Source organism: Elephas maximus, chromosome 4 (assembly GCF_024166365.1).
Source record: "Elephas maximus indicus isolate mEleMax1 chromosome 4, mEleMax1 primary haplotype, whole genome shotgun sequence".
In the NCBI taxonomy this organism is placed as follows: Eukaryota; Metazoa; Chordata; class Mammalia; order Proboscidea; family Elephantidae; genus Elephas; species Elephas maximus.
In genome coordinates, this window is record NC_064822.1 from 67,621,638 (window position 1) to 67,865,430 (window position 243,793).

The following is a 243,793-nucleotide window of genomic DNA, read 5'->3' on the forward strand; positions in this document are numbered from 1 at the left end:
TTCTGAGCAGTTATTCTATATACATATAGAAAGGCAATTTTGATTCCAGAAAAGGCAAATGACTCGAAGAAGCTACACACAAAGAGAAGAGAAAGAAGAAATATAGATCAACTATTAAAACCCCAGTAACCCAGTGCCATCGCAACCGTTAGCTAACCTTAAAATGATTGTTTGAACCCTGCTTTCCCCCTTTTACTGAGGTCAATGAATATCAGGTCACAAGATAGTTTCTGCCCTTCCTCCCAGTCATATCTTTTGAGATTCGAATTTAGTGAAAAACCCTGGTGGCTTAGTGGTTAAGTGCTACAGCTGCTAACCAGAAGGCTGGCAGTTTGAATCCACCAGGAGCTCCTTGGAAACTCTATGGAACAGTCCTATTCTGTCCTATAGGATCACTGAGTCAAAATCAACTCCATGGCAATGGGTTTTTTAGCTTCGCTTTGAACAGGAAAGAAAGGATTTACAACCTTTCAAAGGTGAAAGGAAAGAGGCTGATGAGTGATTTTGGTCAGGGATTTCTTTAAAGCAAATATTTGGTTTTGTGGGTAAGAAAATCAAAGCAAGCTATCTGTTATCAATGTCTTTCTTTGACAGCATAGATAGGCCTATAATGAAAATCAAAACTTTTCTGTCTCAACTGTTCTATCATCCTGTTTTCCTCCCATGAGGCTTTTTTTTTTTTCCTATTATCATTTTGTTCTTTTTATTGGCTTTCCCTGTAATAAGCCAAGGATGAACTATTTTCATAGTTATTGCCTAGTGTGACTCTCAAATTATTTTTATTTAGCCACATCCACGTGTAGATTAAAAGTTGTTACTTTGAACATTGTCGCCTTATCAGGTGTCAAGACCCCACCTGCCCGTTTCTGAGAACACAGGGACATTCATTACAATAGAAAGAGAAGGAAGAAACAAAAGGTGTTAAATATGACAGTCGATGTCCATGCAAAAAAATTATCTCCACTGGGAGAAGAAAATTCCTGTTGCCTCCCATTATATATATTTGTTTCTCAGCTGTCATATCACTTCAGGGCATTAAAGAAAAAAAGGTACTGGCTTGAATGGAGAATATTAGTCAGCCAGTGTAGAGTGTCTTTTGGTCCCTGTGGTGCAAAGGATTGCTTTTATATGGCCTTCCTAGCCACGGTCTTGTAACTCTTACCAAAGATTGGGTGGGACTATATAAATAAGATTCTTGTGGCCCACCAAGGGCAGCTTGCTAATAGTGCAAATAAGGTATATGGCACCTTGTGGGAGTGGGACTATGCAAATAAACCATATGGAATGCTAACAAAGGGATTGGTCAGTTTTACCATCCTGCTAGTCTTAAAATGTGCCACCCTCGAGATGGAAAGGGGGGGGGATCTCACTACCAGCAGGAAGAAGAGATGGGAGTGGATCTCTTCCTTTAGATCTAGGTTCCCTGTGCTGAGAAGCGTCTAGACAGAGGCGACAGAGAAAGACAGCAGTAACATCAGAGACAGCGCCAGATAGAGAGAAGCAGTGGCAGAGAAAACAGCGGCAGAGAATTGGCAGCAGCAGAACCAGGAGATAGGTGCGAGATGGTGCAGTGGGCTTCCTGGCCTACAGAGAAGGTGGTTACAGTGGGTGTCAGTGGCATCACTAAGGGGGAGTGGGGGGTGAGGATTGCACCCCATGCCACTGTCAGAGGGAGTGACACCAAAATTACCCCAGGATCCATGGTGATGGAGGCAGTGCCAGTTTGGTGGGTGAGCCAGCACTGCAGGAGGAGGGGAAGGGTTGCTGGGGGTGGGTTTCACTGGCTGGCACCACCCACCCAGGGCAGGGGGGTAACATCATGAGCTACTGCACTGGGTGACACCAACCTTAGTGGTAGCTGGTGGATGTGCTGACTCAAGGAGCTAGAAAGCTGAAAGCCTTCGGAGGAGGCTTCCTAGTGGAATGAGGTGCCTCTGGGCACTTATTACCAAAGTTAAGGAGTTTTATAACTCAGCAGAGGCTGAGCTGGCACAAGGGGCCAAGGAGCCAAAGGCTGAGAGGCCAATGACCATGGAGACATCTACCTGTGGGCATGGCTGAGAAACTTTCCTGACTGAAGAACTGTATCATGAGTTGTTCCTGATGCTAAATTGTAACCTGTTACTTCCCTAATAAATCCCATAATCTTTTTTTTATAATTTTTATTGTGCTTTAAGTGAAAGTTTACAAATTAATTCAGTCTCTCACACAAAAATCCATATACGCCTTGCTACACACTCCCAATTACTCTCCCCCAATGAGACAGCCAGCTGTCTCCCTCCACTCTTTTCGTGTCCATTTCACTAGCTTCTAACCCCCTCCACCCTCTCATCTCCCCTCCAGGCAGGAGATGCCAACATAGTCTCAAATGTCCACCTGATCCAAGAAGCTCACTCCTCACCAGCATCCCTCTCCAACCCATTGTCCAGTCCAATCCATGTCTGAAGAGTTGGCTTCAGGAATGGTTTCTGTCCTGGGCCAACTGAAGGTCTGGGGACCATGACCATCAGGGTCCTTCTAATCTCAGTCAGACCATTAAGTCTAGTCATATGAGAATTTAGGGTCTGCATCCCACTGCTCTCCTGCTCCCTCAGGGGTTCTCTGTTGTGTTCCCTGTCAGGGCAGTCATCTATTGTAGCCGGGCACCATCTAGTTCTTCTGGTTTCAGGATGATGTAGTCTCTGGTTCATGTGGCCTTTTCTGTCTCTTGGGCTTGTAATCGCCTTGTGTTCTTGGTGTTCTTCATTCTCCTTTGATCCAGGTGGGTCGAGACCAATTGATGCATCTTAGATGGCTGCTTGCTAGTGTTTAAGACCCCAGGCGCCACTCTTCAAAGTGGGATCCAGAATGTTTTCTTAATAGATTTTATTATGCCAATTGACTTTGATGTCCCCTGAAACCATGGTCCCCAGACCCCTGCCCCTGCTACACTGGCCTTCGATGCATTCAGTTTATTCAGGAAACTTCTTTGCTTTTGGTTTAGTCCAATTGTGCTGACCTCCCCTGTATTGTGTGCTGTCTTTCCCTTCACCTAAAGTAGTTCTTATCTACTATCTAGTTAGTGAATACCCCTCTCCCACTCTCCCTCACTCCACCCTCTTGTAACCACAAAAGAATGTTTTCTTCTCAGTTTAAACTGTTTCTCAAGTTCTTATAATAGTGGTCTTATATTATACAATATTTGTCCTTTTGGAACTGACTAATTCACTCAGCATAATGCCTTCCAGGTTCCTCCTTGTTATGAAATGTTTCACAGATTCCTCACTGTTCTTTATCAATGCCTAGTATTCCATTGTGTGAATATACCATAATTTATTTATCCATTCATCTGTTGATGGGCACCTTGGTTGCTTCCATCTTTTTGCTATTGTAAACAGTGCTGCAATAAACATGGGTATGCATATATCTGTTCGTGTAAAGGCTCTTATTTCTCTAGGATATATTCCAAGGAGTGGGATTGCTGGATCGTATGGTAGTTCTATTTCTAGCTTTTTAAGGAAGCGCCAAATTGATTTCCAAAGTGGTTGTACCATTTGACATTCCCACCAGCAGTGTAGAAGTGTTTCAGTCTCTCCACAACCTCTCCAACATTTATTATTTTGTGTTTTTTGGATTAATGCCAGCCTTGTTGGAGCAAGATAAAATCTCATTGTAGTTTTGATTTGCATTTCTCTAATGGCTAATGATCGTGAACATTTCCTCATATATCTGTTAGCTACCTGAATGTCTTCTTTAGTGAAGTGTCTATTCATATCTTTTGCTCATTTTTTAATTGGGTTATTTGTCTTTTTATAGTTGAGTTTTTGCAGTATCATGTATATTTTAGAGATCAGGCACTGATCAGAAATGTCATAGCTAAAAACTTTTTCCCAGTCTGTAGGTAGTCTTTTTACTCTTTTGGTGAAGTCTTTGGATGAGCATAGGTGTTTGATTTTTAGGAGCTCCCAGTTATCTAGTTTTTCTTCTGCATTCTTTATAATGTTTTGTATACTGTTTATGCCATGTATTAAGGCTCCTAACATTGTCCCTGTTTTTTCTTCCATGATCTTTATCACTTTAGATTTTATATTTATGTCTTTGATCCATTTTGAGTTAGTTTTTTTGCATGGAGTGAGGTATGGGTCTTGTTTCATTTTTTTTGCAGATGGATATCCAGTTATGCCAGCCCCATGTGTTATAAAGACTGTCTTTTCCCCATTTAACTGTTTTGGGGCCTTTGCAAAATATCAACTGCTCATATGTGGATGGAATTATGTCTGGATTCTCAATTTTGTTCCATTGGTCCATGTATCTGTTGTTGTATCAGTGCCAGGCTGTTTTGACCACTGTGGCGGTATAATAGGCTCTAATATCAGGTAAAGTAAGCCCTCCCAAATGGAAATTTTATTGTGTAAATTTTACATGTTTTATAAATTTCATTTATTTTCAATTATTCAAATTGACCTGCTACAGTAGAAACAAATTTAAAAAGTGGCATAATTTTATATCCAGGTAAAACGAAATGGCAACAACTAAGCAGAGTGTAAAAACAAAATCTCGTGGAAGATTAAAAAAAAAGGATTTGTGAATCCCTAAAAATAATTCCAAAATTCCTTTCCTTTTTAAAACATAATGAATCAGAAGAGACTTCTTCCAATGAATACTTGAATTTAATGAGTGAAAATCATTGTACTAGTACTGCTAGTGCTGAAATTCGTAAAAACAATACAAATATAACAGAATTTCCTTCAAATTCTGCATCCATCCTTTGTTGTAGTAAAAAAAAAATAATACTGGGTAGAAAGTAAAACTATTTTAGAATCTGAAATTGTCACATTTGCAGACCCCATAAATTACAGAAATACAGATCTTGCTTTGCGGAATAATTATTCTTCTAACGATGAAAGTAGTAGATCAAAAGAGGGCCATGTGATTGTCAACATCATAGTGAACCATTTGAAAATTTGTGTTCAAAATTTCTGAACCGTAAACAAAGAAGATTCTGTAGCCAGAATATATTTATAGGGTGCAAAGCTAGTGGTGAAAATTATATTTCACTGTATTCTCCATCAGTTGGCTCTGTACATTGTTTTGTTTGCAAACTATTTAGCCCTAAATCATTTAATTCTCAATTTGCTACTAATGGACTTATCGATTGGTGCAACTCAAATATTATTGATAAACATGAAAACAGTTCAATTCACAGAGATTATATATTATCATATTTAAACCAAAAGGATGGTTTTGGCTTAACTCAAAAATTGGAAACACAAATTAATGAAGAATGCCATTCTTGGAAAGCCATTTTGCAACATTTGGTTGCTGTCTTTATTATAATTGCTGAATGTGGACTATCTTTTTGAGGAAGAAATGAAGCATTTCAGTGTCCACAAAATGGAAATTTATTTGGCTTAATTGAACTTTCTGTTCAGCTTGATCCATTTTTAGCATGTCACATCTCAAAATATGGTAATACAGGAAAAAGCAACCCATCGTATTTGTCCAAAACAATGTGTGAAAATTAATAAACTTAACAAGTGATAAAGTTTGATCAACTGTTTTCAGTGAAATAATTATAGCTTGATATTTTGGTTTGTCTTTGGATTCCACTCCTGATCTTTCTCATACAGATCAGCTAAGTATAGTTTTAAGCTACATATCTCCAACAGATGGAAAACCTGTTGAGCAATTTATCACATTTACTAGCTTAACAAGTCATACTTGTGAAGAAATTGCAAATCAAGTACTTCACTTTTTATGTGAAGTTTGCAAAACTGATTTTTCTAAGTGCAGAGGCTGGTCCTATGACAATGCTGCCAATATGTCAGGGCATTATAAAGGCACGCAACAGAACATTTTAGAATGTAATGAATGTGCCGTTTCATACCATGTGCTGCCCCTTCACTTAATTTTGTAGGACATAGCACAGTAGACTGTTGTCCAGAAGCAGTTGATTTTTTTTTTCTACTGTTCAGCTACTCTACAGTTTTTGGCCATCTCCACCCACTGATGGGCAGTTCTTTAAACATAGTTAGGCAACTATCAATTATTAAAATATCTTTCTAATACATGTTGGGCAGTGCATGCTGTAGCAATGAGGGGAACCCTGGAATTGTACACTCAGATTCTAGATACCTTAGGAAATATAGCTGAAGACCAGACACAAAAAAGAGAAACCAAAAGAGAAGCTGAAAACATCACTGTCAAAATGCAAACACTAGAGTATGTATTTATGTTTATTATGTGGAATAATATATTGTAGCATTTTCATCAGACAAGTCAAGCTCTCCAAGATTCAGAAGTAAAATTAAAGACATGCACAGATCTGTACCAGTCATTAACAGGTTATTTACATAATTTAAGAGATTTTGAAAACACAACAAAACAAATCCTGCCAAATATCGATTATCAAGCAGTTCACTGTTGCAGAAGCACTAGAAAGAAACAGGTAAATAACAGAAGTGCTTCAGAAGTATTGAGTGCTGGAGATCCATTTTGCACAACCACATACTATGCCATTATTGACATGAATCTTGCATGAAAAGAAGGGCAAAAGTGTATGAAGTTCTTTCAAAAAGTTTTCCTTCTTAAACAATGTGGGTATACCTAATGAAGAATGCATGAAGGCATCCAAGAAATTAGGGCACGCTTATCCCGATGACGTAAATACAAACCTTTATGGAGAAGAGTGACGATTTCATTCTTACATGAGAACTATGTTTACAGATTCAGGAAAAATAAATGTTACTCATGTAGTCATGCATGATTCCACAACAGAAGATAAAATACAATGTGTATTTCCCAAAGTTGAAATTGTTTTATGCATTTTCCCAACTTTATCACAAACTGCACAACTTAACTCTCATTTTCGTTTTCATCCTTAAAGAGACTCAAAAGCCCTCAGCATATAACAGTGATTCAAGAAAGACTAGATTTTTTACCCTTGTTGTGTGTGGAAGTAGATATTGTTTGGCAGCTTCATTGTGGCAAAATCACTGAAGAATTTGTAAGAGCAAAGAATAGAAAGAAATGTTTTTAATTATAACATGTTAGAGATAGAATATTTATCTAAGCATAAAATATAGTAATTCATTGTAATATTTGTTTTCTGGTCACTAAGTTTTCTTTTATGACATGGTTTCATTTGTTTATTTGTAACTGTAGCATTTATTATGAAATAAGCATCGAAACTGAAGTATGAATGGTTTAAAGCAAAACTGATGAAAATCAATTTTTCCTTTTGGGAGAGCACCAGAATTTTACAATAATTCTTGAAACAACTAAGTTCACTGACTAATTTTTTTTGCTGTAGAATATGTGGAATATTCTTTTTGTAGAAAATATGATATAGAGTAAAAATTTTAGTACCTAGTTCTCTTTGTTAAAGCCATCCACTGTGGTATTTCTGTTACAGCAGTACTAGATGACTAAGACAGAATTTGGCACCAGGAGTAGAGTGCTTCTCTAACAGATACCTAAAGTATGGAAGCAGTTTTGGAACTGTGAATGGATAGAGAACTCAGGGGAAAAGGAAGAGAACTGTTAAACTGGAGATAGTACAGATGGTGAGAAGCAGCAGCAGAGAACCAGCAGCAGTAGAGAACTGGCAGCGGCAGAATAGGAGACCAGAGCGAGATGGTGGTGGAGCTGACCTACAGCAAAAGAGCTGAATGCCTTTGTGCAGGAGACTTCCTGCCAGGGTTGATAGAGCTAGCCTTGCTGAGTTGTGGTGCAAGAGTTGAGTGTCTTCCAGCTAAAGTTTACTGGCAGAGTTGGGTGCCTCCAGTCACTTATTGGTGGAGCTACAGAGCTTTGGAACACTTGCCCCAGCAGGGTAGATGTGGGCTTCCAGGAGGCCAAGGAACCTGGAAGCAGAAGCTGAAGAGGCAAGGAACACAGGAAGCAGAGCTACCTCAGTCTCAAAGGGTATGGCCACAACTTCTGGGGTTCCAAAATATGGAGCCCTGGCCTCTGGCGTTTTGAAGTATGGAGTCAACACTCAGATGAACTAGGAAAATGGTGTGCCTAAAGCCGAGGGAGCAAAGTTGCCATTTCAGCAAGCCTGGAAGGCAGAGCTGAAGCCCAGAGCTAAGAGCCTCCACTCTGAATCTGGAAGAGTGCAGCCAATACCCAGAGTCTGGAGGACAGGGCTATTCTGCCAATGGTCTCAGAACAGAGGATTATTTTCAAGACCTTGAGCACTAATGTAATGGGTTCTACTGACTTTCATGGTGCCTGTTAGTCCTTCTTTCCCTCCAATTTTTCCCATTTGTAATTGAAATATCTAGCTTGTTCCTGTTCCACCATTGTATTTTGGAAGCAGATAACTTGTATTCTAGATGGAGAAGAACTTTTGGATTTGGACTTGGAGTTAAATTAAGAATTTTGCTATGATGTGATGGGGTGAATATATTTTACATGTGGCAAGGGCATGAATTTTGGGATGCCAAAGGTTAGAATGTCATGGATTGAATTGCATCCCCAAAAAATATGTGTATCAGTTTGGCTTGGCCATGATTCCCAGTATTGTATAATTGTCCACCATGTTGTCATCTGATGTGATTTTCCTATGTGTTGTTAAATCTTATCACTATGATGTGATGAGATGTATTAGCGGCAGTTATGTTGATGAGATCTACAAGACTATATTGTCTCTTAATCCAATCTCTTTTGAGATATAAAATAACCTCATACCACCAAAAAAGTAGTGCCAGGAGCAGAGCTCATCCTTTGGACCCAGGATTCCTGTGTGGAGAAGCGCCTAGTCTGGGGAAAGATTGGCAAGGCACTTCCTCCAGAACCAACAGAGAAAGCTTTCCCCTGGAACTGATGCCCTGAATTTGGACTCGTAGCCTCATAGGCTGTGAGAGAATAAATTTCTCTTTGTTGAAGCCATCCACTTGTGGTATTTCTGTTATAGCAGCACTAGATGACTAATACACCTGTATCTACTAAAAATTTTATAATCCAGTTCATCTCATTCCACGAAAATGGCATATACCACTTATACATTTAATGGCTAATAATATAGTCGCATTTAAAAAAGAAGTTACATCATGGGTAGCTAAGACACACACACACGTAAAACTCACATATCCCATTCAAATGCATTAGTAAACTAATGTTTAGGGCCCTCACATGCCTTAATTTAGCCACGGTCCTGAGTCCTGTAGACCAAGTGAAGGTCTTTGGCCACTTCCTTTAAAACTAAGGTTCACACAGAGATTGCTTCCAGATTTTGCCAAAAGAAAAATAACCTGTGTCTTGGTCTCTTCAATTCAGTGTGTTTTATTTTACCTACAGATTATTTTTTGCTTCTGCTTCTTTATAAATAAAGGAGTCACTTACCTGTCTTTTTTTCTATGTAAATCCAGAAACACTTTTACTAATTATCATGTGTCAAACATTTTCACTGTTGAATAAAGTGAGAATTATGGAAAATAAATTTAATTTTTTTGGTGAGAGAAGCAAATTAGAAAACACCATTTAAAAACGTATGTACACAAATTAAGATAAATTATATACTTCTTGGAGATTTAAATTTCCTTTTTTTTTTTTTAATCAAAGCAAAACATAAGTAAACCAGAACGCATAGCCATTGAGTCCATTCCGACTCATTGTGACCCTATAGGACAAAGTAGAACTGCCTCATCATGTTTCCAAGGAGTGGCTAGTGGATTTAAACTGCTGACCTTTTGGTTAGCAGCCTGGGCTCTTTACCACTGTGCCACAAGGGCCCCAAAATCCATACTAGAGAAAGAGGTGACGACTACTCAACAGTTCTCTCTCCCACCTCTCCTCACTCTGATCCTGCCCCAAGGGTCAAATGATTCTTGCACTGTTTTTTCTACTTTCATCAGCGTTCTATTTAAAGAGGTGTTGTTGTTGTTGTTAGGTGCCATTGAGTTGGTACAGATTTGGTCATTCTTTTCGCTGTCCATGGTATATTTAATATTCTTCTATAACACACAATTCAAAGGTGTCAATTCTTCTTAGGTCTTCCTTATTCATTGCCCAGCTTTGGCATGCACATGAAGTGATTGAAAACACCATTGCTTAGGTCAGGTGCACCTTAGTCCTCAAGGTGACATCTTTGTTTTTTAACACTTTAAAGAGATCTCTTGCAGCCGATTTGCCCAATGCAATGCTTCTTTTGATTTCTTGACTGCTGCTTCCATGGGTACTGACCGTGGATTCAAATAAAATGAAATTCTTGACAACTTCAATGTTTTCTCTGTTTATCATGATGTGGCTTATTGGTCCAGTTGTGAGGATTTTTGTTTTCTTTCTGTTGAGATGTAATCCATACTGAAAGCTGTGGTCTTAGATCTTCATCAGTAAGCATTTCAAGTCATCTTCACTTTCAGCAAGCAGGTTGTGTTATCTGCATAACACAGGTTATTAAGGAGTCTTCCTCCAATTCCGATGCCTCATTCTTCTTCATATAATCCAGCTTCTTGGATTATTTGCTCAGCATACAGATTGAATAGGTATGGTGAAAGAATGCAGTTCTGATGCACACCTTTCTTCACTTTAAATCATGCAGTACCCCTTGTTCTGTTCGAATGACTGCCTCTTGATCCATGTACAAATTTCTGATGAGCACAACTAATTGTTTCAAAATTCCCATTCTCTGCAATGTTTTCCATAATTTGTCACGATCCACACAGTTGAATGCCTTAGCATAGTCAATAAAAACGCAGGTAAACATCCTTCTGGTATTCTCTGCTTTCAACCAGGATCCATCTGACATCAGCAATGATATCCATGGTTCCACATCCTCTTCTAAATCCAGCTTGAACTTCTGGCAGTTCTCTGTAGATATACTGCTGAAGCTGCTTTTGAATGATCTTTAGCAAAAGTTTGCTTACATGTGATATTAATTGTACTGTTCGATAATTTCTGTGTTCAGTTGGATCACCTTTCTTGGGAATAGGCATAAATATGGATCTCTTCCAGTCAGTTGGCTGGATAGCTGTCTTCCAAATTTCTTGGCATAGACAAGTGAGCACTAACAGTGCTGCATCCGTTTGTTGAAACATCTCAATTAGTATTCCATCAATTCCTGGAGCCTTGTTTTTCACCAATGTCTTCAGTGCAGCTTGGACGTCTTCCTTCAGTACCGTCAGCTCCTGATTATATGTCACCTTCTGAAATGGTTGAAGGTTAACCAATTCTTTTTGGTACAGTGCCTCTGTGTATTCCTTCCATCTTTTTTTTGATGCTTTCTGTATCATTTAATATTTTCCCCATAGAATTCTTCAGTATTGTAACTAGAGGGTTGATTTTTTTCTTCAGTTCTTTCAGCTTGAGAAATGCTGAGTGTGTTCTTCCCCTTTGGTTTTCTATCTCCAGGCACATGGCATCATAATACTTTATCTCTATCTCCAGGCACATGGCATCATAATACCTATTTGTCTTCTCGAGCTGCCCTTTGAAGTCTTCTGTTCAGCTCTTTTACTTCACCATTTTTTCCTTTTGCTTTAGCTACTCAACCTTCAAGAGCAAGTTTCAGAATCTCTTCTGACATCAGTTTAGGTCTTTTCTTTCTCTCCTGTCTTTTTAATGACCTTTTGCTTTTTTCATGTATGATATCATATACATGTACGTTTACACTTCCAACATTGAATAAATCTCATACTTCTTTTGTTTAACCAAGCAAAGGTTCAGAGATAATCTTTTCCACCATAAAATTAAGATTCTGTGCTGCTTTTTTACTAAGGGCTTACAAGAATTTTCAAATGTTGCCAAGGACAGGGCTGTCTAGATAGTATTAAATGGGATAAATATTATTTGCTTTCAAAGGGAAATTGTCTCCAAGCACTGATAAAAATAACAGCTAGAATATCACCTGAGTGCAGGAAATTCATAATGCCCACCTATCAGAGGGTGAGTTGTCTTCAAATGTTTACTCAACTCCCATGTTGATTCAAGGCATTGATGAAGGAAAATGCCTGTTTCAAGGCATGAAAAGTATAACTTGGTGTAGCCTCTCTTCTCATGGTATGGTTCCTTCATATCAATAGAACTCAGTTTCTGTCTTTCTAAGTTCTCTCTCTTATCTCCCCACCCTCTTCCACCATTATACTTATTCACCTTTCTCTCATAGCAGGGGATTTTATTCCTAGTTTCTGGGATAAGAAACACATTTTTCATGCATTTCTTTTTTTTCAAACATGCATTCCTAAATAGCCACTGCTTCTTAGAGAAGCAAAAGGAACTGGGGTATTTACATGTGAAATCCTGAAATTTACGCAAGCGAGGGTATGAGGCTTCCTGCAGTTCTAGGAGAAAAGGACTCCAGACATGCAGCTGCAGGAGCCTGCCAAAGTTTGTCAAAATTTATAGGTATAAGAGTGGGACAATAACAACCTTTGCTACACGTAGAGATGAATGGTAAGTGGTGTGTAATATATACATATTTCTCATTATCTATATGTCTATGTGGTTCTACTCTGTCCTATAGGGTAGCTATGAGTCAGAATCGACTCGATGGCACTGGTTTTTTTTTTGGGGGTGGGTCTGGGTATCTGGCTAAAACTTAATTCCTCTGTATTATGGATTTGAATCCTGTCTCACCCAAAATATGTGTTGGATCCTATTGGAAGTAACCTTGTTTGTAAATTGTTTTTCTTTTTTATGTTAATAAGGCCACTTCAGTGTAGGGTATGTCCTAAACCTAATCACTTCTGACTTATAAAAAGAACAAATTAGACACAGATGCGAGCACAAACTGGGGAGGACAAATACCATGTATAGATCCTCAAGGACCCAAGGGACACTTGGGATACCTACAAGAAAGGAAACGACATGGCTGAGACTCTGATTGGAACTTTCAGCTTCCAGAATTGTGAAAAAACAAACTTGTTTTTAAAGCCACCCACTAGGAAAATAAGATGCTAAAAGAGGTAGCAAAAAGGATTGCATTGCAAATCAAACTCACAAGTATCAGACATTTTACTCAGTGTCAGGCTTTACTAGTAATTCCAATGATGCAATATCTGTGAGTCACAAAGCAGTGAGAAGTCTGTGCTTGCTACTTGCCAGTCTTTTCTTTCCCCCTTAGGGCATATTCTGGGCCAGATAAACAGATTAATATATGAGGTCTCTAAATGAAGTTTGCAACTATAAAAAGAGATGCCTCAGTTATGGGGATCTTTATTTTATACTTAGATGGTTATGTAATTTTCATGACACTTTCCAGAGTGCCACGCCCTAAATATCCATAGATTCCAATATTTCTCCCCGGTAAACAGTTGTAGACAAAGGTTGGGTACATATTAAAAACATTTCATACATGAGGACTCTGGCTGGCAAACTTAACCAGTATTTGCTGGTAGATCTGTTACTGGCATGTGTACAAAGACCCTTAACCGGGTCACAGCCCTTTACTTCCTTCCTGGAGGTCCCTTCCTTAGCCTAAAAGGAGAGAATAATTTTATGCCCAGTACAGACAATTTCCTTTTCACTCTGAGCATGCAAAAATTTCACAAACACTTAGATTAAAATAAATTTCTCATTTGAGGCTATTGGAATATGTACCATTACTGTGCTCTAAAGCATGTTGTGTTAAACATCCAGGCAGCAAAAAGACATCAGATCTCACTGTGCATGTCTTAAGTGGACCTCAGTTTCCTTTCCTCAGGTTTTTGCTCAGGTTTGAATGACACTTTAGTTATTGGAGTCACCATTTGCCTTGAACAAGTGCACTGGGTAAGCAGTAAATTACAGGAAAGAGAGCACGGTGACCTGTGGTGGACACTAGGGAAGGAGAGGACTTGCAAGGAGTGGTGAAGGTGTCCATCTGCATCTTTAGGAAGGATACATGACTTTTCAAAACAAGTTTATGTAAGTGAAGTTGAATGTTTTGGCAGGATTTCAATCTGAATTCTTTCCACCTCCCACCCTGAAAAAGGTTCTAGTGCAACCAGTTTATTCAGGAAGTGTACGGTATAAACAGGGAAGGGATGTTAACTCTAGGAAATGGGGCAAAACACAAGGTTCGGAACTGTCTCATCACGGGGCCAAGATTGCTGGGCTACTCCACATCCTGAGCGTCATTGGTTGAGGCCTCATCCTTTTTTTTTTTTCTTTTTCTAGTGGTGACAGTAATTCCTCAGCATCTCTGGACTGCTGTTTGTGAGAGCATCAAGGCTTTCAGCAGTTCTGGGAGAAAAAATGGCCCAGACACAGAGACGCAGACACTCACTTGCCAGAACTCACCAAGAGTTTCAGTGGGTATGGGTGATGCAATGGCAACCTCTGCGACAGGAGGGGATGAGTGGCAGAGATTCTGTGGCACAACTGCCTATGCACAAAAAGGGATAAACCTGAGCATGCAGTTTGGAAAGAATTAAGGGAGAAGTTAAAAATACACTGTATACACACACACACACACACACACACACACACTTATATAGAAGCCCTGGTGGCACAGTGGTTAAGAGCTCAGCTGGTTCTTGGAAACCCTATGGGGCAGTTCTACTCTGTGTTATAGAGTTGCTGTGAGTGGGAATCCATGTCATATACATGTACATATATACACACACACATATAATGTGTATGTAGAGTCAGAATTCCAAACTGACTCAATGGCACACAACAATGACATGTGTGTATATACATATATATATACATACATATAACACATACATATGGTGTCTATTTATAGATGTACATAAGTGTGCGTTTATATATGGTGTTAGGTGCCATGGAGTCAGTTCTAACTCATTCTGACCCTACGTACACAGAATGAATCACTGCCCAGTCCTGTGCCATCCTCACAATTATTGCTATCTTTGAGCCCATTGTTGCAGACACTGTGTCAATCCATCTCACTGAGAGTCTTGCTCTTTTGCACTGACCCACTACTTTACCAAGGAAGGTGTCCCTCTCCAGGGACTGGTCCTTCCTGATAACATGTCTAATGTAAGTCTTGCTATCCTTGCTTCTAAGGAACATTCTGGCTGTACTTCTTCCAAGGTAGATTGGTTCGTTCTTCTGGCAGTGCATGGTATATTTAATATTCTTCACTGCAGTGCAGTGAATTACTTAGTATGACCCTTACAGGAATAGTCTTTGTAACTCCTGCCAAATGACTAGGTGGAACTATGCAAATTAAGTGCTTGTGGCCTACCAAGGGGTTTGGATAGCTTGCTACCAATGTAAATAAGGTGTTGCATGGCACCCTCATGGGTGTGGGACCATGCAAATTAGGTATATGGAACCCTAATGAGGGGATTGGTTAGTTTTGCCATTCCACTAGACTTAAAATGAGCCACCCCAGAGGCTGAAATGGGACCTTCATGACCACCAAGAAAGGAGTGGAGCACGTCCTTTGGATTTGGGATACCTGCACTGAAAACCTCCTAGACTGTGGAGACAGGGAGAGAGCTGTTACATCGGAGATGGTTAGAGATGGTGAGGAGCAGTGGCAGAAAAATGACAGCAGCAGAAGCTGCAGAACCAGAAGCCTTGCAGGAGATGGCATGGTGGGTTTGCCGGCCCCCAGAGCAATACTGCAGGAGGCTTCCTGGTGGAGTAGGGTGCCTCTGGGCACATGCAGTGGAGCTAGACTTACCAACCCACAGAGCTAGAGAGCTAAGTGCTTTTAGGCAGAGGCTTACTAGAAAATTAGGGTGGTTCTGGGCACTTATTGGCAGAGCTAAAAAGAGCTTTGTAACACTTGCCTGAGCAGGGCAGAAGGCAAGGGCCCAAAAAGAGACATGCCTGTGGCCTCAGCTGAGCAGAGGCTATCCTGATTGAAGAACTGTATCTTCAGTGTCCCTGAACCTGACTTCTAACCTGTTACTTCCCTAATAAACTTCATAATCATGAGAATTGTCTTTGAGTTCTGTGTGGAAGCTTTTTGACCTGCGAGTATGTGTATGTGCGTGTATGTGTTTGTGTGTATGGGCGTGAACACACAACAGTAATGGGAAGATATTCTGGTTCTACTTTTTTGGCCTTTGCCTCTCCTGGCTGATCTAAATGAGGCAGAGATGGGAAACATAGAAATGAGAGGGGGTTAGACCAACCACTTTGTGCAAAAGAAAAGAAATAAAAATCTACAGGAAATATAGACACAAAGTGTTGGGCTTGATTTGAAATGTATTGCATGTATGCTCTGGAGCAAGACTGCCTGGGTTTCAAATTTAAGCAATCTTGGACAATTTACTTGGCTTCACCCTACTGGACCTCAGTTTTTTCACCTATCAAGGATCGTTATAGTGTATTCCTTACCAAGCCATTTTTATACTCATGAGTTTATATGTGTAAAATGTTTTAAATTGTTTTATACAAAGTGAATATTTATTGTGATTAAAATAGAAGTCTGTGTAGAATTTATATTATACTAAATTTTTTTTTTAAATAGATTTACCTTTGTCTATTTTTTGATATTTTCCAAATATAGACTGTGATGTTCAAACATATAAAAAAAGACTCCCTGTCACTTCTCTGGTGCTAATCATAGGGTTCGTCTTATAAAAGTACAGTGAGAATTTCCTGTTTTGTGATATCCGGAACATTTTAATGCTGGTCATTTTTCAGCTCCTTGCTTGTACTACACATAATGTGGCTTACAAAGAGGTGATTTAAGAACATTATCGAAATATGCAATTTTTCTTTTAAATTTCCTCATATGCACCTTTGAATTCCATAGCCTCCAGCTCAACTCTCTAACCCACCAGCACTCTTCTCCAGACAGCACTCGTTTGTGCCTTCCCTGCATCCGCCTTGGAACATCATGTGTTTCCCCAAGAAGATTATACAGATATTACGTATCCGAGACAGATATCTCATGGACATGGCTAATATCAGGCAGAGCTTTAAGAGAAATAGGTATAAATGCTGTGGACATTTTTAGGCTAGCCATGTGACTGTACTTTCCACACTGATTTGAATTTTCTGATTATAAATTCTCTAATCTAGAAAACATTTTGTGATGCTCTTTTAACAGGTTTTAAGAGTGGTTTCTGATAGAGGTACTCTAAAATCTGAAAAAGAACAAAATTTATGTGGTTAAGTCGAGATCAACATAATTCTGTCACAGAAATAGATAATCCCAAATATTAATTACACAATGTTTCAAAGTATTTTATTAAAAAATTGGCCATTTGTGCTGTGACATCCAAAGATCACCCCGATTTAGAATTTGACTCATTATACTGTTGTTAACTAAAACAACACTCTTCGGGGGTGTGCTGACGGTAATGCAGAATCACCTAAGATTGATTCTGTATTAACATTTGATGATTTGTTCTAGGGGGAAAGTCCATACGCAAATAATTTTGGGTATGAGAAAATGTAATCTTCTTGTAATAAAGGGTGTTTATGTGTCATAATTCAATGTAGTGGAATACAAATCCAGCTCTCTGAGGTATAAGCATGTATTGGTTGTGGAACGTCTCCAACCAGGTCCAGGGTGCTCCTGTCTCATCTCTTCACTGTAATATCTCCACAGAGCTATGAGCAGGAGGACACTTCTCAGAGCAGAGCCTGCATTAAGATTAGCAGAAGGACACTCTCCAGGTAGTGTTATTGTCCGTGACAATGACAGAAAATGTTAAAGGAAAGACTCTGGGCCTAAACACCCTTTAATTTGATGTCCTACTCAAGAAATGGATACTTACCCACTTTGACACTGTGAGAAAAATAATGTTATTCTTGCACCCTCAGTTTTCTCATCTACCTAATGGCAATCATACTTTTCACTTTTTTATTTTGTTGACAGAATAAAAGTAATGTCTGTTATGTAAGTGCATAAAACAGAATCTGAGCCTATTGATCCCTTCTTATTCTAGAAGCTTCTTTACCAATTAAAAAGATAATGGTAATTTTGCTTTACTGTCTTCTAGAGATGGAGAGGATAGCACAGAAAATGTATGGATAGTCTCACTGAAGAATAAAGTACACCACATAAAAGCCTTGGCATTGGGTTGAGTCCTGAGTTGAATGTCTGTCTTTCAATATTTCATTGACAAAACAACTGTTTTATAAAATCAAAAAAATTTTTGGAATCTTTCTAATTGGCTTCTGTTTTTAAAAACTTTAGTCCCTTTGTTTGTTCTTTAAGTCTTTGCCTATCTCTCTTTTTCTAGTTTTTCAGACCACTCCATGGAGGTTGATTTCTGGAATCTTAGGAGTAATATGTCTTTTGTCGATGGCTATCTTGGGAATTTTCTTGAATAATTGGCAAGTTTCTCTAGACAAGTGTTTATAAAGGTCAAAACCATTATAAAACCATTTAGCAATGAAGATTTTATCTTACTAGTTTGTAATATTTTTTGTTATTTCATAGCTTCACTTAAATCTGCACCAAATTAAGTAAATTTCTCATTGTTTCTTACAGTATTCTCTCCAGGACTCATCATAGAACTCCAAGGAGGTAGGCTCCATACTGCACTCATAGCAACTTTATAGCACAAGGTAGAACTGCCCCATAGGGTGTCCAAGACTATAATCTTTATGGGAAAAGACTGCCACATCTTTCTCTGGCCAATCAGCAGGTGGATTCAAATGACCAACATTTTACGTTTCAGTTAGCAGCTGAGAACTTTAACCGCTGAGCCACCAGAACATTTTCAATGTACTTTATTCTTTTTTGCCTCAGGAAACATGTTAAAATGCTTTCTCCATTAAAGACTCTCTTTGATCTAGTTACCCTGTTTATACTGCAGAGCTCAGCTTTGGGATCTCTTCTGAAAAAACTTAAAAAAAAAAAAAAAAACTTTTCTAGCTTTCTCCCATCCCATGTCCTGCTACGTGCTCTCTTAATATGATGAATATATTTTGTATACTTACCAAAGGTATCATTAAATGTAATTAATAAATGATTGGAAATTATATAATTCTGACTCCAGCTCTAGAACATAACTCTAGGGAAAAAGAGATCATTTCTGACTTGGTCGCATTAACATTCTCTGAACACAGCATGCTGTGGAGTAAAAATATATAGTAGATTCTCAGAGAATATTTGTGGAAAATATTCATAAAAAACAAGTGATTTATGAATGATTAAATAGCATTGAAATTTTTAAATGTTCAGAGCCTTCAATCATGTTTTGTTTTGTTTTTTCTTAGACTCTGACTGCTGTTCTTGTCCAGAAAAGTGGATTGGGTACCGATGCAGCTGTTACCTCATTTTGAATGCAGAAAAAACTTGGGCAGAAAGTAGAAATTTCTGTGCTTCTCAGAATTCCAGTCTACTTCAGCTGAAAAGCAGAGATGAATTGGCATGTACTTTATTTTTGTCTCCCACATTTTTTTTAACTTAGAAAAATATAGCATTAAAATAAGCTGAGCTCTTTGACTCAAGTCTAATCATAAAGTCCATGGATGGTTACATTTTGTCAAAAATAAACAACCCAGAACACCATGAACAGATTACTATGTAGGTTTAATCGTAAATTTGCAAATTGGGACGATACACAACTTACCATGGAAATGAGTGCTCCAATTAATACAAATTTCAAAGTGCTTATCTACAATTTTATTAGTAACTTTGAGCAAAAGACCTCTGATAGGCTGATGAGTGTGCCAGAGTACATCAATCCTGTAAGAGGGCAGTATGTGCTGCAACATCATCAAAGCTGAAATAGAAGCCTTGCTAAGACAGTCACAGAATCAGTGAGCCAGAGTCACAAGTCCTGAGGACTCTTGGAAACAGGACGTGTTCATTCACCTTTCTGTGTTTCAGTGAGCCTGATCACCTAGATGCAATTATGTGAAACAAGGCAAGCTACTTCTAAAGGTTAGTTACAGTTTAAGATATACAAAACTATATATATATTTATGATTATACAGCACATAGATTTCTAACATTTAATAAGATGACCTTTTGTCTTGTGGGTAAGAGAACTCTCTCTGTTCCCATAACGTACAATTTATAATTTTCTTTCGCAATTTGAAAAATGATCTATTAATTCCCTGTACCTTGAAACAACCATTATAAACCTCATAAAAATCCTCAAAGATTTATATCATGGGGATAAAATTCAAGATGTTAGATAAAGTGCAATAAACTTTCCAGTGAGTAGTCAAAGAAGAAATGTGAGATCACTACTTTTACTCATTCAAGGAACCAACCTAATGACTGTACTCTTTAGTTCTTTTAATTGAGTTCAATTTCTTTTGTAATTACCTGCCTTTAGTCATATCTCTGGGATATATTGTGGAACCAGTATATTGGATATTGAATGGCACAAAAGGTTTGCACTCAACTGCTAATCTAAATGTTGGTGGTTCAAAACCAACCAGTGTGTGGGGGGGGTGGCCAAGATGGCTGACTAGGTAGACGCTACCTCGGATCCCTCCTGCAACAAAGACTCGGAAAAACAAGTGAATTGATCACATACATGACAATCTACGAACCCTGAACAACAAACACAGATTTAAAGAGTTGACCTGAGTGACAGAGATGGAGAATGAACAACTACGGGGAAGCAGTGACTGTTTTCGGAGCCTGGAGCCAGCGTCCCAGCCAGGTAACCTTGGCTCCGGGCTTAGGACTGGGCACAGGGAAGCTGAACACAACATCTTGTGATGGTGCAAACACAGGGCGCAGTCCTAACCCCCTGAACTGACACCGGGAGGGGGCCCAGCTGGTCCGCATGGGCAGCTTGGCGACGTGGCTGGTGGGAGAAGTCCCCGGGAGGCAGTGACTGATTTTGGAGCCGGGAGTGCAGCGTCCCAGCAGGGGAACCTTGACGCTGGGCTTTGGACTGGCAGTGGAGGATCTGACCGCGGCTTCAGCGGGCCAGACCCTCGGGGGCAATCTCCACACAGCCAGCACACATAGGTGACATGCCCCTCGGGAATCTCAGGTAAAATAGTCATCCCAAGCAAGATAAGTAACTTTGTCTATATTCCGGGGTGCTACTCTCTCCTGTTTTGCTGAATCCTCCCCTCCCCTTCCCAGGTGGCTTCATTAACATTGGAATTTCCTGAGCCAGAGGGAGAATGGCTCCGGCTCCGCGGCTTTGCTTCCCCCCCCCCTTTTTTTTTTTTTTTTGGTCTTTTCCTAACCCACTCTTCCGGCCTGAGAGAAGCAACCACAAAAAATGCAGGGACCAAAAATCCTTCCCTAATTGGAGTAAAAACACAGAACCAGCTCCAGCCAAGCATATATGATCCAAATCTTGGGCTTTCATCCTTACAGGGAACAAGGTGGCTGTTATAATGCAAAGGCAGTTCTGATAGGGATCTGACTGCATTTTTTTTTAGCGGATTTACTGGAAAAACAAGTTTCCCAGGTCTGATATCTCTGCTTATTCAACAGAGCCCTAACTGACCCACAACAGGGAACTGAGGGCTGAAGCTCCCCCCAGACCACATAGCTTCTTGCCTTAGGGGTCTAAGGAGGGTGACACCTACCAATCTGTAGAGGTACTTGCATTGGGGGCCTAAGGTACAGCTGCAGAGCCCTCCCACCAAGGTGCTTTAGGAATAGAGACACACCTACCTCACTGACACTTGGGGGAAGCCTGTCAGCATCCTTCCCCCCAATGGAGTGTGAACCCCAGCTGCCAATAGAATCTGGTGCACATAACTATCACCACTACTTCTTGAGGTGGATAGGTGACAGTGTGCATCACACACTTGATGATCAAAAATCAGATTCTACTCAAGAATAGTGAATAGACTCAGACATATATATCTGGCAACAGCACAAACCAGCTGGTAATAGGTCATAAGTAAGTCAATGGCTACAACAAACAAGACACCACAATCTAGTAGCCCATCCACATATAGTGATAGAAAACAAAACAAGATAAGACTCAGAGAGCAAATGTAGAACAAATCACTACTATATCTTAGTAATGGCTTGGAGACAGCAGTCGATATCAAACCACATAAAGAAGCAGACCATGACAGCTTCTACAACCCCCCAAACAAAAGAATCAAAATGTTTCCCAAATGAAGATACAATCCTGGAATTTCAGATACAGAATATAAAAAACTAATTTACAGAATGCTTCAAGACATCAGGGATGACCTCAGAAATGAAATAAGGCAAACTGCAGAAAAAGCCAAGGAACACACCAATAAAACAGTTGAAGAATGCAAAAAGATTATTCAAGAACATAGTGGAACAATTAATAAGTTGCAAAAATCCATAGAGAGACAGCATTCAGAAATCCAAAAGATTAACAATAAAATTACAGAATTAGACAACTCAATAGGAAGACAGAGGAACAGACTCAAGCAATTAGAATGCAGAGTGGGAAATCTGGAGGACCAGGGAATTAACACCAACATAGCTGAAAAAAAATCAGACAAAAGAATTAAAAAAAACAAAGAAACCCTAAGAATCATGTGGGACTCTATCAAGAAGGATAACTTGCATGTGATTGGAGTCCCAGAACAGAGAGGGAGGACAGAAAACACAGAGAAAATAGTTGAAGATCTGCTGACAGAAAACTTCCCTGACATCATGAAAGACGAAAGGATATCTATCCAAGATGCTCATCGAACCCCATTTAAGATTGATCCAAAAAGAAAATCACCAAGACATATTATCATCAAACTTGCCAAAACCAAAGATAAAGAGAAAATTTTAAAAGCAGCCAGGGATAAAAGAAAGGTCTCCTACAAGGGAGAATCAATAAGAATAAGTTCAGACTACTCAGCAGAAACCACGCAGGCAAGAAGGCAATGGGATGACATATACAGAGCACTGAAGGAGAAAAACTGCCAGCCAAAGATCATATATCCAGCAAAACTCTCTGAAATATGAAGGCGAAATTAAGATATTTACAGATAAACACAAGTTTAGAGAATTTGCAAAAACCAAACCAAAGCTACAAGAAATACTAAAGGAAATTGGTCAGAAAACCAATAACATCAGATACCAGCAAAACACAAGGTAACAGAAGAGAACATCCTGATATCAACTCAAATAGGGAAATCACAAAAACAAATTAAGATTAATTAAAAAAAACGCTCAAAACAGGGAATCATTGAAGTCAATATGTAAAAGATCACAATAATCAAAAAGGGACTAACTACAGGTGGCATAGAACTGCCCTATGGAGAGGGATACAAGGCGATATAGGACAATATAAGTTAGGTTTTTACTTAGAAAAATAGGGGTAAATATTAAGGTAACCACAAAGAGGTATAACAACTCCATAACTCAGAATAAAAGCCAAGAAAAACGTAACGACTCAACAAACATAAAGTCAAATACTATAAAAATGAGGATCTCACAATTTACAAACAAAAACGTCTCAGCACAAAAAAGTAAGTGGAAAAATGAAATTGTCAACAACACACATAAAAAGGCATCAAAATGACAACACTAAACACTTATTTATCTATAATTGCGCTGAATGTAAATGGACTAAATGCACCAATAAAGAGACAGAGAGTCTCGGACTGGATAAAGAAACACGATCCGTCTATATGCTGCCTAAAAGAGACACACCTTAGACTTAGAGACACAAACAAACTAAAACTCGAAGGATGGAAAAAAAATATATCAAGCAAACAATAAGCAAAAAAGGAGTAGCAATATTAATTTCTGAGAAAATAGACTTTAGACTTAAATTCACCACAAAGGATAAAGAAGGACACTACATAATGATAAAAGGGACAATTGATCAGGAAGATACAACCATATTAAATATTTATGCACCCAATGACAGGGCTGCAAGACACATAAATCAAATTTTAACAGAACTGAAAAGTGAGATAGACACCTCCACAATTATAGTAGGAGACTTCAACACACCACTTTCGGAGAAGGACAGGGCATCCAGTAAGAAGCTCAATAGAGACACGGAAGACCTAATTACAACAATCAACCAACTTGACCTCATTGACTTATACAGAACTCTCCACCCAACTGCTGCAAAGTATACTTTTTTTTCTAGCGCACATGGAACATTCTCTAGAATAGACCACATATTAGGTCATAAAACAAACCTTTGCAGAATCCAAAACATCGAAATATTACAAAGCATCTTCTCAGACCACAGGGCCATAAAAGTAGAAATCAATAACAGAAAAACTAGGGAAAAGAAATCAAATACTTGGAAACTGAACAATACCTCCTGAAAAAAAACTGGGTTATAGAAGACATTAAGGAGGGAATAAGGAAATTCATAGAATGCAACGAGAATGAAAATAATTCCTATCAAAACCTCCAGGACACAGCAAAAGCAGTGCTCAGAGGCCAATTTATACTGATAAATGCACACATACAAAACGAAGAAAGAGCCAAAAACAGAGAAGTGTCTCTACAACTTGAACAAATAGAAAGTGAGCAACAAAAGAATCCATCAGGCACCAGAAGAAAAGAAATAACATAAATTAGAGCTGAACTAAATGAATTAGAGAACAGAAAAACAATTGAAAGAATTAACAAAGCCAAAAGCTGGTTCTTTGAAAAAAATAACAAAATTGATAAACCATTGGCCAGACTGACTAAAGAAATACAGGAAAGGAAACAAATAACCTGAATAAGAAACGAGAAGGGCCACATCACAACAGATCCAACTGAAATTAAAAGAATTATATCAGATTATTACGAAAAATTGTACTCTAACAAATTTGAAAACCTAGAAGAAATGGATGAATTCCTGGAAAAACACTACCTACCTAAACTAACACAATCAGAAGTAGAACAACTAAATAGACCCATAACAAAAAAAGAGATTGAAACAGTAATCAAAAAACTCCCAACAAAAAAAAGCCCTGGCCCGTATGGCTATACTGCAGAGTTCTACCAAACTTTCAGAGAAGAGTTAACACCACTACTACTAAAGGTATTTCAAAGCATAGAAAAGGACAGAACACTACCTAACTCATTCTATGAAGCCACCATCTCCCTGATACCAAAACCAGGTAAAGGCATTACAAAAAAAGAAAATTATAGACCTATATCCCTCATGAACATAGATGCAAAAATCCTCAACAAAATTCTAGCCAATAGAATTCAACAACATATCAAAAAAATAATTCACCATGACCAAGTGGGATTTATACCAGGTATGCAAGGCTGGTTTAATATTAGAAAAACCATTAATGTAATCCACCATATAAACAAAACAAAAGACAAAAAAGACATGATCTTATCAAATGATGCAGAAAAGGCATTTGACAAAGTCCAACACCCATTTATGATAAAAACTCTCACCAAAATAGGAACTGAAGGCAAATTCCTCAATATAATAAAGGGCATCTACGCAAAGCCAACAGCCAATATCACTCTAAATGGAGAGAACCTGAAAGCATTTCCCTTGAGAACGGGAACCAGACAAGGATGCCCTCTATCACTGCTCTTGTTCAACATTGTGCTAGAAGTCCTAGCCAGAGCAATTAGGCTAGACAAAAAAATAAAGGGCATCCGGATTGGCAAAGAGGAAGTAAAATTATCTCCATTTGCAGATGACATGATCTTATACACAGAAAACCCTAAGGAATCCTCCAGAAAACTACTGAAACTAATAGAAGAGTTTGGCAGAGTCTCAGGTTATAAGATAAACATACAAAAATCACTTGCATTCCTCTACATCAACAAAAAGAACATCGAAGAGGAAATCACCAAATCAATACCATTCACAGTAGTCCCCAAGAAGATAAAATACTTAGGAATAAATCTTACCAGGGATGTAAAAGACCTATACAAAGAAAACTACAAAGCTCTACCACAAGAAATTGAAAAGGACATACTTAAGTGGAAAAACATACCTTGCTCATGGATAGGAAGACTTAACATAGTAAAAATGTCTATTCTACCAAAAGCCATCTATACATACAATGTACTTCCGATCCAAATTCCAATGACATTTTTTAAGGTGAAGGAGAAACAAATCACCAACTTCATATGGAAGGGAAAGAAGCCTCGGATAAGCTAAGCATTACTGAAAAAGAAGAAGAAAGTGGGAGGCCTCACTCTACCTGATTTCAGAACCTATTATACAGCCACAGTAGTCAAAACAGCCTGGTACTGGTACAACAACAGACACATAGACCAATGGAACAGAATTGAGAACCTAGATATAAATCCATCCACATATGAGCAGCTGATATTTGACAAAGGCCCAGTGTCAGTTAATTGGGGAAAAGATAGTCTTTTTAACAAATGGTGCTGGCGTAACTGGATATCCATTTGCAAAAAAATGAAACAGGACCCATACCTCACACCATGCACAAAAACTAACTCCAAGTGGATCAAAGACCTAAACATAAAGACTAAAACGATAAAGATCATGGAAGAAAAAATAGGGACAACGTTAGGAGCCCTAATACAAGGCATAAACAGAATACAAAACATTATCAAGAATGATGAAGAGAAACCAGATAACTGGGAGCTCCTCAAAATCAAACACCTATGCTCATGTAAAGGCTTCACCAAAAGAGTAAAAAGACCACCTACAGACTGGGAAAGAATTTTCAGCTATGACATCTCCGACCAGTGCCTGATCTCTAAAATCTATATGATTCTGTCAAAATTCAACCACAAGAAGACAAACAACCCAATCAAGAAGTGGGCAAAAGATATGAACACACTCTTCACTAAAGAAGATATTCAGGCAGCTAACAGATACATGAGAAAATGCTCTCGATCATTAGCCATTAGAGAAATGCAAATTAAAACTACGATGAGATTCCATCTCACTCCAACAAGGCTGGCATTAATCCAAAAACCACAAAATAATAAATGTTGGAGAGGCTGCGGAGAGATTGGGACTCTTATACACTACTGGTGGGAATGTAAAATGGTACAACCACTTTGGAAATCTATCTGGCATTTTCTTAAAAAGTTAGAAATAGAACTACCATACAACCCAGAAATCCCACTCCTCGGAATATACCCTAGAGAAATAAGAGCTTTCACAAGAACAGATATATGCACACCCATGTTTATTGCAGCTCTGTTTACAATAGCAAAAAGCTGGAAGCAACCAAGGTGTCCATCAACGGATGAATGGGTAAATAAATTGTGGTATATTCACACAATGGAATACTACGCATCGATAAGGAACAGTGACGAATCTGTGAAACATTTCATAACATGGAGGAACCTGGAAGGCATTATGCTCAGTGAAATTAGTCAGAGGCAAAAGGACAAATATTGTATAAGACCACTATTATAAGATCTTGCGAAATAGTATAAACTGAGAAGAACACATACTTTTGTGGTTACGAGGGGGAGAGGGAGGGAGGGTGGGAGAGGGTTTTTTACTGATTAATTAGTAGATAAGAACTGCTTTAGGTGAAGGGAAGGACAATACTCAATACATGGAAGGTCAGCTCAACTGGACTGGACCAAAAGCAAAGAAGTTTCCGGGATAAACTGAATGCTTCAAAGGTCAGCGGAGCAAGGGCGGGGGTTTGGGGACTATGGTTTAAGGGGACTTCTAAGTCAATTGGCAAAATAATTCTATTATGAAAACATTCTGCATCCCACTTTGAAATGTGGCGTCTGGAGTCTTAAATGCTAACAAGCGGCCATCTAAGATGCATCAATTGGTCTCAACCCACCTGGATCAAAGGAGAATGAAGAACACCAAGGTCACACGATAACTATGAGCCCAAGAAAGAGAAAGGGCCACATGAACCAGAGACCTACATCATCTTGAGACCAGAAGAACTAGTTAGTGCCTGGCCACAATCGATAACTGCCCTGACAGGGAGCACAACAGAGAACCCCTGAGGGAGCAGGAGATCAGTGGGATGCAGACCCCAAATTCTCATAAAAAGACCAAACTTAATGGTCTGACTGAGACTAGAGGAATCCCGGTGGTCATGGTCCCCAAACCTTCTGTTAGCCCAGGACAAGAACCATTCCCGAAGACATCTCATCAAACATGGAAGGGACTGGACAGAGGGTAGGAGAGAGATGCTGATGAAGAGTGAGCTAATTATATCAGGTGGACACTTGAGACTGTGTTGGCATCTCCTGTCTGGAGGGGGGATGGGAGGATAGAGAGAGTTGGAAGCTGGCAAAATTGTCACGAGAGACTGGAAGGGCTGACTCATTAGGGGGAGAGCAAGTGGGAGTACGGAGTAAGGTATATATAAACTTATATGTGACAGTCTGACTTGATTTGTAAACGTTCACTTGAAGCTCAATAAAAGTTAATAAAACAAACAAACAAAAAAACCAACCAGTGTGGAAGAAAGCCTTGGCAATTTTCTGCCATAACGATTACAACCAAGGAAATTCTATGGAGTAGTTCTACTCTGTAACACGTGGGGTTGCCATCAGTCAAAATTGACTCAATAGCAACTAGCAGGAAAAACAGCATCATAAAAATTGTCCCCTTCTTAACAAAAAGTGGAAGTTTCTCTAGCTGTGTGCAGAAACTGTGTGGAGTATAGGTTTAGTAGATTACATCCATATCTACTTCTTAAGATACTTTTGATTTGCTATCAAACTTCAGTGGTGATCCTCTATGAAGAAAGTGTTCCATGAAAACTCTGACTCCCATTATAGCATATTGCACTCCACAGCAAAGTGAGATTTTGTGGTATTGTTTTTTTCTTCATAAATGAATGTGTCTGGTAAAAGAAATATGAACCCTGTGACTGCCCCTTCTAAATTAGAAGTTAAAAATGAATTTGGTTTGTGTGATTGATAGGCCAACTCTGATGCATATTAATCCCAGGGTAGGTTCAAGTTAGCTTAATATGTCTGTCTGTGTTTTCAAGCAGGATTTTTTGAACTACCGTCGACAGTTTTACTGGCCTGGGATCTCTTATAATGAAACACATGGCACCTGGTTGTGGGAGGATGGCTCTGCTCCCTCCCAGGATCTGTAAGTTTCTGGTAATCAGATACCTTTCCTGTTCTTTGTGGGTTAATATTTAGATCTCATCAGCACAGGTACCACCTAGGAGCGCTACGAGAAAGGTAAACTGTCTAGGGCACGCCATGACTGAAAGGAGAATGGTGCAACTATATACAATTTTAGCCCAACTCAGAAAATCCAAGTCTTTCCTCAGGTGACATGAAAACTGGTGTACTTATGTCAATGAAAAACTTTTAATATATGATTTTTTTTTCCTTTGGTACAAACACATGGTATGTGCATGCACACAAGCTCTCATACATAAAGGAAGCCCATTAAAGTGGTATATTTCTTATTCTGATGGAGTCCAATATTCTCAGCATCCTCTGGTGTTTCAAATATCCTGGCCATGTTGTTACTGTTGTTGTTAGGTGCCACCGAGTTGGTTCTGACTCATAGCGATCCTGTATACAACAGAAGAAAACACTCCCTGGTCCTGTGCCATGCTCACAATCATTGTTATGCTTTAGCCCATTGATGTAGCCACTGTGTCAACCCATCTCATTCTTGAGTGCCTTCCAACCTGAGGGGCTCATCTTCTAGCACTATATCAGGCAATGTTCCACTGCTATTCATAAGATTCTCACTCTCCAATTTTTTTAGAAGTAAATTTCCAGGTCCTCCTTCATATTCTGTCTTAGTCTAGAAGCTCCCTTGAAACCAGTTCACCATGGGTGACCCTGCTGGTATTTGAAATACGTGTGGCATAGCTTCCAGCATCACAGCAACATGCAAGCCATCACAGTATGACAAAATGACAGATGAGTAGTGGATTCTGGGCTTATTTTCTATATTCATGTAAACTTTGAATGTCATTGTTACTTCTAAACATGGGACTTGCAACATCATGCAGTGACAAATTGTATGCTTTGATTTGTCCCCCTAGACTGTATGAGCTGATATGTGGGTAAAATATACATCAAAACCATTAACAGCAACAGGAATTGCAAAGAATTAAAAAAATTCTTGGCCTCAATGCTTACTGATTATTGAGGAAATGACTCATTTTATGTAACTTTGTACTCTGAAACCATGAAATTTGTGGCTATTAAATGAAAAACATAATAAATGAATGCCTTATCTCATTCAAATGCTTAAAAAATTCTATTGTTTAATAAAAAACAACATTATCATAAATATTCTCATTTCCTTTTGTTACGTGGCATCATTTTCTTCATTGCAGATTTTCATTCTCAGACTTTGAACCCAAGGAACTGTATAGCGTATAGTCCAAACAAAGACATTTTGGATGAACCCTGTGGGGAAAAGAATCCTTATATCTGTAAGCAACAGTTTATTTAGTGTTTCTTGGGACATGGCAGGGCAAGGGGAGCAGGGAGGTGTAATGCAAGCCCGGGATTAATAAAATGAGCATCTTCATCTCTGATGTAGTTATAAGTTATCTACTTCTGAGGTCTGCAAAACATTGGCATTTATGTCTTTTCATATACTTTACATGTATTTGAAGCCACATGCTTTAACATTGTTAAAATTTCTGTGCCTACACCTGAAATTATAATGCATCAAGGAAAAGAATTTTGTGAATATTTTTACATTATCGTATGGGTTTTTAATACTAAATTTTGTGTAGTTTTATGTACACATTCCTGCAAATTCTCTGTAAAAATTTAAATAAATTTGACTTTATATTGAATAATATATGTCAATCTCGTTTTAGTTCTTTGTATAACATACCATATTGGGAAGTCTCATTCTCACCTTACTTTCCTGAAAGTTAGCTTTTTCTGAACATGTACATACATAAATATACAAACACACACACATACACATATATGTATATATCCCTATATATATATCCAGATATAATATATATGTATATATACACACAAATATATGGAAACCCTGGTGGGGTAGTGGTTAAGAGCTAAAGCTACTTAACCAAAAGTTAGGTAGTTTGAATCCAACAGGCACTCCTTGGAAACCCTATGAGGCAGTTCTACCCTGTCCTATAGGGTCACTATGAGTCAAAATCGACTCAATGGCAATAACTGATCTTGGTAGTTTTAAAAGTATAATAATGTCATGGATTCCCCCTCGTGTCTGTCAGTTTATTGTACTGTGGGGGCTTGCGTGCTGCTGTGATGCTAGAAGCTATGCCACCAGTATTCAGATACCAGCAGGGTCTCCCATGGAGGACAGGTTTCAGATGAGCTTCCAGACTAAGACAGACTAGGAAGAAGGACCCAGCAGTCTACTTCTGAAAAGCATTAGCTAGTGAAAACCTTATGAATAGCAGCATAATATAGTGCTGGAAGATGAGTCCTCCAGGTTGGAAGGCACTCAAAAGATGACTGGGGAAGAGCTGCCTCCTCAAAGTAGAGTTGACCTTAATGACATGGATGGACTAAGGTTTTCGGGACCTTCATTTGCTGATGTGGCACGACTCAAAATGAGGAGAAACAGCTGCAAACATCCATTAATAATAGGAACCTGGAATGTATGAATATGAATCTAGGAAAATTGGAAATCATCAAAAATGAAACGGAACACATAAACATCGATATCCTAGGCATTACTGAGCTGAAATGGGCTGGTATTGGCCATTTTGAATCAGACAATCATATAGTCTATTATGCTGGCAATGACAACTCGAAGAGGAATGGTGTTGCATTCGTTGTCAAAAAGAACGTTTCAAGATCTATCCTGAAGTACAACGCTGTCAGTGATAGCATAATACCCATCCATACGCCTACAAGGAAGACCAGTTAATATGACTATTATTCAAATTTATGCACCAACCGCTAGGGCCACAGATGAAGAAATAGAAGATTTTTATCAGCTGCTGCAGTCTGAAATTGATCGAACATGCAATCAAGATGCATTGATAATTACTGGTGACTGGAATGCGAAAGAAACAAAGAACGATTGGTAGTTGGAAAATATGGCCTTGGTGATAGAAGCAATGCCGGAGATCGGATGATAGAATTTTGCAAGACGAACAACTTCTTCATTGCAAATACCTTCTTTCACTAACATAAACGGCGAATATACACATGGACCTCGTCAGATGGAACACACAGAAATCAAATTGAGTGCATTTGTGGAAAGGGATGATGGAAAAGCTCAATATCATGTCAGAAAAGGCTGGGGCCGACTATGGAACGGACCATCAATTGCTCATATGCAAGTTCAAGCTGAAGCTGAAGAAAATCGGAGCAAATCCACAAGAGCCAAAATATGACCTTGAGTATATCCCACTGGAATTTGAGACCATCTGAAGGATAGATTTGATGCTTTGAACACTAATGACCAAAGACTAGATGAGTTGTGGAATGATAGCAAGGACTTCATCCGTGAAGAAAGGAAGAGGTCATTGAAAAGACAGGAAAGAAAGAAAGACCAAGAAGGATGTCAGAGGAGACTCTGAAACTTACTCTTGGACGTCGAGCAGCTAAACAAAACAAAGAATTGATGAGGTAAAAAAACTGAACAGAAGATTTCAAAGGGCCTCTCGAGAAGACAAAGTAAAGTATTATAATGACGTGCAAAGAGCTGGAGATAGAAAACCAAAAGGAAAGAACACTCTCAGTGTTTCTCAAGCTGAAAGAACTGAAGAAAAAATTCAAGCCTTGAGTTGCAATAGTGAAGGATTCCATGGGGAAAATACTAAATGACACAGGAAGCATCAAAAGAAGATGGAAGGAATACCCAGAGTCATTATACCAAAAAGAATTAGGCAATGTTCAACCATGTCAAGAGGTGGCATATGATCAGGAACTGCTGGTACTGAAGGAAGAAGTCCAAGCTTCTCTGAAGGCATTAGCGAAAAACAAGGCTCCAGGAATATCAATTGAGATGTTTCAACAAACAGATGCAGTGCTGGATGTACTCACTCATCTATGCCAAGAAATATGGAAGACAGCTTCCTGGCCAACCGACTGGAAGAGATCCATATTTATATCTACTCCCAAGAAAGGTGATCCAAACGAATGTGCAAATTATACAACAATATCATTAATATCATATGCAAGCAAAATTTTGCTGAAGATCATTCAAAAATGGCTGCAGCTGTATACTGACAGAGAACTGCCAGAAATTCAGGTCAGTTTCAGAAGAGGACGTGGAACCAGGAATATCACTGCTGATATCAGATGGACCCTGGCTGAAAGCAGAGAATACCAGAAGGATGTTTACCTGTGTTTTATTGACTATGCAAAGGCATTCGACTGTGTGGATCATAACAAACTATGGATAACATTGCCAAGAATGGGGACTCCAGAACACTTAATTGTGTTCATGAGGAACCTTTACATAGATCAAGAGGCAGTTGTTTGCACAGAACAAGGGGATACTGATTGGTTTAAAGTCAGGAAAGTTGTGCCTCAGGGTTGTATTCTTTCACCATACCTATTCAATTTGAATGCTGAGCAAATAATATGAGAAACTGGACTATATGAAGAAGAACCAGGCATCAGCATTGGAAGAAGACTCATTAACAACCTGTGTTATGCAGATGAAACAAGCTTGCTTGCTGAAAGTGGAGAGGACTTGAAGCACTTACTAACAAAGATCAAAGACCACAGCCTTCAGTATGGATTGTACCTCAACATAAAGAAAACAAAAATCCTCACAAGTGGACCAATGAGCAACATCATGATGAATGGAGAAAAGATTGAAGTTGTCAAGGATTTCATTTTACTTGGTCCACAATCAACATCCATGGAAGCAGCAGTCAAGAAATCAAAAGATGCATTGCATTGGGTAAACCTGCTGCAAAGGGCCTCTTTAAAGTGTTGAACAGCAGAGGTGTCACCTTGAAGACTAAGGTGCACTTGACCCAAACCCTGGTATTTTCAATTGCATCATAGGCATGTGAAAGCTGGACAATGAATAAGGAAAACCGAAGAAGAATTGACTCCTTTGACTTGTGGCGTTGGTGAAGAATATTGAATATGCCATGGATTGCCAAAAGAAAAAACAAATCTGTCTTAGAAGAAGTGTGACCAGAATGCTCCTTTGAAGCAAGGATGGCGAGACTGCATCTTACATACTTTGGACATGTTGTCAGGAGGGATCAGTCCCTGGAGAAGGACATCATGCCTGTCAGAGTACCGGGTCAGTGGAAAAGAGGAAAACCCTCAACGAGGTGGTTTGACACAGTGACTGCAACAATGAGCTCAAGCATAACAAAGCTTGTGAGGATGGCTCAGTACCGGGCAGTGTTTGTTTCTGTTCTGCATAGGGTCGCCATGAGTCGGAACTGACTCGACGGCACCTAACAACAACAACATCATGGATTGAATTATGTCCCCTCCAAAATTATGTGTATTGACTTGGTTAAACCATGATTCTCAGTATTGTGTCGTTGTCCTCCATTATGTGATTGAAATTTTATGTTGAGAGGATTAAGCTGGGATTGTAACAGTACCTTTACTCAGGTTAACTCCCTGATCCAAGGTAAAGGGAATTTCCCTGGGGGTGTGGACTGAACCACCTTTTATCTCTCAAGAGATAAAAGAGAAGTGAAGCAAGCAGAGAGTGGGGATCTCAAACCACCTAGGAAGCAGCACACGGAGAGAGTGCATCCTTGAGACACCGGGTCCCTGTACCTGAGAATCTCCTCGACCAGGGAAGGATTGAGGACAAGGATCTTACTCCAGAGCTGACAGAGAGAGAAAGCCTTCCCCTGGAGCTGATGCCTTGAATCTGGACTTTTAGCCTACTTTACTGTGAGGAAATAAATTTCTCTCTGTTAAAGCCATCCACTTGTGGTATTTCTGTTAGGGCAGCGCTAGATGACTGAGACAATAGTCCCTTTTTGTGCCTATTTTGTCACAGTTCTTACAAATTTGTTCATCCAAATACAAAAGCTGTAGGCAAAATCTTAACCTTCTACCATTTAAGACATTTTTATATTTGATAAAAAATGATCATAATTAAGCAGCTTTCTGCTGTTTTGCTGATGTCCAACACTAAAACCAAGAAAGGGTAGATTTTCTGGTATACACATACAAAGAAATAGCATGCAATGATAAAGCACAATGACTAGCCTGCGGAAGATAACATGGGTGAATCTGGAGGACGTTATGCTGAGTGAAATAAATCAAGCGCAAAGGAGCAAATGTTGCACAGTACCACTTTATAAAAATTCAAGAATAGGTTTGCACACAGAAAGCAGCATTCTTTGATGGCTATCAGCGATGGGAGGGGAGGAAGGGCGAATCACTTACTAAATAGTAAAACGTAGACAGATGTTAATTCTGGTAAAGGCAACAGAAAATATTGGAGAAGTCAGCACAATGTGATCAAGGTAAATGAAGACACTGAGGGATAGATATCTACAAGTAAAGGACAACTATGGTAGATGCTATAACATACACAATTCTGCAACAGCAGTAATGACAACCAACAATTTGTGAGTGGTTATACAGGTAGATATGTATGCTACGTAGGTGTGGAGGGTGTATGGGGGTGCAGTGTGCATGCATAAATAGGTATAGTTGTGAGCCTTTGTATATACATATTTGTATGTGCTGCATATATATTCATACATATAATAGAACACATAGGAGGGACAGTAATGGAAACTTCTTAGGCATATATTCAAACACTTGGTGGGACTGAGTTAATAGGCTTGAAGGCTAAGGTCCATAGTGCTGGGGGACAATCAGGTCAATTGACATAACGTAGTTCATAAAGATAATGTTCTACATACTTGTTTGGTGAGGAGTGTCTGGGATCTTAAAAGCTTGCGAGTGATCTTCTGTGATACAACTATGGGTCCCTTTCCATCTGGAGCAAAGGAGAGTGAAGGAAACCAAAGGCTCAAGGAAGCAAATAGTCTATAGGACTAATGGTCCACATGAACCACAGCCTCCTGCAGCCTGAGACCAGAATGTCATGGAAAAATTGTGTATAAATTGTTGAACGGGAAACTAATTTGCTGTGTAAATTTTCACCTAAAGCACAATAAAGTCTTCAGAAAAAAAAGGGTGATGGATTTCAAATTAGGTAAAGAATCATTTTTATAAACATCACGCCTTTCAACTTGGATTTGCATAAAAGCTATGAAGGAAATTTCATATTCACATTCTTCAGTGAGGATCTAGATTTTAGCAATTATGGTGGTTGAGTAAAGGCAGCTTTATAAACACAATGTACACAAGTTAAAAAGATGGAAAACTTTTGAATTCATGGAAGCTGAGAAATCCAGTCACGAATCCTGCTTTTTTTTTGTTGTTGTTGTTTTTGATGTAAAGCTCATCTTTACAAAAAGGTTCATCTATAGGAATAGCAAAAAAAAAAAAAATTAGCTTATTGTCCGAGCCCTAGTGGCGAAGCGCTTAAGAGCTACGGCTGTTAACCAAAAGGTCAGCAGTTTGAATCCACCAGCTGCTTCTTGGAAAACCTATAGGGCAGTTCTACTCTTTCCTATTGGGTCACTATGAGTCAGAATCAACTTGACATTAGTGAGTTCGGTTTTTAGTTTTCGTTAGTTGTGGCCAAGTTGATTCTCACTCACAACAACCCTATGTGTGCCAGGGTAAAACTATGCTCCATAGGGTTTTCAGTGTCTGATTTTTTGGAGTAGATTGCCAGGACTTTCTTCAAAGATGCATCTGGGCAGACTTGAACTTCCAACCTTTCAGTGAACAGCCAATTATGTTAACATTTTGCACTCCCTAGGAATATTATGATGGTTAAAAAACAAAAGACAAAGAAGCAAAAAACCCATGAAACTTATTTTTGAATGGAGTTTGCTTTTATATGAGAATGAATGATAAATTGTATGTCCAGAGACATTATAAATCAAGGTTTCTGCTCTCAAAACGCACAGTCTATCTATCTTACATTTGAAATTCTCACTAATGTCCTCTTTTGAAGACATATGGGTGTTAATGGAAATAACAGAATATTATCTGAATGAGATAGCACAATAAACAATTAAATACTTGACATACTAGTAAAAATAAGGTTTATTAGAACAGCTACAGTCATGTTCAAAGGATCTTAAGGGACTGGAACACTGGAGAGTAAGTGCTGAAAGATTTCAAGGCAAAATGAGTGAAGCGTTGACATTTGGCTTAAGCCAGGTGTTTTAGGCTGAGTTCTCTACAGAGGCAAAACCAATGAAGTGTGTATACACATACATACACATATATATGGAGCCCTGGTGGTGTACTGGTTAAGTGCTACGGCTGCTAACCAAAAGGTTCACAGTTTGAATCCACCAGCTGCTGCTTGGAAACTCTGTGGGGCAGTTCTACCCTGTCCTATAGAGTCACTATGAATCAGAATTGACTTGATTTTTTTTGTTTGTTTTTATATAGAGAGAGAGAGATAGAGAAAGAGATTTATATCAGGGAAATGGTACACATGGTTGTAGAGACCAGAAAGTCCCAAGTCCATGGGTCAGGCTGGAGGCTTCTCCTGACTCATGTAGCTGAGATCAGCAGGTCAGACAACAGGCTTCTGGCTCACAGGCTGTGGATGCTGACAAATCCCAAGATTGGTGGGTATGTTGCTAGCTCAAGTCCCAGGAACTGGAGGTCAGATGAACAGAACAGGAGGCAGCTGCAGGATTCAGAGTGAGGAAAAGTCAGCGAGCTTTGCCAGAAAGTTCACATATATCGAATGCAGGCCACCGCTTCAAGGAAATTTCCTTTCAGCTCCTTGGCTGCTCATAGCAGATCTCACCACGGAGGTGATTACATCATTACATAGCTGTCGAACTGCCTCATAACTGCCAAACCACCGAGAATCATGGCCCAGCCAGTTGATACACACACTTTAACCATCACATCAGGTGAGGGAGCTTTAGGGCACAGATGTATATGTGTGTGTGTGTGTACATATCACAGTAATGAGAGGTCTGAGGTTTAATTGTATGTGTCAACTTGGCTAAGCCATGATTACCAGTGGTTTGGCCAAATACTAGTTGCTGTTCTATAACGTAATGTAATATAATGTAACAATCTTGTGTAATGTAATCTAATATAATCAATCAAGCAGTTGAAAGTGGTCTTTCCTTAGGTTATTGTCTGCCTTCAGACTATGAATAGATACCTTGTCAGAACTCTCTCCCTCTTTCTCTCTCAACTCTGTAATTTTCCCTCTTCTGACCTACAGATCTTGGGATGCAAGCCTGCGGGAGTTTCCATCCAGTGCCTGACCTATAGATTTTGGACCTGCCAGCCCCTACAATCCTGTGAGCCAGCATAAGTCTCCAGCCTGTCACCTGACCTATGAATTTTGAACTTTCGAGCCCCACAATTGTGTGAGCCAGTCCCTTGAAGTAAATCTCTCTCATATATTGCTCATGTGCCCTGGAGCAAGATTGCTTAAGTTTTAAACTTAAGTAACCTTGGACAAGCCACTTAGCCCTTCTAGGCCTCATTTTTCTCACTGGTGAAATAGGATATTTATAATATCTTCCTTATCGAGTCATTTTTATAAACATATGAGTTAATACATGTAAAAAGATTTAAACTGTGTTTTGTGCAAAGTGAATTTTTATTATTTTTAAAATAGGAAAATTATATGTAGAATTTTATTGCAGTGAGTACATTTAACTTTTGTTTGTCCATTTTTTGGATATTTTCCAAATATATTTTGAAGATGACTTTGATGTTGAAACACTAAAAGTAAAAACAAAACACAAACTCCCTCTCATCTTCTTTTCTGCTAATCAAAGGGTTTCTATTGCAAAAATACAGTGAGAATTTCCTGTATTGTGATATCCGGAACATTTTAGAAGCTGGTAGTTTTACTGCTTCTTGGTCAGTACTACACATATGTGGCTCACCAATAGATGATTCAGGAACATCCTGTAAATACACATTTGTTTCTTTTAAATTACTTCGCACACAGCTTTCGGATTCCTTTGCTTCCAGCCCAGCTCTGTGATCGAGCACCACTCTTCCCCAACAAGCATTCCTCGGGCCTTCCCTGCATCCACCTGGGACATCATCTCTCATGGCAGGTACGTGTGCCTCCAGTCAGAAAATCAACAGATAAAGGGACCCAAAACAGGCAATCCATGGACATGGCTAATTTTAGGGCAGAGCTTTAAGAAAAAGAGGCATAAGTGACAGTGGATTTTTTAGGCCTTCCCTATGTCAGTAACTTCTACATTTATTCGAATTTCTTGATTCATCATTCTGTAATTTATAAGTAGCCTGGAAAGCTTTTTCAACAGAGCGGGTTCCAATATGGAGAGGTCTTAATTCTGAATGAGAAATGAATTCCCCTGGTTATATTATGATCAATATAATTCTAGCATAGGAATAAAAAGATAACGCTAGCTATAAATGACACGGTGTTTAAAGCGTTTAATTTTTTTCTTAGCACTTGTCTTGGGACTCCTAAATCTCGCCCAGACTGACGGTTTAAACACTGTACTATTGTCACTGACATTACTCTTTGGGAGTGTGCTCAAGTCCATGCACTATCTACCAAGGTTGAATTTTTTCGGGAAAAAACATATAACCAAGTAATTTTGGGTAACAGCAAAAAAAAAAAAAAAAAAGTTCTTTATGTATCATAATTCAGTGTGCTGGGAAGTGAACTCAGCTCACCAGAGAATTACTCTTTACATTGGTTTTAGAATCTCTCATCCCCAGGTCCAAAGTTCTCCTCTCTCTTTGTGTTCTTATACTACGTCTACAGAGCTATGGGCAGCAAAACATTTCTCAAAGCAGAACCTGTATTGAGATTAGCAGGAAGACATACTACCAAATGGTATTATTGTCAGGGACCATGGTGGAATACGTTGCAGGAAAGACACTAGGCTTAGACAGGATTGAATTTTATGTCTGACTTGCACACTTGCTAGCTTTGGTACCTTGAGAAAATGATGTTAGTCTTGGACCCTCAATTTTCTCATCTACCTACTGGGAACCAGGCTATTTACCTTGTGATTTTTCCTGAGAGAATGAAAGTAAATGCCTGTAATGTAAGCACATAAAACAGAAGTTGGGGCCCCTTGATCACTTTTTCCAATAGATCTGTAAGCCTCTCTGCCAGTTAAAAAACAAAAACAAACAAAAAAACTAATGCTAAATATACTTACAGAGTTGGTAGAGATGAAAATGTGTGGATAATCTCACTGAGGAATAATGTACCCCACCGCCCACCCCCCAAAATATGTTGATATTGGTTGAAGTTTTAAATGGACTGTCTTCCTTTTCCAGTTGTTCACCGGCAGGCTGATTGTGTTAGCACATAAAAGACCTAAAGACTCAAATATTTCTCTGTATATCTGTGTGTGGATCCTGACACTTCTGGATTTTCTCTCACTGGTTTTGCATTTAAGAGCTACAGCTACTACACCTTTCCTCTTTAAATCTTTGCCTTTTCTATCTTTTTCTGCAGCTTTTCAGAACAATTTATGGAGCCTGATTTCTGGAACCTTGGCAGTAGTGTGCCTTTCGTTGATGGCTACTTTGGGAATTTTACTGAAAAATCGTAAGTTTTTCTAGGCATCTTGTAAAGATCAATGCTATGATAAAACTATTTAATAATATAGTGATATACAACGCATTTTGCTAGTGTGTAATATTATATCATAGATACACTTAAACCTGTACTTAATTATATAAATTTCTTATTGCATTTACCACAGAAAGTACTCAGCCAACACCCTCTCCAGGATCCACTATAGAACCCCAGAGAGGTAGGTTCCAGTGTTTGAAAATATTTGGTTTCGGTAGAATATAAAAATAGAAAATTTCTTTTTTTTTTTTTTTCCAGAGAGGAGCATGATGGTATATCACACATAGTAATATGTTTACTTCCCTAATTTTAGAACAGTCTCATTCTAGGAATGATTAGATTACATTGAGAGCACATCATTTTTGTGTTACAGGCATAAGAATAATATTAGCATGAAATAACAGATTTCTGTCCTCTATGAATGCACGTTATTTACTAACAAATTACAAATAAACTTCAGTAAGTATTACAGTTAATCCTAATTGCCTGCCTGTGTCTGCTCATAGCCCATACTTTCCTATCTCCATTATAGAAAATGCTTCCTCCAATATATTTCCATTAGTGCTTATGCCTCAGAGCTTAGTGCCCAGATTTCTGAAGTTATAAAATCTACTTACCCAGTAAGAGCCAGCTTAAAGTACAATTTCTGATGAATATATTTTCCCCCAATGCACTCCAAATTATCTCTCCTTCTGTGACCACATGGCATTTAATTTATCTCTTATGCAATTTCATCACCATTTATTTTGCTCACATTCAAGTTAACTACCATGTGTCATGTCTTCTGTTACTGAGGATGAGGAGTGTTGAAGACATTAGCACTGCTAAACTCTATTATCAGACTTCAAATTAATTGTTTTATTTATCTTCATTTTTGAAAAAAATTCAAAACGTCAGATTCTCCTCAATGCACGGTATTTTTATTGACTCAGAAAATATGATAAAATGCTTTCCTCTTTTAAATCACCTCTCTTTGATCTGGGTAACTCCTATTTGTTCTGCAGAGCTCACCTTTGGGTCACTTCTGCCAAACAGATTCTTCTAATCTCCCTCCATCTCATATCTTGCAATGTGTTCCTTTATTATACTAAATTCCTTTGTATACTTACCAAAATTAACATGAAATATGATTGACAAATGATTAGTAACTATGCGCCTTACTCTATCTGTAGAATATAATCTCCATGAGGAAAACAATCATGTTTGACTTGTTCACAAGTCTAATCCTGAGCGTAGCACACCACAGTGCACGTAGTAATGCATGCATGCTCAAAGACTAGTTGTAGAGAAAAATATAAATAGGAAATAATCTTTGAATGAATAAACAGCAATACAAATATTTGAAATCTCCAATGTCATCAATCATATTTTATTTTTTATCTTAGGCTCTGGCTGCTGTCCTTGCCAAGAGAAGTGGATTGGGTACCGATGCAATTGTTACTTCTTTTCCAGTGAACAAAAAACTTGGGCAGAAAGTAGGGATTTCTGTGCTTCTTACAATTCCAGTCTACTTCGGCTCGAAAGCAAAGATGAATTTGTATGTACTCATGTTTCCACATTTTCTTTGGTCCAGAAAACATAATATTTAAGTAAGCTGAAAATTTTGAGTCAAGTCTTAATCAGAGAGTAAATGGGTGGTCATATTTGAACAATGATTATTACCTTTGTACTTTGAAGCAATCACTATAAAACTTACATAAAATTTCTCAAAGAATTATATCTAGGAATAAAATCAATTTGCCAGATGAAGTGAAAGGAATTTTCTGGATGGCTTCAAAGTAATTAGATCATTATTTAACTCATTTTATTCAAAGATCCAACTAAATGACTTTGGCATATTTAGTTCTATTAATTGAATTTATAAATTGAGGGCCAATATAGAGGGTATGCTCATAAAAATTACCAGTTCCTAAGAAAATCCCTAAGGTCCCATTCCTAAGAAAAGCAATCCAACAGAATGGAAAAATTGTCTAACAATATCATTAATATCACATGCAACTAAAATTTTGCCAAAGATCACTCAAAAACGGTTTCAGCAGTACATCAACAGAGAACTTCCAGAAATTGAAGCCCAATTCAGAAGAAGATGTGGGATGAGGAATATCATTCCTGATATCAGATGGATTTTGTCTTAAAACAGAGAATACCAGAAAGATCTTTACCTGTGGGTTTTTTTTTTTTTTTGACTCTGCAAAGGTATTCGACTATGTGGATCATAACAAATTGTGAATAACATTATGAAGAATGAGAATTCTAGAACACTGACTTGTGCTCATGAGGAACCTGCACATAGACCAAGAAGCAGCCATTCAAACAGAGCGAAGGGGATACAGCATGGCTTAAAGTCAGGAAAGGTGTGTTATGGTTGTATCCTTTCACCATACTTATCCAACTGCATGTGGAACAAATAACCTGAGAAGGTGGAATATATGAAGAAGAATGTAACACTAGGATTGGAGTAAGACTCTTTAACAACCTGTTATACACAGGTGACACAAACTTCCTAGTTGAAAACAAAGAGGACTTGAAGAACTTACTGATGAAGATGAAAGACCACAGCTTTCAGTATGGATTATACCTCAACATAAAGAAACCAAAAATCCTCACAACTAGACCAATAAACACATTATAATAAACAGAGAAAATATTCAGATTGTTAAGGATTTCATTTTATTTGGATCCACAATCAACGCCCATGGAAGCAGCAGTCAAGAACTCAAAAGACATATTGCATTGGGCATATTTGTTGGAAAAGACCTGTTTGAAGTGTTGAAAAGCCCAGGTGTCACTTTGAGGACTAAGGTGCACCTGATCCGTGCCACAATATTTTCAATTGTCTCATATGCATGTGAATACTGGACAATGAATAAGGAAGACCTAAGGAGAACTGACATTTTTGAATTATGTTGTTGGTGAAGAATATTTAACATAAAAAAATTTTTTTTTTTTTTATGGTGTGTCAGAGAACAAAGAAATCTGTCTTGGAAGATATACAGCCAGAGTGCTCCTTGGAAGCGAGGATGGCAAGACTTAGTCTCACATACTTTGGACATGTTATCAGGAGGAACCAGTCCCTGGAGAAGGGCATCATGCTTGGTAAAGTAGAGGGTGAGCTAAAAAGAGGAAGACCCTCAGTGAGATGGATTGACACGGTGGCTGTAACAATGGACTCAAGCTTAACAATGATTGTGAAGGTGACCCAGGACCGGGCAGTGTTTCATTGGAACCAACTTGACAGCAGCTAACAACAACACAGAAAAGGCATAAACTACCCTAGACGTATGCAGAGACTGAGCTGAATAGAGGCTGAGAAGGTCATACCCAGGAGCTTTATCCCTCGAGATAGTGTTGATTTTACAGATTTTCAGGCTGGGGTTTCGGATTCCCTGTACAGGGATGTTCATGAGAACTCTAACTCACAGAATACAGAATGTTTTATATATTTTTATAACAAAATCTTTACACCTTTAGTCAGATTTTGTGGTAGTTTTCCTGCATAACTGAATGGGGGTGATAAATTAGAAATATGAGGCACAGAGCTGAACCTTCTAAATTAGAAGCCAAGAGTGATTTCAGTTTGTGCGATTGATAGGCCGATTATGATGTCTGACATTAAATTCTTAAAAGCACACTGTTCCCAGAGTACATTCAAATAGGATTACAGTGTTAGTCTCTGTTTCCAAACAGAGGTTTTGGATCTCCAGTTATTACTGGATTGGACTCACTTATAACAAAAGACGTGGTGCGTGGCTGTGGGAGGACGGCTCTGCTCTCTCCCGGGATCTGTAAGTTTCTGGCAGCCTGGTGCTGCCTTTTCTACGCTTTCTGAGTTTATGCTTAGATCGCATCAGTGCAGGTAACACCCGGGAGCACTGCAGTAATCGCATGCCCAGGGTGTGAGGTTACAGAAAAGAGAAGAGTGTAGCAGAATACAACTGCAGGCCAATCCAGAAAATTCAAGTTCATGCTCAGGTCATATGAACTTTAGTGTTCTGGGCCCATAAGATAGCTTTTGACTTTTTTTCCCCATTTTTCCTTGGAGCAAACACATAGACGTGCCCGTACAGGCACACATCCTCACATACTCACATACACAGGAGCGCTGACTCAGCAGTCCCGGCAGTCCAGATACAGCAGGATATGCCTTCCTTTCTTTATTCTGGTGGAGCCAAAATTCTCAACATACTCCCAATGTTTCAAACATTCTGGGTTTATCTTCTGTATGTTCGTAAACTTTGAATGTTATTTTCATTCATAAACATGTAATTTCCACATAATACAATGGTGAATTATAAGCTCTGATTTGTTTCTCTAGACTAAATAAGGTAATGCATTTTTTAAACAAAATGAAAGTGTATTATGCATCAAAATGATTAACAATTAAGACAAGAACAATAACCAAAAATCTCTAGTCCCAATACTATTTATTTTAGAGGGAGTAATTAAGGTTTGTGCAACAATAGAATCTGAAATCTGAAAACTATGGTTATTAAATAGAGAAAAAGTTTGATTCAGTATGCTAGTATCTCATTTAAATGCTTCTGAAAGTTCTATCATTAATCTGAAATCTTTGCACCTGAGTGTTTTCATACCCTTTTCCCAGATGCTAATATTTTTGTCTTCATTACAGATATCCATTTGTTCAAATTCTAAATCCACAGAGCTGCATATTATATAATAGTGATACTATTTTGGATGAAGATTGTGAGAAGAAATATGGTTTTATCTGTAAGCAACAGCTTATTTAAGTATTTCTTAGGGTTGGGGAGCAATGAGGGTTCAGGTTTACCTTTCATTTCTTATATTGTTACTAGTTATCTACTTCTTAGGTCTATACATTTTTCAATATTTTGTCTTATACAATTTGTACATATTTGAATACATGTGTTTTAAATTTGATTAAATTTCTGTGCCTATACTTGAATTTATTAAGCATTGAGATAAAGAATGTTATGAATATTTAGATTTTATATGTTTAATATTAAATATATTGTTTATTCTTTACATTGTAGTTTCCGTTTCACTCATCTTTTCTTGCAAATTATCTCTGCGGAAATTTAAGGAAAGTTTACAACACCAAATAATCTGTATCAACATTATTTCAGTGCTTCATTTGGCATACTAAATTGGAAAAGCCCGTCTTCACCTTTCTAAAAGTAAAAATATTTTTAATGCCTTTTGTTAGCTCTTTCTGGAAATATATATATATATTTAAGAATATATATATATATATATATATGCTTAGAGCTGAAATTTCCAGTGAGTTTCCTCACATGTGTTATCCAGATTCAGAGCAAAACAAATTTTGTCTCTTTTCCACAATACTCTAAATTCTGAAGAACAACTGAAGTTTTTGGTCATTACTTTGAAATATGTGTTTCCAATATGGTTGCTTCCAGATTTTGCAAGGGGAATGAGAGCCCAAGTAGCCCAGGTGCCCCAGAACTTTCGTGCCTCATGCTTATCCATCAGTAAGAGAGTCATGTACATGTGCAATGAAGGTCTTATTCTCAAATAAATTAAAAAAAATTTTTTCCTAAAAGTCTTGCATCAAATTCTATATAATTCACTTTTTTGTTGTTGTTGGTGGTGAGCAGCTCAAATTATCTTTTTATGGTTCTTGAGAGAGTCAAAAAAAAAAAGGGTGGAGATAATGATAAGGTCTGACGCCGGGGCCTGGCTGGGATCTTCCTGACCTAATAGCCACCAAAAGCCAATTCCTTTTTAGGGCTGTTGCACATACGTTTTAAAGAATTTGGGTTGACATCCTTATTTGCTTTATAGTTTTAAATGAAAACAATCAATATCTAATAATCGATCTCAATATATAGAGAATCTTAGTCATCTAGTGCTGCCATAACAGAAATACCACAAGTGGATGGCTTTAATAAAGAGAAATTTATTCTCTCACATTGCAGTAGGCTAGAAGTCTGAATTCAGGGTGCCAGTTCCAGGGGAAGGATTTCTCTCTCTGTTGGTTCTGGAGGAAGGTCCTTGTCCTCAGTCATCCCTTGGTCTGAGAGGATCTCATCACAGGAATCTCAGGTCCAAAGGACTCTCTCTGCTCCTGGTGCCACTTTTTTGGTAGTATGAGATCCCCACTTCTGTCTGCTGGCTTCTTTCCTTTATATCTCAAAAGAAATTGGCTTAAGACACTATCTAATCTCGTAGATCCCATCAACATAACTGCCACTAATCCATCTCACTAACATCACCGTGACAGGATTTACAACACCTAGAGAAATCACGTGAGATGACAACATGGTAGACAATCATACAGTACTGGGAATCAGAATCTAGCCAAGTTGACAGATATTTTGGGGGACACAATTCAATCCATAACACAACGAGAGAAAAGAACCTATTAGATTTTATTTCTTAAAGTGTAAATAAATAGGACTGCAATACTGAACACATCACGTTCTTATATGATGATTTGCTTAGGAAAATTGCACATAAATTGTGCGATGAAAGATGCAGATTTTAAAATACTTGACCTCTGACTAGAGAAATTATGTATGACAATTTCTGAATATAAAAATCTTCTGGTTTTCTTGTTTACGTGTTTTTAAAGTAATACACTTTTAGTTCAACTAAAATTCAAAACAAGAGTACAGAAGCATATAATGAAAATCAAGTCCCATGTCTCAAGTGTACCATCTCCCTGTCCTCCTCCCATGAGGCAGTGTTTTCTGGTTTAGTTTTGCTGTTTATAGAGGTTTTCTCTGTAACAGCAAGAGAAATCTCACTGTTTATATTTAGCCACATCCAAGTATAGGTTAAAGATTGTTCTCTTTGATGTCATTACTCTCTCAGGTGTCTCAAGCCACATCTGAGCGCTCACAGACATTTATTACAATTCCAAGAGGAGGAGGAAACAGAAGGTGTTAAATATGATGGGAGATGTCTACTTTTAGAGGGTAATTCATGCCAAAAATTATGTCCACTGGAAAAAGAAAATTCCTCTTGCCTCCCAGTTACTGAGATGTTTCTTCAGCTTCCATATCACTTCAGGGCACTGATAACAGAATGTATTGACTTGAATGGAGATATTGGTCATCCAAGGGAGAGCGTCTTTCTCACGGCATGATCACTTTATGTTAGATGCACTCAGTCCAGGCCCACTTGACTGCTTCCTCTCATCTTTTATAGTTTTCAGTAAGGGGAGACGGAGCATTTTTTTTATAGGCAGGGCTTTCTATCAGCTTTTTTTTTTTTTTAATGTGACATGAAATCTCTTATATATTCTCTGGGGAAAGGCACTTTATTTTTTTCTCTTCTTTGAAATGGGCTAATGTACATGGAAGTATCTAGTTGAGTAAATATCTCTGTGTTGGGCATAAAACAAAGGGAAGAGAGGTAAGAAAATGTTGCAAACACACACATGCAAAATAACAAAACATGTTTGCCACATGTCTTTTTATACTTACTTAAGTTAATCCTGTTATCACCACTGTATCTATTTTGTTTTACTATATAACAAATTACCATACATTTAGAGATTTAAAACAGCATGTTTGTTATTGCAGCTTCCATTGGGCAGAACCAGGGAACAGCTTATCTGGGTCCTTTGCTCAAGGTCACACAAGGCTGTAGTCAAGGTATTAGACAGAATACATTCTCAGCGGTAACTCTTGTCCAGGTTCATTCAGGTTGTCGACAGAATTTAATTCCTTCTATTTTTCAGTCAAAGGCCCTCAGTAACTAGTGGCTACCCCTCTCCATAGGCAGTTCACATCATGGCTGCTTGCATCTTCTAAGCCAGAAGGAAAGTGTCTCTGATTTCTTCAATCTCTGACCTCTAGACTCTCTTTTAAAATGTTCATCTGCTTATATCAGGCCCACCCAGTATTACCTCCCTTTTGATTAACTCAAAATCAACTTAATTGTATCTGAAAAATTTTCCCACCTTTGCCCTGTAACCTAATCTCACCACAGCAGTTACATTCCATCCTATTCACAAGTCCCACCCTCACTCAAGGTAGGCAGGTTACACAGGACATTTATACCAGGAAGCTGGAATCTTAGGGACCATCTTAGAGTATTTCCTACCACACCAATTGTCTTAGTTATCTAGTCTCTTTATAACAGAAATACCACAAGTGTGTTTTTTTTTTTTTTCCTCACATTTAGGAGGTTAGAAGTCCATATTCAGGACGCTGGCTCCAGGGGAAGTCTTTCTCTGTCAGCTCTGGAGAAAGGCTGCTGTTTCTTCAGCTTCTGCTTCCTTATTTCCTTGGAAATCTCCATGTCACTTGGAATCTATCTCACTCCATCTCCGCTCACTGGTTTGCTTGTTTAATCTTTTAGATCTCAAAAGGGATTGACTCAAGGTACACCTTACACTAATCCTGTTTCATTACCAAAGCAAAGAAAACCCATTCTGAAATGGGATTATAACCACAGGCATAGAGGTTAGAATTTACAATACATATTTTTTGGGGACACAATTCAATCCATAACATCAACATACCCCTAAAAAAATGAAACTTTTATTTCTTTTTTTATTAAATTAATCACTGCCTTTTGAATCTTGATAAGATAGCTGAGAATTGAAATCATATATTCTGCAACAAGTAACTCTATCCTATTTTTCCCAATATATTAATTCTTAGCTCCTCCACAGTGACATCTACAACCTCACATAATATGCCCCAGAAGGATGGAGTTTTTTACCAGTATGAACTGGGGCAGTTCTTTGCTTAACTTTTAAAAAAAAAACCCAGTGCCATGGGCATAAGAGACCACTGGAAACTGCTGGGGCTCTCCTGAAATCATGTTTTATCACACAGATATCAGCAGTTCAATCTTAAAATGAAGCATATCTTCATGCAATTAAGAATGACATTGGGAGCCTATTCCTGAATGTCTCCTGGATACCCACTGCTTACATAAATTCCCTTTCTCGTGTGTATCACATTTTTTTTTTTTTTTAACTCATTGAAAGCGTTATCTGAGTATGTTCTGTGGAGCTTCATGAATCCTTTCAATTATCTAACCATGAGAAATCTTTGGAAAGCCTAAACCTCCTTTTCTATTTCCATAGTTTTTGGCCTTTCCTCTTTATACCTTACTGCAAGGATTAAAAACATTTTGTGAAAATACTGTAGAGTAAATATTTTCAGCTTTGTGTGTTAGTCTCTGTTTTGACTTCTCAGCTCGGCCATTGCCTTGCTAAAGATGTCATAGATAATAAGTAAGTAAATGGTGTGGTTGTATTCCAAAAAACTTTATTTACAAAAACAGATGGTAGGTTGGTTTTGGCCTATAGGTTGTAGTTTGCCAACCTCTGTCAAAAAGTACAAATGAGGATTTAAAGCACCAGTCCTATTCCTTACTTTGCCTTTCCTTTTTCCAGGTCATTTCTTACCAGTTGTAAACAGACCTCCACATTTTTCAGTATAAAAAACAGTTTTGTCTTTGATTATCAGTCTGTGGTAACCAGGCTGCAATATTCCACCAATAATCCTCACCTTCTGGTGTTTGTGTCTTTCTATAATTTCCTCCCACATGGTATTAGGTTTGACCTATATGACCAATAGAACAACAGTAGAAACGATGGCATGTTGCTTCTGAGACTAGGTCGTAAAAGAAAGTGTTAATTCTGCCTCTTTCCTTTCTCTCAGATCACTTGATCTGGGGGAAGGCAGTTACCAAGTTGTGAGATACCCTGTCTAGGGGACTGTGTGATGAGGAATGGAAGCCTGCTACGGAAAGTCACAAGGAACTGAGGCCTCTTGCCAGGAGCCAAGTGAGGGAGCCTTCTTGGAAGCCAACTCTCCAGCCAGAGTCAAGCCTTCAGATGACTACAGCCCAGCAGACATCCTGACAGCAACAAGAGATCTTGAACCAGATCCATCTCTAAAGCTGTTTAGGATTCCTGTCCTTCAGAAACAGTGTGAAATAATAAATGCTTGTTGTTTATTTATTTGTATAAACTTAGGGAATGACACCTATGAGCCTCTTCCACACCTGGATCTCATGAGTTTCTGGACTTTGAGCTGATGATGTAATAGGATGATACTTTTGGGGGCCACAGAAGGGGATGAATGTATATTGCATGTGGGAAGAGCAGAAATAATTGGTGGCCAAAGGCTGGACTCCTATATTCAGCCTCCTAGATGGCCCCTAATGGTCTGCACCTCCTGATATTCACACCCTTTTCAAATAATCAAACATATTCTGTTAAGGTTGATCTGTGTGAGCAATAGAATATGGCCAAAGTTATGGGATGACACTTATGAGGACAGGTCACAAAAGACAGTGAGGCTTCTATATTCCAAGCTGCTTGGGAAAATTTATAATCACACCTGCAGTTTACGTGAGTTTGTGTTGCTCCTTTTCCTCTCCAGCACACACCAAAAAAAAAAAAAATCCAAACCCGTTTTGGTCAAGCTGATTCCAACTCATAGCAACCATAGAGGACAGAGTAGAACTGCCCCCTAGGCTTCCCAAGGCTGTAACCTTTACGGAAGCAGACTGCTACTTCTTTCTCCCATGGAGCAGGACCTTTCAGTTTGTAGCTGAGCACTTTATCCACTGTGCCACCAGGGCTCCTATGTTTGTGAAACTATCACACACCACATTCATCAATGTAGATAACATATACATTACCCCAGAAAATCTCCTAGTGAACCCATGGAATACCTCCCTCCTGCTCCTAGCCACACAGATGACCATTCCATGGCATTTTGTTAGCATAGATTTTCATTTTCTAAAGCTTTGTATGTATATATATATATATATGAAACCATGCAGTTTGTACTTCTTTTGTTGGGATTTTTTAGGTGAACATAATTATTTAAATATTTTCAGATTGATTTGTGTTGTTATGCATATCAATAATTGATTTCTTTTTATTGGTGAGTAGCGTTCCATTTTACGGGTAAAACACAATTCATCCATTCACTGGCTGATAGACATTTGGGTTGTTTCCATTTTGGGGTTATTACTAGTAAAGTTACTATGTGTATTCACTCACAAGACAGTGCTTGGACATAGATTTTAATTTCTCTTGGATAAAAATAATTTTCTAGGAGTAGAATGGTTGGATCATACGGTAGGTGCATGTTTACATTTTTAAAAACCTGTCATACTGCTTTCCAAAGGGATTGTTCCATTTTATATTCCCACTAGCAGTGTTTGAGAGCTCACTTCCTCCACATCTTGGCCAGCACTGGAATGATCTTTATACTTTTAGCCATTCTAATTAGTGCGTAGTAGTCATTCATTGTGTATTTAATTTGCATTTTTCTAAGGAATTATGTTCTTTAACATTTATTGATTTGCTTATTTGGCATATGTACATCTTTCTTGGTAATTTTTCTGTTCCAATAGTTTGCCAATTTTTATTGTTTTTACTTTCTTATTGATAATTTTTGTGTATTCTGTATAAAAGTCCTTTATCAGACATGTTTTGAAAATTTTTCTGCCAGTCTGAGGTTTGTCTTTTCATTCTCTTAACAGTGTCTTTGAAAGTGCAGAAGTTTTAAATCTTAACAAAGTCCACTTTATCAATTTGTTCTTTTAGAAATCATGCTTTTCACATCATTTCTGAGAAAGCTTCAGCTAAATCAAATCAAAGCCACAAAATTTTTTCTTCTCTGTTTTCTCCTAGAGGATTTATTGTTAGATTGTACATTTAGATTTGTGATTTGCTTTGAATTATTTGACATATTTGAGGTAAGGAGTGAATGAAAGACTTTTTTTTGGTTGTTTTTTGTATAGGTATTTTTTTCCCATGCCATTTGATAAAAATATTATCCTTGTTCCAATTAAATGCCTATACACCTTTGTCAAGAATCAATTTTCCATATACGTATGGATCTGTTTCTGTGCTCCCTATTATGTTTTATAGATCTGTTTGTCTCATTTTGCATGGAAAGCACACTGTTCTGATTATCCTACTTTTATAAAAATCTTGAAGTCTAGCAGTAATCACCATCCAGCTTTGTTAATTTTTAAATTGTTTTGGTCATTGTTGCATTTTGCATTCTCTGTGAATTTCATAATTATCATGTCAATCAGCAACAACAAAAAAACCTCCTGGAATTTTAGTTGGAATTCCATGGAATCTACAAATCAGTTTTGGAAAAATTGCCATATCAACAATACTGAGTATTCTGAGTCTTTAACAATGTATATATCTTTTACCTCATTATTCTCAAATTTTTCTCAGCAATGTTATGGATTTTTTTTTTATAATATGCAGCCTTTTACATTTTTATGAGGTTTTGCTAAGTACTGCATTGCTTTTGATCCTATTACAGATTATGTGTTTTTTATTTCAATTTTTGATTTTTTGATTGCAAGTGTATATAAAATTGATTTTTGTATTTATCTTTTAATATCGGACCTTTTTAAACTCACTTATTAGTTCTAGTGGCATTTCTGTAGATTCCTTTTGATTTACAACATAGATGTTTATATTATTTATGAATAAAGACAGGTTTCCCTTTTCTTTTCAAAACTGGATGCCTTTTATTTCTTTTTCTTGCCTGATCACAGTGACCAGAACATTCAATACAAGCTTGAATACAGTAGTGAGAGTAGACCTCATAGTCTTACTCTTGAACACAATCACTTTTTTTATCTTTACTTTTTATCTTAACTGTAGGATTTTGTAGATGACCTTAAGGCTCAGGAAGTTCACTTCTAGCCCTGTTTTTGTAAGTTTTTATCAGGAGCCCAAATGTATTTTTGTCAATTTATTTTTTCTGAATCTACTTAGATCAAATTTTTTTTTTTTTTTTTAATGAATTTGTTGATTTGGTGAAATATATTAGTTTATTTGCCAGTATTAAGCCCACCTTTCATTCCTAGAATAAACTCCACTGGTTCATCATATACTATCTTTTTACGCAATATTGTATTCAATTTATTAAAATTTTGCTTGGAATTATAAATATATGTGAATGAATATGTAGTATTTATTTGTGTGTGTGTGTTTTAATCTGGAAACCCTGCTGGCATAGTGGTTAAGTGCTACAGTTGCTAACCAAGAGGTCAACAGTTTGAGTCTGCCAGGTGCTCCTTGGAAACTTTACAGGGCAGTTCTACACTGTCCTATAGGGTCGCTATGAGTCAGAATCGACTTGGCGGCAGTGAGTTTGGTTTGGTTTTGGTATTTTAATCTTTAAATAATATAAAATAGAGATTTTTAATTTCTCCACTTTGAGTTTATATCTAATTTACAGCTAAATTAGATCTATTTTAGATATCTAATTTAATTGCCATACAAACCTGACAAAAATGTTACTGAGGGTAAATAGAATAAAATGTGGATGGTGTCATGTCATGTCTGTGAGATAATTTTGCATTATACATCATGCCATAAATCATCTCCTAGGAGCTATGATGAAACACTTCCCCTTCCCCCCAAAAAACTAAACCCATTGCAGTCAAGTCGATTCCGACTCATAGTGACCCAAGTAGGACTGCCCCTTAAGGTTTCCAAGGAGCTCCTGTTGGATATGAACTGTTAACCTTTTAGTTAGCAGCCATAGCTCTTAACCATTATGCCAAGAGGGTTTTCTCAAAACACCTCCATGCAGTACTAACTAGGACTTCCAACATTTTCTAATTGCCTTCTGAGGTTTCTTTAACCATTTCCTTGGAGTGTATCTATGTATTATAAAGCCTATATTGTAAAACACAATGTGATACTCTTTCTCATATGTTCTTAGGTGGTCCAGAATTAAAATTGTTAGACTTACATTTTTTTCAGCTATTATGGGCTACAGCTCCTTTTTTTCCAAATGAAATACATGACACAGAAAGGTACAATAAAACATCTTAAGAACACAGTCATCTCATGTTAATATTTTAGACTGATTTTTTGTTGAGAACTTACAGTAAGTCTTCCTTTTACTGGTTAAGAGTATAAAACAGATTTTAGAGTAAGGATATAAAAGAAAGGGAATTAAAGAAAAATAACAGTAGCTAAACCTCTAGTCTCACAGAACAGAGGGTCACCTGATTCCGGATAGCTTCTTCTCCAAAATCTATAAAACCAATAAATAAAAGAAAAAAAACCACACAGAAATCATGGCCTTTCAACATTTTCAGGGGACAGAGTACCACACCATTCAAATTTCCTCTAATCAGAGGAAAAAAAAAAAAGGAAAGTGAACAAAACTCTTGTTCCAGCCTACCACTGCATGCTTGTGGTGTGGGGAAGTAGGATAATCCTTAAAAAAGTCATTAAAAAAGAGAATGGAAGATTTAGGTGAAACACAGACATAATCAATTCCTGAAAAGAAAGAAAAAGAAATACAACAATAAATATCAAAATACTTAACATGGATCGGGACCTAGAATTCATGCCACTGGGAAAGGGTTTGAATGGATGTGATTGATATCTACCAGAAGTGGCAGCCTCAGAGAAGTATTACTCCATAGGAGAAGTGAATAATAATGAAGCCATGGTGCCCAATAAATTGTGACTGTGTAAGAAAAGAAGTAAGATGGGGAAATTAAGGATCCTGCAGATACGAAAGAGAAAAAAAGACCAACTTTCTGTCATTCCCATCATCATAATCAATGCTATCCACAAAAAAACAAAACAAAATAAAAAACAGTATAGGGCAGTACTAACAGAGGAGGGAGCTCTCTAGGAACCTTGTTCACAAAATACATAGGAATAGAAAAAACAGACCTCGTCCATACAAGCTTCTGTGTAAAAAAAAAAAAAAAAATCAGAGCATGTGAAAAAAAGATTTTTGCCTCAACATCAAAGACTTGGAAAAAGAAGTGAATCGATCACATACACGACAATCTATGAACCCTGACCATCAAACACAGAACTAAGGAGTTGACCTGAATGGCAGAGGAATGAAAAACTGTGCCCTGAAGCAACGACTGCTTCTGGAACCAGCATCCCGCAACACAGCCTTGAGCCATCGCATTTCCCTGGTGCCAGAGTGGTGGGGCTTATCTCAGTTTACTGAGACAGGGAAGGCACAGGATGAAGCCCTAACCCCTAATCCCCTGGAGTAACATCGGTAGAGACTCAGCCAGCACAAGCAGGCTGCACACTGACGTGGCTGACAAGAGAATGAGCCACCACGGGGAAGCAGGGACTGTGTTTGGAGCCTGCAGCCAGCATCCCAGTCAGGAAACCTTGGCGCCGGGATTTGGACTGAATGCAGAGGAGCTGATCATGGCTTCCTGAGATGGCTTAAGCACAGGACGTAGCCATAACCCCCTGAAGAAACCTTGGTGGAAACCCAAACAGCACACGCAGGCTGCACAACGACATGGCTCACAGGAGAGGGAGAAATCACGGGGAAGAAATGGCTGGTTTTGAAGCCTGGAGTGCAGCGTCCCAGCCAGAAAACCTTGGTGCTGGGCTTTCGACTAGGAGCGGAGGAGCTGATCACAGCTTCCTGAGGCGGTGCAAGCATGGGACGCAGGCCTGACCCTCAGGGGCAATCTAAACCCAGACAGCACACACAGGCTACATGCCCCTCTGGAATCTCAGATAAAACAGTCATCACCAAGCAAGACAAGTAACTTTGTGTATACCCTGCTACTCCCTCCTATCTATCTGATCCCTCCCCTCCCTGCCCTAGGGGGCTTCATTAACATTGGAATTTCCTGGTCCAGGGAGTGAAGTGCTTTGCAGGTTTTTTTTTTTTTTTTTTTCTAACCATTCTTCTGGCCTGAGAGAAGCAGAAATTAACAATCCAGGCGGGAATAAATCCTTCCCTGACTTCCCCAAACTGGAATAATAATACAGAGCCAGCTCCAGCCAAGCATATGAGATCCACAGTCTTTGGCTTTCATCCCTACAGGGAAAAAGGTGGCTATTATAATGCAAAAGCAATTCTGATAGAGATCTGACTGTAATTGTTTTAGAGGAGCAGTGGAAAGACAAGTTTTGGAGGTCTGATACCTCTGTACCTATAAAACAGAGCCGTCACTGATGCAAAGCAGGGAGCTGAGGGCTGAAGCTCCACCCAAACCACCTAGCCACCTGCTAAATGGGTCTGAGTGCAATGATGCCTACCAATCTTTAGAGGTACAAGCATTAGGTGCCTAAGGTACAACTGCAGAGCTCACCCACCAAAGTGCTACAGAAATAGACACACCTACCCCACTGGCACAGTATCCTGCCTTCCTCTGAGCATAACCCCCTGCTGCTACTAGAATCTGGTGCATACAACAATCACCACTGCTCCTCTAGGTTAATAGGTGACACGGTACACTGCACACTTGGTAAACCACAATCAGCACACCTAAGCTGATTCTATTCAAGAATAGTGAATAGACTCTTAGGCTTATATATGTGGTAACAGCTCAAACCAGCTGGTAATGGGACATAAGTGATTCAAAGGCTACAACAATCAAGACAGCACAATCTAGTAGCATATCTTGGTATACTGAAACAAAACAAAACAAGAAGATAAGACTCAGTGAGCAAATATAAAATAAATCATTACAATATCCTATAGATGGCTCAGAGACAGCAGTTGATATCAAATCACATAAAGAAGTGACCATGATTGCTTCTACAAATCCCCAAATTAAAGAATCAAATTTTTTTGCAAATGAAGATACAATCCTGGAATTGCCAGATGCAGAATATAAAAAACTAATATACAGAATGCTTCAAGACATCAGTGGTGACCTCAGAAATAAAATAAGGCAATCTATAGAAAAAACGAAGGAGCACACTGATAAAGCAGTTGAAGAAATCAAAAAGATTATTCAAGAACATAGTGAAAAAATTAATAAGCTGCAAGAATCCATAGAGAGACAGCATTCAGAAATCCAAAAGATTAACAATAAAATTGCAGAATTAGACAACTCAATAGGAAGTCAGAGGAGCAGAATCGAGCAACTGGAATGCAGAGTGGGGGAGGTGGAGGATAAAGCAATTGACACCAATATAGCTGAAGAAAAATCAGATAAAAGAATTAAAAAAAATGAAGAAACCCTAAGAATCATGTGAGATGCTGTCAAGAAGAATAACTTGAGCGTGATTGGAGTTCCAGAACAGGGAGGGATAACAGAAAATACAGAGAGAATAGTTGAAGATCTAGTGGCAGAAAATTTCCCTGGCATTGTGAAAGATGAAAGGATATCTATCCATGATGCTCATCGAAGATGGAACCAAAAAGAAAATCACCAAGGCATATTATTATCAAACTTGCCAAAACCAAAGATAAAGAGAAAATTTTAAAAGCAGCCAGGGATAAACAAAAAGTCACCTACAAAGAAGAATCAATAAGTTCAGACTACTCAGCAGAAACCATGCAGGCAAGAAGGCAATGGGATGACATATATAGAGCTCTGAAGGAGAAAAACTGCCAGCCAAGAATCATATACCCAGCAAAACTCTTTCTCAAATATGAAGGTGAAATTAAAACATTTACAGATAAACACTAGCTTAGAGAATTTGTAAAAACCAAACCAAAGCTACAAGAAATAGTAAAGGAAATTCTTTGGTCAGAAAATCAATAATATCAGATAACTACACAACACAAGGTAACAGAAGAGAACATCCTGATATCAACTCAAATAGGGAAATCAGAAAACAAAATAAGATTAATTAAAAAAAGAAAAAATGCTCAAAACATGGGATCATTGAAGTCATGTAAAAGATACAATAATCAAAAAGAGGAACTAAATATACTAGGCATAGATTTTCCATATGGAGAGGAAAACAAGGCAATAGAGGATGATACAAGTTAGGTTTTTACTTAGAAAATCGGGGTAAATATTAAGGTAATCACAAAGAGGACTAACAATTCCATACTTCAAAATAAAAACCAAGAAAACCATAACGACTCAGCAAAAATAAATTCAACTACTATGAAAATGAGGAACACATGGTTTACAAATAAAAATTTTTCAGCAAAAAAAAAATAAATGGAAAAATGAAATTGTCAACAACTCACATAAAAAGGCATCAAAGTGACAGCACTAAACTCATACTTATCTATAATTACGCTGAATGTAAATGGACTAAATGTACCAATAAAGAGACAGAGAGTCTCAGACTGGATAAAAAAAAAAAACATGATACGTCTACATGATGCCTACAAGAGACACACCTTAGACTTAGAGACACAAACTAAAACTCAAAGGATGGAAAAAATATATTTCAAGCAAACAACAATCAAAAAAGAGCAGGAGTGGCAATATTAATTTCTGACAAAATACACTTTAAAGTTAAGTCCACCACAAAGGATAAAGAAGGACACTACATAATGATTAAAGGGACAATTTACCAGGAAGATATAACCATATTAAACATTTATGCACCCAATGACAGGGCTGCAAGATACATAAAACAAACTTTAACAGAACTGAAAAGTGAGATAGACACCTCCACAATTATAGTAAGAGACTTCAACACACCACTTTCGGAGAAGGATAGGACTTCAGTAAGAAGCTCAGTAGAGATGGAATATCTAATTGCTACAATCAACCAACTTGACCTCATAGACTTATACAGAACACTCCACCCAACAGCTGCAAAGTATGCTTTTTTTTATAGTGGACATGGATCATTCTCTAGAATAGATCACATATTAGGTCATAAAACAAATCTTTGCAGAATCCAAAACTTTGAAATACTACAAAGCATCTTCTCAGACCATAGGGCCATAAAAGCAGAAATCAGTAATAGAAAAATCAGGGAAAAGAAATCAAATACTTGGAAACTGAACAATACCCTGCTCAAAAAAGACTGCGTTATAGAAGACATTAAAGAGGGAATAAAGAAATTCATAGAATGCAACGAGAATGAAAACACTTCCTATCAAAAGCTCTGGGACACAGCAAAAGCAGCGCTCAGAAGTCAGTTTATATTGATAAATACACACATACATAGAGAAGAAAGAGCCAAAATCAGAGAACTGTCCCTACAACTTGAACAAATAGAAAGCGAGCAACACAAGAATCCATTAGGCACCAGGAAAAACAAATAATAAAAATTAGAGCAGAATTAAGTGAATTAGAGAACAGAAAAACACTTGAAAGAATTAACATAGCCAAATCTGGTTCTTTGAAAAAATTATCAAAATTGATAAACTCTTGGCCAGACTGACTAAAGAAATACAGGAAAGGAAGCAAATATCCTGAATAAGAAATGAGATGGGCCATATCACAACAGACTCAACTGAAATTAAAAGAATTATATCAGATTACTATGAAAAATTGTACTCTAACAAATTCGGAAAACCTAGAAGAAATGGATGAATTCCTAGAAACACACCATCTACCTAAACTAACACAATCAGAAGTAGAACAACTAAATAGACCCATAACAAAAGAAGAGATTGAAAAGGTAATCAAAAAACTGCCCCCCCCCCCAAAAAAAAAAAAAAGCCCTGGCCTGGAAGGCTTCACTGCAGAGTTCTACCAAACTTTCAGAGAAGAGTTAACACCACTGCTACTAAAGGTATTTCAAAGCATAGAAAAGGACGGAATAGTATCTAACTCATTCTACGAAGCCAGCATATCCCTGACACCCAAGCCAGGTAAAGATACCACAAGAAAAGAAAATTACAAACCTATAACCCTCATGAACATAGATGCAAAAATCCTCAACAAAATTCTAGCCAATAGAATTCAACAACATATCAAAAAAATAATTCATCATGACCAAGTGGGATTTATACCAGGTATGCAAGGTTGTTGGTTCAGTATTGCAAAAACAATGCAATCCACCATATAAATAAAACGAAAGACAAAAACCACATGATCTTATCAATTGATGCGGAAAAGGCATTTGACAAAGTCCAATACCCATTCATGATAAAAACTCTCAGCAAAATAGGAATTGAAGGAAAATTCTTCAACATAATAAAGGACATTTATACAAAGCCAACAGCCAACATCATCCTAAATGGAGAGAGCCTGAAAGCACTCCCCTTGAGAATGGGAACCAGACAAGGACGCCCTTTATCACCACTCTTATTCAACATTGTGTTGGAGGCCCTAGCCAGAGCAATTAGGCTAGATAAAGAAATAAAGGGCATCCAGATTGGCAAGGAAGAAGTAAAAATATCTCTATGTGCAGATGACATGATCTTATACACAGAAAACCGTAAGGAATCCTCAAGAAAACTACTGAAACTAATAGTTCAGCAGAGTTTCAGCTTACGAGATAAACATACAAAAATCAGTTGGATTCCTCTATATCAACAAAAAGAACATCGAAGAGGAAATCACCAAATCAATACCATTCACAGTAGCCCCCAAGAAGATAAAATACTTAGGAATAAATCTTACCAAAGATGTAAAAGACCTATACAAAGAAAACTACAAGGTACTACTGCAAGAAACTAAGAGAGACCTACATAGGTGGAAAAACATACCTTGCTCATGGATAGGAAGACTTAACATTGTAGAAATGTCTATTCTACTAAAAGCCATCTATATATACAATGAACTTCTGGTCCAAATTCCAATGACATTTTTTAATATGATGGAGAAACAAATTGCCAACTTCTATGGAAGGGAAAGAAATCCCAGGTAAGTAAAACATTACTGAAAAAAGAACAAAGTGGGAGGCCTCACTCTACCTGATTTTAGATCATGCTATACAGCCACAGTATTCAAAGCACCCTGGTGCTGGTACGACAACAGACACATAGACTAATGGAACAGAATCGAGAACCCAGATATAAATCCATCCACATAGGAGCAGCTGATATTTGACAAAGGCCCAGTGTCAGTTAATTGGGGAAAAGATAGTCTTTTAAACAAATGGTGCTGGCATAACTGGATATCCATCTGCAAAAAAATGAAACAGGACCCATACCTCACACCACGCACAAAAACTAACTCCAAATGGATCAAAGACCTAAATATAAAGACTAAAATGATAAAGATTATGGAAGAAAAAATAGGGACAACATTAGGAGCCCTAATACAAGGCATAAACAGAATACAAAACATTACTAAAAATGACGAAGAGATAACTGGGAGCTCCTAAAATCAAACACCTATGCTCATCTAAAGACTTCACCAAAAGAGTAAAAAGTCCACCTACAGTCTAGGAAAAAATTTTCAGCTATGACATCTCCGACCAGCGCCTGATCTCTAAAATCTACATGATCCTGCTAAAACTCAACCACAAAAAGATAAACAAGCCAATTAAAAATTGGGCAAAGGATAGGAACATGCATTTCACTAAAGAAGATATTCAGGCGGCTAACAGATACATAAGGAAATGCTCTCCATTATTAGCCATTAGAGAAATGCAAATCAAAACTAGAATGAGATTCCTTCTCACTCCAACAAGGCTGGCATTAATCCAAAGAACACAAAATAATAAATGTTGGAGAGGCTGTGGAGAGATTGGAACTCTTATATACTGCTGGTGGGAATGTAAGATGGCACAACCACTCTGAAAATTGATTTGGTTCTTCCTTAAAAAGCTAGAAATAGAACTTCCATATGACTCCCACTCCTTGGAATATATCCTAGAGAAATAAGAGCCTTTACATGAACAGATATATGCACACCCATGTTTATTGCAGCACTGCTTACAATAGCAAAAAGAGGGAAGCAACCAAGGTGTCCATCAACAGATGAATGGACAAATAAATTATGGTATATTCACACAATGGAATGCTACACATTGATAAAGAACAGTGATGAATCTGTGAAACATTTCATAACATGGAGGAACCTGGAAGGCACTATGCTGAGTGAAATTATTCAGATGCAAAAGGACAAATATTGTATAAGACCACTATTACAAGAACTTGAGAAATAGTTTAAACTGAGAAGAACACATTCTTTTGTGGTTAGGAGAAGGGGAGGGAGGGAGGATGGGAGAGGTCTATTTACTGATCAGATATTAGATAAGACCTACTTTAGGTGAAGGGAAGGACAACACTCAATACTGGGGAGGTAATCACAACTGGACTGGACCAAAAGCAAGGAGGTTTGAATAAACTGAAAGCTTTCGAAGATCACTAAAGCAGGGTCAGAGGTCTGGAGGCTCCGGCCTCAGGGGACATCTAAGTCAATTGGCAAAATAAATTCTATTAAGAAAACATTCTGCGTCCACTTTCAAGTATGGCGTCTGGGGTCTTAAAAGCTAGCAAGTGGCCATCTAAGATGCATCAATGAGTCTCAACCCACCTGGATCAAAGGAGAATGAAGAACACCAAGGTCACAAGGTAATTATGAGCCCAAGATACAGAAAGGGCTACATGGACTAGAGACTACATTATCCTGAGACCAGAAGAACTAGATGGTGTCCAGCCAGAACCAATGACTGCCCTGACAGGGAACACAACAGAGAACCCCTGAGGGAGCAGAAGAACAGTTGGATGCAGACCCCAAATTCTCATAAAAAGACCAGACTTAATGGTCTGACTAAGAGTAGAAGAATTCCGGTGGCCTTGGTCCCCAAACCTCCTGTTAGCCCAATACAGGAACCATTCTCGAAGCCAACACATCAGACATGGATTCGATGGACAATGGGTTGGAGAGAAATGCTGATGAGGAGTGAACTACTTGCATCAGGTGGATACTTGAAACTATGTTGGCATCTCCTGTCTGGAGGGGAGATCGGAGGGTAGAGGGGGTTAGAAACTGGCAAAATGGTCATGAAAGGTGAATCTGAGAGTGGGGAGCGGGCTGACTTATTAGGGGGAGAATAAATGGGAGGATGTAGTGAGGTGTATATAAGTTTGTATGTGAGAGACTGACTTGATCTGTAAACTTTCACTTAAAGGACAATAAAAATTATTAAAAAAAAAAAACTTTAATGAAACCTGTTTTCAACAATGAAAAAAATAAAAACAGCCACAGAGTGGAAAAATGGCAATACAACATTGCAAATGGAATTAGATATCTTCATACAATCATAAAAAAGAACAAAAAACCCAAAATAAAATAAAAGATTGAACTGAAACAGGAGTTGATGGAACTGAAGGAGCTAATAGATGCTAAAAGTAGAGATGAACAAAATAGGCAAACTGATTTCATCAACAAAAATAAAGCACAAATATACAATATAAGAAACAAGAAAAAAAAAATCCCATTGCTGTCAAGTGAATTCAGACTTGTTTGGGAACAATTATTGCTACAGAGGAAATTTTTTAAAAATTATGAGATTTCTTTCCATTACTTTATGCAAATCCTTTGAAAATAGAGAAAATGGATAATTTTAAATTTTCATTTATTGTACTTGATCTCAGTAGATGTTGTGTGTGAAATAAAATAATTTTTTTTTTTATGGAAGAAATAGAGAAAGTTACTAAGGCACTACTACTACACACAGAAAAGGTTGGCACAAATGGGGGTTGGCACAAATGGGGGAAGCACTTGGCTACTAACCAAAAAGTTGATGATTTGAATCCACCCAGAGGGGTCTTGGAAGAAATGCCTAACCACCTACTTCCAAAAGATCAGAGCCATTGAAAACCCTATGGAGCACAATTCTTACCCTGAAACACATGGAGTCACCATGAGTTGGAATTGGCTTGGTTTTTGGTTTGGTACACACACAAAAATACATGCACATGAGCCAGGATTTTACCAAACTTTTGGGGACTGGATAGTCGAATGCTACATAAATTGTTTTAGATCCTAAATAATAAAGAAAATATTCCAAATACTTTTCATGATATAAGTACAACTTTAATATCCAAACATGATATAATATCACAAAAAATAACTGTGGCTATTGATGTAAAAATCTTAAAGTCTTAGCGCGGTGGCTCCAATGCTGCATTAAGGAAAGATCTGACTCCTTTTCATTGGCTTCTTGTTGTTTTTGTCGTCAGATTCAGTCAAGGTGGCGCCTGACTAGAGGCAATCCATGCACGGTGCAATCAGACCATTACGACTCAGGAAAATGTAGCCATTCTTTGGCATTTATAAGTTTTACTTATCTTGGGAGATTTAGCATGAAGGCTGGGCCTGCCAGTTGCAGGTTTTTCATTCCCCCTTAGCACACATTCTGGCCCAGATAAACAGAGGTCTCTAAATATGAGATCTCTAAATATGAGGTCTCTAAATGAAGTCTGCACCTTCAAAAAGAGATGTTTCGATTATGCAGATCTCTATTTTATACTTAGATGGTTATACAATTTTCATGACACTTTCCAGGGTGCCATGCCCTAGATAGCCATAGATTCCAACATTTCTCCCCCATAAACAATCACAGACAAAGGGTTGGGTACATACTAAAAACATTTCATACAAGAGGACTCTGGTTGGCGAACTCAACCAGTGTTTGCTAGTAGATCTGTTACTGGCATGTGTGCAAAGACCCTTAACCAGGTCACAGTCCTTTATTTCCTTCCTGGGGATCCCTTCCTTAGCCTAAAAGGAGAGAATACTTTTATGTCCAGTGCTGACAATTTCCTTTTCACTCTGAGCATGCAAAAATTTCCCAAACGCTTAATAAATAATAATAATAAATAAAATAAATTTCTCATTTGAGGCTATTGGGATATGTACTGTTACTGTGTTCTGAAACATGTTGTGTTAACCATCCAGGCAGTGAAAAGACTGTCTCACTGTCTTAAGTGGACCTCAGTTTCCTTTCCTCAGGTCTTTGCTCAGGTTTGAATGACACTTTAGTTATTGGAGTCACCATTTGCCTTGAACAAGTGCACTGGGTAAGCAGTAAATTACAGGAAAGAGAGCACGGTGACCTGTGGTGGACACTAGGGAAGGAGAGGACTTGCAAGGAGTGATGAAGGTGTCCATCTGCATTTTTAGGAAGGATACATGACTTTTCAAAACAAGTTTATGTAAGCGAAGTTGAATGTTTTGGCAGGATTTCAATCTGAGTTCTTTCTGCCTCCCACCCTGAAAAAAGTTCTACTGCAACCAGTTTATTCAGGAAGTGTACAGTATAAACAGGGAAGGGATGTTAACTCTAGGAAATGGGGCAAAACACAAGGTTCAGAATTGTCTCATCACAGGGCCAAGATTGCTGGACTACACCACATCCTGAGTATCATTGGTTGAGGCCTCATCCTAGGTGACAGTAATTCCTCAGCATCTCTGGACTGCTGTTTATGAAAGCATCAAAGCTTTCAGCAGTTCTGGGAGAAAAAATGGCCCAGACACAGAGACACAATCAATCACTTGCCAGAACTCACCAAGAGTTCCAGTGGGTATGGGTGATGCAATGGCAACCTCTGCGACAGGAGGGGATGAGTGGCAGAGATTCTGTGGCACAACTGCCTATGCACAAAAAGGGATAAACCTGGGCATGCAGTTCTGAAAGAATTCAGGGAGAAGTTAAAAATACATAGTATACACACAAACACATATATACATATAGAAGCCCTGGCAGCACAGTAGTTAAGAGATTGGCTGCTAACCAAAAGCTCAGCAGTTTGAATCCACTAGCTTCTCCCTGAAAACCCTATAGGGCAATTCTACTCTGTCTTATAGGGTTGCTATGAGTGGGAATCAACACGACAACAATGGGTCTGGTTTTATATATATATATATACACACACACATATATATGTAATACATATATAGAGTCAGAATTGACTCAATGGCACTCAACAATGACATATGTATATATATACACATACATGTGATGTCTATTTATACATGTACGTCAGTATGTGTCTGAGTGTACGTATGTGTACATATACATATATTTTATATATATATACATATATATGATGTTGTTGGTACCATTGTGTCAGTTCCAACTCGTAATGGCCCTATGTACAACAGAATGAAACACTGCCCAGTCCTGTGCCATCCTCACAATTGTTGCTATGCTTGAGCCCATTGTCGCAGCCACTGTGTCAATACATCTCACTGAGGGTCTTCCTCTTTTTCACTGACTCTCTACTTTACCAAGCATGATGTCCTTCTGCAGGTACTGGTCCCTTGTGATAACATGTCCAATGTAAGTGAGATGAAGTCTTGCTATCCTTGCTTCTAAGGAACATTCTGGCTGTAATTCCTCCAAGGCAGATTTGTTCGTTCTTCTGGCAGTCCATGGTATATTCAATATTCTTTGCTTCAGTGCAGTGAGTTACTTAATATAGCCCTTATAGCAATAGTCTTTCTAAATGACATCAAATGACTAGGGGCTTAAGGCTCACCAAGGGGCTTGGTTAGCTTGCTACTAATGTAAATAAGGTGCTGCATGGCACCTTCATGGGTGTGGGACCATGAAAATGAGGTGTATGGAACCCTAATGAGGGGATTGGTTAATTTTGCCATCCCACTAGGCTTAAAATGAGCCACCCCAGAGGCTGAAAATGAGACCTCATGACCACCAAGAAAGAAGAGCTAGGAGTAGAGCAAGTCCTTTGGACCCAGGATACGTGAGCTGAAAATCTCCTAGACTGTGGAGACAGAGGGAGAGAGCTGTAACATCAGAGGTGGCCGGAGATGGTGAGGAGAAGTGGAAGAAAAATGATGGCAGCAGACGCAGCAGAACCAGACCACCTGCAGGAAATGGCATGGTGGGTGTACTGACCCACAGAGAAAGAGTACAGGAGGCTTCCTGGTAAAGCTGGGTGTCTCCGGGCACTTGCAGTGGAGCTAGGCTCACCAATCCACAGAGCTAGAGAGCTGAGTGCCTTCAGGCAGAGGTTTACTGGCAAAGTAGGGTGGCTCTGGGCACTTATTGGAAGAGCTGAAAAGAGCTTTGCAACACTTGCCTGAGCAGGACAGAGGCCAAGGGGCCAGAAAGAGGCACGCCTGTGGCAGAGCTGAGCAGAGGCTGTCCTGATGAAGAACTGTATTTTCAGTGTTCCTGAACCTGACTTGTAACCTGCTACTTCCCTATAAACTTCATGATCATGAGAATTGTCTTTGAGTTCTGTGTGGCCATTGCAACAAATTATCAAACCAGCAGAGAAGTAGGAAGTGCCATGAGAGGGATAGTTGGTGGCAGAATTGGTAAAAAGGTTGGAGGGTGGAGGCTTGTCTGACCTTCGTCTCGTAGGAATGAGCTTTGGGCTGTTGATCTTGATTCACCTTCCCCCTTGTGAAGTTAGAGGAGACCTCTGCCACACCATTCTTACATTCACCAACACCTTATATTATGGCTTGAACTGTGTTGCCCCAAAATACGTGTCAACTTGAGTAGGCCATGATTCCCAGGATTGTGTGGTTGTCCTCCATTTTGTGATCTGAGGTGATTATCCTATGTGTTCTAAATCCTAGCTTTTATGCCTGTGGTTATGATCCTATTTGGGAGTGAGTGTCCATTATGTTAATGAGGCAGGACACAATCTACAGGATTATGTTGTATCTTGAGTCACTCTCTTTTCACCCACAAAAGAGAGAAAAAAGCACAGCAGGGAGGGAACGCCTACCACCAAGAAAGAAGAGCCAGGAGCAGAGCACATCCTTTGGACTTGGGGTCCCTATCTTGAGAAGCTCCCAGATCAGGGGAAGATTGATGGGAAGGACCTTCTTGAGATGGTCTCTAAATTCAGGTGGGACATACTAAAGGTCGTACTTTGGCTCTCTTGGACTTGTTCTAATTTTCTTCAGCTTCAACTTGACTCGCATAATTGTCTGTTGCTCAGTCAGCCCTGCCTTTTCTGACTGATGAAATTTATCTTCTCCATCATCTCCTCCCACAGATGTAATTGGTTTCATTTCTGTGTGTTCTATCCAGTGAGGTCCAGATATGCAGTCGTTATTTATGTTATTGAAAAAAGTTATTTCCAGTGAATGAGTCATTGGTCTTGCAAAATTCTATCGTGCGATCTCTGGCATTGTTTCTATCACCAAGCTCCTATTTTCCATCTATCGATCCTTGTTTTTGGTTTTTAACTTTCTTATTCCACTCACCAGTAATTATCAATATATCTTGGCTGCATGTTTCATTAATTTCAGATTGCAGAAGTTGGTAAAAACCTTCAATTTCTTTGTCTTTGGCCTTAGTGGTTGGTTCATAAATTTGAATAATAGTTGTATTAACTGGTCTTCCTTGTCAGCATATGGGTATTATCCTATCACTGACAGACTTCTACTTCAGGATAGATATGGAAATGTCCTTTTGCATAATAAATGCAACGCCGTTTCTTTTCAATTTGTCATTTCCGGCATAGTAAAACATATAGATTTCCACTTCAAAATGGTCAATACCAGTCCATTTCAGCTCACTAATGCCTAGTATATCAATTTTTACATGTTGCATTTCATTTTTGATGATTTCCAATTTTCCTAGTGTCATAACTTGTACATTGTATGTTCTGATAAGTAATGAATATTCACAGCTTTTCTTCTCATTTTAAGTAGTGTCACATGAGCAAATGAAGTACCCCAAATCTTTAATCCATCCATGTCATTAAGATTGACTCTATTTTGACGAGGCAGCTCTTCTTCAGTCATATTTTGAATGCCCTCCAACCTGAAGGACTCATCTTCTGGCACTGTATCAGACAATGTTTCACTGCTATTTCATTTCATTTTTTTTTTTTTTTTTAGAAGTAGATTGCCATGTCGTTCATCCTAGTCTGTCTTAGTCTAGAAGTTCTGCTGAAACCTGTCCACCATGGGTGACCCTACTGGTATTTGAGATACCAGTGGCATATCTTCTAGCATCACAGCAGCATTTATGTATTTCTGGTGGTGCAGTGCTTAAGTTCTTGGCTCCTAACCAAAGGGTCGATGGCTCGAATCCACCAGTCACTTTATGGGAGAAAGATGTGGTATTCTGCTTCCATAAGTACAGCCCTGGAAACCCTATGAGGCAGTTCTATTCTGTCTTATAGGGTTGCTATGAATCAGAATCAACTCAGCCACAATGGATATATATATATATACACACACACACACGTATACACTTCTCTGTGTGTGTATTTTTGTATATACTTGTGACTTGAGCCTGGATTTCTTTGACTGGACATGTCTTTGGTAACTTTTTACTTCTGAGTCAATGGACTAAAAAGTAAAAGATAAGAATTAATAATTTAAATATCACCAAATGTGGTTCTAAAAACAGAATAATTGTCTCAGAATAATTGGTACTGAGAGGGTTAAAAATGTTGTAATAATCTCTACTGGATATTCCGTCACAATTCTCACAAATGTATTACATGCAAAAACTGAAAGTGAAATTCTAAATTCATATTTTGTGATATTGTTTTTACATAAAGCAAAACATGAGCAAAATTCGGCAGCTTTCTGCCAGCTCCACGTTGTACAACACTAAAGTCTAGAAAGGATTTGCCTTCAAATCAGGCAAAAAAAAAAAAAAAAACCAAACCCAGTGCCATCGAGTTGATTCTGACTCATAGTGACCCTATAGGACAGAGTAGAACTGCCCCGTAGAGTTTCCAAGGAGCGCCTGGTGGATTTGAACTGCTAACCCTTTGGTTAGCAGCCGTAGCACTTAACCACCACGCCACCAGTGGTTCCTTAAATCGGGCAAAGAATCAATTATAAATATCAGGTCTCTGAACCCGGATTAGCATAAAATCTGGATGAAGAAACTTTGGTTTACACTCTCCAGTGAGAATTGAGATTTTAGCTATTTTGGTAGTTGAATGAAAGTAATTCTATACATATAATAGATACAAATTAAAGAGGTGAAAAACTTTTGACTTCATGAAAACTGAGAAATCAAGCCAGAGTCCTTTTTTTTTTTTTTTTGATATAAATCCCATCTTTACAAAAATGTTTATCCATAAGACTATTAAACAAACAAACAAAACAGTTGCCTCCGTGTTGACCCCAAATCATGGCCATGTGTGTCGGAGTTGTAGGTTTTCAATGGCTCACTTTTTGGAAGTAGATCACCAGGTCTTTCTTCCAAGGCACCTCTGGGTGGACTTGAATCTTCAGTCTTTTTGTTAGCAGTTGATTGTGTTAACTGTTCATATCACCAAGGGACTTCATAAGAATAGTAGATTGCGGAGGAGAGGGCCAAGATGGCTGACTAGCTAGACGCTACCTCAGATCCCTTTTGCAGCAAAGACTCAGAAAAACAAGTGAATCAATCACATACATGACAATCTACGAACCCTGACCAACAAACACAGATTTAAAGAGTTGACCTGAGTGACAGAGACCGAGAACGAACAACTACGGGGAAGCAGCGACTATTTTCAGAGCTTGAAGCCAGCATCCCACTCAGGAAACCTTGGCGCCGGGCTTTGGACTGGGTGCAGGGGAGCTGAGCATGGCATCCTGAGACAGCGCAAACACGGGGCGCAGCCCTACTCCCCTGAACTGACCCCTGGAGGGGGCCCAGCCAGTCCGCGACACGGCTGGCTGGACGAGAAGTAGCTGGGAAGCAGTGACTGGTTTTAAAGCCGGGAGTGCAGAGACCCAGCCAGGGAACCTTGGTGTGGAGCTTTGGACTGGGCACAGGGGAGCTGAGCACGACATCCTGTGACAGTGCAAACACGGGACACAGCCCTGGCCCCCTGAACTGACCTTGAGGGAAGCCCAGCCAGTGCACACAGGTGGCGCAGCGACGCTGCTGACAGGAGGAGAAGTCACCAGGAGGCAGCGACTGTTTTTGGAGCCGAGAGTGCAGTGTCCCAGCTGGGGAATCTTGACGCTGGGCTTTGGACTGGGAGCGGAAGAACTAACGGCGGCTTCTGAGACAGCGCAAGCATGGGACGCGGGGCCTGACCCTCGGGGACAATCTCTATCCAGCCAGCGCACACAGGTGACGCGCCCCTCAGGAATCTCAGATAAAACAGTCATCCCAAGCAAGATAAGTAACTTTGTCTATATTCCGGGGTGCTACTCTCTCCTGTTTTTCTGAACCCTCCCCTCCCCTTCCCAGGTGGCTTCATTAACATTGGAATTTCCTGAGCCAGAGGGAGAACTGCTCCGCGATTTTTATTTTCCTTTTTTTTTTTTTTTTGGTCTTTTCCTAACCCATTCTTCTGGCCTGAGAGAAGCAACCACAAAAAACCCAGGGACCAAAAATCCTTCCCTAATTGGAGTAAAAACACAGAACCAGCTCCAGCCAGGAATATGTGATCCACAGTCTCGGGCTTTCATCCCTACAGGGAACAAGGTGGCTATTATAACACAAACACATTTCTGATAGGGATCTGACTGCATTTGTATTAGTGGATTTACTGGAAAGACAAGTTTCCCAGGTCTGATATCTCTGTGTATTCAACAGAGCCCTCAGTGACCCACAACAGGGAACTGAGGGCGGAAGCTCCCCTCAGACCACCTAGCCTCCTGCCTCAAGAGTCTAAGGAGGGTGACACCTACCAATCTGTAGAGGGACTTGCATTGGGGGCCTAAGGTACAGCTGCAGAGCCCACCCACCAAGGTGCTTTAGGAATAGAGATACACCTACCTCACTGACTCTTGGGGAAAGCCTGTCAGCATCCTGCCCCCCATGGAGTGTGAACCCCAGCTGCTACTAGAATCTGGTGCACACAACTATCGTCATTACTTCTCAAGGTGGATAGGTGACAGTGTGCATCACACACTTCATGACCCAAAATCAGATTCTACTCAACAATAGTGAATGGGCTCAGGCTTACATATCTGGTAACAGCCCAAACCAGCCAGTAATAGGTCATAAGTAAGTCAAGGGCTACAACAATCAAGACAGTACAATCTAGTAGCCCATCTACGTTTATTGAAAGAAAACAAAACAAGATAAGACTCAGTGAGCAAATATAGAATAAATCACTACAATATCTTAGTGATGGCTCGGAGACAGCAGTGTATATCAAACCACATAAAGAAGCAGACCATGACTGCTTCTACAACTCCCCAAACTAAAGAATCAAAATCTTTCCCAAATGAAGATACAATCCTGGAATTATCAGATACAGAATATAAAAAACTACTTTACAGAATGCTTCAAGACATCAGGGATGCCCTCAGAAATGAAATAAGGCAATCTACAGAAAAAGCCAAGGAACACACTGATAAAGCAGTTGAAGAACTCAAAAAGACTATTCAAGAACATAGTGGAAAAATTAATAGGTTGCAAGAATCCATAGAGAGACAGCATTCAGAAATCCAAAAGATTAGCAATAAAATTACAGAATTAGACAACTCAATAGGAAGTCAGAGGAGCAGACTCGAGCAATTAGAGTGCAGAGTGGCAAATCTGGAGGACCAGGGAATTAACACCAATATAGCTGAAAAAAAAATCAGATAAAATAATGAAAAAAAATGAAGAAACCATAAGAATCATGTGGGACACTGTCAAGACATGATCTTGTACACAGAAAACCCTAAGGAATCCTCCAGAAAACTACTGAAACTAATAGAAGAGTTTGGCAGAGTCTCAGGTTATAAGATAAACATACAAAAATCACTTGGATTCCTCTACATCAACAAAAAGAACATCGAAGAGGAAATCACCAAATCAATACCATTCACAGTAGCCCCCAAGAAGATAAAATACTTAGGAATAAATCTTACCAAAGATATAAAAGACCTATACAAAGAAAACTACAAAGTACTAGTGCAAGAAACTAAAAAGGACCTACTTAAGTGGAAAAACATACCTTGCTCATGGATAGGAAGACTTAACATAGAAAAATGTCTATTCTACCAAAAGCCATCTATACATACAATGCACTTCCAATCCAAATTCCAATGTCATTTTTTAATGTGATGGAGAAACAAATCACCAACTTCATATGGAAGGGAAAGAAGCCTCGGATAAGTAAAGCATTACTGAAAAGGAAGAAAGTGGGAGGCCTCACTCTACCTGATTTCAGAACCTATTATACAGCCACAGTAGTCAAAACAGCCTGGTACTGGTAAAACAACAGGCACATAGACCAATGGAACAGAATTGAGAACCCAGATATAAATCCATGCACATATGAGCAGCTGATATTTGACAAAGGCCCAGTGTCAGTTAATTGGGGAAAAGATAGTCTTTTTAACAAATAGTGCTGGCATAACTGGATATCCACCTGCAAAAAAATGAAACAGGACCCATACCTCACACCATGCACAAAAAATAACTCCAAGTGGATCAAAGACCTAAACATAAAGACTAAAAGGATAAAGATCATGGAAGAAAAAATAGGGACAACTCTGGGAGCCCTAATACAAGGCATAAACAGAATACAAAACATTACCAAAAATGACGAAGTGAAACCAGATAACTGGGAGCTCCTAAAAATCAAACACCTATGCTCATCTAAAGACTTCACCAAAAGAGTAAAAAGACCACCTACAGACTGGGAAAGAATTTTCAGCTATGACATCTCCGACCAGCACCTGATCTCTAAAATCTATATGATTCTGCTAAAACTCAACCACAAAAAGACAAACAACCCAATCAAGAAGTGGGCAAAGGATATGAACACGCACTTCACTGAAGAAGATATTCAGGCAGGTAACAGATACATGAGAAAATGCTCTCCATCATTAGCCATTAGAGAAATGCAAATTAAAACTACGATGAGATTCCATTTCACTCCAACAAGGCTGGCATTAATCCAAAAAACACAAAATAAGCAATGTTGGAGAGGCTGCAGAGAGATTGGAACTCTTATAGACTGCTGGTGGTAATGTCAAATGGTACAACCACTTTGGAAATCTATCTGGCGTTTTCTTAAAAAGTTAGAAATAGAACTACCATACAACCCAGAAATCCCACTCCTCGGAATATACCCTAGAGAAATAAGAGCCTTCACAAGAACAGATATATGCACACCCATGTTTATTGCAGCTCTGTTTACAATAGCAAAAAGTTAGAAGCAACCAAGGTGTCCATCAACAGATGAATGGTTAAATAAATTGTGGTATATTGACACAATGGAATACTACGCATCGATAAAGAACAGTGATGAATCTGTGAAACATTTCATAACATGGAGGAACCTGGAAGGCATTATGCTGAGCGAAATGAGTCAGAGGCAAAAGGACAAATATTGTATAAGACCACTCTTATAAGATCTTGAGAAATAGTATAAACTGAGAAGAACACATACTTTTGTGGTTACGAGGGGGAGAGGGAGGGAGGGTGGGAGAGGGTTATTTACTGATTAGTTAGTAGATAAGATCTACTTTAGGTGAAGGGAAGGACAATACTCAATACATGGAAGGTCAGCTCAACTGGACTGGACCAAAAGCAAAGAAGTTTCTGGGATAAACTGAATGCTTCAAAGGTTAGTGGAGCAAGGGCGGGGGTTTGGGGACCATGGTTTAAGGGGAGTTCTAAGTCAATGGGCAAAATAATTCTATTATGAAAACATTCTGCATCCCACTTTGAAATGTGGCATCTGGGTCTTAAATGCTAACAAGCGGCCATCTAAGATGCATCAATTGGTCTCAACCCACCTGGATCAAAGGAGAATGAAGAACACCAAGGTCACACGATAACTAGGAGCCCAAGAGACAGAAAGAGCCACATGAACCAGAGACTTACATCATCCTGAGACCAGAAGAACTAGTTGGTGCCTGGGCACAACCGATGACTGCCTTGACAGGGAACACAACAGAGAACCCCTAAGGGCGCAGATCAGTGGGATGCAGACCCCAAATTCTCATAAAAAGACCAGATTTAATGATCTGACTGAGGCTAGAGGAATCCCGGCGGTCATGGTCCCCAAACCTCCTGTTGGCCCAGGACAGGAACCGTTCCCAAAGACAACTCATCAGACATGGAAGGGACTGGACAGTGGGTAGGAGAAAGATGCTGATGAAGAGTGAGCTATTTGTATAAGGTGGACACTTGAGACTGTGTTGGCATATCCTGTCTGGAGCGGGATGGGAGGGTAGAGAGGGTTGGAAGCTGGCCAAATTGTCACGAAAGGAGAGACTGGAAGGGCTGACTCATTAGGGGGAGAGCAAGTGGGAGTATGGAGTAAGGTGTATTTAAACTTATATGTGACAGACTGACTTGATTTGTAAATGTTCACTTGAAGCTTAATAAAAATTAAAAAAAAAAAAGAATATTAGATTGCTTAAACAAACAAAGGAAAGAAACAAACAGAAAAAAAACTCCACAAATCTTTTTTTGGGGTCTGCTTTTATTTCTGGGTGAATGGTTCATTGTATGTCCAGGTTCCATACCACAGATCAAGGCCATTTGCACCAAGACTACCTGTCTACCCATCTATCCCACATTTGAAATTTCCACTAATATCCTTCTGTGAGGAGAAAAAAAAGTTGTAAGCTGACATATCAGAATACTATATGAATAAGATGAAACAATGAACAATTGCAGTGATTAACATCTTAGTAAAAATAAGATTAGAACAGCTGCAGTTATGTTCAGAGGACCTTAAGGTACTACAACACTGAAGAGCAAAGTGTCGAAAGATTTCAAGGCTAACCTGAGTGAGGCACTGAAGTGTTGGCTTAGACCAGGTGAAGAAGTTTTAAAGCACAGGTATATGTGTGTGCGTGTGCATAGGTGTTTGTGTGTGTGTACACAGAAATGGGAAGATACTCTGATTCTACGTTTTGACCTTCAAGTGTGTGTGTGTGTTTGTGTATATGGGTGTAGACATGTAACAGTAATGGGAAGATATCCTGGTTCCGCTTTTTAAATCTTTGCCTCTCCTTGATGTAAATGAGGCAGAGATGGGAAACACAGAAATGAGAGGTGGTTAGACCATCCACTTTGTGCAAAAGAAAAGAAATTAAAATCTCCAGAAAATATAGACAGAAAGCATTGGACTTGATTTGAAATATATTGCACATGAACTCTGGAGCAAGACTGCCTAGATTTCAAATTTAAGTGATCTTGGACAATTTACTTGGCTCTACTGGACCTCAGCTTTCTCATCTATTAAGGATCTTTACGGTATATTCCTTATCAAGCCATTTTTATACTCATGAATTAATACATGTAAAATGCTTTAAACTGTATTTTACACAAAGTGAATATTTATTATGGTTCCGAGAGGAAAAGTCTGCATAGAATTGTTATTATACTAAATAGATTTACCTTTGTCTATTTTTTCAGTATTTTCCAAATATATTTTTTAGATGACTATGTATATTATTTATGATGTTCAAACATATGAAAAAAGACTCCCTCTCACTTCTTTGGTGCTAATCGTAGGGTTTGTTTTACAAAAGTACAGTGAGTATTTCCTGTTTTGTGATATCTGGAACATTTTAGAAGCTGGTCATTTTATAGCTCCTTGCTCATATTACACATATGTGGTTCACCAACAGATGATGAAGAACAGTATTTAAATTTGCAATTTTTCTTTTAAATTTCCTCATATGCACCTTTGAATTCCATAGCCTCCAGCTCAACCCTCTGATCCAGCGGCGCTCTTCTTCAGACAGCACTCATCTGTGCCTTCCCTGCATCAGCCTTGGAGCATCATTACTCGTGGCAGATATGCATTCCCCCAATGAGATTATACAGATATTACATGTCCAGGAAAGATATCTCGGGGACATGACTAGTACTAGGGCCGAGCTTTAAGAAAATAGACAAAAATGACAGCGGGCATTTTTAGGCTAGCCATGTGGCTGTACTTTCCACATTGATTTTAATCTTCTAATTGTAAATTTTCTAATCTAGAAAGTATTTTCTGATGTTTAACAGGTTTAAGGAGTGGTTTTTGAGAGAGGTACCTCCAAATTCTGAAAAAGAACAAAATTGGCCTCAATTCTATCGCAGAAATAGAGAATGCCAAATATTAACGAGATAATGCTTCAAACTGTTTTATTAAAAAATTGACCATTTGTATCCAGAGATCACCTAGATTTAGAATTGGATTACTTATACTGTTGTTAGTTAAAACAACAGTCTTTGAGGGCGTACTGACGTTAATGCAGAATCATCTCAGATTGATCCTGTGTTAACACTGGATGTTTTGTTCTGGGGGAAAGCCCATAAGCAAATAATTTTGGGTATGAGAAAATGTAAAGTTCTTGTAACAAAGGTTGTTTATGTGTCATAATTCAACGTAGGAATACAAATCCAGGTCTCTGAGGTATAAGCATGCATTGATTGTGGAACGTCTCCCACCAGGTCCAGAGTGCTCCTGTCTCATCTCTTGCCTACAATACTTCCACAGAGCTATGAGCAGGAAGGTATTTCTCAGGGCAGAGCCTGCATTAAGATTAGCAGAAGGATACACTCCAGGTAGTGTTACTGTCAGTGACAACGACAGAAAGTGTTAAAGGAAAGACTTTGGGCCTAGACATATTTAATTTGATATCTTACTCAAGAAATGGACACTTATTCACTTTGACACCTTGAAAAAATAATGGTGTTCTTGAACCCTCAGTTTTCTCATCTACCCAATGGCAATCATACATTTTTCACTTTTTTATTTTGTTGACAGAATAAAAGTAAATGTCTGCTTTGTCAGTTCCTAAAACAGAAGCTGAGCTTATTGATCTCCTCTTATTGTAGAATTAAAAAAAGATAACGGTAAATTTGCTTTACTATCTTCTAGAGATGGAGATGATAGCACAGAAATTGTATGGATAGTCTCACTGATTGATAAAGTACACCACATAAAAGCCTTGGCATCGGGTGGAGTCCTGAGGTGAATGTCTTTGTCATTCAATGTTTCATTGACATAAAATCAAAAAAGTTTTTGGAGTCTTTCTAATTGGCTTGTGTTTTTAAACTTCAGTCCTTTTGTTTGCTCTATAAGTCTTTGCCTATCTCTCTTTTTCTAGTTTTTCAGACCACTGCAAGGAGATTGATTTCTGGAATCTTAGGAGTAATATGTCTTTTGTTGATGGCTATCTTTGGAATTTTATTGAATAATTGGCAAGTTTCTCTAGACGAGTATTTACGAAGATCAAATCCGTGATAAAATCATTTAGTAACAGAGATTTTATTTACTAATGTGTAATATTTTGTTATCTCATGGCTTCACTTAAATCTGCACCTAATTGACTACATTTCTCATTGTTTCTTATAGCATTCTCTCCAGGACTCATCATAGAACTCCAGGGAGGTAGGCCCCATACTCCACTCATAGCAACTTGATACGATAGGGTAGAACTGCCCCATAGGATTTCCAAAGCTGTAATCTTTATGGGAACAGACTGCCACGTCTTTCTCTGGAAGATCAGCTGGTGGATTCAAATGACTAACATTTTGACCTTTTAGTTAGCAGCTGAGCACTTTAACCACTGTGCAACCAGAATTCCATCAATGCACTATCTTCTTTTCTGACTCAGGAAATACATTAAAAGGCTTTCTCCATTAAAGACTCTCTTTGAGCTAGTTATCCTGTTTATACTGCAGAGCTCAGCTTTGGGAGCTTTTCTTAAGAAATTAAAAAAAAAAAAGGATTTTTCTAGCTTTCTCCCATTCCATCTCCAACTACGTGCAGTCTTATTATAATGAATTTATTTTGTATACTTACCAAAGGTATTATTAAATGTAATTAATAAATGATTAGAAATTATATGATTCTGACTCCAGCTCTAGAATATAAACTTCATGGGGAAAAAGATCATTTCTCACCTGGTCACATTAATATTCTCTGAACATAGTGTGCTGTGGTGTAAACATATATAGTAGATTCTCAAAGAATATTTGTGGAAAATATAAATAAAAAACAAATGATTTTTGAATGGGTAAGTAGCATTGAAATTTTTAAATGTTCGGAGCCATCAATCATGTTTTATTTTTTCTCTTTGACTCCGACTGCTGTTCTCGTCCAGAAAAGTGGATTGGGTACCAATGCAGGTGTTACCTCATTTTGAATGAAGAAAAAACTTGGGCAGAAAGTAGAAATTTCTGTGCTTCTCAGAATTCCAGTCGACTTGAACTGAAAAGCAGAGATGAATTGGCATGTACTTTATTTTTGTTTCCCACATTTTTTTGACTCAGAAAAATATAGCATCAAAATGAGCTGAACACTTTGACTCAAGTCTTTAATCAGAGAGTCCATGGATGGTTATATTTTCTCCAAAATAAACAACTCAGAACACCATTAACAGATTGCTATGCAGATTCAACAGTAAATTTGCAAATTTGGCAACAAACTACTTGCTGTGGAAATGAGTGCTCCAATTAATAAAAATTTCAAAGTGTTTATATACAATTCTATTCATAGCTTTGACCAAAAAAACTTTGATACATTGATAATTATGCCAGAATACATAAATCTTATAAGAGAGCAGTATGTGCTTAAACATTATCAAAGCTTGAATAGAAACCTTGCTAAGATAATCACAAAATCAGTGAGTCACCATTACAAGACCTCTGGAGTCTTGGAAACAGGTTACGTTTGTTAATCTTTGAGTGTTTCAGCGAGCCTGATCACCTAGATGCAATTATGTGCAACAAGGCAAGCTACTTCTAAAGGTTAGTTATAGTTTAAGACATACTATAGGCATTAAAACTATATATATTTATGATTATACAGCACATAGATTTCTAACATTTAATAAGATGACCTTTAGTGTCGTGGGTAAGAGAACTCTGCCTGTTCTCATAAAGTAACATTTATAATTTTCTTTTGCAATTTGAAAAATGACCTATTAATTCCTTGTACCTTGAAACAATCATTTTAAACCTCATAAAAATCCTCAAAGATTTACATCATGGGGATAAAAATCAAGATGTTAGATAAAGTGCAAGAAACTTTTTAGTGAGAAGTCAAAGAAGAAATGTGAGATGACTGCTTTTACTCACTCAAGAAACCAACCAAATGACTGTAATTTTTAGTTCTTTTAATTGAATTTAACTTCTTTTGTAATTATATTGCTTTGCCATATCTCTGGGCTATATTGTAGAACCAATAAATGGGATATTAAATGGCACAAAAGGATTGTACTCAACTGCTATTCTAAAGGTTAGTGGTTCAAAACCAGTCAGTGTGGAAGAAAGCCTTGGCTATTTTTTCCATTAAGATTACAGCCAAGAAAATTCTATGGAGTAGTTTTACTCTGTAATACAGTGGGTTGCCATCAATCAAAACTGGATCAGTAGCAACTAACAACAAATACAGCATCATAAAAATTGCCCCCTTCTTAACAAAAAGTGAAAATTTCTCTAGCTGTATGCAGAGCCTGTGTGGAGTATAGGTTTAGTAGATTATATCCATATTTATCCCTTAAGATACTTTTGATTTGCAATCAAACTTCAGTGGTGATCCTCTATGAAGAAAGTGTTTCATGAAAACTCTGACTCCCTTTATAGCATAATGCATGCCAATGTGAAGTGAGATTTTGTGGTATTGTTTTTTTTCTTCATAAACAAATGTGTCTGATAAAAGAAATATGAGCCCTGTGACTGCACCTTCTAAATTAGAAGTTAAAAATGAATTTGGTTTGTGTGATTGATAGGCCACATCTGATGCATATTAATCCCAGAGTAGCTTCAAGTTAGCTTAATATGTCTGTCTGTGTTTCCAAGCAGGATTTTTTGAACTACTGTCGACAGTTTTACTGGCTTGGGATCTCTTATAATGAAATATGTGGTACCTTGTTGTGGGAGGACGGCTCTGCTCCCTCCCAGGATCTGTAAGTTTCTGGTAGTCAGATACCTTTTCTGTTCTCTGTGAGTTAATACTTGGATCTCATCAATGCAGGTACCACCTAGGAGCACTACAACAAAGATAAACCGTCTAGTGCATGACATGACTGAAAGCAGAAGCAGAATGGTGCAACTAAATACGATTTTAGCCCAACACAGAACATCCAATCCTTGCTCAAGTGATATGAAACTTGGTTTGGTTATGTCAATGAAGAACTTTTAATATATGATTTTTTTTGGGCTTTGGTACAAGCACATAATATGTGCGTGCACACAAACTCGCATACATAGAGGAAGCACATGAAAGTGGTATATTCTTTATTCTGATGGAGTCCAATATTCTCAGCATCCTCCCATGTTTCTAATATTCTGGCTTTGTTGTTATTGTTGTTGTTAGGTGCCATTGAGTCAGCTCTGATTAAAAAAAAAAACTCAAAACGAGTATATATATAACCCACTGCTGTCAAGGTCATTCCAACTCATAGTGAACCCATAGGGTTTCCAAGGCACTCTATGAAAGCAGATTGCCACATCTTTCTTCCACGGGCCTGCTGGTAGTTTCCAACTGCCAACCTTTCAGTTAGCAGTCAGTGGCTTTAACCACTGTGACACCAGGACTCCAGAGATACATAATGTGTATATGTAGATGTATATGAAAGAGAGTGTGTGTGTGTGTGTGTGTATGTAAAACCAAACTCATTCCCATCAAGTTGACTCTGACTCATAGTGACCTTGTAGGACAGGGTAGAGCTGTCTCATAGGGTTTCCAAGGCTCTAAATCTTTACAGAAGCAGACTGCCACATCTTTCTCCTTTGGAGCACGGCCGGCCGGTTAGAACCACCAACCTTTCAGTTAGCAGCCAAGCACTTAATCACTGCGTCACCAGGGCTTGAGAGAGAGAGAGATCCTGGGTGTGCAATTTTAATCTGATACACGTGGGGGCACCATAAGTCAGAATTGACTCAATGGCAAATGGTTTTTCACATATGTGTACATATATATGTGGTGTGTGTCTGTGTGTGTATGTATATATTTGTGACTTGAGGCTAGAGTTCTTCTATTGGAAATGTCCTTGCTGACTTTTTTACTTCTGAGTCAATGAACTAAGAATGAATGATTTCAATATCACAAAGCGTGGTTCTGAAAAATTAGAATAATGCCCTCAAAATAACTGATCCTGATAGTGTAAACGTATAGTAATAATCCCTTTTTGTGTCTATTGTGTCACAATTCTCACAAATTTGTCACATACAATACAAAAGTTGTAGGCAAAATCTTAAGTTCCTACCATTTAAGACATTTTTATACTGGGCAATAGATGAGGAAAATTAAGCAGCTTTCTGTTGATTTGGTGTTGTCCAACAGTGAAACCAAGAAAGGGTAGATTCTGTGGTATACACATGCAATGAAATGCTTTGAAATGATAAAGAATAATGAAGAGTGTGTGAAACATAACGTGGATGATCTGGAGGACGTTATGCTGAGTGAAATAAATCAATCACAAAAGAACAAACGTTGCATGGTACCACTTCATAAAAATTCAAGAGTAGGTTTACACACAGAAAACAACATTCTCTGATGGCTACTAGGGATGGGAGGGGAGGAAGGGAGAACCACGTACAAAATAGTAGACACGTGTTAATTCTGGTGAAGACAACAGAAAATATTGGAGAAGTCAGCACAACGTGACCAAGGTAAGTGAAGACACTGAGGGATACCTAAGAATAAAGGACAACTGTGGTAGATGCTATAACATATACAATTCTGCAACAACAGTAATGACAACGAAAAATTTGTGAGTGGTTACATAGGTAGATATGTTGCTTCATAGGTGTGGGAGGGTGTATGGGAGTAGGTGTGTACATTTAGGTATAGTTGTGGGCATTTGAATATACTCATACATAAAATAGAGCACACAGAAGGCACAGTTGTGGAAACTTCTTAGACACAAATCCAAACATTTGGTGGGACTAAGTTAACGGGCTTGAAGGCTAAAGACCATAGTCTTGGGGGACAACTAGGTCAACTGGCATAGCACAGTTCATGAATATAATGTTCTACGTAAGAGTTTGGTGAGTAGGCTCTGGGAATCTTAAAAGCTTGCGAGTGATCGTCCAAGATATAACTACTGGTCTCTTCCCATCTGGAGCAAAGGAGAGTGAAGGAAACCAAAGACTCCAGGAAGCAAGTAGTCCGTTGGACTAATGGCCCACAGGAAACACAGCCTCCTCTAGCTTGAGACCCGAAGAACTAATAGTGCCTGGCAACCACTAACGAATGCTCTGACTAGGCATACAATGCAAGATCCTGGCTAGAATGGGGGAAAAAATGTAGAACAAAACTCAAATTTATAAAAAAAATACCAAACTTATTGAATTGATAAAGACGCCCTTTTAACCTGGAACTGAAGCCACTCCCGAGGTCACTTTTCAGCCAAATAGTGGATTGGCCTATTAAAAAATAACAGTAACACGAATGAGGAATGTGTACCTTAGAACAATCAACTATATGAGACCAAAAACAAAGATGAAGAGTCAAGGGGGGTAGGGAAACAGGAGGACTGGAAATGAAGAAGACAGGGCTGAAATGGGGAGAGTGCTGACACGTTGTTGCGATCGCAACCAATGTCACAGAAAAAATTTTGTATAAATTGTTGAATGGGAAACTAATTTGCTAAGTAAACTTTCACCTAAAACAGAATAAAGTGTTAAAAAAAAAAAAAAGGGACGATAGGTTTCAAATTATGCAAAGTATCCTTATAAACTGTATATCTCTCAACTTGGATTTGCATCAAAGCTAGAAGAAGAAAATTTCATATTCACATTTTTTCAATAAGGATCTAGATTTTAGCAATTACAGTGGTTGAGTAAAAGCAACTTTATAAACACAATGTACACAAATTAAAAAGATGAAAAATTTTTGAATTCATGGAAGCTAAGAAATCAAGCCACAAATCTTGTTTTGTTGTTGTTGTTGATGAAACGCTTATCTTTACAAAAAGGTTCATCTATAGGAATAGTAAAAAAAACATACTAGTTATTGTTGGAGTCCTGGTGGTGAAGTGCTTAGGGGCTACGACTGCTAACCAAAAGATCAGCAGTTCAAATACACCAGGCGCTCCTTGGAAACCCTATGGGGCAGTTCTACTCTGTTCTATTGGGTTGTTATGAGTCAGAATCAGCTTGACAGAAATGGGTTTGGTTTTTGATTTTGCTTAGTTACCGACAAGTTGATTCTGACTCATAGTGACCCCAGGTGTATCAAAGTAAAACCATACTCCATGTGATTTTCAATGGATGATTTTTTGGAAGTACATTGTCAGGCCTTTCTTCCAAGGTACATCTGGGTAGACTCGAACTTCCAACCTTTCTGTGAGCAGCCAAGTGTGTTAATGTTTTGCACTCTATAGGTAAATTGTAGCGCTTAGAAAACAAAACAAATCAAAAAGCCCATGAAACTTATTCTGGAGTTTGCTTTTATACGAGATGAACGGTAGATTGTATGTTCAGAAACTACATTATGGACTAAGGAAGGTTCCTGCTCTCAAGATGCCCATTCTACCTATCTCTCTTACATTTGAAATTCCCATTAATGTCCTCTTTTGAAGACATAAGAATGTTAATTGAAATAAAAGAATATTATCTGGATGAGATAACACAATAAACAATTACAATAATTAACATATTAGTAAAAATAGGGTTAATTAGAACAGCTACAGTCATGTTCAAAGGATCTTAAGGGACTGGAACATTGGAGTTTAAGGTGTTGAAAGAAGATTTCAAGGCAAAGTGAGTGAAGTATTGAAGTGTGGGCTTAAACCAGGTGTTTTAGGTTGGGTTCTCTAGAGAAGCAAAACCAGTAAAGCATATATATATATATATACACATATATATATAACCATGGTGGCGTAGTGGTTAAGTGCTATGGCTGCTAAGCAAAAGGTCAGCAGTTTGAATCCACCAGGCTCTCCTTGGAAACTTTATGGCGTAGTTCTACTCTGTCCTATAGGGTCGCTATGAGTCAGAATCACTTCAATGGCAAAGGGTTTGTTTTTTTTCAGCATATATACATACATATTTATATACAAAGAGAGAGAGAGAGAGATTTATATCTAGGAAATGGTTCACATCGTTGTGGAGACTAGAAGGTCCAAGGCCATGGGTTAGCCTGGAGGCTTCTCCTGACTCATGTAGCTGAGATCTGCAGGTGAGAAAACAGGCTTCTGGCTCACAGGCTGTGGAGGCTGACAAATCCCAAGATTGGTGGGTAAGCTGCTAGCTCAAGTCCCAAGAACTAGAGGTCAGATGAACAGAACTGGAGACAGCAGCAGGATCCAGGGTGAGGAAAAGTCAGTGAGCTTTGCCAGAAAGTTCACATATAATGAATGCAGGCCATGCTTCCAAGGGAATTCCCTTTCAACTCATTGGCTGCTCATAGCAGATCTCATCATGGAGGTAATTACATCATTACATAGCTGTCGAATTATATCATGACGGCCAAAGCACTGAGAATCGTGGCCCAGCCAACTTGACACACACTTTAGCCATCACATCAGGAGAGGGAGCTTTAGAGCACAGATGCATGTGTGCTTATATACATATAACAGCAATGAGAGGTTTGATATTTAACTGTATGTGTCAACTTTGCTAAGCTATGATTGCCAGTGGTTTGGTCAAATACTAGACTACTTGCTGCTCTATAACATAATGTAACAATCTTGTGTAATGTAATCTAATGTAATCAATCAACTGGTTGAAAGTGGTTTTCCTTAGGTTATTGTCTGCCTTCAGGCTATTAACAGATACTTTGGCAGAACTCTCTCCCTGTTTCTTTCTCAACTCTGTACTTTTCTCTCATCTGACCTACAGGTCTTGGGACGCAAGCCTGAGGTAGTCTCCCCCTGGTGCCTGACCTACAGATTTTGGACTGGCCAGCCCCTACAATCCCGTGATCAGCAGAAGTCTTCAGCCTGTCACTTGACCTATGACTTTTGAACTTTCAAGCCCCATAATTGTGTGAGCACTTCTCTTGAAGTAAATTTCTCTCATTCTAGATATATAGGTCTCACCAGTTCTGTTTCTTTGGAGAACCCTAAGACAAGAAGATACTCTGGTTCTACGTTTTTTCCTTTGCCAGCCCTGGCTGATTTAATGAGGCTGGAATGGGAAATACAGAAATGAGACACGGTTAGACCAACAAGTCTGTCTAGTAGAAAAGAAATAAAAATCCACAGAAAATAATAAATACAGAGAAATGGGTTTGATTGCTTAAGTTTCAAACCTAAGTAATCTTGGACAAGTTACTTAGCCCTACTCGGCCTCAATTTTCTCACTGGTAAAATAGGATATGTATAGTATCTTCCTTATCCAGTCATTTTTTTAAACATGTAAGTTATTATACTTAAAAAGATTTAAACTGTGTTTCATGCAAAATTAATTTTTATTATTATTAAAATAGGAAAATTATATGTAGAATTTTATTGCAGTACATAAATTTACCTTTTGTTTGTCCATTTTTTGATATTTTCCAAATATATGTTGAAGATGACTTTGATGTTGAAACACTAAAAGTAAAAACAAAACACAAACTCCCTCTCATCTTCTTTTCTGCTAATCAAAGGGTTCCTATTGCAAAATACAGTGAGAATTTCCTGTATTGTGATATCCGGAACATTTTAGAAGCTGGTAGTTTTACTGCTTCTTGCTCAGTACTACACATATGTGGCTCACCAGTAGATGCTTCAGGAACATCCTGTAAATACACATTTTTTTCTTTCTCTTTTTCTTTTGAATTTCTCCAGATTCCTTTGCTTCCAGCCCAGTTCTGGGATCGAACACCACTCTTCCCCAACAAGCACTCCTTGTGTTTTCCCTGCATCCACCTTGGGACTTCATCTCTCATGGCAGGTACGTGTGCCTCCAGTCAGAAAATCAACTGATAAAGGGACGCAAAAAAGGCAGCCCACGGACATGGCTAATTTAAGGGCAGAGCTTTAAGAGAAAGGGTTATAATGCACCGTGAATTTTTTAGTCTTTCCCTGTGTCTGTACCTGCTACATTTATTTTAATTTCTTGTTTCATTATTCTGTAACTGAAAAATAGCCTGGAAAGCTTTTCCAACAGAATGGCTTCTGATATGGGTCCATCTAAATTCTAAATGAGAAATGAATTCATCTGGTTATATTATGATCAATATAATTCTAGCACAGGAATAAAAAGATAATGTCAGATATAAATGATACAATGCTTAAAAGTGTTTATTTTATTTTTTTAGCGCTTCTCTTGCAACTCCCAAATGTCACCCAGACTGTCTGAAAATTGTATTATTTTCAGTGACATTACTCTTTGGGAGTATGCTAAAGTCCATGCATCATCTCCTAAAGTTGAATAGTTTCAGGAGAAAGGCCATAACCAAGTAACTTCGGGTAAGAGCAAAAAAAAAAAAAAAAAAAAAAAGGGTTGTTTGTATATCATAATTCAATATACTAGGAAGTGAACTCAGCACTCCAGAGAATTACTCTCTACATTGGTTTTGGAATCTGTCATCCCCAGTTCCAAGCTGCTCCTCTCTTTGTGTTATACTACGTCTACAGAGCTATGAGCAGGAAAATATTCCTCAAAGCAGAGCCTGTACTGAGATTAGCAGAAAGACATACCACCAATAGTGTTATTGCCAGTGACAGTGGTAGAGTACGGTACATGAAAGACACTGGGCTTAGACAGGATTGAATTTTATGTCTGACTTGCACACTTGCTAGCTTTGATACCTTGAGAAAACGATGTTATTCTTGGACCCTCAATTTTCTCATCGACCTGGTGGGAACCAGGCTATTTACCTTCTGATTTTTCCCGAGAGAATAAAAGTAAATGCCTGTAATGTAAGCACATAAAACAGAAGTTGGAGCCCCTTGATCTCTTTTTGCACTGGATCTCTACATTTCTTTGCCAATTAAAAACAAAGAAAAAATCTAATGTTAAATATACTTACAGAGTTGGTAGAGATGAAAATGTGTGGATAATCTTACTGAGGAATAATTTAACGCCCACACACAAAAAAGTTGGTATTGGATGATAGTGTTAGCACATAAAAGACCCAAAGACTCCAATGTTTCTCTACATATGTGTGCTGTGGATCCTGACAGTTCTGGATTTTCTCTCACTGGTTTTGCATTTAAGAACTACAGCCACTGCATTGGCTCTTTAAGTCTTTGCCTTTTCTCTCTTTTTCTACAGCTTTTCAGAACAATTTATGGAAGCTGATTTCTGGAACCTTGGCAGTAGTGTGCCTTTTGTTGATGGCTACTTTGGGAATTTTGTTGAAAAACTGTAAGTTTTTTGGCATCTTAGAAAGACGAATGCTATGATAAAACTAATCGTAAATGTTGAATTTTGCTAGTGTGTGATATTATCTCAGGGATACACTTAAACCTGTACTTGATTATGTAAATTTCTAAAAATTTCTCACAGCATTTTCCACACAAAGTACTCAGCCAACATCCTCTCCAGGATCCACCGTAGAACCCCAAGAAGGTAGGCTCCAATGTTTGGAAATGCTCAGTATTGGTAGAACATTAAAAGAGACAGTTTCTTTCTTTCTTTTTTTTTTAACAGAGAGTAGCATGATAGCTTATCACATATGGTAATATAAGTTTACTTCCCTAATTTTAGGACAGTCTCATTCCACTGTTCTGTAGTGTAGGAATGATAAAATTACATTGAGAGCACATCATTTATATGTTATAGGTATAAGGATTGTCCTATAGGGTCGCTATGAGTCGGAATCGACTCGACAGCACTGGGTTTTTGTTTTTTTTTTTCTGGGAGGTATAAGGATATTAGCATGAGATAACAGATTTCTGTCCTCTGTGAATACATGTTATTAACTAACAAATTATAAATAAACTACAGTAAATATTATAAAAAAAAAAAAAACTAGTGCCATCGAAAGGCACTAGTTTTTTTTTTTTTTTTTTTTTAGTTAATCCTAATTCCTGGCCTTTGTCTGCTCATAACCCATACTTTCTTATCTCCATTATAGAATATTTTTCCTGTAACTAGTTTTTTTTTTAATGTACCTATACTTTCATTAGTAGTTATGTCTCAGATTGTAGTGCCCAGATTTCTGCAATTTTAAAATCTAATTATACAGTAAGAGCCAGCTTAAAGTACAGTTTCTGAATGAATATATAAATTTTTTTTGTATACTTACCAAAATATCATGATATAATTGATAAATGATCGGTAATTATATGTCTTACTCTACCTCTAGAATATAATCTCCATGAGGAAAATGATCGTGTCTGACTTGTTCACATTTATAATCCTGAGCGTAGCACACTGCAGTGCGTGTAGTAGTGTGTGCTCAAAGACTAGTTGTAGAGAAAAAAATAAATAGCAAATGGTTTTTGAATGAATAAAGAGCAATACAAATACTAGAAATCTCCAATGTCATCAGTCATGTTTTATTTTACATCTTAGGCTCTGGCTGCTGTTCTTGCCAAGAGAAGTGGATTGGGTACCGATGCAATTGTTACTTCTTTTCCAATGAAGAAAAAACTTGGGCAGAAAGTAGGGATTTCTGTGCTTCTCACAATTCCAGTCTTCTTCAGCTGGAAAGCAAAGATGAATTTGTATGTACTCGTGTTTCCACATTTTCTTTGTTCCAGAAAACATAATATCTAAGTAAGCTGAAGATTTTGAACCAAGTCTTTAATCAGAGAGTAAATGTGTGATTGTATTTGAATAATGATTATTAACTTTGTACTTTGAAGCAATCACTATAAAACCTACATAACATTTCTCAAAGAATTACATCTAGGAATAAAATCAATATGCCAGATGAAGTGAAAGAAATTTTCTGGATGACTTCAAAGTAATAGATCATTGCTTAACCATTTTATTCCAAGAACCAACTAAATGACTTTGGAATATTTAGTTATTTTAACTGAATTGATAAATTCTTTTATAATTATGTAGCTTCTATCATGTTTCTGGAATACAATGTAGGGAAAATAGAGAGGGTCTGGTCATAAAACTTACCAATTCCTAAGGTCCCATTCATAAGAAAAGGGAGCCAACAGAATGCAAAAATTATTAAAAAATATCATTAATATCACGCACAACTAAAATTTTGTTGAAGATCACCCAAAAACGGTTTTGGCAGTATACTAACAGAGGACTTCCAGAAATTCAAGCTCAATTCAGAAGAAGGTGTGGCATGAGGGATATCATTGCTGACATCAGATGGATCTTGGCTGAAAACAGAGAATACCAGAAAGATGTTTACCTGTGTTTTTTTGACTATGCAAAGACATTCAACTGTGTGGATCGTAACAAACTGTGAATAAGATTATGAAGAATAAAATGCTAGGATACTGAATTGTGCTCATGAGGAACCTGTACATGCACCAAGAGGCAGCCCTTTGAACAGAAGGAAGGAATACCACATAGTTTAAAGTCAGGAAAGGTGTGTGTTAAGATTGTACCCCTTCACTATACTTAATCAAATGTATGTGGAGCAGATAACCTGAGAAGCTGGAATATATGAAGAAGAATGTGGCATTAGGATTGGAGTAAGACTCGTTAACAACCTAGTATTTGCAGATGACAGAACTTCTCTAGTTGAAAGCGAAAAGGACTTGAAGAACTTACTGATGAAGATCGAAGACCACAGCTTTCAGTATGGATTATACCTCAACATAAAGCAGCCCCAAATCCTCACAACTGGACCAAAAACAACATCATAATTAACAAGGAAAATATTGAAGTTGTTAAGGATTTCATTTTACTTGGATCTGCATGCAATCAGCACCCATGGAAGCAGCAGTCAAGAAGTCAAACGACATATTTCATTGGGCATATCTGCTGCAAAAGACCTCTTTGAAGTGTTGAAAAGCACAAGTGACACTTTGAAGACTAAGCTGTGCCTGACCCATGCTGCAGTATTTCAACCGCCTCATATGCATGTGAATACTGGACAATGAATAAGGAAGACCTATGCCTTTGAATTATGATGTTGGTGAAGAATACTGAATATACCATGATGTGTCAGAAGAAGGAACAAATCTGTCTTGGAAGAAGTACAGCCAGAGTGCTCCTTGAAAGCGAGGCTGGCAAGACTTGGCCTCACATACTTTGGACATGTTATCAGGAGGAACCGGTCCCTGGAGAAGGGCATTATGCTTGGTAAAGTAGAGGGTGAGCTAAAAAGAGGAAGACCCTCAGGGAGATGGATTGACACAGTGGCTGCAACAATGGACTCAAGCTTAACAATGATTGTGAAGGTGGCCCAGGATTGGGCAGTGTTTTGTTGGAAACAAATGGACAGCAGCTAACAACAACACAGAAAAAGTATAAATTGCCCTAGATGTATGCAGAGGCTGAGCTGAATAAAGGCTGAGTAGGTCATACCCAGGAGATTTATCCCTCGAGATAGTGTTGATTTTACAGGCTTTGAGATGGGGATTTCGGATCCCCTGTACAGGGATGTTCAGGAGAACTCTAACTCACAGAATAGGTAATGTTTTCTATATTTTTATAACAATGTTTTTAGACCTTCAGTGAGATTTTGTGGTATTTTTCCTCCATAAATGAATGGGTGTGTTAAATGAGTAATATGAGCCACAGAGCTGAACCTTCTAAATTAGAAGTCAATAATGAATTCAGTTTGTGCGATTGATAGGCTGATTCTGATGCTCTGACATTAACTTTCTTAAAAATACACTGTTCCCAGAGTACATTTAAATTAGATTACAGTATTTGTCTCTGTTTCCAAACAGAGCTTTAGGATCTCCGATGGACGTTATTACTGGATTGGACTCCTTTATTACAATGAAAGACGTGGTGCGTGGCTGTGGGAGGACGGTTCTGCTCTCTCCCGGGATCTGTAAGTTTCTGGCAGCCTGGTGCTGCCTTTTCTACTCTTTCTGAGTTTATGCTTAGATCACATCAGTGCAGGTGACACCCAGGAGCACTGCAGTAATCGCATGCCCAGGGCGTGAGGTTACAGAAAAGAGAATAGTGTAGCAGAATACAACTGCAGGCCAATCCAGAAAATTCAAGTTCATGCTCAGGTCACATGAACTTTAGTGTTCTGGGCCCATAAGATAACTTTTGACTTTTTTTTTCCATTTTTCCTTGGTGCAAACACATAGACGTGCCCGTACAGGCACACATCCTCACATACTCACATACACCCGAGCACTGACTCAGCAGTCCCGGCAGTCCAGATACAGCAGGATATGCCTTCCTTTCTTTATTCTGGTGGAGCTTAAATTCTCAACATGCTCCCAATGTTTCAAATATTCTGGGTTTATCTTCTGTATGTTCGTAAACTTTGAATGTTATTTTCATTCATAAACATGTATTTCCACATAATACAATGGTGAATTATAAGCTCTGATTTGTTTCTCTAGACTAAGTCAGGTAATGCATTTTTAAACAAAATAAAAGTATATTATGCATCAAAATGATTAACAGTAAAGAGAAGAACAATAACAAAAAATCTCTAGTCCCAATACTATTTATTTTAGAGGGATTTTTTTTTTTAATTAAGATTTGTGCAACAATGTAATCTGAAAACTGAAAACCATAGTTTAAAAACAAAGAATGATTCCGTATGTTAATATCTCATCTAAATGCTTCTGAGAGTTCTATCATTAATCTGAATCATCATCGCACCTGAGCATTTCCATACCCGTTTCCCAGATGCTAACATTTTTGTCTTCATTACAGATTTCCATTGTTTCCGCCTCTAAATCAACAGAACTGCATGTTGTATGTTAGTGATAGTATTTTGGATGAAGAGTGTGCGGAGAAACATGGTTTTATCTGTAAGCAATAGCTTATTAAGTGTTTCTTGGGGTTGGGGAACAATGCGGGTTCAGGTTTACCTTTTATCTCTTATATTGTTACTAATTATCTACTTCTTAGTTCTATAAATTTTTCAATATTTTGTCTTATTATACAATTTGTACATATTTGAATCCACATATTTAAAATTGATTAAATTTCTGTGCCTGTACTTGAATTTTTCAAGGACCAAGATAAACAATGTTATGAATATTTAGATTTTATTCTATGTGTTTATTGTTAAATGTACTGTAGTTTCATAGGTTCATGCAGCTTTTTTTACACATTATCTCTGCACAAATGTAAGTAAAACTTAAAACACCACATAATATATATCAACCTCATTTCAATGCTTCATATGACATAACTAAATTGGGAAAGCCCGTCTTCACCTTTCTAAGAGTAAAAATATTTTCAATGCTTTCTGTTAGCTCTTCCCGGGTGTGTGTGTATATATATATACGTATTTGCTTAGAGCTGAAAGTTCCATTGCTATACGGTAGATGACAGTTTCCTCACGTGTGTTATCCAGCTTCAGAGCAAAACCGATTTTGTCTCTTTTCCTTAATACTCTAAATTCTGAAGAACAATTAAAGTTTTTTGCCATTACTTGGAAATATGTGTTCCTAATATGACTGCTTCCATATTTTACAAGGGGAATGAGAATCCAAGTCGTCCAGGGTGCCCAGAACTTTCTTGCCTCATGCTTACCCATCAGTAAGAGAGTCATTTGCATGTGCTTTAGAGATCTTATTCTCCAATCAATCAAAAAACAAAGATTTTCCTAGAAGTCTTGCAACTAGTGGCTACCGCTCTCTGCAGGTAATTCACATTATGGCTGCTTGCATCTTCAAAGGCAAAAGGAAAGTATCTCTGATTTCTTGGATCTTTGACCTCTAGACTCTCTTTTAAAATGTTCATCTGATTAGATAAGGCCCACCCAGTCTTGCCTGGCTTTTAATTAACTCCAAATCAACTTAATTGTATCTGAAAATTTTTCTCACCTTTGCAATGTAAGGTAATCTTATCCTAGGAGTAACATGCCATCATATTCAATGTCCCACGCTCAGTCGAGGTGGGGTGGGTTATAGAGGGCATTTATACCAGGAAGCAGGAATCTTATGGACCATCTTAGAATCTTTCCTACCACACCAAATGTCTTAGTTACCTCGTACTGCTCTAACAGAAATACCACAAGTGAGTGACTTTAGCAGAGAGAAATTTATTTTTTCATAATTTAGGTGATAGAAGTCCAAATTCAGGATGCCAGCTCTAGAGGAAAGCTTTCTCTGTCTGTCAGTTCTGGAGAAAGGCCCTTGTTTCTTCAGCTTCTGCCTCCTGGTTCCTTGCAAATCCGTGTGTGTCTTGTTATCTTTCTTACCCCATCTCTGCTTACTAGTTTGCTTGTTTAACCTTTTAGATCTCAAAAGGGATTGACTCAGGCTATACCTTACACTAATCCTGTCTCATTAACATAACAAAGAAAAGTCATTCTCAAATGGGATTAAAACCATAGGCATAGAGGTTAGAATTTACAGTGCATATTTTTGGGGTCCACAATTCAATTCATAACACCAACAACAACCAAAAAACCCGCTGTCAACATGCCCCTAAAAAAAGTAACTTTTATTTCTTAGCTTATTAAATTTAATCACTGCCTTTTGAATCCTGATTAGATAGCTGATAATTTAAATCCCATATGCCCTGACAAGAAATTCATTTTTTCTAGTTTATTAATTCTTAGCTCCGCCATAATGACATCTGCAATCTCACATAGTATACCTGAAAAGGATGGAGTTATTTGACCTATATGGACTGGGGCAGCTCTCTGCTTATCTTTAGGGATTCCAAAAATTGTTCTCTTATTCCTGGTCAATACAAGGGCAGTGGACTGACTAACTAACCAATTTATAGTGTGCATAGTTTGTACTTGAGACAACTGGTTAGACATCCACTCTTCACTACCTGCCTAGATGGGCGTGAAAGACTGTTGGAAACTGCTGGTTGTTGTTGTTAGGTGTCGTGGGTCGGTTCCAACTCATAGTGACCATATGCACAACAGAATGAAACACTGCCCAGTCCTGCACCATCCTTATAATTGTTGTTATGCTTGAGCTCATTGTTGCAGCCACTGTGTCAATCCACCTTGTTGAGGGTCTTCCGCTTTTCCGCTGACCCTGTACTCTGCCAAGCATGATGTCCTTCTCCAGGGACTGATCCCTCCTGACAACATGTCCAACACAGTCTCGCCATCATTACTTCTAAGGAGCATTCTGGTTGTACTACTTCTCAGACAGATTTGTTCGTTCTTTTGGCGGTCCATGGTATATTCAATATTCTTTGCCAACACCACAATTCAAAGGTGTCAATTCTTCTTTGGTCTTCCTTATCCATTGTCCAGCTTTCATATGCATATGATGTGATTGAAAATATCACGGCTTGGGTCAGGCGCACCTTAGTCTTGCAGGTGACATCTTTGCTTTTGAACACTTTAAAGAGGTCCTTTGAAGCAGATTTACCCAATGCAATGTGTCTTTTGATTTCCCGACTGCTGCTTCCATGGCTGTTGATTGTGGACCAAGTAAAATGAAATCCTTGACAACTTCAATCTTTTCTCCATCTATCATGATATTGTTCATTAGTCCAGTTGTGAGGATTTTTGTTTTCTTTATGTTGAGGTACAATCCATACTGAAGGCTGTGGTCTTTGATTTTCATTAGTAAGTACTTCAAGTCCTTTTCACTTTCAGCAAGCAAGGTTGTTTCATCTGTATAACGCAGCTTGTTTATGAGTCTTCCTCCAATCCTGATGCCCCGTTCTTCTTCATATCGTCCACCTTCTCGTGTTATTTGCTCACCATACAGATTGAGTAGTTATGGCAAAAGAATACAACCCTGACACACACCTTCCCTGACTTTAAATCATTCAGTATCCCTTGTTCTGTCCGAACAACTGCCTCTTGATCAATGTAAATGTTCCTCATGAGCACAATTAAGTGTTCTAGAATTCCCATTCTTTGCAACATTATCCATAATTTGTTATGATCCACACAGTCGAATGCCTTTGCATAGTCAATAATACAAGTGTCTGTCAGTTTATCGTACTGTGGGGGCTTGCCTGTTGCCGTGATGCTGGAAGCTATGCCATGGGTGTTCAGGTACAGCAGGGTCACCCATGGAGCACAGGTTCCAGCTAAGCTTCCAGACTAAGACAGACTAGGAAGAAGGACCCAGCAGTCTACTTCTGAAAAGCATTGGCCGGTGAAAACCTTATGAGTAGCAGCAGCGGAACACTGTCTGATATTGTACTATAAGTAGAGTCCCCCAGGTTGGAAGGTACTCCAAAGATGACTGAGGAAGATCTGCCCCCTCAAAGTAGAGTCGACCTTAATGACGTGGATGGAGTAAAGCTTTCAGGAAACTGTGGGAGCTGTCCTAAAATCATATTTTATCACACAGATATCAGTAGTTCAATCTAAAGTTGAAATATGTCTTTGTACAAATAAGAAAGACCCTGGGAACTTATTCCTGGATGCCTTTTGGAGCCCCACTGCTTACATAAATTCTCTTGTGTATCCCATTATTATTATTATTATTCATTGAAAGCCTCAGCCAGCTATGATCTACTGAGCTTTATGATTCTTTTCAGTTATCTAACCCTGAGAAATCTTTGGAACACCTAAACCTCCTTTTCCTTTTCCATAGTTTTGAATCTTTTCCCCTTATACCTTAGCACAAGGGTTAAAATGTTTTGAGCAAATGCTGTATAGTTAACATTTTCAGCTTTGTGGGTTAGTCTCTGTTTCAACTTCTCAGTTCAGGCATTGCCTAGCTAAAGATGTCATAGATAATATGTAAATAAATGGTTTGGTTGTGTTCCAAAACACTTGATTTACAAAAACAGATGGTAGGGTAGATTTGACCTATAGGTTGTAGCTTGCCAACCTCTGTCAAAATGTACAAATGAGCATATAAAATCACCAATCCTATTCTCTACTTTGCCTTTCCTTTTTCTGGGTCATTTCTTGCCAGTTGTAAACAGACCTACACATTTTTCAGTATAAAAAACAGTTTTGACTTAGTTTATCAGTCTGTAGTAACCAGGCTGCAAGATCTCAGCAATATTCCTCACCTTCTGATGTTTGTGCCTTCATGTAATTTCCTTTCACTTGGTATCAGGTTGGATCTGTATGACCAATAGAACACAGTAGAAATGATGGCATGTTCCTTCTGAGGCTAGGTTGTAAAAGAAAGTGTGAATTCTGCCTCTTTACTTTCTCCTAGATCTCTTGATCTGGGGGAAGGCAGTTACCAAGTTGTGAGACACCCTGTGTAGGGGACTGTGTGATAAGGATGGAAGCCTCCTATGGAAAGCCACAAGGAACTGAGGCCTCTTGCCAGGAGCCATGTGAGTGAGCCTTCTTGGAAGCAGACTCTCCAGCCAGAGTGAAGCCTTCAGATGACTATGGCCCAGCAGACTTCCCGACAGCAATAAGAGATCCTGAGCCAGATTCCTCCCTCTAAGCTGTTTAAGGATTCCTGTCCTCCAGAAATAATAAATGCTTGTGGTTTATTTATTTGTATAAACTTAAGGAATGACACATTATGAGCCTCATCCACACCTGGATCTCATGAGTTTCTGAACTTCGAGCTGATGATGTAATAGGATGATAATTTTGGGGGCCGCAGAAGGGGATGAATGAATTTTGCCTGTGGGAAGAACAGATATAATTGGTGGGCAAGGCTGTGCTTCTATATTCAACCCCCTAGATGGTCCCTACTGGTCCCTGATTCTGCTATGGACACCCTTTTATGATAATCATCCATATTCTGTTAAGGTTGATCTGTGTGAGCGATAGAATATGGCCAAAGTTATGGGATGACACTTATGAGGACAGGTCATAAATGAGAGTGAGGCTTCTTTATTCCAAGTTGCTTGGGAAAATTTATAATCTCACCAGCAGTTTATGTGAGTTTGCGTTGCTCCTTTTCCTCTCCAACACATACTAAAAAAAAAAAAAAAATCCAAACCTGTTTTGGTCAAGTTGATTCCAACTCACAGCAACCATATAGGACAGATTAGAACTGCCCCCTAGGCTTCCCAAGGCTGTAAACTTTCCGGAAGCAGACTGCTACTTCTTTCTCCCATGGAGCAGGACCTTTCAGTTTGTAGCTAAGCACTTTATCCACTGTGCCACCAGGGCTCCTACGCTTGTGAAACTCTCACACATCACATTCATCAATGTAGATAACATATACATCACCCCAGAAATTCTCCCAGTTACCCCAAGTAATACTTTCGTCTGGCTCCTACCCACACGGTTGACCATTGTGTGGCATTTTGTTAGCATAGATTTTCATTTTCTGAAGCTTTGTGAGTATATATATATATATATATATATATATATATATATAAAATTTATATATATAGAACCATGCAGTTTGTACATCTTTTGTTTGGATTTTTTAGCCAAACATAATTATTTTCAGATCGATTTGTGTTGTTATGTATATCAGTAATTGATTTCTTCTTATTGGTGAATAGCGTTCCATTTTATGGGTAGAACACAATTCATCCATTCCCTGTTTGATAGACATTTGGGTTGTTTCCATTTTGTGGTTATTACTAGTAAAGTTACTATGTGTATTCACTCACAAGACTGTGTTTGGACATAGATCTTCTTTCCTCTTGGATAAAAATAATTTTCTAGGAGTAGAATGGTTGGATCATACGGTGGTGAATGTTTACATTTTTAAAAACCTGTCAAACTGTTTTCCCAAGGGAGTGTTCCATTTTATATTCCCACTAGCAGTGTTTGAGAGCTCACTTCCTCCACATCTTGGCCAGCATTGGAATGATCTTTATACTTTTAGCCGTTCTAATAAGTGTGCAGTAGTCATTCATTGTGTATTTAATTTGCATTTCTCTAATGAGTTATGTTTTTGAATATCTAGTTATTTGCTTATTTGCCATGTTTACCTCTTTCTTGGTAACTTTTCTGTTCAAATAAGTTGCCAGTTTTATTATTTTTACTTTCTTATTGAGTTGTGATCATTTTTGTGTATTCTGTGTACAAGTCCTTTATCAGGCAGATGTTTTGGAAAATTTTCTCCCAGTCTGAGGCTTGTCTTTTCATTCTCTTAGCAGTGTCTTTCAAAGAGCAGAAGTTTTAAATCTTGACAAAGTCCATTTTATCAGTTGTTCATTTATAAATCATGCTTTTCACATCATTTCTAAGAAAGCTTTGGCTAAATCAAGGCCACAAATTTTTTCTTCTTTGTTTTCTTGTAGAAGATTTATAGTTAGATTGTGCATTTAGATCCATGATTTACTTTGAATTATTTGACCTATTTGTTGTAAGGGGTAAATCAAAGACTTTTTTTGTTCTTGTTTTTTGTATATCTATATTTCTCATGCCATTTGTTAAAAATATTATCCTCACTCCACTTAAATGCCTATGCACCTTTGTCAAGAATCAATTTTCCATATACATATGGATCTGTTTCTGTGCTCCCTATTTTGTTTTATAGATCTGTTTGTCTCATTTTGCATAGAGAGCACACTGTTCTGAATACTCTGAAAAAAAAAAAAGCTGTATAAAAATCTTGAAGTCTAGTAGTAATCACCCTCCAGCTTTGTTAATTTTTAAGTTGTTTTGGCTGTTGTTGTATTTTGCATTCTATATGAATTTCAAAATTATGTTGACAATCAACAAACAAACAAAAAAAACCTTCTGGGATTTTAGTTGGAATTGCATTAGATCTATAGATCTGTGTTGGAAGAATTGCCATATCAACAATGCTGAGTCTTCTGACTCTTTAATAATGTATATATCTTTTACCTCAATATTCTCAAATTTTTCTCAGCAATATTATGGAATTTTTAATAATATGCAGCCTTTTACATTTTTATGAGGTTTTGCTAAGTACTGCATTGATTTGATACTATTATAGATTATATGTTTTTTATTTCAATTTTTGATTGCAAGTGTATATACAGTTGATTTTTGTACTTATCTTCTATGTTTCAACCTTTTTAAACTCACTTATTAGCTCTAGTAGCATTTCTGTAGCTTCCATTTGATTTTCAACATAGGTGATTATATTACCCATGAGAAAAGACAGCTTTCCCTGTTTCTTTTCAAAACTGGATTCCTTTTATTTCTTTTTCTTGCCTGATCACAGTGACTAGAACATTCAATACAAGCTTGAATACAGTAGTGAAAGTAGAACTCTTAGTCTGATTTTTGAGCAAAAACAATCACTTTTTTATCTTCACATTTTATCTTAACTGTAGGATTTTGTAGATGACCTTTACAAGGTTGAGGCAGTTCCCTTCTACTCCTGTTTTGGTAAGTTTTTATCAGGAATCCAAGGGTGTTTTTGTCAATTTATTGTTCTGTATCTATTTAGATCGTATGTTTTTTTTGTTTTATGAATTTGTTGATATGGCAAATTACATTAATTTATTTGCCAATGTCAAATCAACCTTTCATTCCTGGAATAAACGCCACTTGTTCATTATATACTATCTTTTTATATATTATAGTATTCAATTTATTAAAATTTTGCTTATAATTATAAATATATGTGAATAAATATATACAATTTATTTTTGTGTGTGTTATTTTAGTCTTTAAGTAATATAAAATAGAGATTTTTAATTTCTCCACTTTCAATTTATATCTAAGTCAGATCTAAATTAGATCCAATTTAATTGCCATACAAAACTCACAGAAATATTACTGAAGATAAATAGAATAAAATGTGGATGGTGTCATGTCATATCTGTGAGATAAATTGGTATTGAACATAGAGACATAAATCATCTACTAGGAACTATGATAAAACAACTCCAAAAAAAAAAAAAACTAAACCCATTGCTGTCAAGTCAATTCCGACTCATAGTGACTCTGTAGGACAGAGTAGATCTGCCCCATATGGTTCCCGAGGAGTTCCTGGTACATTTGAACTGTCAACCTTTATGGTTAGCAGCCATGGCTCTTAACCACTATGCCACTAGGGTTTCCGCAAAACACCTCCATATAGTACTAACCAGGACTTCCAACATTTTCTACTTGCCTGCTGAGGTTCTTTAACCATTTTCTTGGAGGGTGTCTATGTACTAAGTAAAAAAAACTTTTTTTTCATAAAGCCTATATTGTGAAACACAAAGTGATCCTCCTTCTCACATGTTTTTAGTTGGTCCAGAGTTATAATTGTTAGACTTGCATTTGTTTTGAGCAGTTATGGACTACTTTTTTTTTTTTTTAATGAAATCTATGACACAGAAAGGGTCCAATAAAACACGTTGAGAACACAGTCATCTCATGTTAATATTTTAGACTGTTTATTTGTTGAGAATTTACTGGTTAAGAGCATAAAACAGATTTTAGAGTAAGGATGTAAAAGAATTTAAACAAATAGCATAGTAGCTAAACCTCTAGTCTCACAGAACAAAGAGGGTCACCTAATTCTGAATATTCTTTTCTCCAAAATCTGTAAAATCAATAAATAAAGAAAATAAAACCACACAGAAATCACGGCTTTTCAAATTTCCAGGAGACAGAGTACCACGACCTTCAAATTACCTGTAATCAGAGAGAAAAAAAAAAAATTGAACAGAACTCCTGCTCCAACCTACCACTGCATGCCTGTGGTATGGGGAAGGGGGATAGTCCTTTGAAAATATCATTAAAAAAGAGAATGGGAGAGGCGGAGTCAAGCTGGCAGAATAGACAGATGCTTCCAGCGAGCCCTCTTACAACAAAGTCCTGTAAAAAACAAGTGAAATGAGTATTTAAGACAAGCCGGGGGCCCTGAACATCAAAGGCAAGCTTAGAAAATGAATGAGAGGCAATGGGAGGAAGAGACGGTTCAGAAGCGGAGAGGAGTTACCAGACCTGACTTGTGGGGAGCCATCAGCCGCCATTCCCAGGAGTAGCGGCAATGGGCTACCACTAGCTTTTAGCCGCAGTTTCCTCAGGGAGAAGCAGCCAGCCACACAGCATACTCACACCTCCGGAACCAGACAAGAATGGCGGTGTAGGCAAAAGCTATAGCAGTACTTGTGTATATTTTATTGCACCCCCTCTTCCCCAAGCCGGCTTCAGTTTTTGATTTCTCTGAGCGTGGGCTAGGCCCTGTTGAGTACCTAGAGCCATCCTCCTGAACTTGGAGAAGGAATAAATTTGCAATTGGAGGAAAAAATAATTTGCCAGCTCCACCAACCAGGGGAGCTCAGGACAGAAGTGGCTCTTGTCCAGGCATAAATGGTCAGTGGAATTTGAGTACTTTTCCCATCTGCATGGAACTCTATGGGCCTATTTCAGGAGAATAGGCCCTTGTTGGCAGACTCCAACTGTCTCAGCTATGTGTCGGAGCGGTGGGTGTTTGATGTTTCACATTGCTTTGCCTATTAAACAACATCCTCACCTACACACATCAGAGGCCTGAGGACTGGTGGCTCCACTCAGGTCACCTGGCCACCCTTGAGAGTGTTCCAAGGATAAATGGAACCTCCCACTCCTTATAACCAAAAACATTGGGTGCCCACGGTCCATCTGCCGAGCCCACCCTCCTGTATGCTGTAGAGAATAGGGACATAAGGGGGATGATTCTCAGGAAGCAAATAATCTGAAAAGGAAATGAGATGGGCGATATTACAACAGACCCAACTGAAATTAAAAGAATCTTATCAGATTACAATGAAAAATTATACTCTAACCAATTTGAAAACCTAGAAGAAATGGATGAATTCCTAGAAACACAGTACCTACCTAAACTAACACAAACAGAGGTAGAACAACTAAATACACCCACAACAAAAGAAGAGATTGAAAAGGTAATCAAAAAAATCCCAACAAAAACAGCCCTGGACCGGCTGGCTTCACTACAGAGTTCTACCAAACTTTCAGAGAAGAGTTAACACCACTACTACTAAAGGTTTTTCAGAGCATAGAAAATGATGGAATACTACCTAACTCATTCTATGAAGCCACCATATCCCTGATACCAAAACAAGCTGAAGACACCACAAAAAAAGAAAACTATAGACTTATATCCCTCATGACGTAGATGCAAAAATCCTAAACAAAATTCTAGCCAATAGAATTCAACAACATATCAAAAAAATAATTCACCATGACCAAGTGGGATTCATACCAGGTATGCAGGGATGGTTCAACATTAGAAAAACAATTAATGTAATCCATCATATAAGGAAAACAAAAGACAAGAATCAGATGATTTTATCAATTGATGCAGAAAAGGCATTTGACAAAGTTCAGCACCCATTCATGATAAAAACTCTCACCAAAATAGGAATAGGGGGAAAACTCCTCAATACAATAAAGGGCATTTACACAAAGCCAATAGCCAACATCATCCTAAATGGAGGGAGCTTGAAAGCATTCCCCTTGTGATCGGGAAGCAGACAAGGATGCCCTTTATCACCACTTTTATTCAACATTGTGCTGGAAGTCCTAGCCAGAGCAATTAGGCTAGACAAAGAAACAAAAGCTATCAAGATTGGCAAGGAAGAAGTAAAAGTATCTCAATTTGCAGATGACATGATCTTATACACAGAAAACCCTAAAGGAATCCTCAAGAAAACTACTGAAACTACTAGAAGAGTTCAGTAGAGTATTGAGATACAAGATAAACATACAAAGATCAGTTGGAATCCTCTACACCAACAAAAAGAACATCGACGAGGGAATCACCAAATCAATGCCATTTACAGTAGCCCCCAAGAAGATAAACTACTTAGGAATAAATCTTACCAGAGATGTAAAAGACTTATACAAAGAAAACTACAAAACACTTCTGCAAGAAACCAAAAAAGACCTACGTAAGTGGAAAAACACACCTTGCTCATGGATAGGAAGACTTAACATTATAAAAATGTCTATTCCACCAAAAGCGATCTATAGATTTAATGCAATTCCGATACAAATTACAATGACATTTTTTAATGAGATGGAGAAAAAAATCACCAACTTCATATGAAAGGGAAAGAGGCCCCAGATAAGCAAAGCATTACTGAAAAAGAAGAACAAAGTGGGAGAACTTACTCTACCTAATTTTATAACATATTATACAGCCACAGTAGTCAAAACAGCCTGGTTCTGGTACAACAGCAGACACATAGACCAATGGAACCGAACTGAGAACCCGGACATAAATCCATCCACTTATGAGCAGCTGAAATTTGTTGAAGGCAGAAAGTCAGTTAAATGGGGAAAAAGACAGTCTTTTTAACACATGGTGCTGGCATAACTGTAAATCCACCTGCAAAACAATGAAACAAGACCCATATCTCATTCCATACACTGAAACGAGCTCCAAATGGATCAAAGACCTAAATCTAAAACTATAAAAATCCTTGAAGAAAAAATAGGGACAACATTAGGAGCCTTAATACATGGCATAAACAGTGTACAAAACATTATTAAGAATGCAGAAGAAAAACTAGATAGCTGGGAGCTACTAAAAATCAAACACCTATGCTCATTCAAAGACTTCACCAAAAGAGTAAAAAGATTACCTACAGACTGGAGAAAAGTTTTTAGCTATGACATTTCTGATCAGCGCCTGACCTCTAAAATATACACAGTACTGCAAAACTCAATTACAAAAAGACAAATAACCCAATTAAAAAAATGGACAAAAGATATGACTAGACACTTCACAAGAAGACATTCAGGTAGCTAACAGAGACATGAGGAAATGCTCACGATCATTAGCCATTAGAAAAAAGCACATGAAAACTACAATGAGATTTCATCTCACTCCAACAAGGCTGATGTTAATCCAAAAAACACAAAATAATAAATGTTGGAGAGGCTGTGGAGAGATTGGAATATTTACACACTGCTGGTGGGAATGTGAAATGGTACAACCACTTTGGAAATCGATTTGGCCCTTCCTTAAAAACCTAGATAGAACTATCATATGATCTAGCAATCCCACTCCTTGGAATATATCCTAGAGAAATAAGAGCCTTTACATGAACAGATATATGCAAACCCATGTTTATTGCAGCACTGTTTACAATAGCAAAAAGAGGGAAGCAACCAAGGTGCCCGTCAACGGATGAATGGGTAAATAAATTGTGGTATATTTACACAATGGAATACTACACATTGATAAAGAATAGCATTGAATCTGTGAAACATTTCATGACATGAAGGAATCTGGAAGGCATTATGCTGAGTGAAATTAGTCAGTTGCAAAAGGACAAATATTGTATAAGACCACTATTATAAGAACTCGAGAAATAGTTTAAACAGAGAAGAAAACATTCTTTTGTGGTTACAAGAGGAGGGAGGAAGGAAGGGAGTATTCACTAATTAGATGGTAGATAAGAACTACTTTAGGTGAAGGAAAAGACAACACACAATACAGGAGAGGTCAGCACAATTGGACTAAACCAAAAGCAAAGACGTTTCCTGAATAAACTGAATGCTTTGAAGAGCAGTGTAGCAGGGGCAGGGGTTTGGGGACCATGATTTCAGGGGACATCTAAATCAATTGGCATAATAAAATCTATTAAGAAAATATTCTGCCTCCCACTTTGAAGAGTGGCATCTGGGGTCTTAAAACCCTAGCAAGCAGCCATCCAAGATGGATCAACTGGTCTCAACCCACCTGGATCAAAGGAGAATGAACACCAAGGACACAAGGTAATTATGAGCCCAGGAGACAGAAAGGGCCACATGAACCAGAGACTATATCAGCCTGAGACCAGAAGAACTAGACGGTGTCCAGCTACAACCAGTGAGTGTCCTGACAAGGAACACACTGAAAATCCCTGAAGGAGCAGATCAGTGTGATGTAGACCCCAAATTCTTGTAAAAAGACCAGACTTAGATGACCCCAGTGGTCATGGCCCCCAGACCTTCTTTTGACCCAGGACAGGAACCATTCCCAAAACCAACTCTTCAGACATGGATTGGACTGGACGATGGGTTGGAGATGGATGCTAGTGAGGAGTGAGCTTTTTGGAACCGGTGGACACTTCAGACTTTGTTGGCATCTCATGACTGGAGTGGAGATGAGACAGTAGAGGGGGGTAGAAGCTGGTGAAATGGACAAGAAAAGAGAGAGTAGAGGGAGGAAGCGGGCTGTCTCATTGGGGGAGAGTAATTGCTGAGTAGTTTATTTTTTATATTGTCTTTTCCTCTTATTCAGTGTTGTTGATTTTGTTTCTACTTAGCCTCTATTTTTTTCTTGTATTTTATTTTGAAGAGTAGGAGAGTTAGCCTCCTTTGTGGGTCCCTTAATATTTACCCCTGTATTTCTGAGTTTAAACCTAACTTTTATTTCTTTATATCGCCTTGTCTTCCACTCCATATGAAAGATCTATGACTACATTTCTTAGTTCCTCTTTATTGTTTTAATGTTGTCTTCTTTTACATAACGACATCATTGTTTCCCTGTTGTGAGCGTTTTTTTATCTTGATTTATTTTTGTGATTTCCCTGTCTGGGTTGACATCTGATTGCTCTGTCCAGTGTTCTAGTCTTGGGTTGATACCTGCGATTATTGACCTTCTAACCAAAGAATTCCCTTTAGTATTCCTTGTAGTTTTGGTTTGGTTTTTACAAATTCCCTAAACTTGTGTTTATCTGGAAATGTCTTAATTTCACCTTCATATTTAAGAGACAGTTTTGCTGGATATATGATTCTTGGCAGGCAACTTCTTTTCCTTCAATTTTTTAAATATGTCATCCCATTGCCTTCTTGCCTGCATGGTTTCTGACGAGTAGTCTGGGTTTATTCTTATTGGCTCTCCTTTGTAGGTGACTTTTCGTTTATCCCTCGCTGTTCTTATACTTCTCTCTTTAACTTTGGTTTTGGCAAGTTTGATTATAATATGTTTTGGTGACTTTCTTTTAAGTTCTACCTTATGTGGAGTTTGATGAGCCTCTTGGATAGATATCTTCTCATCTTTCACGATATCAGGGAAGATTTCTGCTAACAAATCTTCAACAATTATCTCTGTAGTTTCCGTTATCCCTCCCCGTTCTGGTACTCCAATCACTCGTAGGTTATTTCTCTTGATAGAGTCCCACATGATTCTTAAGGTTTCTTCATTTTTTAAAATTCTGTTATCTGATTTTTCTTCAAATATATTAGTGTCAAGTGATTTATGTTCGAGTTCCGAAATTCCATTTTTTTTACTTGCTCAATTCTGCTGCTTGACTTTCTATTGAGTTCTCTAATTCTATAATTTTATTGTTAATCTTCTGAATTTCTGATTGCTGCCTGTCTATGGATTTTTCCAGCTAATTAAACTTTTCATTATGTTCCTGAATAATCTTTCTAATTTCTTCAATTTTGTTTTTTATCTGTGTGTTCCTTGGCTTGTTCCTTCATAATTTTTCTTGAAGGTTTCTGTGTATTAAACTTTTGTATTGTGCATCTGGTAATTCCAGGAATGCACTTTCATCTAGAAGATCCCTGGATTCTTTGTTTTGAGGGTCTGTTGAGGTGATCATGGCCTGTTTCCTTATGTGACTTGATATTGACTGTCGCCAAGCCATCAAAAGTTATTGTGTTAGTTTATGCTTGCTTACTTTGTCATAGCTGCTTGCTTTGTTTGTTCTGGCATACCCTTATGGGTTGCTTGAGTGATCTAGCTTGATTATTTTTGCCTTTGGAGCTCTGATGTCCTGTCCCCAGATGGCTAGAGCTGTTTCCAAGTATATCAGTCTAGGAGTCCATTCAGTTTTCTGGTATGAATTCAGCTCAGTTTTCCAGGTAGCTGATCATCAAGTGTGTGGTACAGGCTCTGTCCTACAGTCTTAGAGGGGCATGGGTGATTGGCATATATACCAGTGTCTGATTGCAACAGGGGGTCATGCTCTGAACAAGACAGGGGGCTGAGAACCGACCCCTGAGTGTCTCTGAGGAAAGCACATCCCTATTCCCTAGAGTGTGCAGGTGGGTGTGTTCTGCAGATGGACCATGGGCACCCAAAGTTTTTGGTTGTAAGGACTGGGAGGTACAGTTATCTTTGGACCCCTGTTGCAGGTGACTGAGTGACCTGAGTGGAGCTACAAGTCCTTAGGTCCCTGATGTGGGTAGGTGAGAGCCTCGTTTAATAGGCAAAGCAATGTCAAACATCAAACACCCACCTCTCCACTGCACAGCTGAAATGGTTGGAGTCTGCCAACAAGGGCCTGTTATCCCGAAATAGGCCCACACAGGTCCATGCAGAAGAGAAAGGTGCTCAAGGTCCACGCTTCTGTCCTATGGAGCTAGCAAATTATTTTTTCCCCCCAACTGCAAATTTTTTCCTTCTGCAAGGCCAGGAGGATGGGTCTACGTGCTCACCAGGGTCTGTCTCAGGCCCAGGGATTCAGTCGTTGAAGCCACAAGTACTTAGCTTTTGCCAAGAGTGTCGTTCTTCTCAGGTTCCAGAGTTGTGAGTAGGCTGTGTGGCTAGTTGCATCTCCCTAAGGAAACTGCGGCTGAACACTAGTACCACCCCACCACCACTGCTCCCGGAATGGTGTCTGAGGGCTCCCTGTGATTCAGGTCCGGTAAATCCTCTCCATTTCTGAACAGTCTCTTCCTCCCTCTGCCCCTCAGTTCGTTGTCTAAGCTTGCCTTTGATGCTCAGGGCTCCTAGCTCTCCACAAATATATTCATTTCACTTGTTTTTTTAAGTCTTTGTTGTAAAGAGGGCTTGCCAGAAGAGTCTGTCTATTCTGGCATCTTGGCTCCACCTCTTATCAAAGCATTTAATGGCATGTTTGATCAATTTCAGACCTAGAATTTGATAAAAATCTTCAATTTCTTCATCTTTGACATAGTGGTTGGTGCATAACTTTGAATAATAGTCATATTAATTGGTCTTCCTTGTAGGGATATAAATATTATCCTATCACTGACAACATTATACTTCAGGGTAGATCTTGTAAATTTAATAAAGTCTAATTAATTTATACTTTCTGTTTTACCCCTCTTTCCCTCCTCTTTTTTTTTTTTTTCTTTTCTTTTGGTCTTGATTTGGAAATCTTTCTCTTCACACAGTCATGAAGATACATATTTTCTTTTGGAACTGATATTTCAAGTTAATATTTGTATGCTTATGATGTGAAAATTAAAGATCAAAATTACTTTTATTTTATTAAGCATCATTTAATGAAAAGATCATTATTTTCCCCCACTGAATTGCAGAGGTGTTTTTTCAAAATCAAGGTTACCATACATTTGGCAGTCTATTTCTGGTCTCTCTTCTGGTCTGTTGATCTATCCTTGAGCCAGTACTATCCAAAACCTAACCAAACCAATCTCATTGCCATCGAGCTGATTTCAACTCACAATGATCCTATAAGACAGAGTAGAACTGTCCCATATGGTTTCCAAGGAGCAGCTGCTGAATTCAAACTGCTGCCCGTAGGCAGATGATAGGAAAACTAGAACAGATTTGACAATATTGAACTTCAATATGATAACTTTCAGAAATGAGATCAACAGGACTTTTTTTTTAAATTAATTTTTATTGTGCTTTAAGTGAAACTTTACAAATCAGGTCAGTCTCTCATACAAAAATTTACATACACCTTGCTATACATTCCTAATTGCTCTCCCTCTGATGAAAGAGCACAGTAGTTCCCTCCCCTCTCTCTCCTCATGAACAGGACATTTTTAAAGTGAACACTTAACATCTATATAGAAAGAGATTTGAAGAAAATGATCAAACCAAGTATTCCAATAGGAAAACGTACAGAATACCCTCTATTAGACTTAGATTTTCAGTAATACATGCAATAGCTATGAACCGTTGAAGTCCCAAAATTATTCTCAAGCCTTGAAATACTTTTAAACTTTCTTTTGATGTAGGACATGTTTAACATATTAAATTTTTACTTTGATGTAAAATTCAAGTTTTCGGGATCATAACAGGTACAAATGAACCTAATAAGCAATTGTGACAATTACAAAATTATTACTACATGACTTCTGCCATCCTAGTGTGTCATAGTGTGGAGACAATTGCACAAAACTAAGCAGAAGGTGATGACTAGTTGACATAGAAGAGTAAACAGCAAGATGAGTACTTGAGAAGAAGAGATGAATTCTTATCCAAAAGTTTGGGAAGTTTTCTTGAAAGAGGTAGAATTTGAGTCATACTTTAAATAATTACCTGATAATGATGGGGCAATATAGCAGAAAAAACATATACACTAGAAAAAGAGACATGCTTGATTGACAGCATGAAGGTTCTTAAGAATAGGTCACGATTGAAGAGGTAATCTAGGTGTCCTCGTGAACATGGAGGTAGAAGTCATGGAATATAAAGGCGTAAAAGAAGGTAGATTTTGTGAAACTGGGAGGACTTCCCACAGCAGGCAGAGAGTTTGGCTTTTCTTCATTATGCGGTGAGTATCAAAGAATTCAACATGTGCCATAAATTTGTCACTGTAATCTGTAATTTAAAAAAAAGTTTAATTGAGTAATAGTTCCAAAATCATATCCCATAACAACTTATTTTCTAAATCTTTTTTGTGTTCCAATGATTTTCTGTTTTTAAAGATATTGCCTTAGGTGAAATAGGTTCCAAATCGTTCAAAGTTTAATTGTAACTCAGTCTCTTTATGCACCCTCTATTTCAGTGATGGAATTCTTTTGCTCCATGAATTCGTAAAAAAAACTCTTGTGTTGTCTTCAATGTATTTCTGTTTTGCAGAAATGAGAGAAGAAAGGGTGACTTACTCTGAGTTGCGACTTCAAACTTCATCCCAGCGGTGGAGAAGAATGCCTGAAGGATCTGGAACCAAAGGGATCAAGTGTTTTGGACCTATAGGTATATGGCTTTTTCGTGTTTGTTTGATTTTACTTCATATTTTAAAACGATGCCTAAAATATGTATTAAATTAAACACTTCAACTGCACATGCAGGCTTTTCCACATAAATAAACACAAATATAATCTTTAATCCTTACAATGCAGATTATCACTTTTAAAAATCACACCACCTTCAACATGGTCTTAGATGCAGAAATTAAATGTTTTTCAAGTGAGTAAATATATATTACATAAAGTGATTTTATTTACCACATTTATTCTCTGTAAGATATCAGAATCCCAATACTGATAATTTGAGAAATAAAGAGAATTAATCATGGATTCACCCCTTCTATGAATCTGTGGCTGTCTTATTTAATTTTCAAAAAAACACCTGCCATCATCACGTGTTCAAATTTTTTTTTCATTTAGCATTTTATCATTATAATGTTTCTATTTTACTACTTTAATTTCATTTTCATCATTTACTGGCCACACATGATTATAGGCATTTTGGGCAATAGCCCTATCATTTGAGTTGTTGTTTGCCTCCGTATTTTAACTGATATCAATAGCACAGTGATGAGCACTTTGTGCAATCAACCTTTTGAATATCTAAGTATTGAACTAATTCTTTAGGAGAGATTTCCACTAGTGTAAATACCTAAGTGTGTGAGTGATATTCTGGTTCTTGTTACATATTGATAAAATGACTTTTTATAATTGTGTAACAAAAATAAAATCAATTAGAAAAAAATTGTTCAAATCGTAATGCCACTTGTCTGTGTATTTTCTTTTCAATGTTTTTTTAACATTAATCCACACATATAGAAACTGGAGTATATGGAATTAAGCACTTTACCTCAAGAGGTGGCAATCAAGAACCTCTCAAGGTCTCAGGCTCAGTTAGCTGGCAATGACTGTTGGGTTGCAACAGGCCACACAGCCCACACTTGGTAGATGTTCTGTGTCACGGTTGATGACTTATTATAAAGTTAGAAAGTTTGAAAAAGGGAAAAAGGAATTACATCAATAGATCTATCAAAAATAATATTTGGATGAATTTTCTAACTGTTTTTATATTGATTTGAGTGTATACTTATACTACACACACACACACACACATATGTATATGTAAGACCAAAACCACACCTATTGCCATTGAGTTGATTCTAACTCATAGCGACTTTACAGGACAGAGTAGAAGTGTTGCATAGTGTTTGCAAGGCGTGACTGATGGATTTGAATTCTCAACCTTTTGGTTAGCAGCAAATCTCTTAACAACTGCGCTCTAATATACGTGTGTGTGTGTGTGTATACATATATAATATACTTATATACACATATACATTTATATACAAATACATACATACATATATATCATTTAAAAAGATTAATAACTTTACTTCTAAAATTATTTCTGGTTTATTCTAAAGCTGTCATTTATTATGGATATGCAGAAAAATGTAGATTCATATTTACATATTTATGCAATTAGAATGTTACATATTGCAAATATAAAATGTGAATAATATTTCTCTGTAATTACTTTATATTGTAGGCAGTTTTCAAAAAATAATATTGTTCTTAACACAATTATGTATTCTTGACACTTTCTGAATATAACATACTTGTGCTCAATTATGTAACTTTTCTTCTTTTTGATATATAAGATTTTACAATTTCTCTTCCTTTTTTATTACAATTATGATTATCATGTGTTATTGTAAATCACAATGAAAATTCATCCTTGTAAATAATCATACCACCTTTCTCATTATTTCGAATAAATTTTAGAAAAATTTTGATTCAAAGAATACAGACATAAGACGTGAAAGCCAACATTTACTTAACTCAAGATTTTTCCAATATTTTAAATATTATTTCAATTTTCATTTTAATGGCTACATAATATTCTATAACATATCATACTTTACCTGAAACTTTTTAATTGTTGAATGTTTGTTTTTTAAAATTTTTATCACCTTCACAGTTTTGAATAAACAATTTGGAAATCTTAGAACTTGAAACTTTTTTCCTATTTATAAATATTAAATTCCATTTCCATAGTTGGTAACAATTTATAAACCCACATGTCATGTATTATGTATTATGCTTTCACAGGCAGAGTAGTAAAATTTATAATCTTTTATAAGTGACAAACTACATCTTATTAACTATGTATTTATTTTTATATAAAAGAAAAATAATCCTTTTTTTTTGGCCATTTGAACTTTCTGTGTGTGGAATAAGCTAATCAAGCCCAGTATCCTTTTAGTTGTTGGAAATTTTCTCAATTTCAAATGGCTATATTTTAATTTTATCTTCTTTTTTCTTTCTCTTGTTTATTATAGGAATACTAATAGTAACTACTTAATAGCATTACAGGGAGGGTTAGAGGAGATAACGATAAGAATTCCAACCAAAATGGTTTTCAGTCAAGTCATAATAATCTTCACATTGCTAAGTCACCATTGACCATTTCTCAGACGTAACCTTACTTTACTTGGCTTCCATGCTGACTACGCGTGTTTCTGGTTTAACTGAATGTTTATCTCTGAGGGTATTGATTATAGCTTTTAATGGTTTTTTTTTGCCCCCTGCATAGTCCTTAAAAAACCCCAGTGCTGTCGAGTTGATTCCAACTCATAGCGACATAGTCCTTAAAAAATTCAATTTTTTTTTTGAAGTTATGAACAGTCTATCATTTTGGTAGCTCTCAAAAAATATCTAGTGTTCTTTGAGTCTCTCTTGCTCTTAAAAAAATAGATGTAAACGTAAGGGATGAACATAAGTGTAGGGTAAATCTCAAGTCTCGGTAACATTACTCAGACTGGTAATTTCTCAAAAAAAAAAAACCTTTTTCTTCCAGTGTCATGTTTTGTACCATTCATTCATGTATTCATTCTCTTATCAAGCATTTATTGAGTTTCTACCATGTACCACATACTCTTCTGGCTCTTTGGTATAAAAGAGTGAAAAAAACATATATCTCTGAACTCATGGTGATTCCCTTCCAGAAAGAGAAGACAGAAAGCAAACACAAGTATTTAAAAAAAGTGTCCTGGGGTTTGAAGGACAAATCAATTTGGTTTCGGTTCTAATCTTCAGATACTTGAGTTTCATTTTTCTTATTCTGCACAATAAGAGCAAACATTTCCTGAGTGTTTACATTCTAAGACACTAATATTTGTTGTCGCTATACTGTTCTTGTCTCCTCCATCCTTTCATACTTGGTTTTTATACCATTTTACTCCCTTAACACCAAAAAAAAAAAAAAAAAGAAGACCCTTGCAGTCAAGGGGATTGTGATTTATGGCCACTGCGTGTGTTCTACAGTAGAAGTGCTCCACAGGGTTTTCTTGGCTGTAGTATTTGTGCCAGGCCTCTTTTCCACGGTGCTGCTGGCAGGTGTGAACTGCCAACCTTTAGGTCAGTAGTTGAGCACAAACCATTCGTGCCATCCAGAGACTTACCATTAGTTTAAAGAGGTTTTATGATGAGAAAGTTACAATAGGGTTGGAGATTAAAAATCCTGAGTGGATTTTTAAATCTTTTCTTTTTAGTGAATTCTAATAAGAAATAAATAAATAAATTCATAAATGGGAATACAATCTGATTCTAACTTTTTGACCTCCAAGTATGTGTGTGTGTGTGTGTACATGTGTTTGTGTGTATACGGGTGTGAACCTGTAACAGTAATGAGAAGATGTTCTGGTTCTACTTTTTTGACCCTTGCCTCTCCTGGCTGATCTAAATGAGGCAGAGATGGGAAACACAGAAATGAGAGGTAGTTAAACCAACCACTTTGTCCAAAAGAAAAGAGATAAAAATCTGCAGAAAATATAGACACAGAGCGCTGGGCTTGGTTTGAAATATATGGCACTTGTGCTCTGGAGCAGGACTGCCTGGGTTTCAAATTTAAGCGCCTTGGATAAATTACTCGGCCCCACTGGACCTCAATTTTCTCAACTACCAAGGGTCTTTAGTATATTCCTTACCAAGTCATTTTAAGAGTCATGAATTAGTATGTGTAAAATGATTTAAATAGTATTTTACACAAAGTGAATCTTTATTATGATTAAAATACAAGCCTGTGTAGATATATTATTCTAAATAGATTTACCTTTGTCTATTTTTTTGGTATTTTCCAAATACATTTTCTAGATAACCATGATGTTAAAACATATAAAAAAAGACTCCCTCTCACTTCTCTGGTGCGAATCGTAGGGTTCGTTTTACAAAAGTACAGTGAGAATTTCCTGTTTTGTGATATCCAGAACATTTTAGAAGCTGGTCATTTTACAGCTCCTTGCTCATACTACACATATGTGGCTCACCAACAGATGATCAAGAACATTATTTAAATATGCACTTTTTCTTTTTAAATTTCCTCATCTGCACCTTTGAATTCCATAGCCTCCAGCTCAACTCTCTCTTCCAGCGGCACTCTTCTCCAGACAATACTCATCTGGGCCTTTCCTGCATCAGCCTTGGAGCATCATTTCTCATGGCAGGTATGCGTTCCCCCAATAAGATTATACAGATATTACATGTCCAGGAAAGATATCTCAGGGACATGACTAGTATCAGGGCAGAGCTTTAAGAGAAATAGGCATAAATGCAGTGGACGTTTTTAGGCTAGCCATGTGCCTGTATTTCCACATTGATTTTAATTTTCTGATTGTAAATTCTCTAATCTAGAAAACATTTTGTAATGCTCTTCCAACAGGCTTAAAGAGTTGTTTTTGATAGAGGTACTGCTAAATTCTGAAAAAGAAGAAAACTTATGTGTTTAAATGGTAATCAACTTAATTCTATCACGGAAATAGAGAATGCCAAATATTAATGACACAATGGTTCAAACTGTTTATTAAAAAATTGGCCATTTGTATTGTGATATCCAAAGATCACCCCGATTTAGAATTTGACTCATTATACCATTGTAATTAAACAACACTCTTTGGGGGTGTGCTGATGTTAATGCGGAATCACCTAAGATTGATCCTGCATTTATATTGGATGATTTGTTCTGGGGGAAAGTCCATAAGCAAATAATTTTGGGTAAGAGAAAATGTAATGTTCTTGTTGTAAAGGTTGTTTCTGTGTCATAATTCAACGTAGTGGAATACAAATCCAGCTCTCCAGGGTATTTAGCCACGCATTGGTTGTGGAACGTCTCCAACCAGGTTCAGAGTGCTCCTATCTCATTTCTTCGCTATAATACCTCCACAGAGCTATGAGCAGGAAGACATTTCTCAGAGCAGAGCCTGCACTAAGATTAGCAGAAGGACACACTCCAGATAGTGTTATTGTCCGTGACAATGACAGAAAGTGTTAAATGAAAGACTCTGGGCCTAACCCCAGAAACCTACTGCTGTCGATTCGATTCTGACTCATAGCAACCCTATGGGACAGAGTAGAACTACCCTACAGAGTTTCCAAGGAGCGCCTGGCAGATTTGAACTGCCAACCTCTTGGTTAGCAGCTGTAGCACTTAACTACTACACCACCAGGGTTTGGTTTCCCTGGGCCTAGACACCCTTTAATTTGATATCTTACTCAAGAAATGGATACTTACTCACTTTGACACTGTGAGAAAATAATGTCATTCTTGAATCCTCAATTTTCGCATCTTCACAATGGCAATCATACTTTTCATTTTTTCATTTTGTTGAGAGAATAAAACTAAATGTCTGTTATATAAGTTCATAAAACAGAAGCTGAGCCTATTGATCTCTTCTTACTGTAGAAGCTTCTTTACCAATTTTTAAAAAATAGTGGTAAATTTGCTTTACTGTCTTCTAGAGACGGAGAGGATAGCACAGAAAATGTATGGATAGTCTCACTGAAGAATAAAGTACACCACATAGAAACCTTGGCATCGGGTGGAGTCCTGAGTTGAATGTCTATCTTTCAATATTTCATTGACAAAACAACTGTGTTATAAAATCAAAAAAAATTTTGGGATCTTTCTAATTGGCTTCTGTTTTTAAAAACTTTAGTCTCTTCGTTTGTTCTTTAAGTCTTTGCCCTATTTTTCTTTTTCTAGTTTTTCAGACCACTATATGGAGGTTGATTTCTGGAATCTTAGGAGGAATATGTCTTTTGCTGATGGCTGTCTTGGGAATTTTATTGAATAATTGGCAAGTTTCTCTAGGCAAGTATTTATAAAGATCAAAACCATGATAAAACCATTTAGTAATAAAAATTTTATTTTACTAATGTGTAATATTTTGTTATCTCATGGCTTCCCTTAAATCTGCACCGAATTAAGTACATTTCTAATTATTTCTTACAGTATTCTCTCCAGGACTCATCATAGAACTCCAGGGAGGTAGTCTCCATACTCCACTCATAGCAACTTTATAGGACAGGGTAGAACTGCCCCATAGGGTTTCTAAGACTACAATCTTTATGGGAAAAGACTGCCACATCTTTCTCTGACCGATCAGCTGGTGGATTCAAATGACCAACCTTTTGCCTTTCAGTTAGCAGCTGAGCACTTTAACCACTGTACCACCAGAAAAACTTCAATGCACTTTATTCTTTTCTGAATCAGGAAATATGTCAAAATGCTTTCTCCGTTAAAGACTATCCTTGATCTAGTTACCCTGTTTATACTGCAGAGCTCAGCTTTGGGATCTCTTCTGAAAAAACTAAAAAAAAAAAAAAAAAGACTTTTCTAGCTTTCTCCCATCCCATGTCCTACTACATGCTGTTTTAATGTCATGAATATATTTTGTATACTTACCAAAGGCATCATTAAATGTAATTAATACATGATTGGAAATTATGTAATTCTGACCAGAGCTCTAGAATATAAACTCCATGGGGATAAAGATTGTTTCTGACTTGGTCACATTAATATTCTCTGAACATAGCCTGCTGTGGTGTAAACATATACAGTAGATTCTCAAAGAATAATTTGTAGAAAATATGAATAAAAAACAAATGATTTTTGTATAAGTAAATAGCATTGAAATTTTTAAATGTTCAGAGCCATCAATCATGTCTTGTTTTGTTTTTTCTTAGACTCTGACTGCTGTTCTTGTCCAGAAAAGTGGATTGGGTACCGATGCAGCTGTTACCTAATTTTTAATGCAGAAAAAACTTGGGCAGAAAGTAGAAATTTCTGTGCTTCTCAGAATTCCAGTCTACTTCAGCTGAAAAGCAGAGATGAATTGACACGTACTTTATTTTTGTTTCCCACATTTCTTTTTAACTTAGAAAAATATAGCATTAAAATAAGCTGAGCTCTTTGACTCAACTCTTTAGTCAGAAAGCCCACGGGTGGTTATATTTTCTCAAAAATAAACAACCCAGAACACCATTAACAGATTGCTATGGAGGTTTAATGGTAAATTTGCAAATTGGGGCAACACACAACTTACCGTGGAAATGAATACTCCAATTAATACAAATTTCAAAGTGCTTATCTACAATTTTATTAGTTACTTTTAGCAAAAAACCTTTGATAGGCTGAGTGTGCCAGAGTACATCAATCCTGTAAGAGGGCGGTATGTGCTGCAACATCATCCAAGCTGAAATAGAAGCCTTGCTAAGACAGTCACAGAATCAGTGAGCCGTAGTTACAAGTCCTGAGGACTCTTGGAAACAGGACATGTTCATTTACCTTTCTGTGTTTCAGTGAGCCTGATCATCTAGATGCAATTATGTGAAACAAGGCAAGCTGCTTCTAAAGGTTAGTTATAGTTTAAGACATACTATAGGCATTAAAACTATATATATATATATTTATGCTTATACAGCACATAGATTTCTAACATTTAATAAGATGACTTTGTCTTGTGGGTAAGAGAACTCTCTCTGTTCCCATAACGTAAAATTTATAATTTTCTTTCACAATTTGAAAAATGATCTATTAATTCCCTGTACCTTGAAACAATTATTATAAACCTCATAAAAATCCTCAAAGATTTACATCATGGGAATAAAAATCAAGATGTTAGATAAAGTGCAAAAAAACTTTTCAGTGAAAACTCAAAAAAGAAATGTGAGATCACTACTTTTACTCATTCAAGCAACCAACCTAATGACAGTACTCTTTACTTCTTTTAACTGAGTTTAATTTCTTTTGTAATTATCTAGCTTTAGTCCTATCTCTGGGATATATTGTGGAACCAACATATCGGATATGGAATGGCACAAAAGGTTTGCACTCAACTGCTAATCTAAATGTTGGTGGTTAAAACCAACCAGTGTGGAAGAAAGCCTTGGAAATCTTCCATTAAGATTCCAGCTGAGGCGGGGCCGAGATGGCTGACTAGGTAGAAGCTACCACGGATCCCTCTTGCAACAAAGACTTCGAAAAACAAGTGAATCGATCATACACATGAGAATCTACGAGCCCTGGCCATCAAACACAAATCTACAGAGTTGACCTGAGTGACAGGGGAGCGAAAAGCCACACCCTGAAGCAGGGACTACTTCTGGAACTGGCATCTGGCTCCACAGTCTTGAGCCCTCGTGGTTCCCTGGTGCCGAGTGGCAGGGCTGATTGAGGCTTGCTGAGGTGGGGCAGGCACGGGACACAGCCCTTACCCCTAGCCTCCTGGGGTAACCTCGGTAGAGACTCAGCCAGCACAAGCTGGCTGCACACTGACGTGGCTGATGAGAGAACGAGCAACCATGGAGAAGGAGCGACTGTTCTCGGAGCCTGGAGCCAGTGTCCCAGCCAGAAAACCTTGGTGCCAGGCTTTGGACTGGGCACAGGGGAGCTGAGCACGGCTTCCTGAGATGGTGCAAACATGGGACGCAGCCCTAACCCCCTGAAATGACCTCGGGGGAAGCCCAGCCAGTGCATGCAGGCAGCGCAACAATGGGGCTGACAGGAGGAGGAGTCACCCGGAGGCAGCAACTGGTTTTGGAGCCTGGAGTGTGGTGTCCCAGCCGGGGAACATTGGTGTTGGGCTTTGGACTGCGAGCGGAGGAGCTGACCACGGCTTCTGAGACAGCACAAGCACAGGACGCGGGCCTGACCCTCAGGGGCAATCTCAACCAAGCAAGATAAATAACTTTGTCTATATTCCTGGGTGCTACACTCTCCCATCTATCTGATCCCTCCCCTCCCTTCCCAGGTGGCTTCATTAACATTGGAATTTCCTGGGCCGGGGAGTGAAGTGCTCTGGGGGATTTTTTTTTTTTTTGCTTTTCCTAACCAATTCTCCTGGCCTGAGAGAAGCAGCTACTAAAAACCAGGGATGACAAATCCTTCCCTGATTTCCATAAATTGGAATGTAAATACAGAACCAGCTCTAGCCAAGCATATGAGATCCTCAGTCTTTGGCTTTCATCCCTACAGGGAACAAGGTAGCTATTATAATGCAAAGGAAATTCTGATAGAGATCTGACTGTAGTTGTTTTAGCAGATAACTGGAAAGACAAGTTTTCCAGGTCTGATATCTCTACCTATTAAACAGAGCCCTCAACAGGGAACTGAGGGCTGAAGCTCCACTCAAACCACCTGGCCACCTGCCAAAGGGGTCTGAAGATACTGATGCCTACCAATCTTCAGAGGTAGATGCGTTGGGTGCCTAAGGTACAGCTGCAGAGCCCACCCACCAAGTGTTTTAGAAATAGAGCCACACCTACCTCACTGGCACATGGGGGAAGGCTGTCAGCATCCTGCCCACCCCCCCGGAGTGTGACCCTCTGGTGCTACTAGAATCTGGTGCACACAACTTTCTCCACTACCCCTCGAGGTTAATAGGTGACAGTCTACACCACACACTTGGTGACCCAAAATCAGAACACCTAAGCTGATTCTATTCAAGAATAGTGAATGGACTCTTAGGCATATATATCCAGTAAGAGCCCAAACCAGCTGGTAATAAGACATAAGTGATTCAAAGGCTACAACAATCAAAACAGCGCAATCTAGTAGCCCATCTACGTATATTGAAAGAAAACAAAACAAGACTCAGTGAGCAAATAAAAAATAAATCATTACAATAACTTATAGATGGCTCAGAGACAGCAATCGATATCAAACCACATAAAGAAGCAGACCATGATTGCTTCTACAACTCCCTGAATTAAAGAATCAAAATCTTTCCCAAATGAAGATACAATCCTGGAATTGCCAGATGCAGAATATAAAAAACTAATTTACACAATGCTTCAAGACATTAGGGATGGCCTCAGAAATGAAATAAGACAATCTACAGAAAAAGCCAAGGAACACACTGATAAAGCAGTTGAAGAACTCAAAAAGACTATTCAAGAACATAGTGGAAAAATTAGTAAGCTGCAAGAATCCATAGAGAGACAGCATTCAGAAATCCAAAAGATTAACAGTAAAATCACAGAATTAGACAACTCAATAGGAAGTCAGAGGAGCAGAATCGAGAAATTGGAATGCAGAGCAGGGCAGTAGGAGGATAAGGCAACTGACACCGATATAGTTGAAGAAAAATCAGATAAAAGGATTTAAAAAAATGAACAAACCCTAAAAATCATGTGGGACTGTATCAAGAAGAAAAACTTGCGTGTGATTGGGGTTCCGGAGCAGGGAGGGTTAACAGAAAATACAGAGAGAATAGTTGAAGATCTGTTGGCAGAAAACTTCCCTGGCATCATGAAAGGTGAAAAGATATCTATCTGAGATGCTCATCGAACCCCATATAAGATTGATCCAAAAAGAAAATCACCAAGGCGTATGATCTTCAAACTTGCCAAAACCAAAGATAAAGAGAAAATTTTAAAAGCAGCCAGGGATAAAAGAAAGGTCTCCTGCAAAGGAGAATCAATAAGAATAATTTCAGACTACTCAGCAGAAACCATGCAGGCAAGAAGGCAATGGAATGAGATATATAGAACACTGAAGGAGAAAAACTGCCAGCCAAGGATCATATATCCAGCAAAACTCTCATATATGAAGGTGAAATTAAAAAATTTGCAGACAAACATAATCTTAGAGGATTTGCAAAAACCAAAACAAAGCTACAAAAATTACTAAAGGAAATTGGTCAGAAAATCAATAATATCAGATACCAACACAACCGAAGGTCACAGAACAGAACATCGTGATATCAACTCAAATAGGAAGATCACAAAAACAAACTAAGATTTATTTTAAAAAGAAAAAAAAAATGCTCAAAAGAGGGAATCATTGAAGTCATTATCTAAAAGATCACAATAATCAAAAAGAGGGACTAAACACAGAAAGCATAGATCTTCCATATGGAGAGGAAAACAAGGCGATATAGGAAGATACAAGTTAGGTTTTTACTTAGAAAAATAGGGGTAAATATTAAGGTAACCACAAAGAGGTCTAACAATTCCATAACTCAAAATAAGAACCAAGAAACACATAATGACTTAGTAAACATAAATTAAACTACTATGAAAATGAGGAACACACAATTTACAAAGAAAAACTTCACAGCACAAAAAAGTAAGTGGAAAAATGAAATTGTCAACAACACACACAAAAAGGCATCAAAATGACAGCACTAAACACACAGTTATCTGTAATTACTCTGAATGTAAACGGACTAAATGCAGCAATAAAGAGACAGAGAGTCTCAGACTGGATAAAGAAACACGATCCGTCTATATGCTGCCTACAAGAGACACATCTTAGACTTAGAGACACAAACAAAAACTCAAAGGATGGAAAAAAATATATTTCAAGCAAACAACAATCAAAAAAGAGCAGGAGTGGCAATATCAATTTATGACAAAATAGACTGTAAAGTTAAATCCACAAAGGGATAAAGAAGGACACTACATAATGATTAAAGGGACAATTTATCGGGAAGATATAACCATATTAAATATTTATGCGCCCAATGACAGGGCTGCAAGATGCATAAAACAAACTTTAACAGAATTGAAAAGTGAGATAGTCACCTCCACAATTATAGTAGGAGACTTCAACACACCACTTTCGGAGAAGGATAGGACCTCCAGTAAGGAGCTCAATAGAAACACGGAAGACCTAATGGCTAAAATCAACCAACTTGACCTCATAGACTTATACAGAACACTCCACCCAAAAGTTGCAAAGTATGCTTTTTTTTTTGTAGTACACATGGAACAGTCTCTAGAATAGACCACATATTAGGTCATAAAACAAACCTTTGCAGAATCCAAAACATCGAAATATTACAAAGCATCTTCTCAGACCACAAGGCCATAAAAGTAGAAACCAATAACAGAAAGATCAGGGAAAAGAAATCAAATACTTGGAAACTGAACAATACCCTGCTCAAAAAAGACTGGGTTATAGAAGACATTTAGGAGGGAATAAAGAAATTCACAGAATGCAATGAGAATGAAAACACTTCCTACCAAAACCTCTAGGAAACAGCAAAAGCAGCGCTCAGAGGTCAATTTATATGATAAATGCACACATACATAGAGAAGAAAGAGCCAAAAACAGAGAAGTGTCTCTACAACTTGAACAAATAGAAAGCGAGCAACGAAAGAATCCATGAGGCACCAGAAGAAAACAAATAATAAAAATTAGAGCTGAACTAAATGAATGAGAGAACAGAAAAACAATTGACAGAATTAACAAAGCCAAAAGCTGGTTCTCTGAAAAAATTAACAAAATTGTTAACCCATTGGCCAGACTGATTAAAGAAATACAGGAAAGGAAACAAATAACATCACAACAAACCCAACTGAAATTAAAAGAATCATTTCAGATTAGTATGAAAAATTGTACTCTAACAAATTTGCAAACCTAGAAGAAATGGATGAATTGCTAGAAAAACACTACCTACCTAAACTAACACAATCAGAAGTAAAAAAAAAAAAAAAAAACACAATCAGAAGTAGAACAACTAAATAGACCCAAAAGAAAAAAAAGAGATTGAAAAGGTAATCAAAAAACTCCCAATAAAAAAAAAAAAGCCCTGGCCCAGACGGCTTTACTGCAGAGTTCTACCAAACTTTCAGAGAAGAGTTAACACCACTACTACTAAAGGTATTTCAGAGCATAGAAAATGACGGAATACTGCCTAACTCATTCTATGAAGCCACCATATCCCTGATACCAAAACCAGGTAAAGACATCACAAAAAAAGAAAATTACAGACCTATATCCCTCATGAACATAGATGCAAAAATCCTCAACAAAATTCTAGCCAATAGAATTCAACAATGTGTCAAAAAAATAATCCAGCACGACCAAGTGGGATTTATACCAGCTATGCAAGGTTGGTTCAGTATGAGAAAAACCATTAATGTAATCCACCATATAAATAAAACAAAAGACAAAAACCACACGATCTTATCAATTGATGCAAAAAAGGCATTTGACAAAGTCCAACACCCATTCATGATAAAAACTCTCAGCAAAATAAGAATTGAAGGTAAATTCCTCAACATAATAAAGGGTATGTATACAAAAAAAAAAAAAAACTTTTTTTTTTTTTTTTTATACAAAGCCAAAGCCAACAGCCAACATCTTTCTAAATGGAGAGAGCCTGGAAGCATTTCCCTTGAGAATGAGAACCAGACAAGGATGCCCTTTATCAACACTCTTATTCAACATTGTGCTAGAGGTCCTAGCCAGAGCAATTAGGATAGACAAAGATATAAAGGGCATCCGATTGCAAGGAAGAAATAAAATTATTTCTATTTGCAGATGACATGATTTTGTACACAGAAAACCCTAAGGAATCCTCCAGAAAACTACTGAAACTAATGGAAGAGTTTGGCAGAGTTTCAGGTTACAAGATAAACATACAAAAATCACTTGGATTCCTCTACATCAACAAAAAGAACATCGAAGAGGAAATCACTAAATCAATACCATTCACAGTAGCCCCCAAGAAGATAAAATACTTCGGAATAAATCTTACCAAGGATGTAAAAGACCTATACAAAGAAAACTACAAAGTACTAGTGCAAGAAACTAAAAGGAACCTACATAAGTGGAAAACATATTTTGCTTATGGATAGGAAGACTTAACATAGTAAAAATGTCTATTCTACCAAAAGCCATCTATATATACAGTGCACTTCGGATCCAAATTCCAATGACATTTTTTAATTTGATGGAGAAACAAATCACCAACTTCACATGGAAGGGAAAGAAGCCCCACATAAGTAAAGCATTACTGAAAAGAAGTAAGTGGGAAGTCTCACTGTACCTGAATTTAGAACCTATTATACAGCCACAATAGTCAAAACAGCCTGGTACTGGTAAAACAACAGGCACATAGACCAGTGGAACAGAATTGAGAAGCCAGATATACATCCATCCACGTATGAGCAGCTGATATATGACAAAGGCCCAGTGTCAGTTAATCGGGGAAAAGATAGTCTTTTTAACAAATGGTGCTGGCAGAACTGGATATCCATCTGCAAAAAAATGAAACAGGACCCATAACTCACACCATGCACGAAAACTAACTCCAAATGGATCAAAGACCTAAACATAAAGACTAAAACGATAAAGATCATGGAAGAAAAAATAGGGACAGCCTTAGGAGCCCTAATATAAGGCATAAATAGAATACAAAACATTACTAAAAATGATGAAGAGAAATAAGATAACTGGGAGCTCCTAAAAATCAAACATCTATGCTCATCTAAAGACTTCACCGAAAGAGTAAAAAGACCACCTACAGATTGGGAAAAAATTTTCAGCTATGACATCTCCGACTGGCTCCTGATCTCTAAAATCTGTATGATTCTGTTAAAACTGAACCACAAAAAGACAAACAACCCATTTAAAATTTGGGCAAAGGATATGAACACACACTTAACTAAAGAAGATATTCAGGCGGCTAACAGATACATGAGAAAATGCTCTCAATCATTAGCCATAAATGCAAATCAAAACTATGATGAGATTCCATCTCACACCAACAAGGCTGGCATTAATCCAAAAAACACAAAACAATAAATGTTGGAGAGGCTGTGGAGAGATTGGAACTCGTATACACTACTGGTGGAAATGTAAATTGGTGCAAACACTTTGGAAATCTATTTGGCGTTTCTTTAAAAAGTTAGAAATAGAACTACCATACAACCCAGCAATCCCACTCCTCAGAATATATCCTAGAGAAATAAGAGCCTTTACACAAACGGATATATGCATACCCATGTTTATTGCAGCACTGGTTACAATAGCAAAAAGCTGGAAGCAACCAAAGTGTCCATAAATGGATGAATGGATAAATAAATTATGGTATATTTACCCAATGGAATATTACGCATTGATAAAGAATGGTGACAAATCTGTGAAACATTTCATAACATGCAGGAACCTGGAAGGCATTATGCTGAGTGAAATTAGTCAGATGCAAAAGGACATATATTGTATAAGACCACTATTATAAGATCTTGAGAAATAGTTTAAACTGAGAAGAACACATTCTTTTGTGGTTACGAGATGGAGGAGGGAGGGAGGATGGGAGAGGTTTATTTACTGATTAGATAGTAGATAAAACTACTTAAGGTGAAGGGAAGGACAACACTCAATACAGGGAAGGTCAGCACAACTGGAATGGACCAAAAGCAAAGAAGTTTCCTGGATATACTGAATGCTTCGAAGGTCAACGGAGCAAGGGCGGGGTTTTGGGGACTATGGCTACAGGGGACATCTAAGTCAATTGGCAAAATAAATTCTATTAAGAAAACATTCTGCATCCCTCTTTGAAGTGTCGTGTCTGGGGTCTTAAATGCTAACAAACAGCCATCTAAGATGCATCAATTGGTCTCAACCCGCCTGGATCAAAGGAGAATGAAGAACACCAAGGTCACAAGATAATTATGAGCCCAAGATACAGAAAGCGCCCCATGAACTAGAGAAGTACATCATCCTGAGACCAGAAGAAGTAGATGGTGCCCGGCCACAACTGATGACTGCCCTGACAGGGAGCACAACAGAGAACCCCTGAGGGAGCAGGAGAACAGTGGAATGCACACCCCAAATTCTCATAAAAAGACCAGACTTAATGGTCTGGCTGAGACTGGAAGAATCCCAGTGGTCATTGTCCCCAAACCTTCTGTTGGCCCAGGACAGGAACCACTCCTGAAGACAGCTCAACAGACTTGGATGGGACTGGACAATGGGTTGGAGAGAGATGCTGATGAGGAGTGAGCTACTTGTATCAGGTGGACACTTGAGACTGTGTTGGCATCTCCTGTCTAAAGGGGAGATGGGAGGGTAGAGAGGGTTAGAAACTGGCAAAACATTCAGGAAAGGAGAGACTGGAAGGAGGGAGCGGTCTGACTTCTTAGGGGGAGGGTAAATGGGAGTATGTAATAAGATGTATATAAGTTTATATGTGAGAGACTGACTTGATTTTTAAACTTTCACTTAAAGCACAATAAAAATCACTAAAAAAAATACATGTAAAAAAAAAAAAGATTACTGCCAAGAAAATTCTATGGAGTGGTTCTACACTGTAACACATGCGGTTGCCAGTAGTCAAAATTCACTTAACAGCAAGTAACAAGAAAAACTGCATCATAAAAATAGCCCCCTTCTTAACAAAAGGTGGAAATTTCTGTAACGGTGTGCCGAACCTGTGTGGAGTATAGGTTTAGTAGATTATATCCATATTTACTCCTTAAGATAACTTTTGATTTTCAATCAAACTTCAGTGCTGATCCTCTATGAAGAAAGTGTTCCATGAAAACTCTGACTCCCTTTACAGCATATTTCACTCCAGTGTGAAGTGAGATTTTTTGGTATTGTTTTTTTCTTCATAAAGGAATGTGTCTTTTAAAAAATATGAGCCCTGCGACTGCACCTTCTAAATTAGAAGTTAAAAACGAATTTCATTTGTGTGATTGATAGGCCAAGTCTGATGCATATTAATCCCAGGGTTGATTCAGGTTAGCTTGTTATGTCTGTCTTGTTTCCAAGCAGGATTTTTTGAACTACCATCAACAGTTTTACTGGCTTGGGATCTCTTTTATTGAAACAAGCAGCACCCGGTTGTGGGAGGACAGCTCTGCTCCCTCCCCGGATCTATAAGTTTCTGTACTCAGATACATTGTCTGTTCTTTGTGATCTTGTGTGTTCTTGTGGATCTCTTCAGTGCAGGTACCACCTAGGAGCACTACAAGAAAGGTAAACTGTCTAGGGCACAACATGACTGAAAGGAGAATGGTGCAACTAAATACGATTTTAGCCCAACTCAGAAAATCCAAGTCTTTGCTCAAGTGACATGAAAGTTGGTGTCCTGATGTCAATGAAGAACTTTTAATATATGACTTTTTGTGTTTACATGCCCACAAGCTCACATACATAGAGGAAGCCCACAAAAGTGGTATATTTCTTATTTTGATGGAGTCTAATATTCTCAGCATCCTCTCATGTTTCAAGTATCTTGGTCTTGTTGTTACTCTTGTTGTTAGGTGCCACCAAGTCAGTTCTGACTCGTATTGACCCTGTATACAACAGAACAAAACTCTGCCTGATCCTGTGCCATGCTCATAATCATTGTTATGCTTGAGCTCATCAATGCAGCCAATGTGTCAATCCATCTCATTTTTGAGTGCCTTCCAACCTGAAGGTCTCATCTTCCAGCACTATATCAGGCAATGTTCCGCTGCTATTAAGAAGATTCTCACTGTCCAATTTTTCAGAAGTAAATTTCCAGGTCCTCCTTCATATTCTATCTTAGTCTAGAAGCTCTTCACCATGGGTGACCCTGCTGGTATTTGAAATACGTGTGCATAGCTTCCAGGATCACAGCAACACGCAAGCCATCACAGTATGACAAATGGACAGATGAGTAGTGGATTCTGGGCTTATCTTCTATATTCATGTAAACTTTGAACATCACTGTTACTTCTAAACATGGGACTTGCAACATCATGCAGTGACAAATTGTTCACTTTGATTTATCTTCCTAGACTAGATTAGCCAATACATCTTTAAACAAAATGTAAGTAAATATATCATACATCAAAACCATTAAAGACAACAGAAATTACAACTAATCAAAAAAAAAGATCCCTGGCCTCAATCCTATGATTATGGAGATGACTCCTTTTTATGTAACTTTGTATTCTGAAATCATAAAAATTGTGACTATTAAATGAAAAACATAATAAATGCATGCCTTAATATATTAATATCTCATTCAAATACTTAAAAAATTCTATTGTTTAATCAAAAACAACAGTATCATAAATATTCTCATTTCCTTTTCTTACGTGTCAACATTTTCTTCTTCATTGCAGATTTTCATTGTTTCAGGCTTTGAACCCCAAGAACTCTATAGTGTATAGTCCAAACAAAGAGTTTTAGATGAACCCTGTGGGGAAAAGAATCCTTATATCTGTAAGCAACAGCTTATTTAGTGTTTCTTGGGACATGGCAGGGCAAGGGGAGCAGGGAGGTGTAATGCAGATCCAGGATTAACAAAATTAGTATCTCCACTTCCTACATAGATACAAATTATCTACTTCTGGGGTCTGCAAAATGTTGACATTTATGTCTTTTCATACACTTTACATGTATTTGAAGCCACATGCTTTAAAATTGTTAAAATGTCCGTGCCTATACCTGAAATTATAATGTATCAAGGTAAAGAATTTTGTGAATATTTTTACATTATTGTATGGGTTTTTGATATTAAATTTTATGTAGTTTTATGCATACAAATACATTCCTGTAAATTCCCTCTAAAATTTTAAATAAATTTGACTTAATATGGAATAATATATATCAATCTCATTTTAGTTCTTTGTATGGCATACTATATAGGGAAGTCTCATTCTCACCTCGCTTTCCTGAAAGTTAGTGTTTTGAGCACACACATACATAAATATATACACACACGCATACGTACATATATATATATTTATATATATACACACACACACATATATATGGAAACCCTGGTGGCGTAGTGGTTAAGAGCTACAGCTGCTTAACCAAAAGGTCAGTAGTTTGAATCCACCAGGCGCTCCTTGGAAACCCTGTGAGGCAGTTCTACTCTGTCCTATAGGGTTGCTGTGAGTCAGAATGGACTTGACAGTAATGGGTTTTAAACATATATGTATGTGTTTGTGCCATATGTCAGTTTTTTCATAGGTATCATTGAGGGGAATACATCTCCATTTCATACTTAGATGTTTACAGGGTTTGCATGACATTTTCCAGGGTAACATGACCCATAAATCCCTTTTTTTCTCCCATAAACAATCATAAACAAAGGGTTGGATTACATGGAAAACAATTTGTAGATAAGAACTGTCTATAAAAAATGATTGTTTGCTAATAGGTTTGTTACTGACAGGTATACAAAGACTCTTAACCATGTCACAGTGCTTTTTCTTACCTCGAAATCCCTTCCCCAGCCTAAAAGGAGATAATAAACTGCAGCCCAATGCAGACAATTTTCTTTTACTCTGAGAATGCAAAACTTTTCTAAACACTAAGATCAAAATAAATTTCCCATTTGACACTATTGAAATATTCATTGTTACTATGTTCTGAAAAATGTTGTTATAAATAAGCAGATAGTGAAAAGACACCAGATGTCACTGTACATGTGTTAAGTGGACCTCAGTTTCCTTTCCCCAGGTGTTTGCTCAGGTTTGAATGACGTTGTAGTTATTGGACTCGCCATTTGCCTTGAACGAGGGTACTGGATAAGTAGGAAATTTCAGGAAAGAGAGTATGGTGACCTTCAGTGGACACTAGAGGAGGGGAGGACACTTAAGGGGAGATATCTTGCATCTTTGGGAAGGACATAATATTTCAAAAACATATTTATAAAAGGAATCAAACTTGGTTTGCTGTTTTCAAAGAATCAAAGGAAGAAATAAAAAATAAAAACAATGAAAACATATATACATAAATATGCCACGGTTGTCAAGTCGATTCCAACTCATAGTGAACCCATAGGATTTTCAAGGCCCTCTATGAAAGCTGACTGCCACATCTTTCTTCCACAGGGCCACTGGTGGTTTCCAACTGCTGCCATTTCAGTTAGAAGTTGATGACTTTAACCACTGCGCCACCAGGACTCCTTAGATACATAATGTGTACATGTAGATGTATATGTGTGTGTGTGTGTGTATGTAAAACCGAATCCGTTGCCATCAAGTTGACTCTGACTCGTAGTTACCTTATAGGACAGGGTAGAGTTGTCTCATAGGGATTCCAAGACTGTAAATCTTCACAGAAACAGATTGCCACATCTTTTTCCTTTGGAGCACAGCTGGCAGGTTAGAACCAGCAACCTTTCATTTAGCAGCCAAGCACTTAATCACTGAATCACCAGGGATTGAGAGAGAGAGAAAGAAAGGGAGAGATCCTGGGTGTGCAATTCTAATCTGATACACATGAGGGCACGATAAGTCAGAACTGACTCAATGGCAAATAGTTTTTGAATATGTATACATAATGAGTCGGAACCGACTCGACAGCAGTGGGTGGGTTTATACATATATATGTGGAAAGTGTTTGTGTGTATGTATATACTTGTAACCTGAGGCTGGAGTTATTCTATTGGAAATGTCTTTGCTGACTTTTTTACTTCTGAGTCAATGAACTAAGAAAAGAATGAATGATTTCAATATCACAAAGCATGGTTCTGGAAAACTAGAATAATTCCCTCAAAATAACTGATCCTGATAGTAGTAAAAGTATAGTTATGTCATGGATTCAATTATGTTCCCCTCCCCCCCCCCAATTGTGTATATCAACTTGGTTAGGCCATGTTTCTCAGTATTTTATGGTTGCCCTCCATTTCGTGATTGAAATTTTATGTTGAGAGGATTAGGGTGGGATTGTAGCAGCACACTTACACAGGTTAACTCCCTGATCCAAGGTAAAGGGAGTTTCCCTGGGCGTGTGGCCGGAACCACCTTTTATCTCTCAAGAGATAAAAGGAAAGGGAAACAAGCAGAGAGTGGGGACCTCATACCACCTAGAAAGCAGCACCTGGAGCAGAGTGCGTCCTTTGGACACGGAGTCCCTGGGCCTGAGAATCTCCTTGACCGGGGGAAGATTGAGGACAACGACCTTTCTCCAGAGCTGACAAAGAGAAAAAGCCTTCCCCTGGAGCTGATGCCTTGAATCTAGACTTTTAGCCTACTTTACTGTGAGGAAATAATTTTCTCTTTGCTAAAGCCATCCACTTGTGGTATTTCTGTTATGGCAGCACTAGATGGCTAAGACAAGGAATAATCCCTTTCTGTGTCTATTCTGTCACAATTCTCATAAATTTGTTCCATCCAAATACAAAAGCTGTAGGCAAAATCTTAAGCTCATACCAATTAAGACATCTTCATACCGGACAAAAAATGAGCAAAATTAGGCAGGTTTCTGCTGATTTGGTGTTGTCCAACACTAAAACCAGGAAAGGGTAGATCTTCTGGTATATAGATACAATGAGACACCATGCAATAATAAAGAATAATGACTAGCGTGTGAAAATTAACGTGGATGAATCTGGAGGGCATTATGCTGAGTGAAATAAATCCATCACAAAAGAGCAAATGTTGCATGGTACCACTTTATAAAAATTCAAGAGTAAGTTGAAGCACAGAAAGCAGTGTTCTTTGATGGCTATCAGCGATGGGAGGGAAGAAAGGGAGAATCACTAAATAGTAGACACATGTTAATTCTGGTAAAGGCAACAGAAAATATTGGAGAAGTCAGCACAATGTGACCAAGGTAAATGAAGACACTGAGGGATAGATATCTACGAGTGAAGGACAACTATGGTAGATGCTATAACATACACAATTCTGCAACAACAGCAATGACAACCAACAATTTGTGAGTGGTTATATAGGTAGATATGTATGCTACATAGGTGTGGAGGGTGTATGGGGGTACATGTCTGTGCATATATACGTATAGTTGTAAGCATTTGTATATACATATTTGTATGTGCTGCATGTATATTCATACACATAATAGAGCACATAGAAGGCACAGTTATGGAAACTTCTTAGACATACGTCCAACACTTGGTGGGTCTAAGTTACTGGGCTTGAGGCTCAGGACCGTAGTGCTGGGGGACAACTAGGTCGATTGACCTAACATAGTTTATAAGATAATGTTCTACATACTTGTTTGGTGAGTAGTGTCTGGGATCTTAAAGCTTGCGAGTGATCTTCTAAGATACAGCTATGGGTCCCTTCCCATGTGGAGCAAAGGAGGGTGAAGGAAACCAAAGGCTCAAGGAAGCAAATAGTCTATAGGACTAATGGCCCCCATGAACCACAGCCTCCTCTAGCCTGAGACCAGAATACATTGGAAAAAATTGTGCATAAATTGTTCAATGGGAAACTAATTTGCTGTGTAAAATTTCACCTAAAGCACAATAAGATGTTCAGAAAAAAAGGATGGTAGATTTCAAATTAGGTAAGGAATCATTTTTATAAACATCATGTCTTTCAACCTGGATTTGCATAAAAGCTATGAAGGAAATTTCACATTCACATTTTCAGTGAGGATCTAGATTTTAGCAATTATGGTGGTTGAGTAAAGGCAACTTTATAAACACAATGTACACAAATTAAAAAGATGGAAAATTTTTGAATTCATGGAAGCTGAGAAATCAAGTTGTTTTTTGTTGTTGTTGTTTTTGATGAAAAGCTCATCTTTACAAAAAGGTTCATCTATAGGAATAGTAAAAAAACACCAAATCAGCTTATTGTTGGAGCCCTAGTGGCAAAGCACTTAAGAGTTACGGCTGTTAACCAAAAGGTCAGCAGTTTGAATCCACCAGCTGCTTCTTGGAAAACCTATGGGGCAGTTCTGCTTTTTCCTGTTGGGTCACTACGAGTCAGAATCAACTTGACATCAATGAGTTTGGTTTTTAGTTTTCGTTAGTTATGGCCAAGGTGATTCTCACTCAAGGCAACCCTATGTGTACCAGGGTAAAACTATACTCCATAGGGTTTTCAGTGTCTGATTTTTGGGAGTAGATTGCCAGGACTTTCTTCAAAGATGCATCTGGGCAGACTTGAACTTCCAACCTTTCAGTGAACAGCCAATTATGTAAACATTTTGCACTCCCTAGGAATATTATAATGCTTAAAAAAAAAAAAAAAGGCAGCAAAAAACCCATGAAATTATTTTGGATGGAGTTTGCTTTTATATGAGAATGAACGACATATTGTATGTCCAGAGACATTATAGATCAAGGTTCCTGCTCTCAAGACACGCAGTCTACCTATCTATCTTATATTTGAAATTCCCACTAGAGTTCTCTTTTGAAGACATAAAAGTGTTAGTGAAAATAACAGAATATTATCTGAATGAGATAACACAATAAATAACTACAATACTTAACATATTAGTAAAAATAAGGTTTATTAGAACAGCTACAGTCATGTTCAAAGGATCTTAAGGGACTGGAACATTGGAGAGTAAGGTGTTGAAAGCAAATTACAAGGCAAAGTGAGTGAAGCACTGAAGTTTGGACTTAAGCGGGTGTTTTAGGCTGGGGTCTCTACAGAAGCAAAACCAGTGAAGCATGTATACATATACATATATATGGAGCCCTGGTGGTGTAGTGGGTAAGTGCTACAGCTGCTAACCAAAAGGTTCTCAGTTTGAATCCACCAGGTGCTCCTTGGAAACTCTGCGGGGCAGTTCTACTCTGTCCTGTAACCCCACTGTCCTATAGAAAAAACAGAATCAACTTGATGGCAATAAGTTTTTTTGTTTGTTTATATAGAGAGAGAGAGACAGAGAAACATTTATATCAAAGAAATGGTACACATGGTTGTAGAGACTGGAAAGTCCCAAGTCCATGGGTTAGGCTGGAGGCTTCTCCTGCTGAGATCTGCAGGTCAGACAACAGGCTTCTGGCTCACAGGCTGTGGGCACTGACAAATCCCAAGATTGGTAGGTATGTTGCTAGCTCAAGTCCCAAGAACTGGAGGTCAGATGAACAGAACAGGAGGCAGCTGCAGGATTCAGGGTGAGGAAAAGTCAGCCAGCTTGCCAGCAAGTTCACACATATTGAATGCAGGCCACACCTGCAAGGAAATTCCCTTTCAACTCATTGTCTGCTCATAGCAGATCTCACCATGAAGGTGATTACATCATTACATAGGTGTTGAACTATATCATAACTGCCAAACCACCGAGAATCATGGCCCAGCCAGTTGACACACAACTTTAACCATCACATCAGGTAAGGGAGCTTTAGGGCACAGATGTGTATGTGTGTCTGCGTGTACATATCACAGTAATGGGAGGTCTGATGTTTAATTGTATGTGTCAGCTTGGCTAAGCTATGATTGCCAGTGGTTTGGCCAAATACTAGTTGCTGTTCTTTAACGTAGTGTAATATAATGTAACAATCTTGTGTAATGTAATCTAATGTAATCAATCAAGCAGTTGAAAGTGGTCTTAGGTTATTGTCTGCCTTCAGACTATGAATAGATACTTGTCAGAACTCTCTCCCTCTTTCTCTCTCAACTGTAATTTTCCCTCTCCTGACCTACAGATCTTGGGATGCAAGCCTGCGGAAGTTTCCACCCAGTGCCTGACCTATAGATTTTGGACTTACCAGGCCCTACAATCCCGTGAGCCAGCATAAGTCTCCAGCCTGTCACCTGACCTATGAGTTTTGAACTTTCGAACCCCACAATTGTGTGAGCTAGTCCCTTGAAGTAAATCTCTCTCATATATTGCTCATGTGCCCTGGAGCAAGATTGCTTAAGTTTTAAATTTAAGTGACCTTGGACAAGCTACTTAGCCCTTCTAGGCCTCATTTTTCTCACTGGTAAAATAGGATACTTATAATGTCTTCCTTATCGAGTCATTTTTATAAACATATGAGTCAATATAAGTAAAAAGATTTAAACTGTGTTTTGTGCAGTGAATATTGTATGTATATATATTATAGAAAAATTATATGTAGAATTTTATTGCAGTGAGTACATTTAACTTTTGTTTGTCCATTTTTTGGATATTTTCCAAATATATTTTGAAGATGACTTTGATGTTGAAACACTAAAAGTAAAAACAAAACACAAACTCCCTCTCATCTTCTTTTCTGCTAATCAAAGGGTTTCTATTGCAAAAATACAGTGAGAATTTCCTGTATTGTGATATCCGGAACATTTTAGAAGCTGGTAGTTTTACTGCTTCTTGCTCAGTACTACACATATGTGGCTCACCAATAGATGATTCAGGAACATCCTGTAAATACACATTTGTTTCTTTTAAATTACTTCGCACACAGCTTTCGGATTCCTTTGCTTCCAGCCCAGCTCTGTGATCGAGCACCACTCTTCCCCAACAACCACCTCTCGGGCCTTCCCTGCATCCACCTGGGACATCATCTCTCATGGCAGGTACGTGTGCCTCCAGTCAGAAAATCAACAGATAAAGGGACCCAAAACAGGCAATCCACGGACATGGCTAATTTTAGGGCAGAGCTTTAAGAAAAAGAGGCATAAGGGACAGTGGATTTTTTAGGCCTTCCCTATGTCAGTAACTTCAACATTTTTTCGAATTTCTTGATTCATCATTCTGTAATTTATAAGTAGCCTGGAAAGCTTTTTCAATAGAGTAGGTTCCAATATGGGGAGGTCTTAATTCTGAATGAGAAATGAATTCACCTGGTTATATTATGATCAATATAATTCTAGCATAGGAATAAAAAGATAATGCTAGCTATAAATGATACAGTGTTTACAGTGTTTCATTTTTTTCTTAGCACTTGTCTTGCGACTCCTAAATCTCTCCCAGACTAACGGTTTAAACACTGTACTATTGTCACTAACATTACTCTTTAGGAGTGTGCTCAAGTCCATGCACAATCTACTAAGGTTGAATTTTTTCAGGAAAAAACATATAACCAAGTAATTTTGGGTAACAGCAAAAAAAAAAAAAAGTTCTTTCTATATCATAATTCAATGTACTAGGAAGTGAACTCAGCTCACCAGAGAATTACTCTTTGCATTGGTTTTAGAATCTCTCATCCCCGGGTCCAAAGTGCTCCTGTCTCTTTGTCTTATACTACGTCTTCATAGCTATGGGCAGCAAAACATTTCTCAAGGCAGAATCTGTACTGAGATTAGCAGAAAGACTTACTACCAAATAGTATTATTGTCAGTGACCATGATGGAATAGATTATATGAAAGACACTGGGCTTAGACAGGATTGAATTTTATGTCTGACTTGCACACTTGCCAGCTTTGATACCTTGAGAAAATGATGTTGGTCTTGGACCCTCAATTTTCTCAAGCTATTTACCTTGTGATTTTTCCAGAGAGAATGAAAGTAAATGCCTGTAATGTAAGCACGTAAAACAGAAGTTGGGGCCCCTTGATCACTTTTTCCACTAGATCTCTAAGCCTCTTTGCCAGTTAAAAAACAAAAACAAACAAAAAAACTAATGCTAAATATACTTACAGAGTTGGTAGAGATGAAAAAGTGTGGATAATCTCACTGAGGAATAATATACCCCACCGCCCCACCTCCCCCCCAAATGTTGATATTGGTTGAAGTTTTAAATGGACTGTCTTCCTTTTCCAATTGTTCACTGGCAGGCTGATTGTGTTAGCACATAAAAGACCTAAAGACTCAAATATTTCTCTGTATATCTGTGTGTGGATCCTGACACTTCTGGATTTTCTCTCACTGGTTTTGCATTTAAGAGCTACAGCCACTACACATTTCCTCTTTAAATCTTTGCCTTTTCTCTCTTTTTCTGCAGCTTTTCAGAACAATTTATGGAGCCTGATTTCAGGAACCTTGGCAGTAGTGTGCCTTTCGTTGATGGCTACTTTGGGAATTTTACTGAAAAATCGTAAGTTTTTCTAGGCATCTTGTAAAGATCAATGCTATGATAAAACTATTTAATAATATAATAATATACAATCCATTTTGCTAGTGTGTAATATTATATCATGAATACACTTAATCCTGTACTTAATTATATAAATTTCTTATTGCATTTGCCGCAGAAAGTACTCAGCCAACACCCTCTCCAGGATCCACTATAGAACCCCAGAGAGGTAGGCTCCAGTGTTTGAAAATACTCAGTTTTGGTAGAATATTAAAATAGAAAATTTCTTGTTTTTTTTTTTTCCAGAGAGGAGCATGATGGTATATCACACATAGTAATATAAGTTTACTTCCTTAATTTTAGAACAGTCTCATTCTAGGAATGATTAGATTATACTGAGAGCACATCATTTTTATGTTACAGGCATAAAGATAATATTAGCATGGGATAACAGATTTCTGTCCTCTATGAATGCACATTATTTACCAACAAATTACAAATAAACTTCAGTAAGTATTACAGTTAATCCTAATTCCCTGCCTGTGTCTGCTCGTTGCCCATACTTTCCTATCGCCATTATAGAAAATGCTTCCTCTAACATACTTGTACTTCCATTAGTGCTTATGCCTCAGAGCTTAGTGCCCAGATTTCTGAAGTTACAAAATTTACTTACACAGTAAGAGCCAGCTTAAAGTACAATTTCTGATGAATATATTTTCCCCCAATGCACTCCAAATTATCTCTCCTGTGACCACATGGCATTTAATTTATCTCTTATGCAATTTCATCACCATTTATTTGGCTCACATTCAAGTTAACTACCATGTGTCATGTCTTCTGTTACTGAGGATAAGGCATGTTGAAGACATTACCACTGCTAAACTCTATTATCAGACTTCAAATTAATTGTTTCATTTATCTTCATTTTGAAAAAAATTCAAAACGTCAGATTGTCCTCAATGCACGGTATTTTTGTTGACTCAGAAAATATGATAAAATGCTTTCCCCTTTTAAATCACCTCTCTTTGATCTGGTTAACTCCTATTTGTACTGCAGAGCTCACCTTTGGGTCACTTCCTCCAAACAGATTCTTCTAATCTCCCTCCATCTCATATCTTGCAATGTGTTCCTTTATTATCCTAAATTCCTTTGTATACTTAGCAAAATTAACATGAAATACGATTGACAAATGATTAGTAACTATGCGCCTTACTCTATCTGTAGAATATAATCTCCATGAGGAAAACAATCATGTTTGACTTGTTCACAAGTATAATCCTGAGCGTAGCACACCACAGTGCACGTAGTAATGCATGCATGCTCAAAGACTAGTAGTAGAGAAAAATATAAATAGGAAATAATCTTTGAATGAATAAACAGCAATACAAATATTTGTAATCTCCAATGTCATCAATTATGTTTTATTTTTTATCTTAGGCTCTTGCCAAGAAAAGTGGATTGGGTACCAATGCAATTGTTACTTCTTTTCCAATGAAGAAAAAACTTGGGCAGAAAGTAAGGATTTCTGTGCGTCTCAGAATTCCACTCTTCTTCAGCTGGAAAGCAAAAATGAATTAGTATGTACTTGTGTTTCCACATTTTCTTTGTTCCAGAAAACATAATATTTAAGTAAGCTGAAAATTTTGAGTCTTTAATCAGAGAGTAAATGGGTGGTCATATTTGAACAATGATTATTAGCTCTGTACTTTGAAGCAATCACTATAAAACTTACATAAAATTTCTCAAAGAATTATATCTAGGAATAAAATCAATTTGCCAGATGAAGTGAAAGGAATATTCTGGATGGCTTCAAAGTAATTAGATCATTATTTAACTCATTTCATTCAAAGATCCAACTAAATGACTTTGGCATAGTGAATTTATAAATTCTTTTATAATTATGTAGCTTCTGTCATGTTTCTGGAATAAAATGAGGGCCAATATAGAGGGTATGCTCATAAAAATTACCAGTTCCTAAGAAAATTCCTAAGGTCCCATTCCTAAGAAAAGCAATCCAACAGAATGGAAAAATTGTCTAACAATATCATTAATATCACATGCAACTAAATTTTTGCCAAAGATCACTCAAAAACGGTTTCAGCAGTACATCAACAGAGAACTCCCAGAAATTGAAGCCCAATTCAGAAGAAGATGTGGGATGAGGAATATCATTCTTGATATCAGATGGATCTTGTCTTAAAACAGAGAATACCAGAAAGATGTTTACCTGTGGGGTTTTTTTTTTTTTTTTTTTTTTGACTCTGCAAAGGTATTCGACTATGTGGATCATGACAAATTGCGAATAAAATTATGAAGAATGGGAATTCTAGAACACTGACTTGTGCTCATGAGGAACCTGCACATAGACCAAGAGGCAGCCGTTCAAACAGAGCAAAGGGGATACAGCATGGCTTAAAGTCAGGAAATGTGTGTGTTATGTTTGTATCCTTTCACCATACTTATCCAACTGTATGTGGAGCAAATAACCTGAGAAGGTGGAATATACGGAGAAGAATGTAACACTAGGATTAGAGTAAGACTCTTTAACAACCTGTTATACACAGGTAACACAAACTTCGTAGTTGAAAACAAAGAGGACTTGAAGAACTTACTGATGAAGATGAAAGACCACAGCTTTCAGTATGGATTATACCTCAACATAAAGAAACCAAAAATCCTCACAACTAGACCAATAAACACATTATAATAAACAGAGAAAATATTCAGATTGTTAAGGATTTCATTTTATTTGGATCCACAATCAACACCCATGGAAGCAGCAGTCAAGAACTCAAAAGACACATTGCATTTGGCATATCTGTTGCAAAAGACCTGTTTGAAGTGTTGAAAAGCCCAGGTGTCACTTTGAGGACTAAGGTGCACCTGATCCGTGCCACAATATTTTCAATTGTCTCATATGCATGTGAATACTAGACAATGAATAAGGAAGACCTAAGGAGAACTGACATTTTTGAATTATGTTGTTGGTGAAGAATATTTAATATATTTTTTTATGGTGTGTCAGAGAACAAAGAAATCTGTCTTGGAAGATGTACAGCCAGAGTGCTCCTTGGAAGCGAGGATGGCAAGACTTGGTCTCACATACTTTGGACATGTTATCAGGAGGAACCGGTCCCTGGAGAAGGGCATCATGCTTGGTAAAGTAGAGGGTGAGCTAAAAAGAGGAAGACCCTCAGTGAGATGGATTGACACAGTGGCTGCAACAATGGGCTCAAGATTAACAATGATTGTGAAGGTGACCCAGGACCGGGCAGTGTTTCATTGGAACCAACTTGACAGCAGCTAACAACAGCACAGAAAAGGCATAAATTGCCCTAGATGTATGCAGAGACTGAGCTGAATAGAGGCTGCGAAGGTCATACCCAGGAGCTTTATCCCTCGAGATAGTGTTGATTTTACAGATTTTCAGGCTGGGGTTTCGGATTCCCTGTACAGGGATGTTCACGAGAACTCTAACTCACAGAATAGAGAATGTTTTCTATATTTTTATAACAAAATCTTTACACCTTTAGTCAGATTTTGTGGTAGTTTTCCTGCATAACTGAATGTACATGATAAATTAGAAATATGAGGCACAGAGCTGAACCTTCTAAATTAGAAGCCAAGAGTGATTTCAGTTTGTGCGATTGATAGGCCGAGTATGATGTCTGACATTAAATTCTTAAAAGCACTCTCTTCCCAGAGTACATTCAAATAGGATTACAGTGTTAGTCACTGTTTCCAAACAGAGGTTTTGGATCTCCAGTGGACTTTATTACTGGATTGGACTCACTTATAATGAAAAACGTGGTGCGTGGCTGTGGGAGGACGGCTCTGCTCCTTTCCGGGATCTGTAAGTTTCTGGCAGCCTGGTGCTGCCTTTTCTACTCTTCCTGAGTTTATGCTTAGATCGCATCAGTTCAGGTAACACCCAGGAGCACTGCAGTAATCGCATGCCCAGGGGGTGAGGTTGCAGAAAGAGAAGAGTGTAGCAGAATACAACTGCAGGCCAATCCAGAAAATTCAAGTTCATGCTCAGGTCACATGAACTTTAGTGTTCTGGGCCCATAAGATAACTTTTGACTTTTTTTTTCCATTTTTCCTTGGAGCAAATAGATAGACGTGCCCGTACAGGCTCACATCCTCACATACACCCGAGCGCTGACTCAGCAGTCCCGGCAGTCCAGATACAGCAGAATATGCCTTCCTTTCTTTATTCTGGTGGAGCCAAAATTCTCAACATACTCCCAATGTTTCAAATATTCTGGGTTTATCTTCTGTATGTTTGTAAACTTTGAATGTTATTTTTATTCATAAATATGTAATTTCCACATAATACAATGGTGAATTATAAGCTCTGATTTGTTTCTCTAGACTAAATAAGGTAATGAATTTTTTTAAACAAAATAAAAGTATATTATGCATCAAAATGATTAACACCAAAGGGAAGAACAATAGCCAAAAATCTCTAGTCCCAATACTATTTATTTAAGAGGGAGTAACTAACGTTTGTGCAACAATATAATCTGAAATCTGAAAACTATGTTTATTAAATGGAAAAAAAGTATGATTCAGTATGCTAGTATCTCATTTAAATGCTTCTGAAAGTTCTATCATTAGTCTGAAATCTTTGCACCTGAGTGTTTTCATACCTTTTCCCAGATGCTAATATTTTTTGTCTTCATTACAGATATCCATTTGTTCAAATTCTAAATCCACAGAGCTGCTTATTATATAATAGTGATACTATTTTGGATGAAGATTGTGAGAAGACATATGGTTTTATCTGTAAGCAACAGCTTATTTAAGTATTTCTTGGGGTCGGGGAGCAATGAGGGTTCAGGTTTACCTTTTATTTTTTATATTGTTACTAATTATCTACTTCTTAGGTCTATAAATTTTTCAATATTCTGTCTTATACAATTTGTACATATTTGAATACATGTGTTTTAAAATTGATTAAATTTCTGTGCCTATACTTGAATTTATTAAGCATTGAGATAAAGAATGTTATGAATATTTAGATTTTATATGTTTAATATTAAATGTATTGTAGTTTCATAGTTTCACGCATCTTTTCTTGCAAATTACCTCTGCAGAAATTTAAGGAAAGTTTACAACACCAAATAATCTGTATCAACATTATTTCAGTGTTTCATTTGGCATACTAAATTGGAAAAGCCCGGCTTCACCTTTCTAAAAGTAAAAATATTTTTAATGCCTTTTGTTAGCTCTTTCTGGAAATACATACATATATATATATTTAAGAATATATATATATATGTATGCTTAGAGCTGAAAGTTCAAGTGCTACATGCTAGATGACAGTTTCCTCACATGTGTTATCCAGATTCAGAGCAAAACAAATTCTGTCTATTTTCCACAATACTCTAAATTCTGAAGAACAACTGAAGTTTTTGGTCATTACTTTGAAATATGTGTTTCCAGTATGATTGCTTCCAGATTTTGCAAGGGGAATGAGAGCCCAAGTAGACCAGGTGCCCCAGAACTTTCTTGCCTCATGCTTATCCATCAGTAAGAGAGTCATGTACATGTGCAATGAAGGTCTTGTTTTCAAATAAATTAAAAAAAAAAAATTTCCTCAAAGTCTTGCATCAAATACTATATAATTCACTTTTGTTGTTGTTGTTGTTGGAGAGCAGCTCAAATTATCTTTTGATGGTTCTTGAGAGAGTCAGAAAAAAGGGTGGAGATAATGATAAGGTCTGATGCCGGGGCCTGGCTGGGATCTTTCTGACCTAACAGCCACCAAAAGCCAATTCCTCTTTAAGACTGTGGCACAAATGTTTTAAAGAATTTGGATTGACATCCTTATTTGCTTTATAGTTTTAAATGAAAACAATCAATATCTAATAATAGATCTCAATATATAGAGAATCAAGTTGTCTTAGTCATCTAATGCTGCTATAACAGAAATACCACAAGTGGATGGCTTTAACAAAGAGAAGTTTATTCTCTCATATTCCCCTAGATTAGAAGTCTGAATTCAGGGCACCAGCTCCAGGGGAAGGATTTCTCTCTCTGTTGGTTCTGGAGGAAGGTCCTTGTCCTCAGTCTTGCCTTGGTCTGGGAGGATCTCAGCACGGGATTCTCAGGTCCAAAGGATGCTTTCTGCTCCTGGTGCCACTTTTTTGATAGTGTGAGATCCCCACTTCTCTGCTAGCTTCTTTCCTTTATTTCTCAAAAGAGATTGGCTTAAGACACTATCTAATCTCGTAGATCCCATCAACATAACTGCCACTAATCCATCTCACTAACATCACCGTGACAGGATTTACAACACCTAGAGAAATCACGTCAGATGACAAAGTGGTGGACAATCATACAGTACTGGGAATCAGAATCTAGCCAAGTTGACAGATATTTTGGGGGGACACAATTCAATCCATGACACAAGGAGAGAAAATAACCTGTTAGATTTTATTTCTTAAAGTATCAATAAATAGGACTACAATACTGAACACATCATGCTCTTATATGATGATTTGCTTAGGAAAAATGCACATAAATTGTGTGATGAAGGATGCAGATTTTCAAATACTTGACCTCTGACTAGAGAAATTATGTATGACAATTTCTGAATATAAAAATCTTTTGGTTTTTTGTTTACGTGTTTTTAAAGTAATACACTTTTAGTTCAACTAAAATCCAAAACAATAGCACAGAAGCATATAATGAAAATCAAGTCCCAGGTCTCAAGTGTACCATCTGCCTGTCCTCCTCCCATGAGGCAGTGTTTTCTGGTTTAGTTTTGCTGTTTATACAGGTTTTCTCTATAACAGGAAGAGAAATCTCACTGTTTATATTTAGCCACATCCAAGTATAGGTTAAAGATTGTTCTCTTTGATGTCATTACTCTCTCAGGTGTCTCAAGCCGCATCTGAGAGCTCACAGACATTTATTACAATTCCAAGAGGAGGGGGAAACAGAAGGTGTTAAATATGATGGGAGATGTCTACTTTTAGAGAGTAATTCATGCCAAAAATTATCTCCACTGGAAAAAGAAAATTCCTCTCACCTCCCAGTTACTGAGATGTTTCTTCAACTTCCATGTCACTTCAGGGCACTGAAAACAGAATGTATTGCCTTGAAAGGCGATATTGGTCATCCAAGGGGGAATAATTTTCTCGCAGCGTGATCACTTTATGTTAGATGCACTCAGTCCAGGCCCACTTGACTGCTTCCTCTCATCTTTTATAGTTTTCAGTAAGGGGAGAGGGAGTGTTTTTTTTATAGGCAGGGCTTTCTATCAGCTTTTTTTTTTTTTTTTTTATGTGACATGAAATCTCTTATATATTCTCTGGGGAAAGGCACTTTGTTTTTTTCTCTTCTTTGAAATGGGCTAATGTACATGGAAGTATCTAGTTGAGTAAATATCTCTGTGTTGGGCATAGAACAAAGGGAAGAAAGGTAAGAAAATGTGGAAAACACACACACGCAAAATAACAAAACCTGATTGCCACATGTCAGTTTATACTTAAGTTAATCCTGTTATCAAAACTGTATCTATTTTGTTTTACTATATAACAAATTACCATACATTTAGAGATTTAAAACAGCATGTTTGTTATTACAGCTTCCATTGGGCAGAACCAGGGAACAGCTAATCTGGGTCCTTTGCTCAGGATCACACAAGGCTGTAGTCAAGGTCTTAGACAGAATACATTCTCAGTGGTAACTCTTGTCCAGGTTCATTCAGGTTGTTGGCAGAATTTAATTCCTTCTATTTTTTAGTCAAAGGCCCTCAGTAACTAGTGGCTACCCCTGTCCATAGGCAATTCACATCATGGCTGCTTGCATCTTCTAAGCCAGAAGGAAAGTGTCTCTGATTTCTTTAATCTCTGACCTCTAGACTCTCTTTTAAAATGTTCATCTGCTTATATCAGGCCCACCCAGTATTACCTCCCTTTGGATTAACTCAAAATCAACTTAATTGTATCTGAAAAATTTTCTCACCTTTGCCATGTAACCTAATCTCACCACAGCAGTTACATTCCATTCTATTCACAAGTCCTACCCTCACTCAAGGAGGGCAGGTTATAGAGGGCATTTATACCAGGAAGCTGGAATCTCAGGGACCATCTTAGAGTATTTCCTACCACACCAATTGTCTTAGTTATCTAGTCTCTTTATAACAGAAATACCACAAGTGTGTTTTTTTTTTTTTTTTCCTCACATTTAGGAGGTTAGAAGTCCATATTCAGGATGCTGGCTCCAGGGGAAGTCTTTCTCTGTCATCTCTGGAGAAAGGCTGCTGTTTCTTCAGCTTCTGCTTCCTTATTTCCTTGGAAATCTCCATGTCGCTTGGAATCTATCTTACTCCATCTCCGCTCACTGGTTTGCTTGTTTAATCTTTTAGATCTCAAAAGGGATTGACTCAAGGTACACCTTACACTAATCCTGTTTCATTACCAAAGCAAAGAAAACCCATTCTCAAATGAGATTATAACCACAAGCATAAAAAAAAAATATATGCACACCCATGTTCATTGCAGCACTGTTTACAGTAGCAAAAAGATGGAGGCAACCAAGGTGCCCAACAACAGATTAAATAAATAAATATGGTATATTCACACGATGGAATACTACGCATCGATAAAGAACAATGATGAATCTCTGAAACATTTCATAACATGGAGGAACCTGGAGGGTAGAATTTACAATACATATTTTTTGGGGACACAATTCAATCCATAACATCAACGTGCCCCTAAAAAAATGAAACTTTTATTTCTTTTTTTATTAAATTAATCACTGCCTTTTGAATCTTGATAAGATAGCTGAGAACTGAAATCACATATTCTGCAACAAGTAATTCTATCCTATTTTTCCCAATATTTTAATTCTTAGCTCCTCCACAGTGACATCTACAACCTCACATAATATGCCCCAGAAGGATGGAGTTATTTTACCAATATGAACTGGGGCAGTTCTTTGCTTATCCTTAGGAATGCCTCAAATCGTTCTCTTATTCTTGGTCAATAAAAGGGCCATGGACTAACTGACTAACCAACTAACTAACTAACCGATTTATAGTGTTTTGTTTTTTTTTTATTTAAAGGGGGACAATCTACTTATTGATAGCTTATACCTGAGACAGCTAGTTAGATACCCAGTCTTCACCACCTGATTAGATGGGCATAAGAGACTGCTGAAAACTGCTGGAGCTCTCCTGAAATCATGTTTTATCACACAGATATCAGCAGTTCAATCTTAAAATGAAGCATGTCTTCATGCAATTAAGAATGACATTGGGAGCCTATTCCTGAATGTCTCTTGGATCCCTACCGCTTACATAAATTCCCTTTCTCATGTGTATCACATTTTTTTTTTTTTAATTCATTGAAAGCGTTATCTGAGTATGTTCTGTTGAGCTTCATGAATCCTTTCAATTATCTAACCCTGAGAAATCCTTGGAACGCCTAAACCTCCTTTTCCATTTCCATAGTTTTGGACCTTTTCTCTTTATACCTTACTCAAGGATTAAAAACTTTTTGTGAAAAAGCTGTATAGGAAATATTTTCAGCTTTGTGTGTTAGTCTCTGTTTTGACTCCTCAGCTCGGCCATTGCCTTGCTAAAGATGTCATAGACAATAAGTAAATGGTGTGGTTGTGTTCCAAAAAACTTTATTTACAAAAACAGATGGTAGGTTGGTTTTGGCCTGTAGGTTGTAGTTTGCCAACCTCTGTCAAAAAGTACAAATGAGGATATAAAAGCACCAGTCCTATTCCTTACTTTGCCTTTCCTTTTTCCAGGTCATTTCTTACCTGTTGTAAATGGACCTGTACATTTTTCAGTATAAAAAGCAGTTTTGTCTTTGCTTATCAGTCGGTGGTTACCAGGTTGTAGGATTCCACCAATAATCCTCACCTTCTGGTGTTTGTTTCTGTCTATAATTTCCTCCCACATGGTATTAGGTTTGACCTGTATGACCAGTAGAACAGCAGTACAAATGATGGCATGTTGCTTCTGAGGCAAGGTAGTAAAAGAAAGTGTGAATTCTGCCTCTTTCCTTTTTCCCAGATCACTTGATCTGGGGGAAGGCAGTTACCAAGTTATGAGCTACCCTGTGCAGGGGACTGTGTGATGAGGAATGGAAGCCTCCTAAGGAAAGTCACAAGGAACTGAGGCCTCTTGCCAGGAGCCATGTGAGTGAGCCTTCTTGGAAGCCGACCCTCCAGCCAGAGTCAAGCTTTCAGATGACTACAACCCAGCAGACTTCCTGACAGCAACAAGAGATCTTGAGCCAGATCCATCCCTAAAGCTGTTTAAGGATTCCTGTCCTTCAGAAATAGTGTGAAATAATAAATGCTTGTTGTTTATTTATTTGTATAAACTTAGGGAATGACACCTATGAGCCTCATCCACACCTGGATCTCATGAACTCCTGAACTTTGAGCTGATGATGTAATAGGATGATACTTTTGGGGGCCACAGAAGGGGATGAATGTATATTGCATGTGGGAAGGGCAGAAATAATTGGTGGCCAAAGGCTGGACTCCTATATTCATTCTCCTAGATGGCCCTTAATTGTTCCCAACTCCTGATATTCACACCCTTTTAAAATAATCAAACATATTCTGTTAAGGTTGATCTGTGTGAGCAATAGATTATGGCCAAAATGATGGGATGACACTTATAAGGACAGGCCATAGAAGACAATGAGGCTTCTATATTCCAAGCTGCTTGGGAAAATTTATAATCTCACCTGCAGTTTACGTGAGTTTGTGTTGCTCCTTTTCCTCTCCAGCACACACCAAAAAAAAAAAAAAAAATCCAAACCCGTTTTGGTCAAGTTGATTCCAACTCATAGCAACCATATAGGACAGAGTAGAACTGCCCCCTAGGCTTCCCAAGGCTGTAACCTTTACGGAAGCAGACTGCTACTTCTTTCTCCCATGGAGCAGGACCTTTCAGTTTGTAGCTGAGCACTTTAACCACTGTGCCACCAGGGCTCCTATGTTTGTGAAACTCTCACACATCACATTCATCAATGTAGATAACATATACATTACCCCAGAAAATCTCCTAGTGAACCCATGGAATACCTCCCTCCTGCTCCTAGCCACACAGATGACCATTCCATGGCATTTTGTTAGCATAGATTTTCATTTTCTAAAGCTTTGTATGTATATATGTATATATATATATATATATATATATATATATATATATGAAACCATGCAGTCTGTACTTCTTTTGTTGGGATTTTTTAGCTAAACATAATTATTTAAATATTTTCAGATTGATTTGTGTTGTTACGCATATCAATAATTGATTTTTTTTATTGGTGAGTAGCGTTCCATTTTACGGGTAAAACACAATTCATCCATTCACTGGCTGATAGACATTTGGGTTGTTTCCATTTTGGGGTTATTACTAGTAAAGTTACTATGTGTATTCACTCACAAGACACTGCTTGGACATAGATTTTAATTTATCTGGGATAAAAATAATTTTCTAGGATTGGAATGGTTGGATCATACGGTAGGTGCATGTTTACATTTTTAAAAACCTGTCAAACTGCTTTCCAAAGGGATTGTTCCATTTTATATTCCCATTAGCAGTGTTTGAGAGCTCACTGCCTCCACATCTTGGCCAGCATTGGAATGATCTTTATACTTTTAGCCATTCTAATTAGTGTGCAGTAGTCATTCATTGTATATTTAATTTGCATTTTTCTAAGGAATTATGTTTTTTAACATCTATTTATTTGCTTATTTGCCATATGTACATCTTTCTTGGTAATTTTTCGGTTCAAATAGTTTGCCAATTTTTATTGTTTTTACTTTCTTATTGAGTTTTGATAATTTTTGTGTATTCTGTATAAAAGTCCTTTATCAGACACGTTTTGAAAAATTTTCTCCCAGTCTGAAGTTTGTCTTTTCATTCTCTTAGCAGTGTCTTTCAAAGAGCAGAAGTTTTAAATCTTGACAAAGTCCACTTTATCATTTTGTTCTTTTAGAAATCATGCTTTTCGCACCATTTCTAAGAAAGCTTTGGCTAAGTCACATCAAAGCCACAAATTTTTTCTTTTCTGTTTCCTTCTAGAAGATTTATTGTTAGATTGTACATTTAGATCTGATTTGCTTTGAATTCTTTGACATATTTGAGGTAAGGAGTGAATGAAAGACTTTTTTTTTGTTGTTTTTTGTATATCTATTTTTTTCCCATGCCATTTGATAAAAATATTATCCTTGTTCCACTTAAATGGCTATACACCTTTGTCAAGAATCAATTTTCCATATACGTATGGATCTGTTTCTGTACTCCCTATTAAGTTTATAGATCTGTTCGTGTCATTTTGCATGGAGAGCACACTGTTCTGATTATCCTACCTTTATAAAAATCTTGAAGTCTAGCAGTAATCACCCTCCAGCTTTGTTAACTTTTAAATTGTTTTGGCTATTATTGCATTTTGCATTCTATATGAATTTTATAATTATCGTGTCAATCAGCAACAACAAAAAAACCTCCTGGAATTTTAGTTGGAATTGCATTGAATCTACAAATCAGGGTTGGAAAAATTGCTATATCAACAATACCGAGTCTTCTGAGTCTTTAACAATGTATATATCTTTTACCTCATTATTCTCAAATTTTTCTCAGCAACGTTATGCTTTTTTTTTATAATATGCAGCCTTTTACATTTTTATGAGGTTTTGCTAAGTACTGCATTGCTTTTGATCCTATTACGGATTATATGTTTTTTATTTCAATTTTTGATTGCAAGTGTATATACAAATGATTTTTGTATTTATCTTTTTTGTTCCAGCCTTTTTAAACTCACTTATTAGTTCTAGTGGCATTTCTGTAGATTCCATTTGATTTGCAACATAGATGTTTATATTATTTATGAATAAAGACAGATTTCCCTTTTCTTTTCAAAACTGGATGCCTTTTATTTCTTTTTCTTGCCTGATCACAGTGACCAGAACATTCAATACAAGCTTGAATAGAGTAGTGAGAGTAGACCTCATAGTCTTATTCTTGAACACAATCACCTTTTTTATCTTTACTTTTAATCTTAACCGTAGGATTTTGTAGATGACCTTAAGGTTCAGGAAGTTCACTTCTAGCCCTATTTTTGTAAGTTTTTATCAGGAGTTCAAATGTGTTTTTGTCAATTTACTTTTTATGAATCTATTTAGATCAATTTTTTTTTTATGAACTTGTTGATTTGGTGAAATATATTAGTTTATTTGCCAGTATTAAGCTCACCTTTCATTCCTAGAATAAACTCCACTTGTTCATCATATACTATCTTTTTATGTAATATTATATTCAATTTATTAAAATTTTGCTGGGAGTTATAAATATATGTGAATGAATATGTAGTATTTATTTGTGTGTGTGTATTTTAATCTGGAAACCCTGGTGGCATAGTGGTTAAGTGCTACAGTTGCTAACCAAGAGGTCAACAGTTCGAATCTGCCAGGCACTCCTTGGAAACTCTATGGGGCAGTTCTACTCTGTCCTATAGGGTCGCTATGAGTCGGAATCAACTTGGCGGCAGTGAGTTTGGTTTGGTTTTGGTATTTTAATCTTTAAATAATATAAAATAGAGATTTTTAATTTCTCCACTTTGAGTTTATATCTAATTTAGATCTAAATTAGATCACTTTAGATATCTAATTTAATTGCCATACAAACCTGACAAAAATGTTACTGAGGGTAAATAGAATAAAATGTGGATGGTGTCATGTCATGTCTGTGAGATAATTTTGCATTATACATCATGCCATAAATCATCTCCTAGGAGCTATGATGAAACACTTCCCCTCCCCCCAAAAAAACTAAACCCATCGCTGTCAAGTCGATTCCAACTCATAATGACCCAAGGAGAACTGCCCCTTAAGGTTTCCAAGGAGCTCCTGCTGGTTTTGAACTGTCAACCTTTTGGTTAGCAGCCATAGCTCTTAACCATTATGCCAAGAGGGTTTTCTCAAAACACCTCCATGTAGTACTAACTAGAACTTCCAACATTTTCTAATTGCCTTCTGAGGTTTCTTTAACCATTTCCTTGGAGGTCCTCTAGCTACTATAAAGTCTAGATTGTAAAACACAATGTGATACTCTTTCTCATATGTTCTTAGGTGGTACAGAATTAAAATTGCTAGACTTACATTTTTTTCAGCTATTATGGGCTACAGCTGCTTTTCTTTCTAAATGAAATACATGACACAGAAAGGTACAATAAAACATGTTAAGAACACAGTCATCTCATGTTAATATTTTAGACTGCTTTTTTGTCGAGAACTTACAGTAAGTCTTCCTTTTACTGGTTAAGAGTATAAAACAGATTTTAGAGCAAGGATATAAAAGAAAGGGAATTAAAAAAAATAATAGTAGCTAAACCTCTAGTCTCACAGAACAGAGGGTCACCTGATTCTGGATAGCTTCTTCTCCAAAATCTATAAAATCAATAAATAAAAGAAAAAAAACCACACAGAAATCATGGCCTTTCAACGTTTTCAGGGGACAGAGTACCACAACATTCAGATTTCCTCTAATCAGAGAAAAAAAAAAAGGAAAGTGAACAAAACTCTTGTTCCAGCCTACCACTGCATGCTTGTGGTGTGGGGAAGTAGGATAATCCTTAAAAAAATGTCATTAAAAAAGAGAAAGGAGGATTTAGGTGAAACACAGACATAACCAATCCCTGAAAAGAAAGAAAAAGAAATACAACAATAAATATCAAAATACTTAACATGGATCGGGACCTAGAATTCCATGCCACTGGGAAAGGGTTTGAATGGATGTGATTGATATCTACCAGAAGTGGCAGCCTCAGAGAAGTATTACTCCATAGGAGAAGTGGATAATAATGAAGCCATGGTGCCCGATAAATTGTGACTGTAAGATGTAAGATGGGGAAATTAAGGATCCTGCAGATATGAAAAAGAACAAAAGACCAACTTTCTGTCATTCCCATCATCATAATCAATGCTATCCACAAAAGAAACTGCACAGTATAGGGCAGTACTAACAGAAGAGGGAGCTCTCTAGGAACCTTGCTCACAAAATAAATAGGAATAGAAAAAACAGACCTCGTCCATACAGGCTTCTGTGTAAAAAAAAAAAAAAAAAAATCAGAGCATGTGAATAAAAGATTTTTGCCTATAAACAACAAACACTTGGAAAAAGAAGTGAATCGATCACATACATGACAATCTATGAACCCTGTCCATCAAACACAGAACTAAGGACTTGACCTGAGTGACAGAGGAGTGAAAAACTGCACCCTGAAGCAACGACTGCTTCTGGAACCAGCATCCTGCACCACAGCCTTGAGCCATTGCATTTCCCTGGTGCCAGAGTGGTGGGGCTGATCTCAGCTTACTAAGACAGGGAAAGCACAGGATGCAGCCCTAACCCCTAACCCCCTGGAGTAACATCGGTAGAGACTCAGCCAGCACAAGCAGGCTGCACACTGACGTGGCTGACAAGAGAACGAGCGACCATGGGGAAGAAGCGACTATTTTTGGAGCCTGCGGCCAGTATCCCAGTCAGAAAACCTTGGCGCCAGGATTTGGACTAAATGCAGAGGAGCTGATCACGGCTTCCTGAGACTGCACAAGCACAGGACGTAGCCGTAACCCCCTGAAGAAACCTCGGTGGAAACCCAAACAGCACACACAGGCTGCACAACGACGTGGCTGACAGGAGAGGGAGAAATCATGGGGAAGCAATGGCTGGTTTTGAAGCCTGGAGTGCAGCGTCCCAGCCAGAAAACCTTGGTGCTGGGCTTTCGACTAGGAGCAGAGGAGCTGATCACAGCTTCCTGAGGCGGTGCAAGCATGGGATGCAGGCCTGACCCTCGGGGGCACTCTAAACCCAGCCAGCACACACAGGCTACACACTCCTCTGGAATCTCAGATAAAACAGTCATCACCAAGGAAGACAAGTAACTTTGTCTATATCCTGCTACTCTCTCCTATCTATCTGATCCCTCCCCTCCCTGCCCTAGGGGGATTCATTAACATTGGAATTTCCTGGTCCAGGGAGTGAAGTGCTTTGCAGGTTCTTTTTTTTTTTTTTTTTTTCCTAACCCATTCTCCTGGCCTGAGAGAAGCAGAAATTAACAATCCAGGGGGGGATAAATCCTTCCCTGACTTCCCCAAACTGGAATAATAATACAGAACCAGCTCCAGCCAAGCATATGAGATCCACAGTCTTTGGCTTTCATCCCTACAGGGAAAAAGGTGGCTATTATAATGCAAAAGCAATTCTGATAGAGATCTGACTGTAATTGTTTTAGAGGAGCAGTGGAAAGACAAGTTTTGGAGGTCTGATACCTCTCTACCTATTAAACAGAGCCATCACTGATGCACAGCAGGGAGCTCAGGGCTGAAGCTCCACCAAAACCACCTAACCACCTGCTAAATGGGTCTAAGTACAATGACGCCTACCAATCTTTAGAGGTACAAGCATTAGGTGCCTAAGGTACAGCTGCAGAGCTCACCCACCAAAGTGCTACAGGAATAGACACACCTACCCCACTGGCTCATGGGGGTAGGCTGTCAGTATCCTGCCTTCCTCTGAGCATAACCCCTTTCTGCTACTAGAATCTGGTGTATACAACGATCACCACTACTCCTCTAGGTTAATAGGTGACACGGTACACTGCACACTTGGTAAACCACAATCAGCACACCTAAGCTGATTCTATTCAAGAATAGTCAATAGACTCTTAGGCTTATATATACGGTAACAGCTCAAACCAGCTGGTATTAGGACATAAGTGATTCAAAGGCTACAACAATCAAGACAGCACAATCTAGTAGCCCATCTTGGTATACTGAAACAAAACAAAACAAAACAAGAAGATAAGACTCAGTGAGCAAATATAAAATAAATCATTACAATATCTTATAGATGGCTCGGAGACAGCAGTCGATATCAAATCACATAAAGAAGTGACCATGATTGCTTCTACAAATCCCCAAATTAAAGAATCAAAATTTTTCCCAAATGAAGATACAATCCTGGAATTGCCAGATGCAGAATATAAAAAACTAATATACAGAATGCTTCAAGACATCAGGGGAGACCTCAGAAATAAAACAAGGCAATCTATAGAAAAAGCCAAGGAACACACTGATAAAGCAGTTGAAATCAAAAAGATTATTCAAGAACATAGTGAAAAAATTAATAAGCTGCAAGAATCCATAGAGAGACAGCATTCAGAAATCTAAAAGATTAACAATAAAATTACAGAATCAGACAAGTCAATAGGAAGTCAGAGGAGTAGAATCGAGCAACTGGAATGAAGAGTGGGAGACTTAAGGCAATTGACACCAATATAGTTGAAGAAAAATCAGATATAAAAATTAAAAAAAATGTAGAAATCCTAAGAATCATGTGAGACGCTGTCAAGAAGAATACCTTGAACATGATTGGAGTTCCAGAACAGAGAGGGATAACAGAAAATACAGAGAGAATAGTTGAAGATCTAGTGGCAGAAAATTTCTCCAGCATTGTGAGAGATGAAAGGATATCTATCCATGATGCTCATCGAACCCCATACAAGATGGATCCAAAAAGAAAATCACCAAGGCATATTATCATCAAACTTGCCAAAACCAAAGATAAAGAGAAAATTTTAAAAGCAGCCAGGGATAAACGAAAAGTCACCTACAAAGAAGAATCAATAAGTTCAGATTACTCAGCAGAAACCATGCAGGCAAGAAGGCAATGGCATGATGTATATAGAGCTCTAAAGGAGAAAAACTGCCAGCCAAGAATCATATACCCAGCAAAACTCTTTCTCAAATATGAGGGTGAAATGAAAACATTTACAGATAAACACTAGCTTAGAGAATTTGCAAAAAACGAACCAAAGCTACAAGAAATACTAAAAGAAATTCTTTGGTCAGAAAATCAATAATATCAGATAACTACACAACACAAGGTAACAGAAGAGAACATCCTGATATCAACTCAAATAGGGAAATCAGAAAACAAAATAAGATTAATTAAAAAAAGAAAAAATGCTCAAAACATGGGATCATTGAAGTCATTATGTAAAAGATACAATAATCAAAAAGAGGAACTAAATATAGTAGGCATAGATTTTCCATATGGAGAGGAAAACAAGGCGATATAGGAAGATACAAGTTAGGTTTTTACTTAGAAAATAGGGGTAAATATTAAGGTAATCACAAAGAGGACTAACAATTCCATACTTCAAAATAAAAATCAAGAAAACCATAATGACTTGGCAAAAATAAATTCAACTACTATGAAAATGAGGAACACGCAGTTTACAAACAAAAATTTTTCAGCCAAAAAAGTAAATGAAATTGTCAACAACGCACATAAAAAGGCATCAAAATGACAGCACTAAACTCATAAAAAATTTTTTTTTTTCTTATCTATAATTACGCTGAATGTAAATGGACTAAATGCACCAATAAACAGAGAGTCTCAGACTGGATTAAAAAAACGTGATCCGTCTACATGCAGCCTACAAGAGACACACATTAGACTTAGAGACACAAACAAACTAAAACTCAAAGGATGGAAAAAAATATATCAAACAACAATCAAAAAAGAGCATGAGTGGCAATATCAATTTCTGACAAAATAGACTTTAAAGTTAAATCCACCGCAAAGGATAAAGAAGGACACTACATAATGATTAAAGGGACAATTTACGTGGAAGATATAACCATATTAAATATTTATGCACCCAATGACAGGGCTGCAAGATACATAAAACAAACTTTAACAGAATTGAAAAGGGACACACCTCCACAATTATAGAAGGAGACTTCAACACACCACTTTCAAAGAAGGATAAAACTTCCAGTAAGAAGCCCAATTGAGATGGAAATCTAATTGCTACAATCAACCAACTTGACCTCTTAGACTTATACAGAACACTCCACCCAACGGCTGCAAAGTATACTTTTTTTTTCTAGTGCACATGGATCATTCTCTAGAATAGATCACATATTAGGTCATAAAACAAATCTTTGCGGAATCCAAAACATTGAAATATTACAAAGCATCTTCTCAGACCATACAGCCATAAAAGCAGAAATTAATAATAGAAAAATCAGGGAAAAGAAATCAAATACTTGGCAAATGAACAATACCCTGCTCAAAAAAGACTGGGTTATAGAAGACATTAAGGAGGGAATAAAGAAATTCATAGAATGCAACGAGAATGAAAACACTTCCTATCAAAAGCTCTGGGACACAGCAAAGCAGCACTCAGAAGTCAATTTATACTGATAAATGCACACATACATAGAGAAGAAAGAGCCAAAATCAGAGAGCTGTCCCTACAACTTGAACAAATAGAAAGCGAGCAACACAAGAATCCATCAGGCACCAGGAAAAACACATAATAAAAATTAGAGCAGAATTAAGTGAATTAGAGAACAGAAAAGCACTTGAAAGAATTAACATAGCCAAATCTGGTTCTTTGAAAAAATTATCAAAATTGCTAAACTCTTGGCCAGACTGACTAAAGAAATACAGGGAAGGAAACAAATAACCTGAATAAGAAATGAGATGGGCCATATCAGAACAGACTCAACTGAAATTAAAAGAATCATATCAGATTACTACGAAAAATTGTACTCTAACAAATTTGGAAAACCTAGAAGAAATGGATGAATTCCTAGAAACACACCATCTACCTAAACTAACACAATCAGAAGTAGAACAACTAAATAGACCCATAACAAAAAAAGAGATTGAAAAGGTAATCAAAAAACTCCCAACAACAACAACAACAAAAAGCCTTGGCCTGGAAGGCTTCACTGCAGAGTTCTACCAAACTTTCAGAGAAGAGTTAACACCACTACTACTAAAGGTATTTCAAAGCATAGAAAAGGACGGAATAGTACCTAACTCATTCTATGAAGCCAGCATATCCCTGACACCAAAACCAGGTAAAAAAAAAAAAAGAAAATTACAAACCTATATCCCTCATGAACATAGATGCAAAAATCCTCAACAAAATTCTACCCAATAGAATTCAACAACATATCAAAAAAATAATTCACCACGACCAAGTGGGATTTATACCAGGTATGCGAGGTTGGTTCAATATTACAAAAACAATGCAATCCACCATATAAATAAAACGAAAGACAAAAACCACATGATTTTATCAATTGATGTGGAAAAGGCATTTGACAAAGTCCAATACCCATTCATAATAAAAACTCTCAGCAAAATAGGAATTGGAGGAAAATTCTTCAACATAATAAAGGGTATTTATACAAAGCCAACAGCCACCATCATCCTAAATGGAAAGAGCCTGAAAGCATTCCCCTTGAGAACGGGAACCAGACAAGGATGCCCTTTATCAACACTCTTATTCAACATTTTGTTGGAGGCCCTAGCCAGAGCAATTAGGCCAGATAAAGAAAGGGCATCGAGATTGGCAAGAAAGAAGTAAAAATATCTCTATTTGCAGATGACATGATCTTATACACAGAAAACCGTAAGGAATCCTCAAGAAAACTATTGAAACTAATAGTTCAGCAGAGTTTCAGCTTACAAGATAAACGTAAAAAATCAGTTGGATTCCTCCATATCAACAAAAAGAACATCGAAGAGGAAATCACCAAATCAATACCATTCACAGTAGCCCCCAAGAAGATAAAATACTTAGGAATAAATCTTACCAAAGATGTAAAAGACCTATACAAAGAAAACTACAAGGTACTACTGCAAGAAACTAAGAGAGACCTACATAGGTGGAAAAACATACCTTGCTCATGGATAGGAAGACTTAACATTGTAAAAATGTCTATTCTACTAAAAGCCATCTATATATACAATGAACTTCTGGTTCAAATTCCAACAACATTTTTTAATGTGATGGAGAAACAAATTGTCAACTTCTATGGAAGGGAAAGAAACCCCAGATAAGTAAAGCATTACTGAAAAAAGAACAAAATGGGAGGCCTCACTCTACCTGATTTTAGAACATATTATACAGCCACAGAATTCAAAACAGCCTGGTGCTGGTACAACAACAGACACATAGACTAATGGAACAGAATTGAGAACCCAGATATAAATCCATCCAACTAGGAGCGAGCAGCTGATATTTGACAAAGGCCCAGTGTCAGTTAATTGGGGAAAAGATAGTCTTTTTAACAAATGGTGCTGGCAGAACTGGATATCCATCTGTAAAAAAACGAAACAGGACCCATACCTCACACCATGCACAAAAACGAACTCCAAATGGATCAAAGACCTAAACATAAAGACTAAAACGATAAAGATTATGGAAGAAAAAATAGGGACAACATTAGGAGCCCTAATACAAGGCATAAACAGAATACAAAACATTACTAAAAATGACGAAGAGATAACTGGGAGCTCCTAAAATCAAACACCTATGCTCGTCCAAAGACTTCACCAAAAGAATAAAAAGACCACCTACAGTCTGGGAAAAAATTTTCAGCTATGACATCTCCAACAAGCGCCTGATATCTAAAATCTACAGGATCCTGCTAAAACTCAACCACTAAAAGATAATTGGCTTGTTTAAGCCAATTAAAAATTGGGCAAAGGATATGAACACGCATTTCACTAAAGAAGATATTCAGGTGGCTAACAGATACATGAGGAAATGCTCTCGATCATTAGCCATTAGAAAAATGCAAATCAAAACTAGAATGAGATTCCATCTCACTCCAACAAGGCTGGCATTAATCCAAAGAACACAAAATAATAAATGTTGGAGAGGCTGTGGAGAGATTGGAACTCTTATACACTGCTGGTGGGAATGTAAGATGGCACAACCACTCTGGAAATCGATTTGGTTCTTCCTTAAAAAGCTAGAAATAGAACTCCCATATGACTCCCACTCCTTGGAATATATCCTAGAGAAATAAGAGCCTTTCCATGAACAGATATATGCACACCCATGTTTATTGCAGCTCTGTTTACAATAGCAAAAAGAGGGAAGCAACCAAAGTGTCCATCAACAGATGAACGGACAAATAAATTATGGTATATTCACACAATGGAATGCTACACATTGATAAAGAACAGTGATGAATCTGTGAAACATTTCATAACATGGAGGAACCTGGAAGGCATTATGCTGAGTGAAATTACTCAGATGCAAAAGGACAAATATTGTATAAGACCACTATTACAAGAACTTGAGAAATAGTTTAAACTGAGAAGAACACATTCTTTTGTGGTTAGGAGAAGGGGAGGGAGGGAGGATGGAAGAGGGCTATTTACTGATTAGATAGTAGATAAGAACTAGTTAAGGTGAAGGGAAGGACAACACTCAATACTTGTGAGGTCAGCACAACTGGACTAAACCAAAAGCAAAGAAGTTTCCTGAATAAACTGAGTGCTTCGAAGGTCACTAAAGCAGGGGCAGAGGTCTGGGGGCTACGGCTTCAGAGGACATCTAAGTCAACTGGCAAAATAAATTCTATTAAGAAAACATTCTGCATCCCACTTTGAAGTGTGGCGTCTGGGGCCTTAAACGCCAGCAAGCAGCCATCTAAGATGCATCAATGAGTCTCAACCCACCCGGATCAAAGGAGAATGAAGAACAGCAAATTATGAGATTTCTTTCCATTACTTTATGCAAATCCTTTGAAAATAGAGAAAATGGATAATTTTAACTTTTCATTTATTGTGCTTGATCTCAGTAGATGTTGTGTGTGAAATAAAATAATTTTTTTTATGGAAGAAATAGAGAAAGTTACTAAGGCACTACTACTACACACACAAAAGGAGTCTCTGGGTGGCACAAATGGGGGAAGCACTTGGCTACTAACCAAAAAGTTGATGATTTGAATCCACCCAGAGGGGTCTTGGAAGAAATGCCTAACCACCTACTTCCAAAAGATCAGAGCCATTGAAAACCCTACGGAGCACAATTCTTACCCTGAAACACATGGGGTCACCATGAGTTGCAATTGGCTTGGTTTTTGGTTTGGTACACAAACAAAAATACATGCACATGAGCCAGGATTTTACCAAACTTATGGGGACTGGATAGTCGAATGCTACATAAATTGTTTTAGATCCTAAATAATAAAGAAAATATTCCAAATACTTTTCATGATATAAGTACAACTTTAATATCCAAACATGATATAATATCACAAAAAATAACTGTGGCTATTGATGCAAAAATCTTAAAGTCTTAGCACGGTGGCTCCAATGTTGCATTAAGGAAGGATCTGTCTACTTTTCATTGGCTTCTTGCTGTTCTTGTTGTCAGATCCAGTCAAGGTGGCGCCTGACTAGTGGCAACCCACGCACGGTGCAATCAGGCCATTACGACTCAGGAAAATGTAGCCATTCTTTGGCATTTATAAGTTTTACTTATCTTGGAAAATTTAGCATGAAGGCTGGGCCTGCCAGTTGCAGGTCCTTTCATTCCCCCTTAACACACATTCTGGCCCAGATAAACAGAGGTCTCTAAATATGAGATCTCTAAATATGAGGTCTCTAAATGAAGTTTGCACCTTCAAAAAGAGATGTTTCGATTATGCAGATCTCTATTTTATACTTAGATGGTTATACAATTTTCATGACACTTTCCAGGGTGCCATGCCCTAGATAGCCATAGATTCCAATATTTCTCCCCCATAAACAATCACAGACAAAGGGTTGGGTACATACTAAAAACATTTCATACATGAGGACTCTGGTTGGCGAACTCAACCAGTGTTTGCTAGTAGATCTGTTACTGGCATGTGTGCAAAGACCCTTAACCAGGTCACAGTCCTTTATTTCCTTCCTGGGGATCCCTTCCTTAGCCTAAAAGGAGAGAATACTTTTATGTCCAGTGCTGACAATTTCCTTTTCACTCTGAGCATGCAAAAATTTCCCAAACGCTTAATAAATAATAATAATAAATAAAATAAATTTCTCATTTGAGGCTATTGGCATATGTACTGTTACTGTGTTCTGAAACATGTTGTGTTAACCATCCAGGCAGTGAAAAGACATCAGATCTCACTGCCTTAACTGGACCTCAGTTTCCTTTCCTCAGGTCTTTGCTCAGGTTTGAATGACACTTTAGTGATTGGAGTCACCATTTGCCTTGAACAAGTGCACTGGGTAAGCAGTAAATTACAGGAAAGAGAGCACGGTGACCTGTGGTGGACACTAGGGAAGGAGAGGACTTGCAAGGAGTGATGAAGGTGTCCATCTGCATTTTTAGGAAGGATGCATGACTTTTCAAAACAAGTTTATGTAAGCGAAGTTGAATGTTTTGGCAGGATTTCAATCTGAGTTCTTTCTGCCTCCCACCCTGAAAAAGGTTCTAGTGCAACCAGTTTATTCAGGAAGTGTACAGTATAAACAGGGAAGGGATGTTAACTCTAGGAAATGGGGCAAAACACAAGGTTCGGAACTGTCTCATCACGGGGCCAAGATTGCTGGGCTACTCCACATCCTGAGCGTCATTGGTTGAGGCCTCATCCTAGGTGACAGTAATTCCTCAGCATCTCTGGACTGCTGTTTACGAGAGCATCAAGGCTTTCAGCAGTTCTGGGAGAAACAATGGCCCAGACACAGAGACACAATCAATCACTTGCCAGAACTCACCAAGAGTTCCAGTGGGTATGGGTGATGCAATGGCAACCTCTGCGACAGGAGGGGATGAGTGGCAGAGATTTTGTGGCACAACTGCCTATGCACAAAAAGGGATAAACCTGGCATGCAGTTCTGAAAGAATTCAGGGAAAAGTTAAAAATACATAGTATACACACAGACATATATATAGATGCCCTGGCAGCACAGTAGTTAAGAGATTGGCTGCTAACCAAAAGCTCAGCAGTTTGAATCCACTAGCTTCTCCCTGAAAACCCTATAGGGCAATTCTACTCTGTCTTATAGGGTTGCTATGAGCGGGAATCAACACGACAACAATGGGTCTGGTTTTATATATATATATATATATATATATATATATACATACACACACATATATATGTAATACATATATAGAGTCAGAATTGACTCAATGGCACTCAACAATGACATATGTATATATATATACACACACGTGATGTCTATTTATACAAGAACATGAGCATGTGTCTGTGTACGTATGTGTACATATACATATATTTTATATATATATATATGATGTTGGTGCCATTGTGTCAGTTCCCACTCATAATGACCCTATGTACAACAGAATGAAACACTGCCGAGTCCTGTGCCATCCTCACAATTGTTGCTATGCTTGAGTCCATTGTCGCAGCCACTGTGTCAATACATCTCACTGAGGGTCTTCCTCTTTTTCACTGACTCTCTACTTTACCAAGCATGATGTCCTTCTGCAGGTACTGGTTCCTTGTGATAACAAGTCCAATGTAAGTGAGATGAAGTCTTGCTATCCTTGCTTCTAAGGAACATTCTGGCTGTACTTCCTCCAAGGCAGATTTGTTCGTTCTTCTGGCAGTCCATGGTATATTCAATATTCTTTGCTTCAGTGCAGTGAATTACTTAATATAGCCCTTATAGCAATAAAAAAAATATAGTCTTTCTAAATGACATCAAATGACTAGGGGCTTAAGGCTCACTAAGGGGCTTGGTTAGCTTGCTACTAATGTAAATAAGGTGCTGCATGGCACCTTCATGGGTGTGGGACCATGAAAATGAGGTGTATGGAACCCTAATGAGGGGATTGGTTAATTTTGCCATCCCACTAGGCTTAAAATGAGCCACCCCAGAGGCTGAAAATGAGACCTCATGACCACCAAGAAAGAAGAGCTAGGAGTAGAGCAAATCCTTTGGACCCAGGATACGTGTGCTGAAAACCTCCTAGACTGTGGAGACAGAGGGAGAGAGCTGTAACATCAGAGGTGGCCAGAGATGGTGAGGAGCAGTGGAAGAAAAATGATGGCAGCAGAGGCAGCAGAACCAGACCACCTGCAGGAAATGGCATGGTGGGTGTACTGACCCACAGAGAAAGAGTACAGGAGGCTTCCTGGTGAAGCAGGGTATCTCCGGGCACTTACAGTGGAGCTAGGCTCACCAATCCACAGAGCTAGAGAGCTGAGTGCCTTCAGGCAGAGGTTTACTGGCAAAGTAGGGTGGCTCTGGGCACTTATTGGAAGAGCTGAAAAGAGCTTTGTAACACTTGCCTGAGCAGGGCAGAGGCCAAGGGGCCAGAAAGAGGCACGCCTGTGGCAGAGCTGAGCAGAGGCTGTCCTGATGAAGAACTGTATTTTCAGTGTTCCTGAACCTGACTTGTAACCTGCTACTTCCCTATAAACTTCATGATCATGAGAATTGTCTTTGAGTTCTGTGTGGCCATTGCAACAAATTATCAAACCAGCAGAGAAGTAGGAAGTGCCATGAGAGGGATAGTTGGTGGCAGAATTGGTAAAAAGGTTGGAGGGTGGAGGCTTGTCTGACCTTCGTCTCGTAGGAATGAGCTTTGGGCTGTTGATCTTGATTCACCTTCCCCCTTGTGAAGTTAGAGGAGACCTCTGCCACACCATTCTTACATTCACCAACACCTTATATTATGGCTTGAACTGTGTTGCCCCAAAATACGTGTCAACTTGAGTAGACCATGATTCCCAGGATTGTGTGGTTGTCCTCCATTTTGTGATCTGAGGTGATTATCCTATGTGTTCTAAATCCTAGCTTTTATGCCTGTGGTTATGATCCTATTTGGGAGTGAGTGTCCATTATGTTAATGAGGCAGGACACAATCTACAGGATTATGTTGTATCTTGAGTCACTCTCTTTTCACCCACAAAAGAGAGAAAAAAGCACAGCAGGGAGGGAACGCCTACCACCAAGAAAGAAGAGCCAGGAGCAGAGCACATCCTTTGGACTTGGGGTCCCTATCTTGAGAAGCTCCCAGATCAGGGGAAGATTGATGGGAAGGACCTTCTTGAGATGGTCTCTAAATTCAGGTGGGACATACTAAAGGTCGTACTTTGGCTCTCTTGGACTTGTTCTAATTTTCTTCAGCTTCAACTTGACTCGCATAATTGTCTGCTCCTCAGTCAGCCCTGCCTTTTCTGACTGATGAAATTTATCTTCTCCATCATCTCCTCCCACAGATGTAATTGGTTTCATTTCTGTGTGTTCTATCCAGTGAGGTCCAGATATGCAGTCGTTATTTATGTTATTGAAAAAAGTTATTTCCAGTGAATGAGTCATTGGTCTTGCAAAATTCTATCGTGCGATCTCTGGCATTGTTTCTATCACCAAGGTCCTATTTTCCATCTATCGATCCTTGTTTTTGGTTTTTAACTTTCTTATTCCACTCACCAGTAATTATCAATATATCTTGGCTGCATGTTTCATTAATTTCAGATTGCAGAAGTTGGTAAAAACCTTCAATTTCTTTGTCTTTGGCCTTAGTGGTTGGTTCATAAATTTGAATAATAGTTGTATTAACTGGTCTTCCTTGTCAGCATATGGGTATTATCCTATCACTGACAGACTTCTACCTCAGGATAGATATGGAAATGTCCTTTTTCATAATAAATGCAACGCCGTTTCTTTTCAATTTGTCATTCCCGGCATAGTAAAACATATAGATTTCCACTTCAAAATGGTCAATACCAGTCCATTTCAGCTCACTAATGCCTAGTATATCAATTTTTACATGTTGCATTTCATTTTTGATGATTTCCAATTTTCCTAGTGTCATAACTTGTACATTATATGTTCTGATAAGTAATGAATATTCACAGCTTTTTTTCTCATTTTAAGTAGTGTCACATCAGCAAATGAAGTACCCCAAATCTTTAATCCATCCATGTCATTAAGATTGACTCTATTTTGACGAGGCAGCTCTTCTTCAGTCATATTTTGAATGCCCTCCAACCTGAAGGACTCATCTTCTGGCACTGTATCAGACAATGTTTCACTGCTATTTCATTTCATTTTTTTTTTTTTTTGGAAGTAGATCGCCATGTCGTTCATCCTAGTCTGTCTTAGTCTAGAAGTTCTGCTGAAACCTGTCCACCATGGGTGACCCTACTGGTATTTGAGGTACCAGTGGCATATCTTCTAGCATCACAGCAGCATTTATGTATTTCTGGTGGTGCAGTGCTTAAGTTCTTGGCTCCTAACCAAAGGGTCGATGGTTCGAATCCACCAGTCACTTTATGGGAGAAAGATGTGGTATTCTGCTTCCATAAGTACAGCCCTGGAAACCCTATGAGGCAGTTCTATTCTGTCTTATAGGGTTGCTATGAATCAGAATCAACTCAGCCACAATGGATATATATATATATATACACACACACACGTATACACTTCTCTGTGTGTGTATTTTTGTATATACTTGTGACTTGAGCCTGGATTTCTTTGACTGGACATGTCTTTGGTAACTTTTTACTTCTGAGTCAATGGACTAAAAAGTAAAAGATAAGAATTAATAATTTAAATATCACCAAATGTGGTTCTAAAAACAGAATAATTGTCTCAGAATAATTGGTACTGAGAGGGTTAAAAATGTTGTAATAATCTCTACTGCATATTCCGTCACAATTCTCACAAATGTATTACATGCAAAAACAAAAACTGAAAGCGAAATTCTAAATTCATATTTTGTGATATTGTTTTTACATAAAGCAAAACATGAGCAAAATTCGGCAGCTTTCTGCCAGCTCCACGTTGTACAACACTAAAGTCTAGAAAGGATTTGCCTTCAAATCAGGCAAAAAAAAAAAAAAAACCAAACCCAGTGCCATCGAGTTGATTCTGACTCATAGTGACCCTATAGGACAGAGTAGAACTGCCCCGTACAGTTTCCAAGGAGCGCCTGGCAGATTTGAACTGCTAACCCTTTGGTTAGCAGCCGTAGCACTTAACCACCACGCCACCAGTGGTTCCTCAAATCAGGCAAAGAATCAATTATAAATATCAGGTCTCTGAACCCGGATTAGCATAAAATCTGGATGAAGAAACTTTGGTTTACACTCTCCAGTGAGAATTGAGATTTTAGCTATTTTGGTAGTTGAAAGAAAGTAATTCTATACATATAATAGATACAAATTAAAGAGGTGAAAAACTTTTGACTTCATGAAAACTGAGAAATCAAGCCAGAGTCCTTTTTTTCTTTTTTTTTGATGTAAATCCCATCTTTACAAAAATATTTATCCATAAGACTATTAAACAAACAAACAAAACAGTTGCCGCCGTGTTGACCCCAAATCATGGCCATGTGTGTCGGAGTTGTAGGTTTTCAATGGCTCACTTTTTGGAAGTAGATCACCAGGTCTTTCTTCCAAGGCACCTCTGAGTGGACTTGAATCTTCAGTCTTTTTGTTAGCAGTTGATTGTGTTAACTGTTCATATCACCAATGGACTTCATAAGAATAGTAGATTGCGGAGGAGAGGGCCAAGATGGCTGACTAGCTAGACGCTACCTCAGATCCCTTTTGCAACAAAGACTCAGAAAAACAAGTGAATCAATCACATACATGACAATCTACGAACCCTGACCAACAAACACAGATTTCAAGAGTTGACCTGAGTGACAGAGACCGAGAACGAACAACTACGGGGAAGCAGCGACTATTTTCAGAGCTTGGAGCCAGCATCCCACTCAGGAAACCTTGGTGCCGGGCTTTGGACTGGGAGCGGAAGAACTAACGGCGGCTTCTGAGACAGCGCAAGCATGGGACGCGGGGCCTGACCCTCGGGGACAATCTCTATCCAGCCAGCGCACACAGGTGACGCGCCCCTCAGGAATCTCAGATAAAACAGTCATCCCAAGCAAGATAAGTAACTTCGTCTATATTCTGGGGTGCTACTCTCTCCTGTTTTTCTGAACCCTCCCCTCCCCTTCCCAGGTGGCTTCATTAACATTGGAATTTCCTGAGCCAGAGGGAGAACTGCTCCGCGATTTTTATTTTCCTTTTTTTCTCTTTTTTTTTTTTTTTTGGTCTTTTCCTAACCCATTCTTCTGGCCTGAGAGAAGCAACCACAAAAAACCCAGGGACCAAAAATCCTTCCCTAATTGGAGTAAAAACACAGAACCAGCTCCAGCCAGGAATATGTGATCCACAGTCTCGGGCTTTCATCCCTACAGGGAACAAGGTGGCTATTATAACACAAACACATTTCTGATAGGGATCTGACTGCATTTGTATTAGTGGATTTACTGGAAAGACAAGTTTCCCAGGTCTGATATCTCTGTGTATTCAACAGAGCCCTCACTGACCCACAACAGGGAACTGAGGGCGGAAGCTCCCCTCAGACCACCTAGCCTCCTGCCTTAAGAGTCTAAGGAGGGTGACACCTACCAATCTGTAGAGGGACTTGCATTGGGGGCCTAAGGTACAGCTGCAGAGCCCACCCACCAAGGTGCTTTAGGAATAGAGATACACCTACCTCACTGACTCTTGGGGAAAGCCTGTCAGCATCCTGCCCCCCATGGAGTGTGAACCCCAGCTGCTACTAGAATCTGGTGCACACAACTATCGTCATTACTTCTCAAGGTGGATAGGTGACAGTGTGCATCACACACTTCATGACCCAAAATCAGATTCTACTCAACAATAGTGAATGGGCTCAGGCTTACATATCTGGTAACAGCCCAAACCAGCCAGTAATAGGTCATAAGTAAGTCAAGGGCTACAACAATCAAGACAGTACAATCTAGTAGCCCATCTACGTTTATTGAAAGAAAACAAAACAACATAAGACTCAGTGAGCAAATATAGAATAAATCACTACAATATCTTAGTGATGGCTCGGAGACAGCAGTGTATATCAAACCACATAAAGAAGCAGACCATGACTGCTTCTACAACTCCCCAAACTAAAGAATCAAAATCTTTCCCAAATGAAGATACAATCCTGGAATTATCAGATACAGAATATAAAAAACTACTTTACAGAATGCTTCAAGACATCAGGGATGCCCTCAGAAATGAAATAAGGCAATCTACAGAAAAAGCCAAGGAACACACTGATAAAGCAGTTGAAGAACTCAAAAAGACTATTCAAGAACATAGTGGAAAAATTAATAGGTTGCAAGAATCCATAGAGAGACAGCATTCAGAAATCCAAAAGATTAGCAATAAAATTACAGAATTAGACAACTCAATAGGAAGTCAGAGGAGCAGACTCGAGCAATTAGAGTGCAGAGTGGCAAATCTGGAGGACCAGGGAATTAACACCAATATAGCTGAAAAAAAAATCAGATAAAATAATGAAAAAAAATGAAGAAACCATAAGAATCATGTGGGACACTGTCAAGACATGATCTTGTACACAGAAAACCCTAAGGAATCCTCCAGAAAACTACTGAAACTAATAGAAGAGTTTGGCAGAGTCTCAGGTTATAAGATAAACATACAAAAATCACTTGGATTCCTCTACATCAACAAAAAGAACATCGAAGAGGAAATCACCAGATCAATACCATTCACAGTAGCCCCAGTAAGAAGATAAAATACTTAGGAATAAATCTTACCAAAGATATAAAAGACCTATACAAAGAAAACTACAAAGTACTACTACAAGAAACTAAAAAGGACCTACTTAAGTGGAAAAACATACCTTGCTCATGGATAGGAAGACTTAACATAGAAAAATGTCTATTCTACCAAAAGCCATCTATACATACAATGCACTTCCAATCCAAATTCCAATGTCATTTTTTAATGTGATGGAGAAACAAATCACCAACTTCATATGGAAGGGAAAGAAGCCTCGGATAAGTAAAGCATTACTGAAAAGGAAGAAAGTGGGAGGCCTCACTCTACCTGATTTCAGAACCTATTATACAGCCACAGTAGTCAAAACAGCCTGGTACTGGTAAAACAACAGGCACATAGACCAATGGAACAGAATTGAGAACCCAGATATAAATCCATCCACATATGAGCAGCTGATATTTGACAAAGGCCCAGTGTCATTTAATTGGGGAAAAGATAGTCTTTTTAACAAATAGTGCTGGCATAACTGGATATCCACCTGCAAAAAAATGAAACAGGACCCATACCTCACACCATGCACAAAAACTAACTCCAAGTGGATCAAAGACCTAAACATAAAGACTAAAAGGATAAAGATCATGGAAGAAAAAATAGGGACAACCCTGGGAGCCCTAATACAAGGCATAAACAGAATACAAAACATTACCAAAAATGACGAAGTGAAACCAGATAACTGGGAGCTCCTAAAAATCAAACACCTATGCTCATCTAAAGACTTCACCAAAAGAGTAAAAAGACCACCTACAGACTGGGAAAGAATTTTCAGCTATGACATCTCCGACCAGCACCTGATCTCTAAAATCTATATGATTCTGCTAAAACTCAACCACAAAAAGACAAACAACCCAATCAAGAAGTGGGCAAAGGATATGAACACGCACTTCACTGAAGAAGATATTCAGGCAGGTAACAGATACATGAGAAAATGCTCTCCATCATTAGCCATTAGAGAAATGCAAATTAAAACTACGATGAGATTCCATTTCACTCCAACAAGGCTGGCATTAATCCAAAAAACACAGAATAAGCAATGTTGGAGAGGCTGCAGAGAGATTGGAACTCTTATACACTGCTGGTGGGAATGTCAAATGGTACAACCACTTTGGAAATCTATCTGGTGTTTTCTTAAAAAGTTAGAAATAGAACTACCATACAACCCAGAAATCCCACTCCTCGGAATATACCCTAGAGAAATAAGAGCCTTCACAAGAACAGATATATGCACACCCATGTTTATTGCAGCTCTGTTTACAATAGCAAAAAGCTAGAAGCAACCAAGGTGTCCATCAACAGATGAATGGTTAAATAAATTGTGGTATATTGACACAATGGAATACTACGCATCGATAAAGAACAGTGATGAATCTGTGAAACATTTCATAACATGGAGGAACCTGGAAGGCATTATGCTGAGCGAAATGAGTCAGAGGCAAAAGGACAAATATTGTATAAGACCACTCTTATAAGATCTTGAGAAATAGTATAAACTGAGAAGAACACATACTTTTGTGGTTACGAGGGGGAGAGGGAGGGAGGGTGGGAGAGGGTTATTTACTGATTAGTTAGTAGATAAGAACTACTTTAGGTGAAGGGAAGGACAATACTCAATACATGGAAGGTCAGCTCAACTGGACTGGACCAAAAGCAAAGAAGTTTCCGGGATAAACTGAATGCTTCAAAGGTTAGTGGAGCAAGGGCGGGGGTTTGGGGACCATGGTTTAAGGGGAGTTCTAAGTCAATGGGCAAAATAATTCTATTATGAAAACATTCTGCATCCCACTTTGAAATGTGGCATCTGGGTCTTAAATGCTAACAAGCGGCCATCTAAGATGCATCAATTGGTCTCAACCCACCTGGATCAAAGGAGAATGAAGAACACCAAGGTCACACGATAACTATGAGCCCAAGAGACAGAAAGAGCCACATGAACCAGAGACTTACATCATCCTGAGACCAGAAGAACTAGTTGGTGCCTGGGCACAACCGATGACTGCCTTGACAGGGAACACAACAGAGAACCCCTAAGGGTGCAGATCAGTGGGATGCAGACCCCAAATTCTCATAAAAAGACCAGATTTAATGATCTGACTGAGGCTAGAGGAATCCCGGCGGTCATGGTCCCCAAACCTCCTGTTGGCCCAGGACAGGAACCGTTCCCGAAGACAACTCATCAGACATGGAAGGGACTGGACAGTGGGTAGGAGAAAGATGCTGATGAAGAGTGAGCTATTTGTATCAGGTGGACACTTGAGACTGTGTTGGCATATCCTGTCTGGAGCGGGGATGGGAGGGTAGAGAGGGTTGGAAGCTGGCCAAATTGTCACGAAAGGAGAGACTGGAAGGGCTGACTCATTAGGGGGAGAGCAAGTGGGAGTATGGAGTAAGGTGTATTTAAACTTATATGTGACAGACTGACTTGATTTGTAAACGTTCACTTGAAGCTTAATAAAAATTAAAAAAAAAAAAAGAATATTAGATTGCTTAAACAAACAAAGGAAAGAAACAAACAGAAAAAAAACTCCACAAATCTTTTTTTGGGGTCTGCTTTTATTTCTGGGTGAATGGTTCATTGTATGTCCAGGTTCCATACCACAGATCAAGGCCATTTGCACCAAGACTACCTGTCTACCCATCTATCCCACATTTGAAATTTCCACTAATATCCTTCTGTGAGGAGAAAAAAAAGTTGTAAGCTGACATGTCAGAATACTATATGAATAAGATGAAACAATGAACAATTGCAGTGATTAACATCTTAGTAAAAATAAGATTAGAACAGCTGCAGTTATGTTCAGAGGACCTTAAGGTACTAGAACACTGAAGAGCAAAGTGTCGAAAGATTTCAAGGCTAACCTGAGTGAGGCACTGAAGTGTTGGCTTAGACCAGGTGAAGAAGTTTTAAAGCACAGGTATATGTGTGTGCGTGTGCATAGGTGTTTGTGTGTGTGTACACAGAAATGGGAAGATACTCTGATTCTACGTTTTGACCTTCAAGTGTGTGTGTGTGTTTGTGTATATGGGTGTAAACATGTAACAGTAATGGGAAGATATCCTGGTTCCGCTTTTTAAATCTTTGCCTCTCCTTGATGTAAATGAGGCAGAGATGGGAAACACAGAAATGAGAGGTGGTTAGACCATCCACTTTGTGCAAAAGAAAAGAAATTAAAATCTCCAGAAAATATAGACAGAAAGCATTGGACTTGATTTGAAATATATTGCACATGAACTCTGGAGCAAGACTGCCTAGATTTCAAATTTAAGTGATCTTGGACAATTTACTTGGCTCTACTGGACCTCAGCTTTCTCATCTATTAAGGATCTTTACGGTATATTCCTTATCAAGCCATTTTTATACTCATGAATTAATACATGTAAAATGCTTTAAACTGTATTTTACACAAAGTGAATATTTATTATGGTTCCGAGAGGAAAAGTCTGCATAGAATTGTTATTATACTAAATAGATTTACCTTTGTCTATTTTTTCAGTATTTTCCAAATATATTTTTTAGATGACTATGTATATTATTTATGATGTTCAAACATATGAAAAAAGACTCCCTCTCACTTCTTTGGTGCTAATCGTAGGGTTCGTTTTACAAAAGTACAGTGAGAATTTCCTGTTTTGTGATATCTGGAACATTTTAGAAGCTGGTCATTTTATAGCTCCTTGCTCATATTACACATATGTGGTTCACCAACAGATGATGAAGAACAGTATTTAAATTTGCAATTTTTCTTTTAAATTTCCTCATATGCACCTTTGAATTCCATAGCCTCCAGCTCAACCCTCTGATCCAGCGGCGCTCTTCTTCAGACAGCACTCATCTGTGCCTTCCCTGCATCAGCCTTGGAGCATCATTACTCGTGGCAGATATGCATTCCCCCAATGAGATTATACAGATATTACATGTCCAGGAAAGATATCTCGGGGACATGACTAGTACTAGGGCTGAGCTTTAAGAAAATAGACAAAAATGACAGCGGGCATTTTTAGGCTAGCCATGTGGCTGTACTTTCCACATTGATTTTAATCTTCTAATTGTAAATTTTCTAATCTAGAAAGTATTTTCTGATGTTTAACAGGTTTAAGGAGTGGTTTTTGAGAGAAGTACCTCCAAATTCTGAAAAAGAACAAAATTGGCCTCAATTCTATCGCAGAAATAGAGAATGCCAAATATTAACGAGATAATGCTTCAAACTGTTTTATTAAAAAATTGACCATTTGTATCCAGAGATCACCTAGATTTAGAATTGGATTACTTATACTGTTGTTAGTTAAAACAACAGTCTTTGAGGGCGTACTGACGTTAATGCAGAATCATCTCAGATTGATCCTGTGTTAACACTGGATGTTTTGTTCTGGGGGAAAGCCCATAAGCAAATAATTTTGGGTATGAGAAAATGTAAAGTTCTTGTAACAAAGGTTGTTTATGTGTCATAATTCAACGTAGGAATACAAATCCAGGTCTCTGAGGTATAAGCATGCATTGATTGTGGAACGTCTCCCACCAGGTCCAGAGTGCTCCTGTCTCATCTATTGCCTACAATACCTCCACAGAGCTATGAGCAGGAAGGCATTTCTCAGGACAGAGCCTGCATTAAGATTAGCAGAAGGATACACTCCAGGTAGTGTTACTGTCAGTGACAAGGACAGAAAGTGTTAAAGGAAAGACTTTGGGCCTAGACATATTTAATTTGATATCTTACTCAAGAAATGGACACTTATTCACTTTGACACCTTGAAAAAATAATGGTGTTCTTGAACCCTCAGTTTTCTCATCTACCCAATGGCAATCATACATTTTTCACTTTTTTATTTTGTTGACAGAATAAAAGTAAATGTCTGCTCTGTCAGTTCCTAAAACAGAAGCTAAGCTTATTGATCTCCTCTTATTGTAGAATTAAAAAAAGATAATGGTAAATTTGCTTTACTATCTTCTAGAGATGGAGATGATAGCACAGAAAATGTATGGATAGTCTCACTGATTGATAAAGTACACCACATAAAAGCCTTGGCATCGGGTGGAGTCCTGAGTTGAATGTCTTTGTCATTCAATGTTTCATTGACATAAAATCAAAAAAGTTTTTGGAGTCTTTCTAATTGGCTTCTGTTTTTAAACTTCAGTCCTTTTGTTTGCTCTATAAGTCTTTCCCTATCTCTCTTTCTCTAGTTTTTCAGACCACTGCAAGGAGATTGATTTCTGGAATCTTAGGAGTAATATGTCTTTTGTTGATGGCTATCTTTGGAATTTTATTGAATAATTGGCAAGTTTCTCTAGACGAGTATTTACGAAGATCAAATCCGTGATAAAATCATTTAGTAACAGAGATTTTATTTACTAATGTGTAATATTTTGTTATCTCATGGCTTCACTTAAATCTGCACCTAATTGACTACATTTCTCATTGTTTCTTATAGCATTCTCTCCAGGACTCATCATAGAACTCCAGGGAGGTAGGCCCCATACTCCACTCATAGCAACTTGATACGATAGGGTAGAACTGCCCCATAGGGTTTCCAAAGCTGTAATCTTTATGGGAACAGACTGCCACGTCTTTCTCTGGAAGATCAGCTGGTGGATTCAAATGACTAACATTTTGACCTTTTAGTTAGCAGCTGAGCACTTTAACCACTGTGCAACCAGAATTCCATCAATGCACCTATCTTCTTTTCTGACTCAGGAAATACATTAAAAGGCTTTCTCCATTAAAGACTCTCTTTGAGCTAGTTATCCTGTTTATACTGCAGAGCTCAGCTTTGGGAGCTTTTCTTAAGAAATTAAAAAAAAAAAAAGATTTTTCTAGCTTTCTCCCATTCCATCTCCAACTACGTGCAGTCTTATTATAATGAATTTATTTTGTATACTTACCAAAGGTATTATTAAATGTAATTAATAAATGATTAGAAATTATATGATTCTGACTCCAGCTCTAGAATATAAACTTCATGGGGAAAAAGATCATTTCTCACCTGGTCACATTAATATTCTCTGAACATAGTGTGCTGTGGTGTAAACATATATAGTAGATTCTCAAAGAATATTTGTGGAAAATATAAATAAAAAACAAATGATTTTTGAATGGGTAAGTAGCATTGAAATTTTTAAATGTTCGGAGCCATCAATCATGTTTTATTTTTTCTCTTTGACTCCAACTGCTGTTCTCGTCCAGAAAAGTGGATTGGGTACCAATGCAGGTGTTACCTCATTTTGAATGAAGAAAAAACTTGGGCAGAAAGTAGAAATTTCTGTGCTTCTCAGAATTCCAGTCGACTTGAACTGAAAAGCAGAGATGAATTGGCATGTACTTTATTTTTGTTTCCCACATTTTTTTGACTCAGAAAAATATAGCATCAAAATGAGCTGAACACTTTGTCTCAAGTCTTTAATCAGAGAGTCCATGGATGGTTATATTTTCTCCAAAATAAACAACTCAGAACACCATTAACAGATTGCTATGCAGATTCAACAGTAAATTTGCAAATTTGGCAACAAACTACTTGCTGTGGAAATGAGTGCTCCAATTAATAAAAATTTCAAAGTGTTTATATACAATTCTATTCATAGCTTTGACCAAAAAAACTTTGATACATTGATAATTATGCCAGAATACATAAATCTTATAAGAGAGCAGTATGTGCTTAAACATTATCAAAGCTTGAATAGAAACCTTGCTAAGATAATCACAAAATCAGTGAGTCACCATTACAAGACCTCTGGAGTCTTGGAAACAGGTTACGTTTGTTAATCTTTGAGTGTTTCAGCGAGCCTGATCACCTAGATGCAATTATGTGAAACAAGGCAAGCTACTTCTAAAGGTTAGTTATAGTTTAAGACATACTCTAGGCATTAAAACTATATATATTTATGATTATACAGCACATAGATTTCTAACATTTAATAAGATGACCTTTAGTGTTGTGGGTAAGAGAACTCTGCCTGTTCTCATAAAGTAACATTTATAATTTTCTTTTGCAATTTGAAAAATGACCGATTAATTCCTTGTACCTTGAAACAATCATTTTAAACCTCATAAAAATCCTCAAAGATTTACATCATGGGGATAAAAATCAAGATGTTAGATAAAGTGCAAGAAACTTTTTAGTGAGAAGTCAAAGAAGAAATGTGAGATGACTGCTTTTACTCACTCAAGAAACCAACCAAATGACTGTAATTTTTAGTTCTTTTAATTGAATTTAACTTCTTTTGTAATTATATTGCTTTGCCATATCTCTGGGCTATATTGTAGAACCAATAAATGGGATATTAAATGGCACAAAAGGATTGTACTCAACTGCTATTCTAAAGGTTAGTGGTTCAAAACCAGTCAGTGTGGAAGAAAGCCTTGGCTATTTTTTCCATTAAGATTACAGCCAAGAAAATTCTATGGAGTAGTTTTACTCTGTAATACAGTGGGTTGCCATCAGTCAAAACTGGATCAGTAGCAACTAACAACAAATACAGCATCATAAAAATTGCCCCCTTCTTAACAAAAAGTGAAAATTTCTCTAGCTGTATGCAGAGCCTGTGTGGAGTATAGGTTTAGTAGATTATATCCATATTTATCCCTTAAGATACTTTTGATTTGCAATCAAACTTCAGTGGTGATCCTCTATGAAGAAAGTGTTTCATGAAAACTCTGACTCCCTTTATAGCATAATGCATGCCAATGTGAAGTGAGATTTTGTGGTATTGTTTTTTTTCTTCATAAACAAATGTGTCTGATAAAAGAAATATGAGCCCTGTGACTGCACCTTCTAAATTAGAAGTTAAAAATGAATTTGGTTTGTGTGATTGGTAGGCCACATCTGATGCATATTAATCCCAGAGTAGCTTCAAGTTAGCTTAATATGTCTGTCTGTGTTTCCAAGCAGGATTTTTTGAACTACTGTCGACAGTTTTACTGGCTTGGGATCTCTTATAATGAAATATGTGGTACCTTGTTGTGGGAGGACGGCTCTGCTCCCTCCCAGGATCTGTAAGTTTCTGGTAGTCAGATACCTTTTCTGTTCTCTGTGAGTTAATACTTGGATCTCATCAATGCAGGTACCACCTAGGAGCACTACGACAAAGATAAACCGTCTAGTGCATGACATGACTGAAAGCAGAAGCAGAATGGTGCAACTAAATACGATTTTAGCCCAACACAGAACATCCAATCCTTGCTCAAGTGATATGAAACTTGGTTTGGTTATGTCAATGAAGAACTTTTAATATATGATTTTTTTTGGGCTTTGGTACAAGCACATAATATGTGCGTGCACACAAACTCGCATACATAGAGGAAGCACATGAAAGTGGTATATTCTTTATTCTGATGGAGTCCAATATTCTCAGCATCCTCCCATGTTTCTAATATTCTGGCTTTGTTGTTATTGTTGTTGTTAGGTGCCATTGAGTCAGCTCTGATTAAAAAAAAAAACTCAAAACGAGTATATATATAACCCACTGCTGTCAAGGTCATTCCAACTCATAGTGAACCCATAGGGTTTCCAAGGCACTCTATGAAAGCAGATTGCCACATCTTTCTTCCACGGGCCTGCTGGTAGTTTCCAACTGCCAACCTTTCAGTTAGCAGTCAGTGGCTTTAACCACTGTGACACCAGGACTCCAGAGATACATAATGTGTATATGTAGATGTATATGAGAGAGAGTGTGTGTGTGTGTGTGTGTGTATGTAAAACCAAACTCATTCCCATCAAGTTGACTCTGACTCATAGTGACCTTGTAGGACAGGGTAGAGCTGTCTCATAGGGTTTCCAAGGCTCTAAATCTTTACAGAAGCAGACTGCCACATCTTTCTCCTTTGGAGCACGGCCGGCCGGTTAGAACCACCAACCTTTCAGTTAGCAGCCAAGCACTTAATCACTGCGTCACCAGGGCTTGAGAGAGAGAGAGATCCTGGGTGTGCAATTTTAATCTGATACACATGGGGGCACCATAAGTCAGAATTGACTCAATGGCAAATGGTTTTTCACATATGTGTACATATATATGTGGTGTGTGTCTGTGTGTGTATGTATATATTTGTGACTTGAGGCTAGAGTTCTTCTATTGGAAATGTCCTTGCTGACTTTTTTACTTCTGAGTCAATGAACTAAGAATGAATGATTTCAATATCACAAAGCGTGGTTCTGAAAAATTAGAATAATGCCCTCAAAATAACTGATCCTGATAGTGTAAACGTATAGTAATAATCCCTTTTTGTGTCTATTGTGTCACAATTCTCACAAATTTGTCACATACAATACAAAAGTTGTAGGCAAAATCTTAAGTTCCTACCATTTAAGACATTTTTATACTGGGCAAAAGATGAGCAAAATTAAGCAGCTTTCTGTTGATTTGGTGTTGTCCAACAGTGAAACCAAGAAAGGGTAGATTCTGTGGTATACACATGCAATGAAATGCTTTGAAATGATAAAGAATAATGAAGAGTGTGTGAAACATAACATGGATGATCTGGAGGATGTTATGCTGAGTGAAATAAATCAATCACAAAAGAACAAACGTTGCATGGTACCACTTCATAAAAATTCAAGAGTAGGTTTACACACAGAAAACAACATTCTCTGATGGCTACTAGGGATGGGAGGGGAGGAAGGGAGAACCACGTACAAAATAGTAGACACGTGTTAATTCTGGAGAAGACAACAGAAAATATTGGAGAAGTCAGCACAACGTGACCAAGGTAAGTGAAGACACTGAGGGATACCTAAGAATAAAGGACAACTGTGGTAGATGCTATAACATATACAATTCTGCAACAACAGTAATGACAACGAAAAATTTGTGAGTGGTTACATAGGTAGATATGTTGCTTCATAGGTGTGGGAGGGTGTATGGGAGTAGGTGTGTGCATTTAGGTATAGTTGTGGGCATTTGAATATACTCATACATAAAATAGAGCACACAGAAGGCACAGTTGTGGAAACTTCTTAGACATAAATCCAAACATTTGGTGGGACTAAGTTAACGGGCTTGAAGGCTAAAGACCATAGTCTTGGGGGACAACTAGGTCAACTGGCATAGCACAGTTCATGAATATAATGTTCTACGTAAGAGTTTGGTGAGTAGGCTCTGGGAATCTTAAAAGCTTGCGAGTGATCGTCCAAGATATAACTACTGGTCTCTTCCCATCTGGAGCAAAGGAGAGTGAAGGAAACCAAAGACTCCAGGAAGCAAGTAGTCCGTTGGACTAATGGCCCACAGGAAACACAGCCTCCTCTAGCTTGAGACCCGAAGAACTAATAGTGCCTGGCAACCACTAACGAATGCTCTGACTAGGCATACAATGCAAGATCCTGGTTAGAATGGGGGGAACAATGTAGAACAAAACTCAAATTTATAAAAAAAATACCAAACTTATTGAATTGATAAAGACGTCCTTTTAACCTGGAACTGAAGCCACTCCCGAGGTCACTTTTCAGCCAAATAGTGGATTGGCCTATTAAAAAATAACAATAACACGAATGAGGAATGTGTACCTTAGAACAATCAACTATATGAGACCAAAAACAAAGATGAAGAGTCAAGGGGGGTAGGGAAACAGGAGGACTGGAAATGAAGAAGACAGGGCTGAAATGGGGAGAGTGCTGACACGTTGTTGCGATAGCAACCAATGTCACAGAAAAAATTTTGTATAAATTGTTGAATGGGAAACAAATTTGCTAAGTAAATTTCACCTAAAACAGAATAAAGTGTTAAAAAAAAAAAAAAGGGACGATAGGTTTCAAATTATGCAAAGTATCCTTATAAACTGTATGTCTCTCAACTTGGATTTGCATCAAAGCTAGAAGAAGAAAATTTCATATTCACATTTTTTCAATAAGGATCTAGATTTTAGCAATTACAGTGGTTGAGTAAAAGCAACTTTATAAACACAATGTACACAAATTAAAAAGATGAAAAATTTTTGAATTCATGGAAGCTAAGAAATCAAGCCACAAATCTTGTTTTGTTGTTGTTGTTGATGAAACGCTTATCTTTACAAAAAGGTTCATCTATAGGAATAGTAAAAAAAACATACTAGTTATTGTTGGAGTCCTGGTGGTGAAGTGCTTAGGGGCTACGACTGCTAACCAAAAGATCAGCAGTTCAAATACACCAGGCGCTCCTTGGAAACCCTATGGGGCAGTTCTACTCTGTTCTATTGGGTTGTTATGAGTCAGAATCAGCTTGACAGAAATGGGTTTGGTTTTTGATTTTGCTTAGTTACCGACAAGTTGATTCTGACTCATAGTGACCCCAGGTGTATCAAAGTAAAACCATACTCCATGTGATTTTCAATGGATGATTTTTTGGAAGTACATTGTCAGGCCTTTCTTCCAATGTACATCTGGGTAGACTCGAACTTCCAACCTTTCTGTGAGCAGCCAAGTGTGTTAACATTTTGCACTCTATAGGTAAATTGTAACGCTTAGAAAACAAAACAAATCAAAAAGCCCATGAAACTTATTCTGGAGTTTGCTTTTATACGAGATGAACGGTAGATTGTATGTTCAGAAACTACATTATGGACTAAGGAAGGTTCCTGCTCTCAAGATGCCCATTCTACCTATCTCTCTTACATTTGAAATTCCCATTAATGTCCTCTTTTGAAGACATAAGAATGTTAATTGAAATAAAAGAATATTATCTGGATGAGATAACACAATAAACAATTACAATAATTAACATATTAGTAAAAATAGGGTTAATTAGAACAGCTACAGTCATGTTCAAAGGATCTTAAGGGACTGGAACATTGGAGTTTAAGGTGTTGAAAGAAGATTTCAAGGCAAAGTGAGTGAAGTATTGAAGTGTGGGCTTAAACCAGGTGTTTTAGGTTGGGTTCTCTAGAGAAGCAAAACCAGTAAAGCATATATATATATATACACATATATATATAACCATGGTGGCGTAGTGGTTAAGTGCTATGGCTGCTAAGCAAAAGGTCAGCAGTTTGAATCCACCAGGCTCTCCTTGGAAACTTTATGGGGTAGTTCTACTCTGTCCTATAGGGTCGCTATGAGTCAGAATCACTTCAATGGCAAAGGGTTTGGTTTTTTTCAGCATATATACATACATATTTATATACAAAGAGAGAGAGAGAGATTTATATCTAGGAAATGGTTCACATCGTTGTAGAGACTAGAAGGTCCAAGGCCATGGATTAGCCTGGAGGCTTCTCCTGACTCATGTAGCTGAGATCTGCAGGTGAGAAAACAGGCTTCTGGCTCACAGGCTGTGGAGGCTGACAAATCCCAAGATTGGTGGGTAAGCTGCTAGCTCAAGTCCCAAGAACTAGAGGTCAGATGAACAGAACTGGAGACAGCAGCAGGATCCAGGGTGAGGAAAAGTCAGTGAGCTTTGCCAGAAAGTTCACATATAATGAATGCAGGCCATGCTTCCAAGGGAATTCCCTTTCAACTCATTGGCTGCTCATAGCAGATCTCATCATGGAGGTAATTACATCATTACATAGCTGTCGAATTATATCATGACGGCCAAAGCACTGAGAATCGTGGCCCAGCCAACTTGACACACACTTTAGCCATCACATCAGGAGAGGGAGCTTTAGAGCACAGATGCATGTGTGCTTATATACATATAACAGCAATGAGAGGTTTGATATTTAACTGTATGTGTCAACTTTGCTAAGCTATGATTGCCAGTGGTTTGGTCAAATACTAGACTACTTGCTGCTCTATAACATAATGTAACAATCTTGTGTAATGTAATCTAATGTAATCAATCAACTGGTTGAAAGTGGTTTTCCTTAGGTTATTGTCTGCCTTCAGGCTATTAACAGATACTTTGGCAGAACTCTCTCCCTGTTTCTTTCTCAACTCTGTACTTTTCTCTCATCTGACCTACAGGTCTTGGGACGCAAGCCTGAGGTAGTCTCCCCCTGGTGCCTGACCTACAGATTTTGGACTGGCCAGCCCCTACAATCCCGTGATCAGCAGAAGTCTTCAGCCTGTCACTTGACCTATGGCTTTTGAACTTTCAAGCCCCATAATTGTGTGAGCACTTCTCTTGAAGTAAATTTCTCTCATTCTAGATATATAGGTCTCAACAGTTCTGTTTCTTTGGAGAACCCTAAGACAAGAAGATACTCTGGTTCTACGTTTTTTCCTTTGCCAGCCCTGGCTGATTTAATGAGGCTGGAATGGGAAATACAGAAATGAGACACGGTTAGACCAACAAGTCTGTCTAGTAGAAAAGAAATAAAAATCCACAGAAAATAATAAATACAGAGAAATGGGTTTGATTGCTTAAGTTTCAAACCTAAGTAATCTTGGACAAGTTACTTAGCCCTACTCGGCCTCAATTTTCTCACTGGTAAAATAGGATATGTATAGTATCTTCCTTATCCAGTCATTTTTTTAAACATGTAAGTTATTATACTTAAAAAGATTTAAACTGTGTTTCATGCAAAATTAATTTTTATTATTATTAAAATAGGAAAATTATATGTAGAATTTTATTGCAGTACATAAATTTACCTTTTGTTTGTCCATTTTTTGATATTTTCCAAATATATGTTGAAGATGACTTTGATGTTGAAACACTAAAAGTAAAAACAAAACACAAACTCCCTCTCATCTTCTTTTCTGCTAATCAAAGGGTTCCTATTGCAAAATACAGTGAGAATTTCCTGTATTGTGATATCCGGAACATTTTAGAAGCTGGTAGTTTTACTGCTTCTTGCTCAGTACTACACATATGTGGCTCACCAGTAGATGCTTCAGGAACATCCTGTAAATACACATTTTTTTCTTTCTCTTTTTCTTTTGAATTTCTCCGGATTCCTTTGCTTCCAGCCCAGTTCTGGGATCGAACACCACTCTTCCCCAACAAGCACTCCTTGTGTTTTCCCTGCATCCACCTTGGGACTTCATCTCTCATGGCAGGTACGTGTGCCTCCAGTCAGAAAATCAACTGATAAAGGGATGCAAAAAAGGCAGCCCACGGACATGGCTAATTTAAGGGCAGAGCTTTAAGAGAAAGGGTTATAATGCACCGTGAATTTTTTAGTCTTTCCCTGTGTCTGTACCTGCTACATTTATTTTAATTTCTTGTTTCATTATTCTGTAACTGAAAAATAGCCTGGAAAGCTTTTCCAACAGAATGGCTTCTGATATGGGTCCATCTAAATTCTAAATGAGAAATGAATTCATCTGGTTATATTATGATCAATATAATTCTAGCACAGGAATAAAAAGATAATGTCAGATATAAATGATACAATGCTTAAAAGTGTTTATTTTATTTTTTTAGCGCTTCTCTTGCAACTCCCAAATGTCACCCAGACTGTCTGAAAATTGTATTATTTTCAGTGACATTACTCTTTGGGAGTATGCTAAAGTCCATGCATCATCTCCTAAAGTTGAATAGTTTCAGGAGAAAGGCCATAACCAAGTAACTTCGGGTAAGAGCAAAAAAAAAAAAAAAAAAAAAAGGGTTGTTTCTATATCATAATTCAATATACTAGGAAGTGAACTCAGCACTCCAGAGAATTACTCTCTACATTGGTTTTGGAATCTGTCATCCCCAGTTCCAAGCTGCTCCTCTCTTTGTGTTATACTACGTCTACAGAGCTATGAGCAGGAAAATATTCCTCAAAGCATTGCTGTACTGAGATTAGCAGAAAGACATACCACCAATAGTGTTATTGCCAGTGACAGTGGTAGAGTACGGTACATGAAAGACACTGGGCTTAGACAGGATTGAATTTTATGTCTGACTTGCACACTTGCTAGCTTTGATACCTTGAGAAAACGATGTTATTCTTGGACCCTCAATTTTCTCATCGACCTGGTGGGAACCAGGCTATTTACCTTGTGATTTTTCCTGAGAGAATAAAAGTAAATGCCTGTAATGTAAGCACATAAAACAGAAGTTGGAGCCCCTTGATCTCTTTTTGCACTGGATCTCTACATTTCTTTGCCAATTAAAAACAAAGAAAAAATCTAATGTTAAATATACTTACAGAGTTGGTAGAGATGAAAATGTGTGGATAATCTTACTGAGGAATAATTTAACGCACACACACAAAAAAGTTGGTATTGGATGATAGTGTTAGCACATAAAAGACCCAAAGACTCCAATGTTTCTCTACATATGTGTGCTGTGGATCCTGACAGTTCTGGATTTTCTCTCACTGGTTTTGCATTTAAGAACTACAGCCACTGCATTGGCTCTTTAAGTCTTTGCCTTTTCTCTCTTTTTCTACAGCTTTTCAGAACAATTTATGGAAGCTGATTTCTGGAACCTTGGCAGTGGTGTGCCTTTTGTTGATGGCTACTTTGGGAATTTTGTTGAAAAACTGTAAGTTTTTTGGCATCTTAGAAAGACGAATGCTATGATAAAACTAATCGTAAGTGTTGAATTTTGCTAGTGTGTGATATTATCTCAGGGATACACTTAAACCTGTACTTCATTATGTAAATTTCTAAAAATTTCTCACAGCATTTTCCACACAAAGTACTCAGCCAACATCCTCTCCAGGATCCACCGTAGAACCCCAAGAAGGTAGGCTCCAATGTTTGGAAATGCTCAGTATTGGTAGAACATTAAAAGAGACAGTTTCTTTCTTTCTTTTTTTTTTAACAGAGAGTAGCATGATAGCTTATCACATATGGTAATATAAGTTTACTTCCCTAATTTTAGGACAGTCTCATTCCACTGTTCTGTAGTGTAGGAATGATAAAATTACATTGAGAGCACATCATTTATATGTTATAGGTATAAGGATTGTCCTATAGGGTCGCTATGAGTCGGAATCGACTCGACAGCACTGGGTTTTTGTTTTTTTTTTTTCTGGGAGGTATAAGGATATTAGCATGAGATAACAGATTTCTGTCCTCTGTGAATACATGTTATTAACTAACAAATTATAAATAAACTACAGTAAATATTATAAAAAAAAAAAACTAGTGCCATCGAAAGGCACTAGTTTTTTTTTTTTTTTTTTTTTAGTTAATCCTAATTCCTGGCCTTTGTCTGCTCATAACCCATACTTTCTTATCTCCATTATAGAATATTTTTCCTGTAACTAGTTTTTTTTTAATGTACCTATACTTTCATTAGTAGTTATGTCTCAGATTGTAGTGCCCAGATTTCTGCAATTTTAAAATCTAATTATACAGTAAGAGCCAGCTTAAAGTACAGTTTCTGAATGAATATATAAATTTTTTTTGTATACTTACCAAAATATCATGATATAATTGATAAATGATCGGTAATTATATGTCTTACTCTACCTCTAGAATATAATCTCCATGAGGAAAATGATCGTGTCTGACTTGTTCACATTTATAATCCTGAGCGTAGCACACTGCAGTGCGTGTAGTAGTGTGTGCTCAAAGACTAGTTGTAGAGAAAAAAATAAATAGCAAATGGTTTTTGAATGAATAAAGAGCAATACAAATACTAGAAATCTCCAATGTCATCAGTCATGTTTTATTTTTCATCTTAGGCTCTGGCTGCTGTTCTTGCCAAGAGAAGTGGATTGGGTACCGATGCAATTGTTACTTCTTTTCCAATGAAGAAAAAACTTGGGCAGAAAGTAGGGATTTCTGTGCTTCTCACAATTCCAGTCTTCTTCAGCTGGAAAGCAAAGATGAATTTGTATGTACTCGTGTTTCCACATTTTCTTTGTTCCAGAAAACATAATATCTAAGTAAGCTGAAGATTTTGAACCAAGTCTTTAATCAGAGAGTAAATGTGTGATTGTATTTGAATAATGATTATTAGCTTTGTACTTTGAAGCAATCACTATAAAACCTACATAACATTTCTCAAAGAATTACATCTAGGAATTAAATCAATATGCCAGATGAAGTGAAAGAAATTTTCTGGATGACTTCAAAGTAATAGATCATTGCTTAACCATTTTATTCCAAGAACCAACTAAATGACTTTGGAATATTTAGTTATTTTAACTGAATTGATAAATTCTTTTATAATTATGTAGCTTCTGTCATGTTTCTGGAATACAATGTAGGGAAAATAGAGAGGGTCTGGTCATAAAACTTACCAATTCCTAAGGTCCCATTCATAAGAAAAGGGAGCCAACAGAATGCAAAAATTATTAAAAAATATCATTAATATCACGCACAACTAAAATTTTGTTGAAGATCACCCAAAAACGGTTTTGGCAGTATACTAACAGAGGACTTCCAGAAATTCAAGCTCAATTCAGAAGAAGGTGTGGCATGAGGGATATCATTGCTGACATCAGATGGATCTTGGCTGAAAACAGAGAATACCAGAAAGATGTTTACCTGTGTTTTTTTGACTATGCAGAGACGTTCAACTGTGTGGATCGTAACAAACTGTAAGTAAAATTATGAAGAATAAAATGCTAGGATACTGAATTGTGCTCATGAGGAACCTGTACATGCACCAAGAGGCAGCCCTTTGAACAGAAGAAAGGAATACCACATAGTTTAAAGTCAGGAAAGGTGTGTGTTAAGATTGTACCCCTTCACTATACTTAATCAAATGTATGTGGAGCAGATAACCTGAGAAGCTGGAATATATGAAGAAGAATGTGGCATTAGGATTGGAGTAAGACTCGTTAACAACCTAGTATTTGCAGATGACAGAACTTCTCTAGTTGAAAGCGAAAAGGACTTGAAGTTTCAGCCCCAAATCCTCACAACTGGACCAAAAACAACATCATAATTAACAAGGAAAATATTGAAGTTGTTAAGGATTTCATTTTACTTGGATCTGCATGCAATCAGCACCCATGGAAGCAGCAGTCAAGAAGTCAAACGACATATTTCATTGGGCATATCTGCTGCAAAAGACCTCTTTGAAGTGTTGAAAAGCACAAGTGACACTTTGAAGACTAAGCTGTGCCTGACCCATGCTGCAGTATTTCAACCGCCTCATATGCATGTGAATACTGGACAATGAATAAGGAAGACCTATGCCTTTGAATTATGATGTTGGTGAAGAATACTGAATATACCATGATGTGTCAGAAGAAGGAACAAATCTGTCTTGGAAGAAGTACAGCCAGAGTGCTCCTTGAAAGCGAGGCTGGCAAGACTTGGCCTCACATACTTTGGACATGTTATCAGGAGGAACCGGTCCCTGGAGAAGGGCATTATGCTTGGTAAAGTAGAGGGTGAGCTAAAAAGAGGAAGACCCTCAGGGAGATGGATTGACACAGTGGCTGCAACAATGGACTCAAGCTTAACAATGATTGTGAAGGTGGCCCAGGATTGGGCAGTGTTTTGTTGGAAACAAATGGACAGCAGCTAACAACAACACAGAAAAAGTATAAATTGCCCTAGATGTATGCAGAGGCTGAGCTGAATAAAGGCTGAGTAGGTCATACCCAGGAGATTTATCCCTCGAGATAGTGTTGATTTTACAGGCTTTGAGATGGGGATTTCGGATCCCCTGTACAGGGATGTTCAGGAGAACTCTAACTCACAGAATAGGTAATGTTTTCTATATTTTTATAACAATGTTTTTAGACCTTCAGTGAGATTTTGTGGTATTTTTCCTCCATAAATGAATGGGTGTGTTAAATGAGTAATATGAGCCACAGAGCTGTACCTTCTAAATTAGAAGTCAATAATGAATTCAGTTTGTGCGATTGATAGGCTGATTCTGATGCTCTGACATTAACTTTCTTAAAAATACACTGTTCCGTGAGGACATTTAAATTAGATTACAGTGTTTGTCTCTGTTTCCAAACAGAGCTTTAGGATCTCCGATGGACGTTATTACTGGATTGGACTCCTTTATTACAATGAAAGACGTGGTGCGTGGCTGTGGGAGGATGGCTCTGCTCTCTCCCGGGATCTGTAAGTTTCTGGCAGCCTGGTGCTGCCTTTTCTACTCTTTCTGAGTTTATGCTTAGATCACATCAGTGCAGGTAACACCCAGGAGCACTGCAGTAATCGCATGCCCAGGGCGTGAGGTTGCAGAAAGAGAATAGTGTAGCAGAATACAATTGCAGGCCAATCCAGAAAATTCAAGTTCATGCTCAGGTCACATGAACTTTAGTGTTCTGGGCCCATAAGATAACTTTTGACTTTTTTTTCCATTTTTCCTTGGTGCAAACACTTAGACGTGCCCATACAGGCACACATCCTCACATCCTCACATACACAGGAGCGCTGACTCAGCAGTCCCGGCAGTCCAGATACAGCAGGATATGCCTTCCTTTCTTTATTCTGGTGGAGCTTAAATTCTCAACATGCTCCCAATGTTTCAAATATTCTGGGTTTATCTTCAGTATGTTTGTAAACTTTAAATGTTATTTTCATTCATAAACATGTATTTCCACATAATACAATGGTGAATTATAAGCTCTGATTTGTTTCTCTAGACTAAGTCAGGTAATGCATTTTTAAACAAAATAAAAGTATATTATGCATCAAAATGATTAACAGTAAAGAGAAGAACAATAACAAAAAATCTCTAGTCCCAATACTATTTATTTTAGAGGGATTTTTTTTTTAATTAAGATTTGTGCAACAATGTAATCTGAAAACTGAAAACCATAGTTTAAAAACAAAGAATGATTCCGTATGTTAATATCTCATCTAAATGCTTCTGAGAGTTCTATCATTAATCTGAAACATCATCGCACCTGAGCATTTCCATACCCGTTTCCCAGATGCTAACATTTTTGTCTTCATTACAGATTTCCATTGTTTCCGCCTCTAAATCAACAGAACTGCATGTTGTATGTTAGTGATAGTATTTTGGATGAAGAGTGTGCGGAGAAACATGGTTTTATCTGTAAGCAATAGCTTATTAAGTGTTTCTTGGGGTTGGGGAACAATGCGGGTTCAGGTTTACCTTTTATCTCTTATATTGTTACTAATTATCTACTTCTTAGTTCTATAAATTTTTCAATATTTTGTCTTATTATACAATTTGTACATATTTGAATCCACATATTTAAAATTGATTAAATTTCTGTGCCTGTACTTGAATTTTTCAAGCACCAAGATAAACAATGTTATGAATATTTAGATTTTATTCTATGTGTTTATTGTTAAATGTACTGTAGTTTCATAGGTTCATGCAGCTTTTTTTACACATTATCTCTGCACAAATGTAAGTAAAACTTAAAACACCACATAATATATATCAACCTCATTTCAATGCTTCATATGACATAACTAAATTGGGAAAGCCCGTCTTCACCTTTCTAAGAGTAAAAATATTTTCAATGCTTTCTGTTAGCTCTTCCCGGGTGTGTGTGTATATATATATACGTATTTGCTTAGAGCTGAAAGTTCCATTGCTATACGGTAGATGACAGTTTCCTCACGTGTGTTATCCAGCTTCAGAGCAAAACCGATTTTGTCTCTTTTCCTTAATACTCTAAATTCTGAAGAACAATTGAAGTTTTTTGCCATTACTTGGAAATATGTGTTCCTAATATGACTGCTTCCATATTTTACAAGGGGAATGAGAATCCAAGTCGTCCAGGGTGCCCAGAACTTTCTCGCCTCATGCTTACCCATCAGTAAGAGAGTCATTTGCATGTGCTTTAGAGATCTTATTCTCCAATCAATCAAAAAACAAAGATTTTCCGAGAAGTCTTGCAACTAGTGGCTACCGCTCTCTGCAGGTAATTCACATTATGGCTGCTTGCATCTTCAAAGGCAAAAGGAAAGTATCTCTGATTTCTTGGATCTTTGACCTCTAGACTCTCTTTTAAAATGTTCATCTGATTAGATAAGGCCCACCCAGTCTTGCCTGGCTTTTAATTAACTCCAAATCAACTTAATTGTATCTGAAAATTTTTCTCACCTTTGCAATGTAAGGTAATCTTATCCTAGGAGTAACATGCCATCATATTCAATGTCCCACGCTCAGTCGAGGTGGGGTGGGTTATAGAGGGCATTTATACCAGGAAGCAGGAATCTTATGGACCATCTTAGAATATTTCCTACCACACCAAATGTCTTAGTTACCTCGTACTGCTCTAACAGAAATACCACAAGTGAGTGACTTTAGCAGAGAGAAATTTATTTTTTCATAATTTAGGTGATAGAAGTCCAAATTCAGGATGCCAGCTCTAGAGGAAAGCTTTCTCTGTCTGTCAGTTCTGGAGAAAGGCCCTTGTTTCTTCAGCTTCTGCCTCCTGGTTCCTTGCAAATCCGTGTGTGTCTTGTTATCTTTCTTACCCCATCTCTGCTTACTAGTTTGCTTGTTTAACCTTTTAGATCTCAAAAGGGATTGACTCAGGCTATACCTTACACTAATCCTGTCTCATTAACATAACAAAGAAAAGTCATTCTCAAATGGGATTAAAACCATAGGCATAGAGGTTAGAATTTACAGTGCATATTTTTGGGGTCCACAATTCAATTCATAACACCAACAACAACCAAAAAACCCGCTGTCAACATGCCCCTAAAAAAAGTAACTTTTATTTCTTAGCTTATTAAATTTAATCACTGCCTTTTGAATCCTGATTAGATAGCTGATAATTTAAATCCCATATGCCCTGACAAGAAATTCATTTTTTCTAGTTTATTAATTCTTAGCTCCGCCATAATGACATCTGCAATCTCACATAGTATACCTGAAAAGGATGGAGTTATTTGACCTATATGGACTGGGGCAGCTCTCTGCTTATCTTTAGGGATTCCAAAAATTGTTCTCTTATTCCTGGTCAATACAAGGGCAGTGGACTGACTAACTAACCAATTTATAGTGTGCATAGTTTGTACTTGAGACAACTGGTTAGACATCCACTCGTCACTACCTGCCTAGATGGGCGTGAAAGACTGTTGGAAACTGCTGGTTGTTGTTGTTAGGTGTCGTGGGTCGGTTCCAACTCATAGTGACCATATGCACAACAGAATAAAACACTGCCCAGTCCTGCACCATCCTTATAATTGCTGTTATGCTTGAGCTCATTGTTGCAGCCACTGTGTCAATCCACCTTGTTGAGGGTCTTCCGCTTTTCCGCTGACCCTGTACTCTGCCAAGCATGATGTCCTTCTCCAGGGACTGATCCCTCCTGACAACATGTCCAACACGGTCTCGCCATCATTACTTCTAAGGAGCATTCTGGTTGTACTACTTCTCAGACAGATTTGTTCGTTCTTTTGGCGGTCCATGGTATATTCAATATTCTTTGCCAACACCACAATTCAAAGGTGTCAATTCTTCTTTGGTCTTCCTTATCCATTGTCCAGCTTTCATATGCATATGATGTGATTGAAAATATCACGGCTTGGGTCAGGCGCACCTTAGTCTTGCAGGTGACATCTTTGCTTTTGAACACTTTAAAGAGGTCCTTTGAAGCAGATTTACCCAATGCAATGTGTCTTTTGATTTCCCGACTGCTGCTTCCATGGCTGTTGATTGTGGACCAAGTAAAATGAAATCCTTGACAACTTCAATCTTTTCTCCATCTATCATGATATTGTTCATTAGTCCAGTTGTGAGGATTTTTGTTTTCTTTATGTTGAGGTACAATCCATACTGAAGGCTGTGGTCTTTGATTTTCATTAGTAAGTACTTCAAGTCCTTTTCACTTTCAGCAAGCAAGGTTGTTTCATCTGTATAACGCAGCTTGTTTATGAGTCTTCCTCCAATCCTGATGCCCTGTTCTTCTTCATATCGTCCACCTTCTCGTGTTATTTGCTCACCATACAGATGGACTAGTTATGGCAAAAGAATACAACCCTGACACACACCTTCCCTGACTTTAAATCATTCAGTATCCCTTGTTCTGTCCGAACAACTGCCTCTTGATCAATGTAAATGTTCCTCATGAGCACAATTAAGTGTTCTATAATTCCCATTCTTTGCAACATTATCCATAATTTGTTATGATCCACACAGTCGAATGCCTTTGCATAGTCAATAATACAAGTGTCTGTCAGTTTATCGTACTGTGGGGGCTTGCCTGTTGCCGTGATGCTGGAAGCTATGCCATGGGTGTTCAGGTACAGCAGGGTCACCCATGGAGCACAGGTTCCAGCTAAGCTTCCAGACTAAGACAGACTAGGAAGAAGGACCCAGCAGTCTACTTCTGAAAAGCATTGGCCGGTGAAAACCTTATGAGTAGCAGCAGCGGAACACTGTCTGATATTGTACTATAAGTAGAGTCCCCCAGGTTGGAAGGTACTCCAAAGATGACTGAGGAAGAGCTGCCCCCTCAAAGTAGAGTCGACCTTAATGACGTGGATGGAGTAAAGCTTTCAGGAAACTGCGGGAGCTGTCCTAAAATCATATTTTATCACACAGATATCAGTAGTTCAATCTAAAGTTGAAATATGTCTTTGTACAAATAAGAAAGACCCTGGGAACTTATTCCTGGATGCCTTTTGGAGCCCCACTGCTTACATAAATTCTCTTGTGTATCCCATTATTATTATTATTATTCATTGAAAGCCTCAGCCAGCTATGATCTACTGAGCTTTATGATTCTTTTCAGTTATCTAACCCTGAGAAATCTTTGGAACACGTAAACCTCCTTTTCCTTTTCCATAGTTTTGAATCTTTTCCCCTTATACCTTAGCACAAGGGTTAAAATGTTTTCAGCAAATGCTGTATAGTTAACATTTTCAGCTTTATGGGTTAGTCTCTGTTTCAACTTCTCAGTTCAGGCATTGCCTAGCTAAAGATGTCATAGATAATATGTAAATAAATGGTTTGGTTGTGTTTCAAAACACTTGATTTACAAAAACAGATGGTAGGGTAGATTTGACCTATAGGTTGTAGCTTGCCAACCTCTGTCAAAATGTACAAATGAGCATATAAAATCACCAATCCTATTCTCTACTTTGCCTTTCCTTTTTCTGGGTCATTTCTTGCCAGTTGTAAACAGACCTACACATTTTTCAGTATAAAAAACAGTTTTGACTTAGTTTATCAGTCTGTAGTAACCAGGCTGCAAGATCTCAGCAATATTCCTCACCTTCTGATGTTTGTGCCTTCATGTAATTTCCTTTCACTTGGTATCAGGTTGGATCTGTATGACCAATAGAACACAGTAGAAATGATGGCATGTTCCTTCTGAGGCTAGGTTGTAAAAGAAAGTGTGAATTCTGCCTCTTTACTTTCTCCTAGATCTCTTGATCTGGGGGAAGGCAGTTACCAAGTTGTGAGACACCCTGTGTAGGGGACTGTGTGATAAGGATGGAAGCCTCCTATGGAAAGCCACTAGGAACTGAGGCCTCTTGCCAGGAGCCATGTGAGTGAGCCTTCTTGGAAGCAGACTCTCCAGCCAGAGTGAAGCCTTCAGATGACTATGGCCCAGCAGACTTCCCGACAGCAATAAGAGATCCTGAGCCAGATTCCTCCCTCTAAGCTGTTTAAGGATTCCTGTCCTCCAGAAATAATAAATGCTTATTGTTTATTTATTTGTATAAACTTAAGGAATGACACATTATGAGCCTCATCCACACCTGGATCTCATGAGTTTCTGAACTTCGAGCTGATGATGTAATAGGATGATAATTTTGGGGGCCGCAGAAGGGGATGAATGAATTTTGCCTGTGGGAAGAACAGATATAATTGGTGGGCAAGGCTGTGCTTCTATATTCAGCCTCCTAGATGGCCCCTACTGGTCCCTGATTCTGCTATGGACACCCTTTTATGATAATCATCCATATTCTGTTAAGGTTGATCTGTGTGAGCAATAGAATATGGCCAAAGTTATGGGATGACACTTACGAGGACAGGTCATAAATGAGAGTGAGGCTTCTTTGTTCCAAGTTGCTTGGGAAAATTTATAATCTCACCAGCAGTTTATGTGAGTTTGCGTTGCTCCTTTTCCTCTCCAACACATACTAAAAAAAAAAAAAAATCCAAACCTGTTTTGGTCAAGTTGATTCCAACTCACAGCAACCATATAGGACAGATTAGAACTGCCCCCTAGGCTTCCCAAGGCTGTAAACTTTCCGGAAGCAGACTGCTACTTCTTTCTCCCATGGAGCAGGACCTTTCAGTTTGTAGCTAAGCACTTTATCCACTGTGCCACCAGGGCTCCTACGCTTGTGAAACTCTCACACATCACATTCATCAATGTAGATAACATATACATCACCCCAGAAATTCTCCCAGTTACCCCAAGTAATACTTTCGTCTGGCTCCTACCCACACGGTTGACCATTGTGTGGCATTTTGTTAGCATAGATTTTCATTTTCTGAAGCTTTGTGAGTATATATATATATATATATAAAATTTATATATATAGAACCATGCAGTTTGTACATCTTTTGTTTGGATTTTTTAGCCAAACATAATTATTTTCAGATCGATTTGTGTTGTTATGTATATCAGTAATTGATTTCTTCTTATTGGTGAATAGCGTTCCATTTTATGGGTAGAACACAATTCATCCATTCCCTGTTTGATAGACATTTGGGTTGTTTCCATTTTGTGGTTATTACTAGTAAAGTTACTATGTGTATTCACTCACAAGACTGTGTTTGGACATAGATCTTCTTTTCTCTTGGATAAAAATAATTTTCTAGGAGTAGAATGGTTGGATCATACGGTGGTGAATGTTTACATTTTTAAAAACCTGTCAAACTGTTTTCCCAAGGGATTGTTCCATTTTATATTCCCACTAGCAGTGTTTGAGAGCTCACTTCCTCCACATCTTGGCCAGCATTGGAATGATCTTTATACTTTTAGCCGTTCTAATAAGTGTGCAGTAGTCATTCATTGTGTATTTAATTTGCATTTCTCTAATGAGTTATGTTTTTGAATATCTAGTTATTTGCTTATTTGCCATGTTTACCTCTTTCTTGGTAACTTTTCTGTTCAAATAAGTTGCCAGTTTTATTATTTTTACTTTCTTATTGAGTTGTGATCATTTTTGTGTATTCTGTGTACAAGTCCTTTATCAGGCAGATGTTTTGAAAAATTTTCTCCCAGTCTGAGGCTTGTCTTTTCATTCTCTTAGCAGTGTCTTTCAAAGAGCAGAAGTTTTAAATCTTGACAAAGTCCACTTTATCAGTTTGTTCATTTATAAATCATGCTTTTCACATCATTTCTAAGAAAGCTTTGGCTAAATCAAGGCCACAAATTTTTTCTTCTTTGTTTTCTTGTAGAAGATTTATAGTTAGATTGTGCATTTAGATCCATGATTTACTTTGAATTATTTGACCTATTTGTTGTAAGGGGTAAATCAAAGACTTTTTTTGTTCTTGTTTTTTGTATATCTATATTTCTCATGCCATTTGTTAAAAATATTATCCTCACTCCACTTAAATGCCTATGCACCTTTGTCAAGAATCAATTTTCCATATACATATGGATCTGTTTCTGTGCTCCCTATTTTGTTTTATAGATCTGTTTGTCTCATTTTGCATGGAGAGCACACTGTTCTGAATACTCTGAAAAAAAAAAAAAGCTGTATAAAAATCTTGAAGTCTAGTAGTAATCACCCTCCAGCTTTGTTAATTTTTAAGTTGTTTTGGCTGTTGTTGTATTTTGCATTCTATATGAATTTCAAAATTATGTTGACAATCAACAAACAAAAAAAAAAAACCTTCTGGGATTTTAGTTGGAATTGCATTAGATCTATAGATCTGTGTTGGAAGAATTGCCATATCAACAATGCTGAGTCTTCTGACTCTTTAATAATGTATATATCTTTTACCTCAATATTCTCAAATTTTTCTCAGCAATATTATGGAATTTTTAATAATATGTAGCCTTTTACATTTTTATGAGGTTTTGCTAAGTACTGCATTGATTTGATACTATTATAGATTATATGTTTTTTATTTCAATTTTTGATTGCAAGTGTATATACAGTTGATTTTTGTACTTATCTTCTATGTTTCAACCTTTTTAAACTCACTTATTAGCTCTAGTAGCATTTCTGTAGCTTCCATTTGATTTTCAACATAGGTGATTATATTACCCATGAGAAAAGACAGCTTTCCCTGTTTCTTTTCAAAACTGGATTCCTTTTATTTCTTTTTCTTGCCTGATCACAGTGACTAGAACATTCAATACAAGCTTGAATACAGTAGTGAAAGTAGAACTCCTAGTCTTATTTTTGAGCAAAAACAATCACTTTTTTATCTTCACATTTTATCTTAACTGTAGGATTTTGTAGATGACCTTTACAAGGTTGAGGCAGTTCCCTTCTAATCCTGTTTTGGTAAGTTTTTATCAGGAATCCAAGGGTGTTTTTGTCAATTTATTGTTCTGCATCTGTTTAGATCATATTTTTTTTTGTTTTATGAATTTGTTGATATGGCAAATTACATTAATTTATTTGCCAATGTCAAATCAACCTTTCATTCCTGGAATAAACTCCACTTGTTCATTATATACTATCTTTTTATATATTATAGTATTCAATTTATTAAAATTTTGCTTGTAATTATAAATATATGTGAATAAATATATACAATTTATTTTTGTGTGTGTTATTTTAGTCTTTAAGTAATATAAAATAGAGATTTTTAATTTCTCCACTTTCAATTTATATCTAAGTCAGATCTAAATTAGATCCAATTTAATTGCCATACAAAACTCACAGAAATATTACTGAAGATAAATAGAATAAAATGTGGATGGTGTCATGTCATATCTGTGAGATAAATTGGTATTGAACATAGAGACATAAATCATCTACTAGGAACTATGATAAAACAACTCCAAAAAAAAAAAAAAAACTAAACCCATTGCTGTCAAGTCAATTCCGACTCATAGTGACTCTGTAGGACAGAGTACATCTGCCCCATATGGTTCCCGAGGAGCTCCTGGTACATTTGAACTGTCAACCTTTATGGTTAGCAGCCATGGCTCTTAACCACTATGCCACTAGGGTTTCCGCAAAACACCTCCATATAGTACTAACCAGGACTTCCAACATTTTCTACTTGCCTGCTGAGGTTCTTTAACCATTTTCTTGGAGGGTGTCTATGTACTAAGTAAAAAAAAACTTTTTTTTCATAAAGCCTGTATTGTGAAACACAAAGTGATCCTCCTTCTCACATGTTTTTAGTTGGTCCAGAGTTATAATTGTTAGACTTGCATTTGTTTTGAGCAGTTATGAACTACTTTTTTTTTTTTTAATGAAATCTATGACACAGAAAGGGTCCAATAAAACACGTTGAGAACACAGTCATCTCATGTTAATATTTTAGACTGTTTATTTGTTGAGAATTTACTGGTTAAGAGCATAAAACAGATTTTAGAGTAAGGATATAAAAGAATTTAAACAAATAGCATAGTAGCTAAACCTGTAGTCTCACAGAACAAAGAGGGTCACCTAATTCTGAATATTCTTTTCTCCAAAATCTGTAAAATCAATAAATAAAGAAAATAAAACCACACAGAAATCACGGCTTTTCAAATTTCCAGGAGACAGAGTACCACGACCTTCAAATTACCTGTAATCAGAGAAAAAAAAAAAAAATTGAACAGAACTCCTGCTCCAATCTACCACTGCATGCCTGTGGTATGGGGAAGGGGGATAGTCCTTTGAAAATATCATTAAAAAAGAGAATGGGAGAGGCGGAGCCAAGCTGGCAGAATAGACAGATGCTTCCAGCGAGCCCTCTTACAACAAAGTCCTGTAAAAAACAAGTGAAATGAGTATTTAAGACAAGCCGGGGGCCCTGAACATCAAAGGCAAGCTTAGAAAATGAATGAGAGGCAATGGGAGGAAGAGACGGTTCAGAAGCGGAGAGGAGTTACCAGACCTGACTTGTGGGGAGCCATCAGCCGCCATTCCCAGGAGTAGCGGCAATGGGCTACCACTAGCTTTTAGCCGCAGTTTCCTCAGGGAGAAGCAGCCAGCCACACAGCATACTCACACCTCCGGAACCAGACAAGAATGGCGCTGTAGGCAAAAGCTATAGCAGTACTTGTGTATATTTTATTGCACCCCCTCTTCCCCAAGCCGGCTTCAGTTTTTGATTTCTCTGAGCGTGGGCTAGGCCCTGTTGAGCACCTAGAGCCATCCTCCTGAACTTGGAGAAGGAATAAATTTGCAATTGGAGGAAAAAATAATTTGCCAGCTCCACCAACCAGGGGAGCTCAGGACAGAAGTGGCTCTTGTCCAGGCATAAATAGTCAGTGGAATTTGAGTACTTTTCCCATCTGCATGGAACTCTATGGGCCTATTTCAGGAGAATAGGCCCTTGTTGGCAGACTCCAACTGTCTCAGCTATGTGTCGGAGCGGTGGGTGTTTGATGTTTCACTTTGCTTTGCCTATTAAACAACATCCTCACCTACACACATCAGAGGCCTGAGGACTGGTGGCTCCACTCAGGTCACCTGGCCACCCTTGAGAGTGTTCCAAGGATAAATGGAACCTCCCACTCCTTATAACCAAAAACATTGGGTGCCCACGGTCCATCTGCAGAGCCCACCCTCCTGTACGCTGTAGAGAATAGGGACATACGGGGGATGATTCTCAGGAAGCAAATAATCTGAAAAGGAAATGAGATGGGCGATATTACAACAGACCCAACTGAAATTAAAAGAATCTTATCAGATTACAATGAAAAATTATACTCTAACAAATTTGAAAACCTAGAAGAAATGGATGAATTCCTAGAAACACAGTACCTACCTAAACTAACACAAACAGAGGTAGAACAACTAAATACACCCACAACAAAAGAAGAGATTGAAAAGGTAATCAAAAAAATCCCAACAAAAACAGCCCTGGACCGGATGGCTTCACTACAGAGTTCTACCAAACTTTCAGAAAGAGTTAACACCACTACTACTAAAGGTTTTTCAGAGCATAGAAAATGATGGAATACTACCTAACTCATTCTATGAAGCCACCATATGCCTGATACCAAAACAAGCTAAAGACACCACAAAAAAAGAAAACTATAGACTTATATCCCTCATGACGTAGATGCAAAAATCCTAAACAAAATTCTAGCCAATAGAATTCAACAACATTTCAAAAAAATAATTCACCATGACCAAGTGGGATTCATACCAGGTAGGCAGGGATGGTTCAACATTAGAAAAACAATTAATGTAATCCATCATATAAGGAAAACAAAAGACAAGAATCAGATGATTTTATCAATTGATGCAGAAAAGGCATTTGACAAAGTTCAGCACCCATTCATGATAAAAACTCTCACCAAAATAGGAATAGGGGGAAAACTCCTCAATACAATAAAGGGCATTTATACGAAGCCAATAGCCAACATCATCCTAAATGGAGGGAGCTTGAAAGCATTCCCCTTGTGATCGGGAAGCAGACAAGGATGCCCTTTATCACCACTTTTATTCAACATTGTGCTGGAAGTCCTAGCCAGAGCAATTAGGCTAGACAAAGAAACAAAAGGTATCAAGATTGGCAAGGAAAAAGTAAAAGTATCTCTATTTGCAGATGACATGATCTTATACACAGAAAACCCTAAAGGAATCCTCAAGAAAACTACTGAAACTAGTAGAAGAGTTCAGTAGAGTATTGAGATACAAGATAAACATACAAAGATCAGTTGGAATCCTCTACACCAACAAAAAGAACATCGACGAGGGAATCACCAAATCAATGCCATTTACAGTAGCCCCCAAGAAGATAAACTACTTAGGAATAAATCTTACCAGAGATGTAAAAGACTTATACAAAGAAAACTACAAAACACTTCTGCAAGAAACCAAAAAAGACCTACGTAAGTGGAAAAACACACTTTGCTCATGGATAGGAAGACTTAACATTATAAAAATGTCTATTCTACCAAAAACGATCTATAGATTTAATGCAATTCCGATACAAATTACAATGACATTTTTTAATGAGATGGAGAAACAAATCACCAACTTCATATGAAAGGGAAAGAGGCCCCAGATAAGCAAAGCATTACTGAAAAAGAAGAACAAAGTGGGAGACCTTACTCTACCTAATTTTATAACATATTATACAGCCACAGTAGTCAAAACAGCCTGGTTCTGGTACAACAGCAGACACATAGACCAATGGAACAGAACTGAGAACCCAGACATAAATCCATCCACTTATGAGCAGCTGAAATTTGACAAAGGCCCAAAGTCAGTTAAATGGGGAAAAAGACAGTCTTTTTAACACATGGTGCTGGCATAGCTGTAAATCCACCTGCAAAACAATGAAACAAGACCCATATCTCATTCCATACACTGAAACGAGCTCCAAATGGATCAAAGACCTAAATCTAAAACTATAAAAATCCTTGAAGAAAAAATAGGGACAACAATAAGAGCCTTAATACATGGCATAAACAGTGTACAAAACATTATTAAGAATGCAGAAGAAAAACTAGATAGCTGGGAGCTACTAAAAATCAAACACCTATGCTCATTCAAAGACTTCACCAAAAGAGTAAAAAGATTACCTACAGACTGGAGAAAAGTTTTTAGCTATGACATTTCTGATCAGCGCCTGACCTCTAAAATATACACAATACTGCAAAACTCAATTACAAAAAGACAAATAACCCAATTAAAAAAATGGACAAAAGATATGACTAGACACTTCACAAGAAGACATTCAGGTAGCTAACAGAGACATGAGGAAATGCTCACGATCATTAGCCATTAGAAAAAAGCACATGAAAACTACAATGAGATTTCATCTCACTCCAACAAGGCTGATGTTAATCCAAAAAACACAAAATAATAAATGTTGGAGAGGCTGTGGAGAGATTGGAATATTTACACACTGCTGGTGGGAATGTGAAATGGTACAACCACTTTGGAAATCGATTTGGCCCTTCCTTAAAAACCTAGATAGAACTATCATATGATCTAGCAATCCCACTCCTTGGAATATATCCTAGAGAAATAAGAGCCTTTACATGAACAGATATATGCAAACCCATGTTTATTGCAGCACTGTTTACAATAGCAAAAAGAGGGAAGCAACCAAGGTGCCCGTCAACGGATGAATGGGTAAATAAATTGTGGTATATTTACACAATGGAATACTACACATTGATAAAGAATAGCATTGAATCTGTGAAACATTTCATGACATGAAGGAATCTGGAAGGCATTATGCTGAGTGAAATTAGTCAGTTGCAAAAGGACAAATATTGTATAAGACCACTATTATAAGAACTCGAGAAATAGTTTAAACAGAGAAGAAAACATTCTTTTGTGGTTACAAGAGGAGGGAGGAAGGAAGGGAGTATTCACTAATTAGATGGTAGATAAGAACTACTTTAGGTGAAGGAAAAGACAACACACAATACAGGAGAGGTCAGCACAATTGGACTAAACCAAAAGCAAAGACGTTTCCTGAATAAACTGAATGCTTTGAAGAGCAGTGTAGCAGGGGCAGGGGTTTGGGGACCATGATTTCAGGGGACATCTAAATCAATTGGCATAATAAAATCTATTAAGAAAATATTCTGCATCCCACTTTGAAGAGTGGCATCTGGGGTCTTAAAACCCTAGCAAGCAGCCATCTAAGATGGATCAACTGGTCTCAACCCACCTGGATCAAAGGAGAATGAACACCAAGGACACAAGGTAATTATGAGCCCAAGAGACAGAAAGGGCCACATGAACCAGAGACTATATCAGCCTGAGACCAGAAGAACTAGACGGTGTCCAGCTACAACCAGTGAGTGTCCTGACAAGGAACACACTGAAAATCCCTGAAGGAGCAGATCAGTGTGATGTAGACCCCAAATTCTTGTAAAAAGACCAGACTTAGATGACCCCAGTGGTCATGGCCCCCAGACCTTCTTTTGACCCAGGACAGGAACCATTCCCAAAGCCAACTCTTCAGACATGGATTGGACTGGACGATGGGTTGGAGATGGATGCTAGTGAGGAGTGAGCTTTTTGGAACCGGTGGACACTTCAGACTTTGTTGGCATCTCATGACTGGAGTGGAGATGAGACAGTAGAGGGGGGTAGAAGCTGGTGAAATGGACAAGAAAAGAGAGAGTAGAGGGAGGAAGCGGGCTGTCTCATTGGGGGAGAGTAATTGCTGAGTAGTTTATTTTTTATATTGTCTTTTCCTCTTATTCAGTGTTGTTGATTTTGTTTCTACTTAGCCTCTATTTTTTTCTTGTATTTTATTTTGAAGAGTAGGAGAGTTAGCCTCCTTTGTGGGTACCTTAATATTTACCCCTGTATTTCTGAGTTTAAACCTAACTTTTATTTCTTTATATCGCCTTGTCTTCCATTCCATATGAAAGATCTATGACTACATTTCTTAGTTCCTCTTTATTGTTTTAATGTTGTCTTCTTTTACATAATGACATCATTGTTTCCCTGTTGTGAGCGTTTTTTTATCTTGATTTATTTTTGTGATTTCCCTGTCTGGGTTGACATCTGATTGCTCTGTCCAGTGTTCTAGTCTTGGGTTGATACCTGCGATTATTGACCTTCTAACCAAAGAATTCCCTTTAGTATTCCTTGTAGTTTTGATTTGGTTTTTACAAATTCCCTAAACTTGTGTTTATCTGGAAATGTCTTAATTTCACCTTCATATTTAAGAGACAGTTTTGCTGGATATATGATTCTTGGCAGGCAACTTCTTTTCCTTCAATTTTTTAAATATGTCATCCCATTGCCTTCTTGCCTGCATGGTTTCTGATGAGTAGTCTGGGTTTATTCTTATTGGCTCTCCTTTGTAGGTGACTTTTCGTTTATCCCTCGCTGTTCTTATACTTCTCTCTTTAACTTTGGTTTTGGCAAGTTTGATTATAATATGTTTTGGTGACTTTCTTTTAAGTTCTACCTTATGTGGAGTTTGATGAACATCTTGGATAGATATCTTCTCATCTTTCACGATATCAGGGAAGATTTCTGCTAACAAATCTTCAACAATTATCTCTGTAGTTTCCGTTATCCCTCCCCGTTCTGGTACTCCAATCACTCGTAGGTTATTTCTCTTGATAGAGTCCCACATGATTCTTAAGGTTTCTTCATTTTTTAAAATTCTGTTATCTGATTTTTCTTCAAATATATTAGTGTCAAGTGATTTATGTTCGAGTTCCGAAATTCCAGCTTCTACTTGCTCAATTCTGCTGCTTGACTTTCTATTGAGTTCTCTAATTCTATAATTTTATTGTTAATCTTCTGAATTTCTGATTGCTGCCTGTCTATGGATTTTTCCAGCTAATTAAACTTTTCATTATGTTCCTGAATAATCTTTCTAATTTCTTCAATTTTGTTTTTTATCTGTGTGTTCCTTGGCTTGTTCTGTGTATTGTCTCATTTCCTTCATAATTTTTCTTGAAGGTTTCTGTGTATTAAACTTTTGTATTGTGCATCTGGTAATTCCAGGAATGCACTTTCATCTAGAAGATCCCTGGATTCTTTGTTTTGAGGGTCTGTTGAGGTGATCATGACCTGTTTCCTTATGTGACTTGATATTGACTTTGTCTCTGAGCCATCAAAAGTTATTGTGTTAGTTTATGCTTGCTTACTTTGTCATAGCTGCTTGCTTTGTTTGTTCTGGCATACCCTTATGGGTTGCTTGAGTGATCTAGCTTGATTATTTTTGCCTTTGGAGCTCTGATGTCCTGTCCCCAGATGGCTAGAGCTGTTTCCAAGTATATCAGTCTAGGAGTCCATTCAGTTTTCTGGTATGAATTCAGCTCAGTTTTCCAGGTAGCTGATCATCAAGTGTGTGGTACAGGCTCTGTCCTAAAGTCTTAGAGGGGCATGGGTGATTGGCATATATACCAGTGTCTGATTGCAACAGGGGGTCATGCTCTGAACAAGACAGGGGGCTGAGAACCGACCCCTGAGTGTCTCTGAGGAAAGCACATCCCTATTCCCTAGAGTGTGCAGGTGGGTGTGTTCTGCAGATGGACCATGGGCACCCAAAGTTTTTGGTTGTAAGGACTGGGAGGTACAGTTATCTTTGGACCCCTGTTGCAGGTGACTGAGTGACCTGAGTGGAGCTACAAGTCCTTAGGTCCCTGATGTGGGTAGGTGAGAGCCTCGTTTAATAGGCAAAGCAACGTCAAACATCAAACACCCACCTCTCCACTGCACAGCTGAAATGGTTGGAGTCTGCCAACAAGGGCCTATTATCCCGAAATAGGCCCACACAGGTCCATGCAGAAGAGAAAGGTGCTCAAGGTCCACGCTTCTGTCCTATGGAGCTAGCAAATTATTTTTTCCCCCCAACTGCAAATTTTTTCCTTCTGCAAGGCCAGAAGGATGGGTCTACGTGCTCACCAGGGTCTATCTCAGGCCCAGGGATTCAGTCGTTGAAGCCACAAGTACTTAGCTTTTGCCAAGAGTGTCGTTCTTCTCAGGTTCCAGAGTTGTGAGTAGGCTGTGTGGCTAGTTGCATCTCCCTAAGGAAATTGCGGCTGAACACTAGTACCACCCCGTCACCACTGCTCCGGGAATGGTGTCTGAGGGCTCCCTGTGATTCAGGTCCGGTAACTCCTCTCCATTTCTGAACAGTCTCTTCCTCCCTCTGCCCCTCAGTTCGTTGTCTAAGCTTGCCTTTGATGCTCAGGGCTCCTAGCTCTCCACAAATATATTCATTTCACTTGTTTTTTTAAGTCTTTGTTGTAAAGAGGGCTTGCCAGAAGAGTCTGTCTATTCTGGCATCTTGGCTCCACCTCTTATCAAAGCATTTAATGGCATGTTTGATCAATTTCAGACCTAGAATTTGATAAAAATCTTCAATTTCTTCATCTTTGACATAGTGGTTGGTGCATAACTTTGAATAATAGTCATATTAATTGGTCTTCCTTGTAGGGATATAAATATTATCCTATCACTGACAACATTATACTTCAGGGTAGATCTTGTAAATTTAATAAAGTCTAATTAATTTATACTTTCTGTTTTACCCCTCTTTCCCTCCTCTTTTTTTTTTTTTTTTTCTTTTCTTTTGGTCTTGATTTGGAAATCTTTCTCTTCACACAGTCATGAAGATACATATTTTCTTTTGAAACTGGTATTTCAAGTTAATATTTGTATGCTTATGATGTGAAAATTAAAGATCAAAATTACTTTTATTTTATTAAGCATCATTTAATGAAAAGATCATTATTTTCCCCCACTGAATTGCAGAGATGTTTTTTCAAAATCAAGGTTACCATACATTTGGCAGTCTATTTCTGGTCTCTCTTCTGGTCTGTTGATCTATCCTTGAGCCAGTACTATCCAAAACCTAACCAAACCAATCTCATTGCCATCGAGCTGATTTCAACTCACAATGATCCTATAAGACAGAGTAGAACTGTCCCATATGGTTTCCAAGGAGCAGCTGCTGAATTCAAACTGCTGCCCGTAGGCAGATGATAGGAAAACTAGAACAGATTTGACAATATTGAACTTCAATATGATAACTTTCAGAAATGAGATCAACAGGACTTTTTTTTTTAATTAATTTTTATTGTGCTTTAAGTGAAACTTTACAAATCAGGTCAGTCTCTCATACAAAAATTTACATACACCTTGCTATACATTCCTAATTGCTCTCCCTCTGATGAAAGAGCACAGTAGTTCCCTCCCCTCTCTCTCCTCATGAACAGGACATTTTTAAAGTGAACACTTAACATCTATATAGAAAGAGATTTGAAGAAAATGATCAAACCAAGTATTCCAATAGGAAAACATACAGAATACCCTCTATTAGACTTAGATTTTCAGTAATACATGCAATAGCTATGAACCGTTGAAGTCCCAAAATTATTCTCAAGCCTTGAAATACTTTTAAACTTTCTTTTGATGTAGGACATGTTTAACATATTAAATTTTTACTTTGATGTAAAATTCAAGTTTTCGGGATCATAACAGGTACAAATGAACCTAATAAGCAATTGTGACAATTACAAAATTATTACTACATGACTTCTGCCATCCTAGTGTGTCATAGTGTGGAGACAATTGCACAAAACTAAGCAGAAGGTGATGACTAGTTGACATAGAAGAGTAAACAGCAAGATGAGTACTTGAGAAGAAGAGATGAATTCTTATCCAAAAGTTTGGGAAGTTTTCTTGAAAGAGGTAGAATTTGAGTCATACTTTAAATAATTACCTGATAATGATGGGGCAATATAGCAGAAAAAACATATACACTAGAAAAAGAGACATGCTTGATTGACAGCATGAAGGTTCTTAAGAATAGGTCACGATTGAAGAGGTAATCTAGGTGTCCTCGTGAACATGGAGGTAGAAGTCAGGGAATATAAAGGCTTAAAAGAAGGTAGATTTTGTGAAACTGGGAGGACTTCCCACAGCAGGCAGAGAGTTTGGCTTTTCTTCATTATGCGGTGAGTATCAAAGAATTCAACATGTGCCATAAATTTGTCACTGTAATCTGTAATTTAAAAAAAAAGTTTAATTGAGTAATAGTTCCAAAATCATATCCCATAACAACTTATTTTCTAAATCTTTTTTGTGTTCCAATGATTTTCTGTTTTTAAAGATATTGCCTTAGGTGAAATAGGTTCCAAATCGTTCAAAGTTTAATTGTAACTCAGTCTCTTTATGCACCCTCTATTTCAGTGATGGAATTCTTTTGCTCCATGAATTCGTAAAAAAAAACTCTTGTGTTGTCTTTAATGTATTTCTGTTTTGCAGAAATGAGAGAAGAAAGGGTGACTTACTCTGAGTTGCGACTTCAAACTTCATCCCAGCGGTGGAGAAGAATGCCTGAAGGATCTGGAACCAAAGGGATCAAGTGTTTTGGACCTATAGGTATATGGTTTTTTTATGTTTGTTTGATTTTACTTCATATTTTAAAACGATGCCTAAAATATGTATTAAATTAAACACTGCAACTGCACATGCAGGCTTTTCCACATAAATAAACACAAATATAATCTTTAATCCTTAAAATGCAGATTATCACTTTTAAAAATTACACCACCTTCAATATGGTCTTAGATGCAGAAATTAAATCTTTTTCAAGTGAGTAAATATATATTACATAAAGTGATTTTATTTACCACATTTATTCTCTGTAAGATATCAGAATCCCAATACTGATAATTTGAGAAATAAAGAAATTTAATCATGGATTCACCCCTTCTATGAATTTGTGGCTGTCTTATTTATTTAATTTTCAAAAACACACCTGCCATCATCATATGTTCAATTTTTTTTTTCATTTAGCATTTTATCATTATAATGTTTCTATTTTACTACTTTAATTTCATTTTCATCATTTACTGGCCACACATGATTATAGGCATTTTGGGCAATAGCCCTATCATTTGAGTTGTTGTTTGCCTCCGTATTTTAACTGATATCAATAGCACAGTGATGAGCACTTTGTGCAATCAACCTTTTGAATATCTAAGTATTGAACTAATTCTTTAGGAGAGATTTCCACTAGTGTAAATACCTAAGTGTGTGAGTGATATTCTGGTTCTTGTTACATATTGATAAAATGACTTTTTATAATTGTGTAACAAAAATAAAATCAATTAGAAAAAAATTGTTCAAATCGTAATGCCACTTGTCCGTATATTTTCTTTTCAATGTTTTTTTAACATTAATCCACACATGTAGAAACTGCAGTATATGGTATTAAGCACTTTACCTCAAGAGGTGGCAATCAAGAACCTCTCCAGGTCTCAGGCTCAGTTAGCTGGCAATGACTGTTGGGTTGCAACAGGCCACACAGCCCGCACTTGGTAGATGTTCTGTGTCACGGTTGATGACTTATTATAAAGTTAGAAAGTTTGAAAAAGGGAAAAAGGAATTACATCAATAGATCTATCAAAAATAATATTTGGATGAATTTTCTAACTGTTTTTATATTGATTTGAGTGTATACTTATACTACACACACACACACACACACACACACACACACATATATATATGTAACACCAAAACCACACCTATTGCCATTGAGTTGATTCTGACTCATAGCAACTTTACAGGACAGAGTAGAAGTGCTGCATAGTGTTTGCAAGGCGTGACTGATGGATTTGAATTCTCAACCTTTTGGTTAGCAGCAAATCTCTTAACAACTGCGCTCTAATATACGTGTGTGTGTGTGTGTATACATAAATAATATACTTATATACACATATACATTTATATACAAATACATACATACATATATATCATTTAAAAAGATTAATAACTTTATTTCTAAAATTATTTCTGGTTTATTCTAAAGCTGTCATTTATTATGGATATGCAGAAAAATGTAGATTCATATTCACATATTTATGCAATTAGAATGTTACATATTGCAATATAAAATGTGAATAATATTTCTCTGTAATTACTTTATATTGTAGGCAGTTTTCAAAAAATAATATTGTTCTTAACACAATTATGTATTCTTGACACTTTCTGAATATAACATAAAAAAATAACTTGTGCTCAATTAGGTAACTTTTCTTCTTTTTGATATATAAGATTTTACAATTTCTCTTCCTTTTTTTATTACAATTATGATTATCATGTGTTATTGTAAATCACAATGAAAATTCATCCTTGTAAACAATCATACCACCTTTCTCATTATTTCGAGTAAATTTTAGAAAAATTTTGATTCAAAGAATACAGACATAAGACGTGAAAGCCAACATTTACTTAACTCAAGATTTTTCCAATATTTTAAATATTATTTCAATTTTCATTTTAATGGCTACATAATATTCTATAACATATCATACTTTACCTGAAACTTTTTAATTGTTGAATGTTTGTTTTTTAAAATTTTTTTCACCTTCACAGTTTTGAATAAACAATTTGGAAATCTTAGAACTTGAAACTTTTTTCCTATTTATAAATATTAAATTCCATTTCCATAGTTGGTAACAATTTATAAACCCACATGTCATGTATTATGTATTATGCTTTCACAGGCAGAGTAGTAAAATTTATAATCTTTTATAAGTGACAAACTACATCTTATTAACTATGTATTTATTTTTATATAAAAGAAAAATAATCCTTTTTTTTTGGCCATTTGAACTTTCTGTTTGTGGAATAAGCTAATCAAGCCCAGTATCCTTTTAGTTGTTGGAAATTTTCTCAATTTCAAATGGCTATATTTTAATTTTATCTTCTTTTTTCTTTCTCTTGTTTATTATAGGAATACTAATAGTAACTACTTAATAGCATTACAGGGAGGGTTAGAGGAGATAACGATAAGAATTCCAACCAAAATGGTTTTCAGTCAAGTCATAATAACCTTCACATTGCTAAGTCACCATTGACCATTTCTCAGATGTAACCTTACTTTACTTGGCTTCCATGCTGACTACGCGTGTTTCTGGTTTAACTGAATGTTTATCTCTGAGGGTATTGATTATAGCTTTTAATGGTTTTTTTTTGCCCCCTGCATAGTCCTTGAAAAACCCCAGTGCTGTCGAGTTGATTCCAACTCATAGCGACATAGTCCTTAAAAAATTCAATTTTTTTTTTGAAGTTATGAACAGTCTATCATTTTGGTAGCTCTCAAAAAATATCTAGTGTTCTTTGAGTCTCTCTTGCTCTTAAAAAAATAGATGTAAACGTAATGGATGAACATAAGTGTAGGGTAAATCTCAAGTCTCAGTAACATTACTCAGACTGGTAATTTCTCAAAAAAAAAAAACCTTTTTCTTCCAGTGTCATGTTTTGTACCATTCATTCATGTATTCATTCTCTTATCAAGCATTTATTGAGTTTCTACCATGCACCACATACTCTTCTGGCTCTTTGGTATAAAAGAGTGAAAAAAACATATATCTCTGAACTCATGGTGATTCCCTTCCAGAAAGAGAAGACAGAAAGCAAACACAAGTATTTAAAAAAAGTGTCCTGGGGTTTGAAGGACAAATCAATTTGGTTTCGGTTCTAATCTTCAGATACTTGAGTTTCATTTTTCTTATTCTGCACAATAAGAGCAAACATTTCCTGAGTGTTTACATTCTAAGACACTAATATTTGTTGTCGCTATACTGTTCTTGTCTCCTCCATCCTTTCATACTTGGTTTTTATACCATTTTATTCCCTTAACACCAAAAGAAAAAAAAAAAAATAAGACCCTTGCAGTCAAGGGGATTGTGATTTATGGCCACTGCGTGTGTTCTACAGTAGAAGTGCTCCACAGGGTTTTCTTGGCTGTAGTATTTGTGCCAGGCCTCTTTTCCACGGTGCTGCTGGCAGGTGTGAACAGCCAACCTTTAGGTCAGTAGTTGAGCACAAACCATTCGTGCCATCCAGAGACTTACCATTAGTTTAAAGAGGTTTTATGATGAGAAAGTTACAATAGGGTTGGAGATTAAAAATCCTGAGTGGATTTTTAAATCTTTTCTTTTTAGTGAATTCTAATAAGAAATAAATAAATAAATTCATAAATGGGAATACAATCTGATTCTAACTTTTTGACCTCCAAGTATGTGTGTGTGTGTGTGTACATGTGTTTGTGTGTATATGGGTGTGAACCTGTAACAGTAATGAGAAGATGTTCTGGTTCTACTTTTTTGACCTTTGCCTCTCCTGGCTGATCTAAATGAGGCAGAGATGGGAAACACAGAAATGAGAGGTAGTTAAACCAACCACTTTGTCCAAAAGAAAAGAGATAAAAATCTGCAGAAAATATAGACACAGAGCGCTGGGCTTGGTTTGAAATATATGGCACTTGTGCTCTGGAGCAGGACTGCCTGGGTTTCAAATTTAAGCGCCTTGGATAAATTACTCGGCCCCACTGGACCTCAATTTTCTCAACTACCAAGGGTCTTTAGTATATTCCTTACCAAGTCATTTTAAGAGTCATGAATTAGTATGTGTAAAATGATTTAAATAGTATTTTACACAAAGTGAATCTTTATTATGATTAAAATACAAGCCTGTGTAGATATATTATTCTAAATAGATTTACCTTTGTCTATTTTTTTGGTATTTTCCAAATACATTTTCTAGATAACCATGATGTTAAAACATATAAAAAAAAGACTCCCTCTCACTTCTCTGGTGCTAATCGTAGGGTTCGTTTTACAAAAGTACAGTGAGAATTTCCTGTTTTGTGACATCCAGAACATTTTAGAAGCTCGTCATTTTACAGCTCCTTGCTCATACTACACATATGTGGCTCACCAACAGATGATCAAGAACATTATTTAAATATGCACTTTTTCTTTTTAAATTTCCTCATCTGCACCTTTGAATTCCATAGCCTCCAGCTCAACTCTCTCTTCCAGCGGCACTCTTCTCCAGACAATACTCATCTGGGCCTTTCCTGCATCAGCCTTGGAGCATCATTTCTCATGGCAGGTATGCGTTCCCCCAATAAGATTATACAGATATTACATGTCCAGGAAAGATATCTCAGGGACATGACTAGTATCAGGGCAGAGCTTTAAGAGAAATAGGCATAAATGCAGTGGACGTTTTTAGGCTAGCCATGTGCCTGTATTTCCACATTGATTTTAATTTTCTGATTGTAAATTCTCTAATCTAGAAAACATTTTGTAATGCTCTTCCAACAGGCTTAAAGAGTTGTTTTTGATAGAGGTACTGCTAAATTCTGAAAAAGAAGAAAACTTATGTGTTTAAATGGTAATCAACTTAATTCTATCACGGAAATAGAGAATGCCAAATATTAATGACACAATGGTTCAAACTGTTTATTAAAAAATTGGCCATTTGCATTGTGATATCCAAAGATCACCCCGATTTAGAATTTGACTCATTATACCATTGTAATTAAACAACACTCTTTGGCGGTGTGCTGATGTTAATGCGGAATCACCTAAGATTGATCCTGCATTTATATTGGATGATTTGTTCTGGGGGAAAGTCCATAAGCAAATAATTTTGGGTAAGAGAAAATGTAATGTTCTTGTTGTAAAGGTTGTTTCTGTGTCATAATTCAACGTAGTGGAATACAAATCCAGCTCTCCAGGGTATTTAGCCACGCATTGGTTGTGGAACGTCTCCAACCAGGTTCAGAGTGCTCCTATCTCATTTCTTCGCTATAATACCTCCACAGAGCTATGAGCAGGAAGACATTTCTCAGAGCAGAGCCTGCACTAAGATTAGCAGAAGGACACACTCCAGATAGTGTTATTGTCCGTGACAATGACAGAAAGTGTTAAATGAAAGATTCTGGGCCTAACCCCAGAAACCTACTGCTGTCGATTCGATTCTGACTCATAGCAACCCTATGGGACAGAGTAGAACTACCCTACAGAGTTTCCAAGGAGCGCCTGGCAGATTTGAACTGCCAACCTCTTGGTTAGCAGCTGTAGCACTTAACTACTACACCACCAGGGTTTGGTTTCCCTGGGCCTAGACACCCTTTAATTTGATATCTTACTCAAGAAATGGATACTTACTCACTTTGACACTGTGAGAAAATAATGTCATTCTTGAATCCTCAATTTTCGCATCTTCACAATGGCAATCATACTTTTCATTTTTTCATTTTGTTGAGAGAATAAAACTAAATGTCTGTTATATAAGTTCATAAAACAGAAGCTGAGCCTATTGATCTCTTCTTACTGTAGAAGCTTCTTTACCAATTTTTAAAAAATAGTGGTAAATTTGCTTTACTGTCTTCTAGAGACGGAGAGGATAGCACAGAAAATGTATGGATAGTCTCACTGAAGAATAAAGTACACCACATAGAAACCTTGGCATCGGGTGGAGTCCTGAGTTGAATGTCTATCTTTCAATATTTCATTGACAAAACAACTGTGTTATAAAATCAAAAAAATTTTTGGGATCTTTCTAATTGGCTTCTGTTTTTAAAAACTTTAGTCTCTTTGTTTGTTCTTTAAGTCTTTGCCCTATTTTTCTTTTTCTAGTTTTTCAGACCACTATATGGAGGTTGATTTCTGGAATCTTAGGAGGAATATGTCTTTTGCTGATGGCTGTCTTGGGAATTTTATTGAATAATTGGCAAGTTTCTCTAGGCAAGTATTTATAAAGATCAAAACCATGATAAAACCATTTAGTAATAAAGATTTTATTTTACTAATGTGTAATATTTTGTTATCTCATGGCTTCCCTTAAATCTGCACCGAATTAAGTACATTTCTAATTATTTCTTACAGTATTCTCTCCAGGACTCATCATAGAACTCCAGGGAGGTAGTCTCCATACTCCACTCATAGCAACTTTATAGGACAGGGTAGAACTGCCCCATAGGGTTTCTAAGACTACAATCTTTATGGGAAAAGACTGCCACATCTTTCTCTGACCGATCAGCTGGTGGATTCAAATGACCAACCTTTCGCCTTTCAGTTAGCAGCTGAGCACTTTAACCACTGTACCACCAGAAAAACTTCAATGCACTTTATTCTTTTCTGAATCAGGAAATATGTCAAAATGCTTTCTCCGTTAAAGACTATCCTTGATCTAGTTACCCTGTGTATACTGCAGAGCTCAGCTTTGGGATCTCTTCTGAAAAAACTAAAAAAAAAAAAAAAAAGACTTTTCTAGCTTTCTCCCATCCCATGTCCTACTACATGCTGTTTTAATGTCATGAATATATTTTGTATACTTACCAAAGGCATCATTAAATGTAATTAATACATGATTGGAAATTATGTAATTCTGACCAGAGCTCTAGAATATAAACTCCATGGGGATAAAGATTGTTTCTGACTTGGTCACATTAATATTCTCTGAACATAGCCTGCTGTGGTGTAAACATATACAGTAGATTCTCAAAGAATAATTTGTAGAAAACATGAATAAAAAACAAATGATTTTTGTATAAGTAAATAGCATTGAAATTTTTAAATGTTCAGAGCCATCAATCATGTCTTGTTTTGTTTTTTCTTAGACTCTGACTGCTGTTCTTGTCCAGAAAAGTGGATTGGGTACCGATGCCGCTGTTACCTCATTTTGAATGCAGAAAAAACTTGGGCAGAAAGTAGAAATTTCTGTGCTTCTCAGAATTCCGGTCTACTTCAGCTGAAAAGCAGAGATGAATTGACACGTACTTTATTTTTGTTTCCCACATTTCTTTTTAACTTAGAAAAATATAGCATTAAAATAAGCTGAGCTCTTTGACTCAACTCTTTAGTCAGAAAGCCCACGGGTGGTTATATTTTCTCAAAAATAAACAACCCAGAACACCATTAACAGATTGCTATGGAGGTTTAATGGTAAATTTGCAAATTGGGGCAACACACAACTTACCGTGGAAATGAATACTCCAATTAATACAAATTTCAAAGTGCTTATCTACAATTTTATTAGTTACTTTTAGCAAAAAACCTTTGATAGGCTGAGTGTGCCAGAGTACATCAATCCTGTAAGAGGGCGGTATGTGCTGCAACATCATCCAAGCTGAAATAGAAGCCTTGCTAAGACAGTCACAGAATCAGTGAGCCGTAGTTACAAGTCCTGAGGACTCTTGGAAACAGGACATGTTCATTTACCTTTCTGTGTTTCAGTGAGCCTGATCATCTAGATGCAATTATGTGAAACAAGGCAAGCTGCTTCTAAAGGTTAGTTATAGTTTAAGACATACTATAGGCATTAAAACTATATATATATATATTTATGATTATACAGCACATAGATTTCTAACATTTAATAAGATGACTTTGTCTTGTGGGTAAGAGAACTCTCTCTGTTCCCATAACGTAAAATTTATAATTTTCTTTCACAATTTGAAAAATGATCTATTAATTCCCTGTACCTTGAAACAATTATTATAAACCTCATAAAAATCCTCAAAGATTTACATCATGGGAATAAAAATCAAGATGTTAGATAAAGTGCAAAAAAACTTTTCAGTGAAAACTCAAAAAAGAAATGTGAGATCACTACTTTTACTCATTCAAGCAACCAACCTAACGACAGTACTCTTTACTTCTTTTAACTGAGTTTAATTTCTTTTGTAATTATCTAGCTTTAGTCCTATCTCTGGGATATATTGTGGAACCAACATATCGGATATGGAATGGCACAAAAGGTTTGCACTCAACTGCTAATCTAAATGTTGGTGGTTAAAACCAACCAGTGTGGAAGAAAGCCTTGGAAATCTTCTTCCATTAAGATTCCAGCTGAGGCGGGGCCAAGATGGCTGACTAGGTAGAAGCTACCACGGATCCCTCTTGCAACAAAGACTTCGAAAAACAAGTGAATCGATCATACACATGAGAATCTACGAGCCCTGGCCATCAAACACAAATCTAAAGAGTTGACCTGAGTGACAGGGGAGCGAAAAGCCACACCCTGAAGCAGGGACCACTTCTGGAACTGGCACCTGGCTCCACAGTCTTGAGCCCTCGTGGTTCCCTGGTGCCGAGTGGCAGGGCTGATTGAGGCTTGCTGAGGTGGGGCAGGCACGGGACACAGCCCTTACCCCTAGCCTCCTGGGGTAACCTCGGTAGAGACTCAGCCAGCACAAGCTGGCTGCACACTGATGTGGCTGATGAGAGAACGAGCAACCATGGAGAAGGAGCAACTGTTCTCGGAGCCTGGAGCCAGTGTCCCAGCCAGAAAACCTTGGTGCCAGGCTTTGGACTGGGCACAGGGGAGCTGAGCACGGCTTCCTGAGATGGTGCAAACATGGGACGCAGCCCTAACCCCCTGAAATGACCTCGAGGGAAGCCCAGCCAGTGCATGCAGGCAGCGCAACAATGGGACTGACAGGAGGAGGAGTCACCAGGAGACAGCAACTGGTTTTGGAGCCTGGAGTGTGGTGTCCCAGCCGGGGAACATTGGTGTTGGGCTTTGGACTGCGAGCGGAGGAGCTGACCACGGCTTCTGAGACAGCACAAGCACAGGATGCGGGCCTGACCCTCAGGGGCAATCTCAACCAAGCAAGATAAATAACTTTGTCTATATTCCTGGGTGCTACACTCTCCCATCTATCTGATCCCTCCCCTCCCTTCCCAGGTGGCTTCATTAACATTGGAATTTCCTGGGCCGGGGAGTGAAGTGCTCTGGGGGCTTTTTTTTTTTTTTTTTGCTTTTCCTAACCAATTCTCCTGGCCTGAGAGAAGCAGCTACTAAAAACCAGGGATGACAAATCCTTCCCTGATTTCCATAAATTGGAATGTAAATACAGAACCAGCTCTAGCCAAGCATATGAGATCCTCAGTCTTTGGCTTTCATCCCTACAGGGAACAAGGTAGCTATTATAATGCAAAGGAAATTCTGATAGAGATCTGACTGTAGTTGTTTTAGCAGATAACTGGAAAGACAAGTTTTCCAGGTCTGATATCTCTACCTATTAAACAGAACCCTCAACAGGGAACTGAGGGCTGAAGCTCCACTCAAACCACCTGGCCACCTGCCAAAGGGGTCTGAAGATACTGATGCCTACCAATCTTCAGAGGTAGATGCGTTGGGTGCCTAAGGTACAGCTGCAGAGCCCACCCACCAAGTGTTTTAGAAATAGAGCCACACCTACCTCACTGGCACATGGGGGAAGGCTGTCAGCATCCTGCCCCCCCCCCCGGAGTGTGACCCTCTGGTGCTACTAGAATCTGGTGCACACAACTTTCTCCACTACCCCTCGAGGTTAATAGGTGACAGTCTACACCACACACTTGGTGACCCAAAATCAGAACACCTAAGCTGATTCTATTCAAGAATAGTGAATGGACTCTTAGGCATATATATCCAGTAAGAGCCCAAACCAGCTGGTAATAAGACATAAGTGATTCAAAGGCTACAACAATCAAAACAGCGCAATCTAGTAGCCCATCTACGTATACTGAAAGAAAACAAAACGAGATAAGACTCAGTGAGCAAATATAAAATAAATCATTATAATAACTTATAGATGGCTCAGAGACAGCAATCGATATCAAACCACATAAAGAAGCAGACCATGATTGCTTCTACAACTCCCTGAATTAAAGAATCAAAATCTTTCCCAAATGAAGATACAATCCTGGAATTGCCAGATGCAGAATATAAAAAACTAATTTACACAATGCTTCAAGACATTAGGGATGGCCTCAGAAATGAAATAAGACAATCTACAGAAAAAGCCAAGGAACACACTGATAAAGCAGTTGAAGAACTCAAAAAGACTATTCAAGAACATAGTGGAAAAATTAGTAAGCTGCAAGAATGCATAGAGAGACAGCATTCAGAAATCCAAAAGATTAACAGTAAAATCACAGAATTAGACAACTCAATAGGAAGTCAGAGGAGCAGAATCGAGAAATTGGAATGCAGAGAAGGGCAGTTGGAGGATAAGGCAACTGACACCGATATAGTTGAAGAAAAATCAGATAAAAGGATTTAAAAAAATGAACAAACCCTAAAAATCATGTGGGACTGTATCAAGAAGAAAAACTTGCGTGTGATTGGGGTTCCGGAACAGGGAGGGATAACAGAAAATACAGAGAGAATAGTTGAAGATCTGTTGGCAGAAAACTTCCCTGGCATCATGAAAGGCGAAAAGATATCTATCTGAGATGCTCATCGAACCCCATATAAGATTGATCCAAAAAGAAAATCACCAAGGCGTATTATCTTCAAACTTGCCAAAACCAAAGATAAAGAGAAAATTTTAAAAGCAGCCAGGGATAAAAGAAAGGTCTCCTGCAAAGGAGAATCAATAAGAATAATTTCAGACTACTCAGCAGAAACCATGCAGGCAAGAAGGCAATGGGATGAGATATATAGAACACTGAAGGAGAAAAAATGCCAGCCAAGGATCATATATCCAGCAAAACTCTCATATATGAAGGTGAAATTAAAAAATTTGCAGATAAACATAATCTTAGAGGATTTGCAAAAACCAAAACAAAGCTACAAAAATTACTAAAGGAAATTGGTCAGAAAATCAATAATATCAGATACCAACACAACACAAGGTCACAGAACAGAACATCGTGATATCAACTCAAATAGGAAGATCACAAAAACAAATTAAGATTAATTTAAAAAAAAAAAATGCTCAAAAGAGGGAATCATTGAAGTCATTATCTAAAAGATCACAATAATCAAAAAGAGGGACTAAACACAGAAAGCATAGATCTTCCATATGGAGAGGAAAACAAGGCGATATAGGAAGATACAAGTTAGGTTTTTACTTAGAAAAATAGGGGTAAATATTAAGGTAACCACAAAGAGGTCTAACAATTCCATAACTCAAAATAAAAACCAAGAAACACATAATGACTTAGTAAACATAAATTAAACTACTATGAAAATGAGGAACACACAATTTACAAAGAAAAACTTCTCAGCACAAAAAAGTAAGTGGAAAAATGAAATTGTCAACAACACACACAAAAAGGCATCAAAATGACAGCACTAAACACACAGTTATCTGTAATTACTCTGAATGTAAATGGACTAAATGCAGCAGTAAAGAGACAGAGAGTCTCAGACTGGATAAAGAAACACGATCCGTCTATATGCTGCCTACAAGAGACACATCTTAGACTTAGAGACACAAACAAAAACTCAAAGGATGGAAAAATATATATTTCAAGCAAACAACAATCAAAAAAGAGCAGGAGTGGCAATATCAATTTATGACAAAATAGACTGTAAAGTTAAATCCACAAAGGGATAAAGAAGGACACTACATAATGATTAAAGGGACAATTTATCGGGAAGATATAACCATATTAAATATTTATGCACCCAATGACAGGGCTGCAAGATGCATAAAACAAACTTTAACAGAATTGAAAAGTGAGATAGTCACCTCCACAATTATAGTAGGAGACTTCAACACACCACTTTCGGAGAAGGATAGGACTTCCAGTAAGGAGCTCAATAGAAACACGGAAGACCTAATGGCTAAAATCAACCAACTTGACCTCATAGACTTATACAGAACACTCCACTCAAAAGTTGCAAAGTATGCTTTTTTTTTGTAGTACATATGGAACAGTCTCTAGAATAGACCACATATTAGGTCATAAAACAAACCTTTGCAGAATCCAAAACATCGAAATATTACAAAGCATCTTCTCAGACCACAAGGCCATAAAAATAGAAACCAATAACAGAAAGATCAGGGAAAAGAAATCAAATACTTGGAAACTGAACAATACCCTGCTCAAAAAAGACTGGGTTATAGAAGACATTTAGGAAGGAATAAAGAAATTCACAGAATGCAACAAGAATGAAAACACTTCCTACCAAAACCTCTAGGAAACAGCAAAAGCAGCGCTCAGAGGTCAATTTATATGATAAATGCACACATACATAGAAAAGAAAGAGCCAAAAACAGAGAAGTGTCTCTACAACTTGAACAAATAGAAAGCGAGCAACAAAAGAATCCATGAGGCACCAGAAGAAAACAAATAATAAAAATTAGAGCTGAACTAAATGAATTAGAGAACAGAAAAACAATTGACAGAATTAACAAAGCCAAAAGCTGGTTCTCTGAAAAAATTAACAAAATTGTTAACCCATTGGCCAGACTGATTAAAGAAATACAGGAAAGGAAACAAATAACATCACAACAAACCCTACTGAAATTAAAAGAATCATTTCAGATTAGTATGAAAAATTGTACTCTAACAAATTTGCAAACCTAGAAGAAATGGATGAATTGCTCGAAAAACACTACCTACCTAAACTAACACAATCAGAAGTAAAAAAAACACAATCAGAAGTAGAACAACTAAATAGACCCAAAAGAAAAAAAAGAGATTGAAAAGGTAATCAAAAAACTCCCAATAAAAAAAAAAAAGCCCTGGCCCAGACGGCTTTACTGCAGAGTTCTACCAAACTTTCAGAGAAGAGTTAACACCACTACTACTAAAGGTATTTCAGAGCATAGAAAATGACGGAATACTGCCTAACTCATTCTATGAAGCCACCATATCCCTGATACCAAAACCAGGTAAAGACATCACAAAAAAAGAAAATTACAGACCTATATCCCTCATGAACATAGATGCAAAAATCCTCAACAAAATTCTAGCTAATAGAATTCAACAATGTGTCAAAAAAATAATCCAGCACGACCAAGTGGGATTTATACCAGGTATGCAAGGTTGGTTCAGTATGAGAAAAACCATTAATGTAATCCACCATATAAATAAAACAAAAGACAAAAACCACACGATCTTATCAATTGATGCAAAAAAGGCATTTGACAAAGTCCAACACCCATTCATGATAAAAACTCTCAGCAAAATAAGAATTGAAGGTAAATTCCTCAACATAATAAAGGGTATGCATACAAAAAAAAAAAAAAACTTTTTTTTTTTTTTTTTTATACAAAGCCAAAGCCAACAGCCAACATCTTTCTAAATGGAGAGAGCCTGGAAGCATTTCCCTTGAGAATGAGAACCAGACAAGGATGCCCTTTATCAACACTCTTATTCAACATTGTGCTAGAGGTCCTAGCCAGAGCAATTAGGATAGACAAAGATATAAAGGGCATCCGATTGCAAGGAAGAAGTAAAATTATTTCTATTTGCAGATGACATGATTTTGTACACAGAAAACCCTAAGGAATCCTCCAGAAAACTACTGAAACTAATGGAAGAGTTTGGCAGAGTTTCAGGTTACAAGATAAACATACAAAAATCACTTGGATTCCTCTACATCAACAAAAAGAACATCGAAGAGGAAATCACCAAATCAATACCATTCACAGTAGTCCCCAAGAAGATAAAATACTTCGGAATAAATCTTACCAAGGATGTAAAAGACCTATACAAAGAAAACTACAAAGTACTAGTGCAAGAAACTAAAAGGAACCTACATAAGTGGAAAACATATTTTGCTTATGGATAGGAAGACTTAACATAGTAAAAATGTCTATTCTACCAAAAGCCATCTATATATACAGTGCACTTCGGATCCAAATTCCAATGACATTTTTTAATTTGATGGAGAAACAAATCACCAACTTCACATGGAAGGGAAAGAAGCCCCACATAAGTAAAGCATTACTGAAAAGAAGTAAGTGGGAAGTCTCATTGTACCTGAATTTAGAACCTATTATACAGCCACAATAGTCAAAACAGCCTGGTACTGGTAAAACAACAGGCACATAGACCAGTGGAACAGAATTGAGAAGCCAGATATAAATCCATCCACGTATGAGCAGCTGATATATGACAAAGGCCCAGTGTCAGTTAATTGGGGAAAAGATAGTCTTTTTAACAAATGGTGCTGGCATAACTGGATATCCATCTGCAAAAAAATGAAACAGGACCCATAACTCACACCATGCACGAAAACTAACTCCAAATGGATCAAAGACCTAAACATAAAGACTAAAAAGATAAAGATCATGGAAGAAAAAATAGGGACAGCCTTAGGAGCCCTAATATAAGGCATAAATAGAATACAAAACATTACAAAAATGATGAAGAGAAATAAGATAACTGGGAGCTCCTAAAAATCAAACATCTATGCTTATCTAAAGACTTCACCGAAAGAGTAAAAAGACCACCTACAGATTGGGAAAAAATTTTCAGCTATGACATCTCCGACTGGCTCCTGATCTCTAAAATCTGTATGATTCTGTTAAAACTGAACCACAAAAAGACAAACAACCCATTTAAAATTTGGGCAAAGGATATGAACACACACTTCACTAAAGAAGATATTCAGGCGGCTAACAGATACATGAGAAAATGCTCTCAATCATTAGCCATAGATGCAAATCAAAACTATGATGAGATTCCATCTCACACCAACAAGGCTGGCATTAATCCAAAAAACACAAAACAATAAATGTTGGAGAGGCTGCAGAGAGATTGGAACTCTTATACACTACTGGTGGAAATGTAAATTGGTGCAAACACTTTGGAAATCTATTTGGCGTTTCTTTAAAAAGTTAGAAATAGAACTACCATACAACCCAGCAATCCCACTCCTCAGAATATATCCTAGAGAAATAAGAGCCTTTACACAAACGGATATATGCATACCCATGTTTATTGCAGCACTGGTTACAATAGCAAAAAGCTGGAAGCAACCAAAGTGTCCATAAATGGATGAATGGATAAATAAATTGTGGTATATTTACCCAATGGAATATTACGCATTGATAAAGAATGGTGACAAATCTGTGAAACATTTCATAACATGCAGGAACCTGGAAGGCATTATGCTGAGTGAAATTAGTCAGATGCAAAAGGACATATATTGTATAAGAGCACTATTATAAGATCTTGAGAAATAGTTTAAACTGAGAAGAACACATTCTTTTGTGGTTACGAGATGGAGGAGGGAGGGAGGATGGGAGAGGTTTATTTACTGATTAGATAGTAGATAAAACTACTTAAGGTGAAGGGAAGGACAACACTCAATACAGGGAAGGTCAGCGCAACTGGAATGGACCAAAAGCAAAGAAGTTTCCTGGATATACTGAATGCTTCGAAGGTCAGCGGAGCAAGGGTGGGGTTTTGGGGACTATGGCTACAGGGGACATCTAAGTCAATTGGCAAAATAAATTCTATTAAGAAAACATTCTGCATCCCACTTTGAAGTGTGGTGTCTGGGGTCTTAAATGCTAACAAACAGCCATCTAAGATGCATCAATTGGTCTCAACCCGCCTGGATCAAAGGAGAATGAAGAACACCAAGGTCACAAGATAATTATGAGCCCAAGATACAGAAAGCGCCCCATGAACTAGAGAAGTACATCATCCTGAGACCAGAAGAAGTAGATGGTGCCCGGCCACAACTGATGACTGCCCTGACAGGGAGCACAACAGAGAACCCCTGAGGGAGCAGGAGAACAGTGGAATGCACACCCCAAATTCTCATAAAAAGACCAGACTTAATGGTCTGGCTGAGACTGGAAGAATCCCAGTGGTCATTGTCCCCAAACCTTCTGTTGGCCCAGGACAGGAACCACTCCTGAAGACAGCTCAACAGACTTGGATGGGACTGGACAATGGGTTAGAGAGAGATGCTGATGAGGAGTGAGCTACTTGTATCAGGTAGACACTTGAGACTGTGTTGGCATCTCCTGTCTAAAGGGGAGATGGGAGGGTAGAGAGGGTTAGAAACTGGCAAAACATTCAGGAAAGGAGAGACTGGAAGGAGGGAGCGGTCTGACTTATTAGGGGGAGGGTAAATGGGAGTATGTAATAAGGTGTATATAAGTTTATATGTGAGAGACTGACTTGATTTTTAAACTTTCACTTAAAGCACAATAAAAATCACTAAAAAAAATACATGTAAAAAAAAAAAAAGATTACTGCCAAGAAAATTCTATGGAGTGGTTCTACACTGTAACACATGCGGTTGCCAGTAGTCAAAATTGACTTAACAGCAAGTAACAAGAAAAACTGCATCATAAAAATTGCCCCCTTCTTAAGAAAAGGTGGAAATTTCTGTAACGGTGTGCCGAACCTGTGTGGAGTATAGGTTTAGTAGATTATATCCATATTTACTCCTTAAGATAACTTTTGATTTTCAATCAAACTTCAGTGGTGATCCTCTATGAAGAAAGTGTTCCATGAAAACTCTGACTCCCTTTATAGCATATTTCACTCCAGTGTGAAGTGAGATTTTTTGGTATTGTTTTTTTCTTCATAAAGGAATGTGTCTTTTAAAAAAATATGAGCCCTGCGACTGCACCTTCTAAATTAGAAGTTAAAAACGAATTTCATTTGCGTGATTGATAGGCCAAGTCTGATGCATATTAATCCCAGGGTTGATTCAGGTTAGCTTGTTATGTCTGTCTTGTTTCCAAGCAGGATTTTTTGAACTACCATCAACAGTTTTACTGGCTTGGGATCTCTTTTATTGAAACAAGCAGCACCCGGTTGTGGGAGGACAGCTCTGCTCCCTCCCCGGATCTATAAGTTTCTGTACTCAGATACATTGTCTGTTCTTTGTGATCTTGTGTGTTCTTGTGGATCTCATCAGTGCAGGTACCACCTAGGAGCACTACAAGAAAGGTAAACTGTCTAGGGCACAACATGACTGAAAGGAGAATGGTGCAACTAAATACGATTTTAGCCCAACTCAGAAAATCCAAGTCTTTGCTCAAGTGACATGAAAGTTGGTGTCCTGATGTCAATGAAGAACTTTTAATATATGACTTTTTGTGTTTACATGCCCACAAGCTCACATACATAGAGGAAGCCCACAAAAGTGGTATATTTCTTATTTTGATGGAGTCTAATATTCTCAGCATCCTCTCATGTTTCAAGTATCTTGGTCTTGTTGTTACTCTTGTTGTTAGGTGCCACCAAGTCAGTTCTGACTCGTATTGACCCTGTATACAACAGAACAAAACTCTGCCTGATCCTGTGCCATGCTCATAATCATTGTTATGCTTGAGCTCATCAATGCAGCCAATGTGTCAATCCATCTCATTTTTGAGTGCCTTCCAACCTGAAGGTCTCATCTTCCAGCACTATATCAGGCAATGTTCCGCTGCTATTAAGAAGATTCTCACTGTCCAATTTTTCAGAAGTAAATTTCCAGGTCCTCCTTCATATTCTATCTTAGTCTAGAAGCTCTTCACCATGGGTGACCCTGCTGGTATTTGAAATACGTGTGCATAGCTTCCAGGATCACAGCAACACGCAAGCCATCACAGTATGACAAATGGACAGATGAGTAGTGGATTCTGGGCTTATCTTCTATATTCATGTAAACTTTGAACATCACTGTTACTTCTAAACATGGGACTTGCAACATCATGCAGTGACAAATTGTTCACTTTGATTTATCTTCCTAGACTAGATTAGCCAATACATCTTTAAACAAAATGTAAGTAAATATATCATACATCAAAACCATTAAAGACAACAGAAATTACAACTAATCAAAAAAAAAGATCCCTGGCCTCAATCCTATGATTATGGAGATGACTCCTTTTTATGTAACTTTGTATTCTGAAATCATAAAAATTGTGACTATTAAATGAAAAACATAATAAATGCATGCCTTAATATATTAATATCTCATTCAAATACTTAAAAAATTCTATTGTTTAATCAAAAACAACAGTATCATAAATATTCTCGTTTCCTTTTCTTACGTGTCAACATTTTCTTCTTCATTGCAGATTTTCATTGTTTCAGGCTTTGAACCCAAAGGACTGTATAGTGTATAGTCCAAAGAAAGAGTTTTAGATGAACCCTGTGGGGAAAAGAATCCTTATATCTGTAAGCAACAGCTTATTTAGTGTTTCTTGGGACATGGCAGGGCAAGGGGAGCAGGGAGGTGTAATGCAGATCCAGGATTAACAAAATTAGTATCTCCACTTCCTACATAGATACAAATTATCTACTTCTGGGGTCTGCAAAATGTTGACATTTATGTCTTTTCATACACTTTACATGTATTTGAAGCCACATGCTTTAAAATTGTTAAAATGTCTGTGCCTATACCTGAAATTATAATGTATCAAGGTAAAGAATTTTGTGAATATTTTTACATTATTGTATGGGTTTTTGATATTAAATTTTATGTAGTTTTATGCATACAAATACATTCCTGTAAATTCCCTCTAAAATTTTAAATAAATTTGACTTAATATGGAATAATATATATCAATCTCATTTTAGTTCTTTGTATGGCATACTATATAGGGAAGTCTCATTCTCACCTCGCTTTCCTGAAAGTTAGTGTTTTGAGCACACACATACATAAATATATACACACACGCATACGTACATATATATATATTTATATATATACACACACACACATATATATGGAAACCCTGGTGGCGTAGTGGTTAAGAGCTACAGCTGCTTAACCAAAAGGTCAGTAGTTTGAATCCACCAGGCGCTCCTTGGAAACCCTGTGAGGCAGTTCTACTCTGTCCTATAGGGTTGCTGTGAGTCAGAATGGACTTGACAGTAATGGGTTTTAAACATATATGTATGTGTTTGTGCCATATGTCAGTTTTTTCATAGGTATCATTGAGGGGAATACATCTCCATTTCATACTTAGATGTTTACAGGGTTTGCATGACATTTTCCAGGGTAACATGACCCATAAATTCCTTTTTTTCTCCCATAAACAATCATAAACAAAGGGTTGGATTACATGGAAAACAATTTGTAGATAAGAACTGTCTATAAAAAATGATTGTTTGCTAATAGGTTTGTTACTGACAGGTATACAAAGACTCTTAACCATGTCACAGTGCTTTTTCTTACCTCGAAATCCCTTCCCCAGCCTAAAAGGAGATAATAAACTGCAGCCCAATGCAGACAATTTTCTTTTACTCTGAGAATGCAAAACTTTTCTAAACACTAAGATCAAAATAAATTTCCCATTTGACACTATTGAAATATTCATTGTTACTATGTTCTGAAAAATGTTGTTATAAATAAGCAGATAGTGAAAAGACACCAGATGTCACTGTACATGTGTTAAGTGGACCTCAGTTTCCTTTCCCCAGGTGTTTGCTCAGGTTTGAATGACGTTGTAGTTATTGGACTCGCCATTTGCCTTGAACAAGGGTACTGGATAAGTAGGAAATTTCAGGAAAGAGAGTATGGTGACCTTCAGTGGACACTAGAGGAGGGGAGGACACTTAAGGGGAGATATCTTGCATCTTTGGGAAGGACATAATATTTCAAAAACATATTTATAAAAGGAATCAAACTTGGTTTGCTGTTTTCAAAGAATCAAAGGAAGAAATAAAAAATAAAAACAATGAAAACATATATACATAAATATGCCACGGTTGTCAAGTCGATTCCAACTCACAGTGAACCCATAGGATTTTCAAGGCCCTCTATGAAAGCTGACTGCCACATCTTTCTTCCACAGGGCCACTGGTGGTTTCCAACTGCTGCCATTTCAGTTAGAAGTTGATGACTTTAACCACTGCGCCACCAGGACTCCTTAGATACATAATGTGTACATGTAGGTGTATATGAGTGTGTGTGTGTGTGTGTGTGTGTGTGTACGTAAAACCGAATCCGTTGCCATCAAGTAAACTCTGACTCATAGTTACCTTATAGGACAGGGTAGAGTTGTCTCATTGGGATTCCAAGACTGTAAATCTTTTCAGAAACAGACTGCCACATCTTTTTCCTTTGGAGCACAGCTGGCAGGTTAGAACCAGCAACCTTTCATTTAGCAGCCAAGCACTTAATCACTGAATCACCAGGGATTGAGAGAGAGAGAAAGAAAGGGAGAGATCCTGGGTGTGCAATTCTAATCTGATACACATGAGGGCACGATAAGTCAGAACTGACTCAATGGCAAATAGTTTTTGAATATGTATACATAATGAGTCGGAACCGACTCGACAGCAGTGGGTGGGTTTATACATATATATGTGGAAAGTGTTTGTGTGTATGTATATACTTGTAACCTGAGGCTGGAGTTATTCTATTGGAAATGTCTTTGCTGACTTTTTTACTTCTGAGTCAATGAACTAAGAAAAGAATGAATGATTTCAATATCACAAAGCATGGTTCTGGAAAACTAGAATAATTCCCTCAAAATAACTGATCCTGATAGTAGTAAAAGTATAGTTATGTCATGGATTCAATTATGTTCCCCTCCCCCCCCAATTGTGTATATCAACTTGGTTAGGCCATGTTTCTCAGTATTTTATGGTTGCCCTCCATTTCGTGATTGAAATTTTATGTTGAGAGGATTAGGGTGGGATTGTAGCAGCACACTTACACAGGTTAACTCCCTGATCCAAGGTAAAGGGAGTTTCCCTGGGCGTGTGGCCGGAACCACCTTTTATCTCTCAAGAGATAAAAGGAAAGGGAAACAAGCAGAGAGTGGGGACCTCATACCACCTAGAAAGCAGCACCTGGAGCAGAGTGCGTCCTTTGGACACGGAGTCCCTGGGCCTGAGAATCTCCTTGACCGGGGGAAGATTGAGGACAACGACCTTTCTCCAGAGCTGACAAAGAGAAAAAGCCTTCCCCTGGAGCTGATGCCTTGAATCTAGACTTTTAGCCTACTTTACTGTGAGGAAATAATTTTCTCTTTGCTAAAGCCATCCACTTGTGGTATTTCTGTTATGGCAGCACTAGATGGCTAAGACAAGGAATAATCCCTTTCTGTGTCTATTCTGTCACAATTCTCATAAATTTGTTCCATGCAAATACAAAAGCTGTAGGCAAAATCTTAAGCTCATACCAATTAAGACATCTTCATACCGGACAAAAAATGAGCAAAATTAGGCAGGTTTCTGCTGATTTGGTGTTGTCCAACACTAAAACCAGGAAAGGGTAGATCTTCTCGTATATAGATACAATGAGACACCATGCAATAATAAAGAATAATGACTAGCGTGTGAAAATTAACGTGGATGAATCTGGAGGGCATTATGCTGAGTGAAATAAATCCATCACAAAAGAGCAAATGTTGCATGGTACCACTTTATAAAAATTCAAGAGTAAGTTGAAGCACAGAAAGCAGTGTTCTTTGATGGCTATCAGCGATGGGAGGGAAGAAAGGGAGAATCACTAAATAGTAGACACATGTTAATTCTGGTAAAGGCAACAGAAAATATTGGAGAAGTCAGCACAATGTGACCAAGGTAAATGAAGACACTGAGGGATAGATATCTACGAGTGAAGGACAACTATGGTAGATGCTATAACATACACAATTCTGCAACAACAGCAATGACAACCAACAATTTGTGAGTGGTTATATAGGTAGATATGTATGCTACATAGGTGTGGAGGGTGTATGGGGGTACATGTCTGTGCACATATACGTATAGTTGTAAGCATTTGTATATACATATTTGTATGTGCTGCATGTATATTCATACACATAATAGAGCACATAGAAGGCACAGTTATGGAAACTTCTTAGACATACGTCCAACACTTGGTGGGTCTAAGTTACTGGGCTTGAGGCTCAGGACCGTAGTGCTGGGGGACAACTAGGTCAATTGACCTAACATAGTTTATAAGATAATGTTCTACATACTTGTTCGGTGAGTAGTGTCTGGGATCTTAAAGCTTGCGAGTGATCTTCTAAGATACAGCTATGGGTCCCTTCCCATGTGGAGCAAAGGAGGGTGAAGGAAACCAAAGGCTCAAGGAAGCAAATAGTCTATAGGACTAATGGCCCCCATGAACCACAGCCTCCTCTAGCCTGAGACCAGAATACATTGGAAAAAATTGTGCATAAATTGTTCAATGGGAAACTAATTTGCTGTGTAAAATTTCACCTAAAGCACAATAAGATGTTCAGAAAAAAAGGATGGTAGATTTCAAATTAGGTAAGGAATCATTTTTATAAACATCATGTCTTTCAACCTGGATTTGTATAAAAGCTATGAAGGAAATTTCACATTCACATTTTCAGTGAGGATCTAGATTTTAACAATTATGGTGGTTGAGTAAAGGCAACTTTATAAACACAATGTACACAAATTAAAAAGATGGAAAATTTTTGAATTCATGGAAGCTGAGAAATCAAGTTGTTTTTTGTTGTTGTTGTTTTTGATGAAAAGCTCATCTTTACAAAAAGGTTCATCTATAGGAATAGTAAAAAAACACCAAATCAGCTTATTGTTGGAGCCCTAGTGGCAAAGCGCTTAAGAGTTACGGCTGTTAACCAAAAGGTCAGCAGTTTGAATCCACCAGCTGCTTCTTGGAAAACCTATGGGGCAGTTCTGCTTTTTCCTGTTGGGTCACTACGAGTCAGAATCAACTTGACATCAATGAGTTTGGTTTTTAGTTTTCGTTAGTTATGGCCAAAGTGATTCTCACTCACGGCAACCCTATGTGTACCAGGGTAAAACTATACTCCATAGGGTTTTCAGTGTCTGATTTTTGGGAGTAGATTGCCAGGACTTTCTTCAAAGATGCATCTGGGCAGACTTGAACTTCCAACCTTTCAGTGAACAGCCAATTATGTTAACATTTTGCACTCCCTAGGAATATTATAATGCTTAAAAAAAAAAAAAAAGGCAGCAAAAAACCCATGAAATTATTTTGGATGGAGTTTGCTTTTATATGAGAATGAACGACATATTGTATGTCCAGAGACATTATAGATCAAGGTTCCTGCTCTCAAGACACGCAGTCTACCTATCTATCTTATATTTGAAATTCCCACTAGAGTTCTCTTTTGAAGACATAAAAGTGTTAGTGAAAATTACAGAATATTATCTGAATGAGATAACACAATAAACTACTACAATACTTAACATATTAGTAAAAATAAGGTTTATTAGAACAGCTACAGTCATGTTCAAAGGATCTTAAGGGACTGGAACATTGGCGAGTAAGGTGTTGAAAGCAAATTACAAGGCAAAGTGAGTGAAGCACTGAAGTTTGGACTTAAGCCGGGTGTTTTAGGCTGGGGTCTCTACAGAAGCAAAACCAGTGAAGCATGTATACATATACATATATATGGAGCCCTGGTGGTGTAGTGGGTAAGTGCTACAGCTGCTAACCAAAAGGTTCTCAGTTTGAATCCACCAGGTGCTCCTTGGAAACTCTGCGGGGCAGTTCTACTCTGTCCTGTAACCCCACTGTCCTATAGAAAAAACAGAATCAACTTGATGGCAATAAGTTTTTTTGTTTGTTTATATAGAGAGAGAGAGACAGAGAAACATTTATATCAAAGAAATGGTACACATGGTTGTAGAGACTGGAAAGTCCCAAGTCCATGGGTTAGGCTGGAGGCTTCTCCTGCTGAGATCTGCAGGTCAGACAACAGGCTTCTGGCTCACAGGCTGTGGGCACTGACAAATCCCAAGATTGGTAGGTATGTTGCTAGCTCAAGTCCCAAGAACTGGAGGTCAGATGAACAGAACAGGAGGCAGCTGCAGGATTCAGGGTGAGGAAAAGTCAGCCAGCTTGCCAGCAAGTTCACACATATTGAATGCAGACCACACCTGCAAGGAAATTCCCTTTCAACTCATTGTCTGCTCATAGCAGATCTCACCATGAAGGTGATTACATCATTACATAGGTGTTGAACTATATCATAACTGCCAAACCACCGAGAATCATGGCCCAGCCAGTTGACACACAACTTTAACCATCACATCAGGTAAGGGAGCTTTAGGGCACAGATGTGTATGTGTGTGTGCGTGTACATATCACAGTAATGGGAGGTCTGATGTTTAATTGTATGTGTCAGCTTGGCTAAGCTATGATTGCCAGTGGTTTGGCCAAATACTAGTTGCTGTTCTTTAACGTAGTGTAATATAATGTAACAATCTTGTGTAATGTAATCTAATGTAATCAATCAAGCAGTTGAAAGTGGTCTTAGGTTATTGTCTGCCTTCAGACTATGAATAGATACTTGTCAGAACTCTCTCCCTCTTTCTCTCTCAACTGTAATTTTCCCTCTCCTGACCTACAGATCTTGGGATGCAAGCCTGCGGAAGTTTCCACCCAGTGCCTGACCTATAGATTTTGGACTTACCAGGCCCTACAATCCCGTGAGCCAGCATAAGTCTCCAGCCTGTCACCTGACCTATGAGTTTTGAACTTTCGAACCCCACAATTGTGTGAGCTAGTCCCTTGAAGTAAATCTCTCTCATATATTGCTCATGTGCCCTGGAGCAAGATTGCTTAAGTTTTAAATTTAAGTGACCTTGGACAAGCTACTTAGCCCTTCTAGGCCTCATTTTTCTCACTGGTAAAATAGGATACTTATAATGTCTTCCTTATCGAGTCATTTTTATAAACATATGAGTCAATATAAGTAAAAAGATTTAAACTGTGTTTTGTGCAGTGAATATTGTATGTGTATATATATTATAGAAAAATTATATGTAGAATTTTATTGCAGTGAGTACATTTAACTTTTGTTTGTCCATTTTTTGGATATTTTCCAAATATATTTTGAAGATGACTTTGATGTTGAAACACTAAAAGTAAAAACAAAACACAAACTCCCTCTCATCTTCTTTTCTGCTAATCAAAGGGTTTCTATTGCAAAAATACAGTGAGAATTTCCTGTATTGTGATATCCGGAACATTTTAGAAGCTGGTAGTTTTACTGCTTCTTGGTCAGTACTGCACATATGTGGCTCACCAATAGATGATTCAGGAACATCCTGTAAATACACATTTGTTTCTTTTAAATTAGTTCGCACACAGCTTTCGGATTCCTTTGCTTCCAGCCCAGCTCTGTGATCGAGCACCACTCTTCCCCAACAACCACCTCTCGGGCCTTCCCTGCATCCACCTGGGACATCATCTCTCATGGCAGGTACGTGTGCCTCCAGTCAGAAAATCAACAGATAAAGGGACCCAAAACAGGCAATCCACGGACATGGCTAATTTTAGGGCAGAGCTTTAAGAAAAAGAGGCATAAGGGACAGTGGATTTTTTAGGCCTTCCCTATGTCAGTAACTTCAACATTTATTCGAATTTCTTGATTCATCATTCTGTAATTTATAAGTAGCCTGGAAAGCTTTTTCAATAGAGTAGGTTCCAATATGGGGAGGTCTTAATTCTGAATGAGAAATGAATTCACCTGGTTATATTATGATCAATATAATTCTAGCATAGGAATAAAAAGATAATGCTAGCTATAAATGATACAGTGTTTACAGTGTTTAATTTTTTTCTTAGCACTTGTCTTGCGACTCCTAAATCTCTCCCAGACTAACGGTTTAAACACTGTACTATTGTCACTAACATTACTCTTTAGGAGTGTGCTCAAGTCCATGCACAATCTACTAAGGTTGAATTTTTTCAGGAAAAAACATATAACCAAGTAATTTTGGGTAACAGCAAAAAAAAAAAAAAAAGTTCTTTCTATATCATAATTCAATGTACTAGGAAGTGAACTCAGCTCACCAGAGAATTACTCTTTGCATTGGTTTTAGAATCTCTCATCCCCGGGTCCAAAGTGCTCCTGTCTCTTTGTCTTATACTACGTCTTCATAGCTATGGGCAGCAAAACATTTCTCAAGGCAGAATCTGTACTGAGATTAGCAGAAAGACTTACTACCAAATAGTATTATTGTCAGTGACCATGATGGAATAGATTATATGAAAGACACTGGGCTTAGACAGGATTGAATTTTATGTCTGACTTGCACACTTGCCAGCTTTGATACCTTGAGAAAATGATGTTGGTCTTGGACCCTCAATTTTCTCAAGCTATTTACCTTGTGATTTTTCCAGAGAGAATGAAAGTAAATGCCTGTAATGTAAGCACGTAAAGCAGAAGTTGGGGCCCCTTGATCACTTTTTCCACTAGATCTCTAAGCCTCTTTGCCAGTTAAAAAACAAAAACAAACAAAAAAACTAATGCTAAATATACTTACAGAGTTGGTAGAGATGAAAATGTGTGGATAATCTCACTGAGGAATAATGTACCCCACCGCCCCACCTCCCCCCCAAATGTTGATATTGGTTGAAGTTTTAAATGGACTGTCTTCCTTTTCCAATTGTTCACTGGCAGGCTGATTGTGTTAGCACATAAAAGACCTAAAGACTCAAATATTTCTCTGTATATCTGTGTGTGGATCCTGACACTTCTGGATTTTCTCTCACTGGTTTTGCATTTAAGAGCTACAGCCACTACACATTTCCTCTTTAAATCTTTGCCTTTTCTCTCTTTTTCTGCAGCTTTTCAGAACAATTTATGGAGCCTGATTTCAGGAACCTTGGCAGTAGTGTGCCTTTCGTTGATGGCTACTTTGGGAATTTTACTGAAAAATCGTAAGTTTTTCTAGGCATCTTGTAAAGATCAATGCTATGATAAAACTATTTAATAATATAATAATATACAATGCATTTTGCTAGTGTGTAATATTATATCATGAATACACTTATCCTGTACTTATATAAATTTCTTATTGCATTTGCCACAGAAAGTACTCAGCCAACACCCTCTCCAGGATCCACTATAGAACCCCAGAGAGGTAGGCTCCAGTGTTTGAAAATATTCAGTTTTGGTAGAATATTAAAATAGAAAATTTCTTGTTTTTTTTTTTTCCAGAGAGGAGCATGATGGTATATCACACATAGTAATATAAGTTTACTTCCCTAATTTTAGAACAGTCTCATTCTAGGAATGATTAGATTATATTGAGAGCACATCATTTTTATGTTACAGGCATAAAGATAATATTAGCATGGGATAACAGATTTCTGTCCTCTATGAATGCACATTATGTACTAACAAATTACTAATAAACTTCAGTAAGTATTACAGTTAATCCTAATTCCCTGCCTGTGTCTGCTCGTTGCCCATACTTTCCTATCGCCATTATAGAAAATGCTTCCTCTAACATACTTGTACTTCCATTAGTGCTTATGCCTCAGAGCTTAGTGCCCAGATTTCTGAAGTTACAAAATTTACTTACACAGCAAGAGCCAGCTTAAAGTACAATTTCTGATGAATGTATTTTCCCCCAATGCACTCCAAATTATCTCTCCTGTGACCACATGGCATTTAATTTATCTCTTATGCAATTTCATCACCATTTATTTGGCTCACATTCAAGTTAACTACCATGTGTCATGTCTTCTGTTACTGAGGATAAGGCATGTTGAAGACATTACCACTGCTAAACTCTATTATCAGACTTCAAATTAATTGTTTTATTTATCTTCATTTTGAAGAAAATTCAAAACGTCAGATTCTCCTCAATGCACGGTATTTTTGTTGACTCAGAAAATATGATAAAATGCTTTCCCCTTTTAAATCACCTCTCTTTGATCTGGTTAACTCCTATTTGTACTGCAGAGCTCACCTTTGGGTCACTTCCTCCAAACAGATTCTTCTAATCTCCCTCCATCTCATATCTTGCAATGTGTTCCTTTATTATCCTAAATTCCTTTGTATACTTAGCAAAATTAACATGAAATATGATTGACAAATGATTAGTAACTATGCGCCTTACTCTATCTGTAGAATATAATCTCCATGAGGAAAACAATCATGTTTGACTTGTTCACAAGTATAATCCTGAGCGTAGCACACCACAGTGCACGTAGTAATGCATGCATGCTCAAAGACTAGTAGTAGAGAAAAATATAAATAGGAAATAATCTTTGAATGAATAAACAGCAATACAAATATTTGTAATCTCCAATGTCATCAATTATGTTTTATTTTTTATCTTAGGCTCTTGCCAAGAAAAGTGGATTGGGTACCAATGCAATTGTTACTTCTTTTCCAATGAAGAAAAAACTTGGGCAGAAAGTAGGGATTTCTGTGCTTCTCAGAATTCCACTCTTCTTCAGCTGGAAAGCAAAAATGAATTAGTATGTACTTGTGTTTCCATATTTTCTTTGTTCCAGAAAACATAATATTTAAGTAAGCTGAAAATTTTGAGTCTTTAATCAGAGAGTAAATGGGTGGTCATATTTGAACAATGATTATTAGCTCTGTACTTTGAAGCAATCACTATAAAACTTACATAAAATTTCTCAAAGAATTATATCTAGGAATAAAATCAATTTGCCAGATGAAGTGAAAGGAATATTCTGGATGGCTTCAAAGTAATTAGATCATTATTTAACTCATTTCATTCAAAGATCCAACTAAATGACTTTGGCATATTTAGTTCTTTCAATTGAATTTATAAATTCTTTTATAATTATGTAGCTTCTGTCATGTTTCTGGAATAAAATGAGGGCCAATATAGAGGGTATGCTCATAAAAATTACCAGTTCCTAAGAAAATCCCTAAGGTCCCATTCCTAAGAAAAGCAATCCAACAGAATGGAAAAATTGTCTAACAATATCATTAATATCACATGCAACTAAATTTTTGCCAAAGATCACTCAAAAACGGTTTCAGCAGTACATCAACAGAGAACTTCCAGAAATTGAAGCCCAATTCAGAAGAAGATGTGGGATGAGGAATATCATTCTTGATATCAGATGGATCTTGTCTTAAAACAGAGAATACCAGAAAGATGTTTACCTGTGGGTTTTTTTTTTTTTGACTCTGCAAAGGTATTCGACTATGTGGATCATAACAAATTGCGAATAAAATTATGAAGAATGGGAATTCTAGAACACTGACTTGTGCTCATGAGGAACCTGCACATAGACCAAGAGGCAGCCGTTCAAACAGAGCAAAGGGGATACAGCATGGCTTAAAGCCAGGAAACGTGTGTGTTATGTTTGTATCCTTTCACCATACTTATCCAACTGTATGTGGAGCAAATAACCTGAGAAGGTGGAATATACGGAGAAGAATGTAACACTAGGATTAGAGTAAGACTCTTTAACAACCTGTTATACACAGGTGACACAAACTTCGTAGTTGAAAACAAAGAGGACTTGAAGAACTTACTGATGAAGATGAAAGACCACAGCTTTCGGTATGGATTATACCTCAACATAAAGAAACCAAAAATCCTCACAACTAGACCAATAAACACATTATAATAAACAGAGAAAATATTCAGATTGTTAAGGATTTCATTTTATTTGGATCCACAATCAACACCCATGGAAGCAGCAGTCAAGAACTCAAAAGACACATTGCATTTGGCATATCTGTTGCAAAAGACCTGTTTGAAGTGTTGAAAAGCCCAGGTGTCACTTTGAGGACTAAGGTGCACCTGATCCATGCCACAATATTTTCAATTGTCTCATATGCATGTGAATACTGGACAATGAATAAGGAAGACCTAAGGAGAACTGACATTTTTGAATTATGTTGTTGGTGAAGAATGTTTAATATATTTTTTTATGGTGTGTCAGAGAACAAAGAAATCTGTCTTGGAAGATGTACAGCCAGAGTGCTCCGTGGAAGCGAGGATGGCAAGACTTGGTCTCACATACTTTGGACATGTTATCAGGAGGAACCGGTCCCTGGAGAAGGGCATCATGCTTGGTAAAGTAGAGGGTGAGCTAAAAAGAGGAAGACCCTCAGTGAGATGGATTGACACAGTGGCTGCAACAATGGGCTCAAGATTAACAATGATTGTGAAGGTGACCCAGGACCGGGCAGTGTTTCATTGGAACCAACTTGACAGCAGCTAACAACAGCACAGAAAGGGCATAAATTGCCCTAGATGTATGCAGAGACTGAGCTGAATAGAGGCTGCGAAGGTCATACCCAGGAGCTTTATCCCTCGAGATAGTGTTGATTTTACAGATTTTCAGGCTGGGGTTTCGGATTCCCTGTACAGGGATGTTCACGAGACCTCTAACTCACAGAATAGAGAATGTTTTATATATTTTTATAACAAAATCTTTACACCTTTAGTCAGATTTTGTGGTAGTTTTCCTGCATAACTGAATGTACATGATAAATTAGAAATATGAGGCACAGAGCTGAACCTTCTAAATTAGAAGCCAAGAGTGATTTCAGTTTGTGCGATTGATAGGCCGAGTATGATGTCTGACATTAAATTCTTAAAAGCACACTCTTCCCAGAGTACATTCAAATAGGATTACAGTGTTAGTCACTGTTTCCAAACAGAGGTTTTGGATCTCCAGTGGACTTTATTACTGGATTGGACTCACTTATAATGAAAAACGTGGTGCGTGGCTGTGGGAGGACGGCTCTGCTCCTTCCCGGGATCTGTAAGTTTCTGGCAGCCTGGTGCTGCCTTTTCTACTCTTCCTGAGTTTATGCTTAGATCACATCAGTGCAGGTAACACCCAGGAGCACTGCAGTAATCGCATGCCCAGGGCGTGAGGTTGCAGAAAGAGAATAGTGTAGCAGAATACAACTGCAGGCCAATCCAGAAAATTCAAGTTCATGCTCAGGTCACATGAACTTTAGTGTTCTGGGCCCATAAGATAACTTTTGACTTTTTTTTTCCATTTTTCCTTGGAGCAAATAGATAGACGTGCCCGTACAGGCACACATCCTCACATCCTCACATACACCTGAGCGCTGACTCAGCAGTCCCGGCAGTCCAGATACAGCAGAATATGCCTTCCTTTCTTTATTGTGGTGGAGCCAAAATTCTCAACATACTTCCAATGTTTCAAATATTCTGGGTTTATCTTCTGTATGTTTGTAAACTTTGAATGTTATTTTTATTCATAAATATGTAATTTCCACATAATACAATGGTGAATTATAAGCTCTGATTTGTTTCTCTAGACTAAATAAGGTAATGAATTTTTTTAAACAAAATAAAAGTATATTATGCATCAAAATGATTAACACCAAAGGGAAGAACAATAGCCAAAAATCTCTAGTCCCAATACTATTTATTTTAGAGGGAGTAACTAAGGTTTGTGCAACAATATAATCTGAAATCTGAAAACTATGGTTATTAAATGGAAAAAAAGTATGATTCAGTATGCTAGTATCTCATTTAAATGCTTCTGAAAGTTCTATCATTAATCTGAAATCTTTGCACCTGAGTGTTTTCATACCTTTTCCCAGATGCTAATATTTTTTGTCTTCATTACAGATATCCATTTGTTCAAATTCTAAATCCACAGAGCTGCTTATTATATAATAGTGATACTATTTTGGATGAAGATTGTGAGAAGACATATGGTTTTATCTGTAAGCAACAGCTTATTTAAGTATTTCTTGGGGTCGGGGAGCAATGAGGGTTCAGGTTTACCTTTTATTTTTTATATTGTTACTAATTATCTACTTCTTAGGTCTATAAATTTTTCAATATTCTGTCTTATACAATTTGTACATATTTGAATACATGTGTTTTAAAATTGATTAAATTTCTGTGCCTATACTTGAATTTATTAAGCATTGAGATAAAGAATGTTATGAATATTTAGATTTTATATGTTTAATATTAAATGTATTGTAGTTTCATAGTTTCACGCATCTTTTCTTGCAAATTACCTCTGCAGAAATTTAAGGAAAGTTTACAACACCAAATAATCTGTATCAACATTATTTCAGTGTTTCATTTGGCATACTAAATTGGAAAAGCCCGGCTTCACCTTTCTAAAAGTAAAAATATTTTTAATGCCTTTTGTTAGCTCTTTCTGGAAATACATACATATATATATATTTAAGAATATATATATATGTATGCTTAGAGCTGAAAGTTCAAGTGCTACATGCTAGATGACAGTTTCCTCACATGTGTTATCCAGATTCAGAGCAAAACAAATTTTGTCTCTTTTCCACAATACTCTAAATTCTGAAGAACAACTGAAGTTTTTGGTCATTACTTTGAAATATGTGTTTCCAATATGATTGCTTCCAGATTTTGCAAGGGGAATGAGAGCCCAAGTAGACCAGGTGCCCCAGAACTTTCTTGCCTCATGCTTATCCATCAGTAAGAGAGTCATGTACATGTGCAATGAAGGTCTTGTTTTCAAATAAATTAAAAAAAAAAAATTTCCTCAAAGTCTTGCATCAAATACTATATAATTCACTTTTGTTGTTGTTGTTGTTGGAGAGCAGCTCAAATTATCTTTTGATGGTTCTTGAGAGAGTCAAAAAAAAGGGTGGAGATAATGATAAGGTCTGATGCCGGGGCCTGGCTGGGATCTTTCTGACCTAACAGCCACCAAAAGCCAATTCCTCTTTAAGACTGTGGCACAAATGTTTTAAAGAATTTGGATTGACATCCTTATTTGCTTTATAGTTTTAAATGAAAACAATCAATATCTAATAATAGATCTCAATATATAGAGAATCAAGTTGTCTTAGTCATCTAATGCTGCTATAACAGAAATACCACAAGTGGATGGCTTTAACAAAGAGAAGTTTATTCTCTCATATTCCCCTAGATTAGAAGTCTGAATTCAGGGCACCAGCTCCAGGGGAAGGATTTCTCTCTCTGTTGGTTCTGGAGGAAGGTCCTTGTCCTCAGTCTTGCCTTGGTCTGGGAGGATCTCAGCACGGGATTCTCAGGTCCAAAGGATGCTTTCTGCTCCTGGTGCCACTTTTTTGATAGTGTGAGATCCCCACTTCTCTGCTAGCTTCTTTCCTTTATTTCTCAAAAGAGATTGGCTTAAGACACTATCTAATCTCGTAGATCCCATCAACATAACTGCCACTAATCCATCTCACTAACATCACCGTGACAGGATTTACAACACCTAGAGAAATCACGTCAGATGACAAAGTGGTGGACAATCATACAGTACTGGGAATCAGAATCTAGCCAAGTTGACAGATATTTTGAGGGGACACAATTCAATCCATGACACAAGGAGAGAAAATAACCTGTTAGATTTTATTTCTTAAAGTATCAATAAATAGGACTACAATACTGAACACATCATGCTCTTATATCATGATTTGCTTAGGAAAAATGCACATAAATTGTGTGATGAAGGATGCAGATTTTAAAATACTTGACCTCTGACTAGAGAAATTATGTATGACAATTTCTGAATATAAAAATCTTTTGGTTTTTTGTTTACGTGTTTTTAAAGTAATACACTTTTAGTTCAACTAAAATCCAAAACAATAGCACAGAAGCATATAATGAAAATCAAGTCCCATGTCTCAAGTGTACCATCTGCCTGTCCTCCTCCCATGAGGCAGTGTTTTCTGGTTTAGTTTTGCTGTTTATACAGGTTTTCTCTGTAACAGCAAGAGAAATCTCACTGTTTATATTTAGCCACATCCAAGTATAGGTTAAAGATTGTTCTCTTTGATGTCATTACTCTCTCAGGTGTCTCAAGCCGCATCTGAGAGCTCACAGACATTTATTACAATTCCAAGAGGAGGGGGAAACAGAAGGTGTTAAATATGATGGGAGATGTCTACTTTTAGAGAGTAATTCATGCCAAAAATTATCTCCACTGGAAAAAGAAAATTCCTCTCGCCTCCCAGTTACTGAGATGTTTCTTCAACTTCCATGTCACTTCAGGGCACTGAAAACAGAATGTATTGACTTGAAAGGCGATATTGGTCATCCAAGGGAGAATAATTTTCTCGCAGCGTGATCACTTTATGTTAGATGCACTCAGTCCAGGCCCACTTGACTGCTTCCTCTCATCTTTTATAGTTTTCAGTAAGGGGAGAGGGAGCATTTTTTTTATAGGCAGGGCTTTCTATCAGCTTTTTTTTTTTTTTTTTATGTGACATGAAATCTCTTATATATTCTCTGGGGAAAGGCACTTTATTTTTTTCTCTTCTTTGAAATGGGCTAATGTACATGGAAGTATCTAGTTGAGTAAATATCTCTGTGTTGGGCATAGAACAAAGGGAAGAAAGGTAAGAAAATGTGGAAAACACACACACGCAAAATAACAAAACATGATTGCCACATGTCAGTTTATACTTAAGTTAATCCTGTTATCAAAACTGTATCTATTTTGTTTTGCTATATAACAAATTACCATACATTTAGAGATTTAAAACAGCATGTTTGTTATTACAGCTTCCATTGGGCAGAACCAGGGAACAGCTAATCTGGGTCCTTTGCTCAGGATCACACAAGGCTGTAGTCAAGGTCTTAGACAGAATACATTCTCAGTGGTAACTCTTGTCCAGGTTCATTCAGGTTGTTGGCAGAATTTAATTCCTTCTATTTTTTAGTCAAAGGCCCTCAGTAACTAGTGGCTACCCCTGTCCATAGGCAATTCACATCATGGCTGCTTGCATCTTCTAAGCCAGAAGGAAAGTGTCTCTGATTTCTTTAATCTCTGACCTCTAGACTCTCTTTTAAAATGTTCATCTGCTTATATCAGGCCCACCCAGTATTACCTCCCTTTGGATTAACTCAAAATCAACTTAATTGTATCTGAAAAATTTTCTCACCTTTGCCATGTAACCTAATCACACCACAGCAGTTACATTCCATCCTATTCACAAGTCCTACCCTCACTCAAGGTGGGCAGGTTGTAGAGGGCATTTATACCAGGAAGCTGGAATCTTAGGGACCATCTTAGAGTATTTCCTACCACACCAATTGTCTTAGTTATCTAGTCTCTTTATAACAGAAATACCACAAGTGTTTTTTTTTTTTTTCTCACATTTAGGAGGTTAGAAGTCCATATTCAGGACGCTGGCTCCAGGGGAAGTCTTTCTCTGTCATCTCTGGAGAAAGGCTGCTGTTTCTTCAGCTTCTGCTTCCTTATTTCCTTGGAAATCTCCATGTCGCTTGGAATCTATCTTACTCCATCTCCGCTCACTGGTTTGCTTGTTTAATCTTTTAGATCTCAAAAGGGATCGACTCAAGGTACACCTTACACTAATCCTGTTTCATTACCAAAACAAAGAAAACCCATTCTCAAATGAGATTATAACCACAAGCATGAAAAAAAAATATATGCACACCCATGTTCATTGCAGCACTGTTTACAGTAGCAAAAAGATGGAGGCAACCAAGGTGCCCATCAACAGATTAAATAAATAAATATGGTATATTCACACGATGGAATACTACGCATCGATAAAGAACAATGATGAATCTCTGAAACATTTCATAACATGGAGGAACCTGGAGGGTAGAATTTACAATACATATTTTTTGGGGACACAATTCAATCCATAACATCAACGTGTCCCTAAAAAAAAGAAACTTTTATTTCTTTTTTTATTAAATTAATCACTGCCATTTGAATCTTGATAAGATAGCTGAGAACTGAAATCACATATTCTGCAACAAGTAATTCTATCCTATTTTTCCCAGTATTTTAATTCTTAGCTCCTCCACAGTGACATCTACAACCTCACATAATATGCCCCAGAAGGATGGAGTTATTTTACCAATATGAACTGGGGCAGTTCTTTGCTTATCTTTAGGAATGCCTAAAATCGTTCTCTTATTCTTGGTCAATAAAAGGGCAGTGGACTAACTGACTAACCAACTAACTAACGAACCAATTTATAGTGTTTTGTTTTTTTTTTATTTAAAGGGGGACAATCTACTTATTGATAGCTTATACCTGAGACAGCTAGTTAGATACCCAGTCTTCACCACCTGATTAGATGGGCATAAGAGACTGCTGAAAACTGCTGGAGCTCTCCTGAAATCATGTTTTATCACACAGATATCAGCAGTTCAATCTTAAAATGAAGCATGTCTTCATGCAATTAAGAATGACATTGGGAGCCTGTTCCTGAATGTCTCTTGGATCCCTACCGCTTACATAAATTCCCTTTCTCATGTGTATCATATTTTTTTTTTTTAATTCATTGAAAGCGTTATCTGAGTATGTTCTGTTGAGCTTCATGAATCCTTTCAATTATCTAACCCTGAGAAATCCTTGGAACGCCTAAACCTCCTTTTCCATTTCCATAGTTTTGGACCTTTTCTCTTTATACCTTACTCAAGGATTAAAAACTTTTTGTGAAAAAGCTGTATAGGAAATATTTTCAGCTTTGTGTGTTAGTCTCTGTTTTGACTCCTCAGCTCGGCCATTGCCTTGCTAAAGATGTCATAGACAATAAGTAAATGGTGTGGTTGTGTTCCAAAAAACTTTATTTACAAAAACAGATGGTAGGTTGGTTTTAGCCTGTAGGTTGTAGTTTGCCAACCTCTGTCAAAAAGTACAAATGAGGATATAAAAGCACCAGTCCTATTCCTTACTTTGCCTTTCCTTTTTCCAGGTCATTTCTTACCTGTTGTAAATGGACCTGTACATTTTTCAGTATAAAAAGCAGTTTTGTCTTTGCTTATCAGTCGGTGGTTACCAGGTTGTAGGATTCCACCAATAATCCTCACCTTCTGGTGTTTGTTTCTGTCTATAATTTCCTCCCACATGGTATTAGGTTTGACCTGTATGACCAGTAGAACAGCAGTACAAATGATGGCATGTTGCTTCTGAGGCAAGGTAGTAAAAGAAAGTGTGAATTCTGCCTCTTTCCTTTTTCCCAGATCACTTGATCTGGGGGAAGGCAGTTACCAAGTTATGAGCTACCCTGTGCAGGGGACTGTGTGATGAGGAGTGGAAGCCTCCTAAGGAAAGTCACAAGGAACTGAGGCCTCTTGCCAGGAGCCATGTGAGTGAGCCTTCTTGGAAGCCGACCCTCCAGCCAGAGTCAAGCTTTCAGATGACTACAACCCAGCAGACTTCCTGACAGCAACAAGAGATCTTGAGCCAGATCCATCCCTAAAGCTGTTTAAGGATTCCTGTCCTTCAGAAATAGTGTGAAATAATAAATGCTTGTTGTTTATTTATTTGTATAAACTTAGGGAATGACACCTATGAGCCTCATCCACACCTGGATCTCATGAACTCCTGAACTTCGAGCTGATGATGTAATAGGATGATACTTTTGGGGGCCACAGAAGGGGATGAATGTATATTGCATGTGGGAAGGGCAGAAGTAATTGGTGGCCAAAGGCTGGACTCCTATATTCATTCTCCTAGATGGCCCTTAATTGTTCCCAACTCCTGATATTCACACCCTTTTAAAATAATCAAACATATTCTGTTAAGGTTGATCTGTGTGAGCAATAGATTATGGCCAAAATGATGGGATGACACTTATAAGGACAGGCCATAGAAGACAATGAGGCTTCTATATTCCAAGCTGCTTGGGAAAATTTATAATCTCACCTGCAGTTTACGTGAGTTTGTGTTGCTCCTTTTCCTCTCCAGCACACACCAAAAAAAAAAAAAAAAAAAAAAAAAAAAATCCAAACCCGTTTTGGTCAAGTTGATTCCAACTCATAGCAACCATATAGGACAGAGTAGAACTGCCCCCTAGGCTTCCCAAGGCTGTAACCTTTACGGAAGCAGACTGCTACTTCTTTCTCCCATGGAGCAGGACCTTTCAGTTTGTAGCTGAGCACTTTAACCACTGTGCCACCAGGGCTCCTATGTTGGTGAAACTCTCACACATCACATTCATCAATGTAGATA

At 37.7% G+C, this 243,793-nt stretch overlaps 4 protein-coding genes and 1 pseudogene across 5 annotated transcripts; all 5 read left to right on the forward strand.

Moving 5' to 3' along the window:
- The first annotated feature begins 15,284 nt into the window (after positions 1 to 15,284).
- Positions 15,285 to 30,083, forward strand: LOC126076249 (natural killer cells antigen CD94-like; annotated as a pseudogene).
- Positions 30,084 to 38,557: 8,474 nt separating this feature from the next.
- On the forward strand, positions 38,558 to 242,840 carry LOC126076250 (natural killer cells antigen CD94-like). The gene is made up of 7 exons (XM_049884826.1): positions 38,558 to 38,724; positions 40,116 to 40,208; positions 40,366 to 40,416; positions 41,621 to 41,772; positions 43,923 to 44,020; positions 44,866 to 44,963; positions 242,803 to 242,840. The coding sequence occupies exons 1-7, from the start codon at positions 38,718 to 38,720 to the stop codon at positions 242,838 to 242,840; spliced, it is 537 nt and encodes a 178-aa protein (XP_049740783.1). The 5' UTR covers positions 38,558 to 38,717.
- LOC126075170 (natural killer cells antigen CD94-like) lies at positions 85,494 to 189,395 on the forward strand. 2 transcript variants are annotated; one of them, XM_049882448.1, is made up of 8 exons: positions 85,494 to 85,597; positions 86,385 to 86,490; positions 183,636 to 183,728; positions 183,870 to 183,932; positions 184,879 to 185,030; positions 187,122 to 187,228; positions 188,074 to 188,171; positions 188,846 to 189,395. In XM_049882448.1, exons 1-8 carry the CDS (start codon positions 85,568 to 85,570, stop codon positions 188,851 to 188,853), a joined length of 657 nt encoding a protein of 218 aa, XP_049738405.1. In that variant the 5' UTR covers positions 85,494 to 85,567; the 3' UTR covers positions 188,854 to 189,395. The 2 variants fall into 2 exon arrangements, with proteins under 2 accessions (XP_049738405.1, XP_049738406.1); XM_049882449.1 differs by lacking the exons at positions 85,494 to 85,597; positions 86,385 to 86,490 and adding an exon at positions 182,142 to 182,311.
- Positions 135,345 to 141,759, forward strand: LOC126075176 (natural killer cells antigen CD94-like). The gene is made up of 6 exons (XM_049882462.1): positions 135,345 to 135,511; positions 136,880 to 136,972; positions 137,130 to 137,180; positions 138,389 to 138,528; positions 140,701 to 140,804; positions 141,642 to 141,759. Exons 1-6 carry the CDS (start codon positions 135,505 to 135,507, stop codon positions 141,757 to 141,759), a joined length of 513 nt encoding a protein of 170 aa, XP_049738419.1. The 5' UTR covers positions 135,345 to 135,504.
- Positions 231,185 to 237,574, forward strand: LOC126075175 (natural killer cells antigen CD94-like). Its single transcript, XM_049882461.1, has 6 exons — positions 231,185 to 231,317; positions 232,688 to 232,780; positions 232,933 to 232,983; positions 234,192 to 234,331; positions 236,508 to 236,611; positions 237,457 to 237,574. The coding sequence occupies exons 1-6, from the start codon at positions 231,311 to 231,313 to the stop codon at positions 237,572 to 237,574; spliced, it is 513 nt and encodes a 170-aa protein (XP_049738418.1). The 5' UTR covers positions 231,185 to 231,310.
- Positions 242,841 to 243,793: the final 953 nt, after the last annotated feature.

What these genes read in the sequence shown, in the direction of transcription:
- LOC126075176 (XM_049882462.1), top strand. An exon ending in GGGAATTTTACTGAAAAATC is followed by an intron (nt 136,973 to 137,129) that starts GTAAGTTTTTCT and finishes CATTTGCCGCAG; the next exon opens with AAAGTACTCAGCCAACACCC. An exon ending in CACTATAGAACCCCAGAGAG is followed by an intron (nt 137,181 to 138,388) that starts GTAGGCTCCAGT and finishes TTTTTATCTTAG; the next exon opens with GCTCTTGCCAAGAAAAGTGG.
- LOC126076250 (XM_049884826.1), top strand. An exon ending in TCGAAAGCAAAGATGAATTT is followed by an intron (nt 41,773 to 43,922) that starts GTATGTACTCAT and finishes GTTTCCAAACAG; the next exon opens with AGGTTTTGGATCTCCAGTTA. An exon ending in TCTGCTCTCTCCCGGGATCT is followed by an intron (nt 44,021 to 44,865) that starts GTAAGTTTCTGG and finishes TCTTCATTACAG; the next exon opens with ATATCCATTTGTTCAAATTC.
- LOC126075170 (XM_049882448.1), top strand. Translation starts at nt 85,568, where the DNA reads ATGACTTTTGAACTTTCAAGCCCCATAATT. An exon ending in CACCGTAGAACCCCAAGAAG is followed by an intron (nt 183,933 to 184,878) that starts GTAGGCTCCAAT and finishes TTTTCATCTTAG; the next exon opens with GCTCTGGCTGCTGTTCTTGC. An exon ending in TGGAAAGCAAAGATGAATTT is followed by an intron (nt 185,031 to 187,121) that starts GTATGTACTCGT and finishes GTTTCCAAACAG; the next exon opens with AGCTTTAGGATCTCCGATGG.
- LOC126075175 (XM_049882461.1), top strand. An exon ending in GGGAATTTTACTGAAAAATC is followed by an intron (nt 232,781 to 232,932) that starts GTAAGTTTTTCT and finishes CATTTGCCACAG; the next exon opens with AAAGTACTCAGCCAACACCC. An exon ending in TCTGCTCCTTCCCGGGATCT is followed by an intron (nt 236,612 to 237,456) that starts GTAAGTTTCTGG and finishes TCTTCATTACAG; the next exon opens with ATATCCATTTGTTCAAATTC.